Source organism: Schistocerca americana, chromosome 10 (assembly GCF_021461395.2).
Source record: "Schistocerca americana isolate TAMUIC-IGC-003095 chromosome 10, iqSchAmer2.1, whole genome shotgun sequence".
NCBI lineage: Eukaryota > Metazoa > Arthropoda > Insecta > Orthoptera > Acrididae > Schistocerca > Schistocerca americana.
The window spans coordinates 108,462,014-108,750,371 of NC_060128.1; the positions used below are offsets into that span (position 1 = coordinate 108,462,014).

Here is a 288,358-nt window from a genome sequence, read left to right on the forward strand (position 1 = left end):
CTTTCACTTTTCCACTGAGAAAACCGTTGGTATGAATTTTTGGCGGCGCAGTCTGTTTCTTCCACCATCTTTACATCTTGGGCCCGTTGCTCTTCCATTCGCTGACTACGAAATTCCTTGGTGGTCATTCTTGATAGAATACTTACTTCGTCCTCCGACGTGTCCTACCTTGCCACCTGCTCCCCTTGGTACCTCAATGTCCTATGTGCCCTCAGTAGTACTTCCTGGGAAGTGAATCAAACCATCTTCCTCCGTTTGTACCGGTCCCTTGTCAGTTCGAAACTAGACTATGGGTGTTTTGTTTATGTATCTGCACATCCGTCCGTCTTACGCCATCTAAATACAATCCATCATTATGGAATCCATTTGGCCACTGGTGCCTTTTACACTAGTCCATCTGAGAGTTTATGCAGAAGCTGCCAAACCATCACTGTCATACCAATGTGATGACTTCCTCAGCAGAGACACATGCCGTTTGTACGCCATGCCTAGCCACCGACTGTATATCTTCTTCTTTGATGACTCCTTTGACTGCCAGTATTGGGCACAGCCTTCTTCTCTGTTACCTCCTGGAGTTCGCTTTTGGCTACTGCTCTGGTAGCTTAACTTCATGCTACCTGCCACTTCCACTTGGTGGAGCCCTCCACTACCTTGGCTTCTGATGGCTATCGATCTTCCACCTAATCGAGTCCATCAACATGAGGTGGCAAATATGAGGCAGGGAGGTGGAAACATGGGTTCTACTATGCCAAGACTGCTACAACAGGACAACACAATTAATTAGCAGGAGTACAAAATAAGAATGCATTTATTACGTAACTTTGCTGTAGTAAATGATCAGTTGGTTGACAATTATAGAAGATGTGACTAGACTAAGCGTCTATAGAATGACATAATCTAAGAGTCACAAATCTTTCAGTGACGAATTAATCGCTCGTAATCTTGAATCAGCTTTACTGTATGATTACATGATGATGGCGTCCTCTTGGGTAAAATATTCCGGAGGTAAAATAGTCCCCCATTCGGATCTCCGGGCGGGGACTACTCAAGAGGATGTCATTATCAGGAGAAAGAAAACTGGCGTTCTACGGATCGGAGCGTGGAATGTCAGATCCCTTAATCGGGCAGGTAGGTTAGAAAATTTAAAAAGGGAAATGGATAGGTTGAAGTTAGATATAGTGGGAATTAGTGAAGTTCGGTGGCAGGAGGAACAAGACTTCTGGTCAGGTGACTACAGGGTTATAAACACAAAATCAAATAGGGGTAATGCAGGAGTAGGTTTAATAATGAATAGGAAAATAGGAATGCGGATAAGCTACTACAAACAGCATAGTGAACGCATTATTGTGGCCAAGATAGATACGAAGCCCACACCTACTACAGTAGTACAAGTTTATATGCCAACTAGCTCTGCAGATGACGAAGAAATTGAAGAAATGTATGATGAAATAAAAGAAATTATCCAGATTGTGAAGGGAGACGAAAATTTAATAGTCATGGGTGACTGGAATTCGAGTGTAGGAAAAGGGAGAGAAGGAAACATAGTAGGTGAATATGGATTGGGGGACAGAAATGAAAGAGGAAGCCGCCTGGTAGAATTTTGCACAGAGCACAACATAATCATAACTAACACTTGGTTTAAGAATCATGAAAGAAGGTTGTATACCTGGAAGAACCCTGGAGATACTAAAAGGTATCAGATAGATTATATAATGGTAAGACAGAGATTTAGGAACCAGGTTTTAAATTGTAAGACATTTCCAGGGGCAGATGTGGACTCTGACCACAATCTATTGGTTAAGACCTGTAGATTAAAAATGAAGAAACTGCAAAAAGGTGGGAATTTAAGGAGATGGGACCTGGATAAACTAAAAGAACCAGAGGTTGTACAGAGATTCAGGGAGAGCATAAGGGAGCAATTGACAGGAATGGGGGAAATAAATACAGTAGAAGAAGAATGGGTAGCTTTGAGGGATGAAGTAGTGAAGGCAGCAGAGGATCAAGTAGGTAAAAAGACGAGGGCTAGTAGAAATCCTTGGGTAACAGAAGAAATATTGAATTTAATTGATGAAAGGAGAAAATATAAAAATGCAGTAAGTGAAACAGGCAAAAAGGAATACAAACGTCTCAAAAATGAGATCGACAGGAAGTGCAAAATGGCTAAGCAGGGATGGCTAGAGGACAAATGTAAGGATGTAGAGGCCTATCTCACTAGGGGTAAGATAGATACCGCCTACAGGAAAATTAAAGAGACCTTTGGAGATAAGAGAACGACTTGTATGAATATCAAGAGCTCAGATGGAAACCCAGTTCTAAGCAAAGAAGGGAAAGCAGAAAGGTGGAAGGAGTATATAGAGGGTCTATACAAGGGCGATGTACTTGAGGACAATATTATGGAAATGGAAGAGGATGTAGATGAAGATGAAATGGGAGATACGATACTGCGTGAAGAGTTTGACAGAGCACTGAAAGACCTGAGTCGAAACAAGGCCCCCGGAGTAGACAATATTCCATTGGAACTACTGACGGCCGTGGGAGAGCCAGTCCTGACAAAACTCTACCATCTGGTGAGCAAGATGTATGAAACAGGCGAAATACCCTCAGACTTCAAGAAGAATATAATAATTCCAATCCCAAAGAAAGCAGGTGTTGACAGATGTGAAAATTACCGAACTATCAGCTTAATAAGTCACAGCTGCAAAATACTAACACGAATTCTTTACAGACGAATGGAAAAACTAGTAGAAGCCAACCTCGGGGAAGATCAGTTTGGATTCCGTAGAAACACTGGAACACGTGAGGCAATACTGACCTTACGACTTATCTTAGAAGAAAGATTAAGGAAAGGCAAACCTACGTTTCTAGCATTTGTAGACTTAGAGAAAGCTTTTGACAATGTTGACTGGAATACTCTCTTTCAAATTCTAAAGGTGGCAGGGGTAAAATACAGGGAGCGAAAGGCTATTTACAATTTGTACAGAAACCAGATGGCAGTTATAAGAGTCGAGGGACATGAAAGGGAAGCAGTGGTTGGGAAGGGAGTAAGACAGGGTTGTAGCCTCTCCCCGATGTTGTTCAATCTGTATATTGAGCAAGCAGTAAAGGAAACAAAAGAAAAATTCGGAGTAGGTATTAAAATTCATGGAGAAGAAATAAAAACTTTGAGGTTCGCCGATGACATTGTAATTCTGTCAGAGACAGCAAAGGACTTGGAAGAGCAGTTGAATGGAATGGACAGTGTCTTGAAAGAAGGATATAAGATGAAGATCAACAAAAGCAAAACAAGGATAATGGAATGTAGTCTAATTAAGTCGGGTGATGCTGAGGGAATTAGATTAGGATATGAGGCACTTAAAGTAGTAAAGGAGTTTTGCTATTTGGGGAGCAAAATAACTGATGATGGTCGAAGTAGAGAGGATATAAAATGTAGACTGGCAATGGCAAGGAAAGCGTTTCTGAAGAAGAGAAATTTGTTAACATCCAGTATTGATTTAAGTGTCAGGAAGTCATTTCTGAAAGTATTCGTATGGAGTGTAGCCATGTATGGAAGTGAAACATGGACGATAAATAGTTTGGACAAGAAGAGAATAGAAGCTTTCGAAATGTGGTGCTACAGAAGAATGCTGAAGATTAGATGGGTAGATCACATAACTAATGAGGAAGTATTGAATAGGATTGGGGAGAAGAGAAGTTTGTGGCACAACTTGACCAGAAGAAGGGATCGGTTGGTAGGACATGTTCTGAGGCATCAAGGGATCACCAATTTAGTATTGGAGGGCAGCGTGGAGGGTAAAAATCGTAGAGGGAGACCAAGAGATGAATATACTAAGCAGATTCAGAGGGATGTGGGTTGCGGTGGGTACTGGGAGATGAAAAAGCTTGCACAGGATAGAGTAGCATGGAGAGCTGCATCAAACCAGTCTCAGGACTGAAGACCACAACAACAACAACAACAATCTTGAATGTCGAATCCGGTGAATTTGAAGAGTAACTTGGAACAGAGCTACAAAGACTTGACGCAGCGATGACTGAGCTGCAGACGATGACTAACATCGGCGCTGGCTGACCACTGAGTGCGGCTACAAACTGTAGACTGGCATGACTGGACTACTCTCCTGCTGCACATGAAGTGGTCTAGCAGCGCCTCACGGCGGGCTTAAGTACTGCAACTGGCTGTGTACTCTTTGGTCATCACAGCCGTTCTTCTGTTCCGTTTATCAAGAGAATCGCATCCAGCGGATCGATATCTCAGGTGATGGTATGGTCGTATGACTGACGACATCACAACTTCATTGGCGGCCCATGTTTGTCTTGGACTTCATTCGTTTCGTCTCTATTGCTGCAAGTTTCTCGGCCTTAGCATGAAACTTTGTGATAGTACCTTTCTGCACACTAATGGCTGTCGGACTGACTGTGGTGTCAGGCGTGCCTTTGTAATTGGCACCAACCATTTTCGGTATCAGCTTCCAGAACACTGGTCAGTATTTACAGCAGAGCTCGCCCAGTATCAGGCCATGCAGCACATCTGGCGATACAGGCTTTTCAATTGCATCGTCTGCTTCAACTCTCTCAGCGCCCTTCAGAGCCTTTGCGTGATGTACACAGTCCATTGCTTAGTGCAATGTGTCCAAGAAACCTTCCATTTGCTCACTCTTGAGGGATCCATTATGATGTTTATGTGGATCTCTGGTCACATCGGTCTGATAGGAAATGAAGCTGCTGATACTGCTGCCAAGGCTGCACTATTCCTACCTCGGCCCACTGGTCCTTTCATTCTTTCCGATGATTTCTGTGTTGCTGTCTGTCAGCAGGTGGTGTCACTTTGCCATCACTACTGGTCTTTCCTTCACGGGAACAATCTCTGGAGTACTATACCTTTCCCAGCAGTTTGGCCAACCTCCTCACAAGATCATTTTAGCTAGGTTGTGTATTGGTCACTGTCGCTTTACCCATCGCGATTTGTTAAGTGGTGATCTCCCACCACTTTGTGCTCATTCTCATCAGCCTTTGACAGTATACTCCCACGTCAGAACCGTAAAACATGAAAAGGAATTAAAAACGACTACACATCAAGCCCAATCGACGGAACGAAAGACAGCTACAAACAGGGACTTGAAGAACCTTCAGTGAAGTACACCATAGAGAAACGGAGGCCCAGAACTAAAGATTAAATCTCCTTTGCCATATTACTACGACAGCTAAAAAGTAGAACACAGTCGACATCCTGCGTGTCGTTCCCTAAAACGGCTAATAACTCAGACTGCAAACATAAGTGACAACATAAGTGGTTAAAAAAAGGGCATTCCATCAGGAAATGGTGAAGCGTCAGACATTGAGAGCAATGAACACATAGTAGAAGGGAGCACCACTTAACAAATTGCAATGGCTAAAAAGACAGTATCCAATACACAAGCGAGGTAAAATGATCTCGTGGCGAGAGGGCCGAGACGAAGTCATCCAAGATTATGGGAGAGGCTTAGTTCCCAAGAGCTTGTTCCCATGAAGGGAGGACCAGTGGCGATGGCAAAGTTACACCGACTGCTGACAGACGGCAACAAAGAGACCATCGGAGGGAATGGGAGAACTAAACTACTGGCCATTAAAATTGCTACACCACGGAGATGACGTGCTACAGACGCGAAATTTAACCGACAGGAAGAAGATGCTGTGATATGCAAATGATTAACTTTTCGGAGCATTCACACAAGGTTGTCGCTGGTGGTGACATGAGGAAAGTTTCCAACGGATTCCTCATACACAAACAGCAGTTGACCGGTGTTGCCTGGTGAAACGTTGTTGTGATGCCTCATGTAAGGAGCAGAAATGCGTACCATCACATTTCCGACTTTGATAAAGGTCGGATTGTAGCCTGTCGCATTTGCGGTTTATCGTATCGCGACATTGCTGCTCGGGTTGGTCGAGATCCAATGACTGTTAGCAGAATATGGATTCGTTGGGTTCAGGAGGGTAATACGGAACGCCGTGCTGGATCCCAATGGACCCGTATCACTAGCAGTCGAGATGACAGGCATCTTATCCGCCTGGCTGTAACGGATCGTGCAGCCACGTCTCGATCCCTGAGTCAACAGATGGGGAAGTTTGCAAGACAACAACCATCTGCACGAACAATTCGACGACGTTTGCAGCAGCATGGACTATCAGCTCGGAGGATGTGGCTGCAGTTACCCTTGACACTGCATCTCGGACAGGAGCGCCTGCAATGGTGTACTCAATGACGAACCTGGGTGATCGAATGGCAAAACGTCGTTTTTTCGGATGAATCCAGGTTCTGTTTACAGCATCATGACGGTCGCATCCGTGTTTGGTGGCATCACGGTGAACGCACATTGGAAGCGTGTATTCGTCATTGCCATACTGGCGTATCACCTGGCGTGATGGTGTGAGGTGCCATTGGTTACACGTCTCGGTCACCTCTTGTTCGCATTGACGGCAATTTGAACAGTGGACGCTACATTTCAGATGTGTTACGACCTGTGGCTCTACCCTTCATTCGATCCCTGCGAAACCCTACATTTCAGCAGGATAACGCACGACCGCATGTTGCAGGTCCTGTATGGGCCTTTCTGGGTACAGAAGATGTTCGACTGCTGCCCTGGCCAGCACATTCTCAAGATCTCTCACCAATTGAAAACGTCTGGTCAATGGTGGCCGAGCAACTGGCTCGTCACACTACGCCAGTCACCACTCTCAATGAACTGTGGTATCATGTTGAAGCTGCATGGACAGCTGTACCTGTACACGCCATCCAAGCTCTGTTTGACTCAATGGCCAGGTGTATCAAGGCCGTTATTACAGCCAGAGGTGGTTGTTCTGGGTACTGATTTCTCAGGATCTATGCACCCAAATTGCATGAAAATGTAATCACATGTCAATTCTAGTCAAATATATTTGTCCAATGAATACCCGTTTATCATCTGCATTTCTTCTTGGTGTAGCAATTTTAATGGCCAGTAGTGTAGCAGGTCCAGGTGCGGGAACTACCACCATGGCAGCAGCGTCAGCAGTTTTGTTTCCTGTCAGACCGACATGATCAGGAACTCACATAAACAACACAGTGGCTCCATCAATTCTGAGCAACTGGTAGTTTTCCTGGAACCATTGCACAAAGGGATGGATGGTACACAGCACACATAGGCCCCACAGGACACTGAGAGAGTTGGAGCAGATGACGCAATTGGAAAGCCTGTGTCGCCATATGTAACTCGTTGCTTGATAAAGGGCAAAGTGCTCTGCTGTAAATATTGAGCAGTGTTCCAGAAGCCGACACTGAAAATCGTCGGTGCCAATGACGAAGGCACACCCGACACCACGGACAGCCTGAGAGGTATCAGTGCACACAAAGATACTATGGCAAAGTTCCATGTGAAGGTCGTGAAACTTAAGGCAATAGAGTGAGGATGGAGTAGTATCTTTAGGAAGTGAATCAAGGCCAAGGTGAACGCAGGCCACCAACGAAGGTGGTGAAGGATTCACATCCATTGGCAAAGTGGCAGATAGTGCGAAGTTAAGCCACCAGAGAAAGTGGCGAAAGTGAATTCCAGGAGGTTACAGAGAAGCACCCCATACTGGAAATCAAAGGAATTATCAAAGATTGAGGCATAGTATGGCTGGCCAAACATGGCAGGCAAATGACACGTGTATCTGCTGAGAAGAAAGTCACAGCAGTACGACAGCGGCAGTTTGGCAGCTTCTGCATACAGACTCTCAATTGGGTTAGTGCAAAAGATGCCAGTGGCCAAACGGATGCCACGATGGTGGATAGTGTTGAAAAAGCATGAGGGACAGATGTACAGATGCATAAACGAAACAGCCATAGTCTAGTTTTGAATGGACAAAGGACTGGTACAAACGAAGGAGAGTGGTCCAATTCGCTCCCCAGGAAATACCGCTGAGTACACATAGGACAATGAGGGATCGAGTACAGCGAGTGGTCAGTGGGAGGGCCAAGAAAGTTTTCTATCGAGGATGAGCCCCAAGAATTTCGTAGTTTCAACGAATGGAAGAGCTATAGGCCCAAGATGTAAAGATGGTGGAAGAAACCAATTGCGCTGGCAGAAATTCATACAAACGTTTTTGTCGTGGAAAAGCGAAAGCCATTGTTGATGAGTAAAGACAATCGAGGCATCGCTGAAGACGCCACTCAAGGAGACACGTTTGTGGAGAACTGCAATAGATGGCAAAATCTTCAACGAAAAGGGAGCCGGAGATGCCCAGCAGAAGACAGGCCATTACAAATGGTGACAGCAAAGGGGACGATGCTCAGGATGCAATCCTGAGGCACACCGTTTTCGTGGTTCAAGGTGTCTGACAAGGCACAGCCCAGAAACACCTTGAAAACTCAGTATTTTAAAAATTTTTGAAGGAAACAGGGCATGTGCCCACGGAAGCCACTCGTGTAGAGAGTACACAGAATACCAGTCCTCCAGTAGGCGTTGTAGGCTTTCTCCAAATCGACAACACGGCCACAGTCTGGAATTTCCACAGAAAAACGTTCTTCACATGGGTTGACAAAGTGATGAGATGGTTAACTGCAAAACGGCGCTACTGTGCCGTGGTTTGTAAATTGTGAGACTCTAGCCACCATACCAGCTGGGCACGAGTCATATTTATATATATACTAAGCTGGTATCTGTTCTTTCGGACATGTCCGAAAGAACAGATACCATCTTAGTATATATATATATATATATATATATATATATATATATATATATATATATATATATATATATATATATACAGGGTGAGTCACCTAACGTTACCGCTGGATATATTTCTTAAACCACATCAAATACTGACGAACCGATTCCACAGACCGAACGTGAGGAGAGGGGCTAGTGTAATTGTTTAATACAAACCATACAAAAATACACGGAAGTATGTTTTTTAACACAAACCTACGTTTTTTTAAGTGGAACCCCGTTAGTTTTGTTAGCACATCTGAACATATAAACAAATACGTAATCAGTGCCGTTTGTTGCATTGTAAAATGTTAATTACATCCGGAGATATTGTAACCTAAAGTTGACGCTTGAAACCTCCGACGTTCAGTTGCGTGTTTTAACAAACACGGGCCACAGTCGGCGAGCAGCATCTGCAGGGACATGTTTACGATGACGACCGTGTTTACGAGTGTGGCTGTAGTGCAAAGTTGTGGTTTGGTCTAGCTGTCGCAGTGTCCGCATGTAGCGCTTGCCGCTATTGCTATTCTGCATTCGTCTCCGCACGCAGACCAACTGTAGTACACCGTGTTACCAGACGTCTGTGATAGTGTAGTGTTGTAGGAACTGTGGCCATGGTGTATTCGAACTCTGAAAAGGCGTAGATGATACTCATCTATGGCGAGTGACGACGAAATGCAGCTGAAGTCTGCAGGGTGTATGCAGAACGGTACCCGGACAGAGAGCATCCAAGGTGCCGCACATTGCAAAACATCTACCACCAACTGTATGCAACAGGTATGGTCGTAGCACGCAAACGGGTCCGTAACAGGCCCGTCACAGGAGAAACGGGTGCAGCTGGTGTGTTAGCTGCTGTGCCATGAACCCACACATGAGTACACGGGACATTGCGAGAGCCGGTGGACTGAGTCAAAGTAGTGTCATGCGCATACTGCATCGTCACCGCTTTCACCCGTTTCATGTGTCGCTACATCAGCAATTACAAGGTGATGACTTTAATTATCGAGTGCAATTTGTCAATGTGCATTAACAGAGAATGCGCTGCAGTTCTACCTGTTTACCGATGAAGCGGGTTTCACAAACCACGGAGCAGTGAATCTACGGAACGTGCATTACTGGTCCGTGGACAATCCTCGCTGACTCAGACAGGTAGAGCGACAGTGACAGCGACCGTGGACTGTAAATGTATGGTGCGGAATCATTGGCGACCACCTCATTGGTCCTCACTTCATTGCAGGGGCCCAAACAGCTGCAACATACATCGAGTTTCCACAGAATGATCTGCCAACGTTGCTCGAAAATGTCCCACTAGAAACGCGTCGACGTATGTGGTATCAGCATGATGGTGCACCTGCACATTCCGCAATTAACTCCAGGCTGACCCTTGACAGGATGTTCGACGGGCGTTTCATAGGACGTGGAGGACGCATAAATTGGCCAACCCGTTCTCCTGATCTTACACCTCTGGACTTCTTTCTGTGGGGTACGTTAAAGGAGAATGTGTACCGTGATGTGCCTACAACCCCAGAGGATATGAAACAACGTATTGTGGCAGCCTGCGGCGACATTACACCAGATGTACTGCGGCGTGTACGACATTCATTACGCCAGAGATTGCAATTGTGTGCAGCAAATGATGGCCACCACATTGAACATCTATTGGCCTGACATGTCGGGACACACTCTATTCCACTCCGTAATTGAAAACGGAAACCACATGTGTACGTGTACCACACCCCCCATGGTAATGTACATGTGCGTCAGTGAAAAAGACCAATAAAAAGGTGTTAGCATGTGGACGTAATGTGCTGTTCCAGTCTCTTCTGTACCTAAGGTCCATCACCGTTCCCTTTGGATCCCTACGTAATTTGGTGCTCTCCGATACACACGATCGAACAGCGGAGGAGTGGTACTCAAGCGTCAACTTTAGGTTACAATATCTCCGGATATAATTAACATTTTACAATGCAACAAACGGCACTGATTACGTATTTGTTTATATGTTCAGATGTGCTAACAAAACTAACGGGGTTCCATTTAAAAAAACGTAGGTTTGTGTTAAAAAACATACTTCCGTGCATTTTTTTATGGTTTGTATTAACCAATTACACCAGCCCCTCTCCACACGTTCGGTCTGTGGAACTGATTCGTCAGTATTTGATGTGGTTTACGAAATATATCCAGCGGTAATGTTAGGTGACTCACCCTGTATATATATAGTTAAGGCTCTCGGGCACTTGACCATCTTCTTCTTCTGTGCGAATGCACAAACAGTGCCTGAACTCTTACGGGGATCAGCAATGCGCCGCGAGTAATGAGTATAATGGGCGGGGGCACTACGAATGTAGTGTGGGACAATATGTTGAGAATGTGGGTTTCGCAGGAGCCGTGCCAGAGATAAATCCCTGTAGTCGTGCTATCCTCTGTGTCCTTAGTGGCTCAGATGGATAGAGCGTCTGCCATGTGAGCAGGAGATCCTGGGTTCGAGTCCCGGTCGCGGCACACATTTTCATCTGTCCCCGTTGACGTATGTCAACGCCTGTAAGCAGCTAAGGGTATTCATTTCATTGTAACGAGTCATATTTTCCATCACCTTGCAAACACACCTGGTGGGAGACCTTAACTAGAAGGAAGGTGTTTGTCTTTATGAAGCTTAGGTATGCGTATGACAGTAGCTTCACACCAGCATCTGAAAAACATGCCCTCTGCCCAGATTCAATCGTACACATGAAGGAGAAAGTGCCTGACCGCAAGAGAAAGGTTCTGCAACATCTGAGTGTGAACATCATCTGGCCCTGGGGCAGAGGATTTTGATGAACTCAGAGCACAATCTAGATCTCTTATAGTATAGGCGGAATTGTAGCTTTCATGATTCTGAGAGGAGAAGGGTATCACCTGAGACTCCTCCAGTCATTTCTGATGGAGGAATGCAGGCTAATAGTGGGTGGAGCTCGAAATTTCTGCAAACCATCAGCCCAAGGTGTTGTAAATAGCAGTAGGGTTCACTATCACATCATCTGCTACTGTCAGGCCGGGTTTTGAGAAACGGACTTTGGTCACAGCAAGCCGTCGGATGTTGGACCACATGACGGAAAAGGGAGTGGAACTGTTGAAAGAATTAGGTAAGGAAATGCAGCAAGCATTTTTGCTGCCCTGAAGAATGTGACGAAACTGTGCACACAACTGTTTATAACTGATGCAGTTTGGCACCGTAGGATGATGATTAAAAAAGTGGAGAGCAAGTCTCTGAGTGCGAACTGCGTCACAGCATACCTCAGTCCTCCAAGCGACCGGGACACGGCACGATGAAGAGGAATGGAACGTTCTGCAGTGGCAACGATAACGTTTGTAAGATATTCTACCTCGTCTTCACAATTGGAGGAAATGTGCGTGAAAGGTCGCCAGGGTGGAGCAAAGCCTCCAGTCAGCCTTAGAAAGCTGCCATTTGGGTGTACACAAAGTTGGTGCAGAAGTCAGCAAACAGAGACACACGGAAAATGATTGCTCAAGTATGTGTCAGAGAGAATGGACCACTCGAGATGATAGGCAAGCTGGGCAGTGCAAAAGGATAGGTCCAAAAGGGAATAAGTGTGCGTGGAGTCTGAAAGGAAGGCGGGTGCTCCTGTGTTAAGGGGACCACACCGTGGTTCAGGTCGAAAAAAACCGATTTTCGGTTTTCATCATATTTCGATAGATTAAGATTTTATTTAAATACTCTGAAAACGATTTTGCTGAAAATTTTTTTTCCTATCATTTACAGAGCATTTTCCTACCACGTGTATTTATGTGCCACGCCAACTTTTCTGTCACCCACTGTCAACTCTAAGCCATATGGAGATGCCATTATTAGCAAAATAGAATGTGTAGAACACATTCAGAAACGTTTGGGAACAGGGCTGAGAAAACTAACTGTTGATATGAGAGGAAAAAAATAGAAGATGGAAAATTGTTGACCAGACAGGGTAGGTTAACTAAAACTGAAATAGAAAACTTGCAGGTATACTATGGGCAGGCAATTAGGAGAAATAAAGAAAATATGGAGGCAATGGAGAGAGGTGTTTGGGCCATATTCTTCCATAAGTCCTCTACTGTTGATAAGCCATGTCATGGAACGTGTCCATCAGGAGCAAATTCGTGGTGCAAATACCAGGCGATCAAAAAGTCAGTATAAATTTGAAAACTTAATAAACCACGGAATAATGTAGATAGAGAGGTAAAAATTGACACACATGCTTGGAATGACATGGGGTTTTATTAGAACAAAAAAAAAATAAAGTTCACAAAATGTCCGACAGATGGCGCTGGACAGCAAAACGTCAGTGACTGCGCATGACAAACGTGTATAAAAGGAGCTGTAATGAGAGAGAGAATCAGATGCGCCAGCAGTCGCAACATGTTGACGTTACCTGAAAAGGCGCTTTTAGTGAAGCTGTATTATCAGAATGGGAAATGTGCTAGTTCAGCGTTAGGATCCTATCCCCATAGGAAGGGGATACGAACGGGTAAAGGTCCGTTGACAAATGCAGCTGTGGCGAGAATGATTTCGAAGTTCGAAGCCACGGGTTGTTTAGACGATACACGCTGTAGTGGCCAACCGAGCACAAGGCGTAATGCTGCTGAGACAGTTCAGGAAGAAATGGAGACTGTAGCGGGTTCGTCTACGCGCGGGGATGACAGCGCTCGTGCAGTCACATGTCGCACCTGCAATCCATACACTACTGTTTGGTTGGCACTTTGGTGTACCCTCCGATGCTATCCGTACAAAATCCATCGGCATCATGAACTGTTACCTGGCGATTTAGTGAAGCGGAGGTGCATTTGTGGTGTGGCGTTTCAAAAGATGGCGGAAGATGACGATTGATTGAGTAACGTGTTGTGGACCGACGAAGCTCATTTCACGCTCCGAGGGTCTGTCAACGCCCACAACTGCAGAATTTGGGCTACTGAAAATCCTAGAACTGTCGTGGAAACTCCATTGCACAACGAGAAAGTCACGGTATCGGTTGGATTTACCACGTCTACTGTTATCGGGCCTTTTTTCTTCGAGGAAATGCGTGATTCTGGTTTTGTAACTGCTACCGTGATGGGTGAGAGGTACGCCAATATGTTACAGAATCGCATCATCCCCAGCCTGGCTAATAAACACCTGCTGGAACGTACGATGTTTATACAGGATGGCGCTCCACCCCATGTTGCTAGCTGTGTGAAAGATCTCTTGCGCGCGTCGTTTGGTTATGATCGTGTGCTCAGCCACCACTTTCGTCATGCTTGGCCTCCCAGGTCCCCAGACCTCAGTCCGGGCGATTATTGGCTTTGGGGCTACCTGAAGTCGCAAGTGTATCGCGATCGACCGACATCTATAGGGATGCTGAAAGACAACATCCGACGCCATTGCCTCACCATAACTCCGGACATGCTTTACAGTGCTGTTCCTCGACTACAGCTATTGTTGAGGAATGATGGTGGACATATTGAGCATTTCCTCTGAAGAACATCATCTTTGCTTTGTCTTACTTTGTTATGCTAATTATTGCTATTTTGATCAGATGAAGCGCCATCTGTCGGACGTTTTTTGAACTTTTGTATTTTTTTGGTTCTAATAAAACCCCATGTTATTCCAAGTATGTGTGTCAATTTGTATCTCTCTATCTACATTATTCCGTGATTTATTCAGTTTTCAAATTTATACTGACTTTTTGATCATCCGGCACAATAGGGCTCGGGCAACTGAAGAATCTTATTCTCACCAGCATTCTCTCCCTGCTGCTGTTATTACAGCAATTAAACCTATTTTCAGAGACCTGGCTCATCCTGACCTTCTAAGGAAATGTCTGCATGGGCAGACACAGCGTAATTTGGAACTGCCTTACTAAAACTGTATTTGTAGGCATGCATACAATGAAACTAGGAGTTCATAATGCTGTTATTTCATTCAGTTGTGGTAATATTGAAAAGTGTTGGGTACTGAAAAAGCTGGGAATTCATCCTGGTGAAAATATGATCACTGGGCTGCAACATGGCGATAAAATGAGGATAGCCGATGCCGACAGGTCTGCATCTAATATGGCCAAGAAAGCAAGACAAACATCTAGGAAGGTGAAAAAGAAGCTGGAAGACCTGCTAGAGGCCAAAGAAGGGCCATCATATGCAGCAGGACAGTTTTAATTAACTGTAAGTAACAAATTTCAAAAGATTTTTCTTTAAAGTCACTTTCCCGCAAACCTAAATTTTCAGTACATATGCCCCATTATATCAGAAACTATCATAGATAAATGAATGAAATTTTCAGAGACTCTGTATAACATGAAAAGCCACCTCTGGGACTACATTCATTAATATTCCCCGTTAGGAAGTTCATAAAAAAATATTTTCTGCGGAAAAAACTTATTTTTTGTTAATAAATTTAAAAAAGTATTTCTTAAAAACTATAAAATGGATAAAGTAGATTTTAGTACAGTTGACTCTACTAGCACCATGTAACATACAGTAAAAATATTAAGGTCCTGCACCAAATAGTGTTTTCAGAAATGGGTCAAACACTTGCCTAAATTAACATGGGTTAGGTAGGCAGGGTGTGGCCCCTTATGGCAGATGAGGATAAGTTGACTGAGAATATAAGTCAAGGGGGCACCTCTCGGAGAGGTTCTGGGAGAACCCCAAAGGTGATGGTGTGCATTAAAGCCATCAAGTAGCATAAAGGGGTGAGGGAGTTGCCCAATAAGCTGGAGAAAAGCCCTTTTCACACCAAATGGAGGGATGTGAACAGTACAAAGGGAAATGGTAAAGTGAGGAAAGGGAAGGCGGACTGCAACAGTATGAAGGCAGGTAGTCAGGGAGATGGGTTGACTATGAACATCATCCCGGATGAGCAACACAACTCTTCCGTAAGTTGGAATGCCATCCTGGAGGGGAAGGTCAAAGCAGCCTGGAAGAAATGAGAGAGCTCAAAGCGGTCGTGAGAATGCAGTTTTGTTTCCTGGGGCAGGGAACAAGTGTATGCTGTGATTCCGAGAGCAGCCGTAAGCCCTCTTTGTTGGATCAAAGGCATCAATGTTTCAGAGGAGGAGAGTCATGATGAGGAAAGGGGAGGAGGGAAAATATGAATAGGTGTCACCTCGGCGGCTGCCGAGTGCCAGTCTTCGAAGACTCACTGTTACAGGATGCAGAAGCTGGAGGATCCTGCTCCATGACATCTACAAAGGTGTCAACATTCTCCTTATGTCGGTCTGCAGGGTTCAGGGCAGAGAAACTTGTAACGAAGCAGGGTTGCCCACTGCTATCCTGTTTTGGTTTTACATTCCTTCAGTAACTTAGTTAAGCAATGAACTTTTACATTTTTTTCATTTTCACTACTCAGATTTCGACTACAGGTTCTGTGGCCTTCAGCCTCATAGTACAGAATTCAGAAATAGTTTAAATAAAATTCCCCTTGTAAAATCTATTATTTCACTACATTCTAATGTACATTCCGAAAGTAATGAGCTAATTAGTTTTGTTGGAAATGCATCATATTAACAGTTATGAACAATGACATATATTGTGCAATACATATTAAGTAAAATTCGAGTGAGCTAATAGATCGAATTCAGCTATAAAACTGCATCCAAAAGAAAGCCTAAATTTTACTTATTCCATCAAAGTGTTTAAACTAACCTAAAGTCTGTTAGTTAAATAGATATTAAGACTTAAAATCTGTAACCTGTATGACTGTCAGTGCCAATTGTGACCAAACTACTAAATAATTCCGAGATCTGTTTTGATACTTTTGCTACCTTTATTTTTCTATGTAAGATGACTCCAGTCTCAAGTTTGTAAGTGCATTAATTAAGAATTAAGTAAATTTGAAAAAGTAAAAATTGTTGTTCAAGAGGGCTGCCATGGTTATAAGTCAGGAATTCGCACTGCAGATGCATAAGTTAGTTCCGTGTATTTAAATTGATACAGCTCACTCATGTTAATTAATGAATAAAACCCAATAGTTAACTTCAAAACCAATTAGAAAGGATCATTTTAACCCTGGGAAATTATAAATTATAATATATTAACAGAAATATGCAAATATTCAAGCGCTCATCTATATAAGTTCTGAGCTGGTGCAGTTCTAAGTTAGTTCTCGGTCAGATTCTCTCGGAGCAAAAATGCGGCAAGTTGGTTAATTTTTCGGTAGTTGTAATTGTGAACATTGTTAAAGACAGGAAGTTTTTGACCTACCTAATGTGAGGATTAAGTGTAAGAGGCCTGGTCATATGAATATTGTGTGTGCGAGTGATAACAAATAAATCGCACTGTGGTTGACATAAATGTTCAACAACGAATACGGTCTTGACTTTTGATTTTGGAAAACTTAAACTAGGATCCCGGTTTCTTAATTTCAGTGTGATTTAGGTGAGACGGACGCGGCTACCGGGAAGACAATATTGAATAAGCAAAGCAAGGTAGGTCGGGAACACTGCGCACTATCTACTGGGTGAGGAAATGTTTCAATACAGGTACATCCGGTTGTGACATGAACTTTAAGTGGCACTAATACGAGGACATGTCCCGGCACGTTACAGACTGTTGGCGGTTTTCACTGGTGACACGGAGGTCAGCTGGGAGAGGGCATCGCGTGGTGACACCATAGAAGAAGACCTCCGAGTTGGCAAAGGAGAAGATCATTTGCCTTCATTTGATTTCTTGGTGCCTTTCCAGTGGCAGCGGAAGACTCAGATGTTTGTTGTCTGAAGAGACATAAGAAGTCTTCACAGGTGTATTGATTCTGTCCTTTGTGGCTTGCCAGTTGTGTAGCAAGTGACTTTGCCCTGTGTGGTGAAAGTTTGGTGGTTTGTTGCACAGATGGAGGAAACAGGGATATTACTATGACAAAGGATGGTTTTACAACCGTGGTGCTGAATTTGTGGTCGTGTGTCTGCACGGTTGTGTCCTTCGCGGAGCGAGATGTAGCGAGAACAGTACAGAAAGTGCCAGGTGGTAGAGTGCAAGGAATTCGACTAGCCAACAACTTGCGAGCGACCGGGTAAGGCACTTTTTCCTTTACCCGGATCCCCTGGACGGCCTGCTCATCGAGATGCGTGGAACAATCTCAGGAGAAGGCAGCATGGTCGCCATTGTAATTGATACAGCTGGGAGGAGGAGGTGAACAGTCATCTTCGTGAGCATCCCTACCACAGGTTACACATTTGGCTGGGTGTCAACAGGAGATTTGAGTGTGGTTGTAATGATGACACTGGTAGCAGTGCATGAGGTTCAGAATGTACAGTCGAACTGTGATAACTTCATAGTGTGCTTCGATCTTTGATGGAAGCACCACGCCACCAAAAGTGAGAAAAAGATCGTGTGTGTGTGCACCTAGGATGTATCTACCTTTCTCACCACCCAGTGGAAAGCAATGACATCCTGATCAGAGAGGTACTTTTGGACTTCAGCCACGATCAGACCTTCAAGCAGCCTGTTGTAAATAACACCACAGGAAGAATTCAGCATTCAATGGTCCTCGAAATGAACAGGATAGCTGTGGAGGAGCAGAGCTGCAAGCAGTTGTTGTGCTTGAGAATATGTATTAGTCTCCAAATGCAAAGTACTTTTGCATCAGTGAGAGTAGGATTTCACAGGTCAAGCAATTGCATCAACAACTTTCTGAATAATAAATGGATTTATCATAGTAAACGACTGACAGTCTTTAGTACATGAAATCACGAGGATTCGTGGTGCAGCTGGGAGGACCTTCGAATCGTTAGCATCATTCTGTTTACATTTAGTAGATGTTGACTGTGAAGAATATGATTGGCTCATTGTGAGAAAATTCCCCATTATTGCCAGCATCTCTGATTGCGCACTCTGTCCAAATGGGGCCCCCTCCCAGAGGGGGCGCAACTGCCTTGGGCAACTGTTCACACCTCAGCTCACACCTCCCAAACACCTGACAGAGGGAGCAATCAGCAATTTGAAAAGGTAGCAGATCAGGCAATCACGCTCCCCTCCCTCTCCCCCCCCCCCCCCCCCCCCTTCGTGGGTCTAACGTGTACCAGGGGGTACGTGCGAAGCCTACCTGTCGACCCATGGCTGGGAATTACGTGTTACCCAGTCATCTGTTATGTGTTGGACGCATGGGTGGCCTACAGGAGCACACGAGGAGGAAGAAGAAAAAAAGGAACCTCAAATGCCGAAGTGGAGGAAGGACAGGAGAACGAAGAAAGAAAAAAGGAACGAAAAACAATGGAGAGACTGTCCTGATATCAGCTACTGAAAATGCAGAATACATTTCCAAAAACGTCCAAGACATGTTCCCCAAGAGAGAAGGAAAGAATAGCAAGAGGGCCCCATAATATTTTATGTGGGCGTGTGTCCGGAAACGCTTACTTTCCATGTTGGAGCTCATTTTATTACTTCTCTTCAAATCACATTAATCATGGAATGGAAACACACAGCAACAGAACGTACCATCGTGACTTCAAAGACTTTGTTACAGGAAATGTTCAAAATGTCCTCCGTTAGCGAGGATACATGCGTCCACCCTCCGTCGCATGGAATCCCTGATGCGCTGATACAGCCCTGGAGAATGTGCCACTGTGCCGCATGTCCTGCACAATTCCAGGCTTATGTTAGGCATTTATCATGGTCAGTCTACATAGGTTTATGTATATCTGTAACCTTGTAGGGTTATTGGCCTTCTTTCATGTTCACCCTGTCACACTTGCTACACAATAGTCCAGATTTCTGCAATAAATAAAGAGGAGACTTTGTGGGTGGCACCAACAATCATGTCTTTACTTCATCCACACTTCCTTCAAGTACCTGTGGATGCCCCCCACTGGGCACATATTTAGCTTTGTCACCGAGTGTTGAAGGCAGTATTTAGACAGTTTACATCAACCACTGATATTTTCTAAGAACAGTCACTGATATGTCTTAAAGGAACTACTTATACAATACTGTTTCACAAGAAACATGGCCACTTCCACAGAATATCAATACATTGTGAGACTCGAACAGCACTAGAAGAAATAGTTGGAACACTATACAAAGCACACTACATGGAAACACGAGACTCATACATAGCTTGCAGAACCTTATTGTTGCCAGATTTTACATATTCAATGCTAGCATATTGACAATATCAATATTTCTAGCATATGAAGATGGTATCTGTTCTCTTGGACATGTCTGGAAGAACAGATACCATTGATGGTATTGCAGCTCTCCCAGAATGAATGATCCAGACCTTTAGCTGGACGACAGTTGAAAATGTGTGCCCTGACCAGGACTCGAACCTGCGATCTCCTGCTCACATGGCAGATGCTCTATCCGTCGGAGCCACCGAGGACACAGAGGATAGTGCGACTGCAGGGACTTATCTCTGGCACCCTCCCCGTGAGACCCACATCTCCTACATATTGTCCACACACTACATTTGTAGTGCCCCTGCCCACTACACTCATTACTCACGGAATCAATCTACCAATTCCTGTAAGAGTTCGGGCAATGTGAGTGCATTCACACTGAAGGAGATCATTGGCCGGTAAGCCTTATCGATATGAGGATGGTAGCTATTCTTTTGGCCATGTCTGAAAGAACAGATACTATCTTGACAAAGGGAAAATTTTAGATTGCAAATAGATTTCAGAGGAAGAATTGTACCTGAATAGTCCAGAAGGTCTCTGCAAATAATTTCCCAAGAAGTGACTGCAATTAAGTGTGCAGGACTCGGTGTTCCGTTACTTTCATTTCGACATTTGAGGAGCCCTCAGCAGCTGATGGAATCCCGCAGTGCATGGGGAAATCCTGGGATGGCTATTTTTATCGTCAGGTACACAATTGACCCAAAACCTTCAAAACTCTTATCTCACTGACAGAGAAAAACTAACCACAACCCCAGAAGACTGCGTCAAAATACGTTCCACTGCACATCGCCACCTTCCTCGTTTATATTCGGAAAAAAAAATGCGTTCCACCGAACTGTGTGATGACGGTGGTGTTGGTGGTGGTGGTGGTGGTGGTGATGATGATGATATAGACTAAGTTTCTCTTTGTATATAAACTTTAAAACAGCCATGTAACTGTAAAAATGCGACATTTATATTGTAAGATGCCGAAAAAATTATCTCTTTCACTGTTTTTTTGGATGAATATCAAAATAGCACTTCTAAGTCATCAACTGTAGAACAATAAAAGTATCTAACCTTATATACGAAGTTCTCGAGCACGAATTACAACCTTTTCATGAAATTTCATTTGCAATCCCAAATTCCCCTATGCGTTTTCAATTCATGACTTCCACGAAAGCCGGCCGGAGTGGCCGAGCGGTTCTAGGCGCTACTGTCTGGAACCGGGTGACCGTTATGGTCGCAGGTTTGAATCCTGCCTCGGGCATGGAGGTGTGTGGTGTCCTTAGGTAGGTTAGGTTTAAGTAGTTCTAAGTTCTAGGGGACTGATGACCTCAGAAGTTAAGTCCCATAGTGCTCAGAGCCATTTGAACCATTTTTGAACTTCCATGAAAATATCAATAAATACAATATATTTAACATTATTTTCGTTTATTAGCAGTAGATATAAGGTAAAAATCGAATATAAAAAAAGTTTCAGCAAAGGTACTACTTATCCTAATTTTCAACTTTCTTCCGTAACACCACGCTTCAATTCGCTTCTGGTTTGGTTTTCTCAGTGTCTATGATTCACTACCATACAATGGTGTTCTCCAAACATGTTTGATACTAGAAGACTTCTCTTGGTCAGGAATGCCCTTTTTGACAGTGCTGCTTTGCTTTTTATGTCCTCCTTGATCCATCCGTCATGGGCTATTTTGCTTCCATGATAGCAGAATTCCTTAATTTTGTGTACTTAGTGCCAAACTTCTTGCTATTCTCATTACTTTTGTTTTTCCCCCAGCTTATTCTCAATCCATATTCTGTGTTATCAGACTTCATTCCTTTCAAAGGATTCTGTAATTACTCTACAGTTTCACTAACAGTAGCAATATCAGCAAGAAATCTTATCACTGATATCCTTTCACCCTGAACTTTAATCCCACACTTGAAGCTTTCTTTTAATTTCATCATTGAACAGAAGGGTTAAAGACTACATCCCTATCTTACAACCTTTCCAATCTGAGCACTTCATTCCTGGTTTTCCAATCTTATTGTTTCCTCTCAATTCTTGTACATATTGTATATTGCCCGACTTTCTCTCTACCTTACTCAAACTTTTACGAGAATTTCGAACATCTTGCAGCATTTTACATTGTCGTTTGCTTACTGTCATTGAAAGAAGACGATGATACAGATGTTAATGTAATGATCAGTTCTGCTGCAGCCACATTTGCTTGTACATTTTGTTAATTAACAAAACATTTTTAACATGCCAATAACTTTTATACGGTGAGAAAGCAATAACGTATTGGAAGTGCTGGAACTTAATACGCAGTTGTGTGACAAGTTTTAATTGAATACTTTTACCTGAAATGTTTGCTATTTGGTCATTGGTGAATAATTCTGAAGTGCAGTAAGAATACTGAGTAAATGAGCAAGCAGCAACACAATATGCTTAGTTACAGTACATATGGTCCCATACAGCAATTTCTGATGCTATGGGTAACATACACAAAGTGTAGTTCAGTGTGCCAAGTATAGCAATGGCATTCACAAGAACTGCTCAAATGCACGACCAATGGCCAGTATGCACGCAGTACATTGTCAGAACATTAACTGGCACAACCATTCAAAAATTTATGGTACGGCTGCAATGGTGCCAGCAATTCTAGCGATGAACTTTTCTTCTGTTTCTACAACTTTGAGTACATCACGGACTGACACGGGTCCAAACACGTGAATTGGGGATACTTAAGCAGCCTTCACAAGTAAACGACACCTCACGCCCGTGTAAAGGACCTCGGCCAGAAATAAGGGGTGCAGGGCAGTCTGTTGTAAAAATTATTTTGTGAACTACACACATCGGGGAAAATCTTCAGGTGCTAGTGCTGCCATGAACTGAAGATGGAAAGGATGACACTGCTAGTCGTGTAACACATTTCACACAAGGGTACACCTGACGACAAGGATTTGTACCACACATTATTTGCTCGTAGATTGAACATCTTCGACACGTCGCAGAATCTCGTCTTCTATTTCGGGAGTTCACGCTGTTCTATTATGACCTGTATCGTGCACGGAAAGTGCCCATTTCGTGGGTAGCAGGTGATACAGATGTCCAAATGTTTAATGTTGTGGAACCAGTCAGTTGCGAAAGTGCTGTCGATAATCTCTCACTGTGGCTTGTCGATTTCCATTCGCAGACCGTATACCACATGCGTGTCAGCCATTTCACCATACATAAACTGCTCCATGTTCACTGCAATCTCATAATAATTGCAACTAGGAGGAGGTCACTGCTGCTGTCACAAGGTGGTGATGCTTGCAAATGAATTGGTGTGTTTCCAAGCAGACCTCAGAGCCGACAATCCACAGAGCAATTTCAAATGTCAGTACGCAATCCAATCGGCAACGCTGACAATAACTTACATCGGTTACACTAAAAGTTGACTTCAGAGACCATACATTCCTTGTAGAAATACATTCCTTTTGATGTTTTCTACCTTGTGTATTAATTTGAACAAATAGTTTCAGAGCACCCTGTATGTTGCAAATACAGTACTGAATTATTAACACAAATGCATATCTAGTTTTACATGACTGTGACAATAAGAGACTAAAACAGAATATTTTGAGCATTGTTTAAAGGAAATGTAAGTGTGTTTTAACTACATGAAAGTGGCAAGTATATAGAAATATTTAAAAGCCAAATTATTAATTGAATTCATTTCAATGATAAATTTTAATACCGCCAGATTATTTGAAGATGCTGCACTGCAGTCACTGAACATTTCTGCTCCTCACAGTAGTAACACTCTAAAATGTAGGGCTCCTATTCTCTTAAGGATTTTTTAAATACAAAACCTGTACAAATTATCTTTTTTTTAGAAGTGAATTGATATACTGAGCCACTGGATGAAGCCGAATTATTGCTGAGCATCGAAGGCAAAAGTTTTACAAAGCAAATTTATTTATATGTGCAGGGTCATACTACTTTAGTGGTGTGGGATACTTACCACATAGGATTGGAGAAGAATGTCTTAAAAAGTTTAAAGGGCATCTTGTTTTTCGTTATCACAAAGTAGGAGAGAGATGCATATGGTAACCAAGCTGGAGTGAAAATCATCAAAATAAAATCATGTCATAAAATTTCAAGCAACAACTTTCTCCTCCAAATAAAAAAATATTTTGCCAATACCCATGAGCATTTGAGACGTTACCACTGTAATAAAATGAGAGAAATCTCAGTTCACATATACCGTATTTACTCGAATGTAAGACGCACTTTTTGTAATCAAAAAAACCTCCTGCGGCTTAGAATCGAGTGCAAAGTAAGCGGAAGTTCTGAAAAATGTTGGTAGGTGCCGCCACAACAAACTTCTGCTGTCGAATGTATATGTAGTGCAACACAGGCTTGCTTTGCAGGCACAAAGATAAATACTGGAGCCAAAACCTCTGCGTCAGTAAATAAATTAATAAAAAACGTGGAAGACGAGCTTTTTTTCTCCGCCCCGAGTTTCGACCACTGCATTTTCATACATTATCCAACAAAGTAAATACAAATTCCGTATTGTTCATCTTCGAATGCAGCAGCATTTCAATGTACTCTGAAAATTCGACTGGCAAGACTGTTTGGGGTTTTTGTCAATATGGCCAACTCTACATTCTGAATTTTTTCCTACCTGCAGTATTCTCTTCACCATAAGAATAATACGAATATAAACATTTTGCCATGTGTTCTTTCTTGTTTGCTGCTATCTCGTTTAAATCCTGTCTGCGTAATAAACTACGAAACTAGAGTGAGACAACAGCAAATGCGGAAGAAAATGTCATATTTATATACGTATTATTCTTATGCCTAGTAGTGATACAGTCAGAAATGAAGCACGGCAATTGACTAGATTTTTAAATCTAAGATGACTAATTTCTGTGCAGAATGTAATGTACTAAAGAGGTGTCTGCAAAGATTTTTAAATGGAGAAAAATTTTCGCTAAACTCTCGTTCAAAGCATCTTTTGTCATACGCAGTCTATTATCTGGTTCTTGTTGATCATTTTCAAAGAAAGCAGCAGTGTAACTAACAACAAATAGCAGTCTCTTGCCACTGTTTCGCTAATGAGACAATTATTCTTTTTTTTTTTTTTCCTTCATTGTAAGCAGCGGTAGCGCGCACAAAAGCAAGCCACGCCGCAAGCGGCGACAGGCCGTAAACACTCATTATCAGAATGTGACAAATAATGCATGGCAGTACAGTAATGCATTTTCAGCTTGGAGTGACGTAAACAACTATAACGAAGAGAACGGCACTTATGAGACCAAAGAAAATTTAGCAATCAATTCAAACCAGACGAAGACTCGAACCAAACTACTGTAGCTGTATTATCATTCATTCGACCTAAATTGTGTCTCATCCTAAAATGGACCAACTTTGTTTCGATTTGGAGGCGCGGCCTAAAACTTTTCTCTCGCCTTGAATTTCGAGTCCCAAATTTCAGGTGCGGCATAGATTCGGGAAAATACGGTAAACATTCAGGTGTTCATCTGTCCCACACGGTATTCAGGGTTTAATGGCTGAGAAAGTCTGAATATGATTCTGTGAAATATTTGCCAGCCACTGGAGTGTGAATTCCGGCTTCAACAGAACTCGATAAACGACAGCAGATATCATCTTAGCAATCTGTGGGATTCTGTGCATAGCATACTGAAGGTAATGAATCAAGCACAGTGTGAACGCAGTGGTGGAAGTTGAGTCAAGAGCATGAAGCCCCATATCTCCCCCCCCCCCCTCCCCCCTACGCTTGCTACATTTAGTGTGGCGTATATTGATAAAATGAAACCACACCTTTCTTCGGTAGTCATCTGAAAAATGAAAATTTCATTACAGAAAATTTGTGTAGAATTAATTCAACATGGCAGGATATCTGAGAACAACTGCAATTATACATTCACCAAGGATGACCAGAAAGTCCATCAGAAGTAAACAAAACACCAACTTCATTGGAGAAGAAAGCAAGTATTTCATAACTGCGGGAAAAACCCCAGCATTCACTTTCAGTCAAATAGGAAGTCAGAGAAAACCCAAACCATTGCCTGTGAGGAGTCAGAAACACTCCTTATTTATACACGCCCAGTGCCTTTATAAAGCACCACTTCGGCTGCTGCAGCTGGGTCCAAACGAGTTCACTAGTTCAGTGTGAGCAGAGGAGCAATATACAATGAACAACCACAGGCAGATTAAATCAGGCAGAAATTTATTTCCAGAATTAAAATACAAGTACTGTCCACACACTTATTCAAAAATAAGTTCATTTCCAAATACAAATCTCAGTACACACTGCAAAACTTGTTTTACTTATGACACTTACTTTTAAATAACAAATGTTTTTGTATACGAACACAGAAAAATAAATCAGTAACACAGCAAAACTTACTCCATATATTATTACAATACTTTACAAAAATAAATTTTTCCAAATATCAAATGTAATATTAGAAGTAGCCATAACAGCACAAAAGGACACACAATTCTACATATATAAGAATACTGACAATTTCAACACGAGCAAATTCCAATCTATTTGGACAAAATTAAAGGAATAACATTTTTAAAAATCACAAAGAATGACTAGGAATTAAAAGTCTAGTAAAATTCCTGAAGTTACATTAGACATTAATTGTAAAATCCCTTTATGTCCTACTGGAAAAACAAAACTATGTTCACAAAATTAAAACAGATCCCAATTCTGCATTACTTGCAAATACTTTCAGTCGTAAAAAATGAGATTCAAATGTATCTTGTGTACTTAATACCTGGTAACACCTTCAAAAAATATTAATTGTACTAACTGACAAAGTTCATTGCATTAATTTTTGTATTACACTTGTTCTGTGCAGATGCAACTTGTGGCATTCTGTGATAGTAAACTGAAGATTTGAGAAAGCTCGAGTGTGCCATACTTCAGTTGAATGCTGGAAGAGCCCGTCATACTAAGTTTTTAAGATGTTATATAGTGGCTGTAAAGCCCATTTGACATGATGCAGGAATGAATGACTGTTCATTGGGTTAGAATGTTCGACGTTTTGGACATCAATACGCTCATACAGATATCTTTTGAAAGTAGAAGGTGTACTGAAGAAATAATTTTAAAATACATTTTAAACAAATTCCAGAATAAAAGGATTTTTTTTTTCTGCTCCAATAATTTATGAGAATGGAGCTGGGTAATTTCTCCAAAATATTGTTTTCAAAGATGTTACTTGTTGCATTCCCCATAGTTATTTGGACATTTAACATGCCCCGAGAAGCTCAATTTTCACACAAATTTTTCTAATTCATATGTTTAGTACAGCTGTGCTGATTTTCAATTGGACTTCAGCTCTCTCAAGCATTTACAAGGTGCTTCTCAGCTATCCGTAATAGCTGCGTACTTCTGCATTTTCACTACTCAGCACACAGCTACAAAGTCATAAAATGTGAGCTGAAGCAGAATTCTCCAACACTTGCCCGAATATACTGGTAATGGCATTTCACACTCGAGATGCAGTTAGTGTTAGGAGCTTTTTCAAAACAAACTTCTTAGTGCTTTACCAGAGTTTATGTACATATTATAGTCTAAAGAGGACACTTTTTTTACTACCAGTGACAAGCCAGAAGAGACTACATACAGAAACTGCTATCTGGTCCCAGCAGTGGAGCTCATAGGTCACTTCTGACAATGATGATCAACAGATTCAAATCCCCAAAGGAGCGGACTCAGTAAATATGTGAAGCATAAATATGAGAGCAACAAATGAAAGGCTCATAATCCAAGAAAGGACACAAACACTGTTTCAGTATGGTATTTTGCAACACAAAACCTTCTGAAATGCTGCAGCAACATTAATAACTACACATTTCACACTTATTTTATTCAATATACTACTGCTTGAAAAGTTACTATAGTAAGGTTCTTTGAGAAGCACAATTTTTCCCTGCAAGTAGTCATAACCAGTGGAAAGCATCACAATAGCTTTTTAAGCAGGAATTACGGAGGCACCCTTCCAAAAGTCATCACCTTTGCAATCATTGAGACGGAATGTGTCCGTCAATCTTCCTCAGTGGCAGGAGGGTTCCTTCCTAACTGTTCTCTCCCACACAACTTCATTGTTCTCACTGCCTGTCTTGTATAGCTGTTGTCACAACACAAACACAGGGCAGCTAAAGCTCTGTCTGTTGGTTGGGAACCGTCTATTTACTGATAAAAATATACAAAATATTCCAGGAAATTCACCTGTGGTCTATCACAAAAGGTAATATCTTGTATCTCTGTAACCCAAGTGAACAGGCTGGCATCAGATCCGCAGGCTACGCTTGACTGAGGAATCCACTGCTATATTGTTAGACTCTATGTTTCAAATGAGCCACTGAATCCACCAATAATTTACACTTTTAAGTAGACATCGAGAGACAAATATGAATCTGTTCTGCTCATAATCCACACAATATGGCAGCTACCAAACACAATGTTAACCATTTTGTTTTCCTCCATAGTTACACCTGTTAAAATAATATAATAGTCACCATTCATATACGAGAGACAATATACTTACACCAGCTGCACTACGCAGAACAATATGTTATAATACTGATTTTTGACAAGCAGTTTTACTAGCATTATATACAAAACAATGATATATATAAAATTACAACATTTTCTTTAATCACAACAGTATAAATTATTTCAATATTCAGAAACTTCATATATGTTTTAATTTTGTTCCCATCTCTTGTTATGTATTACAATTAAATGCACAGCAGCAGAAATTCTCATATTATTGTCACCGCAATTCATCAATACAGTTCATATAAACTTAAGACCTGTGCAACAAAATTTTTCTTTTAGTAAAAGGATGCAGGCTCCTCTGGCTATTGCTACACAACATAAAGTACCCGAAACTAGTGCACAGTGCTGGCAGCTAACCCTTTCGCTGCTGTGGGCACATACACGTATCCTGCTGTGCCATTCACAGGTGTCACGGACAAGTACAGGCGCACTGCTCAGATTTTGCTACACTGCTATGGACGTCTAAATGCATCCGGAGCTGCTGACCTCTCACTATAGCGGGTGAATTACTTTTGTATTTCAGTGGGTAAACAGGTTTTGAGTAATTATCGTACAACAAATGTGCCTTATTTCCTGCTATCAGTTGCAAGAACTGTTTCGATATCTCACATTGTTTGCGAGATGTGACTGTTATTACACTCACACGATTTGTAGTGTGCAAGGACGTGACTGGGCATGTCACATGCTTCTGTCCTTCAGATATAAAAGCCAATAACTTCAGAATGAAGTGATATATCCTTCAGCTATCAATTTCAAATATAATTTTGATATCTTATCTACATTTCATTCCCACTAATGAATAGGCAAAAATCAACCAAACACAAAGTTTTGATCTCTGCAAAATGTTTAAAATTTCACGCAAATGTTTTTACTTAATTTGATGCACCACAAATACTGTGGCACATAACGAAAAGAAATCCAGTTCCTCATGAAGAAAAGATACCAGACTGTAAGATGTGCAAAAATAATTTTTTTTTCCTAACAGTTTTCAAAAAGTTGCACGATAAATATTTCATATCAGCTGAAATGCTGTCTCTCAGTACATGCACCAATATTTGGTGAGCGGTACAACCGTAATAGAAGCAGTTTCAGCACGGAATGCTGAGAGCTCGCCTGTAGCAGCGAAAGGGTTAATATATTATAGCAGATATTTCAATTCCACTTTCAGAAACACCTTCACAATGGCCTACTGAGTGTTAGCAACGAATGACAAACATTATAATAACCATTTGGACTTGTGTTCATCAAAAGTCACATTATCAGAAACTTTTCAAATTTAATTCTGCCAATGTACAGGGAACACTGTCAGATTGGTAGGCAGGAATTCTCAAAGAAAACATGGCTGTAGTATCACACCTGCCTCCATTCAACTGGACCTCAAAAATGTTTGAACCAATTATGCCTACACACACAAGCTGGAAATGCTGCCTCCTTTATAAAATGTACTAACCAACTATAAAATTTAAGAAACAATATCAAAACAACATTTCAAGAGGAACAGCATACCTAACATGTTGCATAAATAAACAGCAACCACCACCACAAATTTCCCAGTACTGTTATTCTCAGGTCTTGTCCGTTTTTCACAAGCACAGCGTGCAAGAAAAGGCTTTTAAGAAGCACACAGATCAGTTTCGAGTTAACACGGTGATGCACAATTACATTAATGCTATACAGTGTTCTCAAAATTTATCCACCAGCAAAATTAAACTTTTGTGAAGACAATATTTTCATGAGCAGGAAACAAATTCAAACGGCTACCTAATTTAACAATGCGAGTCCTTCACATGGAGCTGACATGCAGGGGCCCACATTTCCCAAGACACTTGCTACTCAAACATGGCAAGAAAAAAAGCTACTTTGTTTTTAGAAAAATTGAAAACATATGCTCTGGATCGTAACAGCTGGAAGGCAACTTATTTAGGAAGTTCCAGCTATGGATCACCTCACTCACTATTGTCATGGCTGAAACACATTATTTTCCTCCTCGCTGATAGTAGTAGTGCCTACCTCATAAGAACAAAGGCGACAACATTTCTAATTCCTCTCTTTATGAGAAACAGACTTCCACACTACATGGCTGTGCGAGGCAACTAACAAAAACTTGAGTTTGAATTATTCTACTGCACACAGGTGAGAATGACCTCTCACAACAAATAATTAAATTGTAAATTACAATAATAATAATAATAATAATAATAATAATAATAATAATAACCATCATCATCTCTAGATTCCAACTTCACGATGCATAATACCCTGTAACTGAACTACAACCTAATGTACACCATCTTCTACACTGCATACAAAATTATTATTACTACCCAACAACACCAACTGTTGACTACTGTGGCGCCACAGTCACATTTATATCCGTGAAAAAGCAAGACAGAAACAGAAATCAACTGTGTTCTGGTACTAGCACAAGTGAAACAGTATACCATGCAACTCCAATAAATGACAACTAAATCTACCGTTATGCTAGGTTGCTATGGGTACACAAATGGCTTGAAAATAGTATGTGACAATACAGGGCTTTTTACAGTATCAGTTATCACAGGAACAACAATGGCAAGTGTGTGCCTGAATTTATTCATGTTAATTTCAGTTCTGAAACCTGCAAATGTGTGCTTTTGTTGTTTCTTATGTTTCATAAGCAGCTAAGCAGCAACGGAAGGAATCTTCCACCTGGGCCGGAATGTTGGAAGTGCCGGACACAGATGTCACAGAGATAAAGGCCGTGTGCAGGAAGAAGATGCCAGAAGCTTCCCTCGGATGCTGTGGACTATGTTTTTAACAATGAAATTATGTTTCATATACGAAAATGTAATGCTGTAATGTCACTTCTATGTTGGAGTCTGATGTTAGCTGCTTTGAAAGAGCCACGCTTGACAACACATATACACTGAAATACTTATGTAGCAGTCATCTGTATATAGTGTTACAAAACAAGATGTTTTGTGTCTTCTAAAAAGAAAAGTGTTACGGAATTATTTTGGGTTATTGATGACTCTGGTATTTATACTGAGGTGTGTGTGAAGATCAGTATGACCAAAGATTTTTACTGAATGAAAATTTATATACCTGATGACACTAAAAGAGAGTAGTGATTAATCTCTGCCTTAGGGTTTACAAGAAGTGATATACACTGTGAATTTAGGAATGATTTCCAAAGCATAGTGATCTGATATGGAATATCAGTGAAACATTATCAGTTTTATTATTCCAGAGGTATCTAAACTGAACACAAACTACATATTTAGTAATTTCCTGTATTTGAGAAATTTAATGTGCTTACCAGAGATAACGGTGCTTACAGATCTTGGTTTGAACACTCATCCTCGGTTTGCGTAGTAATGTATAAACGAACAGAAGATCTTTAGTTTCACCTCACATAACTACACCAAAAGATAATTTTTCTGAAGCATTTCTACAATACAGTGCCCACAATTTAACCATTGAAGCGGAGTGAACCTGTCTAAATAATAATCTTACTAGTCTTCAGATTAGGCGAGATCTACGAGGTACATACGATACACTCAGCCAGAAGAGTCTTTAAGCCTTTGATCACTAACATACCTATAGAGAGACTGCAACCTGTCTGACCCGGAGACAATAACGCATCAAGAGTAGTTCTGAAATTGCAACAGAATGTCACAAAAATAGACAGCCTACAAACAACTTATACCAGCTGTGGATCTGTACTTTTGTTAAGAAGAAGTTCCCACCGAGTTGATATCTGATACAGCATTCTTCAACACTCTTCTTTCATTTCGGGCTGGATAATGACATTCATTTCCCCCCATGGTGTACCTTCTCACTTGTGTTTCACACACCATCATCATACATTGAGGTCTTGGAAGCAGTTCCACAGTATTTTGCATCCAGTCTACTCTCTTCCTCAGGTTATCAACAAACTTAACATCATCAATATATAATAGAGGGAAACATTCCACATGGGAAAAACATATCTAAAAACAAAGATGATGTGACTTACCAAACGAAAGTGCTGGCATGTTGATAGACACACAAACATACACACAAAATTCAAGCTTTCGCAACCAATGGTTGCTTCTTCAGGAAAGAGGGAAGGAGAGGGAAAGACGAAAGGATGTGGGTTTTAAGGGAGAGGGTAAGGAGTCATTCCAATCCCAGCAGCGGAAAGACTTACCTTAGGGGGAAAAAAGGACAGGTATACACTTGCACACACATGCACACACACATATCATCCGCACATACACAGACACAAGCGGAAATTTGTAAAGGCCAACTTACAAATGTCTGCTTGTGTCTGTGTATGTGCAGATGGATATGTGTGTGTATGCGAGCGTATACCTCTCCTTTTTTCCCCCCTAAGGTAAGTCTTTCCGCTCCCGGGATTGGAATGACTCCTTACCCTCTCCCTTAAAACCCACATCCTTTCGTCTTTCCCTCTCCTTCCCTCTTTCCTGAAGAAGCAACCGTTGGTTGCAAAAGCTTGAATTTTGTGCGTCTATCAGCATGCCAGCGCTTTCGTTTGGTAAGTCACATCATCTTTGTTATATCACTCTTGCCCGAACACATTTTCTGCTGTCACGCCGTATGTTTAAACAACAGAACAACAGTGAACACCACATAGCACACTGATGCACATGTACCTAGCCAAATAAGAGGCTAAGTTAACTGCAATGGCAAAAAGCCCACATTTGGCTTGGTTGCACACGTAACAATAATCTTTTGTTTTCAGAACTGTTACATAGCTCCTCCTTCAGGCTAACTGCAGATATAGGAAAGAAAAAAATATGAATGAGCACTGAAGGGAAGACAGAACAAAATGTGTGCCAAAAACTGTTAAAATGCTGCCAGTATCGACAAATTATGTTCCAAACTATAATACAATATGGACAGATAAAAAAATCTAATCACTAAGGAGCCACAGGAGAACAAACATATAGAACATATTGAAATGTATAAGCATAAGCTTTCAGAGCCAGTGGCTCCTCGTCCTGGCGTAAGGGTTAAAGGGAAAGGGAGAGTGGTGAAGGAAAAGGACTGCTGAGATTTAGGACATGAGGAGTGTTACAGAAAAGTCACCCAGAACCCTAGGTCAGAGGTTCAGAGTCTCAACTGCCACTGGCTCTGAAAACTTGCAAATTTCAGTGTCTTTTGTGTTTTTTCTCCTGCTGCCGCTTGGGTAAATTCTATGCCAAAGGAGCTCAAGAATTACAATTACAAATTATTACTATGAAGATGACTGTACAGCAAACTGCCATTCTTCCTAAGAAACATACTGCCACAAAAAATGAATTAAAAAAGCTGATAAACAAACTATAATATACAGAGATTCAACTTCAGTCAATTTTTAATTGCTGTACACACAGTAACAAAACAAATTGGGACTAATATCATTTGAATGTCTACGCTGGTGTGCAATGAAAGTACATTTACTACCATACAAATTAAATGTGAAGTAAGTAACACACTATAGTCCACATTGTAATATGCGAGGTAGATTCAGAAAATAAGTTACACTTTCTATTCTGAACAAGAAATTTGTTTGTGCTAAATGTACTGCAGCTCAGTAAGGACTGCAGAAAGCACAAGAATTTTCAACAGTGAATCTGTCTCCTCAAGCAACACTAACTTTTTGCAACAGTTTTCCAACTATCAGATAACAGACGATTGGCTACTTAACCAAGTAAGCACCACTGCTTGCTGCTGTCCATTATTGTCAACCTGTTATCCATTCATACATTCTTCAAGCTCTGTCATACACACGGCATCTATATAGCAAAACGCGTAGATTATTTAATAACACAATGAAGTATTTCAGTACTGCTGTTTACTTACTAAAGCTTTCGAGCTATTGGTAAAGTATGGGGTTAAACAATCTTCAAACACACCAAGGAAACACATTAATTCCCAAAATCTCTGAAGCGTGCACATCATTCACTAACGACAGGTAGTGCCTCTGTTGTCAGGTATATATCAGAAACACAAAAAGATTTATTAACACCTATTCGGCGTAACACTAGAGGAACATTCACGTGGACAAACTGATAAGTCAGCGGAAATGGAACACACTTTGTAGTGTGAAGAAAATGAAATCAAATTTCGTGAGACTAGCATTTTGAGTTAGGTGACACATTAACATGTGAGCTTGTATTGATAGGCAGTATAAATTTATGGAGAGAAATGGAGTTAAATAAAATAAAATATGGACACAAGACTTTGCAGAAAGAGAGGAGCTCTAACAATTTATTACTTGTTGGGTTCAAATTAATGATATGAATATAATAGAGGGAAACATGCCACGTGGGAAAAATATACCTAAAAATAAAGATGCTGTTACGTACCAAACGAAAGCGTTGGTATGTTGATAGGAGACAATAAAAAACACACAAACACAAACACAAACACACACACACACACACACACACACACACACACACACACACACACACACATTTCAAGCTTTCGCAACCCAAGGTTGCTTCGTCAGGAAAGAGGGTTGTGAAAGCTTGAAATTTGTTTGTGCTTTTTTTTTATTGTCTCCTATCAACATACCAACGCTTTCGTTTGGTAAGTAACAGCATCTTTATTTTGAGATATAATTTACTACTTGTAATTAATAATGGTGTTATCTACTGGAGACAATCGTACACGTTACTTCATGAACTGTGATGTGGTCTATACAGGTCATTACATTTCTATACATTCAGGGCCCTCTGAGCTTTCTTAGTTGTCAGTTTCATCTCTTAATATGTCTTCTGCAGATGGGGACTAAAAATTAGTGAATAGTTTTATGCATCAACTCTGGTCTTTCAGCTCGAAAATTTTAAAAGAAGAACTGTATAGTGTTGACACTTATTTTTCTACGTCCTCCATTGGTAAGGAAGAAAGAAGACTAAATGTGCCATATCAGATGAATGAAACTGTACACAAGTATACCAAATGCAAAAGTCTGCATGAATGCAGGTCTCTATTTCATCGACTAGAGGTGCCCGAATACAAACTTTACTACATTCGAAATTGATTGTGAACATTTTTACATCAATAACACAGCTGAGGTAAAAGTCGTCTAGACATTTCACACCATAATCTGACTATTTGCCGATGGTCTATGCCGTTGTGGTAAATGATCCCATGTCAATTATTTATATGAAACAAATGACAAGCAATACATAGTTATTCCAAAAGATGAACATAAATTAATTTTTATTTCATTCAATATAAATTGTACACAAATAAGCTACACACCATTAGAAGAAAAGGCTGTAGAGCTTCAATCATCACTCCTAGAGTACTGATACTTGTGGAAAAGACCACTAGGGTGCTGACGGCAATAGAGTTGCAAAATGGCTATTGTGGAGCTCAATGTTTTCTGCATTCTTGAATTAGGGATAAATGAGTCAGCAAATTCAGTGAAGGGGACAATTTTTCTTTGATTCAACATTGGACCACCAACCACAAAAAGCACATTTTTAAAATATTTTTTATCAACTTTGACAAACTAGGTGTCTCTGCAAAGAATGAAGCTGGGGCCAACTGGATGACATGGGATGAACTGAAGAAATTAAAGTATGACCAACTTATCAGTCAACTTATATATTTTGCATCATACATACGAGTACTACATTACAAGGAATACCTCCCTATTACTGGGTGCAACTTCTGTACAAAATATAAGTAGGTTTCTACACCGAAGGCTTTCACCATACGATTTTAAAATTTCACTTATTGTTTGAAGTTTTCCACTAAGGATGGAAGCCTATTAAAAAAGGAATTTGCAGAGTAGCATGTACCTTTCTGTACGATGTTCCGGACAGTGTTCTCCGAGAGAGAGAGAAAGTAGTTCTTTTGAATGAATCCGTATTATTGACCACAAATTCCACAAGGGCACACATGAACAGGGAGGGCAAATTTAGAAGGCACTCAAACACTGACCCAAACAAAGTTTGCAAACAGGCTCTGTATTTTGTCCTGGTATTTCTGCTTTCAGCTAAGAATATCCATTCTGAAAACACATTGTTACCCAAGAGTGGGGTAGCAAAGGAAATAAAACTGAAAATTACGAATATAGACAAGTGCACAAAAATGGAAACACGAAAACCTACTATCAAAGTAAAGAAGATTAAAACTGTGTGCTAGACCAAGAATCAATCTCAGAGCTAAGTCTTTTGTTGGCAATGCTCTTACTGGCTGAACATCCAAGCCCTAAACTCTGAAACTGACTGAAGCTTTCAGCTCTATCATAAGTTGTTTGAGGATAAGTTTGTGATTAGAATCGTTGTCCCTGAAATTCATGAATCCAAGTTTCAGAGCCAGTTTGGCACATGCAAATCTGCAAGTCAGTTTCACGACGATGCCCACTTTGTAACGAAAATCATGATTCCATACCTGATATTGTTATTTCACGATATAAATGTCCACAGCTGCAGCTCATTATTTATTTTGTCATAACATTATTTTAGATGTGAGCTGACCTTTCATTTGATGGTTAATACATGGAAACTTATGAACACATGTAATTCTGTCATTCACTTCCATATTTTGTGATCTCTTTACAATTTTCAAGCCTGGATGATAAGCTCACAACTGGTTATGATGGAATAAATAAGTCAACTGCAGCTGAGAAAAGCATTATTACTTGAACAGTTTCAAAATAGCCTGCATCCTGCTGCAGAGCAAGCTCTGTCTAGAAAGATGACAAGATGTTGCATTTCAGAGTCAGAGACAGTGGATATTATTTTATGGCAAAAATAGCAGCAATCCATTCCTACCTAAGACTGCAAGTGCAGCACTCTGAAGAAAGACTGTCAGCCATTAAAACTTAGTTTGCCAATTCTTTGATAACCTTGTTATAGTACAATGTTACTTTTAAAAGTGTAACTTAATTTCTGAATTGTCAACCTAAGAAGGAAGGTAGTATGTCATAACTTTTTGTACACTGAGCATTTTTTTAAAAATAGTAACACACCACACATACTTAATACCTTGTTGCTTACATTGGCTCAAGGTATTATTTTTCCCGGACCAACAGCAGAGGTCTGCAGACACAAAAATAATATTAAGATAAGTTCACCATACAACTGAAAACACACAAGACTAATAATACATCAAACAAACTATATTAAAATGAAAATATAATTTACAGTTTTGCATGAAAAATACTGTCCACTCGTCACTAAAATGGGCTTAATACTAAATGATGCTATGTGTCACATCCATACAAGCATTATCGTAAACAATAAAACAATATAATGTAAATGAATATCAGATCATCCAAAACAGAGGCAAAATTGACACTTAAACTTGTAAAATATGCTCCTGCTACGAAGTCAAAATGTTCTGTAATGAGAAGTGCCTTTTTTTGAGGAGAACTGCTAAAATTTTTAAGAGAATCAGATAAAATATGATTCTTATTTTTTGGTAAAATGAAGTTGTGATGCCGCACTCAATAGTTAATGATCAATCACGCAATACCCTCGCACAGCAAAGACTTACATAAAACTTAAAATCTGAAATATTACAATGACTAAATTAAATTAGGTAACACACTGCAATATAGCACTTCTTAACTGCCATCTGATACATTGTCTGACAAACACTACCTATCACCTGGCTGCTACAAACCTTGACATGTCAATCTCCGGCATAAACCAAGCAATATAAAAAAAAAGTACTTGCCAAGCTCAGTTTTTAAACTACTTATAATTTAACACTACATTTCCTTGGTTTTCTGCAGCATGAACTTAGTCTTCTTTCTCTTCTTTGGCAGACAGGAATAATTTCTGGACACTGCAGGTCAGTTTGTCTGCAAAAATTCAGTGGAAGTGTAATATTAATGCACGTTCAAACGTTCTAAACATAAAAGCAATAGTTATGATGAACATTTATACCTAAGAGACAAGAAGCATTTAAGATAAGTGTCTTAAGTTTAACACCTAGCAAGAAATGAGAGCATATTTCCTCAACAGAGTTACAGTCAATCAGGGTAACTTTGTACCATTTACCACTTTTGTTTCAAATGGCTACTGCTGCTCCACCTACTTGCATTATTTTGTAATAAAAGTAACTGTTTTATTACCTCTGTGATGTCTAGTTAGCATTTCAGTTGCCTTTCCAACTTCCCACAAGCTCCTAGGCTTGGATTAGCCTTTAATTGTGTTGCCTATGAAAGAGTGTCCGACTATAGTGATTGAAGTTGAACAATCCTAGATTGATACAAATACCTTGATATTTCAAAGTAAACTTACAGTACTGAACAAAGAATTTTCTTTTACTGCTTATTAACACATTACTTACTTTTGGCACAATTTAGATTTACCCAGAGCATTAGATGTACGAAAAAAAATCTTTGGTTTTTAAGGCTGGTCTAAATTGATCCTGATGCCAAGGTACGATTGTATCGCCATTAAAATTGAAATTTTGCTCTAACAGTGCATAGTTAGTACACATTTTCACTTTTCCAAGCACTCAGTAATTATATATGTAAAATGTTACAATGTCTGTTCTAATGGGTAATTTATTTTATGGCCAATATTTTCAAAAAAATTGTAAAAAGTGCTACGAAGTTACCCTGATTGACTGTACAGAACATGGTAAAAAATGGGTACTTTCTTGTGGAATAAAGAGGCATAGGTTGGGAAAGGGCAGGTCACTCGCATCATAGGACCAGCAGGACGCACCTCTAGTAAGAGCAAGGGGGAGTCATCAGAGAGAGAGAGAGAGAGAGAGAGAGAGAGAGAGAGAGAGAGAGATGTCTATATATGTAAGCACTATTCTGGAATTATACATACAAAAACAGCTGAGAAGAGGAATAAATAATGCAGTTAACAAACATGACGATTGGGAAACTTGAGGGGGGGAGTGAGTGTAGGGTGATTCCAATATTTCAATAAAAACCTTGAAAGAGCTATAATATTCCTAAACTTGTATTACTGATTTGTCATGCATTATCCTTGTGCTATGACAAATGACCACAGTTGGCAGCGTAAAGAGCATCAATGCAATGATGGCCGTCCCATTGTCGACTGGTGCCACATTGGAACTGTCACTTGTTATATGTTTTTCAAGTAGCGAAGCTGTTAATCAATGGAAATGCACTGCAGGATGAAAACACAGAATGGTGTTTCATGTATGGCCCAGCACAGCAAGTGTGAGTAATGCGGAAATTCTTAGACATGACTCCCGTGTACGATGCTTTGCATCTTTGCCGGGCACACCACATAGAGGCTAACAAGAATAAGGTCGCAGTGATAGAGCTTGTGAAGGAAAACAGCCTTATTAATGTAAACAGTGTAGTCACTCTTATGGATATTGGTGTTTGTTTGACACACAAAATTGTACACAGGGTATAGAAATTTGATAAAGTTTCTGCATAATGCCTGGGAAGAACTTTACTATCATTTCCGGGTTGAAGGTAATGGATATATAGTCATAACTGTCACATGAGATGAACCCTTCACTATTGGGCAGCGAACACCACCACAGCTCTCTGCCAAGGGGGGGGGGGGTGAAATTTCCATACTCTGACATCGGCAGGAAAAGTTGCGCTCAGTGGCTTTTGGCATGCAAAATGGGTAAGTCTGGAGCATTACACTGAAAGGAGATTACCAGTGAACAGTAATTCATCCTCAGCTCTGAAAATCACCTTCACCCTGCAATCGGGAGCAAACGACGAGGACTTCTGCAGGTGTTTTGTTGCAAACGTGACAATGCTCAGCCCTATACTGCCTGTTCAACCATAACAGCAGTACAGGATATAAACTCTAATAAAAAAAACCAGTAATGTTACTCATCACAACTAGCGCCAAGTGACTTTCTAGGATTTGGACGGCTCACAGAAGTGCTGGGAGTCAAGTGTTTCGGAAGTGACACAGAGGAAAAAAAATCACACTGCACAAATGGCTGCAATCAAACACTATAGAATTTAGCTCAAAAGGTAGCCATGCACTTCCGTAGTAGTGGAATGTGTACATTACCCGTCAAGGGGATTATACTGAAAATGATGTATCTGCAATTTTTCTTTGTCTGAAACACACAGAAGAACCAAAAAAACTGCTACCCCTGCCTAACATCGTGTAGGGCCCCCGTGAGAGCACGCAAAACTGTCACAACATGTGACACGGACTTGATTAATATGAAGATGGTATCTGTTCTTTCGGAGATGTCCGAAACAACAGATACCATCGGTGACCCTGCAGCACTCTAGAATGAAATGATAATTAAATCAAGACCCTACACTGCCGGCAGGCGTTGATATACATCAACGGGGACAGTTGAAAATGTGTGGCCCGACCGGGAGTAAAACCCGGGTTCTCCTGTTTACATGGCAGACGCTCCTGCCATCTGAGCCACCATGGGCACAGAGGATAACGTGACTGCAGGGGTTTATCCCTTGCACACTCCCCGTGAGACCCGCATACCCAATTTAATGTCCACACACTACATTCGTAGTGCCCCTGCCCATTACACTCATTACTCTTACAGAGTCCCGTAAGAGATCGGGCAATACGTGTGTATCCGCACAGGAGGAGGTCAATGGCTGGTTAGCCTTAACTATATGAAGATGGTATCTGTTCTTTTGGTCAGTGTAGCTAGTGAGTGCAGTGCCTTGTGGTATCCATCAGATTGCTTTGATTCTTTGTAAAAACATTGAATATTTACATTGTGATCATTGTAAAACGAGGTGTAGCTAAATATTGTGTTTATTTGCGTACATAGCTTAATAATGCATGTTATAAGAAGCAATCTGATGTGGATACCACAAGGCAGTGCACTCACCAGTAATGCATCTAGCTACACTTGGTCCACAGTATAACGTCCTCTTAACACCTCCATCTGATGAGCCTGAGTGGCCCAAAAACATGTTCACGGTTGAATAAATCGTAAAAAAGCGACCGGTTGCATATTTATAACCAGTTAAACACCAATTTAAATGACAGTCACAGTTCGTCATCCACAATGGATATACTGGAAGCTATTTTCATTCCTACACTGTCACATTCCAACAAGTTTTCCTGTTGGCAAATTTCAAATTATAACTTGTGCCTTCACCTTCCGACACAGGGCAATATTTCACGTGCTTGTAGCACGACGACATAGATGGATGCGTTAGAAATAAGGTTGTTTCTTGTGTGCTGAAAATTCTTTCCTCCTGGATTTTTGCGAAGCAAAAAATTAGCAAATATGGTGAGGTAACTGTGCAGGGTAGAATAAGAATCTAATGGTTTTGATGGTTAAGATTAGTACCTTTGCAAAAAGCTATTTCGATTCTTGGTTTCTGAAGATTCCTACATGCCCTGTGACAGGCAATTCAGCATAACTGAAGAGGGAAAAAAGCAGTGTAAGAGTATGGTTCCAGAAGAATTAACTAAAATGATTCACAATGCGATAGTCTTCAATCCCTATAAAGTAATTACAGTAAAACTTGACAACTTTTTTTTATTTTTCTGCTGAAGTCGATGTGTGTGAGTGTGACTAATCTTGAAATAAGCACCCTCAGCTGGATTTGAGTCTCAAGAGAGATTTTCCCAGTCGTTCAGTCAACTCGAAATGTGGAAAGAATATAATGTACTCAAAAGTGGTTCTCAATGAGGCAAAAAGAATGACTTATAATCCAGAATGAGATTTTGACTCTGCAGCGGAGTGTGCACTGATATGAAACTTTCCTGGCAGATTAAAACTGTGCGCCGGACCGAGACTTGTAATCAATTATGGGCTTTCTGGATGAAAAGTATAATGCATATTACCAGGAAATTTGTGCCTAAGAAAAACGAGTTTCACAACTACGTTTATGTTTCTATTTCGACAATGTATAAACTACTAATTTACAAACCACACTACGATTTATAGTTAAAATTCAGTTTATAATATATTGAGTGGATTTCTTCAATTTGGAAGTACTTTTTTTTAATAAAGTGAGTACTAGAGTCATTTCAAATTTTCTTTCTTCTTTTCCTGAAAAATTTCATTTTTGGTACTTTCTGCCTTCCCCACGTCTATGCTTCACATCTGTATCACCCGTTTTGAATTACAGCACTGACAGACAGTTTCTTACAGTAGAAACCATTTAAAAACATGGGGTAGCTCAGGAAGGAATGGAGAGACGTATCGTAGTTTCTAGACTGTAACAGCCAGAAGCCAACTGAATAAAATCATTTGCAACATCAGTGTATATTATTATAAAAAACCGGAACAACTCTAAATTTTTTTTGACCTCCTCTGCAGCAGTGAGAGATGCACAAGTGGTCGGTTAGGGGTTAAGGGACTAAAGTACGAAACATCAGTCCCCGATTCGTGAGGTAGTTTATCTGGAATTAGTGATGTCTGCCAGAAACTTGGTTACATTTCGAAAGTAAGTAGGAGCTGTCTAACCGAGACATTAAAAGACTACTGATGCCAGAGCAGAGAAATTATTGAAAGAGAAATAAATATAAATAGGTCTACCAGATACGTAGATCAAAGGAGGAGGGCCTCCCAGGGCTCATCTGCTGCAAGAGGGGCAGCCGACCCCCACCGACCCGATAGAGGGCAGACACAGCTGCAGAGTAAAGAAAGCCTTCTGGGCAGGACAATTGTAACAGTAAAAGTGAGAAGGCCAAAAACGTTATGGACATCAGACAGATTGTCAATAATGAAATGTGGTGAGAGAAGTAGCCTGACGAGTAGGTGGGTGGGGCCCGGTGAGCGTCCTCTGGCACTCCACATGCAACAGGACCGACCTGGCGCGCAGGTTTAAAGCTGAGATCGCATTAATATTTCGTTATTTACAAATAACCGATTTCAAGACACTTTGCTGTCATCTGCAGGTCCTCGAGACTGTGTTATAAAGTGTATTCATTCTGAGTTGGACCACATGTCAAACTCTGAGGTCCACCTCAAAATGAACAGATTTTCTAACAAAAAAAATTTGAAGACCTGAAGACAACAGGAGTCTGTCAAAACTGGTCATTTGTAAATAAAGAAATATTTACGCGATTTTGCCTTCGGAAAGTTTTTACTGAGGAAGATAGGCGGAGATCTCGGCAGAGTGCCTCGAGTCACATTCCAACTGGTAATCTTATCTGAGAGCAGGTGTAGGTGGTCAATGCCCCTCATTTGTAAAAAAAGACAAAGACAATTAGGAAATTTTTGGATAGTAACTGCATAAGTGAACAGGCGTTTGCACCAACAAAACAAGAGGAAAGGTGACAAGCTATGCACTTATAATCACTTGGGATGCTGGGAAAACGAACGAATGGATTAGGTGACTGGCCCAGAATTATGACCGGAGTGGAAAGGAAATGGAGGTGGATGGGATGCCAGGTTAACGGATGCTTCGAAGACCGAGGAAGTTACTTGTTGCATTTCAAGAAATAAACCGTGGAGATGACAACCCATTTAGTTTAATTCGAGTGCTGGCTCTGAGCATTATGGGACTTAACTTCTAAGGTCATCAGTCCCCTAGAACTTAGAACTACTTAAACCTAACTAACCTAAGGACATCACACACATCCATGCCCGAGGCAGGATTCGAACCTGCGACCGTAGCGGTCACGCAGTTCCAGACTGAAGCGCCTATAACCGCACGGCCACACCGGCCAGCTAATTCGAGTGCTGATCTCAGTTTTCCTCAAATTATAATGTTTACACAACTTCTAGAATTTCCTCTCTCAAATCGCATTCTTGATCACACATCAACTTTTTTTTTTTTTTCTTTACTCATTAACTTCCATCTTTGCACCACTCAGCACTGGAACAGTTAACAAATTTCTTCTGAAATTTGGCACTTCAGGCAGGCATTTCATCACCATTTTACCACACACATTATCCTCTGCAACAGATTTGGCGGGAAACATAAAACTACCCGCTTCTCACTAGTCGACAGTCGTGGGCACTTCTGAGCACATTTAAGGTGTAACTCTTTCCGCATTACACGTGACGTGGGTACAAAAGACTGGTAGATATTCCGACTTACCGAGGCCACTGAGGAACCAGGCTGGCTTGTCCTGCCACACCACCCCCATGTAGTACACCGGCACACCCGTCACGGTTATCAACACGCCCATACCCACCTCGTACGGGCGCTCGTAGAACGGCACGAAGACGAGGAAAGCGCATATCAGCACAAAAGTTATGGGAATCCATAACGCCACCTGCAACACAGAGCCACATTACAATGCAAATACATCTTGTGACATACGAGAAACATTTTCATTTTTGATGACGACAGAAACAGAAGTAATGAAATAAAATTTGTGCCAAGGCCTGGACTTAAACACAGGTCTCATGTTTGCTACACAGATGTGCTAACCCGTACACTACTGTGGCTACCACATCTGTATGGACTACCTCAGTCCAGTGCCCTCTAACACAAACTTCTTTTCACACCTTCAGACCATTTTCACCTTCTTCAGCTGTCAGTATTGCCGAGGCTCTCCGATATTGGCGACAACGCTGAGACTCTTATACCTCCAGGAAAATGTAATTCCATGAGATAAATACACTGAAGAGCCAAAGAAACCGGTACACCTGCACCTGCCTAATATTGTGTAGGGCCCTCGTGAGGACGCAGAAGTGCCGCAACACGATGTGGTGTGGACTCGATTAATGCCTGAAGTAGTGCTGGAGGGCGCAGACACCATGAATCCTGCAGGGCTGTTCATAAATCTGTAAGAGTATAAGGGGGTGGAGATCTCCTCTAAACAGCACATTGCAAGGCATCCCAGATATGCTCAATGTTCATGTCTTGGGAGGTTGGTGGCCAGCAGAAGTGTTTAAACCAAGAACAGTGTTCTTGGAGCCACTATGTAGCAATTCTGGACGTGTGGGGTATCGCATCATCCTGCTGGAATTGCCCAAGTCTGTAAGAATGCACACTGGACACAAATGGATAAAGGTGATCAGAGAGGATGCTTACATATACATCACCTATCAGAGTCATATCTTGTTGTACCAGGATGCTCATCCCACTCCAACTGCACACGCCCCACACTGTTACAGAGCCTCCACCAGCTTGAACAGTCCCCTGCTGACATGGAGAGTTCACACATTTGTGAGGTTGTCTCCATACCCGTACACATCCATCCGCTCGATACAATTTGAAATGTGACTCGTCTGACCAGGCATCATTTTTACAGTCGTCAGTAGTCCAATGTCTCTGTTGACAAGCCCAGGCGAGGTGTAGAGCTCTGTGTCGTGCACTCATCAAGGGTACACAGTAGGCCTTCAGCTCCAAAAGCCCATATCAATGATGTTTCATCAAACGAGTCACACGCTGACACTTTTTGATGGTCCAGCATTGAAATCTGCAGCAATTTGCAAAAGGGTTGCATTCCTGTCACGTCGAACGATTCTCTTTGGTTGGCGTCGGCCCCATTCTTGCAGAATCTTTTTTCGGCTGCAGTGATGTCGGAGATTTGAAGTTTTACCGGATTCCTGATATTCACGGTACACTTGTGAAATGGTCGTACGGGAAAATCCCCACTTCATCATTACCTTGGAGATGCTGTGTCCCATCGCTCGTGTACCGACTATAACACCACGTTCAAACTCACTTATATCTTGGAAACTAGCCATTGTAGCAGCAGTAACCGATCTAACAACTGTGCCAGACACTTGTCGTCTTAAATAGGTGTTGCCAACTGCATTGCCATCTTCTTTCTGTTTACATATCTCTGTATTTGAATACACATGTCTATACCAGTTTCTTTGTTGCTTCGGTGTAGATCACCTATGCCTGAGAATTCTAAGTGTGGAGAGCAAGATGGCGTCACAAGCAGTCCCTGATAAAAGAATGTTGTTAAGGGGGGGAGGTGACTTTTGTTTCTTGTCAGCTGAGATATACTAGCCATAACCAGTAGTTTCACCACAGTTTTTAAAACACTGATAATTTATATGGAATAATATTCACATAATTAACATACTTTGAAATATTAGTTTTTTAAAATTTGTGATTTATAATAATCAATAAAATTACATAACAAAATTAATTATATAATTACATAACAATGAAGAACACAGAATTCCCCGACATTTTCCTTATTTTTCTAGGTAAAATGTAAGTCCCTGGGAAGTCCAAGTTTTCCAGCTATTCCAGAAGAATCGCCACCCTAGAACTAAAACATTCAGTTAACACACCTTAATTGGTCTGTCCATTTCAGGCCTCTTCCAGCGCAACCACAGTATTCCAGCAACCGATAACATGATGAAGAACGACTCGACGAAGCTCGAGTACGTTATAAGTACGTGAACATCACTTGTGCACAGCATGATGAGTGAAAGTAGATTCTGTTGGAACAAAACAACAAAATTAAAAGTAAAATGAAACTCTTTCGAGGGTACGTGTGCAGCAGGAGTGGGTCATTTACTACATACCAGGAAGACTAGAGAAGGAGTCGGGGTGAGGCGCTTGATATTGATGTGAGACAGCATGGCTGGGAAGTGGCCGTACCGGGCACCGACAAAGCACATCCTGTTGAAAAATGAGAGCCAGTTCATCAATAACAGTGTGCCACAAACACTGACGACAAGCATTCATTTCACAATAAAAATTGTCACTTTGTGATACATAATGAACGTTTCACTATACCCTGATTGGAAGGCTGAGAAATATCTGCATTTTATATGGTGAACTTTCAAAGGTCTAGTTTCTCACACGTTAAAATATCCACATAATTGATAAAAATCTTAGAAACGCACTTTAAAACATTTTTGGAATAACACTGGCAGCAGTATCACCTCATTAACATCTTCCCCTGATGTAAAATTAGTGTCTTTTGAACTGCAGGGCCAAATCCAACTAAATTTGAGTGACCTGGAAGTGTACAAGACTAAAAATTCAAATTTCTTCCGAACAGAATAAAAGGAAAAAGGAGACAACACAGCCATTCAAACTTGAAAGTAAAACACATGCAACCCCATTATGATTAAATATATTAGGCTCTATGATTATAGAACTAATGTGTAGAAAAAATCATTCACGATGCTACTGGAGCGAGAGCACAATCTTCACAGTATGTGAGAATGAATATTTCCTAAAAGTAAAATGGCACGAGTGAAGATAAATGATAAACGATATTTTCCCAGTTATAAGATGAGGTTTTTTCCAAATTCATCATTAAAAAATACAGGGTCATCTTACACTTGCAGATTAAATTATCACTTCTGAGAGCAGCAGTTTTACATTGTGTAATAGATTAATACAGGGGTTGTTCTACACTTCAGGCGGAAGGGTTGACAGGGAAGGAAGAAGGGTGAAGGGAAAGGACTGGAGAGGTCTAGGAAAAGGGGCAGATTTTGGGAAAGTAACACAGAATAATGGGTCAGGGGAGACTTACCATACGAGATGAGAGGAAAAGACTGATTGTCGAGGACTGCACTGGAAGAGATTTGAAAACCTGAGAGCTTAAAGGCGGAAGACAGGGTAACATGCAAGACAGAGATTACTACTAAAACATCGTGCACAAGTTAATAAGACTAACTCAAGTGCATTGTACATAATGGAAGTGGGAGGGGTGGTGGTGAAAAATAGACGGGAAAGACAATGGAAGATGTAGAAAACTAAAACACAGTGAAGCAAAGAGTAAATACAGTGAGGAAAAGCTGAGATGTTGTAAGTTAAGACCAGGTGGGTGGCAAGAACCACGGACATGTTGTTGTGCTAGTTCCCACCTGCGGAGTTCTGAGAAACTGGTGTGGCTCTGAGCACTATGGGACTTAACTGCTGAGGCCATCAGTCCCCTAGAACTTAGAACTACTTAAATCTAACTAACCTAAGGACATCACACACATCCATGCCCAAGGCAGGATTAGAACCTGCAACCATAGCAGTCGCGCGGTTCCAGACTGTAGCGCCTAGAACCACTCGGCCACCCCGGCCAGCGAAACTTGTGTCTGGGGGAAGAACCCAGATGGTGCTTGAGGTGAAACAGGTGCACACTCTGCAGCTGGATATTGTATATTGCCAGTATACACCCTCCGCCTATTACCATTCATCCTGATTCATAATTTGGTGGTAGTCAGGCCAAATAGTGTTCACATAACAGCTGATATATGACGTGCCGTTTCGCAGGTGGCTCTTCCTGTGATAGTACATGTTTTGCAACTTACAGGGCTATTACATGTTGTGGTAGGAGGGTGCGTACAGCAAGTCTTGTAGCAGGGACAATCACAGAGGTAGGAGCCATAGGGTAGGGAGACGGGTGCAGAGGGAGCATTGGGTCTGACAACAACATTGCGGAGATTGGGAGGGTGACGGAAAGCTATTCTAAGTGTGGTGGGCAAAATTTCAGACAGAATGGATCTCATTTCAGGACATGATTTTACGACATCATGGCCCTGTCGAAGTAGCTTATTAACACATTCCAGAACAGGATAATACTGAGTCACAAATAGTGTGCTCCGAAGCACTGCTGATACCCCCACAAAACAGCTTTGGAGCTGAAACTTTTCCATTTCAATGAAAAATCAATCCAAGTCAATTGGCAGACAGCTATTAATTTTGCTCTGGTGTCTGAAATTATCAGAAATTTCATGCAAAACAGTATCTGTTCTTACTGCCCAGGAGAAAATACAATTGCAGACAAGCAACTATTACCGGGCATAACAAAAAGCAGGTTCACTCAATTCAGACCCAACAAATACAGTCCCAAATTCTGGATTCTGCCTACTAGTGATAAAGTATACACGTAATACTTTGCCATAGTATGCAGAAGGGGCATGCAGAGGGAGAAGCAACCACTTAGAGTATATTTACTAAGATGGTATCTGTTCTTTCGGACATTGGTGACCAAGCAGCTCGTTAGAATTAAATTGCAATGAAATGAACACCCTTAGTAAATATATAGTTAAGGCTCACCGGCCACTTGACCATCTTCTTCTTCTGTGCGAATGCACAAACAGTGCCTGAACTCTTACAGGAATCGGCAACGTGCCGCGAGTAAGTCCTAATGAGTATAATGGGCGGGGGCACTATGTATGTAGTGCGGGACAATACATTGAGAATGTGGGTTTCATGGAGGGCATGCCAGAGATAAATCCCTGCAGTCGCGCTATCCTCTGTGTCCTCGGTGGCTCAGATGGATAGAGCGTCTGCCACGTAAGCAGGAGATCCCAGGTTCGAGTCCCAGTCGGGGCACACATTTTCATCTGTCCCCGTTGACGTATGTCAACGCCTGTAAGCAGCTAAGGGTGTTCATTTCATTGTAATTCACTTAGAGTATGTCGTTGTTCATCTTGTGGACCCATTTCCATTTCCAGTCGAGGAGGAAATGTGATGACAGAAAATTTCTTCACATCTTTTCTACTTGCTAAGAAGTTCAAAGGGTCGAAAAATTCATTATATTGTACAGTGAACAAGATCTGATGAGTTGAGAAATGTCACATGCTGAAACACAATCCACCACTGTCTCGCACCAGATAACAGACTTCACCACGATTGTATACTAGGAAAGAAGAATAAATATGTCATTATTCGGTGTACACTGCATGCTACAAAAGCAATAAAGAAGGAAAGAAGATACCTGAAACCACAACATTCTACAGTGCGATAAAGTAATGGGGGGATTGGTTGATCGAATTACGTGTAAATATACAGTACCCCACACGTCGCATGCACGAGATGATCAATGCATGGCTTCATACATTTGTTTCCATTATTTATGCTTTTCTGTTACTTTGTTGTTTCTGACCCCCTCTAAATCTCTTTTTTCCTCTAGCTCTTATTTGCACTATTCATTTTTGTCTTAAACATTTTCGTTTACACCTCACTATCTCGGGACTGAAGCTGGCACACTGCTTATCAGTGGTGTAATTTATCTCTCTCTCTCTCTCTGTAGCACACCCCACTTCATCCCCATTTCCACAATAGGTAGGTCTGCATGCCCTGCCCTTCCCTTTCTTCACCAATCTATTCCACAGTCTTCCCTGCAGAAGAAACTAGTTCTAGAAGTTAGGATAATACATATAATTTTATATGTATATCAGCACTACTGAATCAACCTAATGGTGATTACTGGCCAGGAATTCGTGTGTGTGTGTGTGTGTGTGTGTGTGTGTGTGTGTGTGTGTAACAGAACACATTTTTCGATATTTGCAATCAGCAGAGCACCACACATACAAGGCAATTTGGATGTAGCAGGTTGTATCTATTACGATGCTTATTGCACACATGATGAAAACTGTATCATGTATTCAAAGTCGGTCATCCTTTATCACACAATACTCCATAAATTTCAAACCTACTGAAATGCAATCATCTCAAAATGTAACTAGGTAGTTTTGTAGCTCCAGTATCTCCGATTACTGGAAAGGTTGTGTTTCACTCAAAATGTTAAATGAAGGTCAGATTTATGAAAATCCCCTCTATTGCACTCACAATTCACCCTATATTTGGGACAGTGTAAGAAGATCCTTGGCAGCTCAGGGTTGTTGCCAGCTTTCAACTGCAGAGCACTAACAGCTGCAGGTGAAAACAGTAGCTGTCTAAAGAGGCATTGCCACAGAGACATTTACAAAATCACATTACTGTATCGGTCAAGTTTAGCCGGTGAAAATTGCTGTGCCCAGCACACTGCAGCTGCCACGCATCAACTTGTGCCGACTCAACTACAGCCTTTGAGCAAGTAACATTGTTTCCTTAGAGTAAGTCCTAAATTTCAGTTTAACACAAAGTTTTATTTGTTATAAATAGTTATGTAGATCTGGAATAGTATCAATTCATCAATATTCGCACATCCTGCAAAAATGGTTACTATTTAAGGTGCAAGCACATTGGTGAAGTTAGAGAGGAGGTATTTTAAATATATTGGAAGTGATATTAAACTAAAACTGTTGTACTAGAAGAATTGCTGGAAGATTGTTGGCAGTAAAATTTAGATTTCTAAAAGAATTAGTTCAGAGGAACTAGAGGAAATTTAACCTTCTGTATGTGAATTTTTAGTCCCATATGACAAAACAGCAATCAACATTTTTAGAGTTATTTATTATGAATGTAATTTTCATTTTATTATGGAATTTATTTTAAATGTGGTTAAATAAAACAAAAAGTGATACTGCTCTTCACAAAAAATGAAACAATAAATGCACTACTAAACTATCAGATGCACTCACAGGCAAAAAATGAACAGTTTACACCCAAACCTCCATATCAGACGGTCACTGGGCGCAAGCATCATATATCGACATAGTATCGACAAAACTCCAATGTCGTTTGTGCTACATGTTGACATCCAGGAGAAAGTGTGTAAACAGTAAGTAATAGATAACATCTGACACACGGAGCACAGGAAAAGCGTAACTGTGAGCATCTGTCACACAGACATTCCATGAGAAAGACAGTAGTGCTTTAGTCTGTTGTATTGAGGGTCCCGGGTTCGAGCCCTGTAGTGTAGCATGTGTGAAACTGTTATAGGGGACACTATGTTCCTCACATGTAAAATGACTCTTAGGGTTTATAGCAATGTTCTTTTGGCAGACTGCTTTTAAAAATCATAACAATTACTATTAACACAGGGAGTGGCGCAAATGCTTGATCATTTCCGTTCGTGCGCAATACAGTAGTCGTATGGAGGGCAGCGGAGGAGAGTGCAGCATTTCGAGATTACTCGAGGCAGTTTCAGTTATTGTGGAGCTGTGGTTCAGTAAGCATTGCACATTGTCACTGAGAGGTATTTTAAAAGTGGCGATACTGTTCTGTCATACATCAGTTTCACAGACATTTTCACGTATGTGGTAGGAGACAACTTCCACTGCGTAACATGATTAAATTGTGTGTCAAGACCTTCAGATCACCTGTTTTAATGTCAAAACAAAAGCCTCAATGATGTCCGAGGTAGGTCAGATCATTGGACAATGTCAAGCCGTGCCGACTAGCCTGCACCGACCCACACGTATATGAGCTACCACTCTTCGAATGTCTGATTGCTTGGCAACAAGAATACTGCACGAAGGACATAAACTTTCACCCACATAAAACTGCAATTGTTCAAAACCTTAAGCCTCACAGGTGCGCTAATTGTCAGAGATTTTCAGAACAAACAATCGCTCTGATGGGCAATGACAAATTCCTCGAGCAAGTGACGAGGCTTATTTTAATCTCGACAGATATGTTAACAAACACAATTTTTGCTATCGATCGGACATAAACCCACAAGAGTTACACGAATGCTCCGTGCACAGTTCCAAAGTCACAGTACAGTATGGGGTTACCAAAGCGTGTGTTATCGGGCTGTATGTTTCGAGGAAGGAAGGGTGAATAGTTACGGTAAACCAAGAATGCTGAACACTTTCTTAATTCCCAAACTGAAAAGAAACTGTCTCAGTATAAAAAAGATTTTGTTCCGACAAGACGGACCGACGGCCTGTACAGCAAATGATGTTATGGGATAGGATACTCGAGGGGCAAGTTTCGTGGCTGCATAATCTCTCTCAATGGCAACACTGCTCAGCCATCTAATTATCATGAACTCAGCATTTGTGACTTTTTTCCTTTGGGGTTAACTCAAATTGTTATTGTTTGCAAACGAAAGCCGTACACTGCAAGACTTGAAAGAAGCTACAGGACAAGTGATTGCATTTATATCAAATCAAATGTCGAGTAAAGTGTTTGACAGCTTTGCTGTGAGACTTGAGGAGCCTATGCTGCAGAATGGCCGCCACTTAAATAATGTTACCTTTAAATAATGCAGCCCGTATTTTTTTGCGCTTTCTGTGTGTGTAAAAGGTTACATGTAAGTTTTATGCAGCCTTTCTTATGAACTGTCATTTTTAGCAATTCATAATAAACGACAAACTTTCAAAAATGTCTATAAACATTGGAGTTATTTTTATTTGAAAACTGCCCAATATTTCTGCCACTCCCAGTACTTCCGCAAACGTGGTGCGATCGTTTATTTACTCTCCTCTTCCGACGGTTTATTTTGTGAAACTACTGATGTACTCTGAAGGTTTGCTACTTTCAAATAAATGACGCAAAAGCAGACTGCCAGCAGAATATTGCTACAAACCCAGAAAGTCCTTTTACATGTCAAGAACACACTGTATAATGGTTTCATACATACTACAATACAAAAATTGGCACAATCAGTGCTCGAACCTGGGAGGTGTGGTAAACTAACGCTCTACCGCCTTCCCCACAGGGGTTCGAGACGATAGGTGCTCGCAGTTGTATTTTTCTGCACTCCTTAGGTCCTTATTGCTTACCATTTACACACTTTCTCCTGGACAACGGCACACGGCACAAACTGTAACAGAGTTTCGGTCGACACTCTGTCGATATACGATATTTGGTACTGACCTGACTGGCATACTTGGGTGTTAGAGGCAGGACTGGGTGAGTTGGAAATTCTGGACAAAGCATAGTTCTGACAGTTGCCCCACCTGGAGGACGTCATGATGTGGACGCTGAGGCCCCCGAACGCAGACAGCGCGACCAGCAGGGGCATGCTCCACGACATCGGTCCCAGGACTTTGTCTGCAAATGTGACGGCAATGGCGTCGGAGGAGATCATCGCTATCGGAGTGAGGACTGCGAGGTATGCTACATTGGCGAGCACATAAATGAATGTCACCAGCGGGATGGATATGTAAATAGCTCGTGGCAAATTGCTGAAACAGAAGAGGTAACTCTCAAAATGCATAATCATAAAGTTTATGAAAGTAAGTGTGTGTGTGTGTGTGTGTGTGTGTGTGTGTGTGTGTGTGTGTGAAATCACACGCCAGCATATTTTAGGAATCCTTGTCCCAATACCAAAAAAACCTGGTACATACAAAACTTATTTACTAGGGGGGCCAATTATCATGGTTGTAATACATCAAAATTTGTGAGGGTGGGGAAGTGGACTCTTTTATAATGGATCTTCTGACTGATTTGATGTTCCCCGCTATGATTTCATCTGCTGTGACAATCTTATCACCTTCAAGCAGCCTGGTCATCCTACCCAAAAAATTTCTGCCCTGTAAGAGCCCTGAGAGTTACTCCCTGATGCCTAACACATGTACTATCATCTCACTACTTATTCCAATTGCTGTTTCACACAAATTCCTTTACTCCTCCTGAAAATTATCTTTCTTATCTTTAAGTCCATTGAATTTTCAGCATAATTCTGCAACAACACACTTCCAATGCTGTACTTTTCTTCTTTTCTGGCTTTGCTACAATCAAAGATTCACCTCCATACAATGCCTTACACCAGATGGACATTCCCAGGTTTCTTCCTCATGATGGGAGGTCTCCAAGGGATGGGATCAATTGTTTGAAACTACCTTTATGTGGTTGTTAAGTTAGTGTTACAGGTATCATATCCTGCAGCCATTCACCTCGGTGGGCCCTAGTTTGTGTAAATTGTCACAACAGAATTTCTTCTAATTCTCTAGAGCACTGAAAATAGCAACACTATAAAAATGATGCTGTAGTGTAGGAAATAAATTAAGTAGCTGATACACTGAACGTTGTGCATTCAAATCCTGCCAGGTGCAATCTTTCTCTTTTTTTACATCTTAATTGAAATAATTGATGATTATTTTTATCAGTTAATTGGCATAAATACGATTATTCTTATTTCTGATCCTTTGCCATGTTATTTTCATCATGCTATTACACTGCTAAAGAACAGTGACACTCTAAGACACCAATAATCACAGGGAATGATAGATGACACGAAACACACTACATGGACAATAGAATTGGAGTAGCATATTTATAACGAAAAATGGTACACATTGCAACACATGGGAAAGTGGGTAATAGACATAAATAACGGTCATGTTTGACACAGGTTATGCTCCCAACATAAAGATCAATATCGGACACTCTGCAAGGAATACCCCTCCTCAGGCACTAATGTATATTTTGGACCCGTGCTGGCTACCAAACCATTGAGGAGTCTTTGGGGATTTTGTCTGTCTTCTCTTAAGGTGCATTTTCAGTTCTTGCACAGTTTAGGGAGAGGGTGTTCGTTGAAAAACACGTCTGCCAAGAGCATCTCTGGCATGCTCTAAACAGTTTAGGTCTGGGGAGTAAGTAGGCCATTCCATATAGTCAATATCTTCACTTTCCAGTGTTTCCGACACCCCAGCCATACTATTTTTTTGTTTTGTTTTAGGGCACAAAAACAACTGAAGTAATAAGCATTCATGACATAACCTTCGAACACTAATACAAAAAAGATGTTAAAAGCGACTACACATTGAGCCCAATCGACGGAAGGAAAGAGAGGTAAGAAGAAAAACTTTCTCCAGGAGAGAGGTCCACAAAATACGCTATAGAGACAGCAGAAGTCCCTGAGTCAGAGATAAAATGTCCTTTGCAATACTGCTGCAACAGATAAAAAATAAAATGCGGTCAACAGACCGTGTGTCATTTGTCAAAACGGCTGATAACTTAGACACAAACATACACTATAATGTAAGCGGTTAAAAAAAAGGGCACTCGGTGACAGCAATGAACACAAAGTGGTGGGGATCACTATTTAACAAATGGCAACAGCTAAAAAAACTGTGCCAAGTACGCAACTTAACTAAAATGATCTCACGGCACGAGGGCCGAGAAGAGGTCAGCCAAGCTGCTGGGCGAGGTCTAATTCCCCGGAGCTTGTTCCTGTGAAGAGAAGACCATTGGTGATGCCAAAGTGACACCACCTACCAACAGATGACAACACGGAGATCATCCAAAGGAATGCAAGAGTTAGCAGGTCAAGGCAGAACGACTGCAGCCTCAGCAGCAGCCTCATTTCCTGTCAGACCGATGTGACTGGGAGCCCCATCAGTATGACACGACTGGGAACCCACACAATCATCACAGTGGTTCCCTCAACAGCGATCAAGTGGAAACTTTTTTGGATGGACTGTGTACAGCACGCTAAGTGTCTAAACGGCACCGAGAGAACTGGAGCAGATAACAAAAAGCCTGTGTCACCAGATGCACTTGTTGCCCTGATAGAGGACAAAGTGCACTGCTGTAAAAATCGAGCAGTGTTCTGGAAGCTGATACCGAAACACTTTGGTGCCAATGACGAAGGTGCAACTGACACCAGGGTCGGTCACAGCCACGTCAGTGTATACAAAGGTGCTATCGCTAAGTTGCGTGTAAACACTGAGAAATGTACAGCGACAGATCAAATCCGGATTAGTTTCCTCAGGAAGCGAACGAAATCAGAGACGAGCACGGGCTGTGGCAGGTAGGGTGAAGTTGAGCTGCCGGAGCCATAGCCGAAAGCGAACTCTGGGAGGTAACAGACGAAGGGCACACCGTGTGGTGGTCAAGGGAGTAATCGAAAAAGAGGGCATAGCACAGGTGGCTGGGCACGGTAGACAAACGGCACGCGTATCCGCCGAGGAGAACGCCACACCGGTACAACAGCGGTATGTCGGCAGCTTCTGCGCACAGACACTCGACAGGGATAGTGTAAAAGGCATGTGTGGCCAAATGTATTCCACAATATTGGATTGTTTTAAGATCGATGGACGTGCAGGTGGATAAATGAAACAGCCATAGTCTAGTTTCGAACTGACGAGGGATCGGTGCAGACAGAGAAGGGGCTCCGAACTGCTCCCCAGGAAGTATTGCTTAGGACACACAGTACATTGAGGAATCAGGTAAGATTTGTGCGAGGACCAAGAAAGTTTTCTATCAAGCACGAGTCCCAGGAATTTTGTAGTTTCAGTGAGCAGATAACAACAGGCCCAAAATGTAAAGATGGTGGAAGAAACCCATTGCACTGCCAGAAATTCATTCAAACAATTTTGTCAGTGAAAAAGCTAAAGCCGACGTCAGTGCTCCACGAGTAAAGACGATCGAGACATCACTGAAGACACCACTCGAGGAGACAAATCTGTGGAGAACTGCAATAGATGTCAAAGATGTCAACGAAAGGGGAACCAGCCGGAGATACCTGGTGGTACACAGGCCACAATGAGATTAATGACTACAGCAAAGAGGGCAATGCTTATGACATTCTAGAGGCAGCCTGTTCTCCTGAATAAAGGTGTCTGAAAAGGTCAAACCCACACATACCTTGAAAACTCTGTCACTTACAAATTCCCGAAGGAAATGTCGCAAGTGGCCTCGAAAGCCCCAAGTGTATAGAGTACACGGATATCAGTCCTCCAGCAGGTGCCATAGACTTTCTCCAAATCCAAAAACATGACCACAGTCTGGTATTTATGCAGAAAACTGTTCATAAGGGGTGATAAAATGATGAAACTGTCAACTGCAAAACAGTGCACTTGAAATCCATATAATCCATATTGTGCATTCGTTAGCAGATTGCAAGACACGAGCCACCATACCAGCCGACCATGAATCATATGTTCAATTACCTTGACTGGTGGTGAGGGAATTGGAGTGGCAGTTAGGACGATGTTTGTCTTTACCGGGCTTAGGTAAGGGCATGACAATGGCTTCATGAAAGCACCTGGGAAACGTGCTATCTTCCCAGTTGCAATTGCTACATATGAAGGAGAAAGTGATTGCCCGCAACAGACAGGTTCTGCAACATTTGAATGTGAACTCGTCCAGCTGTGGGGTGGAGGACTGGGATGAAGTGAGGGCACGATCTAACTCCCTCGTAGCAAAGGCAGCATTGTAGCACTCACAATTCTGAAAACAGAAGGGTGTCACCCGAGCCTCATCCACCTGTTTCTGATGGAAAAAGGCAGGGTGATAGTTGCTGGAGCTTGAAATCTCCACAAAAGTGGCCCAAGGTGTTGATAGCAAGAGTCCAAAATGACATCCTTTGCTACAGTTAAGCAGGAAATCAAGGAATGGACCTTGGTCCCATGGAACTTACGGAGGTTGCTCCCACACAACAGAAGAGGGAGTGAAACTGTCAAAAGAACTAGTAAATGAAAGCCAGACAGCTTTTTGCTATCCCGACGAATGTGACACAGTGCATGCAACTGTTTATAACAAATACAGATGACGGTTAAAAATGCAGAGAGCACATTTCCACGAGCGAATTGTATTGTGGCGTGCCCGACTCCACCGAGGCATTGGGACACAGTGCAGTAAAGAAGTGTTGCAAGGAGTGGAAAATTTATAAGATATTCTACCTAGTCATCGCAACTGGGAAAATAATGTTCATCGAAAGTTTCCAGGGACGAGTAAAGCCTACAACCGGCCTTAGAAAACAGGCAATTGGGTTTACACATGGTGTGGTGGAAGTCAGCAAATGGATAGCGCATGGTAAATGAACACTTGAGTACGTGTCAAAGAGAACAGACCACTCGAGACAAGGGGCAAGCTGGGCAGTGGAAGTTCCAATGGAAAAGGTGTGTGTGTGTGTGTGTGTGTGTGTGTGTGTGTGTGTGTGTGTGTGCACGTGTGTAGAGTCTGAGAAGAAGGTCGGTCCTCCAGTGCTAAGACTGATGAGGTTGAGTTGACACAGAATCAGCGAAGGGGGGGACCTCTCTGACAGGTTGTCGAAGAGCGCCAGAGGGGAAGGTGTGCATTAAGATCACCAAGCAGCAGAAAGTGATGGAGCAGTTGACCATTAAGCTGGAGGAAGTCTGCACTGGTGACCACGAATGACGGAGGGATGTAGATGTTGCAAAGAGAAAGGTGAAGTGAGGAAGGATAATGGGGACTGCAACAGCTTGCAGTCGAGTGTTTAGTGAGAAGGTTTAGCAATGGACTTCATCCCAGATGAGCAGCCCAACTTCCCCACGAGATGGAATACTGTTCGCAGGGAGGAGGGGGGGCCCCGAGTCAAACTGGACTGGAAGGAAACGCGAGAGGTCAAAGCGGCCTCAGAGATGCAATTTTGTTTCTTGGAGGCAGAAAACAAGCAGATGCTGGGATTCCAAGAGCAGTTGTAATTCCTCCTTGTTGCATATAATGTCACGAACGTACTACTGACCATTGGAGAAGAGTCGTAATGTAAAATGGGGAAGACGGAACAAATGAACAGTAGTCCCCTCAAGGGCTGCCGAGTGCCAGCCTTCAAAGACTCACAGCTACAAGGCGCAGAGGCTGAAGGATACTGTTCCACGAGATCCACAAAGGTGTCGGCAGTCTCCCTCTGTCAGTCTGTGGAGCACAGGGCAGAGAAACAGTTGGCGGTGTGCACTGGTGACATGGAGGTCAGCCGGGTGAGAGTATCGTGCAACGACACCATCGAAGAGGATCACCGAGTCAGTGAAGGAGAAGACTGTTTACCTTTGATTGATTTCTTAGAGGCTTTGGGGATGGCAGACAAAGACTCAGATGAGTGTCAGATCTAGGGACGTAAAACATCTACATCTACATCTACATTTATACTCCGCAAGCCACCCAACGGTGTGTGGCGGAGGGCACTTTACGTGTCACTGTCATTACCTCCCTTTTCTGTTCCAGTCGCGTATGGTTCACGGGAAGAACGACTGCCAGAAAACCTCCGTGCGCGCTCGAATCTAATTTTACGTTCGTGATCTCCTCGGGAGGTATAAGTAGGGGGAAGCAATATATTCGATACCTCATCCAGAAACGCAACCTCTCGAAACCTGGCGAGCAAGCTACACCGTGATGCAGAGCGCCTCTCTTGCAGAGTCTGCCACTCCAGTTTGTTAAACATCTCCGTAACGCTATCACGCTTACCAAATAACCCTGTGACGAAACACGCCGCTCTTCTTCGGATCTTCTCTATCTCCTCCGATCTGGTACAGATCCCACACTGATGAGCAATACTCAAGTATAGGTTGAACGAGTGTTTTGTAAGCCACCTCCTTTGTTGATGGACTACATTTTCTAAGGACTCTCCCAATGAATCTCAACCTGGTACCCGCCTTACCAACAATTAATTTTATATGATCATTCCACTTCAAATCGTTCAGCACGCATACTCCCAGATATTTTACAGAAGTAACTGCTACCAGTGTTTGTTCCGCTATCACATAATCATACAATAAAGGATCCTTCTTTCTATGTATTCGCAATACATTACATTTGTCTATGTTAAGAGTCAGTTGCCACTCCCTGCACCAAGTACCTATCTGCTGCAGATCTTCCTGCATTTCGTTGCAATTTTCTAATGGTGCAACTTTTCTGTATACTACAGCATCATCCGCGAAAAGCCGCATGGAACTTCCGACACTATCTACTAGGCCATTTATATATATATATTGTGAAAAGCAATGGTCCCGTAACACTCCCCTGTGGCACACCAGAGGTTACTTTCACGTCTGTAGACGTCTCTCCATTGATAACAACATGCTGTGTTCTGTTTGCTAAAAACTCTTCAATCCAGCCACACAGCTGGTCTGATATTCCGTAGGCTCTTACTTTGTTTATCAGGGGACAGTGTGGAATTGTATCGAACGCCTTCCGGAAGTCAAGGAAAATAGCATCTACCTGGGAGCCTGTATCTAATATTTTCTGGGTCTCATGAACAAATAAAGCGAGCTGAGCCTCACACGATCGCTGTTTCCGGAATCCATGTTGATTCCTACAGAGTAGATTCTGGGTTTCCAGAAACGACATGATACACGACCAAAAAACATGTTCTAAAATTCCACAACAGATCAACGTCAGAGATATAGGTCTACAGTTTTGCTCATCTGCTCGATGCGAGTATTCCTTTTGCCCTTCCTGGCCTGCTGGGTAATGTAGCAGTTGATTCTGGGGAAAGATTTGGTGGCTCATCCTGCATCTGTAGAAGGAGACATGGATGTTATCGTTATACTGGGAGATTTTACAACTGCAATGCTGAATCGACTGCAGGTCGCAAGTATGTGTGGCCACATTATCCGTGGAGTGGGGCAAAGCAAGATTGGTACTGTAAGTGCTGGATGGTAAAATGCTGGGCTTTCGAATAGCCAACAACTTGTGACAGACAGAGTAAGGTACTTTTTTCTTCATCCAGATCTCCCGGATGGCTCCCAAATCGAGATACGTGGGACATTCACAGGCGAGGCGCCACGGTCACTATTACAACCGATATAGTGGGAAGTAGGAGGTGGGCAATCACTCTCATCAGTATACCTGCCACAAGTAAAACAATTGGCTGTATTTTAAAAGGACATGTGAGTATGGCTGTAACATTGACACCGGTAGCAGCACATTGCGTTTGGAAATCAAGGTCGGACTGTGATAGCTTCATAGCCTGCTTTGATATTCAATGGAAGCAATACTCTATCAAAGAGTGTGTGTATGCACTATGGTTGCATCAAACTTTTTTGTTACCCAATGGACTGCAGTGACACCTCAACTGGAGAGGTAAGTTTGGATGTCTCTCTCTGTCAGAGCATCAAGCAGTCGAGTGTAAATGACACCACATGAAGAATTCAGTCTTTGACGGACCTTGATACGAATGGGACAGCGGTGGAGGAGCGAAGCTGTAAGCAGTTGTTGGGTTTGAAAATCACAATTGGTCTTAAGAGGCAAAGTCCATTATGCAAAAAAGAGAAGGATTCACAAGGCCTGCAACCGATCTCAACACCTTTCTGAATAATAAATGGATTAATCGTAGCAAAGTGCTGGCCACCTCTGGTGCACCATACCACAAGGAACTGAGGTGCAGTTGGGAGAGTCTCTGAACCTTTAGCCTTATTCCGTTTACGTTTAGTAGATGTAGATGAAGACAGTGACTAGCTCATTGCTAAGAAATCGCCCACAACTGCCGGCATCTCTGATGGTGTGCTCCTTCCAACTGAGGGGACCCCTAAGACCAGGGTCATCACCTGCTGCCTCAGATGATTGCTCACACCTCAGGTCGCACCTCCTGAACTCCTGACAGTGGGACCAACCGGCAATTTGGGAAGGTAACAGCTCAGGTAATCACCCCTCCCTGGCCTGGCCTATACCTGGGCGTACTTACGAACCCTAACTGTCACCCCGTGGCTGGGAATTACACGTTACCCAGTCACCTGCTTCGTGTAAAACACACAAGCTGGCACAGATGTGCAGCTCAGGAACAGAAGAGCTGCTGCAAAGGCTGTGGCCCCATAGTAGCTGAGCACGAACTCACGAAAGAGTGGTAAGCCCCCTTGGGAGTCAGTGGTTGTGTGTTGGGCAGTCACTGTCATCCATAAACAGGAAGTTGGAATCTACCACACCCCTAAACCGAAAGAATCAATCCAGATTAACCTCCTTGCAATATTGCAAATTCATGCGTGCACACACAAACACACAAGCGCGCATGTGCCCACACACCACCTGCCCTTCCATTATGGTACAGTTTTAGGTGGCTCGTTGTCCCAGGTTTGATTCCATACCATGTCGGGGATTTTCTCCACTTCAAACAAAGAGTGAGTGAGTGAGTGTGTGTGTGTGTGTGTGTGTGTGTGTGTGTGTGTGTGTGTGTGTGTGTGTGTGTGCGCGCGCGTTAGTGTTGTCCTAATCCCTATCATCACTTGACCACAACTGTTGTGGTCAAGTCTTTAAAGTAAACACTCCTTAACAAATTCAAAGAATCCAGATATTGATAGCTCAAGTTATGCAAGTGCACATGGGGGCGTTCTTGAGGCGCCGAAACTGGTGGTCTGTATAAAATAACTTCTCAAAGAAAACAGCTGTTTGCAATTTTCCTTGGTACTTATTTGACTGGCCTCTGACCCTTCTCCACAATGGATCAACAGAAGGTCCTCAGTTTTTAGTGATTTTCATACTTTACCTTAATGTCTCACTGTCTTAATTTGATACACACTGACTGAATTTTCCGTTTCATACGCATTTGAAGCTTAGCTTTGAAAACCCTGTTTAGTTTCCCAAAAGCTCTGCAATCCATTTATATCCTTCACTCCCATTCAATTTACTGTCTTTAACTGAACTAAATACAGAAACTCATCAATTTGTTCTACTACTGCATTCTTAACTTTTATTACTTTCTTTGTAGTGTATTGCTTACACATTTATCTTTTTTTTTAGGAAAGGTATACTGCATTATAAGCTAGGTCTACTTACACATAAGGATTCTTCAGCTCTTCTGTCATGAAGTTTAAGTAATTCCTGGAAAAAAAGGAAATCCAATGGTAATTATTCAACATTCAACAGGAAAATATCAACATATCCTATATTACATTCTATCAGCTTGGTACATTTCTTCAAAACAAAACAGAATGTGGGCATTCACCCCCCCTTCTCCCCCACAAATTTATGCAGAGTTTTCCCAAGAACCTTAGTAAACTTTTGTTATTCAATTGCACTCTGCAATTCCGACTTTAATACAAGAGTACAGTAATACCAATGATAATTTGAGTTTGCCTGCAAGAAATGCAAAAACAAATATCTAGCGCATGGTAATCATTAGAAAATTAAAATAAAATATAGAAAATGAACTCATAAACAAATGAAGACATACAAAGGTTCCATCAGCAACCGACAAACTTCATAGTGTTTCGAAATGTGGTTGTCAACACTTGAGAGAAGTTATGACTTAGAACAAAGATATCGATGGAATAACGAAAGACAGCGAGAAAGCAATGAAAACAGAATTTGGGGGCGGGGGGGGGGGGGGGGGCGTGATGGTGGTGGGGGGAGAGAATATAATGCAAACTGTGTAGTATGACAGACAAAGGAAATGTGAATAGGTTTAACAAACAACGCAAAATGTAGTGTTCCTTGCACAGGAAAAGGGAGTTGCAGAAAAAAAGATGGCCCACATGAGAGTCATCAGCACAATAGGAGATCTAGTGTGTTGTAGAAATCCCATGCAGGCTTTACAAAGTGTTTGAATCTATCTATTTCAGGTATCTATGTCTATTTCAGGTATCTATGCCACATACATACTCCGTTTAAAAGTGGGTTCTACAATCCAACTATGTTGTCCCCTGGGGTATACAAGTTGACTTTTTTTTACAGCATCAACCACCTGACATCCACCACCACTTAACTCCCTACATCACTTAAACACAGTTATTCTGTTTGTAACACCTTCACTGTAAACCGTTTTGATTCGGTACGTGTTATCCCTTCCGTGCGTAGGAAGCGGATTATAGCATGTGGCTCGCATTTGGTGGGATTTCTTACAGACATCTTTCTCACAACTGGACACTACGTCAGTTTGTGTACTACTGTTTTCCTACGGTGCTCACTTTGGTCAGGGAGATCCCCCTTTAACACACAGTGTTGCCAGCTCTCATAAAACCACAGATGGTTATGATTACAGTACACTTGCCTTCTGAACACACCTCATACCAGCATTTATATCTTTCATTGCATCTATTAAAGGGAAAAGTACTTCTCTCCAATTAAATAACAAAAATGCATAACTTCTAGTCGAGCCCAGTACTACTGCTTTTACTGACTCCATACAAAGGTCACAGTGACCACATTAACCAACATCTTAAAAGTAAGCAGCTAATTGACAACCGATCACAATTCAAATGGAACAGAGCATTTACACAAAGCAAATATTGACCGTGTAAATTTAAATCTACCTACCAAACCCACATTCCATAATCAGTATTGAGGTGCTCAAAACGTTTGTCTGGAAAGTGACGTCACCAGTTCTATTACGATGCTACAACTGGTCAGATGACAGTCTCTCCTCCAGCATTAGTCTGTGGTAGTTGTTAGCTCCCCAATGTAACAAACCTCAGTTCCCTCCTACCTCACAGAGAATTGGAATGTGTCTACGTAAAGCCTCATTTAGCAGTCCAGTTCCTGTGGTGACACAGGGTTCCCTCAAACAATGATATATGTGTGATCGTAGTCTGTGCAAATTTTAGGGAGTCCACTGCAGAAATGTTTCAACGGACCGATCAGGCATTTAGGAACAAATGTCTGTCAAAATGGTAGGCGTTTCAGCAATGTGAGACATTCTTTGGAAGGCAAAGTGCTGGATGTGCTCTGCTGTCGACACATGAAGACACTGACTCCAGCCCGTGAAATTTTGAACTCGTCCCATAGTATGAGAGTATGCATGATAGCTCAGACTGGATGTACCCAAAACCACTGTAACTGAGCAATGGCAGATGAAGAAATGTGGGTAGATAATGATGTTCGGTTTGTGGGGCACTCAACTGCGCAGTTATCAGCGCCCGAACAAATTCCCAATCTTTACTCAGTCCAATCTCGGCACTGTCATGAATGATGATGAAATGATGAAGACAACACAAACACCCAGTCCCTGAGTGGAGAAGATCCCCAACCCAGCCGGAAATCGAACCCACGACCCCGTGATCCAGAGGCAGCAACACTAGCCATTAGACCACAAGCTGCGAACAAATGAAAGCAGCACTGGTCCCGAAGAGATTAACCGATGACCATGTGTCCAATTGAATCCTCATTTGTGGAGAACTTAGAATTATGTAGAAATAATGCCACTTTTTTGAACAGTGTTATAACGGGAAATAAGTTAGGCTTTCTGAATACGATCCTGAGACGAAGAGACAGAGCTCTGAGTCGCATACCTCGCAGTCATTGTGTATGAGTAGATCCAAAGTCAAGGCAATGCTCAGTCATTTTTCAATTCCAATGGTATTGTTTCCTCAGCCCCAGGCACCTCCAAAGGATACCACTCCAAAACTGTCCACAGCATGAAAGCTGCTGTTACCTGTGCCCAGAAAGACAGTCCGACTGAGCCTTCCGGGATGCCTACAACTCTTGGAAACCTAGCTGACAAAAAGTCTCAACACAGGAAGATCACACATTGAAGAATTGATTCATTGTACCAAAAAATTAATTTCATGGACTTAGTTATATTACTTTCCAGATAATTCTCACACTGGAGAATTGGTACTGGGAAAAGCCTCAAACACAGATTTGGGAGCATTCCCAAGTGCTTTCTCTGCTGAGCCTCGCTTATCAGGTCCCACTGACTGCCGAAATTTTATTGATGGCATCCATCACATTCCCTCCTGCAATGCGATCAGTGGCAGTAGAAAGTTTGGTGCTTAATGCCTGAATGTTGCTGTTGCTTCACTTCCTGGTTCTGAGAGAACAGGTGACTCAATTTTAATCTGTGGATGCTGACTGATCATCATTTGGTAAATGGAAGTTTGGTCTTACTCGATTGTAGTTTCACTGAACTAATGACAATTTGCATTGACAATAAATTAGAATCTATCACTGTAAAACACTGTGTGAGATTTTCGAAAAATAGTTTCAAATGAAGCAATACTGTGTTGTTTGAGGCTTTCCTCACACAACAACTGCTCCAAAGGTTCTCGAGCATTGTGTCAGGTCATACTGTGCAGTTTAGACAATACTTCAGATGCAATGCCTGAAAATCTTTCACGAAGAAGCTACAGTAGAACCACGCTAATCTGTCCCCTACAGAACAGAGTACGGTCGGAACGCAAGACAGACTACCAGAGGACAGTTTTAATGACCCATAACATCATAATACAGTATAGTACAACTTTTAATTTTCAGCTGGAAATACTATCTGAAATACTGTTAAATGTTAACACAGTACGAAATGAAAACAAAACATTGACACACAAAAAATCTTACATAAAAGTGTCATGTACAGTAGTGCCTGTTCTGTAAAATATGTCTGTATTATTCTGTTACTGTGAGAGTGTGTGTAACAACTGTACATACCTTATTACAGTATTGATATGAAAATAACATATGTCTGCTTGTGTCTGTATATGTGCGGATGTGTGTGTGTGTGTGTGTGTGTGTGTGTGTGTGTGTGTGTGGGGAGGGGGGGGGGGGGGGCGCGTGCGCGAGCGAGTGTATACCTGTCCCTTTTTCCGCCTAAGGTAAGTCTTTCCGCTCCCGGGATTGAAATGACTCCTTACCCTCTCCCTTAAAACCACATCCTTTCGTCTTTCCCTCTCCTTCCCTCTTTCCTGATGAAGCAACCGTGAGTTGCAAAAGCTTGAATTTTGTGTGTGTGTTTGTGTTTGTTAGTGTGTCTATCAACATACCAATGCTTTTGTTTGGTAAGTTACATCATCTTTGTTTTTAGATATATTATTACAGTATTGCATTGACACACAACTGATTTGCACTCAACTGTTTAACACTTGAGAAATTACAGGGTAAAAAACGGTGGTACGTTCTTACGCAGGATAATAAAAAGTTTGTATTGTTCTTTTGCTTAGCAGACTAAGACAATTATTTTGCTACGATGTTCCGCCATTTCCTAATCCACAAAAAATCTATTCGGGTAGATGTAGAACTTTGTTCAATGGTTTGAAGAGCTATATCAAATCCATTTTTGGCATACGTGTGTGATACTCAGCCACAGGTTCACTGTTGTCATTATCTTTCCCATTCTCATCAGTTGTTCGAATAACAGCATCAATGATTTGGTCGTCAATTCTGCTTCCACCGTGTAGTCAGCGTCGTGTACTGATCCATTCACTCTTATTACTGAGCTCAATATCCAGTTGCAAAGACAGCGTCACACATTTATGTTCAGTTGGTGCCGTAATTTACTTTTACACACTTCAATATGCAAGAACGCTTTCTCTAATTTATAAAACAAATATGTGCATACCATTTATTGATGGAGCTAGAAACAAATTATTTCATACTAAAACTAATCAAACAACCGTACCCACCATCGGCCAACAGCCTACTGATCCGTCGACAAATCCAGATTTGACTTCAGCAGCAGCAGCCCACATATGTAAACAAACACCAGAAATGGGTCGGTCAGATTAAGCGGGGAGTTGGACTACCTGAGGTTGGATTGGCGAGGTTCTACTGTATATCAGCTTTGTATATCGTTAACAAGCTGCTCTCCTTTTCATCACACCAAACTAGAGCATGCAGACACTAGAATAACAGATCAGTGAAAAAGCAGGTTACCCACCATCCAGAGTAGGAAAATATACCAGAATAAATGGACACAGCAATCCTGCCCGGATCCGAGTGGGAACCTTCAAAGGGATTATTGAAATTTTCAGTGTTGCCTGCAAAGAAACAGAAATAAACCTCAAACTGGTTACATCAATTGTTGACATTATTCCATCTTAAAAATATGGAACATTTTTCTTCCCACTTACCCATAAAAAGATATGCCAACCCTGCAATGATAATAAGTACTAGTGCCAAAATCTTAGTGAACATAAACAGGTTTTGCATTCGACTAGTCTTGCGGACATCATAACAGTTCATGAATGTCAGGAAACCTGTAAGTACATAACAATTTATTATTAGCAAAAATTATAGTGAGAAATATTAAATGTTAATTATGACTATCATTCTCTGAGACATAGCTAATCAGGAAACTGATAAACTATGGTCTTACAGAAATTTCTGTACTACACAGGTACAAAATCTCTAATCACAAATTTTTATCCCATAAATGCAGTTCATCCATCTAATGTTCAAAACCAGTAATGAGATAGCTCACTATTTTTGAGTTCAGTGTATGCTTAAATCATGTAATAAACACAAGTCTTCTGATCCAGACTGTATACCAATTAGGTTCCTTCCAAAGTATGCTGATGGAATAGCTCCATACTTAACAATCATATACAACTGCTCACTTGACGAAAAATCTGTACACTAAGACTGGAAAGTTGCATTGTTCACACCAATATTTGAAAAAGGTAGTAGCGGTAAACCATTAAATTATAGGCCCATATCATTAACATTGATATGCAGCAGGATTTTGGAACATATATTGCGTTCGAACATTATGAATTACCTTGAAGGGAACTGTCTACTGACACACAGACAACATAGATCTAGACAACATCGTTCTGGTTTCATGACTTCCTTTCAGAGGGGTCATAGTTAGCAGAAACTGACGGAAAGTCATTAGTAAAACAGAAGGGATTTCTGGCGTTCCCCAAGGTAGTGTTAGATGCCCTTTACTGTTCCTTATCTATATAAGCAATTTAAGAGACAATCTGAGCAGTAGTCTTAGGTTGTTTCCAGATGATGCAGTCATTTATAGACTAATAAAGTCATCAGAAGATCAAAACAAATTGCAAAATGATTTAGAAAAGATATCTGTATGGTGTGGAAATTGACAATTGACTCTAAATAATGAAAAGTGTGAGGTCATCCACACGAATGCTGAAAGAAATTCGTTAAACTTTGGTTACGGAATAAATCAGTCAAGTGTAAAGGCCATAAATTCAATTACAACGAAATTGAAAAGAACACTTAGAAAATGTTGTGGGGAAGGCAAACCACGGACTGGGCTTAGTTGGTAAAACAGACAGAAAATGTAACAGGCATACTAAAGAGACCACCTACACTATGCTTGTCTGCCCTCTTTCAGACTACTGCTGTGTGGTGTGGGAACCTCACCAGATAGGATTAATGGAATACACTTAGAAAATTCAAAGAAGGGCAGCACGTTTTGTATTATCCTGAAATAGAAGAGAGAGTGTCACAGACATGATACAGGATTCGGGGTGGACATCATTAAAACAAAGGTGTTTTTTGTTGGAGTGGAATCCTCTCTCAAAATTTCAGTTACCAACTTTCCCTACATATGGAGAAATGATCATCACAATACAATAAGGGAAATCAGCATTCACACAGAAAGATATAGGTATCAGTTTTTCTGCATGCTGTTCAATAGTGGAATAATTGAGAATTACAGTGAAGGTGGTTTGATGGTCCCTCTGCCAGGCACTTAACTGTGATTTGCAGAGTATCCATGTAGATGTAGACGTAGATGCACGAAAAATCCGTGTCACGGATATAGGATCTCAGTTTTGGGGATCATTTCTGCCACCATTCTTGCTGTCAGGTGTGACCTGTGCTTTCTTCCCATTACTGGATACGGTTTTCTGTTTGAGGTATCTACGGTACATTATAACTATAAGACGGCTAATTCAGCCACAACTCCGTTATAGATTCTGACAGGGATACCACAGCCTCTAATTATTCATATTGTCTAACTGAGCTGTACACCTAGCTTCTTAGCGTGAACACTATTGATCTATGTTAAACAGTAGTATTGTAGCATTAGCTAGACATGAGGTGCCAGCACGTTTTTGAAGAACACTATTCCTCATGTTGAATGTAGCAGCATTTGACAGATGCTGCTTCAAAGTTAAGAGTTCTCTCCATTGTTATTCGAGGTATTTTGGTGTATTGCTGTAATGCAAAACTTGGCCTCTGAATGTGACTTCTGATTTGAAATTTGCCTGCCGGACAGGTGAAATGCAGATAACTTGCTTCACATTCATAGGTGCAACTTTTAATTACCCTTACATGTTTCCTCCAGGTGGAAAGCAATACGAGTAGTCCAAACTGTCTGAAAAGACCCCTCAGTTAAAGGACATACAAGAAGTTTGGATGTCCTTTTCAGGATCCATAAGTTTTTAGAACTGGACATTTAATTTACTCGCAAATCATCAAGCTAAACTCCATCTAATGTACTAAGCCACTCTACTGCTGTGAGAAATCCCATTTCTGGTGCCCAAATTCTACTCTCTTGTTTACATGTCAGCCACAGCTCACTTCCACGCCATAACGCAGAGCTGCCCACGGTCTTATACATCAATTGCGTGTGTGTCTTTCTGTTTTGATTTTCAGCCATGTATTTATTTGTCCACATGTGATTTTGCTAGTATGTAGAAGACAATGTGAAAAAAGTGAGGGAGATAGAGGGGGTGGGGGGTGGGGGTGGGGGGGGGGGGGGGGGGGGGGGTGGGGGTGCAACAGAGTTTTGGAAGTCTAGTACAGCTCCTGCAGGATAGCTCGGGGTCCTGTGCAGAAATGCATTCTCATTCTCAGCACCGTACGAGCTGCCTCCATTCCAAAGGGGCACCCTGCTCAGTTTGCTGTCACCTACTGAATGTATATTTTTATACCCAGGGCGGGTTGTTCATTAGCTACTGTGGTGTAACGTATCACACCTTTAGAGTGACGTGTAACCCTACATCTACCTAGTTAATGAATCACGGTCGCAACAGTTGAAACCATTTACGTACAAAACATTTTGTGCGTAGCCTGGTGCTGGCAGGGCCACACTGCAAAATGAAGACGTGGATGTGCCAGCTTTCTCACACAATTTTGACGAAACTATACAGTAAAAAACAAAAAACATTCTCCCACAGCCTCTGTCATCAGTTTCGTGATGAACTGCCTAACGTTTTATTAAGTCATACGTACTGTGATATTTTGACAGTAAGGAAGCTACTGCACAAAATTCAAATAGCTTTCAGCGAAAAGTAGTGGTCGCTATGAGCTTGCGTTTTGTCTATCTTAGGTCATACACTGATGCGTACAAAATGTAGCTTGTATATAGAACTCTCCTGTAGAGTTTGTGAAGGCTCTCGTAAGAACTTCAGCATACTGGGCATGGTAGTTCTCATCGCTCATATGCCATCCACATGTGGCCAGACTGTGTGGGAGCAATATTTTGGTGTGGGAGGGATAGCAGCTGTCAAAGTGCAGATACTGTTGGCAGTTTTTAGGTTTAATGTGGACAGCGATGTGGATGAGGCCATCAGAGAGGTGAAGTTCAATGTTCAGGAATGTGACATACTGGGTTCAGGATGGACAGGTGAAGAAGATTTCCTATGCCATGTCCTCACACAGCCCCAATCATTCCACCACCCCATCAGCCAATATTGCCCTGGACTGGAACAGCTGAACCGTATCCTTCTGGAGGGCTTTGTTTGTCTACCATCATGACCTGAAATGAGGGACACCCCGACCTAAATCCTTTCGGCCCCTCCTAAAGTGATATTCCATTGCCCACCCAACCTACAAAGCGTTCTCGTCCATCCCTATGCTACTCCCAATCCCAACCCCTCGCTCAGGGATCATATCCTTTTTGAACACCCAGGCGCGAGGTCTGCCCAATCCATAGACCCATCATTCCCACTGTAATGGATCTGGGAGATGTCTTATTTTTTACCGGATTTGTCGATACCAAATTGTAAATGTTTTCGTATATTTTTTGTCAGAATTTTTTATTATAATTTGCCTTATTATATGTTAATTTACTTATATTTTTGAGAGTGAAAGCATATTGATTACTATTAGTAAATGTGTCGAAGAATAGCAAAGAGACTGATTACAAGTGGAAGCTTGTGTGTTGTGTAAAATATCTTTGACACTGGAGTCGTCTTTGACTGTACTCAATCGTCAGTTAACTCTTGGTGTGTGTTGACGGAAGAAGAATGTGCAGGTCGCCGTCAAATAATTTTGAATTATGTTACTATTTTTTATATAAACTATAAGAAGAAACTACATTTGAAGAAATGGTATTTGAAACACCAAAAATGAGGCAAACACATTGAACCAGGTCATTTCTGCAGCCGACAAAGATGCATTGTGGAATCATACTTCATTAGACAACTGAAGCCAAGACCAATATCGCCTTGTAAACATCTAACGGAAAAGGTACTGTCATGAAATATGCCAAATTTAAGTAAATAAAAAGAGTGAGCATATTTCAACTTTGTGTCTCAGCCGGGATACCATATTTCACCACTCCAGTTCTCTCATAGGCTTATCCTACCCCCATAAGAGGCTAGGCCACCTGTGAAAGCAACCATGTCACATACCAGCTCTGCCGCAAACACTGCACAGCTTTTTTTTTATTTCAATGGCTACTTCACAGCCTGGTTCATCTACTATTGGTGATGTTTGTTTATATAATTGCTTAGTTTTATACTTCCAGCCTCTACTGCAGAATCTGAAGAGAAAATCTGACCTGTTTAGTATCCACAGCCATGAAGTAATAAAAAGGTGAGCTAAATAATATCACATCATATTAGAGCTCACGAACAAGTCATCAACACTAGGGAACATTACACTATTGACCCAATTTGTCCCCAATTGTTTGTTTAATAACAGACTGTTTCACAATTGTTGCACTTACTACTGCATTAATATATTAGTGAGATGAAATTGTTTAAACCCTGCTGAGTTTGTGGCAAAAGAATCTAATTTTAATGTGTTAACAAGTCAGGTGAAATTGTTCTTTCTGTTGAAATTTCAGAACAGTCCAGCAATCTACTGCGTTTTTTATAATAAATGGTCAACAAGTCGAATTATTAGTCATACTGGCTTAACCTGACATTTGTAGACAAGATAGCTGTAGCTTACAAGTTCTGCTTGTGAGTGACGTTCAGCTATTTAACTGCACCTCTCCTACCAGGTGGCAGTCACCTGGATGGAACCCCCTCCACCACCTGTTTGCCCTCTCCTACCAAGCTGTCTGGGAGGTACAGTTCAATTCTTTCCTGCGCATTTTACATTGGTAAACACTGGACCAGCTTCAGGCCAGAGATAATGAAGAGTAAAAAAGAATGGGATCAAGAGGAACAGAAATACACTGTTGGGACGATGGAGGTAGACAAAGGTAAAGGAGATGACAGGGCATTAAAGTATTTTCCACAACACACAATTTTTAGGTAGTTTTCATTTTTGGTCAAAAGTGTGATATCATCTATATGTAAGAGACAGTATTTCTATTCAACAGTTTCTATGTAGATGGTTCAACCAAAATTGGCCATCAGGATTAAATAAAAAAGCCACTTGGACTGTTTCAAAATTATATTTACAAATTATACTATTTCAATGGCCAGTGACAATTTGAAAACTGAAAAAGTGATAGATTGCTTCTTCTCTGTGAAGGTACATTAGTGGGGTTTGTGGAAAATTTTATATTGTTGTAGTTCAGGTCTATGAGTGATTCTGACAACAAAGAAAAAAATGAACAGAAATCTTATAAGAAGTGGTATGAAGACACTCTGCTGTCCAACTTAACTAATTTACTTTGTTCAAATAACTAATGGGGATGCAACCAGGTGATATCTTTGGCAAATGGTGTTATTTAGACAGGTACACAAGACTTTTTTTATTGCAATGAAAAATGTTTATCATAATTTGATTATTGTTAACAGAGGGTCTACACAGTTATTTATAGATCACAGGACACTACAAAATGGATAATACAAAAGAGACATTCTTCTACTAGTAGACTGTACAATGGGTGAATTACTGGATCTTCCTGCCAAGAAAAACCACAGCTGCCTCTATAGCACATAAAAAAATAAAGAAAGAAAACAGAGACATGGTTCTGAGACTGCTACCACACCACTGCTATTTTAAATGCATATAGTTTAGATGGGTACGTATTTAGAGCAATGTGGCACAGGACTATACAAAATAAACACTACAACAGAAAACCAGCATGGCACAATTTGTTAAATAAACAAAATAATAATGAAATGTGGCAATATGAACATGTATTGGAACATATATGGAATGATTCATTTTTTAGTTAAATCCAGATAGCTGTTATAGTAGTGACAAACAGTGATTTATAATCAGATACATGTAGCACACAAACACTGATGGAACGGTGTGTTGTATCAAAAGTTAAACTGTTTTCACATATCAAATTTCTTTTTCTCAATTTAATAGGTCACTTGTTACTTCACAGTGTTTACTTTGTGAGTGAATCTTATGGCTTTTTATTCTACTTTAACCATGTGATTATGATATCAATGTATGTATCTAGTTACTACAGCCACTAAGAACCAAGGACAATCTTTCAGTTTTCCACAAGATGAAACAGAGAAGTGCCTAAAAGTAGATGCAGACGTAAACCAGTGGAAAAATGCTCCTATTAAGAGTACAAAAAACTCGAATATGTTCCTGTTTATTAAAAATAATGATTGAAAAAATGGGGTACCCAGCTGCCTCATTCTACCTTCCTCAATTTTCTCAAAAATCTTGGCATGAGAATTTATTCGAACTGTTTCTGACATGTAACTCACCTGAAACTCCCACAAGAAGCCCTAACTCTAACTCACTCACACCCACTACTCCATCACTCGCTCATACCCACCCAGTCCCCCCCCCCCCCCTTTTCAGCCAAACTCATTGTCATTATCTCTTTCTGTCTCTCTGTCACTGTCTCCTGTGTCAAAGCCACACACCGCCACATTCTGTGTTACTACTACAGTCTCCTTTATCACTATCTCCCTCTTGGTCTTTCTTACTGCTACTATCTCATTCCTTCCTTGCTGCTGCTACTACTACTATCTTCTCAGTCACTACCTACCTCTTTCTCATAACACTGTTCTCTCAGTGTCAGCTATGTTCCACTGCCACAGTCTCTCTCTCCCCCCCCCCCCCCCCCCCCCCCCCTCACTTTTCTGTCTCTGCCTCTGCCATCGTCTTCTCTCAGCAGAAAAAAGTGTAAATATGTTTGGGAAACTTTTCAAATGTCCTAAGGAAGATATAATGAGGCAGCTGGTACCCCACTTTTCAGTCAGAGTCTTTTAAATAAACAGGAACATATTTGCATTTTTTGTACTCCGATAAGAGGGGTTTTCCACTGGTTCCTGCCTTTCTCCTGCTGCAACAGGGCTTGTAACCCATATGAGAAGGTATATATTGGTCAGTGAAATTTAGATAGTTTGCTTATGTGACATTGAAATAATGCAAAACTAATTTTAGATCTCAGGCCAGATTTTACATGCAAAAAAATTTTGCACATGCTTCACTACTACAACATAGGATTCCCAGGTGATAACGCAGACACTTTACAGGATCTCTCTCCATGCTATGTCACTTTATATGCTACACTTTTCCCTCATACTATATTTTACGTGCATACTTCACATGTACAATTAACTTTGAACCTCTGTATCTCAGAAATGGATAAATATATGAAGAATATTTTGAAGGTTGTTCAAGATCTTAGGAACACATTGTAAAAATTACAGCCATTTGCTGTGCATAAACATCTCTGAATTCCTGGCTGGGTTTTAGTCTGCTGGTGATGGCAAAGTTGAGGTATTCCAAAGAACCGCACATTAACTAATGGTGCCTCCGTAAGCCCCATCCAGCCCATTGTAGACCACATCAAATGCAAAAAGAACCAACTGATTATTTCCATTTGCCTACGCACGAGAAAGTGTGTAATATTCATACTTTGGCCTTGTGCATTAGGACAGTGACACTAAGACAATCCTTTCTTTGTGTACACAAATGGTTTCCAGCCCAAGGGCTATCTGAAACATGAAGTCCATTTTAGTGCTCTTTCTTTAATTTTAGCTGACACAATTAAATGCCTTGGTTGATGATTACATACATAAGAAAGTATCTTAAAATTTACAGAAAAGTGGCAATATGCACCACGCTATGCAATAAATTTCTTTTGAAATAAAGAATAGGGGCATGGCTCGTATAATGTAACTAAAATGAGTTGCATGTAAAGTACACATGCACTTAAGTAAGTAAATAACTTACATATGGTGACAGCTGCAATCATTCTAACTGCAGCATCAGGTACTGAGCAGTTTGGGAAAAATGGCTGAATGGCGTAACTCGCAAATGTCAGACCCATGATGGCATTCGTTGTAGGCCTGCAATATCACACTAATTTCAATTCTTCTTAAGATCACTATCTAAAAACTAAATCATTAATGCAAAACAATAAAATAACTTCTTTACTTATTAAAGACAGATTAATTTACACGAGGCAGAACTATTGAATACGCAGAGAAAGTAATATTTTATGGGTTAATTTTTTTATGCATACATGATAAATGTCAATCTATTCATTTCTCTGCATAATGTGGTGATGTTAGCATGGTATTCTATCAAAATATAGCACAAACTCTATATTTTCACCTGGCACAAACAGCAGTGAACCAATAATGTAGAAAATACAAAAGAGAACCTTACATCAAATATTCAGTCAATGACTTAAATGACCTGCGGTACTGAAATATTTGTATATACATTCGGAAGTTAGTTTGCTTGATTCCCAGATATGCAAGTACACTAGATAGTTTAGAAAACTGCCTGTATGGGAGGAAGGGGGGAGGGACAGTCCTCTCCTCGCTCTCTTCCACATTCTTGGCTATCTGCTTTCCAGGGTATTAACTGACTGAAAAATATTGCCTTATGCACAAACCACTTTGATTCAACACTGTTTCTCAACTACAAAGAGCAGTACCGTATTTACTCGAATCTAAGCCGCACCTGAAAAATGAGACTCAAAATCAAGGAAAAAAAAAATTTCCCGAATCTAAGCCGCACCTAAAATTTGACTCGAAATTCAAGGGGAGTAAAAGTTTTAGGCCGCAACGCCAAATCGAAACAAAGTTGGTCCATTGTAATATGACACACAATTTAGGTCGAATGAATGACAATACAGCTACAGTAGTTTGGTTCGAGTCTTAAGCTTAGCAGTTAAGCTTTACCAGGTAGCCATTGCTATGCGTCAGGCGCTCAGTCCGTATTTATACAGGTACCCTTCCTTTTTCACATGCTTCATCTGGTTTGAATCGATTGCTTATTTCGCTTTGATTGATAAGTGCCATTCTCTTTGTTAAAGGTGTTTACGTCACTCTAAGCTGAAAATGCATTGCTATACTGTGTCATGCATTGTCTGTCGCATTCTGATAATGAGTGTTTACGGCCTGTCACCGCTTGCGGCATGGCTTGCTTTTGTGCGCACTACCGTCGCTTTAAAAAAAAAAAAAAAAAAAAACGAGAGAGAGAGAGAGAGAGAGAGAGAGAGAGAGAGAGAGAGGAATCGTCTCATTAGTGAAACAGTGGCAAGAGACCTATTTGGTGTTACTTACACTGCTGCTTTTTTTGATAAAGATCAACAAGAACCAAATACTAGACTGCGTATGATAGAAGGTGTTCTGAACGAGAGTTTAGCGAAAATTTTTCTCTGTTTGAAAATCTTTGCAGGCGCCTCTTTAGTACATTACATTCTGCACAGAAATTAGAGTCATCTTAGATTTAAAAATTTAGTCAATTGCCGTGCTTCATTTCTGACTATCACTATTAGGCATAAGAATAATACAAATATAAACATGACATGATACGTATATTCTTCCGCGTTTGCTGTTGTCTCACTCTAGTTGTGTAGTTTATTACGCAGACAGGATTTAAATGAGATAGCAGCAAACATGAAACAATACATGGCAAAATGTTTATATTTGTATTATTCTTATGGTGAAGAGAATACTACATGTGATTCACAGTTCCTATTACCAACCATCTCTTCTCACAGGTAGGAAAAAATTCAGAACGTAGAGTTGGCATTATTGGCAAACATCCCAAACAGTCTTGCCAGTCGGATTTTCATAGTACATTGAAATGCTGCTACATTCTAAGACGAACAATACGGAATTTGTATTTACTTCATTGGATAATGTATGAAAATGCAGTGGTCAAAACTCGGGGCGAAGAAAAAAAAACTCGTCTTCCACCTTTTTTTCTTTCATTTATTTACTGACACAGAGGTTTTGGTGCCAGTATTTATCTTTGTGCCTGTAAAGCATGCCTGTGTAGAGCTACATATATTTGACACCAGAAGTTAGTTGTGGCGGCACCTACCAACATTTTTGAGAACTTCCGCTTGCTTTGCACTCGATTCTAAGTCGCAGGCGGTTTTTTGGATTACAAAAACCGGAAAAAAAGTGTGGCTTTGATTCAAGTAAATATGGTACTTAATTCAGTAGTTAATTAAGTAGTTGCCAATATTATTTCTCGCCCCTGTCAGTGTCTTCAAGTAACACAAAGGAACATATAATTCACAGACAGGGTAGGAAAATAATTAAGAATATCACAAAAGCATATAATCAGGAAGCATGAGTAGGATATTTTAAACATCCAGAGAAACAAAGTCATCTGTACACTTATAATTATGATGGCATATCTAAAACGACCATTACAAAAACTCAAGAAGAGGAAGACTCTGCAAGTCGATCTTCCTTTTGTACTCCCAGTAAAAAAAAAAAAGCATCACCAGTCTGAGTAGTAAAAACTTCACTGTGACAGTTCCAACAAGGATATGTTACGAGACTATGAAATTTCTACGTACAGGGCAAAGAGTCATTATGGCAGCAAGCTCCTGACAGCAACAAGGAAAAAAATTTCCACAAAATATTGAGGAGCATCAAGAACTTTCCATGTCCAGCAAAGAAATATTGTTTATTTGGAGGCATCTTGTGTTAACAGTAATAATATGATTGTTACCACTAACACTGTGTCCTCAGGCTTCCACTCGCTTATGCACATTGCAGGAGAGGATTTTTAGAACTAAAAAAGTCAGTGGAGATTATCACAGGGGGAAAATGGCACCCTCACAATATTCCATCAAAACTGATATGAATAACTTGATGCAAAGTAACAATGTAACTTTGGGGAGAAACGAAAATATAAACATTAACTGCAAAGTAACTTACGGTTCAGGCAATTTTGTTTACCGTGTGGTCAGTTATTCCAATAAACACATTTGCTGAATTGTATGAGATTGCCCTGTTACTAAGGCTACACATGGTTTCAAGAAAAAACAAATATACATTGCCCTGAGATAAAAACAAACTGGTTGGAACACATTTGCACTTTTGTACTAAACAATTGCTAAACGTAAGGAATACTCCCATGTGGTGATATGAACATGAGCAACTGGAGATGGGTTATTGTTGTGAGTGCATTATTTTGGAGCTCAGTGCATTCAAATGTGGGCAAACTGTGGTGCTTGTATGGTGGCTTCATCCATAAACAAGTAGCCAAAAAGCTTGATGTTTCAGAGACATCGTATCAAAAATTAATCCTGCAGAAAAATGTTGTCCACTAAGTTACAATGTGGATGAAAGCATGTGTCGAGTGACTGTGACAGATGATCATTGAATAGGATTTTGAAAACTGCAAGAGTCACTGAAGAACTGAATGTCTCACTCGGGAACAGTGCTGGAATTCCAAAGTCACTCATCAAGGATGTAAATGCCCATAATGGGAAAATGTCATGCCAAAGCCATAAATGTTAGACTGTGGAACAATTTAAGGATAAACTTGGTTGTATGAGTCTTGGTTCACAGTGTTTGCAACTTCTGACCAAGTTTACTAGTCAAGAGTGAAACACGGCAGGGTTCAGTGACCATGTGGACTGACATACTGCGGTATTGTGCGGACCCCATAGTTACTCTGCAAGTTTGTGTTACTGCCAACGATTATGTGATGATTCTGGGTGATTAGGCCCATCCTGCAGCACAATGTTTGTTTCTGCTGGTGATTTTCTCTTTCAATACAAAGATCCCCCACGCACACATCTCACATTGTCCAGGATTGTTTTTGTGGGTGCAAGGATGAACTGACACGCATCACTTAGCTACCACAGTGACTAGATCTCAATATTATTCTGCCTTTGTGGTGTACTTTGGAGACAAGTGGGTAATAGCTATCCACATTCACTGCAGTTACCTGAACTTTCCACTATTTTGCAGGAAGAATGATAAGAGAATCTCTCTAAAACCATAAAAGAAATGTACCTATTCATCTGAGACAACTTGAAGCTGTTTTGAATGCCAATGATTTCCCTACACCGTATTACATATGGTAATGTGTAGCGTTTATCGCATTTTCATATTTTTGTCTTCTTGAGGTCCGAGGATATTTCCTCTGCCTTTAACCCTCCACACCTGGTGGAATAGTTTTCCCATGCTGGCTCTCCCAAGAATATCAATAATTCTGAGGGAATGTCGTCTATTCCAGGGGCCTTGTTTTGACTTATGTCTTTCAGTGCGCTGTCGAATTTTCCTCACAGCATCTCATCATAATCATCTTTTCTCTTTCTACAAGATTGTCATTCCTTATGTAGCCCATCTATACATTCTTCCCATGTTTCAGGCTTCCCTTCTTTGCCATCTGAGCTCATGATATTCATATAGCTGCGTCTCTTTTTTCCAAAAGTCCCTCAGATGAACTTTATAGGAAAATTTATAGTTTTCCTTGTTATATATGCTTTTACAGCCTTCATCTGCTCTCTAGACATTGCTGCTACACCATTTTGCACTTTTTATCAATATCATTTTTTGAGACATTGTGATTCCCTTTCACCTGCTTCATTTGCTGCACTTCTATATTTTCTCTTTTCATCAATTGAATTCAGTATTTCCTGTGTTATCCAGGGACTTCTACTAGGTCTTTTTTTATACTATCCTCTGCTATCTTCCCTATTCAATATCTTACAGCGACCCTTTTGTTTTCTGTTGTATTCTCCCCTCCCCCTCCCCCACAACCCCTTTCAGTCAATCATTGCCTAATGCTCCCTCTGAAACCAACCACCAACTCCTTAATTTCCTACCCTTCTACAATTTATTCCATTTTAGTCCACAGTTCATAACCAATTAATTGTCAAAATCTATATGTGCCTCTGGAAGTGTCTTACAGTTTACTATCTGTGTTTGAAATCTCTATCTTACTACGATGTAATCAACCCGGAACCTTTGCACTGTCCTTACGTATCTTCCACATTATGATGTTTTTTCACAATTCTCAAATCAAGTATTAGTGATGATTAAATTATATTCTCACAAAATTCTACCTGGCAGCTTTCTCCCTCATTCTTTTCTCCCAGCCCGAGTTCTGCTACCACTTTTTTCTTCTCTTAATTTTTCTGTTAATGAATTTCAGTCCCCCATCACAAATTTTTGTCTTCCTTAACTATCTGAATAACTTCTTTCACCTCATCACGTTTCTTCAATCTCTTCATCATCTGTGGAGTTAGTTGGCGTACAAACATTTACTACTGTTTTGGGTGTGGGCTTTGTGTCTACCTTGGCTACAAAAATGCACTCATTATGCTGTTCAGAGTAGCTTACTCATGTTCCTATTTTCTTATTCATTATTAAACTTACTCATGCATTACCACTACATAATTTTGTATTTATAGCCCTGTATTCACGTGACCAGAAATCCTGTTCCTCCTGCCATTGAACTTCACTAACTCTCACGATATCTAACTTTAACCTGCCTATTTCTATTTTTAAATTTTCTAACCTACGTGCACAGTTACGGGATCTAACATACCACATTCCGATCCACAGAACACCAGTTTTGTTTCTCGTGATAATGACATGCTCCTGTTTGGTTCCTGCCTGAAGATCCGAATGGGGGACTATTTCATTTCCGGAATATTTTACCAAAGGCAATGCCATCATCATTTAACAATACAACAGAGATGAATGTCCTCGGGAAAAATTACGGCTGTAGTTTCCCTTTGCTCTCAGCCATTCAGCACCTGCACAGGAAGGCCACATTAGCTCATGTTATAAGGCCTGATCAATCGATTGTCCAGACTGTTGCCTCTGCGACCTCTGACTCAATCGTGGTTGTACAGACAGTACGGGGTTTGGGGGTCAACATGGGGGGGAGGGGGGGGGGGGGGGTGGCTGTTGACAACTTAATGGCCTGCTATTTGGAAAGGGGTGCATTTGACATTTTTCGTTGTTTCTAGTGTTTCTGCATCTACACCTGTAAATTTCTCTAGTAGCTATTGCTTTTTCCTTCTTGCTAACTCATTACACATAGTGTTGCTGGAACTAACTTAAAATGCTAGTAAACGGGCACACAAATTTTATCATCAATATTATTACTTACACTAAAATGTCAACTGGTCAATAACTTCACTTACACAAAAATTAAAATTGCATCCCACAGATACAAGAACGCAGGCAGTGGGCCAAATGCTTCATGAATATAAGCATAATCGCCGCCAGACTTGGGGATAGATGTCCCGAGTTCTGCGTAGCAGAGAGCTCCGATCATTGACAGGAGACCACACAGGGTCCAGACGATCAGTGAGCCGCCAACAGAGCCCATGTCTTGGATCACACCCTTCGGGGAGATGAAGATTCCTGCACAGAATGCCACACACACAATTATTGGAGACTTGCACCCTTACAGACTAGACTGATCCAATAACAGCATATTTATAGTGTTAAACAAGTGGGAACATTGTACACAGCAAGCGAAGAAACTAATACAAGTTACCAACCATTTCCCAACATGTAGCATCTATTACGTGGAAGACAAAAACCTGAAAACAGTACTGAGTATTTACTATTCCACAGAAAACAGAATTTCACAGATGGACAGGTAGTGGAAAGAAATGTAAAGACTTTTTTTACTACTGTAGACAAGCTTCAAAGCATTTCAGTGAGAATTATGTTCTCAAAGAGAGAGAGAGAGAGAGAGAGAGAGAGAGAGAGAGAGAGAGAGAGAGAGAGAGAGAGAGATAATGTTCAAGAACAGAAGCAGTCACTACTTCCCTACTTTTTTCAATGCTAGTATAGAGAAATACAGCCACCAAAGCATAGTAAATGTTTGCATTTTTACGAGCACTTGGCGTAGAGGGAGTAGAGAGTACGTTGGCTATTATTTGCACATATGGTGTGGTAGCGGAACACACAATGGTAATGGTGGGGGCTCCAGCCTAAACTACCACCGCGCAGCACAGGAGGTGTGGTCTGGAAGGTGAAGCTTACACACACTCTCTTAACTTTGAAGCTACAGCTAGCAAGTCTGCAAATTATTGTATTAACAAGTAATGTCAGTACAACCAATAATTAGACAAATGTACAGATTCATTGTCAACAGTTTCTCACTAGGGTACCAAAAAGAAACAATCTCACGAAGAAAGGATCAATCATTGCCGAACATGTCCGACTGTGTGCTGACAGAACTGAACCTTGTAAAACAAAAAGTCGGTAAAAATAAAGCTTAGAAGACAATGTTCCTTATCAACAATACTAAATAAAACAAGTTTCATATGGAAACTGTGTGTTAGTCCTCTGACAACATGTTTCACAATATTATCTACAAATAAAATTTTACTCTACTTCCTCTGTGTCCTTCCGAAGTAGTAAAGCCTTAGGAAGTACAGTGTGCTTATAATTAAACTTTCACTATTTCAGGCAATGCACACAAAAAACTATTTCCTGTGCAGATACCAGGCTTTACAGGAATGATGCTCAGACTGCACACTGTAGGTTTTGCGTTGTCCGTAGTGTTAGTGTCACGACCCGCCTTCAGGTGCTGGTACCGGTGAGGCAATCACTTTATTTGCGAGAGAAACAGGAGTGAAATGACAAGTAGTGGTATAGGGTACCCTTCAACACACGCTATACAGTGGCTTGCGGATTATCTATGTAGATGTAGTTATATGTGGCATAAAAGAATGTGATGAGCACAATATGTAATGGTCAACATAACAAATGTGCCCGATAATGGCTAATAGCCAAAATTAGATAATAGCACGATTTTAATAAATCACAATACAGCCTACAACAGACAATGTATTCTTTTATTAATTTACTAAACACTTCTCTTGGCCTACAAAATTCTCAGTGTTCAAAAGTACAGTTCCACCTAAGACACTATTAACACACGAGCCATAACTTGTCTATGTCATCTTCTCGATCAGAGGTCAGAAACTGGAGAGAATGTTCCTCTGCTCGGCTGTCTCTCCGCCACATCGGTGGCACTGTGAGCGAGAGTGTAGCTCCACCGGTGCCTGTCGTTCATTGGTGCAGATTGCAGTAAGACCTCCGAAACATCTGTGATAGCGACACGAGTTGCCGACTTTAGTACTGAACCATGGTCTTTGGGCAGTACCACACATTTCGTCAACAAACAGTTTGACTCCACTAAGACTATCAGATGATGATGATAGTTGGTTTGTGGGGCGCTCAACTGCGCCGTTATCAGCGCCCGTACTAATTCCCAACCACAAACACCCAGTCATCTCGAGGCAGGTGAAAACCCCGACCACGCCGGGAATCAAACCCGGGACCCCGGGCTTGGGAAGCGTGAACGTGACCACGAGACCACAAGCTGTGGACTCCATTTCAGACTATCAGACTTCCTCAAGTTTTCCCTGACATTTCCAGTAAATCCAATTTCTCTGAGGATACCTTATTTCCCAGGCATTGCTTGACAAGTTTCCACACCATTTAAATATTCCTATTGGCAGTACTCAGAGAATCTCACCTGCTGAAGATCAGTGCTGTCTCCTCTCAATTTAAAAATTACCTGCAGTGATAACAGAGATATGACTGTTGAAAATATGACCTTACCCGAACCAAAAATGATTCCCAGGATGATGGCGACTCCCTCGAGGAGGCCCAGCTGCTTCTTGAGGTGGACGTTTTCGTGGACTTCCAGCTTCTGCCCGCCGACAGGTGTCGTGGCACCCACCTCCACGGGGGAGTTCAGCATTGGCGTGGTAGTCATCTTCCCTCACTGGATGCGTTTTCTGCACACAATTTTAAACATCCATGTAACTTTTGTAGACGTATAGTGCTACAAAGCAATTATTTTGATTGCACCATTACACAGAAATGCAACATGGGCAGTGCATACAAGAACAGGTGGTTTGAAAATGTGCTTCTGCAGAACAGTGCTGATGATGTGGTGGGTATATCAGACAAATAATGACGAGGTCCGTATTTGCCGCTTTGTTGGCAGAGAGCATGTGTAAACTGACTAAATTTATCTACTAAATATATCAACAATGTAGGAAAAGACAGATGGTACTTACTGTCAAGAAGACAACAGTAAGTTGCAGACAGGAAAAATTAAAAGACACTTACATAAATGTTTCATCCACAATCTTCACCAGCAAAGGAGAAACAGAGCACTGTTCATACACACAAGCAAACAAACCTCATGCATACATGACTGCCAACATCAGCATCTTGGGCCCAAGATGCTGGAGTCACTGAGTAAAATAAAATTAACAGTGCCATCTATCACTTCTTTGGTGTGTTACGAATCTAACAGTGCCAGCTATCAGTTCTTTGGTGTACTACACCATCATGATTTAACATCGGAACTACTTAGCTGAACAGACGATTTTAGACAAAATTTTTATTACAATATCTTTTCTTTCTGTGATCCGATTTTTATTTAATACACCATATATGTTGCCCCAAGCTACACTATAGTTACCTGCAAAAACCTCACGAAAATTCATCTAGTAGTTTTGGAGATTAGCGAGTTCAAACAGAGAGACAGAGACAATGGTATTACATTTTTATTATTGATAGATGAGGATAATATATCAGCTAGAGTGTAATAATGGGCCACCACCCTCTTGAAATTTTGGCTATGGTGAGTGACTGGATCTATAGTGTAGCCCAAAATCCAGGTTCGATCAGAAGATGGTAATATGATTGTGAGTTGATGAAGTCAAAAAATGTGTATGCGGGGAGGGGGGGAAGGTCATAGTAACAGAACAATGTGTAGTGTAGCCTAATGAACAAGCAGCCACCTACATCTGCATAGATACTTTGGAAACCAAACTGAAGTGCCTGCAGAGTGTTCATCGGACCACCTTCACAATAATTCTCTATTAACGCACTCTCAAACAGCATGAGGGAAAAGTGAACACCTATATCTTTCTGTGCAAGGTCTGAATTCCCTTATTTTATTGTGATGATCATTTCTGCCTACATTGGCTGGAGTCAACAAAAGATTTTAGCATTCGCAGAAGAAAGTTGCTGATTTTAACTTTGTGAGAAGATCCTGCCACAACAAAAAAACGCCTTTGTTTTAATGATGTCCACCCCAAATCCTACATCATATCTGTGACACACTGTCCTATTTCTCGATAATACAGAATGTGCTGCCCTTCTTTGAAGTATCCTGATGTACTCTATTAACCCTATCTGTTAATGATTCTACACCACGCAGCAGTACTCCACAAGAGGACAGTCTCTTTAGTAGATCTGTTGCATCTTCTAAGTGTTCCGCCAATAAAATGCAGTCTTCAGTTCGTCTTCCCCATTACATTTTTCTGTGTGTTCTTTCGAATTTAAGTTGTTCGTAATTGTCATTCCTAGGTATTTAGTTGCATTTACAGCTTTTACATTTGACTGATTTATTGTGTAAGCAAAGTTTAATGGATACCTTTTAGCACTCATGTGGATGACCTCACACTTTTTTTTTATTTAGAGTCAACTGCCAATTTTCACATCATACAGGTATCTTTTGAAATTGGTTCTGATCTTCTGATGACTTTACTAGACAAACAACAGCATTATCTGCAAAAACCTAAGACAGCTGCTCAGATTGTCTTCTAAATCATTTATATACATAATGGACTGCGTAGCACTTACAACACTACCTTGGAGAACACCAGAAATCACTTCTCATTTACTCAGTGACTTTCAGTCAGTTACTACAAACTGTGACCTCTCTGAGTGGAAATCATGAATCCAGTCACATAACTGACACAATATTCCATAAGCAAGCAATTTGTCTATAACTTGCTTATGAAGCATTGTGTCAAAAGCATTCTGAAAATCTAGAAATACAGAATAAATTTGAAATCCCTTATCAATAGCACTTAAAATTTCATGTGAGTAAAGAGCTAGTTGTGTTTCACAAGAATGATGTTTTCTAGATCTATGTTGAGTGTGTGTCAAGTGATCGTTCCTACAAGGTAACTCATAATGCTCGAACACAGTATACCCTGCTGCACATAGATGTTAATGATATGGGCCTGCAATTTAGTGGATTACTCCTACTACCTTTCTTGAATGTTGGTGTGATCTGTGCCTTTGGGTACGGATCTTTCATTCAGTGAGCAGTTATATATGGTAAGTAGGAGCTATTGCATGACCATACTCTGAAAGGAACCTAATTGATGTACAGTCTGGACCAGAGGACTTGCTTTTATTAAGTCATTTAAGTTGCTTCACCACACCGAGAATAACTACTTCTAAATTACTCATGTTGGCAGCTGTTCTTGATTCAAATTCCAGAATATTTACTTTGTCATCTATGGCAAAGGAATTTCGTAAGGCCGTATTTAGTAACTCTGCTTTAGCAGCACTGTCATCGATAGTATTTCCATTGCTATCGCACAGAGAAGGCATAGTTGTGTCACGTCACTAGCACATTTCACATACAACCAGAATCTCTCTGGATTTTCTGCCAGGTTTTGAGACAAAGTTTCATTGTGGAAACTATTATAAGCATGAAACTTCCTGGCAGATTAAAATTCACATTGAAGTCCGCACTAAATTTTGAGCTTCTGTAAAAGATCACCAAACTTGGAGATTTTATATTTGTTTGAATTTTGCATGCTGTCTTTGTTGATTCTACAATAGTGTTCTGACCTGTTGTACGTATCATGGCGTATCAGCCCCAACATTCATTACTTTATTTAGTATAAATCTCTCAATACTAACAATACTATTTCTTTGAATTTAAACCACATTTGGTCTACATTTAAGAGTACATTCTTAATTTCTTGGGAGTGGAGATTGTCTTTCAGGAAGGCAACAAGTAAATTTATATCTGCTGTTTTGAATAAATATATTTTTCATTTATTCTTGGTGGATTGGGAGCCAGGGCATTCAGCCTCGCTACGATAACCCTGTGTTCACTAATCTTTGTTTCCATTTTCATGCTTGTGATTAGCTAAGAATTATTTGTTGCTAAGAGATCAATTGTTTTCACAACCGTTTACTATTCGAGTGGGCTCATGAACTAACAGCAAGAAATAATTTTCAGAGAATGTGTTCAGCACAATTTCTGATGATGCTTACGTGTACCTCCAGATTTAAACATGTATTTTCGCCATCGTATCGAGGGTAAATTGAAGTCACCACCAACTACGACTGTATGAGTTGGGTAGGTATCCGAAGATAGACAAGTTTTCTTTGAACCTTTCAGCAATTGTGGCATCTAAGTTGGGAGGTTGGTAAAAGGAGCCAATTATTATTTTACCCCAGTTGCCAAGAATGACCTCTACCCACACTAACTCTCAGGAATTATCTATTTCAATTTCACTACAAGTTAAACCACTTCTAACAGCAACAACACACCACCATCAGCTGTATTTAGCCTATCCTTTCTGAATACCATTAGGTCCTTTACAAAAATTTCAGCTGAAATTATCCCCAGCTTTAGCCAGCTTCCAGTGCCTATAAAGATTTGAGTGTCAGTGCTTTCTATTAAGACTTGGAGCTCTGGTACTTTCCCAACACAGCTACCACAATTTACAACTATTATACCAATGGTTCCTAGAGCAATGTTCTTACTGTATTTGATCTCCACGCTTTGAGAATGAAGCCCTTTTTGTGTTTCCCCACAACCTTCTAACCTTAAAAAACACCCAGTCCACGTCACAGTCTCCACTACCTGTGTAGCTGCCTCCTGAGTGTAATGGACTCCTGACCTATTTAGCGGAACCCAAAATCCCACCATCCTACGATGCAAGTTGAGAAATCTACAGCCTACACGGTCACAGAACTGTCTAAGCCTCTGATTCAGGCCCTCCCCTAGGCTCTGTCCACAACTGGTCCTGTTTACCACATTGAAAATGGTGAACTTTGCTTTCATCTCGCACCTTTACGTCGTCTGATAGCTGCTCGAAACCAAAGGTAATCTCTTCTGATGCAAAGCAACACACATCATTCATACTGACATGAGCCACCCCTATAGTTGGCTGCACCTTGTGCTCTTCATGGCATCCTGAAGGACCCATTACATATCTGCTATGACTCCAACCAGTATGTACATGGAGTGCACAATGGCTTCCTTCCCCTCCTTGGAAGCCATGGTCTAAGAGCCCCTTAATGCCTATGTATATGGTAAATCATCCTCCTTACAAAAAGGAGGATGATTTACCATATACATAGGCATCCCTATCAAGCACAGGCTCTGCTGTACTCAAGTTTTGGCAAATATATTTTATTTCTTTAGGGACAGATGTCATTCCTGTCATCACAGTAACAGGGAAGTCTTGTGTGGCACCTGTCTCTGAATTGTGTAAGTTTTGTTTTGTGTGTGATCGTATTTTAACCATTTGTGTACCATATTGTCTAGGTATAAAATGGTGACCAGCTTCAAATCCACATGCAGGCTGGCAAGTGCCCGAGTCACAGTGATTAACAGTCATTCGATCCAGGTCTACCTCACCTACTCAGTGTGGATCCGATCCAGGTCTACCTCACCTACTCAGTGTGGATCCGATCCAGGTCTACCTCACCTACTCAGTGTGGATCCAATCCAGCTCTACCTCACCTTACCAGGTCACAAGCTAGCAGGCTATCCATTATGCTATTATGTACATAGGCAAAATAATGTAAACAGCAGTAGTAATGGGATGGTTGTGTATGACGATCAACAACATAGGTGAGGCACATGTCGCACTGGATCGTGCCTGTTCAGTACAGACTAGGCATCAGTGCAGGTTGTTTACGAATAGTACACGCTTCATATTTGCATTCAGAGGCAGAGGTCCACGTGCAATTAAAGACCTAACACAATTCCAATGAGGGCAGATTGTGGAGCTAACACGAATTGTGTCAAAACAACATAAAACTATAGCGGCTTAAGTGACTGCAGAGCTCAACAGCCATCTTCGAGACCCCATACTATCGACACTGTCCGCTGAGAACTCCATAAAGTGAAGAATATTCGTGGAGGAGCTGCTGTACCGAAACCATTAGTGACGACAACCAATGCAAAGAAGTGTAAAACATGTGTTGGGAGCATAAAACCTGGACAGCCGATCAGTGGATTTTCTAACATGGGGCTGGGTTTACGTCTGGAGAACGCGAAAAGAAGCCTACAATCCAGATTGCTTGATTCCAATGGTTAAGCATGGAGATGGAGGTGTGGGCAGCCATATCAGGGTATTCTGCTGGTCCCACCATTACTCTCAAAGGCCATGTTAAAGCCAACACTTACGTGAACATTTTAGGTGATCAGTTTCAATCCATGACTCGAATGTTGTTCCCAACAATGATGCCATATTTCCGGACGATAATGCACCCATTCACACAGCCAGGACAGTAAAATCATGGTATGACAAGCAAGCAACTGAACTGTAGTATATTCCCTGGCCAGCACAGTCCCCAGACTTGGAACATTACTGAACACTTGTGGGCGGCATTGGAGCACAGACTCCAGAGCAGATTTCTGCCATCCTCGTCACTACAGGAGTTAGAAGAGGTTCTGATCGAAGAGTGACATAACATTCCACTGAAGACTATACAATAATTATACAGGGTGATTCAAAAAGAATACCACAACTTTAGGAATTTAAAACTCTGCAACGACAAAAGGCAGAGCTAAGCACTATCTGTCGGCGAATTAAGGGAGCTATAAAGTTTCACTTAGTTGTACATTTGTTCGCTTGAGGCGCTGTTGACTAGGCGTCAGCGTCAGTTGATGCTAAGATGGCGACCGCTCAACAGAAAGCTTTTTGTGTTATTGAGTACGGCAGAAGTGAATCGATGACAGTTGTTCAGTGTGCATTTCGAACGAAGTATGGTGTTAAACCTCCTGATAGGTGGTGTATTAAACGTTGGTATAAACAGTTTACAGAGAATGGGTGTTTGTGCAAAGGGAAAAGTTCTGGACGGCCGAGAACGAGTGATGAAAATGTAGCACGCATCCAGCAAGCATTTGTTCGCAGCCCAGGAAAATCGACTCGCAGAGCTAGCAGAGAGCTGCAAATTCCACAATCAACTGTATGGAGAGTCCTACGAAAAAGGTTAGTTATGAAACCTTATCGCCTGAAATTGGTTCAAGCACTGTCTGGAGCCCGTGACAGAGCACTTCATCACTGGCCTCCAAGAAGCCCTGATCTTACCCCCTGCGATTTTTTCTTATGGGGGTATGTTAAGGATTTGGTGTTTCGGCCACCTCTCCCAGCCACCATGGATGATTTGAAACGAGAAATAACAGCAGCTATCCAAACTGTTACGCCTGATATGCTACAGAGAGTGTGGAACGAGTTGGAGTATCCGGTTGATATTGCTCGAGTGTCTGGAGGGGGCCATATTGAACATCTCTGAACTTGTCTTTGAGTGAAAAAAAAAAAAACCTTTTTAAATACTCTTTGTAATGATGTATAACAGAAGGTTATATTATGTTTCTTTCATTAAATACACATTTTTAAAGTTGTGGTATTCTTTTTGAATCACCCTGTATGCCAGTATTCCAAGAAGAATCGCAGCTGTGTTACAGGCAAATGAGGGTCCAACCCCTTATTCATAAGCCACTCCCAAGTACAGGTGTTCATATTACTTTGCATATCACCTATATATCGGGCATAAACTACAAAAAGTAAGGGAGCACACTATGTAACTTTTACCAATATCTCTATCACCAAATGGATTTACTTAAATTAACAAGAGGGCGACAATTTGCATATATGAGATTATATGACTTTGGCAGAAAGAGAGAGGGAGAGAGGGAGAGAGAGAGAGAGAGAGAGAGAGAGAGAGAGAGGGGGGGGGGGGGGGCACTGATATGCTATGCTCATTAATAGATGCATGTTCAAAAGACTAATGGAGCTTTTAGAATGACTGCAGAACAGTTCCCATTTGTGATTTTAGGTACTTTCTCGTATAGAAAGTGCCTGAAGGTCTAGATTTTGGCACATTTGGTGTCATTAATGAAGTTGTAATGCCACAGAATACAAGTGTGTCAATCAGTTTTATTTTAAACTTTACACTTTTTAATTGTAGACTTGTGTATTATTGTGATAAAACAATATTCCTTATTAGTTCAGAGATTTGTTTTCTGTTTTCTTATTTGTCTGAGGTAATCCTCGGGCAATGTTTGGCAGTTGGAGCTTGGCAGTAGATGTCCCTACGTCACACCAGGTGCTGCACGGAGCTACCAATGCTGCGCCAATAGCCAAGGAACCCTCTACGTATTGCCCACATAGGGATCGTGAGGAGAAGATTAGATTAGTCACAGCATTTGAGAGCCATTTAAAGAATCATTCTTCCCACTCCCCACATGTGGTGGAATGAGAAGTAGTCTTAATACCCTCTGTACAATGGGATATACCCCATGCCACGCATTCTACAATGGTTGGCAGAGAACAGATGAAGGTATACAATAAACTGTAGAAGTCTTCAACAAAAACTTGAGACAAGAAGGCACACAGTGGTGTTGAAACTATTATTTAATATGAGTTACTGTGAACTTAGCACACAGCTAACAATCATTCACGATTTTCTAAAATTATTCTGAAGAAAAGATAAATTATTAAGTAATCTTTTACGAAGATAGCCGTGTGAAGAATTTAGTATGTTTTCATCATCACAAACTCTTTAAAGTCCAGTTAGTACAATGGGGAACAGATACCTGACAGAGTGTCTAGAATTCATCTGATAAGGATCAATGGGTTTTCAGCATCTTTGCAAACAGTATAAATTAACACTGAAGCTACAGAAACAACTGGCAAGATTACGTATTTAGGAATATGAAGGCAATGATTACATGGACATTAAGAGGAAGAACCAGAAGAGTAAAAACTAGCTGGAAGAAGAAAGGAAGATTTGCCTTTAGTGTCCCGTTGACATCGATGTCATTATAGACGGAGCACACACTCAAGAGTGTTTCAAGAATAGGGAGCCAAATTGGCTGCACCCTTTCAGAGCAACCGTTCTGATTTTTTGCATGGAGCAATTTAGGGCAACTGTGGAAAGCCTAAATCGGGATGGTCAGATGCAGCTTTGAACTGGTGTCCTCCTGAATCCGAGTCCAGTGTGCTTATCACTGCAGCGCCTCCCTCCTCAGTAAAGTGCTTCTGGTAAAATAAATATAGATTTTCGAAATTAAAAATTTGATGTATTTGAAGAGAAAAGTTTATAATCAATGTGTATTAAGGGGACCCGAACGTTGTGGCATGCAGTTTTTACTAGTATTCTGAAACGAAATTTCAATCAAATAATTAGTATATAGTTACCTCTATGTGAAAAAATTTAAAAACTGAAATAAATAGTGGATGAGTATTAATTTTTATCTTACATAATGAATTAAGTGTAATTTTTATTTTATGTACACTGTATTTCCACACTATCCAAAATAAAATGTCAAAACAAATTTTATAGTTTTAATTATTAACCTGTTGACATAGTACACCATGAACATTTGCCAATCTCTTGTTTAGTGTATTTTGAAAAACATGTTTTTAGAAGTCAATTTTTTCTCCTGATAATTTAAGAACATATGACATGCACCACTTAAAATATTTAATGCACTGTTGAATAATGTGGTTCACTGTGTAGGCAAGCATAATATTATCATTCATTCAAAATTTTGTTCTTGTTGCTTCAATTTCGGATGAGATAATTATAACTAAGTACGCAAAAATACTGATTACAGCAACTTGAAACTTAAGATTTGCATGTCAATTGCTTCTCAACAATAACATGTCAAAATATTCCAGCTCCATAACCTTCATTCTGGGTGTTCTTTTCTTTGTCATGCTTTCAGCAGCTTTTTCAGCTTCAGTGACACACTGGCTGTCCACTCGTAGCAGCCCACTTTTCTTGTTGCCCCAGTTTTCTACATCTGCATCGATACTCCATAAGCCTCTGTACAGAGCGTGGCAGAGGGTACTCTGTATCACTAGTAGTCATCTCCTTTCCTATTCCACTTACAAATAAAACAAGTGAAAAATGCTGTCTATGCGCCTCCATATGAGCCCTAATTTTTTGTATCTTATCTTCTCAGCCCTTTCATGTGATGTACATTGGCAGCAGTCAGCTTCTCTAAATTTTCCCAGTAGTGTTCCTTGAAAAGAATATCACCTTCCCTCCAGGTATTCCCATTTGAGATCCCAAAGCATCTCTCTAACACTTACGTGCTGTTCAAACCTACCAGTCACAAATCTAGCAGCGCACTTCTGAATCTCTTCGTTGTCCTCCTTCAATCCGACCTGGTACGGATCTCAAAGACTTGAGTAGTATTCAAGAATAGATCGCCGTCTTCTTTACTGATGAACCACACTTTCCTAAAATTCTCCCAATAAATCAAAGTCGACCAATCGTCTTCCCTATCATAGTTCTCACATGCTTTGCAACATTACACTGAGATATTTAAATTATATGATTGTGTCAAGTAGAACACTAGTAATACTGTAACCGAACATTAGAGGTTTATTCTTCCTACTCATTTGCATTAACCCTTTTTTCCTCATTCAGGGCTATCTGCCATTCATCACACCTACTAGAAACTTTGTCTAAGTCATCTTTTATCTTCCTACTCACTCAACAACAACACCTTGCCATACACCACTGCATCATCAGCAAACAACCACAGATTTAAGTCCAGTTTGTCTGCCAAACCATTTATGTACATACATAACAACAGCAGTCCTATCACACTTCCCTAGGGCACTCCTGAGAATTCCCTTTGTCTCTAATGAACACTCATTAAGGACAACATACTATTACTTATAAAGCCTTCGCATCATTCACATACATGTGAACTTATTCAATATGCTTGTTCCTTTGTTAACAGCCTACAATGGGGCACCGTGTCAAATGCTTTCCGGAGATCTAGAAATATGGAACCTGCCTGTTGCCCTTTTTCCAACAGTTCGCAGGATATCGCGTGAGAAAATGGCAAGCTAAGTTTTGCATGAGCAATGCTTTCTAAAACCGTGCTGATGCTGTCTGCTCACGGTCTTTAATCTGGTTGTTACTCCATCATTAAAACATATTACAGTGTCCACAATACCAATCTGAAAAGCTGACACACACACACAAAAACAGTTTTTGGCAAGTACGAGGGGTGTTTGAAAAGAACGTGCAAAGTCCCAGAGATGGCACCACCATTGCGTACTGAGGTCATGTTTAGTTAGTAGCATCTCTGGAAAGAATGCACACAAAGTTTCAGCCATATTGGTCTATTTCTTTATGTTTGGCACTTGTGTCAATCAAGAAAGTCGAGTGACTGTCATGAAATGGACGAAAATGAATTTCGTGTGGTGATTAAACATTGCTTTATGAAGGGCAAAAATGCCTCAGGAGACTAAAGAGAAGCTAGATAAACATTAGGTGACTCTGCACTTTCGATTAGAACAGTGTATATCTGGTTTCAAAATTTTCGGAGTGGCCATATGGGCACAAGTGATGCTGAATGTTCTGGACACCCTGTGGAGGTTACGACTCCAGAAATCATTGATAAAATCCATGATATGGTGATGGATGACAGAAGAGTTAAGGTGCGTGAGATTGCTAGTGCTATGGGCATCTTGAATGGACGGGTACATAATATTTTGCATAAATATTTGGACATGCGAAAGCTACCCAAAAGATGGGTTCTGTGATTGCTCACGCTTGACCAAAAATGTAATTGTGTGAAGTGTTGCAAGGATGGTTTGCAGCTGTTCAGGAAGAATCCGCAGGACTTTAAGTGTCGTTTCATCACTGTGGATGAAACATGGATACATTACTATACTCCTGGGACCAAACAATAATCTAAACAATGGGTTACCAAGGGAGAATCTCCACCAAAAAAGGCGAAGACCATTCCTTCGACCGGAAGGGTTACAGCGACTGTCTTTTGGGATTCGCAAGGGATAATCCTCAACGACTATCTGGAAAATGGTAATATTATTCATCGTTATTGGACCGTTTGAAGCTGCCAGAAAAATGCGAGCAATTGTACCGCTAAACAGTCCTTTACCATCACGACAATGCACCAGCACACACCTCAGCAGTTGTGGTCGAAAAATTAATGGAAATAGGATTCCAACTCATTTCACATCCCCCCTATTCCCCAGACTTCCTCGGACCACTCTTTGTTTCCCAATTTGAAGAAATGGCTGGTGGGACAAAGATTTTATTCAAACGAGGTGGTGATTGCAGCAACTAATAGATTTTTTGCAGGCTTGGACAATTCCTATTATTCAGAAGGGATCAACAAATTAAAACAGCATTGGACGAAGTGTATAAGTCTAAAATGAGACTATGTCGAAAAATAAAAAAAGTTTACCCCAAACATGTAAGTAGTTTTTTGTTTTTGCACGGACTTTTCAAAGGTCCCTTGCATTCCCAAAAGCGATCTACTCAAACCGACACAAAGGCCGCTTGCATTAAGTCCCTGCTCACAGTATAGTCAGTATGTTCGAGGATGTTACACAAAACAGTTGCAATGGAAATAGCGGCATCAAAATTAAATAATGAGACGTTGCAGGCATGGTTTTGTGTTTGACAGTAGAGTGACAGCTACGCATTCACACACCGCATCTACTTTAGAACAGCATTTAAACATGAAAATGATAATGTACTGAACATAAAGTATATACTTTTAGAATCAAAAAGAATCACAGAATTTTATTAAGGAATAGAAAAAAATTAATTTTTTGGGCTCTCATGACGTCCAGGTCACCCACCATAACAGCTTAGACTTACAGCTTACAGCAGTGAGGCATTAACGAGAGAGAGAGAGAGAGAGAGAGAGAGAGAGAGAGAGAAGAAAGAAATGGATCAAAGAACATATGTGAGGAGGAGATGTAATTATGGCTGCAATTAAAATGAAATGGAGGAGAGGAGTGTGGTAGCCAGGCCAGTGGTTATGCTGCTGCTTCCACACACTGATGGGACTACAGGTGGGTCCACACGATGCCTCTTTTGTGTTCAACTTTGCGCACGATCATAAATTTCCAACAGTGCACGCCCATTTATGCACGTGTGATCTCCTGGAAATGGAGACCCTGTGTAAAGCGCACTGCTTCCCAACTTCGGTGGGAATCTCTACAGTTTGTAGCAGAAGACAGACAGCAGGATCCGTGTGTGTTTTATAGTACAATGCAGTTGAAGTTATGCCATGAAGTGATTTATGTCTGTCGAATCCAAAGGATACACACAAATTTGTAAATCAGTACAAAGAAACATCATATGGAATGTTGTTCCGATGGAAGAGAAATTTTAGATGTGGTGCCTTGAGCATCAAGTAGTAGATAAAGAACCTCCATTCATTTTACTGTAAAGAATAAGGTTCTATTGTTTTGTTTTGCCTTAGGGCGCAAAGACAACTAGGGTCATACGTGCCCTGTCTGAACTGTAGAACACAAAGACAAAGAGAGGAGTTAAAAACCAACTACATGTTAATCCCAATCGACGGAAGAGAAGAAAGCTAAAAACAGGGACGTCAAGAGAGGTCTCTAAAACATGCCACAGAGAACCAGAGGTCATGTAGTAAAAATTAAATGGCCTGCGCTATATTGCTACGATGGATAAAAAGTAAAACACAGATGACAGTTCGCACATTATACGCTAAAACGGCTGATACCTCAGACAGCAAACACAACTGATAACAAAAAGGGACATTTTGCCAGGAAATGGCGGACTGTCACAGGCTGAGCACAATGAGTAAAAAGTGGTGGGGGAGCACCACTTAACAAATGGTGATGGCTATAAAGACAGTGCCCAAAACACAACCTGTCTAAAATAATCTCCTCATGGTGAGAGAATGTCGTCCGAGCTGCTGAGAGTGGCTTAATAACACGGAGTTTGTTCCCACGAAGGGAGGATCAGTGGTGATCCCAAAGTGACACCACTTGCTGACAGATGGCAACACAGATCGTCAGAGGGAATGTAAGAACTAGCAGGCAGAGGTACGAGGACTGCAGCCTCGGCAGCAGAGTCAGCAGCCTCGTTTTCCGTCAGACCAACATGACCAGGAACGCACATAGACATCACAGTGGCTCTATCAAAAATGAGCATGTGACAGCTTTCCTGGACCTGTTGCACTAAGGAATGGACCGTGTACAGCACACAGAGGCTTTGGAGGGCACTAAGAGAGTCTGAGCAGATGACGCAATTGAAAAGCCTGAGTCACCAGATGTACTGTGTGGCCTGATAAAGGGCAAAGAGCTCTGCTGTAAATACTGAGCTGTGTTCCAGAAGCCGACACTGAAAAATGTCGGTGCCAATGACAAAGGCACACCCAACTTCACGGTCAGTCCAAGAGCCATCAGTGTACACAGAGGTACTATCGTGAAGTTCAGTGCGAAGATTGTGAAACTTACAGAGTCAGAGCAACACTAGAACATTGTCCTTAGGCAGTGAATCAAGCCTAAGGTGAACACAGGCTGCCGCACAATGCCAAGGAGGTGAAGGGTTCACAACCATTGGGAAAGCTGCAGGTAGTGTGAAGTTAAGCTGCTGGAGCAAGAGTTGAAAGTGAACTCCAGGATGTAGCAGAGGACAGGGATGCACACAAACTGACAATCAAAGGAGTCACCAAAGTATGAGGCATTGGATGGTGGCCAGGGATGGCAGATGAACAGCATGCCTATTTGGTGAGCAGAAAGTAACAGTAGTATGACAGTGGTAGCTTGGCAGCTTCTGCATAAAGACTCTCAACCGGGCTAGTGTAAAGGTGCCAGTCACCAAACAGATGCCATAATGGTCATAATGGTGGATAGTATTAAGACGGTGTAAGATGGACTGACAGTCTAGTTTCGAACAGACAAGGGACTGTTACACACGGAGGTGTGTGTGTGTGTGTGTGTGTGTGTGTGTGTGTGTGTGTGTGTGTGTGATGGGCACCCAATGGTGAGGTCATCAGCGTCCTTACACTTACGAAAACATGATGTGATGAACTAAAAGTGCTGTACACGCATGCTCCCGAAATGACCGCACAGTCCCTCTGTATCACACGCAGACTCACATGGACTAAAACCAATCAGGAGGGAAGAGAGCTAATCAAGAAATTAAAACAGAGAGAAAACAAAACACAGAAGAACTAAAAGAAAAGCACAGGGAAATGTGGCTGGCTGACCACTTGCAAAAAAACTACGGTGAGCCAGCCAGCTTTTGACACATTAAGAACATCTCCCTAAAATCTTGTTAAAAGCATTGGACAATTTACAAACCTTTAAAATCCTAACCACATTCATCTGATCATTACATGAAATAGAAGGCAAATCTGTCACAGTCTACTGGTCGGCAAATAAAATGCAGTACAATAAATGTAGCACACTGAAATCTGCACGCCACAAGCACCACACATTGGAGGGTCCTCCCGTTGGAGTAAGAATCCGCGCGTCATAGGGCTGTGGCCTATGTGAAGACGAGTAAGGAGGACCTCATCTTGTTGAAGTGGCTGGAAGGAAGTACTCCACGGCCGAGTTGTGGGCTTGATGACACACAGCTTATCAGTCACTGCCAGCCACTCTTCTTCCCATCGACACATGACTTTGTACCTCAACAGCGAGGTGATAGGATGCAAGGGGATAGTACGCCAAAATACCTGACGGTCACATCACGCCTCCTTTACTGCTCGGTCCGCACTTTTGTTCCCCTCAATAATTCCAATGTGCCCACCCAGGTACCCAGCAGAAAGAACCCCCCCCCCCCCCCCCCCCCCCGTCGTAGTTGTAAGAGGGCATCCTGGTTGATCTGCTGGGAACAACCGTCAGAGAGAGTAAAGTGTGCTCAGATAATCTGAGCAGACAAGAAATCTACCACCGGGAGAACATCGGCTGCTCCAGTGTTCGCAATATCAAATCTAATTCTGCGCGGAAGGTAGTAAATTCTGGGGGCATTCTGAACTGAACTTGAGGATACGATCTGGGAAAATGACAGAGCAACCAACGGAGTCCCCTTGTTTAGACTCATCCATGGTTGTGGTGCTCAGATAACAAGTCAGAAAATATCACTTTAAAAATGAAAGCAGGAGTGCTAACCCTCCTGTACCACGCCAAATCTAAAATCACTTTCCAGTAATCAAGGTGGCAGGTGGCTAACACCCTGGATTTGGGTTTGTACTGGCTCCACACCGAGTGACTCCAGCACACACTGCATGCAGAACCCAAATGGCACTGTGGCTCTTACACAGTTGGAAAACTGTCGTTACAGAGGTAGACGAGCAACAGTATGGTGTGTGGATGAATTTGGAGCTGTAAGGAACATAAATGCCCGAGACGCATTATGAGGAGCTGGCACCGGATAGTAAGTGGCAGTTACCCCGCCTCAGCACAGATGCTCGGTATGACACTGGTTTGATGAGCACCCGTGGCGAGCCGAATTCCCTCGTGGCGGACAGTGTCAATGATCCGCAAGTAAGAGGGCCTCACTGACCCATACATGATGCAACCATAGTCCAGCTACAAATGCACAAAAGTCAGATACAACTGAAGGAGAAGCGCCCTGTCTGCTCCCCAAAACCTTTTGCTAAGGCACTTGATGATGTTCAGTCCCTTCAGGGTTCTGACTTTCGATCTCTCAGTTGTAGTAACCAGGATAATTTGGAGTAAAAAATGAGGCCCAGAAACTGCACTGTCTCTCTAAAATGTAGGATGGTGCCCCCCATATTCAAGGCAGGCAAATTAAAATGATGACGAGAACGATCAAAATGAACACACACACACACACACACACAAACACACACACACACACTTATCTGTAGAAAACTGGAATACAATCTTTGCAGCTCACTCCTCTAACCTCCGCACTGTAAGTTGCAACTGATGGCTCGTAGTTGCAACACTGGAGGAGGAACAGAAAACAGCAAAAATCATCTACAAATAAGGAGCTCTGCACAGGACTGCTTACCTAGATGTGATACTGTCGATGGCTATGGCAAAGAAGGGTAATACTTAAAACACTGCCTAAGGAACACCATTCTCCTGTTCAAATCTATCAGACAGTGCGTCACCAAATCAGGTTCTAAAAAAGCACTGAGACAGAAAGATCATATGAAGATAGGGAGGTGGCCACAAGAGCCCCAACGAAGCAGCTGTGTGAGAAGACAGTGTCTCCAAGTAGTACTGTATGCATTACTTATATCGAAGAATATGCTGATACAGTGATGTTTACGGAGGAAAGCCTGCTGAATAGCCACCTCTAGGAGGGTCAGATTGCCGACAGTTGACCGAAATCACCGGAATCCACACTGAGAGCAGCTAAGGAGTTGTCTGGTCTCTTAACAGCCAGACCAGACGATGGTTAACCATTCGCTCCAGGGTCTTTCCTACACAGCTCGTAAAGGCGATACTCCGATAACTACTGGGACATGTGCAGTCCTTTCCTGGTTTGAGGAGAGGGATCTGAATTGCCTCCCTCCATGAGTTGAAGAAGTTGCCTGTCTGACATATTAGGTTAAAACATTTGAGGAGGATTTCCTTTGATGCCGCTGGCAAATGTCGAAGCATGCAGTATTGGATTTGGTCATGACTGGATGCAGCATGACGAATCTCAGTCGGTACTGACTTGAGCTCCCACATGGAGAAGGGGGAGTCGTAGGCCCCAGAACTGTCAGACCTGAATTCCAATTTTCCCCTCTCTATGGATTCACGATAGTGACGAAATGCCAGATCCTGGCTTGGTTGGTTGGTTGGCTTAAAAGAGGGGTAGGGACCAAACAGCTAGGTCATCAGTCCCTTGTTCCGAATAAAACAATGCCATAAGGGTGAGAATAAAACAAACACAACTGACAACACAAAATGGAGAGAAAGGAACAACCACAAGAACGACGGAAGGGCAACAGACACTTAAATGGAAAAAAGGGGAGAAGAAAACCACAGAAACGCAACAGATTACCATGGTTGGCTGACCATGAGAATAAAAAGGACAAGCCAGCCACTCTCCAACACACTAAAACGTCCACCCTAAAAGCACTAGAGTGGAGGACACATAGGGACAAAGAACATGCGCTAAAATTTAGATCAAATGATAAAACCCACCATCACAAATAAAACGTAAAACTAAATCAGCCGATGAGGTGTTGTCAGAAAAAATTGGTGGCAACAAGTCTGGTAACTGAAAATTTCGTCGCAGGGCAGTCAAAGTGGGACAGTGCAACAGAATATGGGCCACTGTCAACTGGGTGCCGCATCGACACCAAGGCAGTTCTTCACATCACAGGAGGTAGGTGTGGGTCGCCCCAGTGTGGCCAATGCGGAGCCGGCAGAGAACAACAGAGTCCCTGCAAGAGGCCCTCATGGAGGGCTTCCACACATTCGTAGTCTCCTTAATGGCACGGAATTTGTTGTGCGTACTGACACTAGGCCATTCCCAAAGCCAAAAATCCTGGCGAAGTAAAAACGGACGCAGGTCAGTTATTGGAATGCCGATCTCCATAAGCGGTTTTCACATAGCCTGTTTGGCCAGCCTGTCAGTTAAGTTCGTTTCCTGGGATTCCGGCATGACCTGAGCTCCAGACAAACACCACTGAACGACTGGACCATTCCAGGGCATAGATGGACTCCTGGATGGTTGCTAACATAGGATGACAATGGTGGCACTGGTTGATAGCTTGTAGGCGGCTCAAGCAGTCAGTACACAGAAGAAACGACTCCCTAGGGCATGAGCGGATGTGCTCAAGAGCACAAGATATAGTCACCAGCCCGATCATGAAAACACTGCAGCATCGGGCAAAGAATGCTGTTCAATATGTCATCCACAGACTTACGCGAAGCCGACATGACCGTCAGCCATCGAGCCGTTGGTGTAAACCACTTTGTGGCCTTGGTACATGTCAAGTAATGAGAGGAAGTGGCAGTGGAGAGCCGTGGGGTTAACTGAGTCCTTAGGGCCACGTGAAAGGTCCACGCGAAGCCTCGACCTAAGTGTACACCATGGAAGTGTACGTGAATCGATCTCATGTATAGGTGGTAAAGGCAAGGACTCCAGTTCAGAAAGAAGGGATCGGACACGAACTGCAATTGGAAGCCGTGACCTGGGGTGCCGACACGGGAGATGAAGTGCCATGGATGGAAAAAGGAGACAGTGATTCGGATACGCAGAAGAACTTGTGCAACGTAACTGGCCAGTAGTTCTGCACACTTAACCTGCAATGGAGGGACTCCGGCCTCCACAAAGATGCTTGTTGCCGGACTTGTCCTAAAAGCACCTGTTGCTAGGCGAATACCACAGTGGTGCAATGGATTGAGTAAACGCAATGCTGAGAGTGCCGCTGAACCATAAACCAGACTCCCATAATCAAGGCAGGATTGAACAATGGCTCTGTAGAGCTGCAGCAGCGTAGAGCGATCTGCACTCCAGTTGGTGTTGCTCAGGCAGCAGAGGGCATTAAGATGCACTTCCACTTAAGCTGATGAAGGTGAGTCAATTGGGTGTCGAAAACCAGTCCTAAGAATCGATATGTCTCCACTACAGTGAGCAGATTGTCACTGGGGTAAAGTTCTAGTTCTGGATGAATGGTAAGACACCAACAGAAGTGCATGACACACGACTTAGGGGCCGAAAACTGGAAGCCGTGGGCTAGAGCCCATGACTGAGCCTTGAGGATGGCTCCCTGTAGCCGCCACTCAGCAACACCAGTAATGGTGGAGCATTACAAAAAGCAGAAGTCGTCTACATACAGAGAAGGTGAGACAGGCAGCCCTAAAGCTAGACCATTAATGGCCACTAAAAATTGAGAGACACTCAATACAGAGCCCTGTGGAACCACATTCCCCTGGATACAGGGGGGAACTGTGGGAGGCACCAACTTGGACACGAAAAGTACAAAGTGACAGGAAATTTTGGATAAAAATCGGGAGCATGCCTCGTAGATCCCACTCGTATAATGCGGTAAGAATATGATGTGGCCAGGTCGTGTCATACTCTTTTCGTAAATCAAAAAAGACGGCAACAAGGTGTTGGCGTCTGGAAGAGGCTGTTCGGACGGCAGACTCAAGGTTATCAGTGGTAGAGCGACCCTCGCGGAAGCCACCCTGACATGGAGCCAGCAGTCCACGTGACTCCAGGACCCAACCCAACCACCGACACACCATATGTTCCAGCAGCTTACAAACAACGTTGGTGAGGCTGATGAGCCGATAGCTATCCACATCAAGCGGATTTTTACCGGGTTCGAGTACCAGAATGATGGTGCTCTCCGCCCATTGCAATGGAAAGATGCCAACGCACCGGATCCGGATGAAGATGTCACTTGTAGAGAAATGAGAGACGTTAAGCATCTGACTGTGGATCCGATCTGACCCAGGAGCTGTGTCGGGGCAATATGTAATGGTGCTGGGGAGCTCCCACTTTGTAAATTGGGCGTTATAGGATTCACTGTGGTGTGTAGTAAACAAGAGGATTTTCCCTTCTAGCCGGCATTTGAGAGTGCGAAAGGCTGCGGGGTAATTCTCCGACGCAGAGGCTCAAGCAAAGAGCTCGGCAGTTGCGTTTGCGTCGGTAGATACCACGCCATTTATGTTAACACCGGGAACATCTGTTAGGGTCTGGTACCAGAAAACACATTTGTTCTTCGCCCAGACTTGGGAAGGCGATGTGTGGCACCCAACGGTCATGACATATCTCTCTTCCGTTGTCTGATAAGTTGGCAAATGCGGGCACAGAACCGTTTAAAGGCTATGAAGTGTTCCAGGGAAGGGTGTTGCTTATGTCGCTGTAGAGCTCGTCGATGCTCCTTAATTGCTTCATTGACTTCTGGTGACCACCAAGGGACTGCTTTTCACAGAGGGCACCATAAAGAGCAAGGGATCGTGTTTTCTGCCACAGAAAGAATTGTTGTAATCACCTGCTCAACCATCACATCGATGTTACCGTGTGGGGGAGATTCAACGGTGATAGCAGAGGTGATGGTTTCCCAGTACGCCTTGTTTAAAGCCCATCTGGGCATGCTTCTGTGGGCCTGACACCAGGGCAGTGACAGGAAGATGGGGAAATGGTCACTACCACACAGGTCGTCATGTGCTCTCCAGCGGATAGATGGGAGAAGTCCTGGGCTGCAAATTTATAGATAAATGGCCGAGTAGCTACCACGAGCCACACTGAAATGTGTGGCTGTCCCAGTATTTAAGAGGCAGAGGTCAAACTAAGACAGTAAAGTTTCAATGTCTCTGCCTCGGCCAGTAAGCACGGTGCCACCCCACAAGGGGTTATGGTCGTTAAAATTGACCAAAAGTAGGAAAGGTTTAGGGAGTTGATCAATCAGTGCAGTTAACACATTCAGAGATACTGAACCATCTGGAGAAAGATATACATTGCAGACAGTTATTTCATGCGTCATCTTCAGTCTGACAGCAACAGCTTCAAGAGGGTTTCGAAGGGGCACAGTTTCACTACAGACTGAGTTTAGGACATAAACACAAACTCCACCCGACACTCCATTTCAGTCACTATGGTTGCTTTAATATCTCTTATACCCGCAGAGGACAGGGGTCTGCACTGCCTGGAACCAAGTTTCCAGGAGGGCAATGAAGATAGCAGATGTAAAGCTTAACAGTTGCCATAAGTCAGCCAGGCAGTGGAAAAAACCGTCGCAATTCCACTGGAGGGTGACATCGTCGTGAGACTGGGAAGGCATGGAACATTCAATGAGGCAGTTCACGCCTCAGGGTCACCTGCTGCCACCAACTTTTTGCCTGATCAGTCTCTAACCATTGTATCTGAGGGTCCGGTGAGCACTAGGTCCTCAGCGGACGCCAGAGAGGAGCAGAAGAAAACTTACGCTCAGAAGTGGAGACTGATATCCCCGATGATTGGGAGAGGAGGGGTGGGGGGTGGGGGGGGGGGGGGGTGTTGCTCCGAAGTAGGTGGTGTGGGAACAACAGGGCGGGAAGTGCCCCTCACCGCCAAGTGGGCAGGTGTAGTCTTCTGGTTGTGAGAGGTGACAGGAATGCGAGGAACTGATCGGGCAACAACTGTTCTCTTAGCGGCGGCGTAAGAGGAGGTCGTAGTCACAGGATGTAGGTGCTCAAATTTCCTCTTAGCCTCCGTGTAGGTCAGATGGCCCAGCATCTTATATTCCATGATTTTCCTCTCCTTCTGTAAAAGCCTGCAGTCTGGTGAGCAAGGTTAATGATGTTCTCCACAGTTGACAAGATGGGAGGCGGGGCACATGGAGTACTGGGACTTGATGGACGTTCACAATATCGACATGTGATGCTGGAAGACATATGGCCGAACTTCCAGCACTTAAAGCACTGCATTGGGGGAGGGATATATGGCTTGACGTCACAGCAGTAGACCATCACCTTGACCTCCTTAGACAATGTGTCACCCTCAAAGGCCAAGATGAAGGCACTGGTGGTAACCTGATTATACTTTGGACCCAGATGGGCACGCCGAACGGAATGTACACCTCACCGCTCTAAATAGGCACTCAGCTCGTTGCCAGACTGCATAAATAAGGTCCTTGTGAAATATGATACCTTGACCATATTTAAGCTCTTATGGTGTGTGATGGTTACAGAAACATCCCCCAGCTTGTCACAATTGAGTAACACCCGTGACTGGGCAGAGGATGTTGTTTTGATCAACACTGACCCAGATTTCATTTTGGACAAGCCCTCCACCTCCCCAAATTTGTCCTCAAAATGCTCAACAAAAAACTGAGGCTTAATCACCATGAAAGATTCCCCATCAGCTCTCGAACATATAAGGTACTGGGACGAATAAGCTTCACTGCCATCCTTAGCCTGGCATTCCTCCCATGGTGTGGCCAGGGAGGGGAACGACTTGGGGTCATATTTTTTAGCATTGAAGTTAGACTTTGCCCGCTTAGAGACTGTCATCCGCCCTGATCACACCCAATCCGACCAGAGGAGCTCCCCATGGGTGCCACCCAGCCGCAGCAAAGGCCACCTGGCAGGATAGTCATTGCCAGGAGTCCCAATGCCTCAGGGCAACTGTCATCTACCACTCGACATGCGTGGTGAGTTAACGGCGCAGGCATCAGCAGAGTGATCCCTGTGTGATCAGGGGGCTATAACCAACAGGGTACATGGCGGCCCCACTGCAACGGACTGGTTGCCGTGCTGGATAACAGATGCAACCAAGCAAACTAGTCCATTATCATAGACAGCGTAGAAAACGATACTGCAAAGTTGATGGAAAAATATGCATGCATGAGGGTGACCTCGCCAAACAGTTGGAGAATGATCAGAAGTGCAGGTGCATGTTGACGTAGGATGCGATAGGTCTCAGCACATGATGGACACGATGCACCATGTAAGGCACCCTTCCCCAATAGGCTCGCTCTTTGAGAAAATTTTCAAAAATGGAGGTCAAACCCTACAGGGGATCATCACATAAAGACCGAAGCATGTGAGACTCCCTTTAGTCACCTCTTACAACAGGCAGGAATACCTCGGGCCTATTCTAAGCACCGGACCCATAGGGGGCCTTTTAGTCAGGTTGTGCCACAATATCCTCTTCACCCCAACTCTATTCAGTACATCCTCATTACTTACGTGATCTACACATCTAATCTTCAACAGACTTCTGTAGCACCACATTTTGAAAGCTTCTATTCTCTTCTTGTCTAAACTATTTATCGTCCATGTTTCATTTGCATACATGGCTACACTCCATACAAATACTCTCAGAAAAAACTTCCTGACGTCTACATCTATACTCAATTTTTCTATTCTTCAGAAATGATTTCCTTGCCATTGCCAGTCTACATTTTATATCCTCTCTACTTCGACCATCATCAGTTATTTTGCTCCCCAAATAGCAAAACTCATCTACTACTTTAAATGTCTCATTTTCTTATCAATTCCCTCTGCATCACCTGATTTCATTCGACTAGATTCCATCATCCTCGTTTTGCTTTTGTTGATGTTCATCTTATATGCCTCTTTCAAGAAACTGTCCATTCCGATCAACTGCTCTTCCAGGTCCTTTGCTGTCTTTGACAGAATTACGATGTCATTGGCAAACCTCAAAGTCTTTATTTCTTCTTCATGGATTTTCATTCCTGCTCCACATTTTTCTTTTGATTCTTTTACTGCTTGCTCAATATACAGATTGAATAACATCAGGGATAGGCTACAACCCTGTCGCACTCCCTTCTCAACTACTGCTTCCCTTTCATGCCCCTCAACTCTTAGAACTGCCATATGGTTTCTGTGTAAATTGTAAATAGCCTTTCGCTCCCTGCATTTTACCCCTGCCACCTTCAGAATTTGAAAGAGAGTATTCCAGTCAACATTGTCAAAAGCTTTCTCTAAGTCTACAAATGCTAGAAATGTAGGTTTGCCTTTCCTTGATCTACCTTGTAACACAAGTCTTAGGGTCAGTATTGCCTCACGTGTTCCTATATTTCTACGGAATCCAAACTGATCTTCCCCGAGTTCGGCTTCTACCAGTTTTTCCACTCGTCTGTAAAGAATTTGTGTTAGTATTTTGCAGCCATGACTTATTAAACTGATAGTTTGGTAATTTTCACACCTGTCAGCATCTGCTTTTTATGGGATTGGAATTATTACATCTCCCATCTCATCTACATCCACTTCCCCCACACCACACCCACTAGCCTCTTTAAGTTTCCTGTAGTCAGTATCTATTTTACCCCTAGTGATATATACCTCTATATCCTTACCTTTGTCCTCTAGCCACCCTTACTTAACCATTTTGCACTTCCTGTCGATCTCATTTTTAAGACATTTGTATTCCTTATTGCCTGCTTCATTTACTGCATTTTTATATTTTCTGCTTTCATCAATTAAATTCAATAGCTCTTCTGTTACCCAAGGATTTCTACTAGCCCTTGTCTCTTTACCTACTTGATCCTCTGCAGCCTTTACTATTTCATCTCTCAAAGCTACCCACTCTTCTTCTACTGTATTTCTTTCCTTGTATTTGTCCATTGTTCCCTAATGCTCTCCCTGAAACTCTATAACCTCTGGTTCTTTCAGTTTATCCAGGTCCCATCTCTTTAAATTTCTACTTTTTTGCAGTTTCATAACCAAAAAAATGTGGTTAGAGTCCATATCTGACCCTAGAAATTTCTTACAATTTAAAACTAGACTCCTAAATCTGTCTTACCACTATATACTTTACCTGAAACCTTCCAGGGCCTCCCCCATGTACACAACGTTCTTTCATGATTTTTAAACGAAGTTTTAGCTATGATTAAGCCATGCTCTGCGCAAAATTCTACCAGGCAGCTTCCTTTTTCATTCCTTACCCCCATTCCATATTCAGCTACTATATTTGCTTCCCTTCCTTTCCCTACTATCGAATTCCAGTTCCCCATGACTATTAAATTTTCATCTCCCTCAACTATCTTAATAATTTCTTTAATCTCATAATACACTTCTTCAATCTCTTCATCATCTGTGGAGCTAGTTGGAATATAAACTTGTACTACTGTGGTAGGAGTGGGCTTTGTGTCTATATTGGCTACAATAATCCGTTCACTATGCTGTTCATAGTAGCTTATCCGTGCTCCTATTTTTTTGTTCATTATTAAACCTACTCTTGCATTACCCCTATTTGATTTTGTATTTATACCCCTGTATTCACCTGACCAGAAGTCTTGTTCCTCCTGCCACCAAACTTCGCTAATTCCCAACATATCTAGCATTAACCTATCCATTGCCCTTTCTGAAGTTTCTAACCTACCTACCTAATTAGCAGATCTGACATTTTTTGCTCTGATCCATAGAAAGCCAGTTATGTTTCTCCTGATAACGACGTCATCCTGAGTAGTCCCCACCCGGAGATCCAAATGGGGAACTATTTTACCTCTGGAATATTTTACCCAAGATGACGCCATCATCATTTTTAACCATACAGTAAAGCTGCATGCCCTCGGGAAAAATTACGGCCTTAGTTTCCCCTTACTTTCAGCCGTTCGCAGTACCACAACAGCAAGACCGTTGTGGTTAATGTTACAAGGCCAGATCAGTCAATCATCCAGACTGATGCCCCTGCAACTACTGAAAAGGCTGCTGCCCCTTTTCAGGAACCAGACGTTTGTCTGGCCTCTCGACAGATACCCTTCCACTGTGGTTGCACCTATGGTACGGCTATCTGTATCGCTGAGGCACGCAAGCCCACACCACCAATGGCAAGGTCCATGGTCCATGGGAGGGGATTATTAACAGTACTAATAAATAAAATGACTCTTGCCTCTTTATCTTATTATTTTTTAATTTTATTCTTCCAGAAATGTATCTTTCAAGTTACTGACATTGCCAAATTAAGCAAATAATAGGTTGCTTAAACATACATGCTTCTTATCCATCCAGAACTCTGCTCACCTCTACTTTGAAAAATTGTATATGGCAAGAATGCACATAACTACACTCATTAGTAGTTTGAAGTTTTATGCATTTTGATTTTTTTATATTTTTTCATTCGGATAATTTCAATACAAATCACACTAAATGAATAAAATAGTAGTTTGATTCAGGTAGCACCAGTGTAGGGGGGTGGGGTGGGGTGGGGCGGGGGGTGGGGTGGGAGGGGGTGGCAAGAAGAATTCAGACTCCAATGAATGATGGCCCTTCTGTTATGATGATGATGATGATGATGATGATGGCATATTTGCCCCTGCTGCAGTTAAATGGAGTGAGGGATGATGTGAAGGAAAAGTGTCAGCTCTACATAGTGCATGAAAGACTACTGCATTTTTCATATTTTAGTTTATGAACTTAATTTTTTTTTTACTAACAGAATTCACCTGAATGCACTATAATTAAATGACTCAAAGAGCAGCCCTAACTAATAGCTACTATGTCGTTTGATCATGAAGTCTGACGAACAGAGAAATACAACAGTCTCATGTCTAATTTGGAAGATACGAGCAAAGAATAAATAAAAGGGTGGTGGGCACAGTTGTACAGTCTATCGGAAAAGCTGTTTACCCTTGCCTACCAAAATTGATGTAAAAATGCTAGTGCCAAGTTCACAACAGGCCACACATTTTCTACTGTCAAAGAGATGATCACACCTGCAGTTAAAAACTCTGAAATATACCAGTGTGGACAGCACATCTGGGTAGGCAAACCTGTAAAGTGAGTATGTGCCCCTTATTGTTGCAGTGCCCAGCTAGACAAAAGTGCAGGATGCTTAATGAAATGTTTGCATATACTTTAATACTGTTCAAGTGAGTGGATCTACAGGTTGAACTACCAGGTAATGTTGATCATGTCCAGAAGAATGAATAATCATTGCTTTGTTTTACTTGTCGGAGATGAGTATAAAAAAGTTGCAGAAAAAATTGTAATGGGCAGTATGCATGACTGCACCTATTAAATCACCAAAATCTGAAAAGTCAATTTCAAGAAAGTTTCATGGATAAATTAAGGAAAATATGACATCACTTTTTAAAACTGCTAGTCAGAGCCTAAATATGATGGCCATCTATTAACAACTAGCACATGAGTACATAAACACCATTCAAATTCACTACGAGTGGACCATAAACATATGAAGAAGGAATCCTGTTCAGCTAAAAGGGATCTGCACACCTATTATGTATCACAATTCCACACAACATATGTTGCTAGTGTGAAACAAAAATTCTTGGGGAAATGTGTTAACCTTCAGGTGTCTATTATGAAACATACTGTGCTAATCATGATTACAAAAATACACATTGATCCTAAAAAAAAAATACAATAATGAAGAGGTATTTTGTACAACTTTGGTGAAAAAAGAAAATAAAAAGCCGATGACAATTTTGTACAGAAAGACGAAAAAAGTTATATTATCCCATACACATAAATTTCACAGCTTCAATGACAAACATTATCCGAGGAGCCGTTGGAATTAATAAGCCTCCTTGAAACAATTTCACACGAACTGGCACCTCACCTCAATAAAGTATCCATTTCATAGGAAATTCAGTTTTCGGAACGAACGCAACAGCTTCAAATTAATATTTTACGTGTCTTGAAACAACTTAAAAATATTTAAAGTTACTTACTGCTCAGCTATTGCAGGACAAGCAAGTTGTACAGCACTTGGTAGATGTATCAATGGGAATTCTGAGCGTTTAGATTTGCCGCCTTAAAAGTACGATGACATAATCAGTTACAGCGCTATGCTTTACACCACAATGCACTTGTGCATCACTGCAAATTTGGCGTGTATTGCATCAGCCAAATTTCCAAAACAAATTCTTCGAGACAAGCACACAATTACTAAGAGATGCACGAATTGAGGCCAGTTCGGAAGTGAACATCGAGGGCTTCATATATGGATGAGAAAGGAACAATAGGAACGGCGATTAATAAAAGAAAGGGCATTTTAATTAACACACATAACCTTTCTTGAACCCGCACGCACGTGTTTCAAATTGGAACCGGGCCAAAGATGGTATTTGAAAGTTGAGACTTGTGCGGAAATACATCTCCAGCGGCAATGCGTAGAATCTATGGTACAACTCATTCACGATTTGTTGGCGTGTTTATTATCTCTGGCAGTTGACAACACACGAATGTAAATGTGTCACTTTGAAACAGCCGCAAGAATGTGGATTGTCAAAGTTTCTGTATTCTTGCTAGCTGTGATTGAGATCGGTTTATCTGCCTCTACGCTGGAATCTGTAAACGACGATGAGCTTTCAAACTTGATTAGGAGCGAAAAATACGTTGTTGTCGTTTTTAGTGAGTACATGTGTGATATCGTGCGGTAAGCCGACAGAACAAAGTTCTGGTTATTTATTACTACGTATTTGTTTTTTAGCGAAGAAAGATTGCGAACCCTGCGATGATCTAGAAAATGAGTTAATAGCACTGCGTGAAGACTTGGTAGACACGCTTAATGCATGGGTCGTAAAAGCAACTAACAGCCAACTTGTCAAGTTGTATAATCCATCCAAAGAGCCGGCCTTGGTGTTTTTCAGGCATGGGGTACCCTTGCTGTACCACGGTAAGTGGCCTAGTTCAAGCATCATAATTATATGAAATGTCAAGAGGATATTTACAATTTTGGGAAGAGGGCTATTTCATACTTTAACATGTAGTAGTCATTCCAGTGTGGACTGTAGTTATTTACATTGTACTAGAATTTATCTCACCATATTAAATTGAAACTCGACGAGGTAAGATAATTCTAGTCTTATCACCACTTTAACCGGCAATGATGACAGACAAAATGTCAATGATGACAGATAAATGTGAACTACAAAATAATGTAGCAATTGTGCACTTTTCCTAACAACTAATAGTCACATATGATGGAATCTGTTAAACGTATTCGAAAGTATGTTCCATACACCTGAGCAGGACATCAGAGGCTGAAACTGATTATGTTAAAAACTCTTTCATTTTTAGTCATATCCATAAGATCATTTCCCTATGATTTATTCCATTCCTTCACTAATCTGCTGATGGCTGCCTCTTGACAGCTCTAGTGGCAGGTGCATCACTGCCAGAAGAAAGTATTTGATCTTTGAATCATTATTCAAGTGTTGGACAGTGGGTAGCACTCAAAAGGTCGAAAAACTTAATGAACATTTATTGTATTGCAGGCAAAATATGCCAAACACAATGACTGTTGTTCTTACAGAATAGAGGACAGTAGATGTGTAGCCCGCATACACAGTCCACAGCACTCTTTAAAACTGTGACAGCACACTACTGTCTCTAACCCCTAAGTTTCAAAGTATTATAGAGTAGTTTTACATTAGTGGGCATTGCTCATTGCTTATTGCTCCTCTTTTCTAGTTATTGTAACTTATTTCCAAATTTCTTCATTTGCCATACTAATGTTTGCCCAATTATGCAGCTGAATTAATAACATCCAGAGTGACAATACTGTATGTTTTTATTTCTTTGCTTAGATGTAGCTGTTTGGTTTCTGCATGCCATAGTATGAGTATCTGTGCACATGACATGCGATTTGCAGAGTATAGATGTACGTGTAATGGGATGTGGGAAACCACCTAAAAACCACATATAGGCTGGTCAGCATAGCAACCCTCATCATTAACCTGCCTGGTGGTTTCAATTTGGCTCGGCACTTCTGCTTAGCGCAGAAGTGGCCCTAAAACACACATGGCTATCTGGACTGGTTTTTATTGTTGTTATATAACATTACTATCATTGTCTTAGAATGTTCTTTTTTTATATCCGCTATTTTTTTGGATCATTTAGCAGAGGCAGACGGATTGACCTCCTCCATGACAACCAGCATGTGTTCTGAAAAATAAGTCGTGCCAAAACAAATCCCTGCTTTACTACCATGACTTCCTAAAAGTCTTGGATAAAAGCTATCAAATAGAAGCAGTATTTTTTGACTTTCAAAAATAGCATTTGACTTGGTAGCACACCAAGACAAAAATATAGTCATACTGGGTAAAGAACAGAATTTGTTAATGGACTTCATTGTGGAGAGGCTTCCACCCTGTTCCATTTAGGTACTGGTGTGTCAACTGTTTCCCCATCACCAGGCTGGCTCACCTCACAGCGTTGTGACTGCTGCCTTATATTTTGTAAGGCGTAACACCCACACTTGCCACACTGTGTGTTTAAAATAAAATATGGTTGATGTGCTACACCTACTTTATCTAGCTTAATCATCACTTACGTCATATATTACAAACATATATATTTTGTTATTTCGAAGTCAGGTTCAAGTTGTGGACTTAGTTATTCAAGATCTGGTCGTAGTGATGGAATACTTGGAGTTTGGTGATAAAAGAAATGAGTTGAATATACCTTACTTCCTCCAATTCAAAATATGCATATGTCCTTACAATCACAAGTTAATGACAACACACCAAATTGTAACATAATCTCTTTCATTCAGTTGAAATTTTGTTTAAAAACTTCCTACAGGTTACTCATTATTGGGCATGTTAAGGTAACCAATATTAACACACATCAAATACTTGTAACAAAATGTATATAAAGCATAGCATTCTTCAGCACCTGTCACTGCCATGAAATTTAATTAATACACTGCGTTATTACTTACAGTAAGTTGTGGTTGAGAACTTCTAAATTTTTTTGGTAATAAATAGGGTTCTGAAAACTTGAAAGTAGTAGAAGAAAACTTTCAGTTACTTTAATCAACATTATATCTTTGTATCAAACAGTGGAAAATCCAGCATGGAATGTAACAATATTAGAGAAGGAAAATTGCTGCTCACAATATAGTGGAGATGCTGAGTCGCAGACAGGCACAAGAAGAAGATTTTCACACTTAAAGCCTTCGGCCAATGGCCTTTGTCAACAATACACACACATATGCACACGCACACTCATGCAAATGCATCTCACATACTCAACTGCAGTCTCAGGCTGCTATGTTTTTGTATAGTATTAATAATCACAGATAATAATAATTACTGGTTGTTATCAACAATAATTTTCGTTTATGCAATTTTGTTGTTATTTCACATCCAGAAATATGCGAACAACATTTAATATATAGAAGTTAATTTTCGTTTAAATTTACTTCCTTCCAAATACAAGGTCCTATCCAAAATTTTCAGAACTGCTGCTGCCATCTGTTGAAAACCTTACCTTGGGGCTAATGGTCACCATCACCCTCGAAGTAGTTCCCATCCGCACGTACACACTGGTACCAGCACTTATGCCACTGGTCAAACGTTTTCTGGAAGTCCTGTTCTTTGAGGGTGTTTATCACCGCCAGCGGTGCTTCTTGAATCCTCTCTAGAGTGTTGAACTGATGGCCTTTCAACTTGAGTTTCAGTTTTTGGACTAGCAAAGTCGCAAGGTGCCAAATCTGGCAAGTACGATGGGTGGGATACAACCGCCATGTTGTTTTTTGCCAAAAAGGTCCCAATGAGCAAGGATGTGTGACAGGGCATGTTGTCGTGATGCAGCAGCCAGTTCCCTTGATGCCAAAGTTTGGGCCGTCATCGCCACACATTTTCACGGAGCCATCGCAAAATGTCACAGTAGTATGTGGAATACACTGTTTGGTTAGGTGGGACGAATTCTTTGTGGACAATCCCCTTGGTATCAAAGAAAACGATGGTCATGCTCTTCACTTTGCTGTTTGCCTGACTCGCTTTTTTGGGTCTTGGAGAGCCCTGGCTCTTCCACTGGGATGATTGTTGCTTTGTCTCTGGGTCATAACTGTAAATCCAGCTCTCGTCACTGGTGATAACCCGTGACAAGAAGGTTGGATCGTCAGATGCGGTCTGATGAAGGTCCGTGCACACTTCAACATGCTGTGCCTTGTGATCGGCAGTCAACATCCTTGGCACAAATTTTGCAACGACACGATGCATGCCCAATTCATCAGTCATTATTCGTTGACATGTCCCATAACCAATACCCACTTCATCTGCAAGGTCTTGAATGGTTTGACGTCGATCCACAAGCAAATCAATTTTGGAAGTTTGGCAACAACGTCTGGTATTGTGCAGCTAACGGGCCTTCCAGTGTGAGGAACATCTTCGACGTCTGTACGGCTGGCCCTGGACCGAGCATGCCACTCAAACACACGCGTATGGCTCATGCTCTGTCCTCCAAACTTTGTTGAATCATTGCAAGGGTCACCGTAGCACTTTTCTCGAGACACAGAATTTCATACACACGCGCTGTTCTGTTCGCAGATTCATTGTAAAATCACCACACACCAAACACAGAGTATTAATGAAATCACTATGGACACACAAAAGGTCCTCCCACCTGAATGTCACTCCGCACATTGACTCATCAGATATGCAGCTCTCGCCACCTAGAGGTGTTAGCTACTACTCCTACTTTCCAGATGGCAGCACCAGTCCCAAAAATTTTGGATTCCACTTCGTATAAGCGGCAATAAAATAAGTTTCCATTTGAAGGCCATATGATCCTGAGTCGGCGTATGCCAATCAGGCAAAATTGCTGTGAACTTTGAGGCAATCATCCCACTGACAACCAGGTTCAAGGTACCCGTTTGGGAAAACACTGTGTCCCGCTGCATGAACTAGTCTGGAACTACGTGGTGCACATCCTCGTCTGATAGGAATTGTCGACCCTCCGAGGCCTTTTTTAAGGGACTGATGGCGTGATAATCGCATTGAGAGAGATCAGAACTGTAGGGGGGATGCTCAAGAGTCTCCCACATGTCCTACCAGATCAAGCAGTGTCGTATGCCGAACGGTGACCAGCACGGAACTTGGCACACCATCCTGCAATGGTGGTTTTTTGACAAACATGCTGCCTCATACACATTCTTCATTCTCTGATGGATGTCTACTGGCATTTGTCCTTTGGTAGCCAAGAAAAGAATTAAGCATGTTAGTCCTGTTTGGACATGTTGTGTTATAACATCACCACAGTTCACATTTCTGCATTGGCCGCTTGCATGTCGGAAAGATAGATGTTGCACTAACCCCTTGCTATATGTCAGTGCTTATATACCTGCATCATAGTTGCAATGCGTTGCGTAAAAGCTGCAGCAATGCCATCAAACAGAAACTTTTTGATAACACCTTATGTAAAAAAAAAAAAAAAAAAAAAACGAGACGCACATGAAACCAAATTAAAAAATCACATCCGTTCTCATTCCAGTTCTGCACAAGCATTCCATTCCAGCCCAAAAAGCAATTCTCACAGCTCCATACTGACTTCTTGATAGCTAAGGAACAATCAGTCAGTTTTTCCTCGTCTGCTGCTGCCCTTGGTGACAAAAATGGGATTCATTGTCACACAATTCAGGAAATCTTATTCCATTTTCACATCTACTGTTAAACAGACAAATAGTGTCTGGCACAGCATATTAAAAGCAGTGATAGAGATAAAAATATCTGGCAGTACCCTCAATAAAGACGGCGGATCACAGCTAAATACATTTGGGACCTTGACATCAAAAAGTTGAAGCAGGTGCACAACGACAATATTACATTTCACAGCCCTCGACCAGCCTCCAGTTACTTCACAGGCACTAGAGTGTCCCTGTGAAAATGGCAGCAACAGTTGCGTGATAGCCAACACTTGTGAAGCACTTGTCCGAAAACTTGTTAATATTTTACCGCTTAAAGCAGCTGGAAGCTCGAGACTTAATTTTATTAATTTATATCTCTATGAGTCTATGACCCCACAAAATATTGACAATAAACATGGATTCTTTGCTGCTGTTGGATATTACCTGCAATGAAGTGCTGTGTGAAAAAGGCTACACAGCATTCAGTCAGTTTTTGATAAGACTTCAGAATGATGCGGAAGTTGGCAACTTCATTTAAATGTTCAGACATGTAAGTATGTACACTTGACAAAACCCGGAAACATAGTATTGTATCATAAGTCCACATTATCAGTGAATCACAATTGGAATCAGTTAAGTCATACAATTATTATATAATGTTTCCACTTTTAATGACCTAGAATTACGTCAAATTATAAAAATATCTTCCCAAACCTTGTTTGTACAACAGTTTGATTTGGGTTGTGTTTCCCCAGTATACTAAACCACTGAAATATTGGAGGAAACATTTATATATGAATTGGATAACAATTATCAGGTGTAATTAGTTTAACTAATTTGTTGTTGAAGTCCATTGTAATTTTTTCTTAATGTAGACTCAATTGTGTAGAAATTTCTATTGTTTGGAGTAGAATGAATAGGTTCAGTTTCCATTTTTAATATTAATATTTATTATAAATCATGTGTGTTCCATATGTGTTTCTTCCACTTTACAGTAATCTAACATTTTCTACCACTCAGTGACAAGTATGTCTAAACAAAGTGAACCATCATGCCTCACTAGGTGCCAAGAATGTACTGTGACTTATAAGACAAACACAAAACCACAGACACAAAAACTTACCAAATATACAAATTACTTATTACAAAGGTAATCATTTTCTAAGATAAAACAAACGAAGAGTCTCAGACACAACGAAAAAGACTACTAAACTACATAAGCTTTCCAACAAGGTCCTTCTTCTGAAATAGAAACCATGCACGTGCCCACTGGGTCCAAGGGCTTGGAGACAATGGCCATGTGAGTGTGAGATCTGCATGTGGAACGTGTGTTCGTTTAATATTTCAGAAGAAGGACTTCGACGAAAGCTTAAATATTTTAGCAGTCTTTTTCATTGTGTCCATCTGTGACTCAGCACCTGCGCTACGTGGTGAGTAGCAATCTATACTTTACATATTATTATTATTGTTATTTTCAGAAATAGGTTTTTTACATTCTCAGAAATTGGTAAGTGACTAATAGTTTGTGTTACAAATGTTTTCTTTTTGCCTTCCACAATACAGAAATAATAATGCTAATAAGAATAATAATTTTAAATGTCTTTCCAAAATTTGAAAAATGTAGTTACCAAAAATTGAAAAAGTGTCAGTGTCTTGAGTAATTTTGTTCTTCTAATTGTATCAGGTACTCAGAGTGCTTGTATGTATTGAGTACTCAGATTGTTTGTATTTATCATCAGGTACAAAACATAATGAATATCGGCCACTAATCAGTTTGTATTAAAGTCTGAGTATAACAGCTCCAGGGGATATGAAATGGAATGAGCTCATAGTGCCATTTATAAACAATCCAGGGGACAGACTTTGGCTCATTAGTAGGTTACTGCAAAAATACAGTCCACAAAGGTGATCGCATACAATAATTTTGTATGACACAATCCTAGAATACTGCTACAGTGTGTGGGAAACATACCAAATACCACTAACAGAGGATATTGAACTTATGCAAGGAAGACCAACATGAATGATCAACAGTTTTGTTCAACTCACAGAGAGCGCCAGGGAAATCCTGAAAATCCTTAACTGGGAGATGCTGGAAGATAAATGCCAATTACCATTTGAAATCCGAGAACTATTTTTAAGCGAAGAGTCTATGAATATCAGGGGGACCCAAAAAAAATGAGAAATCTGCTCCAGCAGTGGCTAGGACACTAGTTCCAAATTCTTCTGCTAGGTGTGTTCGCTGGACACCATTTTGTATAAGATTCTCCAGTGGCATTATGGTGGAGGCATTGTTGTGGTCTGTGTGATTGTTTTTATAAAAACGCTTTCACTCGTGTGGGAATTATTCAGTGGCAGTGATAACGTTAGATTCCATTTCCTGTTTGGGTAATCAGTCGCAGAAACCATTGCAATGCTTCATATGGCTGATGGGGAGGAAGCTTTGGGCAGGCAATGGTTGAAGTTTTGTTTTCTCATTTTAAAATTGGTCAAATGATAGTTGAAGACAAATTGCAGCTGGGACATCCATCGACTTCCAGAACAGATGAAAACATTGAAAAGTCGGTGATGCGATCATATTTGATTGTGGAGGAACAATTTGTAAATTGGTGGATATGAATGGAATATCGTGAAGATGAAACATATAGCAGCAAACTTTATTCCGTGTGTGCTTTCTGAAAGCGAGAGAAATAGTAGTTTGTACATACACAGGGAATTGAAAGAACTGTCAGAAATTGATCTGGGTTTTGGCACAAAAGTCGACACATACAATGAATTGTGGTCCTGTGGACATGACAGTCAAGTGTGGCACTGTATGTTGTCTTTTATTTATAGAGTGACCTCCTGTTTCAGTGTAAGAAACACTGTATAAAGAAAGATATATAATTTGTTAGCGGTGTGATTTATACTCTCCTGTATCCATTATTTTGCTGTATTGATGATGATTATGGAATGCAATAATGACTTCCCTGAATCTTTTATAGGGGTGGAATGTACGTATTTTGATATGTTAGACAATGTACTTTGTGACACACATTGACTATTTGGCATTTTATGTAACAAATTGTAATTTTAGCCTGTAATTTCACAGGGTTACTTGAGAATGGGTTAAGAATAAAAACCCGAAATTAGTCTTAATTAAGTATAAAAATAGCTATTTTGCAACTTTAACTGTTTGCCACATTGACATAGTAAGGGAAGTTGCTGACCATTCAGCATCCCAGCATGCTGGAAATCCAGTTTTAGATGTATTCCTCGAGTTCAGATCAGGCAAATTTCATGACCGATACATAACTGTGAGTCTACCACCGTGCTCCTCAAACCACAGTAGCATGATTCTGGCCACGTGACTCAGACAGATACTATCTCCCTTGTGGAACACATCAAATGTTAAGACAGTGGTCCACAGTAATGTTCAGGCAGTTGACAGCTGATCTATCAGACCGGGTGAAGCGTATCCATTGATGCGTGGTCCAATTCTGATGATCATATCCCAACTGCAGGTGTAGTTGACAGTGTCATTGGCTCAGCAGTGGACATGTGCTGCAGAGCTCCACTTTCAACAGTGTGTGCTAAACTGTGTGCTCCAAAATGTGTGTACCTGAACTAACATTGTATTTTGTCATCAGATCAGCCACAGTGCCTTACAGAATGGGCAAGTTCCTGACCTCCACATTCTGTTATGAGACACGGATGTTGAAATGTAGCGGAATGTGGATACACAATAGGAATCTACCAATACTGCACTCGACCGCAGTTTACAGTATCAATATGTCATAAGATAGTACTTCTGAAGAACACAATCCGTATCTTACGTATACGTGATTTTCGTAACACCAAATGACTAAAGCATTATGATCATATATTTGCCGTCATTCACAACCAGTTTTATTGCCTATCATATTTTAAAATAATTTTGTCACATAAATACGTTGTTTTTCAATGTACTAATTACAGAAATTATGATGTAAATAATGTAATGTAAACATTTCATTTATATAAGCTGGAGGTAAAGAGATTAAGAAGATGACATTTCTGGCAGATTGCGAAGTGTAATTTTTACCACAATTCACGTTAGCAACCTAAAAGATGCACACCAACCTATATTTACAGGCGAACAGCTGCCAGCACCCAGTTAAGGGGAATGGGATGCTCAAAACTTTGCTACATAGGGCTCTCACCCTCTCAGCCAATGAATGTCTCAACTAAGAACTTTAACATCTGACAGTGGTTTTCTGGAAGAATTGCTACAAGGAGTGAAAAATTCATAGAGCCCTACACTCTACACCCTCTGTACAGCTGGCGAAACCAGAAGAGGTTTCTCAGGAGGCTGCAGCCATTGCATTTATTCCTTTTTGTGGCACGTTATCTGGGAAGATAGGGCAAATTCTCTGGAAACACCAAGTGAAGACGATCTTCCAGCCACCAGCTAAAATACGGGCATTGCTTGGTAGTGTGAAGACAACCTCAGACTATGGAAATCCACGGTCCATCAGATTCCCTGCTAATGCGGTAAGACATATGTAGGTCAGCCGGAGTGTACTGTCGGAGATCAGTGCCGAGAACACCGACGGGACATCACATTGCAGCAGCCTCATAAGTCAGCAACTGCAGAACATAGCCTCGCAGAATTATGTGGAATGGATTATGGTCATACCAAATTTCTGACACAGATGTCCAACTTCTGGGACTGCGTCATCTAGGAATCTGTCGAGATTCAAGTAAGGGAATCGCCGATAAATCTTGATAGCGGGTATACGCTTACTGAGACACGGGACCCTGGTGCTAGAATGCTTGAGAAGAGGAAAGAAATCCCAGACATTGAACTGAGTTTGGGGACAGGTAGAGGAACATCAGAGGTGCAGCCGGCACGCTCACCTGTGTCGCCGGGAGGACTGAGGGTAGTGATGCCGGGGATGGATGATCGACAGAGTGGCCGATCAGAGGGAGAATAGTGGAGATAAAAGCACAGTGCCAGTCTCCTCTCAGTTACTTTATCAGCGCACCTGATAATGGCGACGTGATTGTTTGCAGAAATATTGTATCTGTTCGACACTGACATCTGACAGTTTCCCCGTGAACTATTGTGACGACCTTAACACTAGAACTACCATGTGGGTTATTTTTGACGCACAGCGGTTTTTTGAAGGCTGTAGCCCCCTACGTATTGTCGGAGGCAAATGCTCCTGTGACTTTTCAGTCATCCCTCTGGCTCATCTAAAAGTATGAAAAATTTACCTGTTATACCAGTAGTATCATGTGGGTCGTTTTTTACCCATACACAATTTAATTTTGTATCAGCAACACCAGATTTCAGACACTAAATAGTTTCTGGGTGTGCCTCGATGTTATTCACGAGATGTTAGAGTGTATTACGATACTTTCGGCCAAAAAGAACGTGAAATACAAAGTATTTGGAGATCGGATGATACTTTATATTGGTGTGGCTTTCTGTTTTCTAAGGACTGGCGACATGCAGCCCTACAGAGTGACACTGTGAAGCTACAGAGTAACATATTGTACAGTGGGGAATCCCCCGTCCCCTTCTACACTGCTATCTGGGCCCTGCTAACAGTTCTCTTGCACAACAGCAGATGTCAGGTGCATCGCCCTTACGGAACGTCATGACTGACGACTTCTTCACCTCCGTGAAACTGGCAGATGAGCTGAAACAAAACGGAACAAGTTTAGTTGGTGCTCTTCAAACATCACTCGAGGAGGTTCTTCTTGCTGCGCAAAATGGAGATGATACATTGTATGTAACACACTTAAGTGTCAGGTGAAAATCTTCTCACGGCATACCGAGGGAAAAAGAAAAAAAAAATCCGTATCCTGAGTAACATGCATGCTGGATGTCTGATGAATGAGAATACTGAGAAGAAACTTCCAGAAACTGTCAAGGTTTATACTGAAACAAAGGATGGAATCTAGTTGGCACTAACAAATGGCCTGTGAGTGTCTTTTAACAATGTTCTTGACCTCATCATGATCAACGCTCACACAATTTTTAAGTTACTTACCTCTAAGAAGATCTCATGTCGAGACTTTAGCCTCAGAGTGGCAGATGAGCTTGCTGCCCTCTACAAACTGCAGACAGGAGCCAGTCTCCCCTTGTAGGCACTCGATACCAGCTCTGTCCGATATGGAAGTAGAAGGTCTTGTCAGATTCAGGTTTCTTGCAAACAACAGAACAACAAAGGGAAATAGAGCATGAGGCCTATGCTTCAAGTGTAACAAATATGTATGCAAAAGCTGCCGAGCAAAAACTCTTGTCGAATGTCTGAATCCAAGTTCAGGCAATTCTGTCAAGTCCTTGTTCTTAAGTTATTTGTTCTTATGTTTTAGCTCCTCAATTGCAGTAAGCAAGAAAACACGCAGAGCATTTTTGTCACCTGCCGCGGTTTAGAATCTTTCACAAATATTTGGCACTTACCTTATTTTTCTATAAAAGTAAAAATACTATTAACACTTACATAAACAATATGTTTTGATTTTGTTTCAATATTTTTATAAAGAAAAAAATTATAACATTGTTTTACTTAAATTTGTTTTAACGGTGATTGACGAAAGATTGTGGATCTTCTTCTGTAAAATTTAAAATAAAAAAAAAAGTTTGCATCTGAAAATTTATGTCCGACAGTGTACTATTCGTTTTAGAGACGTATTGTCAACATGAAGACACTCAAAACACCACCTAAATACAAATAAAACAGTGGTTTCCTACTGTGGGGCAAAAATGACCCACACGGTCCTGGTACCACTAGGTGTTCAGTGAAGTCCGGTACTTCTGATGTTAAATACATTGTAATTTTTCTAAAATATTTTGTAAAAGAAAAAGTAGTGTTATTAGAAAGAACCATATTTATTTTGGTGTGCTTTATTTGGAATTTCATTAGAATTATTATCTCAGAAAGTTGTATACATAATTTTGTAACTATGACAATATTATAAGGAGGATCGTCGCACTCACCATATAGCGGAGATGCTGAGCCACAGATAGGCACAACAGAAAGATTGTCAAACAGGCCCTTACCAGAATTACACAACAAACACTAACACATACCACACACACCCACATATGTGCTCACAAACGCAACTCAAACATACATGACCACAGTGTCTGGCTGCCAAGCCCAGACTGCAAGCAGCTTCGCATGATGGGAGAAGCAACCATGTGGTGGGGGTAAGGAGGAGGCTGGGGCACTGAGGGGAAGGATAGCAGGATAGTAGGGGGTGGTGCTGGTAAAGTGCTGCTTGTGGTAGCATACAGGTGCAGTCGGAAAGTTAGACGGAGGGAGGGGTGGGGAGAGGGGCAGCAGGAAAGGAGAGAAGTAAGAAGACTGTGGGTGCACTGGTGAAATAGAGGGCCGTATAGTGCTGGAATAGGGACAGGGAATGTGATGGGTGGGTAAAGGACAATGACTAATGAAGGTTGAGGGCAGGAGGTTTACGGAAATGTAGAATACATTGCAGGGAGAGTTCCCATCTGTGCAGTTCAGAAAAGATAGTGTTGGTGGGACGGCATAAGCTGTGAAGGAGTCAGTGAAATGAAGAATGTTGTGTTGGGTGGTGTGCTCAGCAACTCAGTGGTCCAGCTGTTTCTCAGCCACTATTTGTCAGTGGCCATTCTTGAGGACAGACTGCTTGTCAGTTGTCATTCCCATGTAGAATGTGATCACATGGCTGGTATCATACATAGCCCTGCCTTTGATGGGATAGTTGATGTTTGTGGCCGGACTGGAGCAAATGGTAGTGGGAAGTTGTAGGGATAGGTCTTGTATCTAGGTATATTACAGCGATATGAGCTACAAGGCAATAGGCTGAGATCAGTGATTGTGTGGATAAGGTCTAGGATATTGAGTAGGTTTGGCAGGCAGCCCAATACCACTGTGGCAGGTGTGGGAAGGATAGTGGGTAGGACATTCTACGTTTCAGGGCGTAACGAGAGGTAGTCGAAGCCCTAGCTGAGAATGTAATTCATTTGCTCCAGTCCTGGTTGCTACTGAGTCACAAGGGGAATGCTCCTGTGTGGGTGGTCAGACAGTGTGTCTTTGTGAGGTGATGGGCGACTGGAGAGATAAGGCACAAGAGATCTGCTTTTAAAAAAATCGTGAGGGGGGGTGTTATTTATGGTCTGAGAAGGCCTCAGTGAGACCTAGGAAGCTCGACGCCCTCGTGGCCCAGGCTCTTCCATGGCTCGTGGTAGTTTGGAGCATTTGTTTTATTCCTTGTCCACTTGCCGCTACGTCAAACTTCCGTGGTGATCGTTGGGCAACGTCTTCCACGTTATCTGCAACATAAATAAACTTTCTTCCCACAGTATTTCTGAAAACCCAAAAACAAACTTAAAAAACATAATAATAATAATAATTCTTCTTACAATTATTCGTATAAGTCTTGGTCAATTTAATTAGGGGTGCGACAGGTCTAAGCCTTGTGACACCACAGTGGTTAGAAAGGATTCTTGTAGATTGCCCCTAGGTTGGCATTGGCATAGGATGGTGCTTTGCAGGTGCCCAAAGCCATACCCCAGATTTGTTTGTAGCTGGTGCCATTAAAGGAGAAGTAATTGTGGATGAGGATATAGTTGATCATGGCGACTAGGAAGGAGGTTGTAGGTTTGGATTCTGTTGGATGTTGGAAAAGGTAGTGTTCAATAGCAGCAAAGCTATTGGCGTTAGGGATGTAAATGTAGAGTTGGTGGAGGAAATGGTTGGTATCTGTTACGTAGGAGGGTAGCTTGCGGGAATAGGCCAAAGATATCGGTCTACGAAAGCAGAGTTTCTCTAAGTGGGAGCACAGTAATTGTCCCTAGCCAGAACCCAGTCCCACATATTGCTCCTGCATTTTTGCTTGGCTCATGAAATACCCCCAAATGGTCGTTCCATCACATTAGCCATTTCCAGATGCAACTCCCGCATCCACAATGGCGAAAGCTTTGTTGGACAGTCTTTTTGTTGTGCCCATCTGTGACTCAGCACCTCCACTGTATGATGAATAGAACTATCCTTTTCATAATATTGTCATTATTCCAGCCTGGATTTTCGATTGTTTAATTTTGTAACTAATGCCATATTTGGTTTCATGTAATTAATTAACTTTTAATTGTAAATTGTAAAAAGTCTCAGTTAAGCAGTGACTGCATTAAAAGCTGATTATTGTATAAGTACTTAAGAAACTGTGTTGTAACGGTGGTAAGTTAGTCTTCCGCATAGTTTTCTGATGCCCAGTCTGAAGTAGGTAACATTCCCAAAATGGAAGTTGACATAGTGGAGAGTCTCAGGACAATAGCTAATATGCACTCTGATTATAATGAGTTTATGCCTACTGGCAAAGAAGACAGACAGTTACAAAGTTGAGTGAAGCACCTTGCGTACGGCACTTTATAATTTGGTCGAGTGAGCAGCGGAACATTTAAATGTGAAACACCTTGTCGTCTACTTGTAGCTTCACTGCCCTTGAGCCACTCCCCGTATATCTACACAACAGTAACACCGGCCAACTTCACAGTTTCTGAGATGCTCTTTCCCAGGCACCGGGCCGTAATAATGCGCTCTTTGTCAAAGTCACTGACTTCTGTGGATTTCCCATCTGCAGCCCATATCATCAGAAGTGTGATTCTCCATTCACCTCTGCTGTAATTATATACTTTCCTTATCACGTTGCATGCCTGCGGTGCCCCAGGTAGCATTCAGTATTGTGGTGCACAGCTGTCGTAATTTTTTGGCTCGTTGTTGTATACGTCTAGTGGACCACTGGTCAGATTTCTTCTAAAAATGTCCTGTTAATGTGTGTGCCTGAAGAAACTCCACTCTATGTTTACAGGTCCTTTAAATGATGACAGCATCCTTCAGACGTTCAGCGAAAACAGAGAGCCGGCAGTGAAGGAGCTGACGGACGACACGTTCGAGCACCTGACCCAGGCGGCCAGTGGAGCCACCACAGGGGACTGGTTTGTCATGTTGTGAGTATGCAGGGACCTATTGTGTTGTAAAATCTGTAAACCAGTTGCATGCGTGTGAAGTTAATTGTCAGTCCAATGTGTCTGTACATTCAATTATTTACCCTTTCTTGCCTCAGACTAGACACGTTACTTTTGATAATGTTTTGTGTACCAAGTAAAGGCCTTCTTGAGAGTGATCAATTTTAGCCTTTGATACTGCCTGTTGACTTTGAGCCATGACATAGTGGTCCTTTGTTGCGGCTGATGTCGTACTTGTGTGGTGTCTGTGTGTAAAATATTGATTTAGTTTCTGGGAGGCACTAATAATGCCTGCAAATGCTATGTTTGTATTAGATGTTAGAGGATGTTTAGAATTATGATGGTGTGGGCACATTATTAAATCTACAAATTTATCTTCTCGTACTGAAGCTGTTGAGCATACACTCCTAATCGATTAGAGCTGGAACATTGTCTTCAGCTGTCCTAATGAATGTAAACATTCCTCACAATTTACATCAGCTTGGAATTTCCAATGAATACACCTTCCTTTGACACTTATTTTTTCTCAGATGAGAGTGAAAATGAAACGTAATGAAATTAATGATATTCAGTGAATAAAGTGTTAATGTCAGTGATTACATAAGGCATAAGTTTGCAAAAGTTCAGCTGCAAATGAGGACTAAATCCTTTAATGTGAGGTGTTAGGAAAGCAGTATTAATAACTGAAAATAGTGTACCAAGATGTTGTTGTTGTTGTTGTTGTTGTCTTCAGTCCTGAGACTGGTTTGATGCAGCTCTCCATGCTACTCTATCCTGTGCAAGCTTCTTCATCTCCCACTATCTACTGCAGCCTACATCCTTCTGAGTCTGCTTAGTGTGTTCATCTCTTGGTCTCTCTCTATGATTTTTACCCTCCACGCTGCCCTCCAATACTAAATTGGTGATCCTTTGATGCCTCAGAACATGTCCTACCAACCGATCCCTTCTTCTTGTCAAGTTGTGCCACAAACCCCTCTTCTCCCCAATTCTATCCAATACCTCCTCATTAGTTATGTGATCTACCCATCTAATCTTCAGCATTCTTCTGTAGCACCACATTTCGAAAGCTTCTATTCTCTTCTTGTCCAAACTATTTATCGTCCATCTTTCACTTCCATACATGGCTACACTCCATACAAATACTTTCAGAAACGACTTCCTGACATTTAAATCTATACTCGATGTTAACAAATTTCTCTTCTTCAGAAACGCTTTCCTTCCCATTGCCAGTCTACATTTTATATCCTCTCTACGTCGACTGTCATCAGTTATTTTGCTCCCTAAATAGCAAAACTCCTTTCTACTTTAAGTGTCTCATTTCCTAATCTAATTCTCTCAGCATCACCCGACTTAATTCGACTACATTCCATTATCCTCATTTTGCTTTTGTTGATGTTCATCTTATATCCTCCTTTCAAGACACTGTCCATTCCGTTCAACTGCTCTTCCAAGTCCTTTGCTGTCTCTGACAGAATTACGATGTCATCGGCGAACCTCAAAGTTTTTATTTCTTCTCCATGGATTTTAATACCTACTCCGAACTTTTCTTTTGTTTTCTTTACTGCTTGCTGAATATACAGATTGAATAGCATCGGGGAGAGGCTACAACCCTGTCTCACTCCCTTCCCAACCACTGCTTCCCTTCCATGTCCATCGACAAGATGTACCAGAATTATTGAGATGGGGACAGACAACACGGTCCAGTGCACTAGAACAAAGTTTTCATAATCATTGTGAGATTCGTCTCAGTACATACCATCTCATGTGTAACTGATATCAACTGTAGAGCAAAATAAAATGGTGGAAAAATACAGGATGGAATAGTGACAATATTGTGAAAATGATAGATTGCTGCTCACCGTACAAACAATGGACATCTTTGTTGATCCATTATGGACCGTGGAACAACGGCGGGCATGAACTTCTTGATGCAATAATTTACCAACAGCCGTACGTATTGTAGAAATTTATTTTATTTTATGAACCTCTATGTGCTACCAGTTTCGGCACTACGTTGATGCCATCTTCAGGCCCCACACGTCATAGTCGTAAAATCGCTATACACGGAAGGAGCCATATAACTGCATCTGTGAATCAAATCATCATGCAGCAGCTCTTGGTGGCCAGGCGACACAGACTGTGTCATTAAAACTCTCCAGTCCTCCAAATGAAGACTCCTGTCTCCTGGGTAATGTACTATTGCAACAGTCACCCAGCCATTGTCATGATCATAATCTGCTGCATTGTTTATAGTAAAATTAAACACAGCCCCCATAAAAACAGAAGGGCCATGTACCATAAAAACAGAAGGGCCATGTAAAGACACTTGTCCATTAACAGGTTGAGTGACTAACTCAACATCACCTCCTGCTTTATAAACAGTCAGACAGGGACATCTTCTCCTCATGTTGTAGCACCGAATTGTACGTGCTGCTGCCCAACGAACGGCGTTGTTTCCTAGTCTGTGTCACCTGGCCACCAAGAGCTGTTGCATGACGATTTGATTCACAGATCCAGTTATATGGCTCCTCCCGTGTATAACGGTTTTATGACTATAACGTGTGGGGCCTGAAGATGACATCAATGTAATGCCGAAACTGGTAGCACATAGAGGTTCATAAAATAAAATAAATTTCTGCAATACATACGGCTGTTGGTAAATTATTGCATCAAGAAAAACAATGAACAATCCATGGTTGACTAATGCCAATGTTATGAAAAGAACTGTGAAAAAATGGTGAGTACCACTCTACCCTTTTCACAACATTGATATCAACTGTAATTAGTTTCCATGAATTTGACTCTCTGTATTCATATTTGGATTTACAGTTTGACTGAATACTTGAAGCCATGATTTCGCTACCATGTTTCATGCATTGTTGTGTTTTTTGCCTTTCTGTAATGCTGTTGAGTTATTCAGTTGATGTACATTGATCAAGAGTTGTTTTCAATACCCCAATTGTAGTTGTCTCATTCCAGATTTTTTTAAATGCAAGACATTGTGTTGTGTTTTCCTGATTGTTTTGGTTTTAGTATTTTCATGATTTTGTGATTGTTATTTTTAGGCTGATTTTGGGAGGGGAGAGTTTTACAGAATATGACCCCATGTGTGTACCAGATACTGAATCCGCACATGTTTCTATCCCTCATGGAATTTGATATTTATAATTACAAGTTGTGGTGATTAACCAAGGGCCATTTTTAGCATTTAATGTCAGAAAGAGTTTTGTGTGGTGTGCTGGTTCATTATCTTTCCATGTGCTTCTCATTGTTAATGTATCATGAAGAGATGTAATGTGGAAATAAAATAGTTCCAGACTAATGTCCTTGTAACGTATTTTCCTTTTCTGTATGTGTAAGAAAGGTGTGCTGCAAGTTTGGTAGTGTCATCTTGTTACGCCCTGTGTGAGACACACACACACACACACACACACACACACACACACACACACACACGTAACTTTTTATTTGTTAAAAAGATTTGTAAACTTATTGCTCCTCCACAACTATTGACTACTGGCCTCATGAAACTAAGACCTACACATTCATGATTAAAACAAAGGCTTTTCTCATTGTGGAGAGACATTTTCATGAAATTTCAATCACCAACAAAATAAGAAAAATTTGAGCTCACAATGAAAGGTTGGAGTGTCCATTTTCCCCACTTGCTATTCGAGAGTAGAATAGTTGACAAATAGTCTGAAAGTAGTTTGATGAATCCTCAGTTAACCACCTGCATGTGAATCGCTCACTTTTTTTTGTGAAGAGAATAGAAGATATGTATGAGACAAATTCAGTAATATAACTCTTTTATAAGTCTGGCAAGAACATATGGCGTTTTATTGGAAATCGGGATTTTTCTGCTGTTTTGTAGCTGTTTGAATGGCACACCATCTAGAAGGTGCATCCATTCTTCATTGTTGCCTCGGCAGCTGTAGTTTCTGTGGTTAGTGGCAGGTAGGTACAGAATCCCAGTTTTTGTGACTGCACAAAAATCTTTATCCATGTTTTGTCACATGAATACAATATTTTTCCTCCCCCCCCAGGGGGTCCACAACTATTTTGTGGACACGTGCGTAGCGAGCACGGGACCCCGAGCTAATGTGGCCCTCCTTCCTTTCCGGGCTACATACCTTCCCTTCCCTTTCCGCATCCCTCCCCGTCCCCCATCTTCCGCCCCCCCCTCACCTCTGGCTCTTTCCTTCCCTTTCTCCCCCTCTGGGAGTATGGTTTGTGCCTACGTCCGGAGACGGACGCTCGAAACTGTTCTAACTTCCTTGCTTTCTACACTTACAAGTCCTCGTCCTTCCTCTGTCCTTCTCTTTTCCTTCCCTCTTCTCCTTGCCCTTTTCTCCGCTGCGGCGTTTGAGACCCCCCTCTTCTTTCCTTTCCTTTCCCTTTCTCTTTTTTCCTCCCTGTGCGTGTCTGAAGGCCGACCCACGCACTTCCATGCGTAGCCGGTGACGGGGTAACGCGTAATTCCCCGCCCCGGGTAGACAGGTAGGACACGTACGTACCCCCTGGTAACGGCCAGGCCCAGGGAGGGGTGATTACCCGAGCTGATACCTTCCGAAAGTGCCGATTGGTCCCTCCGTCCGTTTGTCGGGAGGTGTGACCTGAGGTGTGAACAATCACCTAAGGCGGGTGTGCCCTCGGTGAGGGCCCCCACAAGGGAGGAGCGCGCCATCGGAGACGCCGGTAATCATGGGGGATTCTTCCGCAATGGTTTCCTCACCTTCCACTATGTCTGCTCACAAACGTAAGTTCACTGAGTCTCAGCCACAGACGGTTCTTCCATCGTTGCCACAGTTCCTTGTTGTCTCTCGGTCTGACGAAGGTCACGACTTTTCCACGGTCAACCCTTTCATTATTCAGAAAGGTGTCGACGCAATTGCGGGTCCTGTAAAGTCTTGTTCCAGATTACGGAATGGCACCCTGTTGTTAGAAACACACAGTGCCCTCCAGGCTCAAAAATTGCTGCGTACTTCTCTGCTCCACACCTTCCGTGTCCGGGTGGAACCGCACCGTACCTTAAATTCCTCGCGCGGAGTCGTTTATACACGCTCCCTCGATGGATTGTCTGACGAAGAAATTCAGCACTACCTGTCTGACCAGGGCGTCACGGCTGTTCGTCGGGTTATGAAAAGGGTTGACTCGAACATCATTCCAACCCGCACTGTCTTCTTGACATTTGACAAAGCTCAACTCCCATCAAAAATCAAAGCAGGCTATGAGATAATTTCCGTTCGCCCTTATGTCCCAAACCCTACGCGTTGCTATCGCTGTCAGCGGTTCAATCACACCAGCCAGTCCTGTTCCAATCCGGCCAAATGTGTTACGTGTGGCAAGGATGCCCATGAGGGTGCTTGTCTACCTCCATCCCCTCGCTGCATCAACTGTATGGGTGACCACGCTGCTTCCTATCGAGATTGCCCCGTTTTTAAGGACGAAAAGCTCATCCAGGAAATAAGAGTGAAGGAAAAGGTGTCGACCTTTGCTGCTCAAAAATTATTCGCCAGTCGACAGCCCACCGTGCCTCAGAAAGGAAAATACAGCTTTGTCCTTGCTTCTCCTCGGCCAACAAAGGAGGCGGCCACGCAGACTTGCGACCTCACCTTTAGTGCCAGGTCGTCAGATCGGCCAGCGCAAAGATCGCCCATTCAACCTCACCACTTTTGCCTGCCCACTCAATGGCTCACGCTTCGTCGGGTTCTGCTAAATCTCGAGCCCAAAAGTCAGACGCCAAGTCTTCGAAAAAAGAGCATTCTTGTGAAGAGTTTTTACGTACCGCAACTTCACAACCATCGGTTCCTCCTTCATCTAAACATCATACTTCCAAGAAGGCTACGAAGAAACACAGTTCCTCTCCTTCTCCGCCAAGGCATGTCCCATCTACAGCACCACCTGGCGGAAATCGCCCTCGGCCGTCTTCTGTGTCGCTGAGGCGCACTGCTGGTGGCCGGTCAACCGGCCGATCGCTGGTGGCAGGAGCTGCTCCTGACCAACCTATGGATCAGGATCTTCTGCCTTCGACTGAATGCCATTCCATGCTGTCGGTCGCAAGCTCTGAGCAGTCGTTGAGTTGACAGCACCCTTTGTCCCGTTCCTCCATTTCCTGTTCACCCTATGTCCATTATCCACTGGAATATCCGCGGCATTCGAACCAATCGGGATGAATTGTCGATCCTCTTACGATCCTACTCGCCGGTCATCTTCTGTCTTCAGGAAACAAAGCTGCGTCCCCATGACCGCTTTGCTCTCCATCATTTTCAGTCCGTCCGATATGACCTCCCCTCTGTTGAAGGCACTCCAGCCCATGGAGGACTCATGATTCTGCTCCATGATACTCTCCATTATCACCCAATCCATTTAAACACTTCCTTCCAAGCTGTCGCCATCCGTCTTTCCCTTTCTGGATACACGTTCTCTCTTTGTACGGTATACATTCCATCGTCCACACCAATGGCACGAGCTGAGCTCCTTCATCTTCTTGATCAGCTTCCACCCCCCTATTTGCTGGTTGGGGACTTCAATGCCCACCACCCGCTTTGGGGATCTCCGCATCCTTGTCCACGTGGCTCACTATTGCTAGACGTCTTCCACCAAGCGGATCTAGTCTGCCTCAACACTGGGGTCCCCACATTTTTGTCTGCCTCCACGGCAAATTTATCTCATTTGGACCTTGCGGTCGGTACTGTTCCGCTAGCTCGGCGCTTCGAATGGTTCGCCCTTGATGATACACACTTGAGTGACCACTTTCCATGTGTTCTTAGACTGCAGCCTCAACTGCCATATATGCGCTCGCGACGCTGGAAGTTTGCCCAAGCCGATTGGACACTTCATTCGTCTCTAGCGACATTCGATGACCGTCACTTTCCCAGCGTCGACGATGAGGTCACACATGTTACCGACGTTATTCTCACAGCTGCGGAACGTTCAATACCACGCACCTCCGAATTGCCCCGGCGCCCCCCAGTTCCTTGGTGGAACGAGGCATGCCGTGACGCCATACGTGAGCGGCGATGTGCTCTTCGCATTTTCCGTCACCATCCAACTTTGGCCAACTGTATCCGATATAAGCAGCTCCGTGCGCGATGCCGTCGCGTCATCCGCGATAGCAAGAAGGCAAGCTGGAAATTCTTTATTAGCTCATTTAACACCTTCACTCCCTCCTCGGAAGTTTGGAGTCGGCTTCGACGGTTCTCAGGCGCGCCTAGTTTCTCCCCGGTCTCTGGGCTCACTGTCGCGCATGATACCTTAGTGGACCCCGTCGCAATTTCTAACTCATTGGGTCAGCACTTTGCTGAGATTTCGAGCTCTTCAAATTACCCGCCAGCGTTTCTCCCGAAGAAACGTGCAGCGGAAGTGCGACATCTTGCTTTCTCCTCTCAAAATCGCAAAAGCTACAATACTGTTTTCTCCATGCGCGAACTCCAACATGCACTCTCTTCTTCTCGCTCCTCCGCCCCAGGACCGGATGGTATCCATGTCCAAATGTTGCTGCATTTATCAACCCATAGCCTGCGTTACCTCCTTCGCCTTTATAATCGAATTTGGACCGACAGTACCTTTCCCAGGCGATGGCGGGAAGCTATTGTCGTTCCCATTCCGAAACCTGGAAAGGACAAACATCTCCCCTCTAGCTATCGCCCCATTTCTCTCACGAGTAGTGTCTGTAAGGTTTTGGAGCGTATGGTGAATTACCGTTTAGCTTGGTGGCTGGAATCCCGCAGTCTTTTAACACCAGCCCAATGCGGATTCCGAAAGCATCGTTCTGCCGTTGACCATCTTGTTGCTCTCTCCACTTATATCATGAACAATTTTCTCCGGAAACGCCAAACGGTAGCAATATTTTTTGATCTGGAGAGAGCATACGATACCTGTTGGAGGACAGGCATCCTCCGCACTTTGTTCTCTTGGGGCTTTCGAGGCCGGCTGCCCCTTTATCTTCGCGAATTTATGGCAGAGCGCACATTTAGGGTGCGGGTGAACACTACTCTCTCCCGTACTTTCTCCCAAGAAAACGGGGTACCCCAGGGCTCCGTGCTGAGTGTTGTACTGTTTGCCATCGCCATTAATCCAATTATGGATTGTCTCCTTCCTGATGTCTTGGGCTCCCTCTTTGTGGACGATTTTGCGATCTACTACAGCTCTCAACGGACCAGCCTGCTTGAAAGACGTCTTCAAGGATGTCTCGATCGCCTCCACTCGTGGAGCATCGAAACCGGCTTCCGTTTCTCACCCAGTAAGACCGTTTGTGTTAATTTTTGGCGACGTAAGGAGTTTCTTCCGCCCTCCTTACATCTAGGTCCTGTCAACCTTCCGTTTTCCGACGTTGCTAAATTCTTGGGTCTTATGTTTGACAGAAAACTGTGCTGGTCCTCCCACGTTTCCTATCTTTTGGCTCGCTGTCTGCGTTCCCTTAACACCCTCCGTGTCCTGAATGGTACCTCCTGGGGAGCGGACCGAGTGGTCCTTCTCCGCCTCTATCGCGCCTTAGTGCGCTTGAAATTGGATTATGGAAGCATAGTCTACTCCTCTGCTCGGCCGTCTATTCTTCGGCGTCTCGACTCTATCCACCACCGTGGATTACGTTTAGTGTCTGGAGCTTTTTACACCAGCCCTGTGGAAAGCCTTTATGCTGAGACTGCTGAACCTCCGCTGTCCAATCGGCGGGCAGTCCTTCTGAGTCGTTATGCTAGCCATCTGTCTTCCATGCCTGCTAATCCAGCCCATGACCTTTTTTTCGACGCCTCCTTTGATGTCGGGTATGCAGGCCGCTCCTCCTCCCTACTACCCCCGGGAGTCCGCTTCCGTCAACTGCTCCATTCTCTCTCCTTCCGCTTTCCTAAAACCTTCTTGACAACTTGGGTTACAGCACCGCCTTGGCTCCGTCCCCGGATCGACTTGCTCAGAGACCTATGTAAATTTCCCAAGGATAGTACCCCTACATTTGTCTACCGTCGGGCATTTGCTGCTCTATGTGCACAAATGACGGAAGCCACATTTATTTACACCGACGGCTTGAAAACATCGTTAGGTGTAGGGAGTGCCTATATTGTTGGCGACACCCCAAATCACTTTCGGCTTCCCAACCAGTGTTCGGTTTATACTGCGGAGCTTTACGCTGTTCTCCAGGCTGTCCACTACATCCGCCGCCATCAGCGGATACAGTACGTAATCTGCTCAGATTCTCTCAGCTCTCTCCTAAGTCTCCAAGCTCTTTACCCTGTGCACCCTCTGGTCCACCGGATTCAGGACTGTCTGCGCTTGCTCCACCTGGGGGGCATCTCAGTGGCGTTCCTCTGGCTCCCGGGACACGCTGGTATCTGTGGGAATGAGGCGGCCGATATAGCGGCCAAGGCTGCAGTCTCTCTTCCTCGGCCAGCTATTCAGTCTCTTCCATTTACCGATCTACGGAGCGGTTTATGTCGCCAAGTTGCTCATTTATGGCATTGGTCAACACTTCCCCATAATAAATTGCGGGAAGTGAAAGCCCTTCCTTGCGCTTGGACCTCTTCCTCCCGAACGCGTCGTCAGGAGGAGGTAATTTTAGCTAGACTCCGGATAGGGCACTGTCTTTTTAGCCATCGACATCTTTTAAGCGGTGATCCTCCCCCACTCTGTCCCCACTGCTCTCAGCTGTGGACGGTCAGACACCTTTTAATTGAATGCCCCTATTTTAATCCGTTACGCTCCCGTCTACAGCTATCGCCTGATCTATCGTCGATTTTAGCAGATGACACGCGCTCAGCTGACCGCGTTCTACAGTTTATTAGTGACAGTGAAATGACGTCAGTCATTTGATATTTTTTTGGGGACAACCAACCCCTTTCTATAGTGGATTTTTAAGCATTCCTTCTGCCTTTAGTTTCTCAAATTTTATGACTTTTTTGTTCCCATTGCTGCTGATTTTAAATTTCGTTTTTTTTCCTGTTCTACGTCACGGGCTGGGCGCTAATGACCATAGAAGTTTTGCGCCCAAAAAAAAAAAAAAAAGTATTTTTCCTCCAGTTTAAGCATTCGTCCAGTATTACATTAACCTCTCTTATTGAGTAGGAAGCGGTAATCAAGTATGTATATTATTTGGAATAATGTTGTGAAAGAGATTCACAAAATTAAGTGCCGATGAATCGGTGATTAGCTATGAGGACTGCTTGTGAGGTTGTAAAGTTCGGTTTAAGCCCTTCTTGGATGCCCAGTCATAAACAGGTTGGAGACATTCAGCTGATGTGGTTTCTCTTCTATTTTTCAAATACAGTTATATATCATAGATTTATCTGTAAAACTCATCATTTTGTGGTTGTGGTTGTGGTGGTGGTGGTGGTGGTGGTGGTGGTGGTGGTTGGGAGAGGTTGTTAATTATTGAATTATTGAATGGTTGCAAATTAGGTGTATTATGGAGACTTTTCTTGAAGTAGAATACAATTTGAAGAGGAAATCCAATTTAGATTCATATTTTCTTATGCTCTCCAGGAAAAGGCAACTGTGTGGAAGCTGTTGAATGCTTAGGATACGCTAAGACAGTGTTGTGAACACTAAAGTTTCCTGTTGCTTGGTTGCAGAGGCCGCCCCTGAGTCCTTTTGGCATTGGGCTGAATTGGTGTCCACCTGATTAGCAACATACTTTTATAGTACCAGGCACCACAGTTCAGTTTGTTCTAGTTTCTTCTCCAATCTCCACATTGGCAACACTATTTCCACACTATGCTCTGCATGCAGTGTACAATTTCAGAAGTTCTTTCCCCTTTACGGTGAAAATATTTGATATTGGATGACCCCTTGTCTTGAGGAAAGATTACTTTTCCTTTGTGTGTTTAATACTTACACTACCCTTTCACTTCTTCTCAAGAAATTGTTCTGGAGGCTACAATTAGTGGAAAACATTTACTGTGAATATACAGGGTGACATTTATTGAATTATATGAAAAAAACTTAAATTCGTTATGAACTAACAGCGTGAACACACTTTATTCGACATGTAAACATTACTCCAGATATTCGGAATTAGTTTACAGCATGTTCAATATGCTTGCCACCGTTGGCGATGATGTGACGCAGACGAATAGCGAAATTCTGCCCGTCCTGTTGATTTGTAGGAACATTGATGCTGTCGATGACCCCCTGAACAGCTGTTTTCAGTTCAGCAATGGTTTTAGTGTTATTACTGTACACATCATCTTTAATATAGCCCCACAAAAAACAGTCACATTTGTTCAGATCCGGAGAATGTGATAGCCAATCGAGGCTCGTGCCAATGGCCTCTGGGTACTCCAGAGCCAGAATGTGGTCCCAAAAGTACTCCTCCAGGACTCACTCTCCTGCTTCGATGGGGTTGGGCTCTGTCTTGCATGAACCACATCTTGTCAAAACCAGGGTCACTTTGGATGATGGGGATGAAATCATCTTCCAAAACCTTCTCTTACCATTTGGTAGACACCGTGCCATCGAATAATATCCCACCGATTATTCTGTGACTCGACATTGCACACCACATAGTCAAACTGTTGATTGTGGAGAGACTTCTCGATCATGAAATGTGAATTCTCAGTCCCCAAAATGTGCCAATTTTGCTTATTGACGAATCTGTCCAAATGAAAGTGTGCTTCATAGCTAAACCAAACTATAATCACAACAAAGTCCTGTTCATCAATCTTGTGCACAATAGTTTTGGTGAGACACAAGTGCTATTCCATGCCCCTGGGGCTTATTGGCTGATGAGTTTGAGTTTTGTGTGGGAAGAGATGCAGGTCTTCAACAACAATTTGTCAGAGTGTCTCCTGGCTGATTCCCACCTGTCGTGCAGCTCGTGTGATTGATTTCCTGGGGCTGGTTTGAAACACAGTGTGTGTCTTCTCAATGTTTTCAGGCATTTTCACCCTTTTTGGACAACTGGCGTTGCCAATACTGTCATCACAAACAGTACCTGTACCTGTTCTCTCAGATGTGCAAATCAAATTCTTGATTGTTACAACACTTCAGCTTGAACTTGGACACAAACTTCCTTTGAGCTGCAGTTGGAATGTTATTGCTCGCATAGTAGGCCTTCACAAGTGCTATGCACTCAGGCACACTGTATCGTGGCGTTTTCACGTGCAAATGGCCGACAATAACAAGGCGCATGTGCATACTAATTCCCGTCGTGCTCCACAGTTAACTGTGCAGTTTGACTGCCCTAACACAAACTATTGAGAAGTTATGATGATTTTATTTCATTTAGTTCTGTAATTGTGCCGGCTGCGGTGGCCGAGTGGTTCTAGACGCTTCAGTCCAGAACCGCAGGACTGCTACAGTCGCAGGTTCGAATCCTGCCTCGGGCATGGATGTATGTGAGGTCCTTAGGTTAGTTAGGTTTAAGTAGTTCTAAGTCTAGGGGACTGATGATCTCAGATGCCAAGTCCCATAGTGCTCAGAGCCATTTGAACCATTTCAGTAATTGTCACCCTGCAAAATTTTTTATGAAATTGCATAAAATAGAGTGTCATTGTTGGTACCTGTTTAAAAAACCAGGCATATCGGATTGCAACATTTCAAATTGTGTCCTCGCCTGCTCACAGTGAGGGGACGGACTGTGCAGAGTGCGGGCGCCTCATGGCTCGCTGGGAAGCTGTCGGTGCCAAGCTACGTGGCCGCGTCAACGTGGCTCGTGTCGACGTTAACTCGGCAACTGCGAGGCGGTTCTCAGTGTCGCGGGCGCCTACTTTCATACTGTAAGTACGAGATTCCTCTTTGCTACTGAACACTCCAGTAATAATTTGAAAATGCTCATAATTCAGACTACAGATATTCTTGTTGCCATTATGAAAATACTGTGATGAACAATAAACATAAATTAAAGTGTGGACCCAAACTGCAGAGACAAAACTTCAGAGCCTGTTCAAAGACTTTTCTGAGCAGTTTGCTGCCAGGGACTAAGAGTCCGTGGTAGTTCATTACATAGTAATTGCATTTGGTTCAATTTCTTGTCCCCTCTCCCTCCTCCTCCCCCCCCCCCCCTTTTACCTCTGTATCTGCATTTGCATAGAAAATATCTGCACAATAGTGCAAATGTCAACGATATATTCTCTGTGGCCGCGGCGTTAGAGGTGCGATGTCACTAACTGCGTGGCCCCTCCCTTGAGCATGAGTGTGCATGTTGTTCTTAGCATAAGTTAGTTTAAGTAGTGTGTAAGTCTAGGGACTGATGACCTAAGCAAATTGATCCCTCAGAAATACACACACACACACACACACACACACACACACACACATTCTGTGTGTCTTGTGCAGACATAAACTTCATCCATTCACTCATGGTGCACACTGTGCCGACTTTACACTTCACCTCAAACTTACGCTCAGCATTGCTTTCTTGTTGGGTAGGTTTAGTGATAAAGAGTTGGCTGATGACAGCTTGTGTACAGGTTTGTTGACTGCAGTGAAACTGCATCACAGTACTTTCACATATGTCTGAGGGTTGTTGCAATATTATGTTTTGCATTGTAAATTTTCATAATTAAATATTACAGGCTTTTGCACTGTTGTGAAGGTATTTTAACACACACAAAGGCAATTTGGATAATGAATGAATAAGTCGTCATTACACTAGTACTCTGTAACGAGCCACCACAGGACTGATAGAGGTAGCGCAGTGGTTAGCACATTGGACTCGCATAAGAGAGAACGATGGTTTAATCCTGCTTCCACCCATCCTAATGTAGGTTTACAGTGTTTTCCTAAATCACTTCAGGCTACCCTTGTATGGTTCCTTAATAGGGAACGGCTGATTTCCTTTCCCATCTTTCCGTAATCTGATGGGACTGGTGACCTCTTTGTTTGGTCCCCCCCCCCCCCCCCCCCAGATCAACCAACCGAGCTGCCAGAGGTTGTGGGTTTCTTCCACCAAACTGCTCAGCAAGTGTCACTGAACAACCACAAAAGTATTGCTGGTGGGAAGGCATTATCCCTGTACATTATGAACAATTTTTGGCGAACAAAATAACATTTCTGTCATTAATGGTGCCCGAGAGATTTGTTTGTTAGGAAAACTTTATCATAATTACAATTTTGGATAATCAGTAATGAAATTGCTGGTTTCAGCTGTTACTGATCTACTCTCAGACCTGGAACAAAATTATAAACACAATGGTGGTACAGGAAAGGCATCAAGATAAAAATTACAGAATTAAATGACAATTGCAGAGCATAGTAGAGCAGTGTACTTGGGAAAAAAGAGTTCTTTTCATGTATAGCACTGAAAATAAACAGCCTGTAGTCAGAATCCATAAGTCCGACCAACCTGGATGCACAGAAAATCGCATACCACACTTATTTTGAATCGGTAATAAATCATGGATATCCTAAAACTCCTAAAACTAAATTCAACAGACTAAAGGACAACATTCATCACGACGCAAGGCTTGCTCAAGACAAAATTACACGATACTCAGGAACACAAATTACAGGTGGGTGAAAGAGTTCATGAAAGGAAAACTGCTAATTTAAACAATGTGTCATTGATTATTAGTCTTATAGAGAATGCTGTGATCTTCAGTCCAAAGACAGGTTTGATGCTGCTCTTCACTCTACTATAGCTTCTGAATGCCTGATTTCTGTGTGGTTTTGTCTCGATACTGGCAGAAAATCCAAAGAGATTCTGGTCATATGTGAAGCACACTAGCGGCATGACACAATCAACACCTTCTCTGCACAATAACAATGGCAATACTATCGCTAACAGTGTACCAAAGGAGAGTTACTCAACACAGCCTTCTGAAAGTCCTCCACCAAAGAAGACACTGTACCACACAAATGGCTTGTAGTGAAATTGCGTGCTTAATGGAATATCATCTCAGACATGTTACCGGACCCGTGATTTCCTGTCAGAGAGGTCACACTTCGTATTAAATGACAGAAAGTCATTGAGTAACACAGAAGTGATTTCTTGTATTCTCCAGGATAGTGTTATAAGTCCTTTGCTGTTCCTTATCTATAATAACGATTTTGGAGACAATCTGAGCAGCCGTCTTAAATTGTTTGCAGATGACGCTGTCGTTTATTGACTAGTGAAGTTATCAGTAGATCAGAACAAATTGCAAAATGATTTAGAAAAGATACATGTAAGATGTGAAAATTGGCAATTGACTCTAAATAACGAAAACTGTGAGGTCATCCATATTAGTGCTAAAACGAGTTCATTAAACTTCAGGTACACAGTAAGTCAGTCAAATGTAAAGGCCATAAATTCAGCTAAATACCTAGGAATTACAATTACAAACAACTTAAATTGGAAGGAAAACTCAGAAAATGTTGTGGGGAAGGCTAACCAAAGACTGTGTTTTATTGGCAGGACACTTAAAAATGTAACAGATGTACTAAAGAAACTGCCTACACTACACTTGTCTGTCCTTTTCTAGAATACTGCTGTGCAGTGTTGGATCCTTACCTGACAGGATTGATGGAGAACGTTGAGCAAGTTCAAAGAAGGGCTGCACGTTTTGTATTATTGCAAAATAGGGGAGAGAGTGTGACTGAAATGATAAGATTTGGGTGGACATCATTAAAAGAAAGGCATTTTTATTGTGGTGGAATCTTCTCACGAAATTTCAAATTTCAATCACCAACTTTGCCCTCCGAATGTAAAAATATTTTGTTGACGCCAACCAACTTAGGGAGAAATGATCACCGTAATAAAATAAGGGAAGTCAGAGCTTGCACCAAAAGACATAGGTGTTCATTTTTTCCATGCGCTGTATGTGATTGGAATAATAGGAAATTATTGTGAAGGTGGTTTGGTGAACCCCCTGCCTGGCACTTAAATGTGATTTGAGGAGTATCCATGTAGGTGTAGATGCAGAATTACTGCAACCCACATCTGTTGAACCATCTTGCTCACAGTACAGTTTTTATCCCACACACCTCCATTACCAAACTGAAAATTGCTTGATACCTCATTTAGTCAGGGTATATCATAATCTCCCCCCCCCCCCCCCCCCAAATCGGATCTGTTCCTCCTCATTAGCGATCGGATCCACCCATGTGATCTTTCCCATTCTTCTGTAGCATTACAATTCAAAATCTTCTATTCTCTTCTGGTCTGAACTCTTTATTGTCCATGTTTCACTTCATATTAGAGTATATTCCAGACAAGTACCTTCAGAAAGCCCGCCTGGTTAGCCGTGCGGTCTAACACATGGCTTTCCGGATTGGGAAGGAGCGCCTGGTCCCCGGCGCGAATCTGCCCGGTGGACTTGTGTCAAGGTCCAGTGAACCAGCCAGTCTGTAGATGGTTTTCAGGCGGTGTCCCATCTGCCTCGGTGAAAGCAGGCTGGTTCCCCTTATTCTGCCTCAGCTACACTATGTCGGCGATTGCTGTGCGAACAAGTTCTCCACACCAGCACTCTACCATGCAATCATAGAGGCTACACTCACTTGGTGTGAGACGTTCCCTAGGGGGTGGGGTGGGGGGGTGAGGTGTCCACCGGGGGCCGAACCACACAGTAACCCTGAAAGAGTGGTTCGGTGTGGGGCGGCGGAGGGGTGAAGTGGACTGCGGTAGTCGTCGTGGGGTTGTGGACCACTGCGGCTGCGGCGGGGACGGAGCCTCTCCGTCATTTCTCGCTCCCGGTTAACATACATTACAATACACTGCACAGCAGTATTCTAGAAAATTTTAATGCACAGTTAGGGAAAGAGAGAAAATTTAGAAAAACAGTCGGTGAATTCCCTGCACATAAATGGACCAATCAAAATGGAAAGAGGCTGGTAGAATTTTGCAGAAATTTCAATCTCAAAATTATGTCAAGTCATTTTAAGAAAAAACCTTCAAAACAAAAGACATGGCGATCACCTAACAAGGACATAGGTGAATTCCAAATTGACCATATTGCAATCTCGTATCCATGTCACAAAGAAATTTTAAATGTTCAAGTTCGTAAAGGCGCCAATATTGACTCAGACCATTACTTAACCCGTGTGAAACTGAAGCTAAAACCCCAAAATTTCAACAAAAGGACACCATTAATCCCCAAATTTGACACCAGTAAAATCCAACCATCATTATTAGCAGACGAATTTGACAAAACAAGTGCACAAAGTTGGGAACAACTCAAACACAAGATTATCAAAACAGCTCAAGATCAAATTCCTTTACGAAAACACAAGAAACATGCTTGGTGGAATGGAAACTGTGATCATGCAATCAAAGCCAGACAAGAGACATTTAAAGCATGGAATAGCAACAAGACAGAAGACACATATGATACATTCCTGACAACTAGAAAAGACACTTCAAAACTAATTAGACAAACAAAAAGACAATATGAGAATAGTCAACTCTTAGAAATTGAAGAAGATTTTCAGAAATACAATACCAGAAATTTTTATAAAACTTTTAAAACCAAAATTAAGGGGGTACCAACCCCAGAATCTTTGCTTCAAGAAGGAAAATGGACAGTTGGCTCTTAACAACCAAGAAAATTGCAAAGAACTTTCTAAATATTTTAAGAATCTTCTAAATTGCCCCGAGCCCACAGAAAGATTTCCACCAAAAATTTCCCAACAATGCAATCCAGTTTCACTTGCACCAAATGAAGAGGAAATCATTAAAGAAATTCATAGGTTGAAAAACAACAAAGCATCTGGTGAAGATGGAATTGTTGCAGAACTTTTAAAGGCAGCTGGTCCAAAAACCGTTAAAGAAATTACTTCAATCATGCAAAACATTTGGCAAACTGAAAAAATTCCTGATGAATGGAAAACCGCCTTGATTCACCCACTTCATAAGAAGGGAGACAAAACTGATGTTAATAATTACAGAGGAATTTCTCTTCTTCCAGTCACATACAAAATCCTCTCTCAATGTCTTCTGAACCGAGCACAACAACAACTTGAATGGAAAATTGGCGAATATCAAGCAGGTTTCAGGCCAAATAGATCTTGCCCAGAACAGATTTTAGTCCTCAAACTAATTCTCAGACATCAAAAAATTTACAATAAAAAACTAGTTTGTACCTTTGTAGATTTTAGAAAGGCTTATGACTCAGTGGATCGTGAATCTCTTTTCCAAATTGTGAAAGAACAAGGCCTGGATCCTAAAACCACGGCAATTATCAGAGACACGCTAACTGGTACAAAATCAAAAGTAAAGTTCAGAGGAGAAATTTCAGAATCCTTTGAAATAAAAACAGGCGTGAGGCAAGGTGATGGACTCTCTCCGTTGCTATTTAACTGCGTTCTAGAAAAAGTAATACAAGAGTGGCGCGAACGAAAATTGGAGTTCAAAATTGACCAACCAGTGAAATTAGGACGAACAAATATTCGAATAGACTGTTTGGCCTTTGCAGACGACTTGGTTATTCTAACGCAGGACATCCAAATTGCTCAGAAACAAATAGAAATTCTTAAAGAAACAGCAGAAAGAGTAGGTCTCCAAATCTCATTTGAAAAAACACAGTACATGACTAGCAACAAACTGGCACCCAAACTTTTGGAAACTAAGTATGGAAAAATCAAAAGAGTTTTGCAATTCAAATATTTAGGTGAAACAATCTCAGAGACTGGTCTAGAAAAAATTGGAAATGAAATTCGTTGTCAAAAGATGGAGACAGCTTTTAGACTTACAAAAGACATCTACAACAAAAAATGTCTCTCGAGGTACTCTAAATTGAGACATTACAACACGGTCATAAAACCAGAATGCCTTTATGGGGCTGAAACGCTAATTTTAAACAGAAAAAAGGACATTCAAGAAATCCAAAAAAGAGAAAGAAAAGTAATCAGAAAAATTCTAGGTCCAAAATATACTGAAGAAGGAACATACAGGCTAAGAGCAAATAGTGAAATTCAACAATACACCAGCATATATTCGGATATGAAAAAACGCAGATTAAAATTTTATGGGCATATTAAAAGAATGGATGCTACCAGACTAACTAAACAAGTAGTGGAATTCTACGAAAATCGAAGTAAAGCTAAATTTGAGACAATAAAATGGATTGCTGCTATAAAAGAGGACATGAAAGAGGCAGATATAAAACAAGATGAAATTCAAGACAGAAAATTATTTAGGCAAAAAATTCATGACTGGGTAGTTGGTCAAGCTGAAAAACCAAAGAAAACTGGAACCACATGGTCTGATGAAAGGAAAAGAGCTCATTCCGAGAGAATGAAAACAATTTGGGCAGAGAGAAAGTCTAAAAGAAAATAACTGAATGCCCCGTGATTGTACTTCGCGTGGTCCAGTAGGGCCCAAACGTGAATAATAATAACAATACTTTGAGAAATGACTTTCTAACACTTTAATTCACATTCTTTCTTCAGAAATGCGTTTCTTGCTACAGCTGTCTGCATTTTGTACTATCCCTGCTTTGGGCGTGATCAGCTATTTTGCTGCCCAAATAGCAAACTCGTCTACTACTTTTAGTGTCCTTACTATTCTAATCTTCTGAGCATCATCTGATCTGAGCATCACCTATTTTGACTGCATTCCATCAGTCTTCTTTTACTTCCCTCGATGTTCCTCTTATAACCTGTTTTCAAAATACTGTCAATTCTGTTCACCTGATATTCCATGTCCTTTGCTGTATCTGAAAGAGTTACAGTTTTGTCATTAAAGCTCACATTTTATAAATTATTTTTCTCCAAGTTTTAATTCCTTTTCCATATTTCTGCTCGTTTTCCTTTCACAGCATGGTCAATGTACAAAATAATAACCTTATTACGTAATTATAACAGTTCTTCTGGAAAAAGCATTAATTTTGGATTACTGCTCCATGTCATTAGCTATAATTTTATATAAATGATTATATATAAAAACAAAGATGAGGTGACTTACCGAACAAAAGCGCTGGCAGGTCGATAGACACACAAACAAACACAAACACACACACAAAATTCAAGCTTTCGCAACAAACTGTTGCCTCATCAGGAAAGAGGGAAGGAGAGGGGAAGACGAAAGGAAGTGGGTTTTAAGGGAGAGGGTAAGGAGTCATTCCAATCCCGGGAGCGGAAAGACTTACCTTAGGGGGAAAAAAGGACAGGTATACACTCGCACACACGCACATATCCATCCACACATACAGACACAAGCAGACATATTTAAAGACAAAGAGTTTGGGCAGAGATGTCAGTCGAGGCAGAAGTGTAGAGGCAAAGAAGTTGTTGAAAGACAGGTGAGGTATGAGTGGCGGCAGCTTGAAATTAGCGGAGATTGAGGCCTGGCGGATGACGAGAAGAGAGGATATACTGAAGGGCAAGTTCCCATCTCCGGAGTTCGGATAGGTTGGTGTTGGTGGGAAGTATCCACATAACCCGGACGGTGTAACACTGTGCCAAGATGTGCTGGCTGTGCACCAAGGCATGTTTAGCCACAGGGTGATCCTCATTACCAACAAACACTGTCTGCCTGTGTCCATTCATGCGAATGGACAGTTTGTTGCTGGTCATTCCCACATAGAATGCATCACAGTGTAGGCAGGTCAGTTGGTAAATCACGTGGGTGCTTTCACACGTGGCTCTGCCTCTGATCGTGTACACCTTCCGGGTTACAGGACTGGAGTAGGTGGTGGTGGGAGGGTGCATGGGACAGGTTTTGCATCGGGGGCGGTTACAAGGATAGGAGCCAGAGGGTAGGGAAGGTGGTTTGGGGATTTCATAGGGATGAACTAACAGGTTACGAAGGTTAGGTGGACGGCGGAAAGACACTCTTGGCGGAGTGGGGAGGATTTCATGAAGGATGGATCTCATTTCAGGGCAGGATTTGACTTCCTCAAATCCTGCCCTGAAATGAGATCCATCCTTCATGAAATCCTCCCCACTCCGCCAAGAGTGTCTTTCCGCCGTCCACCTAACCTTCGTAACCTGTTAGTTCATCCCTATGAAATCCCCAAACCACCTTCCCTACCCTCTGGCTCCTATCCTTGTAACCGCCCCCGATGCAAAACCTGTCCCATGCACCCTCCCACCACCACCTACTCCAGTCCTGTAACCCGGAAGGTGTACACGATCAGAGGCAGAGCCACGTGTGAAAGCACCCACGTGATTTACCAACTGACCTGCCTACACTGTGATGCATTCTATGTGGGAATGACCAGCAACAAACTGTCCATTCGCATGAATGGACACAGGCAGACAGTGTTTGTTGGTAATGAGGATCACCCTGTGGCTAAACATGCCTTGGTGCACAGCCAGCACATCTTGGCACAGTGTTACACCGTCCGGGTTATCTGGATACTTCCCACCAACACCAACCTATCCGAACTCCGGAGATGGGAACTTGCCCTTCAGTATATCCTCTCTTCTCGTCATCCGCCAGGCCTCAATCTCCGCTAATTTCAAGCTGCCGCCACTCATACCTCACCTGTCTTTCAACAACTTCTTTGCCTCTACACTTCTGCCTCGACTGACATCTCTGCCCAAACTCTTTGTCTTTAAATATGTCTGCTTGTGTCTGTATGTGTGGATGGATATGTGCGTGTGTGCGAGTGTATACCTGTCCTTTTTTCCCCCTAAGGTAAGTCTTTCCGCTCCCGGGATTGGAATGACTCCTTACCCTCTCCCTTAAAACCCACTTCCTTTCGTCTTCCCCTCTCCTTCCCTCTTTCCTGATGAGGCAACAGTTTGTTGCGAAAGCTTGAATTTTGTGTGTGTGTTTGTGTTTGTTTGTGTGTCTATCGACCTGCCAGCGCTTTTGTTCGGTAAGTCACCTCATCTTTGTTTTTATATATAATTTTTCCCACGTGGAATGTTTCCTTCCATTATATTGATATATAAATGATTAATAATACTAAATTTTTGTGTGTCTCCTGTACCCTAATCATATGATAAGTAAGTGTCACAAGATGAATAAACCAATTGTCACTAATCAACTGGTAAAGGCCAGTAATGTGATGCCAGCCTAGGCATAAAAGAGCTTCATGAACGCAATTTCTCATGGATAGGTGGTGAAACATTGTAAAAGTGTTGTTCTGAAACTGTTTATTCAAAGTACTAATAACAGTTGTGGATATCTTGTGTCCAAGATGGAAAACTAACTGCAAAAAGTAATGTTCAGTTTCCTGTTGATATGTGGTTTGCTATTTTTTTAATTTAGTATATTGTTGTTTACGAGCATTGTATGTCATTTTTGCTTTATTCCATTCCAGGTTCAGGCATGGAAGGCTGTACAGATACAATATCCACAAATATGACATTGACTCGTTTGTGCTGTTCGCCTCAGACTGGTTCAAAAATGTCGCTGCAGAGCCTGTGCCAGTACCAAAGAGTCCATTGTAAGTACACCAAGTGTGACTGGTATATGTTGTACATAGAATTATGGTACACCAACAACTGGGAGGAAATTGTGGTGTGTTCACTTACGTCATAAAAGTATTTGTTTTTATTTCATTGCTCACCAAGGTCCGTAACTTGGCCATGTAACATCTTATTACGTATCCAAAGTTTTTTTAAAATATCAGGATTGCCATAATGTTGAAGTATAAAAGTCTGAAATAAAAGTGATTATTTATATTTGAAATATGGATCATTTGCCACTGGGAAATCGTGATTGTAAAAGCAACTGACAAGGGTATCTGATAATGGCCTTCTCAGACTTGCTTTATACTTACCATCTCTGAAGATTATAAGATTTTTTGAGTGCTGTTAATTTTAAAACATTTGTAAAATTTTGAAATGATTTCATTTGTAGTTCATCAGATTGTAATTGCAGTCAGTGGTTTGAATCTCGCTACTCACATGGTTTTTTTATTTTTTAAATTTTGTATTTGTTTACAAATGAAAATGTTAACATATGTTGAATCATAATTTTTAATCAGAATAACATGTTTTTATTTTAATTGCTATTCACACAAAAATGCAGTTAAAATTTGATACATAAGTGTGAAACATCATATACAAAATTAAGTACTTTTTACTTCTAGGGATTGATTATTATTATAGTCATGCATTTTTTTTCATTTAGGAAAGCTCATTACTCATTTTGATTTATTTTCATATGGCTAGTAATTAAAAATAGAAAGATGTTATTTTTATTTAAAAAGTTTCATTGTTTGTTAATTAACATTTCCATTTGGTGATAAATACTAGTGAGATTCAAACCACAGACCTGATGATCACAATCTCCCTACACTACGTTCTTTTTTTCTTTTAATCAATCACATCATGTTGAGCATAGTTTATGATTACATCTTCACATTGTACATGAAACGAGCACAAAAGATCATAAAAAATGGCAAACACAATGAACAGCCCTACATGAGAACAAACTCCACACATCCCCAACGAAATACCTGCCACGGCAACTTAACCCTGTCTGCACACTCTTCCACAAAACACGCATGTTACATTTAAAGAAATCTACTAATGTTTTGTACTTACAACCACCCGGAAATCTCATATTCTTCAAAGGTGATTTTTTTTTAAAGAATTGTATCATAGTGCTTAAGTAAACTGATGTTCAGGCATTGAGCTTCACATCCAATGAGTATGAAGGAAATTGGTGATTGCAGAGCAGCCCACGTCCCATAAGGTCCTATTATTGGATTGGAAAGTTTCTCTCTCTCTATTATTTTTCAGTCATGCCGAAAACAGAACGTGTAGAGTCTGGCACACCTGTCTTTGAAATGGTCCAGGAAGCATTATCAGAGTGCAACTCGTTTCTCTCCCTTGTGCTTATGGAGTCTTCATTGTTGCAGCTTCTGAGATGGTACCCATGTGGTACCCTCCAGTAGGTGCCATGTTTCTTCACTTCTAGAAACATTTTGACACAGAACCACACTGTCACCTAGTAAACAAAATATGTTCATGCAGAATGTTAAAATAGATATGTGATTTGATTGAAGATGTTGCAGCAGATTGATCTCATTATGTTGTTCTTGTGACAGGGAGGAATTGTTATCAAAAGACATAGGTAGAGTGACAAATTTCCACAGGAAAATTGCTGCTATGTGTTAAATGTGGTGACTGTTTGGCCACTGCATCATGTCGGCATCATATCTCATGTGAAGCTGACTACGAAAGAATAGTTACAACTGTACAAGTGTGCTTATAGAGGTTTATTGGTCAGGTCAACTGATGCCTACTGTGCCCCCCCCCCCTCCCCCCTACCCCCCTGCCATCAAATGAGAAAGGGACAGGTGCAAAAAAGGTAAGTAAACTGTAATTGTTTGTACATTTATCCCACAATAAGACACGATGGTCAGTGCCGTCCTGGAAAAATCTTCAAGTCTCCAAAAATATAGAATTCGCATGGGGAGAGACCGGGACTGTATGGAGGATGTTTATACATTTATTCCACTGTGAGCCAAGGGGGTAAGTGCCTTCACAGGAAAATGTGTGTTGTTGCCTGCAGAAGCCCTTACACATAAGGGCTTTCCAGCATAACTTCTACAGTGTAGACAAAACAACCTCGGCAACATACAGTTCGGCACTATTCTGCAACAGCATTATGCCATAATCAACATTCCTGTGTGTTTGATCTTGATAGGGAGCTTCAGTTTTTACAAAGTTTCCATGTACCGCTGTGTGTTAATTGTGGTGCCACGTTCCAAAAAGTCAGTGCACAATGCTCCTTTGCAGTCAAAGAGAAAGGTCATCGTGCCTGTTGTTTTAACTGCAGGAAGCCCTTACACATCCTCCGTACAGTCCTGATCTCTTCGTGTGTGATTTCCACGGGTTTGGAGCCCCCAAAAAAAACATTCATGGCCACAAATTCGCTTTGTATGATGAGACACAAGTCTGGATATAATTGTGGATCTGTAAGCAACCACAAAAATTTTCTGTGAAGGCACTGACAGTCTTCTCTCACAGAGAGATAAATGTATTAACAGTTATGGCAATTACTTTTCAAATAAACAGTTCACTTACTTTTTTGTGTCCATCTTGTTTCCATTTTACTGCCTCTTACAGAAACAACCGATTGGGTAGCACAGTCATTATCACATTCAGGAGAACGACAGTTCAACTACGCGTCCAGCCATCCTGATAAATTGCTTAAGGCAAATGCTGGGAAGGTTGCTTCAAAAGTGCAGGGCTGCCTTCTCAATCCTTCCCTAATCTGAGCTTGTGCTCTCTCTATAATGATCTCATTGTCAATGAGATGTTAAACACTGAACTGCTACTTCTCCCCCTCCCCCCCCCCCTCCTCCCCCCTCCCCCGCCCCCTTCCCCCCTTCTTACAGAAACAGAATTAAGAGAATGGAAGGCTTCGAAGACAAAACAGTTCCAAAAACACCGCAGGAGAGAGGAACGAAAATAGTCATCAGATCGAGTACGATTGAAGAAAGCGTAAAGCTAACGTTGTGCCTCGAGTGTTTGCTAGCAGGCCTAATATGAAAGCAGAAGAAGGAAAAGAATCAGCAGTGAGGCTCTCGACAGTGCAGTTGCCGTCTTCTCATGGTCACATTGCAGCAACTGCAACTACGGGGCTCCCTGTCAGTTGAGGAAGATATTGTTTTGCCAAGAATTTGTAAAATCTATATGAAACAGAAAAAGGAACACCTTTCTGTGAGTATATTGAAATAAGCCTAATGAAGTGTAAACATACAAATGTTCAAATGTTTACCTGACTTACCTCCTGGGCACCTTAGATGCTGAGCCAAAAAAAAAAAAAAAAAAAAAAAAAAAAAAAAAAAAAAAAAAAAAAAAAAAAGAGTCTCCAAGTATCCCCAGGCTACATACTTCGATACACCTGTAGCCACTATTTTTCATTGTGAGCTCGTACTTGCCGGTTGCTTATTTCCAGGGCAGCTGGCGTCTGTCTTCTGTCACCCTTGTGCTCAGTGGCAACTGCCTTCCTTTTGCTCCTCTGCTGCCGCGAGGTCCACAGCGTGCAAATGTACCCTTAGTTCCAGTATGCACCAGCAGGTAGTGCGGCAGTTGCCTTCCCCTCTTAAATATGTTAATAAAACATTAATGTTTGGGGACTGCAACACATAAAAAGCACTAATATTTGACATATGGCGGAAGCATTTAATGGTTACTAATTTTCCTTGGTTAAATTTAACATCAAACAATTTACTTAATACTATGAGAGCTAGCTTCTAGTAGATGTCTTCCTAACTCGCCAGTAATTCATTTAATGAATCTGGTTTTATCTCACAAAATTTTACCTCATTCAGTGTTGTAACTTCGTTGTACACAGTTGGAAAAACTGTATCTGGTGGCTTTAACTGGCAATAATGTGTAGGGTGCATTTCGTAGGTAACAGGTAGGGAAATAATATCAGAGGCACATTTCATCTTTGCTTCTACATATGGACTAATACAGTATTCGACTCCGAATACTAAATGTGGAAACGTAGGCAGATCCCGAAAGTCTGTGATTGTTGTAATCGAAGATAGCTTGTCTGACAGTGACACATTACTGAACTGTAAAGTAATAGCTTTATCGGTCCATTGTGTTAAATCAGTCTTATTCTAGCATATGTTTTGGTATGTTACATTGCGAGGAAACAAATACTATGTTAGGGCTGCAATAGATTATCACTGATGGATGTGACTGCAAAGAACTGTTACTTTTTCTGCATAAATATTTGGCCAACTGTTGTACTCCAAGCAACAGAAAAAACTAAGTTCTCCCATTTTACCATCTCATTTATGAATAAGCAGAGGGAAAATTTAAACAAGCATGTCTTATGCACCCTTCTCTGTTTCACAGTTTTACTGTAATATTTATGGCAAAGAAAGAAGAAACATTTTCGTCAACCATGGCATACAGCCCGGAAGACTTGATCAGTAACTATGGCATCTGGTCGTGGAAGCCTTGATTGTGTGATTGTTAAAGAAAAAATCTATGTTTTCTTTTTTTTTCATATCTGTAAGTACTTTTCTCCTAGCCGTGTACATTTGTGTATCCCGTCAAACTGTGTGGGTGGGTGTAGTGACAGAGTGACTTAGGTGAACTATTTTGATTTTGGGAAGAACCAAGTCTGGGGTTTAATGTGAAGAAGAAATGTCTGGAGGAATGAAATGGTTGCATTTAAAGTATTCTGTTAAAAGCACTTTTTTTTTTTTTTTTTTTTTTTTAAATAGAGTGAGATCTTATGGACCTCCACTGTTAGCCATTTGCCTCAGACTATGAATGCTAAGAACTGCCATGCTTTCAAGTTACTGACAAGAATAAAATAAAGAGAAATGAAAAAGAAAATTGAAGATTTCTGATATGAAAGTTTGGCTGTAGCATAAGGATAGGTACCTGAGTGGCAGTTTTGACATTGTGTTTGACAAAAGGAATAAAGATTTGAGAAAAATGAAGACACACTTATAGGATTGTTGACCTAGAAAAAATGTTCGATAATAGAAAGTGGTGCAAGATGTTTGAAATTCTCAGAAAAATAGGAGCAAGCTATGGGAAAAGCTGAGCAATATACTATATGTACAAGAACCAGCAGAGAACAATAGGATTGGAAGAGCAAGAATTAATTTTTCAGTTTAAAAAGGGTGTAAGACATGGATGCAGTCTTTTACTCCTGTCAGTCAATCTATAAATCGAAGTAGCAATGACAGAAAAAAAAATAAAAGTTCAAGGGCGGGATTAATTCTCAGTGTGAAACAATATCAATGATATTTACTGATGAAATTGCTATCCTCAGTGAATGTGAAGAAAAATTACAGGATTTGTTGAATGGAATGAACAGCATAATGAATACAAAATATAGATTGAAAGTAAACCAGAAAAAGACAAAGCTAATGAGACGAAACAGAAATGAGGATAGCGAGAAGCTTAACATCAAAATTGCAGACTGTGCAGTAGACAGTGTGAGATTTCTACTACCTTGGAAGTGAAACAACACATGGTAGATGAAGCCAGGATGAAATCAAAATCAAACTAGTGCAGGAAAGAGGGTATTCCAGGCCAAAAGAAATCTGCTAGTATCATATATCAGGCTCAATTTGAGGAAGAAATTACCGAGAATGTATGTGCGGGGCACAGCATTGTACGGTAGTAAATCGCAGACTGTAGGGCAATGGGCAGAGAAGAGAATCGAAGCATGTGAGATTTGGTTCTGTAGAAGGATGTTGAAAATTATGAGTGTCACATGGAAAGAAATGCAAAATGGCTTGATAAACATCCTATTTGTTTTCCACACACCTCATATTTGTACAGTCTGTCAATAAATTATTGAGAGACAAAATGTCATTTTTCAGCATAATCTCTGTCTCTCTCAATTGCTTTAAGCCACTGTGGGACTGAGGTCTGTATACCCACCCAGCAGAAGCTAGTACTGGCACGATTGAGCCACTGTTCAGCAGCCTTCACAAGGGAGTTGTTATCCTCAAATTTAGTTCTGTGAAGTGGTTCTTTCCATTTACTGAAGAAATGGGCTCGATCCAAGGAAGTCGTCCCTAGAATTCATCCCTAGAATTCTTGTACTGTTCGAGACGTTTACTGTGCACTCTCTTCCGCGTTTCTTTGTGGGCATCTACCAGTGTTCTCGGAATCCACTAGGTGCATACATTTTTCGATGTAAACAGTCTCGATGCTCTGCTCACATTCCCTCCTCCGACTCCCACTCCGATTGACAGTTCGTTCACTTTTATTGGTTTGTCAGCCAAAAGCAGAACATGAGTACGCTGCACGTTGTCACGAGTCAGTGCAGTGCTGGGACTGCCTCTGTGCGTGAGGTCCCGAGTATTGGCGTGCCCACTTTTACCAGATAATCTGCTCGCACAATGACTGTAGTGTGATCCCCGTACACCTTCTTCGATCTCTTGTAAATGTTTGTCACTCTCGTTCTCACGACACAGAACTCTTAATACCGTGTTCCTTCAGGTGAACTTTGAGCGTACCAGCCATCTTCACTGAGTGCATTTTCACCTGTGGCCGCAAAAGGGTTAATAGTGAATACCGACATGGCTGGAAGTATATGATAACATACCAGTAAACTACAGGTTGACACACAGGAGATGGACGGTTTTGAACAGCGTAGTACTGAGGACGCGGTGGTGGGAGGTTGTCGTGGTGGGATAGTTCTGATCCACACAACACGCCATTTCATCTACTCAGTTACTATGGAGCAGTGGGAATTGCAATGTCTAGTGTTTGTTCATGACAATTTCGTGAAAAGTAGTGAGTCTATTATCGCTACGCAGCGATTGTTTCGTGTGTGGTTTAATGTTGGTCGACATGGAGCTCTTCCGAGCCGTAACACAATCCTCAGATGGGTGGAAAACTTGAGATCAACTGGAAACATACTGGATAAGAAGCATCCCGGCCCGAGACGCAAAGTAACGACACCAGAAAATGTTGAAAGGGTAAGGCAAGCGGCAGTCAGAAGCCCCGGATGGTCAGCTAGACGTCATGCTAGTGAGTTACGAATCAATCGTGAATCGGTTAGACAAATTTTGCATAAAGAATTAAAATTCCATCCCTACAAAATGCTCATTGTCCAACAACTTAAGGAAACTGATTTTGCTATACGAAAAGACTTCGCTTACAGAATGCAAGTGATTTTGGGATCGAATGAAAATGAAATTTTATTGATGAGTGATGGAGCTCATTTTCATTTAAACGGAACCGTGAATAAGCAAAACCTACATTACTGGGCTCCAGAGCATCCACATCTTATCCACCAGCATCCTCTACACTCAGAAAAAGTAACAATCTGGTGTGCTCTTGGTTCTGTAGGCATTATTGGACCTTATTTTTTTGAAGAGAACAGGCCACAGTTATTGTTAATTCAGTTTGTTACATTCGTATGCTTGAAACATTCTTGAAACCAGAACTAAGAAGAAGACAAATCCCTTTAAAACGCGCTTGATTCCAGCAGGACGAGGCAACATCGCACACCGCAAACACTTCAATGACAGTTCTTGGACGTGTGTTTCCTGGCCGGATTATCTCATGTTTTGGCAATGTTCCTTGGCCTCCCAGGTCTCCCGACTTGTCAGTATGTGACTTTTTTCTGTGGAGGTACCTTAAGAACTGTGTCTATAACCACAAACCATGAAATTTGGACGAGTTGAAGAATGCAATCATTCAAGAAATTGCTGCCATCCCTGCAGAGATTTTAGTCCGTGTGAGGGAGGATTTTGAGAAGAGACTTGAGTCCTGTATTCGAAATGATGGACACCACCTGGACAACATTATTTTTCACAAATAACTTTGTTAACTAAAATGACAAATAAAGAGCTTTGATTTTCTGTAAATAAACATGCATTGATTTTAAAGTTGGCTGAGTATTATTTCATTAAAAACCGCCCATCTCCCGTGTGTCACCCTGTATTATCATATACATTCACCACTGTCACTTTTCACTATTAATTGTGATACATCCTCTATAATGTATGTTGTGGCTTTGGAACTACTTGAATCAAAGGAAATTTACATCATTCATTTTCCCACACTGATGCTCTTTTCTCTTCCCTTGAGAAAATATAACCCTATAAAGTCCATGTATGATGTGGTAACTGTAGATGTCACACAGTAAAAGTAATGTTGACACTAACAACTTAGGTTTTAAACACTGAAGGCAAAAATAAAAATAATAATAATAATGATGATGATGATGATAATGACGATGATGGTGACAAGAATAATGACAATAATAGTCATCCTTGTCCTTTTCAGACATGAGTATACTGTTACCTGTAACCAAGTTTGCAGATGCAGGACATGTATATTCAGTGCCTTAGGCACATTTATTTCTGTGTTACATCTTTGTCTTAACCTGCTGCCACTCAATGCCTATTTTACTCCATTTTCTACTAATGAGTTTTAACATGCTAGTGCACTTCTGTAAAGAAATCTGCAGCCAGTAACTGGAGGTTAGGCAGTGCTTTTGACCATTTGTAGTCACATCTTCAATAGATTCAGTATTTGTGGGAGAAAAACAATCTGTCATAATGTGGGCATGCTTTTCTTCTGTTTCAGCGATGATCTTGTCGAAAGGATAGCAATAGTTTTTCGTGAGAATCCTCTTTACTGGCAAGCGGGCTTGGGTGTCAGTGTCATCGGCACGATCCTCGTGTTCCTCATTTCCTGCCGGCGAGCGCGCTCGGCTAAAGCGGCACCCACAAAGAAGAAGAAGTAATTTTAGACATTGAACTGTGTTCTGTGTCTTCCTGTGACTGTCTGGACATTGTGTGCCAGTGGCGAATTTTGCCAAGCTGTGACCTCGATAACAGTAGACATCCGGCAGCTGTCGCACGGAAGAGAAACAAGTCTACTGCATCTGGTAGTATGAATTGTTACTATCCATTACAGTTATTCTGTTTTCATAATCTTTTTGAAAAAATAGAATCAGCAGTATTATTACATCATCATATATGCTTCCAATTAAAACTGTCCAAAAATTACAGCCTTTTCCAATATTCATAATTTTTTGTTTGTTAACATTGTACTTAGTTCAGTCAGATGATATAGTGGTATAAGAATAACAAAACTGTTACGATACTGCTGATTCTATTATCAAAATACAAATAAAAAAATACTTTCTCAAATGAACTGCAAAACTAGAGCAAGAGCTTATCAGTTGTCCACCAGAGGGGTATAAAATGGCTCTCTCTTTACAGACGAAAAGACTGGAACAATTTGCCCTATGTGGACATAATTACTACAGAATAGTATATTGCCTTTCCAGATGCGAACACATTTGCTTCCAGATCCTCTGCTGTTGGTCTATCTGACTTTTGCCGGTCACATTTTGCTGAAATTTGTCGGAGAAAGAGTTTTACTTAATTTGGATGTCGAGGCTCCTAATTGGGTTCTTTCAGTTCAAATTTAGTATTGAATTGTGTGTCTCAGATTACTCTTTGGCCGAGTTTTCGAGCCCTCTTCCATGTGTAAAATGAGGCACTGCATTTACTGTTGCTTGAGGTTGGAAGGAGCATTGCTGTAACATGGCAAGACGATCTTGCCATTGTACATACTGACTAATTTTGTAACCTAGTGACCAATAATTGAGTGAACTGAAAGGTAATGAGCAAGCTTTTTCACGAGTCAAGATGTAGAATCTCATTGCTCTGTTGCCGAGTGCTTCCAATGGTCTGTTTTTCCAGAAAAATGGTAGCTTTACTCTACTTAATGCATTTTCCTTAATTCTATAAAGTTGCTGTAATATAATGTGTATTTCTTTCTCACCAATTTATATCCTTTTGTCTTGGGAGGTAACTAAAAAGTGTGTATGGTTGTGCAAACAATTGACAAGTGTTAGCAGATTATATTTAATGGAAGCTTTACAGTACCATTTGGAAAGCTATTTTTTGTGAAATAAATCAGAAGTATTGTGATGGAATGCTCTATAATGAGAAACTTATGTTCACATTCCTTTTTCAATATAATTTTTACTCTAATGTCTTGAACTTAATGTATACAATGATGTAAAATGTGGATTTTTGAGGTTGATTTGTGCATATCATGTAAAGTATTGGCATCCGAACGTCTAATAAGTTTTTTCACATTTGCATAATAAAAGAATGTTAACTTCACAGTAAGTGTTATTGACCCTGTCCTTTCCTTTTTTTAAACAAAAATAAATGCGAACCTTGTGGAGTTGTGTATATTTTTATGTTGTTTCTCATGTCAGCAAATGCGACTTTCATAAATTGTAATTATGCATTGCTGATGAGTAAAACTAATTACATTTTAAAAATTTGGAATGTTGTAAAGGATGACACTATGAATGTCTTGATGTAAGGAACCTGTCACCAGAAATGTGAAATAAAGTTTCTGCAGTACTAGGCACACTCTACGTGTTCATTAAGCAAAATGAAACACCAGAGTACATCTACATCTACATCTACATCTACATCCATACTCCGCAAGCCACCTGACGGTGTGTGGTGGAGGGTACCTTGAGTACCTCTATCGGTTCTCCCTTCTATTCCAGTCTCGTATTGTTCGTGGAAAGAAGGACTGTCGGTATGCTTCTGTGTGGGCTCTAATCTCTCTGATTTTATCCTCATGGTCTCTTCTGCGAGATATACGTAGGAGGGAGCAATATACTGCTTGACTCTTCGGTGAAGGTATGTTCTCAAAACTTCAACAAAAGCCCGTACCGAGCTACTGAGCGTCTCACCTGCAGAGTCTTCCACTGCAGTTTATCTATCATCTCCGTGACGCTTTCGCGATTACTAAATGATCCTGTAACAAAGTGCGCTGCTCTCCGTTGGATCTTCTCTCTCTCTTCTATCAACCCTATCTGGTACGGATCCCACACTGCTGAGCAGTATTCAAGCAGTGGGCGAACAAGCATACTGTAACCTACTTCCTTTGTTTTCGGATTGCATTTCCTTAGGATTCTTCCAATGAATCTCATTCTGGCATCTGCTTTACCAACGATCAACTTTATATGATCATTCCATTTTAAATCACTCCTAATGCGTACTCCCAGATAATTTATGGAATTAACTGCTTCCAGTTGCTGACCTGCTATTTTGTAGCTAAATGATAAGGGATCTATGTTTCTTTGTATTCGCAGCACATTACACTTGTCTAAATTGAGATTCAATTGCCATTCCCTGCATCATGTGTCAATTTGCTGCAGATCCTCCTGCATTTCAGTACTGTGGTTTGGAAAAGGTTTGTTGATGTAGAGTACCATCAAATACTGTAAACTCTCTCTGTGGCTTCGCTACTGTAGAGTAAGTGTTCAATGTGACAACCGACAACTTTATTACATAATACACAACGATGAACCACGTTTTGTCTGATTCTCTGTAAGATTCGACACTCCCGTCTGATGGCATCAAACACTGTGTGAAGATGCACACAGTAAGCACAGGTAGTGTTCCTACCAGTGTAGAGTACTTGATATAACCTCAGAGGAAAAAGTCGAGAGGGGATAGGTCCGATTACACTCTGCCTGAAGTTGTCTCTGAAATATGTCCCGGCCCGATTACAGAAGTGGAGCTCTTGTCATTTTGAAATCACAAACTTAGTGCACAGTTCGAAGGCAACATCCTCCAGCAGTCCAGGCAAGGCATTGTTCAGGAAGTTCAGACACTGTGCACCTTTCAAGTGATTTGGCAAGCTGTGTGGTGTGGTAAGGTGGTCTCCAAGAATTCCAGTCTAAATATTCACTGAGAATCCCACCTGGTAACTTCTTGTGTGTGTAGTGTGTGGTGGCTGTATAAACTTTATTTGACATTCCCTGATAAAGGCTCCAGATTCATCCTCTACAACCTTCCAAATTTTTAAAATGCCATTCTGTTACACCCTGTAGAGATTGGTGGTAAACACAGCAACCCATGGACCTGTGTCCTCGACATAGAGCAGTAGAGTCTGACCAGTTCTGACCTTCTGATAGCTCGTGCAAATTTTTTCATGTTTCAAATAGAGATAGGCTGTGGAGTAGCAGACGTGCATACAGTGTATGTTGCCTATATGTGTGTGGCCATTAGCAGCCCCTGTTATGTGGCGCAATCCAAAACAAGCAAGTTGTAATTTGGGAAGTGGTGTTTTCATCTATGAGAATGCTCATCCTTGTGTTGAAGCTGGCACAAAACATCTCATCACAGATTTTGACTGGGAAATATTTCATCAGCCAATTTAATACATCTTGTAGTTGAAAGCCTTCCTTGGGGCCAAAAGATTGCAGAATGCTGATATTGTAAGACAGGTGGCAGGGGACTGATGACCCTGTAGTTTGGTCCCTTTATCCCTAAACCAACCAACAGGTGGCTGTTAGTCTAAGGCCTGTACTTGAATTTTATTGTTTTGCCCAATAGGCAGATCTCTAAATTGGCTCTGTGTATCTGTATATATTAAAGAGATAGGAATATAATAGAGGGAAACATTCCACGTGGGAAAAATGTATCTAAAAACAAAGATGATGTGACTTACCTAATGAAAGCACTGGCAGGTCGATAGACACACAAACAAACACAAACATACACACAAAATTCTAGCTTTCGCAATCAATGGTTGCTTCATCAGGAAAGAGGGAAGGAGAGGGAAAGACGAAAGGATGTGGGTTTTAAGGGAGAGGGTAAGGAGTCATTCCAATCCCGGGAGCGGAAAGACTTACCTTAGGGGGAAAAAAGGACGGATATACACTCGCACACACACACATATCCATCCGCACATGCACAGACACAAGCAGACATTTGTAAAGGCAAAGAGTTTGGGCAGAGATGTCAGTCGAGGCGGAAGTACATAGGCAAAGATGTTGTTGAATGGCAGGTGAGGTATGAGTGGCAGCAACTTGAAATTAGCGGAGGTTGAGGCCTGGCGGGTAACGAGAAGAGAGGATATACTGAAGGGCAACTTCCCATCTCCGGAACAAACTGTCCATTTGCATGAATGGACACAGGCAGACAGGGTTTGTTGGTAATGAGGATCACCCTGTGGCTAAACATGCCTTGGTGCATGGTCAGCACATCTTGGCACAGTGTTACACCGTCCGGGTTATCTGGATACTTCCCACTAACACCAACCTGTCAGAACTCCAGAGATGGGAACTTGCCCTTCAGTATATCCTCTCTTCTCGTTACCCGCCAGGCCTCAACCTCCGCTAATTTCAAGTTGCCGCCGCTCATACCTCACCTGTCATTCAACAACATCTTTGCCTATGTACTTCCGCCTCGACTGACATCTCTGCCCAAACTCTTTGCCTTTACAAATGTCTGCTTGTGTCTGTGTATGTGGGGATGGATATGTGTGTGTATGCGAGTGTATACCTGTCCTTTTTTCCCCCTAAGGTAAGTCTTTCCACTCCCGGGATTGGAATGACTCCTTACCCTCTCCCTTAAAACCCACATCCTTTCGTCTTTCCCTCTCCTTCCCTCTTTCCTGATGAAGCAACCGTTGGTTGCGAAAGCTAGAATTTTGTTTGTATGTTTGTGTTTGTTTGTGTGTCTATCGACCTGCCAGTGCTTTCATTTGGTAAGTCACATCATCTTTGTTTTTAGATATATTAAAGAGATACTGTAGAAAATTACCAACCACTCTACCCACCCCCTCTTTTTTATTTTACTTCAAGAATGGAGTATCTACAGAAAAAGCAAGTTATTTTTTATATGAAGCACTAGCAATGCATAACAATAAATTTGACACAGTAGGTATTTTCTTTGATTTAACAAAAGCTTTTGCTGTGCAGTAATTTTGCATATGTTATGGGGTTAGAGAGGAAACTCTACAATGGTTTCACTTCTTGTCTGGAAAGTGGGAAGCAGAATGTTGCCCTCCATTGTCAACAAACTGTGATGGAGTCTGAATCTGACTGAGGTCAGGGGGAGTGGGGGTGTTCTGGGGGTGCCATAGGGCTCTGCTTTCCGTCGCTTACTTTTCTTGATGTATGTCAACGATCTTACACTAAATGTGACACGATACAAAAATTATTCTTGTTGCAGATAGTGCAAGTGTTATTGTGAAAGATGTGGAACATAATATAAATATTAATTTTGAAGCTAATCTGGTAGTCAGCTGGCTTTTTTACAACAGAGTAGCACTTAATTGCAACGAAATGCTTCTCATACTGTTCCTCACACTTAACTCCTGTAAAAGCAGAATATTACTCTCCAATGGTGGGCAAACAGTCAGCGAAGTTGACCATTTTAAATTCTTAGTATTGAGGTTACAGGGAAAACTTCCTTGAAACTATCACATTCAAAATCGTGTGTAGAAACTGAATGCTGACATCTTCACTACAAGAATGAACTCCACACTCTGTGACGCTGAAACACAAAGGCTTCTTGACTTTACTGACTTTCACTCTATTATCTTGGGTAGTGTTGTATTAGGTTGGCACATAAGTATCTACCATTTTTGTTTTGCATGTATATATTGTGAGTGCTTTGGGTTTACGTATTGAGAATAATTTGTTGTTTGTAGTTCACTGTTGTTATCTGAGTTTACATTTCGTTATTTGGAGGTAGTGAGTGGAAAATTTGGAGCGGAAAGTGGGGAAATGGACATATTCTTCTGTTTCAGTTCAACAGAGGGGTGACAGCAGCAAAGGCAGACATAAGCATTTGTGTTGTGCATGGGGTAATGCCATTGGACAAAGCATGGCAAGAAAATGTTTTTCTCATTTTAATGAGGGTCATTTTGACATTAGTGACTGTCCATATTTGTGAACACTTTTGGGATTTGGTGACGGTCATGTAAACATATTAACCCACAATGATGCACATCAGTGTACTCAAGAACTGCAATCATTCCACCATCATACAACATTTATGTGCAGTGGGAATTGTTCCAAAAATAGAGTGTGTGGGTACTGTATGCTCTAAGCCAAAATCAGAAAAATTACAGGATGGCTGTATGTGCATTTCTGCTGCTTCATCAATTGGCTCATGAACATCACGGACCATTTCTATCCTGTACCATTACTAGAGGTGATAAACTGTGTCTTTATGCTAACACAAGGAAAAGAAAGGAATGGTCGAGCGTAAACGAAGCAGCAACTCCCTGTACAAAGGCTTGCACACATCCACAGATGATAATGTAATGCATCTGGTCGAAAAGTGATGTGGTTTATTATGAACTGCTTCCCCAAGGTGTAACCGTAACCGCTGACATTTATTGTCAACAACTGAGGCATCTTCAGACCCAACCCAAGGACAACAATCGGGAAGACTATGTGAAGTGATACTACTCCACAACAACGACTGCCTGCATTCTGCTAGACTAACAAAAGAACGCTATACAGGAGTTGTGTTGGGAAGTCATTCCGCACCCACCTTATTCACGTGATCTTGCACCCTCACTCAGATTTTCAGCTTTTCCAATCTCTATCGAACAGCCTTTGAGGAACTTCCTTTCTGGATGAAAATGCACTCCGAGCGTCACTTGATGAGTTCTTCACCTCAAAACCATGTGATTTCTATAGTCGCAGTATCAGAAAGTTACCCCAGCGTTGACATACTGTTGTAGATAATGAAGGAAAATATATTATTGATGAGTAAAGTATCTGTTATATGTATCTGTTGTGTTTATTAAACTTACAGAAAAATGCTGCGAACTTCTGAGCCGACCTAATATTTTGGGGCTACTGTGTTCACTCACTCAGAATATTATTAGCTCAGAAAGGGATGGTGCAACTGATCAGCAGTGTCAGTTCACAAACTTCATATAGATCATTGTTCAAATCTCTAACCCTGCCACCACTGTAAATACATTCCATTGTGGCATCTCTTGTTGACATTGTTAACACATTCAGAAGAGACTGCAACATCAATTCAGTGAAAGCCAGCCAGAAAAAGGATATGGATATCTACAGGTATATCACTTCCTTAAGGTCCGCAGCTCGTGGTCTTGTGGTAGCGTTCTCGCTTCCCATGCACAGGGTCCCGGGTTCCCGGCGGGTCAGCGATTTTTCTCTGCTTTGAGATGACTGGGTGTTGTGTTGTCTTTCATCATCATTTCATCCTCATTCACTCGCAAGTCACCGTAGTGGCGTTAAAGAACTTGGGGTGCGGCGGCCGAACTGCCCTGCGAGGGGTCTCCCGGCCACCAATGCCATACGCTCATTATTATTACTATTACTTTCTTAAGCATTGTACAGAAATCTAAACACTGTTCAAGATGTCCCATTTACAAGGTTTGTATAAAGAGTAACAAGACTGAGCTTGTGAATCAAAATTTATTGTAGATATTGCTAGAACCACTTAGTACTCTTCAGTGTATGACCATCGAGAGTCGACAACCCACTGTGTGTGATGTTTCCACGCTTCAAACACTGCCGTGAACGTTGAGACTGGGATGGCCTTCAAAGCCCTCGCCGTGACGGCTTGGACCCCTTCCAGGGTCCTGTGTTGGTGTCCTTTCAGGGAAATTTTTAGTTTGGGGAACAAAATAAGGCTGTCAGAGCCACATCGGGGCTGTACGGGGGCTGGGGAATCGTTGGAATCCCTTTCTTGGCCAGATTGATGGCCATCACAAAGCAGGTGTGACTCGGCACGTTGTTACAATGCAGCTTCCAATCATCGGTGATGGCTGGCCTCACACATGCGACAATTTGCTGTCAGTGGTGGGCTGCATCGGTATGTTCTGTAGCACTGCACGGGACTCCCACCACCACCTACTTGACGAGAAGCTAGCCGCTGTCGTAACAAGTGCAGCAGACTTGTGTACAAATGCTCTTCAGTCAGCTGTTAGCAGCTCTTACGTCAGTACTGTTCTTTCTCCACACGACTCATCTGTTGTACATGTGGTCGACCGGCTACAGTCACACCGAGCAACATTGACAACTGGCGAAGCCACCAGTATACAAGCTGTCAGCTCGACCCGGCAGTTTCGGCTCCAAAATGGTACCGTCGAGAAGAGGCCTCCCATCGGGTGCCGTCGCCTGACACACTGGCCGATCGCTGAGAGTTCCGGTTTTGACTCAGGGTGTCAGTGTGCCTCAGCCAGCCACCTCAGGTCGCACGCAGTGTATGCCATTCTATCCGTAAGTTTACTCACTGCAGAGCCGTCTTGCATCGGCGAGGCTAAATATTGTCAGCCCCTGATATGCTGTGGCACATCCCACTGCTAGCCTTGGCTGACACCTGATCACGGATGTTTACCTCCCATATTGAAAACTGATTAATGAAGAATGTTGTTGTGGAATAAGCATTCCCACCAGACGTCCCAGACATGCACATGCTATTTCTACACTGTGTCCCCCAATCAACCAGACCATATAATTCTCTAATAATAATAATATATTTTCAGTGATATTACCAACTCTGATGCTGTATGCTCACCAGTTCAGTCTTCTAAAGCTCTCAGCAGCTACCTAGTCTACACAATGGCTAATAAGATTATCCTGCAAAGGCCTTAACATTACAAGAACATTACAAACTATTCCATCAATACTGACTGGGTCAATATCCCCATGCCTTTTCTGAAGAAACACTTTATCATTGCATGTTCTCATTTAATAAGACAATGGGCATTTATTGTGTAAATGTGATAAAAAAACCTGCTTGCAATCTCAAGCAATAATATATTTTTTGCAGCTCAACATGCAACTCTTGTCGTCCATTTTTAGGACAACCTGCAATATTAGCATGTGCAACTAATCGGTCCCGACCACAACAGCATAACTCGTATCTCTGTGCTAGTGTTACATCATTGTTAAAAATTATGGGACCTTCTCACTTTTCAAAACTCTACATCACTTAAAGAACAAGTAATAATCTTTCAAAATTGATTGTGAATGTTAATACTGCCTCCAAAACCCAAAGCCACTTCACCGAAAATTGCCAGTCTCAAAGATACACCACTTCCCTTTTTCTCAGCCTCACTCAGTTAATGATTTTGCTTCTGTTCAAGAATATGATCTAGACCAGATTTAACCCAATGAGCACTTAGTACAAACACTCTCGCAAGAAATAACTTCACAATACAGGGTTTAGATTTCTGTTAATAACATCATCAGTTCAGTTTTTATTCCTTCTTCACAACACATTTGTATTGTCAATGTAATCACAGAAACTGCTCACTCACACGTATGATTGCAACTTAAGGCTGTGAAGACAACCAGGCAACAACTGATACATGTATTAACATCCTACAATGCTTTTCATATTTTTTTCTTTCTCCAGTACAATATCTCTTTTAATAATAACCAAAGATCACTGTCCCAACAATGTCTTTCACCTCGGCACATCCATCAGCTTCGTGCACGATTATCTCGTACGGTTTAGCAAATAGAAGTAGCTCATAAGCCCGTGAAATCTATATCAAAAAATATCCATGTCACAGAATAGTGTCTGGTAAGATGTTCAGGTGACATTGCCAGCACATGAAGAACACAAGTTCTCTAACACCCCAAAAGGGCAACAGTGCAAGGCCTCACTCAGCCTGCACATCAGATGTAGAGGAGAGTGTGCTACGGGTAGTGGACAAAAATCCTGGAGCCAGTGCATGACGATACGAAGCAGCAGACCTGGTGAGTCATCCTATGCTCTGGGTGGTACTTGGCGAACTACACTAACCTCTCGCTAATCCTGCTCTCAGTAGCATGGCATTTCAGACTCTAGTTGCTCAGACAGGAATGGTGTGTGCAATAACAAATCACGGAGTGCAACAGTGTTGTTAGTTAATTACAATGTTAAATGATAATACACATGCTTGAAATAGTGGCTTTTTTTACGATTCAGTATAGTGTTTCTAAAAGGAAACAGTATACCAGACCTCAACCAGAGACGCGAAATCTGAGTGCAATGTTGGATGAGCAACTATTTATGCCCAAACTTTAACAGATGAAGAGATAATGCGTACAGGAAAGTTAAGGTAAAAGTGACAGAGAAGAGGATATAGGAGGAGAGAATTTGAAGATATCTCATACTACTGTTGCTGAAGCTGCAGACACCTTCCTGGAGTACATTACGCAATAGTCAGAGCAGACAGCTGAATGGTTTGTGTTTTGTCCTCTGAACACGACTATCTGACTTGAAGAAGACTGTCCTCATCCGAATTGCAATTGACGAAGCATTTTAGCTGCATGTCTTCAATGGACAACTGTGATGGGTGTTCAATAAGTAATGCTACACATTCTTTTTCTCAGCTATTTTCAGTTCAAAAAATGCGAAGTCTGTTGTGGGACATCCTGGAATATCCCCGCTTCAGTCCTTATGGTTTCGGATTGGTGGCAGTGCTATACGTAGTCTGCAGAATGGTGTCTATAGTGGAGGTGCTTCCAAGTAGAGTGCTGACACTTGAGTTTCTTTTGGCAAAAAACCAGAGCATTGCAGATATTCGTAGCGCTTGCAAAATCACTACAGAGATCCAGCAGTGAACAAAATCACAGTAAGTTGTTTGGCAAGATGTCTGTCATTGTCGCAATAAGGCTGTGCAAACCTGTCCGATATCCCACATGCTGATGAGCCATACGCAGCTGCCACTCCTGTAATGCTGGAATGTGCAGGCCTCTCATTTGAGACGATCGACTGATCGCAATCGAACACCTTGCTGCACTACTGGACATCTCTGTCGGTAGTGCTGACACACTCGTCCACCAGTTAGGGTACTCAAAGGTGTGTGCATGATGGGTTCCTTATTTATTTATTGATCTTGTGAATCTAGGGCAGTACAGTGTACAAAAGATATTGGACCATTCATTAATTACAATACATATTCCTTGATATTTTCTGGCACCTTTTTCACAAAAGATAAAATTATACAATATTTTCTTACTCTACACATTTTATAAAATCAGTCTTAATCAGTGAAGCAGTTTTGTTTTTCTAGATATTCTCTTACTGTATAGTGGTCAACCAAGTAATTCCTCACAGTTGATTTTAACTTCTGTAAGTCCATTATTATTTTTGTGGATTTGGGTAGCGCATTGTAGAATTTGATGCCAGGTTGGAGTATGCCTTTCTGCAGTACTGCTGTGATTGTCTGTTGTACATGTACATCATTTATTTGTCTTGTGTGGTAGCTATGTACAGATTCATTACACGTGATGCTTGGATTGCCACTGTTTAGCTTTTCTTTTATAATAATTACATTTTCAAGTACATAAATACATGAAAGTGTTAATATTTTATTTTTCCTAAATATTGGCTTGCGTGATGATCTTTGGTCTAACCCTTCCATTAATCTAATAATCTTTTTCTGCAATCTAAATGATTTCTGACTAGCTCCACAATTTCCCCAAAACACTACATCATATTTCAATATTGAATAAACATAAGCAAAATATATGGTCCTGAGATTATCATGTGATATACAGTTTCTTATTACTCTCATTACAAAACATGTTTTGCTCAGCTTTTTGTTCACATAGTCCACATGTATATCCCATTTCATGTTTTGTTGAATCCATATACCGAGAAGTATTGTTTTCCCTGTTTTTTCAATTTTTTGTCCACTTATTTCTACAGGTGGATTTGCTGGTGTCCTATTCTGGGTGGTAAAAATATCCATTGCAACTGTTTTTTCCAGATATATCATCAAACTGTTTGCATCAAAGAACTGTACTGTCTTCTCTGTGATGGTCTTAATGTCATTTTTAAAGTTTTCTTTGCTACTTCCTGTAATTAAGATGATGGTGTCATCTGCAATTTGATATAGCTTACTGTTTATAATGTTTATATGTAAATCGTTTACATATAATAAGAAGAGAATTGGAACTCCATGTTTGCCTACTAATAAATCTGACTGATGAGTTTTGACTGTCTCATTTACTTCATGTGTTATCTCTATAAGCTGTTTTCTTTCGCTGAGGTATGATTTAATCCAGTTATGCGCTGCTCCCGCAATACCCCAGTCTGAATGTTATGTAGTAATTTATTGTGATTGATGGTATCAAACGCTTTTGATAAGTCTATGAATATACTTGAGGTATGCTCCTGCCTATCTAGAGCCTTTAGATTTTCATATAGAAAAGGAAAGACCGCTGTTTCAGTAGAGTGCTTTCTCCTAAAACCATGTTGAGATGCTGATAGTATGAGGGTAAGTCAATTATTATCCGCAATTTAGTTATATTTTTGTTTATTTTGGTAGTACTGTCATTTTACATTGATGATGCATGCTTTGTTTATTTGTTGTTATATCTTTGCAATTTTCAAGCAGCTAGGTTAGTTTCGTTATTGCTGCTGTGCTGTTAATCACGGCTGCTCTGCTGTCTATTTGTAGCAAAGAAGAGCAATATTCAGTGATCTGTTTTTTGTGGTCGGAGGGCATATCAGGGGCCAAAGACTTACAGTATAGTACAGGAACAGTGTTTTGCTACACAGGAGTGTCTACAAATGGATTGAAAAATCCTGAAATGGTCGCACAAGTGTTACGCACGATGAAGGAGCCGGAGAACCGTTTGCCACCACAAATGAAGAAATCATTGAGTGTTCACGTGAAATGATTCTCTTAGACAGACGATTAACTATTGACAATGTGGCACATTGTCTGCAAATTAGTCACAGTTTTGCCTATGAAATCATCCACAACAGACTTGGGTTTCATAAAGTTTCTACAAGATTTCTCCTAAAACAACTCACACAGTTGCATAAACAAACATGCTTGGACATATGCAAAAAATATTTGGAGTGCTATGGTAATGAAGGGGACAACTTTTTGGACAGGATGATAACTAGTGATGAAACATGGATCCATTATCACGAGCTGGAGAGTAAACGGCAGAGTATGGACTGGAAACATCCAAATTTGCCAAACAAGAAAAAGTTTAAGATCCAAGTGTCCACAGGAAAACTGTTGCTTACAGTTTCTTGGGATGCACAAGGTTCAGTACTGGAACATTATCGGGAAAGAGGCATAACAATAAACAGTGTACATTACAGTGAGATGCTTACTGCCAGGCTAAAGCCTACAATTCAAAGCAAACGCTAAGGATTGCTGTCAAAAAGTGTTGTGTTGTTGCACAACAATTCCCGTCCGCATTCTGCTGCCCACATTGCTAAAACACTCCAGAAACTCGTATTTAAAGTACTGGATCATCCTCCATATAGTCCCGATCTTGTCCCTTCTGACTATCACTTGTTTGGTCCACTCAAACAGGCATTAAGGGGCCGTCGATTTGCCTCGGATAAAGCAGTGAAAGAAGCGGTGCATTCCTGGCTCACAGCTCAGCTGAGAATCTTCTTTTATGAGGGTATCAGGAAGCTGTACAATGATGGACCAAGTGTGTTGAAACTCAAGGAGACTATGTCGAAAAATTATGTTCTTGTAAGTTTCCTATTTGATTACAATAAAATTTTATAACTACTTTATGGATAATAATTGACTTACCCTTGTATATTATATTTATTTATGAAATTTGATGGTCTATTATAAAAGAGTTTCTCTAGAATTTTAGAAAACACAGGCACTAGAGAAACTGGCCTGTAGTTTGACACCTCTTCCTGGCTTCCTTTTTTGTGTAGTGGTTTAACTTTAGCTATTTTTAAACATGTTGGAAAGTTGCCAGTTGAGAAGACCATAAAGCGTGACAAAGGACAGTCTGTGCAGAATTATTTGTGCATTGTGAGACTGAGTGTGACAATATTGTATCAAAGATTCTCAAAGATGATGGAACATGGGTTCACCATTTCAAACCGGAAACAAAATGCAATCCGTGGAGTGGTGCCATGCCACCTCTCCTCTGAAGAAAATGTTCAAAGCTACAGCATCAGGCAGTTAACTCATGGTGACAATATTCTGGGACTCTGAAGGGGTTATTCTGTATGATGTCGTTCCTCTGGTGCAACGATCAGCTCTGAAATGTACTGTGCTACAGTCAGTAAACTGAATAAATGGCTACAGGGTGTTCATCACCACAAAAATGCAAACAAACTTCTCCTTCTCCATGACAATGCGGCGCCTCACACGGATCTGTGCACCGAGAGTAACTCACAAAACTATATCGGACCGTCCTTCTCCGTTCACCCTGCAGGCCAGATCTCACACCTTCCGACTTCCACCTGTACGGCTCAATGAAGGATGCACTCTGTGGAAAGCAGTATGTGGATGATGGAGAGATTACTGGTGCAGCAAGATGTTGGCTCTGATGTCAACCAGTAGAGTGATACCGTGTGGGTATACGAGCCCTCCTTGTAAAGTGGTGTAAGACCATCACATTGAACAGAGATTATATTGAAAAATACAGTTTTGTAGTGAAAAGAGTGGGAAATATTATGGTGTATGGAATCCTGAATGAAACCTACCTGCTTTGAGGAAAAAAAAAACTGTTTTGCATTACTTATTGACTACCCCTCGTAGTTAGAATGAGACAAATTTTGCTCTGGGTGTGTCATTGTGTGATACTGTACGTATATGGGTCCTATGTGGATTGCACAGAGGAGTGGGCAAGGGTGCCCACACAATAGTTTGTAGCGGAGGGCCATGATGTGAGATTATACAGTATTTTTAATATTTTTGAAGATGAATGGCCACTTATAAGAAGCCATCAAAATTTTCCCGTTAACAATTTACATAATACTGACCTTTAAATCATATAATTTGGCATGGTCCCTACCCCTTGACCCCGGCTATGCATGCCTGTGGGAGTGAGTACAGATCCAGAATGAGAGATCATGTTGTTGTTGTTGTTGTGGTCTTCAGTCCTGAGACTGGTTTGATGCAGCTCTCCATGCTACTCTATCCTGTGCAAGCTTCTTCATCTCCCAGTACCTACTGCAACCTACATCCTTCTGAATCTGTTTAGTGTATTCATCTCTTGGTCTCCCTCTACGATTTTTACCCACCACGCTTCCCTCCAATACTAAATTGGTGATCCCTTGATGTCTCAGAATATGCCCTACCAACCGATCCCTTCTTCTAGTCAAGTTGTGGCACAAACTCCTCTTCTCTCCAATTATATTCAATACCTCCTCATTAGCCATATGATCTACCCATCTAATCTTCAGCATTCTTCTGTAGCACCACATTTCAAAAGCTTCTATTCTCCTCTTGTCTAAACTATTTATCGTCCACATTTCACTTCCATAAAATGCTACACTCCATACAAATACTTTCAGAAACGACTTCCTGACACTTAAATCTATACTGGATGTTAACAAATTTCTCTTCTCCAGAAACGCTTTCCTTGCCATTGCCAGTCTACATTTTATATCCTCTCTACTTCGACCATCATCAGTTATTTACTCCCCAAATAGCAAAACTCATTTACTACTTTAAGCATCTCATTTCCTAATCTAATTCATGGAGCATCACCCGATTTCATTCGACTACATTCCATTATCCTTGTTTTGCTTTTGTTGATGTTCATCTCATATCCTCCTTTCAAGACACTGTCGACTGCATTCAGCTGCTCTTCCAGGTCCTTTGCTGTCTCTGACAGAATTATAATGTCATCGGCGAAAGTCAAAGTTTTTATTTCTTCTCCATGGATTTTAATTTCTACTCCAAATTTTTCTTTTGTTTTCTTCACTGCTTGCTGAATATACAGATTGAATAACATCAGGGATAGGCTACAACCCTGTCGCACTCCCTTTTCGACTACTGCTTCCCTTTCATGCCCCTCAACTCTTAGAACTGCCATATGGTTTCTGGGTAAATTGTAAATAGCCTTTCGCTCCCTGTATTTTACCCCTGCCACCTTCAGAATTTGAAAGAGAGTATTCCAGTCAACATTGTCAAAAGCTATCTGTAAGTCTACAAATGCTAGAAATGTAGGTTTGCCTTTCCTTAATCTATTTTCTAAGATAAGTCGTAGGGTCAGTATTGCCTCACGTGTTCCAACATTTCTATGGAATCCAAACTGATCTTCCCCGAGATTGGCTTCTACCAGTTTTTCCATTCGTCTGTAAAGAATTCATGTTAGTATTTTGCAGCCGTAGCTTATTAATCTGATAGTTTGGTAATTTTCACATCTTTTAACACCTGCTTTCTTAGGGATTGGAATTATTATATTCTTCTTGAAGTCTGAGGGTATTTCGTCTGTCTCATACATCTTGCTCTCCAGATGATAGAGTTCTGTGAAGCCTGGCTCTCCCGAGGCTGTCAGTATTTCTAGTGGAATGTTGTCTATATTTATTTCAATTTTCTCAAGTCGAGATATGTATGGAACAGAATTTATTTTGTGTTTCCTTTGCATGCGCATTTGCTGTGTGTGTCCTGATTTATGTCAGTGTCAGCATTCCATGTGGTCTTTGGAGTTATCTGAAGCCTGCATAATATTATACACAGGTCTTTGGAAAGTTTGAACGAGTCAGGGAAGTGGATGGCCATCCTACACCATGTTTATGCTGTTGCTTGTTGTAGCGGTTATCACTTGCCCTGCAAAACTGAGGCCAATTCAATGTATCCACAGTCAGCTTTGTGGCAACAGGCACCAGAGAGTTAAGTTCCCAAAATCTGGAACTTCAAGGTCTTCAATTACTTTAAGCAAGTTTTTGAAACCAGGATTGCGCTGCTTTCGCATCTCAGCTCAAATTCTATTTATCAACAAGGTTTCAAATAATGGCATTGTGAAGCATTTCATCTCAGAAAGAGGTTCCACAAGAACAGTAAAATTTACAGTTTCTAGTCAAGTCCTTGACATCAATGATACACTCCTTGTAAGAGTGGTTATGATGATAAAATGTACAAAAAAATTTGAAACAAGCAGCAGCTACATGAATCTGCACTTTGAAGACATAATTCAATTTGCTAAAAATATGGAGGGTGGTTGGGAAGGGAGTGAGACAGGGTTGTAGCCTCTCCCCAATGTTATTCAATCTGTATATTGAGCAAGGAGTAAAGGAAACAAAAGAAAAATTCGGAGTAGGTATTAAAATCCCTGAAGAAGAAATAAAAACTTTGAGGTTTGCCGATGAGATTGTAATTCTGTCAGAGGCAGCAAAGGACTTGAAAGAGGAGTTGAACGGAATGGACAGTGAAGTGAAGGAGTTTTGCTATTTGGGGAGCAAAATAACTGATGATGGTCGAAGTAGAGAGGATATAAAATGTAGACTGGCAATGGCAAGGAAAGCGTTTCTGAAGAAGAGAAATTTGTTAACATCGAGTATAGATTTAAGTGTCAGGAAGTCGTTTCTGAAAGTATTTGTATGGAGTGTAGCCATCTATGGAAGTGAAATGTGGATATAAATAGTTTAGACAAGAAGAGAATAGAAGCTTTTGAAATGTGGTGCTGCAGAAGAATGCTGAAGATTAGATGGGTAGATCACAGAACTATTGAGGAGGTATTGAATAGAATTGGGGAGAAGAGGAGTTTGTGGCACAACTTGAAGAAGGGACCGGTTGGTAGGACATGTTCTGAGGCATCAAGGGATCACAAATTTAGCATTGGAGGGCAGCGCGGAGGATAAAAATCGTAGAAAGAGACCAAGAGATGAATATGCTAAGCAGATTCAGAAGAATGTAGGTTGCTGTAAGTACTGGGAGGTGAAGAAGCTTGCACAGGATAGAGTAGCATGAAGACCTGCATCAAACCAGTCTCAGGACTGAAGACCACAACAACAGCAATAACAACAGTAATGGAGGGTTTGCAACTATAGCTGATGAAACAGCTTGTGACACAGTCGGAAAATATGCACTCCTACCCGTGAAAAACAAGAGTGTCGTGTCTCGCCTTATATTTTAAATGCTCGACAATGGTGCTCAAGCTGCGAGCATTACTCAATCTAGTCCTCCTGTTCTGCATAAAAAAAGTGTAAGGAGGGAGGAGGTGGCATCTGGTCTCTGGCATTCTGTGCTCCAGCCATTAAAATTTACTGTGTTTGTTGTGCATCCATCAATCTGCCAACATTAGTGAGCAAGGAGGTAACTTATTAGCTCTGAAACAGAATAAGTGCAGTGAGGGAATGGTCTCCAGACGTTGCTAGAACATTTATTTATTTCTTCTTTGTTTTTTTGGGTCATCAGTCTTCTGACTGTAACAATATTATGAAAAAGAAAGTTGCTACTCACCATATAGTGAAGACGCTGAGTTGCAGATAGGCACAACAAAAATACTGTCATAAATAAATAAAGCTTTTGGCCATTAAGGTCTTAATGGCTGAAAGCTTTATTTATTTGTGTCAATCTTTTTGTTGTGCCTATCTGCATCCCAGCATCTCCACTATATGGTGAGTAGCAACTCTACTTTTCATAATATTGTTACATTCCATCTGTATTTTCCATTGTTTGACTTCAGTCTTCTGACTTGTTTGATGCGGCACGCCACGAATTCCTATCCTGTACCAACCTCTTTGCCAGAGTAGCACTTGCAACCTACGTCCTCAATTATTTGCTGGATGTATTCCAATCTCTGTCTTCCTCTACAGTTTTTGCCTTCTACAGCTCCCTCTAGTACCATGGAAGTCCAATCATCTTGTTCCTCCTGCTTGTCACTGTTTTCCACGTATTTCTTACCTCTCCAATTCTGAGCAGAACCTCCTCGCTCTTCAAATTATCACTCCACCCAATTTTCAACATTCGTCTATAGCACTACATCTCAAATGATTTGATTCTCTTCTATTCCAGTTTTTCCACGGTCTATATTTCACTACCATACAGTGCTGTGCTTCAAACATTCATTCTCAGAAATTTCTTCTTCAAATTAAGGCCTATGTTTGATACTAGTCGACTTCTCTTGGCCAGGAGGCCTTTTTGCCAGTGCTAGTCTGCTTTTGATGTCCTCATTGCTCTGTTCATCACAGATTATTTTGCTACATAGATAGTATAATTCCTTATAGCAATCTACAGAATTCCTGGATGTGCGGTAACAAAAGTGTTTTTAACCAAATTCGAATGCCTCCTGGAAAAACTCCAGAAAGAAAGTAAGAAAAAAGTTGTTATAGCAGCAGACTTCAACTTAAATGTCTTAGTTGAAAGCAATGATTCCACAAAATTTCGTGACTTAATTCAGAAATCTGGTTTCAAGCTAAATTTTTCTGAAGGCACTAGGGAAAACAGCAGATCAGTGACCTGCATTGATAATATTATTACTAACTACATATTTGACAGTGGAAATAAGCACAAATACTGCTTAGACTTGGGTATTTCAGATCACTCAGCTCTGTTTATTGAGCTCCCAAAAGCAAATAACCTAAAGTCTCCAGAAGTGTGTATAAAAAGGGATCTCAGTAAAAGTAAAATGGATTTATTCCACAGTAAATTAAGTATAATAAGCTGGCCTGTAGACTACAATAGTTCAAGCTCGATTAACTATGACAAATTCTTAAATTGTTTCTTAGAGGTATTTAATGAATCATTTCCTCGTAGATATAAGCAAAAGAAGGTTAATGGTAAACTCAAATGGATTACAACAGGAATAAAGATCTCTAGTGCCAGAAAGAGAGAGCTCCACAATGAGTTAAAATCAAACAGAAATCCAGATTTTGTCATTTATGTCAAACAGTATAAAGCTGTATTTAGGAAAGTTGTAGCGGCAGCTAAAAAAATGGCAAATAATAAATTCATACGAGAACACAGAAATAAGACAAAAGCAGTGTGGTCAGTTGTTCAGTCTGAACTAGGAACCAAAGTAAAAATTCATGAGATTTTGAAAATTAGACATGAAAATGAAATTATAGTAAACCCTGTTCAGATGTCAAGTTGTTTCAATGAATTCTTCCTAAACGTAGTAAGATCGGATGTGGATATGACATTCTATCAGGGCATCACAAATTTGGAAAACAGCCAGAACACATCTTTTAAACAATTTGAAAAAATAACCCAAAGGGATGTGGAAAAGGAAATATTGTCTCTAAAAAACAAAACCTCACATGGGTGGGATGAAATAACAACATCTGTAATCAAGTATGTGTATGATATTATTTCCCAACCACTGTCAACTATTATAAATCAATCTTATGAACAGGGATGCTTTCCAGAGGTATTGAAATATGGTGAGATCAAACCTCTATTCAAGAAAGGATCGACAGAAGATATGGGGAATTACCGCCCTATCTCTCTCTTGCCGGTCTTCTCTAAAGTGTTTGAAAAGATTGCAGCAAAACAAATTAATAACTTTCTTACTGTAAATGATATAATTTTTAAAAACCAGTTTGGATTCCAACAGGGTAAAAGCACTGCGAATGCTATAAATGAGTTTATCCAAAAAATATGCTCCACGTTAGATAAAGGTAGAAAGGTCACAGGTATATTCTGTGATCTGACTAAAGCTTTTGATTCAGTGAACCATGCATTACTCCTCCACAAATTACAGATGTATGGAATCAGAGACACTGCTTTAAAATGGCTTAGCTCTTACCTGTCAGGTAGGAAACAAAGAGTAATTTTAACTTCAAATGGAACCAATTATTCATCAGACTGGAAAACAGTTCCCCAAGGAGTCCCACAAGGTTCGATATTGGGTCCCTATCTGTTTCTTTTTTACGTAAATGACCTACCACTTGCTATTTATGTTCATTCAGTCTTATTTGCTGATGATACATCAGTTCTAATTGAAAATGAGGTATCTGAAAATATTCCAGAAAAAGCCAAAAACACTTTAGAAAAACTTGAATCTTGGTTCTATCAAAATGGACTAAAACTAAGTGTAACTAAAACCAAAATGATGCAATTTGAAGCTAAATCAGTAGAAAGGAGTGAAATAAAGATAACTTGCAATGATCAGGATATCACAGAAGCAAACCACGTGAAGTTCTTAGGCCTAAAACTTGACAAAAATTTAAATTGGAAGGTACACATAGATTACTTAGCAAATCAACTGAACAACTTAGCATTTGCAATGTGTATTTTGTCAGGTGCCACAAACATAGATACCAGAAAGATAGTTTATCACTGCTACTTTGAGTCAGTTATTCGTTATGGCATAATCTTCTGGGGAAATTCAGCAAATGTCACTAGGCTCCTAGTATTACAAAAGAAAGTAATTAGAAACATGTGTGTTGCAAAAAAACGGGAATCCTGTCGACCACTGTTAAAAAATTTAAAAGTACTATCTATCCCCTCACTTTACATATATGAGATGGTGGTGTTCCTATATAGAAATCAACATACACTAGACAATTTCCATTTTGACCACAACTACAGCACTCGCCACAGAGATAACTTCAAACTTCCAACACATCGTTTAAAACTTTATGCCCAAACGCCAGAGTATATGGGGTTAAAAATTTTCAATAAAATAAAAGGCAGTAATATATTTAAAATGGAGATTGGTTCACTGAAAAGATTGCTCTTTACTCTCCTGGTGGAAAAGTGTTATTATTCTGTCGATGAATTCATTGAGGACAGCTTCACAATCTGAACACAGGGATTGTAATACATTTATTATTTTATGTACATGTGTAGCTGTAACTTAGAAATGTAAAATATAATGTAAACTTTTGTAGTTCTCTTAAAAAAGTGAAAAAAGTTTCTTTTGTAAACCTTGACATGTCTCCTGTACATCAAATCAAATGATTTGAAAATTGTATGTAATGAGATGAATAAACCACATAACATAACATAACATAACAGTCAATCACGATGCTATAATTCTCGCTATTCTCATTTCTGCTACTTCTCATTACTTTTGTCTTTCTTCGATTTACTCTCAGTCCATATTCTGTACTCATTAGACTGTTCATTCCATTCAGCAGATCGTGCAGTTCTTCTTCAGTTTCACTCAGGATGGCAATGTCATCAGTGACTTTTATCATTGATATTCTTTCTCCTCGAATTTTAATTCCGCTGGTGAACCTATCTTTCATTTCCACCATTGCTTCTTCAATGTACATACTGAACAATAGGGTTGAAAGACTACATACCTGTCATACACTCTTTTTAATCTGAGCTCTTTGTTCGTGGTCATCCACTCTTCTTACTCCTCTTGACTCATGCAAATATTGTATGTTGCCCTTCTCTCCCTATAGCTTATCCCTATTTTTCTCAGAATTTCGAACATCCTGCTCATATTTACATGGTCAAATGCTTTTCCCGGGTCAACAAATCCTATAAATGTGTCTTTAGTTTTCTTTAGTCTTGCTTTCATTATCAACCGCAATGGTGCCTTTACTTTTCCTAAAGCCAAACTGATCATCATTTCTTTTCCATTCTTCTGTAGATTAATCTTGTAAGCATCTTGGACGCATGAGCTGTTAAGCTGATCGTGGGATAGTTCTCGCACTTGTCAGCTCTTGCAGTCTTTGGAATTGTGTGGGTGATGTTTTTCCAAAAGTCAGATGGTATGTCATCAGACTCATACATTCAACACAGAAACATGAATTGTTGTTTTGTTGCCACTTCCCCCAATGATTTTAGAAATTATGATGGAATGTTATCTATCCCTTCTGCCTTATTTGATCTTAAGTCCTCCAAAGCTCTCTTAAATTCTGATTCTAATACTGGAGCCCCATCTCTTCTAAATCGACTTCTGTTTCTTCTTCTATAACATTAGGCAAATCTTCCTACTCATAGAGAGCTTGAATGTAATCTTTCGACCTATCTGCTGTTGCCTCTGCATTTAACAATGGAATTCTTGTTGCACTCTTATTGTTACCACCTTCGCTTTTAGTTTCACCGACGGTTGTTTTGTCTTCCCTGTATGCTGAATCAGTCCTTCCGACCATCATTTCTTTTTCGATTTCTTCACTTTTTCATGCAGCCATTTCATCTTAGCTTCCCTGCACTTCCTATTTATTTCATTTCTCAGCGACTTGTATTTCTGAATGTTTTTGTACTTCCTTCTTTTATCGATCAACTGAAGTATTTCTTCTGGTACCCTTGGCTTCTCCGCAGTTATCTTCTTCGTACCTATGTTTTTCTTTCCAACTTCTGTGATTGTTCTTTTTAGAGACGTACAATCCTCTTCAACTGTACTGCCTACAAAAATTAAAGATACATGAACGATATGATACAAACTTGTTAGGCTCGTGAAATAGATATTAGTTCGATATAAAAATTAAGAAAATCATAACAGCCACAGTAAAAGCAGACTCATTGCCAGTTAAAGTCTGTAGTGTCTGTAGAGGAGGTAGCCAACAAACATAACCAGACATGTACAAAAATTTAACTGATTAATACATTTTTATAACATTTATACTTAATAACTGAAATACATATAACTTTGAAGTGCTGTAGGTTCTTCTGTGGTGTTGAGTTACAAACAACGGGAGTTGTGTTCTTGATAGAAAAAAAATTGTCTTGAAGGTTGAAACACTTATATAATTCATTAGATTAGATTAGATTAGATTTATTTTCATTCCATTTGATCCATAGTGTGGAGGTCCTCCAGGATGTGGAACATGTCAGAAAAACAATAATACATGACAAATATTTACAACTAAAACAAATAAGCTAATGTACCATTCCAAAGGTCCCAAGTGGAATGATCGTCATTTTTTAATAAACACTATATGAAAGAGTCATTTTACAAGTACTAATGCACTGAATTTAAAATAAAAAAGTTTTATTTATTTATTGATAAGGTAATAAATGTGTAATACAACTACAATAATACTTATTTACAATGAACACATTACTGCACTGAAATGGTGCAGAAGTTAGATTGTACTTACACACACACACACACACACACACACACACACACACACATTTACAATGAACACAATACTGCACTGAAATTGCGTAGAAGTTATATTCCTTTGGTTCTATCAGATTCACCTGGTCCTACTCCAAATCCCATGCCACTTTCCTTGATTTTGACCTCCATCTGTCCAATGGCCAGCTTCACACATCCGTCCACATCAAACCCACCAACAAACAACAGTACCTCCATTATGACAACTGCCACCCATTCCGTATCAAACGGTCCCTTCCCTACAGCTTAGGTCTTCGTGGCAAACGAATCTGTTCCAATCCCGAATCCCTGAGCCATTACACCAACAACCTGAAAACAGCTTTCGCATCCCGCAACTACCCTTCTGACCTGGTACAGAAGCAAATAACCAGAGCCACTTCCTCATCCCCTCAAACCCAAAACCTCCCACAGAAGAACCCCAAAAGTGCCCCACTTGTGACAGGATACTTTCCAGGACTGGATCAGACTCTGAATGTGGCTCTCCAGCAGGGATACGACTTCCTCAAATCCTGCCCTGAAATGAGATCCATCCTTCATGAAATCCTCCCCACTCCACCAAGAGTGTCTTTCCGCCGTCCACCTAACCTCCGTAACCTCTTGGTTCATCCCTTTGAAATCCCCAAACCACCTTCCCTACCCTCTGGCTCCTTCCCTTGTAACCGCCCCCGGTGTAAAACCTGTCCCATGCATCCTCCCACCACCATCTACTCCAGTCCTGTAACCCGGAAGGTGTACACGATCAAAGGCAGAGCCACGTGTGAAAGCACCCACGTGATTTACCAACTGACTTGCCTACACTGTGAAGCCTTCTATGTGGGAATGACCAGCAACAAACTGTCCATTCGCATGAATGGACACAGGCAGACAGTGTTTGTTGGTAATGAAGATCACCCTGTGGCTAAACACACCTCGGTGTACGGCCAGCACATCTTGGCACAGTGTTACACCGTCCGGGTTACCTGGATACTTCCCACTGACACCAACCTATCAGAACTCTGGAGATGGAAACTTGCCCTTCAATATATACTCTCTTCCCGTTACCCACCTGACCTCAACCTCTGCTAATTTCAAGTTGCCGGCCCTCGTACATCACCTGTCACTCAACAACATCTTCGCCCCTGTACTTCCACCTAGACTGACATCTCTGCCCAAGCTCTTTGCCTTTACATATGTCTGCTTGTGTCTGTATATGTGTGGATGGATATGTGTATGTGTGCAAGTGTATACCTGTCCCTTCTTCCCCCTAAGGTAAGTCTTTCCGCTCCCGGGACTGGAATGACTCCTTACCCTCTCCCTTAAAACCCACATCCTTTCGTCTTTCCCTCTCCTTCCCTCTTTCCTGATGAAGCAACCGAGGGTTGCAAAAACTTGAAATTTGTGTGTGTGTTTGTGTGTTTTTTATTGTGTCTATCCACCAGCACTTTCCTGTTTGGTAAGTCACAGCATCTTTTTTAATATATTTTTCCCATGTGGAATGTTTCTTTCTGTTTTATATATAAATAAACAAAGATGCTGTAACTTACCAAACGAAAGCGTTGGTATGTTGATAGAGACAATAACAAACACAAACACACACACAAATTTGAAGCTTTCGCAACCCACGATTGCTTCATCAGGAAAGAGGGAAGGAGAGGGAAAGACGAAAGGATGTGGGTTTTAAGGGAGAGGGTAAGGAGTCATTCCAATCCCAGGAGCGGAAAGACTTACCTTAGGGGGATATAGCATTGTGCTATGTCATTGTAATGTTCTTATTGACATCTCTGACACTAATTTGAATAAGTCTATAGCTGCATTGAATCTGGGGACAAAGCTTTGTCTGCAGCTGCTTGAAAAGATGTGCCAGCCGTTCCGAGTCACAAGCAGTGATGTCACGTCAATTCTGCATCCTCTGTTGGCACCTATGCACGACGTCACACCCCAGAGAACAGTGAGCAAAGTAAGAATGGGCTTTCCTGGTGGCACATTGGCAGGAGGATCAGAAGTGCCGTCTCTCACATAGTTGTGAGGGGCACACAGTGTGCTGGGTGCTGTCGAAGAAGATGCTGTCGATACCACATAAACCGTACGTATGTATATGTGTGGTGCAAATCTACTGTTTACATTTAAGTTTTTAATTACTGTTTAAGTGAGACTCATAAGATTCAGTGATGTGAATTTTTATGACCAATATTTGCAGCCTGAAGAGAATAATCAAAAACTTTGCAGAAAGAGGAAACTGGGTCTATTTTGCAATCACACAAAATCTAGTATGGAATGTAACAATATTATGAAAAGTATAGTTGCTACTCACCATATCGCAGAGATGCTGAGTCCCAGATCTACATCTACATCTACATTTATACTCTGCAAGCCACCCAACAGCATGTGGCGGAGGGCACTTTACGTGCCACTGTCATTACCTCCCTTTCCTGTTCCAGGCGCGTATGGTTTGCAGGAAGAACGACTTCCGGAAAACCTCCGTGTGTCCTCGAATCTCTCTAATTTTACATTCGTGATCTCCTCAGGAGGTATAAGTAAAGGGAAGCAATATATTCGATACCTCATCCAGAAACACACCTTCTCGAAACCTGGACAGCAAGCTACACCGCGATGCAGAGCGCCTCTCTTGCAGAGTCTGCCATTTGAGTTTGCTAAACATCTCCATAAGGCTATCATGCTTACCAAATAACCCTGTGACTAAACGCGCCACTCTTCTTTGGATCTTCTCTATCTCCTCCATCAATCCGACCTGGTATGGATCCCACACTGATGACCAATACTCAAGTATAGGTCAAACGAGTGTTGATGGAGTTTGTTGATGGACTACATTTTCTAAGGACTCTCCCAATGAATCTCAACCTGGTACCTGCCTTACCAACAATTAATTTTATATGATCATTCCACTTCAAATCGTTCCGCATGCACACTCCCAGATATTTTACAGAAGTAACTGCTACCGTGTTTGTTCTGCTATCATATAAATATACAATAAATGATCCTTCTTTCTATGTATTTGCAATACATTACATTTGTCTATGTTAAGGGCCAGTTGCCACTCCCTGCACCAAGTGCCTATCCACTGCAGATCTTCCTGCATTTCGCTGCAATTTTCTAATGCTGCAACTTCTCTGTATACTACAGCATCATCCGCCAAAAGCCGCATGGAACTTCCGACACTATCTACTAGGTCATTTATATACAGGGTGTTTCAAAAATGACCGGTATATTTGAAACGGCAATAAAAACTAAACGAGCAGTGATAGAAATACACTGTTTGTTGCAATATGCTTGGGACAACAGTACATTTTCAGGCGGACAAACTTTCGAAATTACAGTAGTTACAATTTTCAACAACAGATGGCGCTGCAAGTGATGTGAAAGATATAGAAGACAACGCAGTCTGTGGGTGCGCCATTCTGTACGTCGTCTTTCTGCTGTAAGCGTGTGCTGTTCACAACGTGCAAGTGTGCTGTAGACAGCATGGTTTATTCCTTAGAACAGAGGATTTTTCTGCTGTTGGAATTCCACCGCCTAGAACACAGTGTTGTTGCAACAAGACGAAGTTTTCAACGGAGGTTTAATGTAACCAAAGGACCGAAAAGCGATACAATAAAGGATCTGTTTGAAAAATTTCAACGGACTGGGAATGTGACGGATGAACGTGCTGGAAAGGTAGGGTGACCGCGTACGGCAACCACAGAGGGCAACGCGCAGCTAGTGCAGCAGGTGATCCAACAGCGGCCTCGGGTTTCCGTTCGCCGTGTTGCAGCTGCGGTCCAAATGACGCCAACGTCCACGTATCGTCTCATGCGCCAGAGTTTACACCTCTATCCATACAAAATTCAAACGCGGCAACCCCTCAGCGCTGCTACCATTGCTGCACGAGAGACATTCGCTAACGATATAGTGCTCAGGATTGATGACGGCGATATGCATGTGGGCAGCATTTGGTTTACTGACGAAGCTTATTTTTACCTGGATGGCTTCGTCAATAAACAGAACCGGCGCATATGGGGAACTGAAAAGCCCCATGTTGCAGTCCCATCGTCCCTGCATCCTCAAAAAGTACTAGTCTGGGCCGCCATTTCTTCCAAAGGAATCATTGGCCCATTTTTCAGATCCGAAACGATTACTGCATCACGCTATCTGGACATTCTTCGTGAATTTGTGGCGGTACAAACTGCCTTAGACGACACTGCGAACACCTCGTTGTTTATGCAAGATGGTGCCCGGCCACATCGCACGGCCGACGTCTTTAATTTCCTGAATGAATATTTCGATGATCGTGTGATTGCTTTGGGCTATCCGAAACATACAGGAGGCGGCGTGGATTGGCCTCCCTATTCGCCAGACATGAACCCCTGTGACTTCTTTCTGTGGGGACACTTGAAAGACCAGGTGTACCGCCAGAATCCAGAAACAATTGAACAGCTGAAGCAGTACATTTCATCTGCATGGTAAGCCTTTCCGCCAGACACGTTGTCAAAGGTTTCGGGTAATTTCATTCAGAGACTACGCCATATTATTGCTACGCATGGTGGATATGTGGAAAATATCGTACTATAGAGTTTCCCAGACCGCAGCGCCATCTGTTGTTGAAAATTGTAACTACTGTAATTTCGAAAGTTTGTCTGCCTGAAAATGTACTGTTGTCCCAAGCATAATGCAACAAACGGTGTATTTCTATCGCTGCTCGTTTAGTTTTTATTGCCGTTTCAAATATACCGGTCATTTTTGAAACACCCTGTAGGTACAACAAATAGACTGCCAGAAAGTTAGCTTTCAGTCAGCAAGGCCTTCATCAGAAATAGGCACCACACACACACACACACACACACACACACACACACACACACACACACACACACACAAGGCCATGCTGCGAGCAGCAGCACGTGATGGCAGAGGCAACTGGGTGGTGGGGGTAAGGAGGGTGCTGAGGCAGAGAGGGGGAGGGGTAGTAGGGTAGGGGTGGTGGACCATAAAGCGCTGCTTGTGGGACCAGACAGGGACAAGATGGAGAGAGGGCTGGGCAGCTACGTACAGTCAGGAGGTTAGACAGATGGCGAGGGGGGTGGGGGAGTGGGAGGGGGTAGTGGAAAAGGAGAGACATAAAAGGACTGTGGGGGGTGTTGGTGGAAAAGAGAGCTGTGTAGTTCTGGAGTGGGAACAGGGAAGGGACTGGATGGGTAAGCACAATGATTAACCAAGGTTTATGCCATGATGGTGAACCGTGAGTTATTTCCAAAGAATATTCTTCAGAATTTATTTTATTTACTAGCGCTTCATGAAGAACATTAACACGTATAATCACACTATGTAAGCGTGGAAGTAGTTGCCAGGGAGTAACTGATGAAATCATAATCAAATTCCTTCAAACAAATGGGAATTTTATTCACTTTAATAGTGCCTAAAAGTCTTTTTTAAAAGAAGCAGATTTAAAATTATGATCAGAATGCACCCTCTAAATATCAAGTTACAATTTATTCAGAGGTAGAAAGAAACAAGTTTTGACTGTATGAGCTTTCGGGCAGAGAACCTTGCCGCTCCCTTCTGACACGGCCGTAGTTACGACCACTCACAACAGCCTCTGATAGACTACACTGGTGCAAATCTGCAACACACCAGATTACTTTAAACTAAAAGTTTTAACAATTCACACAAGAACACAAACTATGCACCCCGTAGGAGGGATGGAAATGGTACAAAACACTAACAATTAAAATATTAACTTTGTCACCGAAGCTACAACCTGATTTTAACTTCTAAGAAAGTCTTACGGTGAAAAAGTGGCAACTTTATATACTAAAATGATCAGTTAAATAAAAGCCCATGAAATGCAATCTTATATTCTACAAGGTTGGCCAAACAAGTTAAGATGCTCTACAGTACACAGATACCGCCTCTCAAGATGATAGGCAAGATCAAAACATATTTCAGGAATTAGGCCATTACACTCCAAGCAATAAATTTGTTAACACATCAAATCCGACAAACATGTTGGAGGCAGCTCCGAATGACAGACACTAACTGCCTAACAAATGTGTACGAGAGACAGACGAGCAAGCTGGGGACGAGAGACTGACCAAGAAAACAAGTAGAATTTAACAAGAGTAAGTCACACAACATATCACCAATCACTTAACTTCTAATAATTTCTGGAGAAGATCTGGTGCAGCACCCCTAAATCGCTCTCCCGAACCGTCCGCTGACAGCCGCTTCAACGGACGCAGGAAGGTGCGCCAATCTCCCTTCTCACAGCGTCACAGCTAGCATTGGCCAGACTGATGTCGTGGGTTGACTCCTGTTGCTCTCATGTCGACAGCGAAGCCACTACCCCTCGCTATACGGTGCGGCCCGCTAGACTCGCATGGCAACCTGACATGCACCGACGCTCTAGACGGACAAGTCACCTTGTGTCTCAGTGCGCGACCGACCAACCGATCGATCGATCCAACCGCCAATGACCATTACCTGAGCAAACTCGAACAGACTGCCGGCCTAACATGCAGACTCAGATGCAGGAATTAAGCCCTGACTGGGCGACCACTTGCTGAGTTCTCTTACTGGCGGAGTGGAAAGACTCTCATTTTGCCCGCTTTAAAGGTTGATCCAAATGACAGACATACTAGCACTCCGACCAACAGACAGACACTAACTGCCTAACAAATGTCGATGAGAGTCAGATTAGCAAGCTGGGGACGAGAGACTGACCCCAGACTGACCGACTGGCGAGCTCATTTTCATGTGGTCTTCAGTCCTGAGACTGGTTTGATGCAGCTCTCCATGCTACTCTATCCTGTGCAAGCTTCTTCATCTCCCAGTACCAACTGCAACCTACATCCTTCTGAATCTGCTTAGTGTATTCGTCTCTTGGTCTCCCTCTATGATTTTTACCCTCCAATACTAAACTGGTGATCCCTTCATGCCACAACACATGTCCTACCAACCGATCCCTTCTTCTAGTCAAGTTGTGCCACAAACTTCTCTTCTCCCCCATCCTATTCAATACTTCCTCATTAGTTATGTGATCTACCCATCTAATCTTCAGCATTCTTCTGTAGCACCACATTTCGAAAGCTTCTATTCTCTTCTTGTCTAAACTACTTATCATCCCTGTTTCACTTCCATACAGGGCTACACTCCATACAAATACTTTTAGAAAAGACTTCCTGACACTTAAATCTGTACTCGATGTTAACAAATTCCTCTTCTTCAGGAACGCTTTCCTTGCCATTGCCAGTCTACATTTTATATCCTCTCTACTTCGACCATCATCAGTTATTTTGCTCCCCAAATAGCAAAACTCCTTTACTACTTTAAGTGTCTCATTTCCTAATCTAATTCCCTCAGCATCACCCGACTTGATTCGACTACATTCCATTATCCTCGTTTGGCTTTTGTTGATGTTCATCTTATATCCTTCTTTCAAGACACAATCCATTCCATTCAACTGCTCTTCCAAGTCCTTTGCTGTCTTGACAGAATTACAATGTCATCGGCGAACCTCTTTATGTCTTCTCCATGGATTTTAATACCTACTCCGAATTTTTCTTTTGTTTCCTTTATGGCTTGCTCAATATACAGATTGAATAGCATCGGGGAGAGGCTACAACCCTGTCTCACTCCCTTCCCAACCACTGCTTCCCTTTCATACCCCTCGACTCTTATAACTGCCATCTGGTTTCTGTACAAATTGTAAATAGCCTTTTGCTCCCTGTATTTTACCCCTGCCACCTTCAGAATTTGAAAGAGAGTATTCCAGTCAACATTGTCAAAAGCTTTCTCTAAGTCTACAAATGCTAGAAACGTAGGTTTGCCTTTCCTTAATCTAGCTTCTAAGATCTAGCTTCTAAGATAGCTCATAGTGCCCCTTAAATACACGTAAACAGGCAACCTTTCCCCTTTCCCACCAGAGGGAGACACCAAAGCTGCGATTGCCACAGCGGCGCCACCGTCAGAAACGGAGGGCGACTGCTTCACACTAAGCGCTGCGGCGCGCTCTTCAAAACAGTAATTTTTACCATGGCTCAGAGGGTTACGGAAATGTAGCGTGTATTGCAGGAAGAGTTCTCACTGCTGTAATTCAGACGAGCTGGTGTTGGTGGGAATGATCCAGATGGCACAGACCATGAAGCAGTCATTAAAATGAAGAACATGGTGTTGGGCGGTTTGTTCAGCAGTGGGCTTGTCCAGCTATGAGGTGCTATCCAAAATTTTCGGGACTGGTGCTGCTATCTGTTGAAAACCTTACCTTTGGACTAAAGGTCACCGTCACCCTCGAAGTACTTCCCATCCACACGTACACACCGGCCTCAGCGCCTCAGCCACTGGTCAAACATTTTCTGGAAGCCCTGTTCTTTGAGGGTGTTTATCACTGCCAGCAATGCTTCTTGAATACTCTCTAGAGTGTCGAACCGATAGCCTTTCAACTTTAGTTTCAGTTTTAGGAACAGCACGAAGTCGCAAGGTGCCAAATCTGGCAATTACAGTGGGTGGGAGTACAACCGCCATGTTGTTTTTCGCCAAAACGTTCCTGGTGAGCAAGAACGTGTGACAGGGAGCATTATCGTGATGCAGCAGCCAGTTCCCTTGACACCAAAGTTCAGGCCGCCGTTGCCACACATCTTCATGGAGCCATTGCAAAATGTCACAGTAGTACGTGGAATTCACTGCTTGGTTGGGTGGGACGAATTCTTTGTGCGCAATTCCCTTGGCATCAAAGAAAATGATGATCATGCTCTTCACTTTGCTCTTCGCCTGTCTCGCTTTTTTGGGACTTGGAGTGTCCGGGCTCTTCCACTGGGACAATTGTTGTTTTGTCCCTGGGTCATAGCCATAAATCCAGCTCTCGTCACTGGTGATAACTCATGAAAAGAAGGTTGGATCGTCAGATGCGGTCTGACGAAGGTCCTTGCACACTTCAACACGCTGTGCCTTCTGATCGGCAGTCAACGTCTTTGGCCCAAATTTTGCGGCGACACAATGCATGCCCAATTACTCAGTCATTATTTGTTGACATGTCCAATAACCTATATCCACATCATCCACAAGGTCTTGAATGGTTCGACATCAATCCGCATGAACCAATTGTTTAAGTTTGGCAACAATGTCTGGTATTGTGAAGCTAATGGGCCTTCCAGTGTGAGCGTCATCTTCGACGTCTGTACGGCCGGCACTGAAATGAACATGCCACTCAAACACATGCGTATGGCTCATGTTCTGCCCCCCAAACACTTGTTGAATCATTGCAAGGGTCTCCATAGCACTTTTGCCGAGATTCACACAGAATTTGATACATACAACTGTTCTGTTCGCGGATCCATCGTAAAATCGCCACACACCAAACACAGAGTATTACGGAAATCACTGTGGACATGCAACACGTCCTCCCAGCTGAATGGCACTCTGCACTCTGACTCATCAGATATGCAACTCTTGCTAGCTAGCGGTGCAGAGATCTACTACTCCTACTTTTCAGATGGCAGCACCAGTCCCGAAAATTTTGGATTCCACCTCGTATTTCTCATCCACAGTGACCATTTGTGCAGACAGACGACTTGTTGGTTGTCATGCCCACGTACACAGTTGGTGCAGCTTAGCTTGTAAATCACTTGACTAGTTTCACAGGTAGCTCTGCCTTTGACGGGATAGCTGATGCTCATGGCCGGACTTGAATAGGTTGTGGTGGGAGGATGTACGGGACAGGTCTTGCATCTAGGTCTATTACAGGGATATGAACCATGAGGAAGGGGTTGGGAGCAAGAGTTCTGTAGGGATAGACGAGAATATTGTGTAGGTTTGTTGGCTGGCGGAATGCCACTCTGGGAGGGATGGGAAGGATAATGGGTGGGATATTCCTCATTTCAGGGCACAGTGAGAGGTAGCTGAAACCCTGGAGGAGAATGTGATTCAGTTGCTCAAGTCCTGGGTGGTACAGTGTCACAAGCGGAACGCTCCTCTGTTGCCGGACTGAAGGACTTTTAGAAGTGGTGGGTGACTGGGCATACACTACTGGACATTAAAATTGCTACACCACGAAGATGATGTGCTACAGACGCGAAATGTAACCGATAGAAAGCAGATGCGGTGGTATGCAAATGATTAGCTTTTCAGAGCATTCACACAAGGTTGGCGCCGGTGGCGACACCTGCAACGTGCTGACATGAGGAAAGTTTCCAACTGATTTCTCATACACTAACAGCAGTTGACCAGCGTTGCCTGGTGAAATGTTGTTGTGATGCGTACCATCACGTTTCCGACTTTGATAAAGGTCAGATTGTAGCCTATCGCAATTGCAGTTTATCGTATTGCGACATTGCTGTTCGTGTTGGTTGAGATCCAATGACTGTTGGCAGAATATGGAATCGGTAGGTTCAGGAGGGTAATATGGAACGCTGTGCCGGATCCTAATGGCCTCCTATCACTTGCAGTCGAGATGGAAGGCATCTTATCTGCACAGCCTTAATGGATCGCGCAGCCTCATCTCGATCCCTGAGACAACAGATGGGGACATTTGCAAGACAACAACCATCTGCACGAACAGTTCGACGATGTTTGCAGTAGCACGGACTATCAGCTTGGAGACCACGGCTGTGGTTACCCTTGACGCTGCATCACAGACAGGAGCACCTGCGATGGTGTACTCATTGACAAATTTGGGTGCATGAATGGCAAAATGTCATTTTTTCGGATGAATCCAGGTTCTGTTTACAGCATCATGATGGTCACATCCATGTTTGGCGACATCGCGGTGAACGCACATTGGAAGCATGTATTCGTAATCGCAATACTGGCCTATCACCCAGCGTGATGGTATGGGGTGCCATTGGTTACACATCTCGGTCACCTCTTGTTCGCATTGACGGCACTTTGAACAGTGGACGTTACATTTCAGATTTGTTGCGACCCGTGGCTCTGCCCTTTATTTGATCCCTGCGAAACCCTACATTTCAGCAGGATAATGCACAACCGCATGTTGCAGGTCCTGTAGTGCCTTTCTGGATACAGAAAATGTTCGACTGCTGCCCTGCCAGCACATTATCCAGATCTCTCACCAATTGAAAACATCTGGTCAATGGTGGCCGAGCAACTGGCTCGTCACAATACGCCAGTCACTACTCTTGATGAACTGTGATATCTTGAAGCTGCATGGGCAGCTGTACCTGTACACGCCATCGAAGCTCTGTTTGACTCAATGCCCAGGCGTATCAAGGCCATTATTACGGCCAGTGGTGGTTTTTTTGGGTACTGATTTCTCAGGATCTATGCACCCAAGTTGCATGTAAATGTAATGATCTGCATTTCTTCTTAGTGTAGCAATTTTAATGCATGGGAGAACTCTCTTTGTACAAGATTGGGAAGGTAATTACAGTATGAGGAGGCCTCAGTGAGACTCTCGGTACATTTCAAGAGGGACCAGGTGGATAGGCTGTGTGGAATGAGCAGCAGCTGGCGATGTGGAGGTACTTTTATCCACCGTCTTGGATCCTTCCTGCTTCCATCTATATCAATACAGATAAGTTTTCTTATCCCTAGCCAGAACCCAGTCCCACATACTCTTCCTGTATCTTCTTGTCGTGCCTATCTGCGACTCAGCATCTACGCTTTGAGTAGCAACTACCCTTTTCATAATATTGTTCTAGGTAATAGGTTACTAAGGCCATACATGCTACCACAGGTGTTACACGGTACTCATATTAGGATTTTCTGTTCATTATAATTCCTGCTGACCATTGCAATGTGTGCCATATTCGCAAAGGCTACCTGTGTGGTTAACGCGTGATGGCACGCACCTCATTTTGCAGCAATGTGCATGAAAATCTGATGCTGACTTTCCAGAACCACTGGATTATTGATAGAGGCCAAACACCTCGGCTTGCTCTTTCCCCAGATCTCACTCTTATGGTGACGCTCGAAAGAATTGGACCATACTACTACAGTCAACGATGTACAGGCACTACGGGACTGCATCTTCAGTGCATGCCTGCACGTTCAATAACTACAGGGTTATTACAAATGATTGAAGCGATTTCACAGCTTTACAATAACTTTATTATTTGAGATATTTTCACAATGCTTTGCACACACATACAAAAACTCAAAAAGTTTTTTTAGGCGTTCACAAATGTTCGATATGTGCCCCTTTAGTGATTCGTCAGACATCAAGCCGATAATCAAGTTCCTCCCACACTCGGCGCAGCATGTTCCCATCAATGAGTTCGAAAGCATCGTTGATGCGAGCTCGCAGTTCTGGCACGTTTCTTGGTAGAGGAGGTTTAAACACTGAATCTTTCACATAACCCCACAGAAAGAAATCGCATGGGGTTAAGTCGGGAGAGCGTGGAGGCCATGACACGAATTGCTGATTATGATCTCCACCATGACCGATCCATCGGTTTTCCAATCTCCTGTTTAAGAAATGCCGAACATCATGATGGAAGTGCGGTGGAGCGCCATCCTGTTGAAAGATGAAGTCAGCGCTGTCGGTCTCCAGTTGTGGCATGAGCCAGTTTTTCAGCATGTCCAGATACACGTGTCCTGTAACGTTTTTTTCGCAGAAGAAAAAGGGGCCGTAAACTTTAAACCGTGAGATTGCACAAAACACGTTAACTTTTGGTGAATTGCGAATTTGCTGCACGAATGCGTGAGGATTCTCTACCGGCCAGATTCGTACATTGTGCCTGTTCACTTCACCATTAAGAAAAAATGTTGCTTCATCACTGAAAAGAAGTTTCGCACTGAACACATCCTCTTCCATGAGCTGTTGCAACCGCACCGAAAATTCAAAGCGTTTGACTTTATCATCGGGTGTCAGGGCCTGTAGCAATTGTAAACGGTAAGGTTTCTGCTTTAGCCTTTTCCGTAAGATTTTCCAAACCATCGGCTGTGGTACGTATAGCTCCCTGCTTGCTTTATTCGTCGACTTCCGCGGGCTACGCGTGAAACTTGCCCGCACGCGTTCAACCGTTTCTTCGCTCACTGCAGGCCGACCTGTTGATTTCCCCTTACAGAGGCATCCAGAAGCTTTAAACTGCACGTACCATCGCCGAATGGAGTTAGCAGTTGGTGGATCTTTGTTGAACTTCGTCCTGAAGTGTCGTTGCACTGTTATGACTGACTGGTGTGAGTGCATTTCAAGCACGACATACGCTTTCTCGGCTCCTGTCACCATTTTGTCTCACTGCGCTCTCGAGCGCTCTGGCGGCAGAAACCTGAAGTGCGGCTTCAGCCGAACAAAACTTTACGAGTTTTTCTACGTATGTGTAGTGTGTCGTGACCATATGTCAATTAATGGTGCTACAGTGAATTTATGAAATTGTTTCAATCATTTGTAATAGCCCTGTATAAGTGAGCTTCAAAGATTGGATGATTCCTTAAGCTGAATGGCATTTCTATGGATGACATGCTGAGTAATTCCTATGAACAAGCTAGATCATGTTAAAATCCTGCTATGAACAAGTGTTCAAATCTCATCTGGTATGGTATGCGTTTCTGGACTTGTTTAGTCTGGTTTCAGTGGTTTCTACCATTTCTGAAAACTTCTTTCACATCCTCTATTTCGTCAAATGTCATATGTGGCACATTGGTTCTATACAGCCTGTCATAGTATCAGATACTTTGGACATTAAGACATTGCATTCTCTGAATTTTTTTCGTTATGCTGTTGCCTGAAAACATTCGAGACTCCTGGCTTACGTATTTCCATTTCACTTGTTTCAGCACCTTATGTGTCTGTGCGGGTAGCAGAAGTTGATGTTTTTGAACTGTTTAAACTAATAAAATCTATTTAAACATGGTACAAAATATTATTATAGCCTGTCCTAACCTTGTCTTTGAATGTATTTTCAGAACTGTAATCCTGGCTAAAGGACTACATCGTTGTTATTACTAATACAGCGATGATATTGATCGGGAAACACCACTGTGGCTTAAAATACGTACTGCATGATCAATAAAAGAACCTGCGTCTTTTCAGAATATGATTTTCGAAGTGTAACCCATTTAAAGAAGTATTGGTTCTCTATGCTAATACCATCTTTGCAATACCTACAGTAATTCCCACAGTAATGCATCGCTTTATTAGTACATCCAACAATTAGAAATTGTGCTGATGCCAAGAAAATTCATCGTCGTTACAAAGATGATACCTTCTTCTCTACATTTTTACTTATCGTATGGAACAAAAACCATTTAATCCAATAAGGCAGGTGGGGCAAATGCACCCCCAAAATGAATAAGTAGCACTTTAAGCACATTTATAACTGTATTACAGCAATTTGGAAACATGTAATTACACTCCTGGAAATGGAAAAAAGAACACATTGACACCGGTGTGTCAGACCCACCATACTTGCTCCGGACACTGCGAGAGGGCTGTACAAGCAATGATCACACGCACGGCACAGCGGACACACCAGGAACCGCGGTGTTGGCCGTCGAATGGCGCTAGCTGCGCAGCATTTGTGCACCACCGCCGTCAGTGTCAGCCAGTTTGCCGTGGCATACGGAGCTCCATCGCAGTCTTTAACACTGGTAGCATGCCGCGACAGTGTGGACGTGAACCGTATGTGCAGTTGACGGACTTTGAGCGAGGGCGTATAGTGGGCATGCGGGAGGCCGGGTGGACGTACCGCCGAATTGCTCAACACGTGGGGCGTGAGGTCTCCACAGTACATCGATGTTGTCGCCAGTGGTCGGTGGAAGGTGCACGTGCCCGTCGACCTGGGACCGGACCGCAGCGATGCACGGATGCACGCCAAGACCGTAGGATCCTACGCAGTGCCGTAGGGGACCGCACCGCCACTTCCCAGCAAATTAGGGACACTGTTGCTCCTGGGGTATCGGCGAGGACCATTCGCAACCGTCCCCATGAAGCTGGGCTACGGTAACGCACACCGTTAGGCCATCTTCCGCTCACGCCCCAACATCGTGCAGCCCGCCTCCAGTGGTGTCGCGACAGGCGTGAATGGTGGGACGAATGGAGACGTGTCGTCTTCAGCGATGAGAGTCGCTTCTGCCTTGGTGCCAATGATGGTTGTATGCATGTTTGGCGCCATGCAGGTGAGCGCCACAATCAGGACTGCATACGACCGAGGCACACAGGGCCAACACCCGGCATAATGGTGTGGGGAGCGATCTCCTACACTGGCTGTACACCACTGGTGATCGTCGAGGGGGCACTGAATAGTGCACGGTACATCCAAACCGTCATCGAACCCATCGTTCTACCATTCCTAGACCGGCAAGGGAACTTGCTGTTCCAACAGGACAATGCACGTCCACATGTATCCCGTGCCACCCAATGTGCTCTAGAAGGTGTAAGTCAACTACCCTGGCCAGCAAGATCTCCGGATCTGTCCCCCATTGAGCATGTTTGGGACTGGATGAAGCGTCGTCTCACGCGGTCTGCACGTCCAGCACGAATGCTGGTCCAACTGAGACGCCAGGTGGAAATGGCATGGCAAGCCGTTCCACAGGACTACATCCAGCATCTCTACGATCGTCTCCATGGGAGAATAGCAGCCTGCATTGCTGCGAAAGGTGGATATACACTGTACTAGTGCCGACATTGTGCATGCTCTGTTGCCTGTGTCTATGTGCCTGTGGTTCTGTCAGTGTGATCATGTGATGTATCTGACCCCAGGAATGTGTCAATAAAGTTTCCCCTTCCTGGGACAATGAATTCACGGTGTTCTTATTTCAATTTCCAGGAGTGTATTTTTTCACACCCTTTGAAACACGATGAATTAGATTTTAAGGATATAGGTGACATAACTGAATGATTAAATTATCTGCATTTCTTAGCAGATGGTCATCACTCAAACCTTTCTTGACCCCCATAGAGGGACAGCTGCACCTTTGTGTGGTAGTTGGCATACAATATCCACGTGAGACACGAAAGGACAAGAGCGTCTTACTAAAACCTTTATTGGTCTTTGGTTTTGATTTCACATGAATATCGTGGATAATGCAGGTTGAGTGCAATTTTTTGTTATCAAACTACCAATGTATGTTTTATAAGACTCTTTATTTAACTCAAACAATGTTTCAAAATGACAAGATAAGTTAATCAAAATGTGGCAATAAATAGATGGACTCATTTCTCACTGGATATTGTAATCATCAAAAGACACATTGGAACTTATTTCACCTCCATGACCAATGTTTGGGATGGGTAAAACAGATACAATGTTATTTTTGAGAACAACAGACAAATATTCAACAGGAGGGAATATAAATACCGATTTATTTTCAGGAACGAGCTCTTTCTGGTGACCTTCAGGAAAATTTCGTCTTTAGAAATACCACAGACTTGACCTACAATTTTTTTTTTCCTTTGTGCAAAATTTCACCAACACCTAGCCCATTCACATCCACATCTTTCACTTGCTTAGTAAGATGATCAATATCTTCTTAATTTTCAAATTCCTCACAAATATTGCAGGCAACGTCTTCTTTATCATCTTCATAGTAGACATCATCTTCGTCTTCATCAGACGCTGAATCTAGTTCAACTTGACATTTTTTTCTTTTTTGTTAGGTACTTTCTTTTCATACTTTTCTTTCAGGTGCTGGATCACCTCTTTGGTGGTAATAATTTCTGCTCAATCACAAACCTTTCTCTTTGAACTTTTAATGGTCTGAAGTTCGGTTGATTTTTTTCTTAGTATTTTTCAAAATAATGCATTCAAATGAAATTTGTTCTGCTGCTTTATTTATAGATGGATTCGGATTATAGATTTCAGCTTCTGCATCTACAGGTGCCTTATGAGGGCCAATGAATAGTTCTTCAGAAGATTTGAAGCCCTCCGACTCCAAATTTACATTCCTCTTGATTGCGTGATCTATGGATTCAACCTCTGATATTTTTTTCTATATTTGCAAGAAAGCTGAGTCGTAATGTTCCTCTGATATTACTTTGCTGTTAAAAGGCATTATGCCAGCTTTTCTGAAGCCACTTATGATTATGTCTGCACCGGTTTCTAACCACACCTGTACAATTAATTCGGAAAACATCTTCTTAGGAATTTTTATTCCTGCATGCTCCCTCTGCCTTTTGACTAATTTGGTGTCCCAAGCACTTTTAAGAGACCGAAATGCAGATATGTCAAGGTGTTGTGACAGATGAGATGTCTGTGGAGGTAGATTTAAAATCGTCATCTGCTCTTCAGTTGTTAGTGAGCAACCTCTATGGTGATATGGGATGGAATGACCATCATAAATTAGAAGAACTGAAGTTGTTTTAGGTAATTGGTGAAAATGTCAGTTTCCATTCACCCATTTTTGGTGGCAGCATATGCAGCACTTGGATGACCAATTTCCTCTGGTTCAAATGGTTCGAATGGCTCTGAGCACTATGGGACTTAACATCTATGGTCATCAGTCCCCTAGAACTTAGAACTACTTAAACCTAACTAACCTAAGGACAGCACACAACACCCAGCCATCACGAGGCAGAGAAAATCCCCGACCCCGCTGGGAATCGAACCCGGGAACCCGGGCGTGGGAAGCTAGAACGCTACCGCACGACCACGAGATGCGGGCCTTTCCTCTGGTGCAACCCATTTGTTCCATATAATTACTCTTACCCTTGAAGACAATTAAAGGGGGAAACTTTTCCCTAGAAGCACTACAAGCCATTAAAACAGTTGTATTTTCTCGCCCTGGCCCACTTACTGTCTTTGTATATGGTTTGCCAATTCTTCCTACTACTTTTGTTTCTGGAGGGTCTGAGCAAAAGCCAGATTCATATACCAGTAAACTGAATACCAGGTCTGGTTTATCAATAATTTCTAAGCTGCAAAGAGTAGGTTCAAGAAGGATGAAATAATCATGAATGATGACAGGATCTAATACTTTCTTTCGAGCCACTTCTACAGTTTGGGGCTTTTTAATAGAAAGATGTTGGCACTTTCTGAAATTTATGAACCAGTCTTTTTGTGGTCAGCTGTGTTTAAATTGAGTTTTTATTCCAATCTTTGTAACAAATTATCCCACAAGGTCTAGCACCTCACCGCGTGAGAACCCAAAACCCCATTTTTCCATTGTACAAAGTGTATTGACAATATTTGTTTCTATTTCAGAAGATATGTTCAGTGTTTGGCCAAAAGTGGACCTCTTCTACCCTCTTCTCTCTTTCAAACGACCTTTTAGAGTTGTCAAAGGAATGTTGTGCATTCTACTTGCTGTTCTTATTGTCAGAGTTCCAGCTTTTATTTTATTCGAACTGACACGGCTTGAAAACTGAAACGTTTTATTCATGTATGTCATCGCAAAAGACTCAGAGGACATTTATGAAACGTGCAGTAGAAGAAATTGTAAATATTAGTGGAACCAGGGACATTGCTGTTGCACTTGATGGGACATGTCAATGTTGAGGACATCATTCCTTGAATGGTGTTGTAAGTGCTACTTCTCTGGAGAATCGAAAAGTTGTTGATGTTGAGTGCTTATCTAAGTACTGCCACACTGCCATGGTAACACTGAAGGAAATACTGAACATCAGTGTTCTAAGAATTATGATAGTTACAGTGGATGTACGGAGTGTGATGGCAGCTCTAAAAATATTTCAGAGGTCAGTGCCCGTTTATAGCATTAGAAATACAAAGTACATAGGCTTTGAGGACGCTAAAGCTTTCAATAAAATTAATGAGTTCGATGTTTATGGTGTTACCTTGGTAACAAAACTTGAGTTTTGTGGACACGTGCAGAAGAGGATGGGAGCTAGATTGAGGAAGCTACGAAGAAAAATGAAAGGGAAGTTGCTATCTGATGGAAAATCTCCGCCTGGTAGAGGCAGATTGACAGAAACTTAAATAGACCTCCTTCAGAGTTGTTATAGACTGGCCATTAGATGAACTGCACCTATGAATGATATTACTGCAATGAGACAGGCAAAATGGGCCACCTACTTTCATAAGTTGTCCACAGATGACCACCCTGTTCACAGAGTTTGCCCTAAAGGAGCAGATTCTTGGCGTGGTTACCAAAAAGCAAAAGAAAGTGGTCAAATATACCATAATAAGCATTCTCTTCCTGAGCCTGTTATGAATGAAATAAAACCAGTTTTTAGAGACCTGAGTGACCCTGTTTTGCTTAGTAAATGTGTTCATGGGGACACTCAGGGTACAAATGAAAGTTTCAACCATTGCATACGGGAAAGATTACCCAAGGATGTTTTTGTAGGACTAAGTATATTAAACGTTGGTGTACTAGATGCAGTGATATGTTTCAATGATGGAGTGACAGGAAGGTTGGAAGTCCTGAGAAATTTAGGCATAAAATGTGGCTCTCATATGGTAGATCAATTGTTTGCATGTGACAGACAATGGGTGCATGAAGCTGAAAGATTCGCTCTTCAAGTTACCAAAGAAGCAAGAAATGCTAGAAGGAATGCCAAGAGGAAGCTTGAAGATGAAGAAATTCTGCAGGATGAAGACTATGCTTCAGGAATGTTCCGAGGCACAGTTTAATTGGACTCATATCTTCATTCACAATTTCCCGCAAGTTGTATTTTTCAGAATTCAGGTAGAAATATTTCCTAAAACTTATAAAGCATTGCTCTAATTTTTTTCCTGTAACTTGCAGTAGTCCATACTTATGACGCAGACCTAAGCTTTATTGCAAAATCAACTAAATTATAGAAAAATAACATTTTTATTAGGAAAAAACTATAAAAATTGAAATGTAAGATGTGATATTTTTTCCTTCTAATGTACATAATAGGTGGAATTAATAGGGCTACTACCCCAACCATGATGTCGTGCACATCTGGTAAACATTTGGTCTCCTTCAAATGTATAACATTGCAATTAAATGGTACCTCAATTTGAGGAAGCATTTTGGAAAAAAAAATGCATCAATTTCTTTGTAATTTTTTTAATAATCCAAAGCAGGTTCAAAAATATTCAAAATACTTCTAATTTGTTTAGAAAGTGTGCTTCATTATCTGATATCAACAAAAAATTTGTAAAACATAATTTTAAACAGTGCTGGAAAAGTACCCTGCTTCCTTAACAATAATTCCCACAAATGTGACGTGATTTTGACATCACCCGCAATACCTATGACCCCATGGTCGGCTATCGACTTTCTGGCAAGGAAGGATACGAATATTATTTGTGCTCCTCGATTCACTCGTAGCATTCTAAGCAGTACTTCTAGGTTCCTGTCTAACCACACCCTCGGAAAACGCCACACATTCGTAAATAAAAAGCGAAATATTTGTGACAGGGAAGAACATGTATGTTCATATTCTTTGTTTCATTTGCAGCAATTTACACTGTCCTCTTAGCTTGCTGTCTAACCACACACTCGAAAGGCGGCACATATTCGATAATAAAGAGCCAAATATTTGTGAGAAGGAAGAATATGAATTGCATTGTTGCTCGTTTCAGTCGCAGCAGTTTAAACTGTCCTCTTAAATTCCTGCCTAACCATATTCGGAAATCGCTAAATATTTATTTCGTCCCTTGTTTTCAGATCAGACTGAATGTAAATAACATCCAGTTATGCTGAACATACTTGTATTACATTCATAATAAAGTATCAGAACATGTTAACAATGATAACATAAAAAATAATTACATGTAGCAGGACAGACACCAACATCTTTCAAGGGTCCGAGAAGCCTGACATTACTCATTACGCTACCACCTAAGCAAATTATATTTAACTCATGTCTTGAGGGCTTGTACCGTTGATAGTAGTGATATGTTCGTGATAAATTTTCAATGCTCTGCATTGAAACGACATACTGCAAATTATAAAAAACTGTGTTTTATTCTTGTATATATATGAGCGAGGTTTCTACGGCTGCCGCCACCTCTCGCATACCAATCTCCATCGTTCACGGTTATTACAGTCTCCTTCATTAAGACCTCTCGCCGCCATTGCTTCGTTGACGTCGTCTTTCCAGCCTCTCACAGGTCTACCGCGCTTTCTTCTTTTATGTGGAGTCCATTGCCATACACGTTTTGGCCACCTTATGTCTGGCATACTCTGTAAGTGACCATACCAGAGTAGGCGCTTCCTTTCTATGTAGTCTAGGGTTGTGCTTTCGACATTCATATCCTCTCTATCATTTCTAATATGATCAAGCCTGGAATATCCACAACTCCGTCTCCAGAAATCCATCACGACAGCCAGAAGGCGATCTTTCTGACTCTGAGTTAGTTCCCACTACTCTGCACGATATGTTTAGATACTTTCAGTAATTGGTAGATGGTATATTTTGTTCTGCGTGTTATGTTTTTGTTCCAGAGAATACCATTTAGTTGTTTTATGGCTCGCTTGCCTTGGCCAATTTTATTGTTTATATCATCCATACTTCTACCATTGGACGACAGTGTTACTCCCAGGTTCTTAAAATTATGAAACCCTTTAACAGTATCAGCACAGAGTTGTAAGTCGTTAACAGCATTTTGTCCCACTTTCAGATATTCTGTTTTAGATATGTTTATGACAAGACCCCATTTTTAATATTCTTCTTTTAACTTGCGGAACATGTAATTTTCATCTTCCTTATCTCAACGTACTAATACTTGGTCGTCAGCAAAAAATAAAGTGAACAAGACCTCATCGTCTATGGGGATACCCATTCCTCCGCATTTCCTTTTTCATTATTTTAGTGCCTCCTCTAGGTAGATCTTAAAGAGTGTAGGGGCGAGTGTGCATCACTGGCGTAGTCCCTTTGTCACCTCAAACTCTTGAGATAGTTGATTTCTCATTTTCACCATTTCTGTCCAACATTGTTATAGGAGTCTGACAGCTTTCACATATTTCGGTAACACGCCATTATCAATTAGACTTCTCCATAGCTTGTTCTGTGGAATTGTGTCATAAGCTTTCTGGAGGTGTACAAAGACAAGGTGGGTTGTAAGGCCTCTTGCTGTCCTTTTCTCTACTAGGTTTTTGAGGGTAAATACTCCATCAGTACCGGAGCGACCAGAACTGAGTCCATTTTGTTCTTCAGATTCAGTTATTTGTTCTTCTATCCTCTTTTTTAGGATACGGCCATAGATGGCACAATTTCTCCTGTTGCCCTTCTTAAATATTGGTGTAATTGTTACCTTTTTCCACTCCTTTGGGGCTTCGTAACCTCTAAGGCATTTGTCAAAAGTCGCTGCCAATATCTCAAAGAGTTTTGACTGTGCTGCTGTAACCAGTTCTATATAAATTAATCCTGGACCTGGCGACTTTGTGTTTTTCATGGCATTAATCGCATTTTGGACTTCCTTCAGAGTTATTGGTTTTCGTTCTTAATTTGTAAATTATTGACGATAATAACACACTCCTAAGAGACCACTCTTATATGAAGGCATTAGCCGTCAATAAATTATTACGTGTCATTTTATTACAGCAATAATTATAATAAATAATCCCAAGACTGGCTTGTTTTTGTATGTTTCCGGAACATGTTATGTGATGCCCTTATCGAATGTTAACGAAAGTCGATAGCTGATCATGCGGTCGTCGAGATTGTGGTGATGTTAAAATGACGTCACGTTTGCGGGAATTCGAGGCTTTCGCGAAAGACTCATAGGTCTCGTGCAGTACTTGTTGTGGGACGACCAGTGACGCAATGAGGAAGCGCTATGCGCCGTAAATCCGAGGCCAGCCGGGTGCAACCGATGGGCACCAAGATTTGCTGACCGCGTACACATGGCTTGGCTTGTTTTGCTTTGTTTACATCGTAAACTGTCATCTCTCGCGAGTGTGTACATCGTTGCAACGAGTTTGGTTTGCTTTTTTGACAGCTTTATCCAGAGCAGGTAATAAAATAAGCGTCTGTGGTGAATTAATTTCGTCAATTAAGTAATTTGGGCCTAGCTGGTTCCTTCCTGCTTGTTGTACATGTTTCTAGTTGCTCTACTGTGTCCATATAATTCCTTGTGTGTTGCATGCAACATTTTTAGATTTTCCTCGTTGGTTGAAATGTTATTTTGTTCAATGTGCAAGCAGAAACGCAGTAATGTTTTTTCCATTTATGTTCCTTGTAATACTTAAGGAAATGTCTTTCCGTTTACCGTATATAATGTTTTTGACAGCTATCACACGTAATTGGATGCACGGCGGAACTGGTAAACTTGTTTAAAGTTTACACATGGTGGAGACGAAACTTCGGATTATATGTCGACTTAAAGGCATTTTTAACACATTTTTTCGAAGTATTTGCTCAATTTTATGTGCTGTAGGTCTACTACATTTCATACTACCTTATTTTATTTCATTGTAATTTGTTGTGTGTGCTACAACTTGGCTATAATTTATTTATTTATTTTTTTTTTTTTTTTTTTTGTTGTTGCGTAGGGCCTATATATACATTCTACTATGTATGGATGAAAACCATTCTCGTTATTACTAGTCTAGTAAATCGTATGACAGCATTTCAATGTCGAACATTGTGAAATAATTGCACATAGTCATAACATAACATCTGTTTCGTCTTGTCAATTTTCACACCTGTACTACATGTACTGTAGGTTAAACAGTTGAATAGAATTTTGACTTCTAATGTAGTTCACATAAAACAAGTGAATATCATATTTATTATGTGTTATCATAAAAACTGTACCTTTTAATACATACTGAAACAGTAATTTTAACCTAAACTGGCTTCCATGTAATAATTTTCAGAGTAGAAATTATGGTGAAGGAAGTTTCGTGGCACAGTGAACGTGCATTTACGGTGTTCGCGGCTTTTGCGCTGCATGCTGATGATGTAACGTTGATAGGAAGTCAGCACGGAGAGTCAAGAGTCAAATTTTGGTTGTTATTGAGACAGTAATTTCTTATTGTTATTTAATAAAGTTAGGTAGTATTTAGTTCAGTTAGGTTAGAAGTGAATTGCATCATCAATTTCTGCAAAATTCGGGAACAAAACATAAAAATAGGCTATTACAATGACGAATGTTTATCTTAGGGTTGGTTACAGGTCAATATGTACTGTGTTGAGATTCGTTGGCTTTGCCATCTCGCAGGCCACATTATCACCTACCACCTTAACCTAGGCTTTGGGCTATACCGCTGACAAGTCTATCAGCAAATCTACTTTTCTTTCCTTCAAATTCCTTGCCCTCATCAGTTCAAAACTGATGTGGAAAGCATATTAAATCAATTTGTGTCTTCTGCCTAAACTAATAAGTTCAGTGATTCTCATTGTTTTCACCTAGTCGGCTACAACTAATGTTAGCAAATTATTGACATCACAAAACTTAAAAGCTGCTGACACTGTAAGTGCAATTTAGCCAAAGAGTGTGGTATCTCTTCCAATTAAACAATTTTGCTCCTTGCCATCACATACAAACAACAACATTCAACTAAGAAGCTACGAGCTTAACAAAGCTTAGAATAATTTGAGATGCATACTGAGGTTGCTTCACAATAATCTGCCAACTTCTAAAACTATGAAAGAACATCTCCTTTAGGAAGAGTGTCAAAAAAAGTTATTAATGTCATGAGTGGTATTACAGTAGGTGTAGCATTCTGCCTTCTTAACAATATACTTGCCAAATTTGAACCAGTAGATCAAAAGGAAAGCAATAACTTTGATAAATGTTCCCACTTCTTGTGTTCTATTAATATTTGCTGTGCATCCTCCATTGGCAGCCCAATACTCGCCTCATCACATGGGAGTTCCTTAAAGAAGATTACTAACCTCATGTACAGTGTTCCACTTGCATTAAACCATCATCCTCGTGTAGCTTTTCAATATGTAGGGATGGGTACCTGCCAAGTGACCAACAGAATTTTTCAATCCCTTGTCATGATAAGTAACCCGTTTATAGAAGGAATGGTTGCTAAGGTAAATTTTCCTATGGACTGGTAGAAGTTTCCCTTGAGGGTATCTCATTAATTATGCCTCCACTTTGAAACCCAGACAAGGCTACAGAGCATCCCTGAAAATCACCACTGTGTATTATAATATGATTGTGAAAATAAGTTAAGCTGAGTCATTTCCATCATTAGAAATGGAAATGTGTCAGGGGCCTTACTTGTTCAGAGAGACTTTCCTGGAAGTAGTGGGAATTTCTGGTAAATTGGATTGACTGGAAAAGTCAGGTATATGTCGGGGGGGATCCTGATACCCCAAAGAAACTCTTGAGACACTGTTGAGGGAGTTGAACTATTTCTTGACAGAAAAGGATGTTACAAATCGTTCTTTAGATTCTGCTCTGGAAACAATTGGCAGTGTTGTAACGGGGGAGGGGCGAAAATAGTTAAATATAAACCGTAATGTGTTAAAAAAATTAAAGGTAACTTAAGATTAGTGTGACAAATTTTCAATCTGTTGTATTTTTCACTGAGAAAGGGTATTATATTTGTAAAGTAACTGACATATTCCTTATCATAGCAACAAAGTAACTGTTTAATCAGTGTGGAAAGAGGAGTAACCAGGAAATAGTTGGTTACAGAACAGGTACTGATTTTAGAAAGATGATCGGACTGCAACCTGTTGGGCAGGGCTTCTCAAACTTGATTGTGATCCCCGTGGCTGCCACATGAAAGTTTTGTGGTTCACTTAACGATCATGATAAACTGTTTCTCATAAATTTTATTCGTAACTTTCGCTTTTGATGACGGTGTTAAAATTGTGTGTTCTGCAGCAAAAGTCGAACAATAACCAGTTACTGACTACAGCCATTATTTACTGTTTTCTCGTATTTTATTGCTCAGTCAGTCATTAGTGATAAAAAGATTCAATTTTGTCTTTTGTGACACTTGACCACCCTGCTGCCAGTAATTTTTGCAATGTTTAATTGCTGGCATATGGGAAACAACTCCCATCAGGTTACAACAGTTGCACTTGTGGACTAGCTGTGTAGAAGCTTAGAACAGACTTGCAAATGGTTAGTAATAGTATGTAGTTTCGTGTTTGATGATGTAGCAAGTTGGTCAGTTTGTCACAGTATTGGTGTGTTCAAAAACAGTGGAAAATCCAGGATGGAATGATGTTGATATTATGAAAAGGATAGATTGCGACTGATCATATTGTGGAGATGTTGAGTTGCAGACACACATGACAAAGTCAGCTAAACACATGAGCTTACAGCCAAAAGACCTGCTTTTAAAGTAGATAACACCCACACATTTGCGCAGTGGCTAGAGACAGTTAGTTGTTTTTGTGTGCGTTTTGTCTTCTTTAGGAGAAGGCCTTTCGGCTGAAGCTCTGTTTATATCCCCAGAGGGCTCATGGTTCTTTTGTGAGTTCATACGGGGCTCACGTGGGGTGCCAAGCTATTGTGGCCCATTCTGCCCTCCTGGTCTACATTTCCTTCCTTGTGCCTCTCCCTCCATGTCTGCACTCCTTCCCTTCTGCGTCCTCCTTCCCTTCTCTCAATATTCTTGCTTATGTCAACCTGGCTATCCACTTGGTCTCATGTATTCGTTCTGGTTGTTGTTCCCCTTGGCTTTTCCTTTCTATCATTCCTTTGTGGTCTCCCTTTGGCGTTTGACCTCTACTTCTAAACTCTCTCTCCACAGTGTGAACTGTTTGGGGAAGAACTCCTTCCCTAGCACCTACGGTGCAGATTTTTCTCCCTTCCCTTCCCTCCCCTCTCCTACTCCTCTTCCTTCTTCGCCCTGCTAGGTCACCAGCACTGGTAGCCAGTTTGTGTCATGAGGCTATCATTATAACCCATTTGGCTGAGCCCCTGACGACACGGGGATCACACTTCTGGCACCTGAGCTGTTTCCTCCCCACGTATGCCTGGGAGTGGTTGGTTGTCATTCCGTAGCATCGGAAGTCCCGGCAACAGCCGCCGTGCCGGACGGCCCATGCTGTGGTGGGGTGGCACTGCCCCGGATCGGAGTGGGTCGTATCGGGGCAGATGCTTTGCGTATGAAACCTATTGAGCTCCAAGAAACAGGTCGTTCTTTAATGGCTGTCTCTTTGGTTGGTAATTGATCATTTAATACTGCTTCTCGTGACCCCGCGGACTTCCCTTCTGTGGCTACACCCTGGGTGGATGTCCAGACTCACTGGCCCGGAGTGGAACATTTTCTCTTCTACCTGGTCTGCACTAGGTCTGCAAGGACATTTTCACCACCACCGAGCCATTATTTTTTCTAGAAAATATCGAAGACAAGTGTGGCAAAGTGGAGTCGCTCAGTAAGATGCGGTCGGGTTCGCTGTTGATCGAAACTACTTCTGCCACCAGTCTGCAGCCCTTTGTGTGTGTGACTATCTTGGCAATATCCTGGTGTCCATTACTCCTCACCAGTCTTTGAGTATGGTTAAGGCAGTAATTTTTCATAGGGATCTCAGCCTTCAAACTGATGAGAAACTCTGGGCCAATCTTGAATGACAGGGCACTCGTTTTTTTCAGCGTGTTTAGAAATGTCGTAAAGACATTGTTAGTACACAGATGCCCCTCCCACTTTGGAAACAGTTGCCGTCCAGGTCGACTTGGACTCTGTGGTCACAGTTTGCAATTTCTCTACACCTGCTGACCTAACTGCCCTCCTTCAACAACTTCCCCCTCCCTTCCTCCTCGGGGATTTTAGTGTCAATCACCTTTTGTGGGACAGTGGTTTTTCATCAAGTCAGGGGCTCCTCATTGATCACTTTCTTGCGGACTGTGACCTGTGCATTCTTAATGATAGTACCCTACTCATTTTAGTGCTGCTTATGGCACTTTCTTCTGCCATTGATCTTTTGCTCACTTTCCTGCCCTTCTTACTTTTGTTACACTTGTCACCACACAATGACCTCTGTGTAGTGGTCAGTTCCCATTGATTCTCTCATTCCCTTCCCACCTCCTTACGGTCAGGTTACCCCACTGGGCTCTCCATTGTGCCGATTGGCCTCTGTATACCTCCCAGATTGTGTTTACATCTTTATCAGGTTGTATCGATGAAGTCGTTTGTGATCTGTATGATAAGGTAATTTGTGCTCCTGGCATCGCTGTTTCACACTCGACAGGCCCTGTTCGCCATCAGCCAGTTCTGTTACAGAACACGGCTGTTGCCATGCCATCCGTCACCGTTGTCGTGTCTCGCTACATCTTGAGTAACACTCGTACTCCGCCGGTCTTATTAACTTTAAGCATCTCTGCACTAAAGCCCGTTACTTAATAAAACAGAGCAAGCGAGTGTGTTGGGAACACCATAACTCCTCCTGAGGTCTTCGTGTGCTTTCATAATGGCTATGGGGCACACTCTACACCCTCAAAGGTTGTGAGTGGTAGCCTTCTATTCCGGACCTTGGCCTTCCAGGTGGTCTTCGTACGGATCCATTAGTTCTAACGGAACAGCTTGTGACCCATTTCGCGATGGCATCGGCCTTCAATCCAGCTATGTTCCTCATCTGTAAACAGCAGGCTGAATTCTGTTTTATCCCTTGTGAGACGGAATCCGACAGTGTAACTTTTACTAAATGGAAACTTCTTAGCCCCTGAACCTGATTCCATCTGCAACCAGTTGTTTCAATACCTCAATCCTCATGGTGTCTATCTGTATTTGGCTCAAAGGCATTTTCCCCTCTTAATGGAGAGACAGTATTTTTCCCCATCCTTAACCGCCGCGTGGATTTTTTGTCCCTTGATAGTTACTGGCTCATCGATCTGACCAATGTCCCTTGCAAGTTACTCAAATGGATAGTGGCTCGTCAGCTCAGTTGGGTCCTCAAATCTCGGGATCTTTTATCTACCTACCAGTGCAGCTTTTGGGAGGGACGCTCTATGATCGCTCATCTGCTTAGATTGGAAACTGCAGATTGGCAGGACTTTTCTCAGGATGACCATCTTTTCGCAGTTTTCTTTGATCTTCGTAAGGCGTACTGTCACATCGTACATATGCTCCACGAGTGTGGTCTTCAGGGCCCCCTCCCGATTATCATTCACCGGTTCTTGTCCGTCCGGTCATGCAGAGTTTGGGTTGTCACCATTCTCAGCTATCTGCAGACCCAGGAGAATTGCGTTCCGCAGAGCTTCGTATTAAGTGTACTTCTTCTCGTCGCTATTAATGGACTTGTGGCCTCGACCAGACCATTGGTCACCCTGTTCTATATGTGGACGATTTCTGTATTTGGGCTAGCTCCCACTTGGTGGCCTCTGCAGAGGGTGCCATCCAGTTTGCTTCCACGTGTACACTCTCACACAGTTTCCAGTTCTCCCCCCTTAAGTTGGGGGTGGTGTCTTTCTGTCCCTGCACAACGGTCTGTCTCGATCTGGAGCTCTACGTCGATGCCCAATGCGTGACTGTGCCCCTACCCCCTCCTCCAGTTCCGTTTCTTGGATCTTCTTTTTGACAATAAGCACACTCGGTTGTCCCGTATCTGCCTACTGAAGACTGGCTGTTTCGGTAAACTCATTGTCCTTCACTTCCATGCCCACACCTCTTGTGGTGCATGGATTGACAAGCACTCTTTCTGACGGTGACTATGCTCTAGAGGATATGGATGTCCAGTCAGAGGAAATGGAGAACAAGGAACCGACTAATATTCTCTCTGACCTCCCCGGTAAATCACTGCCTCCGAGGGAGCGAGAACAGAATAACCATCGCTAACCAATGGCTTCCACAGAGACTTCTGTCTTGCAGTGGAACCTAAATACAAATCGGTCACATTTGGAAGAATTGCAGCTCCCGGTCTGGGAGAAACATTTCTGAATTTGCTTACAAGAAACACATCTTAGTCACCGACACATCTGTATTACGGGGCTACCACTCTTACAGGAAGGACGATACTGCTGGAGGCAGGGCTAAAGGTGGAGTGACCGTTTTCCTCGATGACGGATGCCACTTCTCTCCTGTCCCCTCTTACCGTGACCATGCAAGCAATTGCTGTGAAAGTTCTCACACCATTTAATATCACAGTGTGTTCTTTATACTTGCCCCCTAATAATGCCCTTGATGCAGACACACTGATGAAACTCTTCTGTGCATTCCCACGCCCATTCCTCCGTATGGGGGGACTCGGCTACAACTTGCTCCAGGAGTCAGATGATCATGTGACTCATCCATTCTGAGATTATCTGCCTTCTGAATGTGCCTCAGAAGACACACACTTCCACAGCTACAGGGTCTTTTTTAGCCATTGTCCTTTGTTTTTGTTCTCCAGCTATTGCCGATTCAGTTCAGTGGAAAGTGGCTACAGATTTACAGTCTTGTGACCACTTCGCAGTGTGGATCCGACTGCCGACTAGGACGCTGGTGAAAAGGGGACCGTGCAGACGGATGATAAAAGGGCAAGTTGATTACAGTATAGTCGACAGGCTTATTTTTTAACAGGACTGTGCACAAGAGGTGGTGGCCCATATCACTTGTGAGATACAACGGACTGCCGCAGAGTACATCCCCAGGTCTAGTAACCATCTCAGGTGGCGCCCTGTACTTTGGTGGAATGTTGAGTTTCGATTGGGAATCAGGGCCAGAAGAACAGCTGTGTGGAACTTCACTGTCCAACTGCAGAAAACCTTCATGCCTTCAGATCTGGGAGAGCACATGTGGGGTGAGTGATAAAAGAACGGAAGAGGGCTTCCTGGAGGGAATACATGACTTCCATTAATCAGTCCACTTCCACTGCACAAGTTTTGGAATGAGTAAGATGGATTTCAGGTAAGGGTAGTAAGCGTCCCCTTAAGACCTTGTCAAGTAATGGGGCCTGGCGGACACACCAGAAGACATGGCTCAGATTTTAGCTGAACACTTCTTTACTGTTACTACCTCATCCAGACAAGCTCCCGCTTTTCAGGTGTTGTGTAGGACTGCAGAGATGAGGAAGCTCTGTTGTCGGTATCTGGGCCGACACCGTGAAGTTGAGATGGCTGAAAAGGCAAGCTAGACTAACGCAGACGGGCGTGAAGTACTGGAACAGGATACGTAATTAATGTTAGGAAGAAAAGTACGGAGCAGGTTTAATACTTAACTTTACTCATTCCTTGTGGTACATCGATCTTGACGATACACAGAAGACTTTAAGTACAATCACTGTATGGCTAATGTCGCCTTGCTAGTTCGTAGCCATTAACTTAGCTGATGGCTATTCTGTCTCTCGGCTAATGAGAGAGAAAGGCTTCGTACATCTGGTCGGTAGCTAGGTTCTCGTACAACTGGGGCGAGTGCTCTCTCGTATCACGAGACCTGCCTTGGTGGTGGCGCTAGGTCTGCGATTACACAGTGGCGACACGCGGGTCCGACATGTACTAAATGGACCGCGGCCGATTTAAGCTACCACCTAGCAAGTGTGGTGTCTGGCGGTGACACCACATTCCTCCCCCGCAAATCAGCGAACGGTCGTGTGATAAGGCTTCCGCCCGCCGTGGGGAGGACCACATGTTGACGTATGCGATGAGGTGTGGAGCCTAACAACAGGCGAGGCTGTGCCACCCGCACCCGGCCATTCGGTCCGAGGGGAGCTAGGAAACGCCTGAAAAACTAGTCCAGGGTGCACGTCAACATGCGGTGTATGCGCCTGTAAAGAGACAGGAGGGACCGAAGGATCAACCTCCATTGCGTCGGGGTAGCCGACGCGCGATGACGTCATGTGGTCCGGAGCGGGCGGGAGTTCCATGGCGGAGGACAGCTGGTCACGGGAAGCGATTGGCGGCGCGTGACCCTGGGAGGCGCTTGGCGGCTGCAACGAAGCGTCGAATGCGGGCGGCGCCGGCGGGAGAACAAGCGGCGGCGGCGGCAGCGGCTGCTGCTGCTGCGGCGGCGGCGGCGGCGGCGGGTCGCCATGGGGCAAAATGGAAGGCATCGTCGGTAACACCTGGGGATGAGGCGAGCCAGTAGATGGGTCCCCAGGGCGCTGACCGGACGGCACCGTCGCTGAAAGCAGACGGGGAGCGGCAGAACCCGAGCGACGACAGAGGCGCAGCTGATTGAGATGCCGACGCACCTCACCAGAGGCCCCCAAAACCAAATACATCGCGCGGCCGAGGCAGCGAAGAATGCGCCCTGCGAGCCAACGCCGTGAACCTCGATAGTTGCGATAAAATACAACGTCGCCTGGAGCAAAAGCAGGAGTCTGCCGCTGCACAGGAACCTGATGCGGCGGATGCAGCAAAGACATCAAGGTGCGATGAGGACGACCGTGGAGCAACTCAGCCGGCGAGCGACCATCTCGGGGCTGAGAGCGATACGAAGACAAAAAGAGCAACAATGCGTCCTCCCGAAAATGCGACTCTTTCAATTTCAACATCTGTGACTTGAAAGTCCGGACCAATCGTTCAGCGGCACCGTTGGACTGAGGCGAAAACGGCGCGGATGTCAGATGTTGAATACCATTGGCCTGACAGAATGACTGAAATTCTGCGGACATGAATTGTGGGCCATTGTCGGAAACAATAGTCTGCGGAAGACCTTCAATGCAAAAGATAGCAGACAACGCTTGGATGGTGGCGGAGGACGTCGTGGAAGACATCCGGACAACAAAAGGAAAATTACTGAAGGCATCGACCAGAACCAACCATCGAGCATTCCAGAATGGACCAGCAAAATCAATGTGCAAGCGTTGCCAAGGGGAAGTGGCTTTTGGCCACGCAAAGACTTTCTGCGGCGGTGCGGACTGTTGTTCGGCACACGCCGGGCACGAAGAACACATATTCGTAATCGCAGCATCGATTCCGAACCAAGTACAGTGCTGACGAGCAAGTTGTTTCGTTCGCACTATACCGCAATGTCCTTGGTGAAGAAGCCGTAAAACAGAGGACTGTAACGAACGTGGGACCACGACTCTGGACTGATCATTATCAGAACGCAACAACAAAACACCACGTCGAACAAAAAGTCTCTCCTTCTGAGCAAAAAATCGGCGAACCAACGGATCCTCGATCCGAGACTTTGACAAAGGCCATTGCGTAGTTTTGGCAACAAAACGTAAAACAGTAGCAAGGACAGGGTCAGCAGCTGTGGCTGTAGCGACACGACGAAAATCAATCGGAAACGATTCGACCACTTCATCGGTTTCCGAATCAATGAACATGCAAGCAAGTTCGGAAGAATCGAATGCTTTATCCTCAGCAACAGGCAAACGGGACAACGCATCGGCGTTTCCGTGCTTAGCAGTGGACCGATACAAGATATCGTAGCGGTACTGCGAGAGGAAAATAGACCAGCGAATGAATTTCTGCGCTGTACGTGGAGGTACAGGCTTGGTCGGATGAAAAAGCGATGTCAAAGGTTTGTGGTCTGTGATGATGGTAAAGTGACGACCATACAAGAAATCATGGAACTTAGTAACACCAAACACGAGAGCCAAAGCTTCTTTCTCTATCTGTGAATAATTTCTTTGCGCAGACGAGAGCAATTTGGACGCAAAGGCAATAGGGCGATCATGGGAGCCACCTTTGTGCGCAAGCACAGCACCGATCCCGAAATCCGATGCATCTACCATCAACAAAAGGGGTTTCCGGGGATCGAATGGCGTAAGGCAAGTATTAGAAAGCAACGCCGATTTCAACTGGCGAAAGGCGCGTTCACATTCCGTCGTCCAGACGAACGGAACACCTTTACGGCGTAAGCGATGAAGCGGAGCTGAAATGGAAGAGGCATTGCGCACATATTTATTGTAATAATTAATTTTACCCAACACACTCTGTAGCTGTTTCACATTTTGAGGGGAAGGCAATTCTTGTATGGCACGGCTGCCGCTCTTTACCTTGAATTCTGTAGGCTGCTAGATGAAAGTTGAACTGGGGAGACCACTCGTGCCAGGTCTCATCGGCTGCCACGTATGGTCGAAAGGGAGGTGCAACAGCGTTTAGTGGCAGCGGTAGCGAAGAAGCGGCGGCGGCCGCATCGGTGTGCAGCGCACGTTGACCCTGGACGAGCTGTCCAAGGGCATCCAGTAACGCCTGCGTCTGCTGATTCTGCAAGCGATAAAATTCGGACAGTACATCTGGAGAATGTGGCGAAGCCATGACACAATTAAATGTAAGCAATCAGAAAGAACTCTTTTCCCTCGTCGCCAATGTTGTGTCGGTATCTGGGCCGACACCGTGAAGTTGAGATGGCTGAAAAGGCAAGCTAGACTAACGCAGACGGGCGTGAAGTACTGGAACAGGATACGTAATTAATGTTAGGAAGAAAAGTACGGAGCAGGTTTAATACTTAACTTTACTCATTCCTTGTGGTACATCGATCTTGACGATACACAGAAGACTTTAAGTACAATCACTGTATGGCTAATGTCGCCTTGCTAGTTCGTAGCCATTAACTCAGCTGATGGCTATTCTGTCTCTCGGCTAATGAGAGAGAAAGGCTTCGTACATCTGGTCGGTAGCTAGGTTCTCGTACAACTGGGGCGAGTGCTCTCTCGTATCACGAGACCTGCCTTGGTGGTGGCGCTAGGTCTGCGATTACACAGTGGCGACACGCGGGTCCGACATGTACTAAATGGACCGCGGCCGATTTAAGCTACCACCTAGCAAGTGTGGTGTCTGGCGGTGACACCACAAGCTCAGTTTCTTCTTGCATAATGAGGAAGACTAAAACTTTCCATTCTTCATGTGGGAATTTGATTCAGCTTTGTCTGCAGCCAGAGACAGTGCTCCAAGATCTGATGGGATCCATTATGCCATGCTTCGTCAACTGCGCCCTGAAGTGAAAGAACAGCTCCTCTCTTGTTTCAATCGGATCTGGTTTGATGGACAGTACCCCACGACTTGGAAAGAGGCAATATTAATTCCATTCTGGAAACCAGGTGAGGACCGTAGCTCCCCTAATAGTTACTGGAGTGACACCCTTACCGGTTGTAGGGTAAGACTCTTGAACGCGTGTTCATCCGCCTCCTTGTCAGACTGCTCGAATCCCAAAGTCACCTGAAACGCTCCCTGTGTGGTTTCAGGCACTACCATTCCACCCTTGACAACTTAATTCTACTAGAGACGTCAATGCAGGAGTCCTTGTTATGCCAAAACAATTTGATTTGTGTGTTTTTTGACCTTGAATAAGCATATGACACTATTTGAAGGTACAAGATCCTTTGCCAACTTCACAAATGGGGACTATGTGGGTGCCTGCCGCTTCTGATCTAATCCTTTCTCGAGGACCGGCATTTTTGTTATCACGTTGGTGATGCCATATCTGACTGCTGTGTTCAGGAGAATGGTGTGCCCCAGGGCAGTGTCCTCAGTATCACATTGTTTGCCGTCGCTATCGATGACATTTCCACTGCAGTCAAGAGCCCTGACAAATGCTCTTTGTTTGTGGATGACTTGGCAATCTTCTACGCTTCCTCTGATCTCACAATGACAACGAGGCAGCTACAGCTGACCATGGGGAGCCTGGAAACCTGGGCCCGGACAACTGGTTTTCAGTTCTCACCCGAGAAGACTGCATGCGTCAATTTTAACTCTGCTCGTCAGTTTCAACCAACTATTGCCCACAATATTTTAAGTTTTCAAAACACTGTGCGCTTTTTGGGTTTATCATTTGACTCAAAATTAACTTGGCTCTCACACATGGAAGATCTTGGAACAAAGAGCTTCCAGTCACTGAATATTTTGAAATGCCTTAGTGGAGAAACATGGGTGCTGACAGGTCCCGCCTCCTGCAGTTTGCTGGCCGCGGTTCTAGGTGCGCAGTCTGGAACCGTGCGACTGCCACGGTCGCAGGTTCGAATCCTGCCTCGGGCATGGATGTGTGTGATGTCCTTAGGTTAGTTAGGTTTAAGTAGTTCTAAGTTCTAGGGGACTGATGACCACAGCTGTTAAGTCCCATAGTGCTCAGAGCCATCCTGCAGTTTTATAGGGCATTTGTTTGATCACGCTTAGATTATGGCAGCGTGGTCTACGGATCGGCCCATCCTTCCTACCTTACGATGCTAGGTGCTGTCCACAATCAGGACATTCAGATATCGATTGGGTCCTTTTGAACCAGCCCAGTTCAATCTGTAAACAGAGGCTGGTGAACCACAACTCTGAATTTGGCGACGTATCTTTTTGGGTCGACAGGTGCTGAAAATCTCAGCTTCATCTCAGTCATTCACATTTAGTTCAGTGGTCCAACCCACCTTTGAACGACTATTCAGGAATGAGCCCCATGTAACTAAACCATTTGGTATACGTGCTACAGACTGTCTCAAAGATCTGGATCTCTTTGGCATCAAAATACACAGCCAGGGATGGAACACATTGCCGCCTTGGTGTCTTCAGAGGCCCAAAGTGATTTTGGCATTGTAGAAGAAAACTTGTACTCCAGATTTTGTTTTTACATTTTAGTTTTTGTCCATTTTAAGTACGTACCACAGTTTTATAATTGCTTGTACAGATGGATCCCAGCAAGAGAATGCTCTCGGTTGTTCTGCTGTTTTCCCTGATAGGATTTTGATGGCACTCAAGGGGGTTCAGAGATCACTGTACAAGGCTCCGTGCAAGGCACCCCACTGTCTTATAAACCTCGTGCAGTCGAGGAGACTCCCACCGTGGGGCACTCTCCTTCCACATCTCCTGGTGAGAAAAACTACTTTGATATTGGCCTTACTGAGTTGGCCCACATTTTTTATTCAGTAAAGAGCCACCCTTCCCTCTCCCCGCCCCTTTTGTTCAGGGCATCTGCTCACGGTCATCTGTATTTTGTCGAACTGACCCTGCCCTTTTGGCCCTTCGCACTATGAGGTGCATTCAAGTTCTAAGGCCTCCGATTTTTTTTTTCTCCAGACTGGAAAGAGATAGAAACAGTGCATTGTTTTAAAATGAGGCCGCGTTCATTGTCAATACATCCCAGAGATGGCAGCACCGTATGGCAGATGGAATTTTACCGCCAGCGGTGAGAATGAGAACTGTTTTAAATACTTAAAATGGTGACGTTTTCCTTACTTGAACAGCGTGCAATCATTTGTTTTCTGAATTCGCGTGGTGTGAAACCAATTGAAATTCATCGACAGTTGAAGGAGACATGTGGTGATAGAGTTATGGATGTGTCAAAAGTGTGTTCGTGGGTGCGACAGTTTAATGAAGGCAGAACATCGTGTGACAACAAACCGAAACAACCTCGGGCTCGCACAAGCCGGTCTGACGACATGATCGAGAAAGTGGAGAGAATTGTTTTGGGGGATCGCCGAATGACTGTTGAACAGATTGCCTCCAGAGTTAGCATTTCTGTGCGTTCTGTGCACACAATCCTGCATGACGGCCTGAAAATGCGCAAAGTGTCATCCAGGTGGGTGCCACGAATGCTGACGGATGACCACACGGCTGCCCGTGTGGCATGTTGCCGAGCAATGTTGACGCGCAATGACAGCACGAATGGGACTTTCTTTTCGTCGGTTGTGACAATGGATGAGACGTGGATTCCATTTTTCAATCCAGGAACAAAGTGCCAGTCAGCTCAGATTCACCGCCACCAAAAAAATTTCGGGTAACCGCCAGTGCTGAAAAAGTTCTGGGACAGCGAGGGTGTAATCCTTACCCATTGCGTTCCAAAGGACACTACGGTAACAGGTGCATCCAACGAAAATGTTTTGAAGAACAAATTCCTTCCTGCACTGCAACAAAAACGTCCGGGAAGGGCTGCGCGTGTGCAGTTTCACCGAGACAACGCACCCGCACGTCGAGCTAACATTACGCAACAGTTTCTTCGTGATAACAACTTTGAAGTGATTGCTCATGCTCCCTACTCACCTGACCTGGCTCCTAGTGACTTTTGGCTTTTTTCGACAATGAAAGACACTCTCCGTGGCCGCACATTCACCAGCTGTGCTGCTATTGCCTCAGCGATTTTCCAGTGGTCAAAACAGACTCCTAATGAAGCCTTCGCCGCTGCCATGGAATCATGGTGTCAGTGTTGTGAAAAATGTGTACGTCTGCAGGACGATTACGTTGAGAAGAAACACCAGTTTCATCAATTTCAGGTGAGTAGTTAATTAGAAAAAAAATCGGAGGCCTTAGAACTTGAATGCACCTCGTAAATGTGCCCTCCCACGTTTCTTTTCCCAGGTGTCAGGGGTCATCTCTCGTGCACTCTCATGTCCGTCCTTGTTTTTTTTTCGTATGAAAATTTTGTCCTCATGGAATTAAGTACCTGAATTTCCTTCTGGAATTGCAGTCCCTCGGGTAGCACAAACACTGGTTCAAAAGGCCCTCAGTGTTACCTCCAGGATGGCCAAGTTTTCTCCCCCTTTTCCTTATGTTTTTCCTGTTGCATAGCATGAGATTTTTAAGTTAGTGATGATGATGCAGCCATGTATGTTACTAGAAGTAGAGATTATTTTGTTTTGTTTCCTCTTCTATTCTATTATCTTCGTCTGGTGTCTTTCATGTCGTCACGATCACAGTACGGTGTGGGGATTGGGGGGGTGGGCGGTGGTGCCAGAGTCCCTGTCAGGCAGAGTGCCTCTAGATTGCCTTTCGGTCTCGCGTGCCCTCGTTTCCCACATCCTGTTTCTGACCCTTGGTGCCGCCTCAACATTCCTTCTATCTCTTTGTTTGCCTGCTTTCCTTTCCCATCAGCTTAATCTCTACCATCTTGGATTGTGGGACTGATGACCTTGCTGTTTCCCACCCCCTCCCCTCCCCACGCCTCCCAATCACCAGAAGCAGTGGAATTCCACCCTGCTCTGCTCACTGATTGTGCACAAACATCTTTCCCGCAACCTCCGTGTCCTCTGTTCTGCCTCTCCCTCCCAATAAAAAAATGCTACGCCCTCGTACACTGCGCACAGCTCTGCTACCTGCCGAAAAGACCTCATAGGCCCGCCTGCACGCTCTCGCATCTCTGCAGAGGTACAGCGTCTCGTGTCGACGTGAGGACGAGTGGTCGGAAGTGACAGACAGTGAGCTCAGTCTAGTAAAGCCCACGACACGGTCGTGACGTACCTCTTCCGGCCGCTTCGACGGACTGAGGATCTCCTTACTCGTCTTCACGTAGACTCAGCCCTGTGATGCACAGCTTCTTGCTCTGGGCAGAGGACACTGCGATGTGCAGTGCTCGTGGTGTACAGACCACTATTTGCCACATTTTGTTAGTCTGAATTTTATTTTCCTATCGGAGGGTAGCGACAGATTTGCCGGCAGACCTGACCTCTATTTTAAGTGTCTTTCCAATAAATATGCTTAGAGTTTTAAAGTTTTGTGAAATGCCCAACATATTTTCCCAAGATTTGAGGGAGATGGTCTTAATGTGTTGTCATGGTGACTGGCTTACCCATGGTTCTGTAAGTGGTCAGCTGGGCATATTTGCCTGTGCTGTTGTTGTGGATCCTCTGTTATTTGTGTTTTAATTGCTAGTATAGCACCTTTCACCCTCTCTCCATTTTCTTGAGGTGTGAGACAGAGTGGTTGTGTGAGTGAGGTAGGAGTGGATGCACAAATGCCATTTTGGATGTTTTATTCTCACTGTGTGCAACAATTTTAACCATGTTCATTCCTTTTAAAATGTGCCAGGGTGCTGGTAACCTTGCCATTGAGTGCCTGTAAAGTCAGATTACACGCACGCACCCACATATACGCACGCACATATACGCATGATGTGTGTGTGTGTGTGTGTGTGTGTGTGTGTGTGTGTGTGTGTGTGGGGTACTCAATATCTGAAGGATTTGTCTGAAGACTGTCAGTGGAGGCCGCAGAGAGATGTGGCTATTCAAAAGGAGTCAATATGGAATAAGTTAGAGAGGCCCTGTTTTAGTGTATCCTTGTGATGTAATCCTTAAAACTTGTATATTTATGCAATGTTGATCCATTATTGATAATGGTTAAACCGATTGGAAGAGACAATAATTATGGTTTCAGCAACCGGATGCACCTGCAGTAATCTGAGTCTTCTGTAAAGCCGAATTGTCTGTCACTTTGTGGACGGCTGTGCGGCGCGGCGGGAATGGCAGAGGACAGATCCGAACGGGGCGAACCTCCGTCGAAGGTCCAACGTGACGGCGAGAGACCAGAGAGGGAGGTAGCGGTCGATGTGCACGGTATAAATATTAACCGGCTACCAGATGAAATAATGATCAATATATTTTCCTCCCTCGGCTTTAACGAGCTCATAGACATTGTACAAAATGTTTGCTTGCGTTGGAGGCGACTGGCACATGACCCGACACTCTGGCTTGACAAGGAGTACATCGTCAGGGGAAGGTAAGTGGAGGTGCTGGCAGTTACCGTTCCGGTCGACTTTAGTCTGAATACTGCAAGTTCTCTTTTGTTTTATTAAATTTCAGTTTGTATTCGTACGACTAAATGACCGCTGGTTGTTTTGTATTTTAACTATGTTTCACCTTGTACATATGTTCTACACATTAAAACTGTATCATCAGAAATGATAGCAAATAATGAAATTTTACTTTTTGTGTATGTACGGTACTCGCTTAGCACCCACTCCTTTGCTCGTGTGGACTGTTAAGGTAAGCGCATTTTTTTTCTTATTTAATGGAATGTCTTTGCTGTCACAAATTACATCAGATTCTAAACTTTTCACTCTAATTGAGGCTGTACAAGTGTTATATTTCCTGAATGTATTTCTGACAAGAAATGAGGGGTTTTCCTCAATTGAGCCTTTTGATTTCTTGTGACAATATTTCGTCTCCTAACACATATTTGTTTGTATCCGGCTGAAAAGTGAAACATGAATTTCCATAGACTTAGTGTTAAAATTTTTTTCATTTAAGAAAATATTTTCTAAAAAATTATCTTTTCATTAATTCAACCCCTTTACGATTGAATTTCCAAAAGCGGTAAAACGTGTTTTTTTTATTTCTAACTATGAAGCCAAATACAAATTTTTATTGATTTATCTTAATCTCCTTGCATAACGAAATATTAAAAAAATTCATCACGTGTTTTGCTCCCTTGGGGGTGGAATTTTGAACAGTCCTCTCGTAAATGACACACACAGAGCAAGGTCCACACATTCTCCAAATTTTAAGTTTATATCCTTAGTGGTTTGGGTTGGGCAGTGATGAGTCAGTGAATCAGCACGGGCCTATTTCACTCCCATAGTAGTTAAATTTTCAAAGACAGTGAAACACGGTGGTTTTTTAACTGAGTAGCCAAATATCAGTTTTCAAAGATTTAGCTATAAAAATGCATTGCTGTTGTAGTCTTCACTCTGAATACCGGTTTGGTGCAGCTCTCCATGCTACTCTATCTTGTGTGTGTTTCTTCATCTCTGTGTAGCAATACGAGGGGTACCAAATTTGTTACAAAAGTCAGTAAATTACTCAGCGGACAGTATTTTTCAGTAAAGGTATTTCGTTCATTCCAGGCAAGTGTCGATTCGTTAAGTCATCGTCCAGACACAAGTTGACTGTAATCTGAATCTGTTTTAGCAAACTAATAATTTCTCTCAGGCAATAAAATTTTATTGATTATGAAATAAAAGCTCTTGAAGTTTATACAGAATTGGAAATGTTTGATTGGTAATTCCATACCTTAATTTATTTATTTAATATAAAGGTATTTTGAATTTTGTATGCATAAAAAAAGTGTGAATTCATGTGCGGCTTTTACTCGGAGACGAGTTACCAGTTAGAGTGCTAAAAGTGCGCATGTACAGTTCGCTGACCTATGTGGTGAATTTCATTTTGTGATCATGACCCAAATGGAGAGTAAATCCAGTTTCATTTAAACTTTATGTGAGATACACACATCACGTTATTAAAAGAGAGTCGTTTAGCCCATTAGGGAAAACTGAAACCTGCGCACTCGATTTGAAATATGTTACGTGCCAGTGCGTGATCGAGCTGTCCAGTAAATGGTGTACAATAGTTACAAATGTGTTTGGACTTACTGCACAAAGTTGGAAATTAATTTTGAGACAAGTGCCGATTTTGACAATAAATGAACCGAAAGTTTATTCAAAATATCAAGGTCTAGTTTTAATTGAGACATGTATCACCATGTTGATTACGTTGCCTAGCAACAGTGTAAAGCAGCTTAATTCATTAGAACGATTTGTGATCGCATGATAGTATGAGAGTGTTTTTCTTTCCCCATAAGTGCCAATAAACCTGCAGTCTCAAGAGCTAAATTATTAACAGTTGTGTAACTTCATTAATTGTCCTACACCTCTACAGAACTTGTATCGTCTCTTCACAAGAGGTCTCAAGAAACCAGGATAAACAAAAAGAAGAAAAAGACTACAGAAGAGGCATCAGTATATCCGTATATCTACTGCACCCTACATCTTTCTGAATCTGCTTATTGTATTAACCTCTCGGCTCCCTCTACGATCTTTACCCCCCACACTTCCCTCAAATACTAAACTGATCTCTCAGAATGTGTCCTATCAGCCAATCCCTTCTTTTTGTCAAGTTGTCTCACTAATTCCTGGTCTACCCAATTCCATTCAGTACCACCTCATTAGTTGCACGATTGACCTATCTTATCTTCAGCATTCTTCTGTAGCACCACATTTCGAGAGCTTCTATTATCTTTTTCTCTGAACTGTTTATCGTCCACTTTTCATTTCCACACATGGTTACACTTAAATCTATATTCCGTGTTAACAAAATTCTCTTTTTCAGAAATGCATTTCATGCCATTGCCAGTCTTCATTTTATATTCTCTCTGCTTTGACCATCATCAGTTATTTTGCTACCCAAATAGTAAAATTCTTCTACTACTTTGTGTCTCATTTTGTAATCTAATTCCCTGAGCATCGCCTGATTTAATTAGACTACATTCTATTATCCTCGTTTTGCTTTTGTTGACGATCATTGTATATCCTCCTCTCAAGATACTGTCCATTCACTTCAACTGCTCTTTCACGTCCTTTCCTGTCTTTGACAGAATTACAATGTCATGGACACAACTCAAAGTTTTCACTTCTTCTGCCTGAATATTAGTTTGTACTCCAAATTTTTCTTTTGTTTCCTTTACTGAATAACATCGGGGATAGGCTACAACCCTGACTCACTCCCTTCTCAACCACTGCTTCCCTTTGACACACCTGGACTCTTATAACTGCTATCTGGTTCCTGTGCAAATTGTAGATAGCCTTTCGCTCCCTATATTTTACCCCTGCTAACTTCAGAATTTCGACTAGTATTCAAGTAGTGCTCGGGTAGCTCAGTTGGTAAAGCATTTGCCCCCGAAAGGCAAAGGTCCCAAGTTCGAGTCTCGGTCCGGCACACAGTTTTAATCTGCCAGGAAGTTTCTTAGTATTCAAGTAAACATTGTCAAAGGCTTTCTCTAAGTCCACAAATGCTATAAATGTAAGTTTGCCTTTCCGTAACCTGTCTTAAAAGATAAGGGATCATTACCTCATGTTTTCGTTCATTTCTCCAGAATCAAAACCGATTTTCCCTGAGGTTTGCTTCTACCAGTTTTTCCGTTCTTCTGTGGAAAATTTGTGTTAGTATTTCGCAACCATGACGTATTAAATTGATTATTCAGTAATTTGCACACCTGTCAACAACAGCTTGCTTTAGAATAGGAATTATTGCATTCTTATTGAAGTCTGGGGTATTTTGCCTGTCTCATATATCTAGCACACCAGATGGAAGAGTTTTGTCATGCCTGGCTCTCCCAAGGCAATCGGTGGTTATCGAGGAATTCTATCTACTTCCATGGCCTTTTTTTGCCTTAGATATTTCAGAGCTTTGTCAAATTCCTCTTGCAGTATCATATCTCCCATCTTAGTTTCATCTGTGTCCACTTCCCTATGTATAATATTGCTTTAACGTTCATCTTCATTATATATACTCCATCAATCTTGCAGCTTTCCCGTTTTTTCTTAAGTCTTGTTTACCATCTGAGCTTTTGATATTCATGCAGGTGGTCCTCTTTTCCCTGAATGCCTCTTTAATTTTCCTGCAGGCATTATCTGTCTAGTGAAAAACACTTCTGAATCCTTACATGTGTTGTCTGGCTATTCCTGCTAGCAATTTTGCACTTCCTGTGAATCTCAATTTTTAAACGTTTGCATTTCCTTTAATCTCCTTCATTTGCTGAATTTTTAAATTCTCTCTTGTCGTCAATTAAATTCAATATCTCTTGGTTATACAAGGATTCCTACTAGGCCCTTTTGCTGTAGCTATTTGAGCCCCTGCTGCCTTCACTATTTTCTCTTAAAACTATGCATTTATAGTCAACCATTGTATATTGCTCCCTCTGAACGTCTCAGCAACCTGTGGTTCTTTCAACTTATCCAGGTTCCTTCTCCTTAATTTCTTACCTTTTACCAATTTATTCAGTTTTAATCTACAATTCATAACCAATAAATTGTGGTCAGAAACTAAATCTGCCCTTGAAATGTCTTAAGAGTTTAAAATCTGGTTTCTAGATCTCTGTCTAGTCGTCATATAATCGATCTGAAACCTTCCAGTGCTCCAGGTGTCTTCCATGTATACAACCTTCTTTTATGATTCTTCAACAAAGTGGTAGCAATGATTAAATTATGCTCTGTGCAAAATTTTACCAGGTGCCTTCTTCTTCCATTCTTTTCTCCTAGTCCATATTCATCTACTTTTCTCCTTCTCTTCGTTTTATGACTATTGAACTCCAGTCCCATATCATGATTAAATTTTCCTGTCCTTTAACTATATGAATAATTTCTTTTATCTCATTGTATATTTCTTCAATCTCTTCATCTGCAGAGCTAGTTGGCATGCAAACTACTTCTGCTGTGGTAGATGTAGCTTCGTGTCTGTCTCGGCTATGATAATACGTTCACTATGCTGTCCATAGTAGCTTAGCCGCATTCCTATTTTCTCATTCATTATTAACCTTCTCCTTCTGGTCAGGTGAATACAGGGTTATAAATACAAAATAGAAATGCATACACAATGAAATACAGGGTGAGCACAGTCTTGCCCTAATTATAAAAATTTATAACAGAATAACTGTTTGACATAATAAGTTACATTTGATGCTGTTACATAGGTTAGTGTTACTAGTTTTTTTAAAGACCACTTACGTTAGTAAACCTCAATGTGTGCTCCCTTGGTAGCTCGGAGAATGTCGAGGCGATATTCCAGATCCCGCCAGGTGTTTCGTAACGTGTGTTCTGTCACAGTACCCACAACAGCTTGTATCCTAGCCTTCAGTTTGTCGTCATCAGCAACTGGTGTGACGAAGAGATGCCTTGATATAGCCCCATCAAAACAAAAGTCAAGGGGTGTAATGTCTGAAGAGGGGAGTAATGTCTGGATCGGTGGATTGGAAGGAATGGTCAAACACCCTGGCCACCCCGCTCTCCAAACATTACGCCCCTTAACTTTTTTAATTCTGGGGCTATATCAAGGACAGCGCCTTCGTCACACCAGCTGCTGACGTCGACGAACTGAAGGCTAGGATACAAGCTGCTGTGGGTACTGTGACAGAGCACTCATTACGAAACACCTGGCGGAAAATGGAATACCGCCTCGACATTCTCAGAGCTACCAAGGAAGCACACGTTGAGGTTTACTAACATAAGTGGTCTTAAAAAAAAAACTTAATAACACTAACCTATGTAATGGCATCAAATGTAAATTATAATGTCAAACGGTTATTCTGTAATAAATTGTTATTATCAGGGCAAGACTTTGTGCTCACCTAGTATATTCATAAGACACTTAACCCCTGCTTTTACTTGCTTAGGGGTCGTACTTAATAGTGAAACAGTTTTATTTATTTTCAAAAAATCTTTCACTCCCAATAGGGGTAAATTTTTTTTTTCAAAACTTCTGAAACACAAATCTCTGACTGAGAAACAAGTGCCTTAAGAGCAACAAATTTTCAGAAAACCTTTCGCCACCTATTTCGTCCCCCTTAGGGGTGGAATTTCAAAAACTCCCTTGTCAAATAATGCCTACAATATAAGATCAACATCCTCTTCAAATTTCAAGTTTCTATTCTGTGTGGTTGTGACCGGGTGATGATGATTCAGCGAGTCATTCTATCAGTACATTGCCTTTTGTATATAGAGATAATGGGAAGAATACGTGACGATTAAATTTACCCTTGATGCGGGGCTGTACAGGATGCGACATTTAGTGCGCACAGCAGCCATTATGGCATCAACAATGGCTCTGAACTGGTTCGGCACTGAATCAGCTGAGCTTGAATAAGAGATACGGGTGCATCAGTTGTAGAGACGTGAGCCAGTCGGTGTGGCCGTGCGGTTCTAAGCGCTTCAGTTTGGAACCATGTGACCGCTATGGTCGCAGGTTCGAATCCTGCCTCAGGCCTGGATGTGTGTGATGATGTCCTTAGGTTAGTTATGTTTAAGTAGTTCTAACAAGGGGAAGCCGCCATTTGTGAAATTCAGATTCGGTTCATACTGCGCATAACAAAAGCTCATGGCCAGAGGTGTAATGTGGCAAAGCACCAAGATGCACTTCTCAGCCATTGTTGAGAAAATCGACAGTTAAAAGAAACCGTTGCGGTGAAATACTCTCTATGATTAATAATTTTCTATAGCGTTGTGGCGCAGCAGTAAAGGCTCGGGTTTGTAATCCGAAGGTCGCCGGATCGAATCTTGCGCCATGCTACCATTTTTTTTAGTATTTGTTTTTTGTAATTAAAATACGTCTTCCGTTAACTATACGTGGTAAACATAATGAAGACAATTAATAACATTTGTGAAATACAACTTCGTTTGCGGAAAACATAATCATGTTCGAAGTCGCCAGTTTTTCCACGACAAACGACTTTCAACAACTTATTATATGCATAATTGTTGTAACTGATTGCCGGGTATATATATATATATATATATATATATATATATATATATTTTTTTGTGTGTGTGTGTGTGTGTGTGTGTGTGTGTGTGTGTGTGTGTGTGTGTGTGTGTGTGTGTGTGTGTGTGCGAGTGTATACCCGTCCTTTTTTTCCCCTAAGGTAAGTCTTTCCGCTCCCGGGATTGGAATGACTCCTTACTCTCTCCCTTAAAACCCACATCATTTCGACTTTTCCCTCTCCTTCCCTCTTTCCTGATGAGGCAACAGTTTGTTGCGAAAGCTTGAATTTTGTGTCTATGTATGTGCCTGTTTGTGTTTCTATCGACCTGCCAGCGCTTTCGTATAGTAAGTCACATCATCTTTGTTTTTATTTTTTTACATTCCACGTGGAAAAATATATCTAAAAACACAGATGATGTGACTTACCGAACGAAAGTGCTGGCAGGTCGATAGACACACAAACATACACATGAAATTCAAGCTTTGGCAACAAACTGTTGCCTCATCAGGAAAGAGGGAAGGAGAGGGAAAGACGAAAGGATGTGGGTTTTAAGGGAGAGGGTAAGGAGTCATTCCAATCCCGGGAGCGGAAAGACTTACCTTAGGGGGAAAAAAGGACGGGTATACACTCGCGCGCGCGCGCACACACACATATCCATCCACACATATACAGACACAAGCACACACATTTAAAGACAAAGAGTTTGGGCAGAGATGTCAGTCGAGGCAGAAGTGCAGAGGCAAAGATGTTGTTGAATGACAGGTGAGGTATGAGTGGCGGCAACTTGAAATTAGCGGAGATTGAGGCCTGGTGGATAACGGGAAGAGAGGATATATTGAAGAGCAAGTTCCCATATCCGGAGTTCGGATAGGTTGGTGTTAGTGGGAAGTATCCAGATAACCCAGATGGTGTAACACTGTGCCCAGATGTGCTGGCTGTGCACCAAGGCATGTTTAGCCACAGGGTGATCCTCATTACCAACAAACACTGTCTGCCTGTGTCCATTCATGCGAATGGACAGTTTGTTGCTGGTCATTCCCACATAGAATGCATCACAGTGTAGGCAGGTCAGTTGGTAGATCATGTGGGTGCTTTCACACATGGCTGTGCCTTTGATCGTGTATACCTTCCGGATTACAGGACTGGAGTAGGTGGTGGTGGGATGGTGCATGGGACAGGTTTTACACCGGGCGCAGTTACAAGGGTAGGAGCCAGAGGGTAGGGAAGGTGGTTTGGGGATTTCATAGGGATGAACTAAGAGGTTACGAAGGTTAGGTGGACAGCGGAAAGACACTCTTGGTGGAGTGGGGAGGATTTCGTGAAGGATGGATCTCATTTCAGGGCAGGATTTGAGGAAGTCGTATCCCTGCTGGAGAGCCACATTCAGAATCTGATCCAGTCCCGGAAAGTATCCTGTCACAAGTGGGGCACTTTTGTGGTTCTTCTGTGGGAGGTTCTGGGTTTGAGAGGATGAGGAAGTGGCTCTGGTTATTTGCTTCTGTACCAGGTTGGGAGGGTAGTTGCGGGATGCGAAAGCTGTTGTCAGGTTGTTGGTGTAATGCTTCAGGGATTCCGGACTGGAGCAGATTCGTTTGCCACGAAGACCTAGGCTGTAGGGAAGGGACCGTTTGATGTGGAATGGGTGGCAGCTGTCGTAATGGAGGTACTGTTGCTTGTTGGTGGGTTTGATGTGGACGGACGTGTGAAGCTGGCCATTGGACAGGTGGAGGTCAACATCAAGGAAAGTGGCATGGGATTTGGAGTAGGACCAGGTGAATCTGATGGAACCAAAGGAGTTGAGGTTGGAGAGGAAATTCTGGAGTTCTTCTTCACTGTGAGTCCAGATCATGAAGATGTCATCAATAAATGTGTACCAGATTTTGGGTTGGCAGGCCTGGGTAACCAAGAAGGCATCCTCTAAGCGACCCATGAATAGGTTGGCGTACGAAGGGGCCATCCTGGTACCCATGGCTGTTCCCTTTAATTGTTGGTATGTCTGGCCTTCAAAAGTGAAGAAGTTGTGGGTCAGGATGAAGCTGGCTAAGGTAATGAGGAAAGAGGTTTTAGGTAGGGTGGCAGGTGATCGGCGTGAAAGGAAGTGCTCCATCCCAGCGAGGCCCTGGACGTGCAGGATATTTGTGTATAAGGAAGTGGCATCAATGGTTACAAGGATGGTTTCTGGGGGTAACGGATTGGGTAAGGATTCCAGGCGTTTGAGAAAGTGGTTTGTGTCTTTGATGAAGGATGGCAGACTGCACGTAATGGGTTGAAGGTGTTGATCTACGTAGGCAGAGATACGTTCTGTGGGGGCTTGGTAACCAGCTACAGTGGGGCGGCCGGGATGATTGGGTTTGTGAGTTTTAGGAAGAAGGTAGAAGGTAGGGGTGCGGGGTGTCGGTGGGGTCAGGAATGTTTCCCTCTATTATAACCATATATATATAATATATATAAAATTACAAAAAACAAATACTAAAAAAAAAAAAGTTTCGTGGCGCGAGATTCGATCCAGCGACCTTCGGATTACGAACCCGAGCGCTTACTACTGCGCCACAACGCTGTAGAAAACTATTAATCGTAGAGAGTATTTCACCGCAACGGTTTCTTTTAACTGTCGATTTTCTCGACAACGGCTGAGAAGTGCATCTGGGTGCTTTGCCACATTACACCTCTGGCCATGAGCTTTTATTATGCGCAGTATGAATCGAATCTGAATTTCGCAATTGGCGGCCTGCCCTTGTAAGTTCTAGGGGACTGATGACCTCAGAAGTTAAGTCCCATAGTGCTCAGAGCCATTTGAATCATAGAGACGTGAGTGGTGCAATGCCAGTCCTTCGGCAAGTAATGACCAGATGATTTCAGAGTGTGAGAGATGTACGGAACATGCCAGAGAGTCAACAATGAAACACCCTTTGTACTGAGATGGGTCAGAGCAGCATGAGCAACTTACAGCCACCAGTTTTGCTATCTCAGAAATGTGATGGCTAATGCCAAAATTACCAGGTGATTGTGCTTTATGCTCGGCAGGACCCACAGTATCATGCCAGCTACTGGATCTACGTGCAAATGCAAACTGGGAATACACTGAAGTCGCAAAAATTGTGGAATATCACCTAATATCTTGTCTGACAAAGGCACGAGCTCGACAAGTCGGAAGTCCCCTGCAGAAATATTGAGCCGTGCCTTAGCCGTCCGTTGGTGTTGCCAGTGCAGGATTTTGTGCACGAACTGACCTTTAGATTATGTCCCTAAATGTTTGATGGTATTCATTTCGGGTGATTTGGTTGGCCAAATCATACACTCAAATTGTCCTTAATGTTCTTCAAACCAATTGCAAACAACTGTGGCCCGGTGACATAGTGCATTGTCATCCGTAAAAATTGCATAATTGTTTGGGAATGTGAAGTCCATGAATGGCTGCAAACGGCCTCCAGGTAGTCGAACATAACCATGTCCAGTTAATGAACAATTCAGTTGGACCAGATGTCCCAATCCATTCCATGCAAACGCAGCCAACACCATTATGGAGCCACCACCAGCTTGCAACGTGCCTTGTTCACAACCTGCATATATGACTTCGTGGGATCCACACTGCCCTTGAAACCTACAATAAGCATCTTCTGACTGGTTTGATGTGGCCCACCACGAATTCCCTCATGTGCCAACCTCTTCATCTCAGAATAGCATTTGCAACCTACATCCTCAATTATTTGCTGGATGTATTCCAATCTCTGTCTTCCTCTACAGTTTTTGCCCTCTATAGCTTCCTGTAGTACCATAGATGTCACTTCCCAATGTCTTAACATATGTCCCTTCTGCTTGCCATTGTTTTCCACATATTCCTTTCCTCTCCGATTCTGCGCAGAAGCTCTTCATTTCTTACCTTATCAGTCCACCTAATTTTCAATATTTATCTATAGCACCACATCTCAAATGTTTAGATTCTCTTCTGTTTTGGTTTTTCCACAGTCTATATGTCACTATTATACAATGCTGTGCTCCAAACGTACATTCTCAGAAATTTCTTCTTCAAATTAAGGCCTATGTTTGATACGAGCAGACTTTTCTTGGCCAGGAGTGCTCTATTTGTCAGTGTTAGTCTGCTTTTGATGTCCTCCTTGTTCTGTCTGTCACAGGTTTTTTGCTGTCTAGATAGTAGAATTCCTTAACTTCATCTACTTCATGACCATCAATCCCGGTGTTACATTTCTTGCTGTTCTCATTTCTGCTACTTCTGATTGCTTTTGTCTTCCTTTGATTCTGTACTCATACGATTGTTCATTCCATTCAACAGATCATGTAATTTTTCTTCACTTTCATTGAGGATAGCAATCATCATCATCATCATAAAGATTTCCTTACAGCGAGCCGGGTAGGAACTTTGTGAATGATATGCCTCCTTTGGTTTCTGTCCTGGTGTAGCTTTTCCTTCTCCACTATATTCCATGTTACTCCTCTCCTCTTATCTTTCTTAACCTGGTCTGTCCATCTCTTTCTAGGCCACCCAATTGGTCTTCTTCCTGTTACCTCCATCTCCAAATACTGGTGTGGAGTTAGTCAGGTGCATTTGCTTCACATGACTGAATCACTTCAATCTCAAAGCACTTATTCTCTTATCTGTAGCCAATGTCACTTGCAGGTCTCTCCTTACATAATCATTCCTGTCTCTCTCTCTCTCTCTCTCTCTCTCTCTCTCTCTCTCTCTCTCTCTCTCTCTCCTAGTCTTTTGTAGAGCTGATCTGAGGAACTTCATTTCACATGTGTGTATTTGACTCTCTTCTCTCTCATTTATGACACAGGCCTCTAGACTATACATTATGATTGGCAGGAGATAAGTTTTATACATGGTCTGTTTGGCTCTACGACGGACTTCCTTGTCCCAGATTAGATTTCGTACTTGGTGGAAGAAGCTAGATCCTTTTGTTATTCTGTTTAAGACTTCTAGTTTGGAACTTCCATCGTGCAATATAATGCTACTCAGATAACTGAAGCTTTTCACGCATTCAACCTTCTCCCCCTTCAGTATGATGTGACAAGGTGTGGGTGTCCTGCTCATCTTCATTGCCACTGTCTTGTTCCTACTCACAGTTAACTTGAAATTTTTAAATTTTGTGTTGCGGCAATCTAGTCTCTTCTGAACCTCCATTTCCGTCTCTCCCCAAATGGCGATGTTATCAGAAAAAAGAAAAGCGTTGAGATCCTCATTTTCTTCTTCCTTGATTTCTTTCATGGTTGTGTCCATAAGTGTAATGAAAAGTAAAGGGGAGAGTGAACTGCCTTGCTGAACACCTCTCTCTGTCTTAAACCATTTTGATCTTCCACCTCCTACTTGTACACTGCTCTCACAACCATCGACAGCATCTGGACTTTTTAAATTAATGAATCAGGAACATTATGTTTTCTCAAGCATTCCCATATTTTATCCGTTGGTACACTGTCATATGCTTTTTCTAAATCCACGAATACTACTATCAAGTCCTTTCCTTTTTCCCAATATTTCTCCATTAACTAACGGAGGGAGAAAATGCAATCTGTTGTTACCGTACTGCAATGTCATCAGCAAATCATATCATTGAAATCCTTTAACGTTGAATTTTAATTCGACTCCTGAACCTTTTATTTCCACCATTGCTTCTTCGATGTACAGGTTGAATAGTAGGGGCGAAAAACTATGTCCGTGTCTTACACGCTCTTTAATCTGAGCACTTTGTTCTTGGTCGTCCACTCTTATAATTCCCTCTTAGCTCTTGTACGTATTTTATATTACCTCTCTCTCCTTATAGATTACCTCTATTTCTCCTAGAATTTTGATCATCTTGCACCATTATAAATTGTCGAATGCTTTTCCAGGTCAACAAATCCTATCTTTAGTCTTGCTTCCATTATCAACCTTAACATCAGGATTGCCTCTCTGGTGCCTTTCCTTTCCTGAAGCCAAACTGATAGTCATTGGATACATCCTCAATTTTCTTTTCCATTCTTCTGTATATTGAATGCATGAGCTGTTATAAGCTAATTGTGAGATAGTTCTTGCACTTGTTAAATCTTGTGGTCTTCGGAATTGTGTGGATGATATTTTTCGAAAGTCAGATTGTATGTTGCCAGACTCATATGTTTTACATACCAACGTGAACAGTGATTTTGTTGCCTCTTCCTCCAATTATTTTAGAAATTCTGATGGAATGTTATCTATCCCTTCTGCCTTATTTGATCTTAAGTCCTCCAAAGTTCTTTTAAATTCTAATACTGGATCCCCTATCTCTTCTAAATTGACTCCTGTTCCTTCTATCACATCAGACAAATCTTCCCCCTCATAGAGGCTTTCAATGTATTCTTTGCACCTATCTGCTCTCTCCTCTGCATTTAACAGTGGAATTCCCGTTGCACTCTTAATGTTATCACCTTTGCTTTTATTGTCACCAAAGGTTGGTTTGACTTTCCGGTTTGCTGATTCAGTCCTAATGACAATCATTTATTTTTCGATTTCTTCACATTTTTCATGCAGCTATTTTGTCTTAGCTTCCCTGCACTTCCTATTTATTTAATTCCTCAGCGATTTGTCGTTTTGTATTCCTGAATTTCCCTGAACATTTTTGTACTAACTTCTTTCATCCATCAGCTGAAGTATTTCTTCTTTACCCATGGTTTATCCGCAGTTACCTTCTGTGTATGTACTTTTCCTTTTTCAACTTTTGTGATTGCTCTTCTTGGAGATGTCCATTCTGCTTCAACTGTACTGCCAACTGAGCTATTCCTTATTTCTATATCTATAGTCTTAGAGAACTTAAAGCATATCTCATCATTCCCCAGTACTTCCTTATCCAACTTCTTTGTGCATTGATTCTTCCTGACTAATGTCTTAAGCTTTGGCCTACTCTTCATCACTTCTACATTGATTTGAGTCTATGTCAGTTCCAGGGTACACCATGCAATCCAGTATCTGATTTCGGAATCTCTGTCCAACCATCAAGCAATCTAACTGAACCCTTCCCATATCACCTGGCCTTTTCCAAGTACACCTTCTCCTCTTGTGATTCTTCAACAGAGTATTTGCTATTACTATCTGCAACTTATTACAGAACTTTCTCCCCTCTCGTTCCTTGTCCCAAGCCCATATTCTCCTGTAACCCTTTCTTCTTCTCCCTCTACAACCACATTCCAGTTCTCCATGACTATTAGATTTTCATCTCTCTTTACATACTGTGTTACCCTTTCAGTATTCTCATATACTTTTTGTATCTCATCATCTTCAGCTTGTTGCATCAGCATGTTTACCTGAACTATCGTTGCCGGTGTGGGTTTGCTGTCAATTCTGATGAGAACAATCCCATCAGTGAACTGTTCACAGTAATACACTGTTTGCCTTCCTGTTCATAACGAATCCTGCCCCCTGTTACACCATTTTATGCTGCTGTTATTATCCTATACTCGTCTGACCAGAAATCCTTGTCGTCTTTCTATTTCAATTTACTGACCCCCTACTATGTCTATATTTAACCTTTGCATTTCCCTTTTCAGATTTTCTAGCTTCCCTACCACATTCAAGCTTCTAATATTCTGTGCCTCAACTTCTCCTTTCTTTGGTTATTCAATATTTTTTTTGTGGTCACCTCCACTTCAGCAATCCCCTCCCAGAGATCTGAATGGGGGACTATTCCGGAACCATTTTGCAAATGGATAGATCATCATGACACTTCTTCAGTAACAGGCCACACATTCTGTGGATACATGTTATGTGTCTTCAATGCAGTGGTCCCACTACCTTCTGCACCATCATTCCGTTGATCTTTGCTGATTCTTCTGCCTATAGGGGCAGAGAGTTCAAGTGAGTGCACTGTACCTCTGTCTGCTCCTCTGCCCTCTTTGACAAGGCCATTGGCAGAATGAGGGTGACTTCTTATGCCAGAAGTCTTCGGCCATGAATGCTGATTAATAATCAAAATTTAACCTCTTCAGTTCCGAAGATAAACAAAGAATGGAAAAATGTTTGTTGCTTTTTTTTTGGTGCATCTGATGTCAAAGTAACACAAAAAAACTAATTTTGAAATTTTATTTTATATAATGTTTGAGTAATTGAATGTACACACGTGTGTACATTGTGTCTCAACAGAGAAAAAAATGCCGATCTCATAGTATTTTCATATTTTTATTACCAATGAAAAATGTACACATTACTTCTCATTTTTATGTACACATTACATTTTATGAACACATTACTTCTCATGTTTATGGAATTTAGCAAAACAATTGTTTTTTAATACGCACAAATAAACTTTGCACTTTTTACACATTATGCGGGAACGTGACTTGCACCCTGGTAACCGACACCTTGAGGCAAAACTACTCTCAATATATTCAGGAAGGTGGTCAACCCTGTCACATTTGCTTCCTCTAGTTGGCTTTGGTACACTTCGTCTTCGTTTTGTGGGCTGATGCTGCTCATCTTCATCAGAACTGCTGACATACTCCTGTGTCACACTCGGAGAAATTTCTTTCGACAGTTCCAGTGAGTCTACAATTTTTGAAGACCTTACCAAGTCGTGGGACAAGTGAATTCTGAAGTTTATGAGAGACATCCACTTTTGTTTTGGTGTCCCTTCTTTTTGACAACACCTTTTGTACATAATCCATGAATTAATTATGGCTAAATCAGTAAAGTGGTTGAATACTCTGACAGTCCACGTTTTTGTTCTGATGTTTGACCTATAGTATGCCATATATCTATCACAAAGATCAATGCCACCCATATTGCGATTATAGCTTTTGATGATGATGGCTGGTTGTTTGACACTAACCTTTGCTTTTTCTGTATTACACCATCGTTTGCAGGTACCCTCTGGTTCGCTCCCGATGCATGAGGATAACAAAGTGACGGTTTTATTGTCCTTCCATTTGATGGCACAAATTTCCTGGTCCTCCCTTACGTACTCATCCCATTGCCCCCGCTGCAGCTCCTGATCTCTCTTGAACTTAGAAGCTACTTCTTTTATTCTATTGGCCATCACAGTTCCTGTCTGAAATATATTCCTGTCTAGTAAAAGCTGAACAGATTTTGAACTGGTGAAAAATCTGTCACTGTAAATTACATGATTGTAATCATTGGGTATAGTTCTACCCAGTAGTTTGAGTATACCCGCTCGCTCCCAGGCCATGTTCTTTTTGATCGCTGTCAGGAATTGTTCCTTTGCCAGTGTACATAGCAAAATCGAGGACAAGTCCATCTGATGATGCTAAAATAAAATTTTTGAGGCCAAGTGGATTAGGTTTGGAAGGTACATATGTTCGCATCTTACACCTCCCCGTGAATGGAATCATCTGTTCATCGACAGAAAGGTGTTGAGATCTGGGTAAACTAATACATTTATTTCTAAAAGCATCAATTAAAGGTCTAACCTTCCAAAGTTTGTCATTTACGTCATGATCTTCCAAATTATTTACAAAATGCAGATTATTTCGTAATTTGTAGTATCTATCTCTTGTCATGGTTGATGATACAAGTGGAATATCCAGTTGCATATTCCAGTAAAGTCTTGCCTGGGGCAATTTCAATGTACCCATCAATATCTCAATTCCGACAAGGGACAAAATTTCATTAGTATTTGTATCCAGACTTTTTGAGTTCTTTTGGCAATGATATAAATTAGTTTGTCCTGCAACATTTTTCCATAAATTTTTATCGAAGTACTCGAAGAAAAACTGTGATGGGTTTCTCAGTTCACCATCAGTCTGTTCTTCAAAGTTGTCATCAGAAGGCTGTCGATTACACACCCTGCAAACAAATAGTACCACTGAAAAATACTGTTCTAAATTGTGTCAGATGACACACAGAACTACACCAATGTATTGCTTACTTAGATTGCCTCCATCTTAGTGGACGACAGTGAGAAGATGAAGCTGATGCAGGTGCCTCAGTAGTAACATCCACATTGCATCCTTCAACTTCAAGCACACCAATTCGTTCAGGTGGAGTTGGAGGTTCATCAACAGGATCATCTTCGCCTGACAAGGAACTCGAGTCACTCGTCTCAAGCAGTTTTATAATTTCATCGTCTGTTAGAGCTGAGAAGCGAAAATGAAATAAAGTGAAAGTAACTGTTGATGTAATGGAATAAAGAAATGAAACTGAACCTAATAACAAAATTAAAAAATTTTCACCAGGATTAGAACCCAGGACCTATGTGTTCCGAACCCAACACGCTACCCATTACACCACAACAATCACAATAACTTAGGTGCTCTCCTAGAGTATTAGTAGCTAAACTTTCGACTTTAATTTAGATTACGTTTTAAATTACGATTTCACAATGAAATCAGTCTTAGCGTTAGTACCACTACATTCTGTGAGGTAAGACCTGATGTACACAAATGTGTACACAAATGTGTACTTCTAATCGTGCCAATTCTTCTAGAGTTTGACGCGAGTCTTCACTCGGCAATGTCTCCAGTTCTGTATCTTCTAAAACATTCTCTCTTCCACTACTGTGCTGGTCTATGATGTTAAAATCACCGTTCTTGAAGCGGTGAAACCACTCAAGACATGTTCTTTCACTAGTTAGCGTCCTTACCATACGTACTTGAGACTCGGCTGCTGTTTTCTTCATACTGAAACAAAAGAGTAAAACCTCCCACAAATGATGAGAATTAGGCTCGTAAACTGACATTTTCAATCAAGAACAACTTTATGATGCAGACACAATTCGACTAATGTTTGAATGAGATTATATTGACAGAGGTCCAAGCAAACTGCCTGATGTCTGCGATCTGTTTCTTTCGACTGCTACTTACCGTTGTTGCCACCTATCGGCAAACGGCGGAAGTGAAGTTGTATACCTTGTATTTATCATCATAAACTTTGTCCCCTTCAAAGTAATCTCCCTCAGATATAACACACTTGTGCAAGACATTTTTCCAAAATTGGTAACTCTTCTGGAAGTCGCTTTTTATTGTGGTGTTCAGCTCCTTCAAAGATTCTGTTTTTCTCTCATCTGTGCTGGCAAAATGACGTCTTTCGTGGCTCTCTTCAGCCTGTGGAATAGAAATAAATGACAGCAGTTCACGTCTGGTGAATACCGTTGTCGAGCAACGTCACTGTTTTGTTTGTTGCGAAACAATTGTGAACGACAAGTTTGTTTGTGTGCACATCCTCTGCAGCAATCACAGAAATATTTGTTTTGTAAATAAAAACTTCCTTTCGTTGCTGCATTTTAATTTATTTATCCCAGACATGTTTCGCCTTTATTTGCTCTAAGGCATCTTCACTGGAATCTGGAACGATACAGTTTTGTTTTGATAGGTGGTTTTTGTAGTTTATCAAACAGTTCACATAGTGGTTTTTTGTAAACAATCACATAAAAACGATCATGAAAAAAACACTGAATCAGGATGAAGATAGTGGGAGCATTATCGTGGTTGGTTTCTTCGGGTTACTTCACTCAAATGGTGCTTAACTTCCGGGTAGTATTCCTTATTGACCGTAAGACAGGAATCCGTGATGTGCTATCCCACTGTAATCAGAGAAAAGACTGAGAATAAACTTCACATGTGATGGAACTTGTCAATTTTTTTTTTTTTTTTTTGTCTTGGCTCATCAGGCAGTTCCCATTGAGATAATTTGGTCTCGGTTTCAATGTCATATCCCGTATACCAACGTTTCATCATGTGTTATAACCTCACTTAGAAGTTGTGGATTGTTGTCGACTTCATTCAGAAATTTGTGAGTGATGTCTGTGTCATGTTGTTTTTGGTCAGAATTCAACAATTTTAGAACAAACTTCGCTGTTACACATTTTGTGTGCAAAACAGACAAAAAAATTGGTTGGCAGAATCTGTAGGATGTTTACAACAACCACCACCTCTCTGATGGTGATTCGGTGATTTTCTAGAACCATTTCCTTTACTTCTTCCACACTGATGTGAGTAACGGATCAGCCAGGGCATCCAGCACAGTCGTCATACACTGCAGATTGTGGCTCACCCTGCCGGGCAGATCATTTATGTATATGGAGAATAATTGAGGTTCTGTCACACTTCCCTGGGACGCTACTGATTGCACTTGGAAATAGCTTCACAGTCAAAAGAGCGGCAGTGAAAAAGATAAAACATAACAAAATTGTAATCGTAATTCCTAGCTTTTTTGAAAAGCATTTGATGCGATGCCCCTCTGCCGTCTGTTAATTAAGTCACACGCATACAGAATAGGTTACCAGATATGTGATTGGCTCGAAGACTTCTTAAGTAATGGGGCCATTATGTTGTCCTTGACAGTGAGTGTTCATCAGAAACAAGGGTATCGAAATGATAATTCAGTGGACACCCTAGCTGCAAACTGGCGTAGGTATACTTCATTGGGGACATGTTGAAAATGTGTTCCCCAGAGGATAGTGCGCCTGCAGGGACTTATCCCTTGCACGCTCCCTGTGAGACCCACATTCCCAACTTAATGTCCATACAACTGCATTCATAGTGTGCCTAATAGGTGTTTGCCCATCATTCTGCATGGTCGTCGACGATAACTGTTCTTTCGGGAACAGATACTACCGTTATATATAACTAGGGTACTGTCAGTAGTGTCCCAGGGAAGTGGGATAGGATCGCTGTTGTTACCTACATACGAGGTGGAATCCAAAATTTTCAGGACTGGAGCTACCATCTGGAAAGTTGGAGTAGTAGATCTTTGCACCGCTAGGTGGCGAGAGCTGCATATTTGATGAGTTAGTGTGCGGAGTTGCATTCAGCTGGTAGGACGAGTTGCATGTCCACAGTGATTTCTGTAATACTCTGTGTTTGGTGTGTGGTGATTTTACAATGAATCTGTGAACAGAACACGGACCTTCATCAGACCGCAACTGGTGATCCAACATTCTTGTCGTGGGTTATCACCGGCGACGAGAGCTGGATTTACAGTTATGACCCAGAGACAAAGCAACAATCGTCCCAGTGGAAGAGCACGGGCTCTCCAAGACCCAAAAGAGCGAGACAGGTGAAGAGCATGATCGTCGTTTTCTTTGATACCAAGTGAATTGTGCACAAAGAATTTGTCCTACTCAACTAAACAGTGAATTCCGCTTACTACTGTGATGTTTTGCGACAGTTCCGTGAAAATGTGCAGCAATGACGGCCCGAACTTTGGCATCAAGGGGCTGTCTGCGGCATCACGATAATGTACCCTTTCACATGTCCTTGTCCTTGGCAAAAAACAACATGGCGGTTGTACCCCACCCACCGTGTTCGCCAGATTTGGCACCTTGTGACTTCGCGCTATTCCCAAAACTGAAACTAAAGTTGAAAGGCCGTCGGTTCGACACTCTAGAGTGGATACAAGAAGCATTGCTGGTGGTGATAAACACCCTCAAAGAACAGGACTTCCAGAAAATGTTTGACCAGTGGCAGAAACGCTGGGACCAATGTGTACGTGGGGATGGGAACTACTTCGAGGACGATGGTGACCATTAGTCCAAAGGTAAGGTTTTCAACAGATTGGCAGCACCAGTTCCGAAAATCTTGGGTAGCACCTCTCACATAAATGATTTGTCAGACAGGGTGGGCAGCAATGTGCAGCTGTTTGCTGACGATGCTGTGGTGCACAGGAAGGTGGTGTAGGACATATTACGACGACTAGAATATGGCCTGCTAGGAAGTCATATTCTAGTCGATGTATCGTGTGTCTTATCAGTGGTGTAATGCATCATATTTTCATATCGTCTGATACCAGTTTTGTTTTGCATTTTGTAGCCTTTGACAATGACAGAAAGTCAAATGTGTAAGGTTGTTGAAAAAGAAGTGCGGTCGTCACATGGGAATCCCTGGGGAGAAGGTGATGTACTTTCTCGAGGAACACTATTGAGAAAATTTAGAGAAATGGCATTTAAAGCAGACTGCAGACCAGTTCTTGCCACCGACATACATTTAGCGTAAGGGTCACAAAAATAACCATCTGAATAACCACTTGAATGACCACCTTCTGCAGTGTGGACCACTGTGAGCGTACCGAGCGAGGTGGTGCAGTGGTTAAACACTGGACTCTCATTCGGGAGGATGACAGTTCAATCCCGCGTCCAGCCATCCTGATTTAGGTTTTCCGTGATTTCCCTAAATCGCTCCAGGCAAATGCCAGGATGGTTCCTTTCAAAGGGCACGGCCGACTTCCTTCCCCGTCCTTCCCTAATCCGACGAGACCGATGACCTCTCTGTCTGGTCTCCTTCCCCAAAAACGGCAGTGAGGTTCTGGAAGGTACCAATAGAGATGGAATCTGTGCCGACTCCTGTGCCTAGGTTTCTAGGTCAAGCTGTGCCTAGGTTTCTAGGTCGAGGATCAGTTGCGCAAACAGCCCGAATGAGGTGGTCCCGCACATTTTCGATTGGGTGTAAGTCCGCAGAGTTTGGTAGCTGCGGTGGTACAGTAAAAGTCATCCTGATGTACTTCAAACCCTGCACTTATACTGTGAGCTGTGTGACATGTTGCATCGTCCTGCTGGTAGATGGCATTGAGCCAAGGAAAAACAAATTACATGTAGGGGTGCAATAGAATAGAATATAATCTTTGTCAAATGACATGTTACATACAGTCATTTGATTGAAACACTGGTGACTTGTCAATGAATAATTGTATGCCTACCTAAGTATATCTAACACAAGATACATTAAAATAATGTATATAGATGCTCCAAGGAGCACATTACAACATAAAAAGATAAGTACATGTTAGATTTCTTCCTTTTTCTTAAAATTTCCACAGTGGTTTGAAATCATTCTTTTAAAGTATTTTTCATGTTTGTTTCTGTAGTTCATAAATATGGACATACTTCAAAGACTACATACTTTCATAAAAGTAATACATATGTTTTCATCTAGATGTTTAGATACATAGATCACTTTATACATAGTTTATAAGCATGGACACATATAAAAAGAACTTATACCTCCATTAAAAGGGAACATAAGCATACACATATAACATAATGTAAAAAAAACAGGAAAACAAAACAGATGTAATTTCTCCTACTTGTCTTCTTCGTTTATAAAATCAGCCACGTAGCATTTGCTTTTTAAATATTTTTGAATGTATGCACAGGTGGATTCAGCTTGCAGTCCTTAATCTTTGAACGGATTTTATTGCTAAGCTTCAAAGCCATGTAATATGGAGTATCTTCAAGTAATGTTAGTCTGTGGCAAGGTAACATGTGATCTTGTTTGTGCCTTGTTTCATAAGTATGTATAAATGAATTTCCCTGAAAAAGATGGTTTTTTACACACACAAAGAGAAGTGTTTCATATATAAACATGGAAGGACTTGTCAGTAAGTCAAGGTTTGCAAGTAAAGGTTTGCATGATTCTGTTGTTTGTTCGAGTCCTAGCGCTGATAATTTTTTTTCTGTAGCTTGAACACTCTGAGGAGGCTTCCTTTTTCAACTCTCCAAAAAATTATGCCATATCTTACAACTGATATAAAATATGCATGATGCACAATTTTCCTAACAGCTAAGTCAGTTGCTTTATTCAGAACCCTCGTTGTGTAAACAAAACTATTTAACTGCTTCAGTAAGCAATCCACATGATCAGTCCATGACAAGATTTTGTTTGTGGTCACTCCCAGAAATTTACCAGATATGCTCTCCTTGTTAAAGAGACATTTACTTGTTTTAGTGATTAGTTCATTAATAACATGCACAGTGCTTTAGCCCTTCCTAAGTCCCTACTGATTTTTAAGAATAATATTATGTTTCTTGTTCTATTTTTCTAGTTGGTTACACACTACTCGTCCAAATATTTTTGGAAATAATTGGTAGTATTGATACTGGGTGAAAATTTCCTATCCTCTCTTGTCTGCACTTTTTGTGGCTAGGTCGAACTTCCGCATACTTCAGCCTATCCGGAGAGCAGCCCTCATCAAACGATTGATTTATTATGTGATAGAGTTGGGGCGCAATATTATCACATCCTGCTTTTATTATTTTTGTTGAGACTTCATCCCAGCCCACAGATTTGAGGTTTTTTAGGGATTTTATAATGTTAGCCACCTCTTAGCAGGATGTTGTTGTTGTGGTCTTCAGTCCTGAGACTGGTTTGATGCAGCTCTCCATGCTACTCTATCCTGTGCAAGCTTTTTCATCTCCTAGTACCTGCTGCAACCTACATCCTTCTGAATCTGCTTAGTGTATTCATCTCTTGGTCTCCCTCTACGATTTTTACCCTCCACGCTGCCCTCCAATACTAAATTGGTGATCCCTTGATGCCTCAGAACATGTCCTACCAACCGATCCCTTCTTCTGGTCAAGTTGTGCCACAAACTTCTCTTCTCCCCAATCCTATGCAATATTTCCTCATTAGTTACGTGATCTACCCATCTAATCTTCAGCATTCTTCTGTAGCACCACATTTCGAAAGCTTCTATTCTCTTCTTGTCCAAACTATTTATCGTCCATGTTTCACTTCCATACATGGCTACACTCCATACGAATACTTTCAGAAATGACTTCCTGACACTTAAATCAATACTGGATGTTAACAAATTTCTCTTCTTCAGAAACGCTTTCCTTGCCATTGCCATTGCCAGCCTACATTTTATATCCTCTCTACTTCGACCATCATCAGTTATTTTGCTCCCCAAATAGCAAAACTCCTTTACTACTTTAAGTGCCTCATTTCCTAATCTAATTCCCTCAGCATCACCCGACTTAATTAGACTACATTCCATTACCCTTGTTTTGCTTTTGTTGATGTTCATCTTATATCCTCCTTTCAAGACACTGTCCATTCCATTCAACTGCTCTTCCAAGTCCTTTGCTGTCTCTGACAGAATTACAATGTCATCGGCGAACCTCAAAGTTTTTATTTCTTCTCCATGAATTTTAATACCTACTCCGAATTTTTCTTTTGTTTCCTTTACTGCTTGCTCAATATACACATTGAACAACATCGGGGAGAGGCTACAACCCTGTCTTACTCCCTTCCCAACCACTGCTTCCCTTTCATGTCCCTCGACCCTTATAACTGCCATCTGGTTTCTGTACAAATTGTAAATAGCCTTTCGCTCCCTGTATTTTACCCCTGCCACCTTTAGAATTTGAAAGAGAGTATTCCAGTCAACATTGTCAAAAGCTTTCTCTAAGTCTACAAATGCTAGAAACGTAGGTTTGCCTTTCCTTAATCTTTCTTCTAAGATAAGTCGTAAGGTCAGTATTGCTTCACGTGTTCCAGTGTTTCTGCGGAATCCAAACTGATCTTCCCCGAGGTTGGCTTCTACTAGTTTTTCCATTCGTCTGTAAAGAATTCGTGTTAGTATTTTGCAGCTGTGACTTATTAAGCTGATAGTTCGGTAATTTTCACATCTGTCAACACCTGCTTTCTTTGGGATTGGAATTATTATATTCTTCTTGAAGTCTGAGGGTATTTCGCCTGTTTCATACATCTTGCTCACCAGATGGTAGAGTTTTGTCAGGACTGGCTCTCCTACAGCCGTCAGTAGTTCCAATGGAATATTGTCTACTCCGGGGGCCTTGTTTCGACTCAGGTCTTTCAGTGCTCTGTCAAACTCTTCACGCAGTATCATATCTCCCATTTCATCTTCATCTACATCCTCTTCCATTTCCATAATATTGTCCTCAAGTACATTGCCCTTGTATAGACCCTCTATATACTCCTTCCACCTTTCTGCTTTCCCTTCTTTGCTTAGAACTGGGTTTCCATCTGAACTCTTGATATTCATACAAGTCGTTCTCTTATCTCCAAAGGTCTCTTTAATTTTCCTGTAGGCGGTATCTATCTTACCCCTAGTGAGATAGGCCTCTACATCCTTACATTTGTCTTAGCAGGATACATGAGTGAATTTGGATTCTACTGATCTGTCATCTGTGAGTTGTTATTGCATATTGACATTGAACATAGGTGTCAGTCACATTGACGTGACTGGACTTAGAGTATATGGAATGCTCTGTTTTTCTTTGCAACTTCTTCCCTTAAGGTGCATTTACACGGGCCATATTTTATGGCAATATTTGATGACAATAGCAATTGCTTTCAACATTGTTGCAATGTGGCTGCAATACACGTCATTTTGCTGTTAGGCCGGGCAATATTACTGAAGTTACAAGTGGTTGCCAATGTATTGCCGATGGGTTGCTGGTGTTGCCCACTGCGGCTGGGGAATATTTTATATTGCAGTGCAGTGTAAATGCTTTCCCATCGCTTTGACCTCCGTTTCCCACTTCTCTCAGTGCAGTCAAGAGTCAGAGCGAAAACGTAATTGTTTTGTTTATGTTTGAAGGTTTGCTCTTGCACGTATAGTCACATCCTGTTTTGTTAGTTTGTCGTTTTGAGTTTGTTGTGTTAAGCAATGAAGAAAGTGGACATGTGTGATTCATCTTCAACTAAAGCAGTGGGATGTCAAAAGCAATATATTCAGACTGCAATCTGGAAAATAGTTGGCACGGTGTTGTTGGTGAGCTCAGAATTGTGCATGATGAAGCATTCAGAAAATTCTGAATTCTTCAAATGTGTGCCAAATATGAGGCAAAAGAGTGGTCCGCATTTAATGCCAAGAGTTTTATATGCCTGTGTAAACACAAGTGCAGAGGTGAGCAGAAAGTCTGATTTTATGTCAACATAGAGACTGCTACAGTATGCATGTTTAGTAAGCAGTAGATTAACTTCTCTGTACATATCTTGCTAAGCTAACTGATTATGATCACTTGTAAAGTAATTGGTAATATCACCCCTTACTGCTTTGCCTCTTGTCTTTGCATTCCTAGGTATTTATTACAGGAATTATACATTTCATTGTTTTTCCACCAAAATCCTGGATATATTATCCCCTTGTTGATATCTACACTGTCAAAAACCTTTGGAGGTGAATACACCATCTGACTTTGTGGATTGTGATGCAAAAAATTATGTGAATTCAGGACGTTTGTAATTAAAGTTCCAGTTTCAAAAGCTGTAGGAAAAAGAACTGCTGCTTGGAATGCTCTCAAATTTGAGCATCATATGAGTGGTCCATGTTTGAGAGGATGGGGCCTTAATGAAAATTTTACCAATAGATGGCACTGAAGCTTTAGAATATGGACACCGACACATCCACAGCACACGGCTGTTCCTCTGTTTGCATCAGAGATGCCCAATGTGACAGTCTCCGCGTGAAGACTTGAGTGCTGCTGATAAAGCTGTTCTACAAGAATGGTGACTGTGTGCCCAGTAGCCCTGCAGAAGTTCTGGACACTAGGGGGCACGAAAAGTCATTGGTCTGATGTCCGCTAGGGCTCTGGGGAAAATGATTACAAAATCCAAAAACACAACTTCTTTTGAAGTGCAGTGTGGCAGAGAGAGGGAAGCAGTCGATCGGACGTCTATCGAATGTGTGGCCACAGTAGTGCAGGAGGGGTCGAGCGGTGGAGCGTAAATGTGCAGTGGACAAGCAAATGCCTGAACGTTGAACTTGCCTGTGAGCACGGAACATAGAATCCTACGAAACATCCTGCACTGCTATCCGTACACAATCACCCACATTCAGGAATTGCTTTCTGCTGACCTGGCAGCGAGACAGACATTCGCTCTGGGATTTCTCGCTCGGATCGAAGCTGATGGTGAGTGGTGACGGAACATTCTGTCAGGAGTCCATTTCCATATACCAGGAAATGTCGATAGTGCAGGTTGACGGCATCATTTATTGGAGCCAAGCAGGTCCACAACTCTAGACTGACGGACTTGTGCAGTCGTCCAGACTAAGCAGTACAGGTGATGTAATGTGCAACTTGAACTATAATCACCATATTGTAATTTGTGTGTTATTTGTTCTGTAATACTTTTTTAATTTTTTTCTTTCTTCCGTAACGTTTCTCCCTGCATCAGATACTGTTCAAATTTGATTTCATTCTGAACAGGTGTTCCCTTTCTAAAGCATTTTGAAACTGGAACTCTAACTATGGACACCCTGTATGTAGAATCCAAGGCATTTTTTAGCACTATTGTCCACACTTAGATATATAGTTTCATGGAAGATTTCAAAAACTGGCACCATTGATCGAGAAGTATTTTCCAGTACTCTTATTGTGTTTGTGACTGTTTGCCTCCTTTTCCTCTTTAATACCTCCAACCATTCCTGCTAAAAGACGTTGATCGCTATCCAGGGCTTCAGAATGTACTAGTATTAGCTCGATACTTCTGACTGTGTTGTAGTCACATATTGTGTAGTCTACCGTAGTCTTAGTTGACAGTTCACGACTCTACCTGTTATCTTATGACTTTGCTAACTGCTAGTTCATTCCATTTACAGAAGTGTAACTATTTGTACCCTTTTCTGTTCCTCTTCCCTTGCCCATGTGTGCATTTAGGTCTCAGTTATCATTGTCTTCACCTTCTGTTCAGTTAAGTGACTCTGCATTTCATCTTCACAGTCTTCCTTCTCATTAGCAGACCCTCCAATTTGTGATCCATATACAGGGTTATTACAAATGATTGAAGCGATTTCACAGCTCTACAATAACTTTATTATTTGAGATATTTTCACAATGCTGTGCACACACATACAAAAACTCAAAAAGTTTTTTTAGGCATTCACAAATGTTCGATATGTGCCCCTTTAGTGATTCGGCAGACATCAAGTCGATAATTGAGTTCCTCCCACACTCGGCACAGCATGTCCCCATCGATGAGTTCGAAAGCATCGTTAATGCGAGCTCGCAGTTCTGGCACGTTTCTTGGTAGAGGAGGTTTAAACACTGAATCTTTCACATAACCCCACAGAAAGAAATCGCACGGGGTTAAGTCCGGAGAGCGTGGAGGCCGTGACACGAATTGCTGATCGTGATCTCCACCATGACCGATCCATTGGTTTTCCAATCCCCTGTTTAAGAAATGCCGAACATCGTGATGGAAGTGCGGTGGAGCACCATCCTGTTGAAAGATGAAGTCGGCGCTGTCGGTCTCCAGTTGTGGCATGAGCCAATTTTCCAGCATGTCCAGATGCACGTGTCCTGTAACGTTTTTTTCGCAGAAGAAAAAGGGGCCGTAAACTTTAAACCGTGAGATTGCACAAAACACGTTAACTTTTGGTGAATTGCGAATTTGCTGCACGAATACGTGAGGATTCTCTACCGCCCAGATTTGCACAATGTGTCTGTTCACTTCACCATTAAGAAAAAATGTTGCTTCATCACTGAAAACAAGTTTCGCACTGAACGCATCCTCTTCCATGAGCTGTTGCAACCATGCCAAAAATTCAAAGCGTTTGAATTTGACATCGGTTGTCAGGGCTTGTAGCAATTGTAAACGGTAAGGCTTCTGCTTTAGCCTTTTCCGTAAGATTTTCCAAACCGTCGGCTGTGGTACGTTTAGCTCCCTGCTTGCTTTATTCGTCGACTTCCGCGGGCTACGCGTGAAACTTGCCCGCACGCGTTCAACCATTTCTTCGCTCACTGCAGGCCGACCCATTGATTTCCCCTTACAGAGGCATCCAGAAGCTTTAAACTGCGCATACCATCGCCGAATGGAGTTAGCAGTTGGTGGATCTTTGCTGAACTTAGTCCTGAAGTGTGGTTGCACGGTTATCACTGACTGATGTGAGTGCATTTCAAGCACGACATACACTTTCTCGGCTCCTATCGCCATTTTGTCTCACTGCGCTCTCGAGCGCTCTGGCGGCAGAAACCTGAAGTGCGGCTTCAGCCGAACAAAACTTTGAGTTTTTCTACGTATCTGTAGTGTGTCGTGACCATATGTCAATGAATGGAGCTACAGTGAATTTATGAAATAGCTTCAATCATTTGTAATAGCCCTGTACTTGCAGAATTTCTCTGTCCCACTTTCCCTCTGACCTCAATCATCCTCTCACTTAGTCCCATCAGGTCGCCTCTCACAACTACTGCCACTCCATGTTTTCCTTCTTCCTCATTATGGCTCCATTACACCATATGTCCACTCCCTACCATTCCAACTGGATTCTGTTAATTGTAGAATACCCAGTCTTCTTGTATTCATCACTCTGTCACATCCTCCACCTTCCCTGCCAGTATCCCTATGTTCAGTGTACCAAGTCTTAGTCACTGGGAATTGATGGTTCTGAAGCTTGCACTGTGCCTGAGTGCATGTATTTTATCTACTACTGGCTTGTTGAGCTTACTGTCTATGGATTTAACGGAGTTTATCCTCCAGTCTTCTTGGGCCATACAAGTATTTTATTTCCCTCCTGCCCATCAACAGCTAGAAGCTGCCACATAAGGCACCCTCTTGAGAGATAAGGCCCCTCTGAGAGTAAAACACTAATACGAAGGCCGAGCGGTTCTAGGCGCTGCAGTCTGGAACCGAGCGATCGCTATGGTCGCAGGTTCGAATACTGCCTCGGGGCATGGATGTGTGTGATGTCCTTAGGTTAGTTAGGTTTAAGTAGTTTTCTAAGTTCTAGGGGACTGATGACCTCAGAAGTTAAGTCCCGTAGTGCTCAAAGCCATTTGAACCATTTTGAACTAGTAGGAAGGCTATCCAGAAAGTAACAGATTTTTTGAAATAAAAAAAATTTATAATATGAAAAAACCAAATTGCATTATAGTGTCCACCAGAAGAACATATTCTCTCTTTGTGAGGCTCTGTCGAGATATTGATATTGTCTTTAGGTTTGAGTTAAGTGTGTGTTGTAGTATGGTGGTTGGCTAAACAGATGTTAGTACTTTCTTCTCAGTATTGAGAAAACAGGATAGTTCTAGCACGCTTGACATTTGAGCGATGAAAATGTATTGTGAACTGGGTTTTCAAGTGTGATAATGCTGTTGAAGTGCAACATCAGTGGTGGTGGGAGTTTGAAACAGAACTGCCAACCTGTCTAACAATTAACTGTGTCATTGACAAGTCTGAACTGCGTGGAATGATTTGTGATTCTCACAAAGGAAGATCAGGAAGATAGCATACAGCTAAAGTCCTGCATCATCGGTTCCCATGTTTTTGGAAACATTTAATTCTCCACCGAAGTCTGCTGTAAAACGTGCACGTGAATTGGGGGTTAGCAGTACAAGGGTACGAAGAATTCTGAAAGCTGCAAAGTGGAAAGGTTACATTTCACGATTACTGCACGCGATTAATGACGACGATCCTGATCTCCGAATGCAATTTTGTGAATGGTATCGGCGAATGGTAACTGATGATGAATAATTTGTGACGAAGATAGGATGGAATGACAAGGCACAATTTAATCTTATTGGAACCGTGAATCGGCATAACAGTGTGTACTGGGCACAGGAAAATGTGCAAGTTAGTGTGGATAAAGCGGTAAATTTACCAGAGGGTTCATGTGTGGTGTGGACTATCATCTAGGGGCTTAGTAGGACACCTTTTCTTTGATGCTACTGTTACTGGAGAAATGTGCCTGGAAATGTTGTGCACATCAATTTTGCCAGGTATATGTGCACTTTATGGGAGCTGATGAAGAGGTCTTCTACCGCCAGAATGAAGTGCCACCACACTACCACCTAGCCGTACGAGCTATCCCGGAAGATAATTTTCTGGGGCATCGGATTGGACGAAGAGGGCCCATCGAGTTCCCTCCACGGTCGCCAAATCTAATACCTACGGACTTGTACTTGTGGGGCACTGTGAAAGATGATGTCTATTGATGAGATCCGTGCATGCACGATGGACTTCGCGAGGAGAGTACAGCGACATATGCAGCGATCTCCACTGTAACATTGACTGACATACCGTATTTACTCGAGTTTAAGCCGCACTCGAATCTAAGCCGCACCTGAAAAATGAGACTCGAAATCAAGGAAAAAAAATTTCCCGAATCTAAGCCGCACCTGAAATTTGAGACTCGAAATTCAAGGGGAGAGACAAGTTTTAGGCCGCACCTCCAAATCGAAACAAAGTTGGTCCGCTGTAATATGAGACAATTTAGGTTGAATGAATGACGATACAGCTACAGTAGTTTGGTTAGAGTCGTAAGCTTAGCTGTTAAGCTTTACCAGGTAGCCATTGCTATGCATCAGGCGCTCTGTCCGTATTTATACGGGTACCCTTCCTTTTTCACGTGCTTCATCTGGTTTGAATTGATTGCTTATTTTTCTTTGATCTGATAAGCGCAGTTTTCTTTGTTATAGGTGTTTACATCACTCTATGCTGAAAATGCATTACTGTACTGTGTCATGCATTGTTTGTCGTACTCTGATACTGCATATTTACGGCCTGTCGCCGATTGCGGCATGGCTTGCTTTTGTGCGCGCTACCGCCACTTACAAACGAGAGAGAGAGAGAGAGAGAGAGAGAGAGAGAGAGAGAGAGAGAGAGAGAGAGAGAGGAATCGTCTCATTAGTGAAACAATGGCAAGAGACTGCTACTTGTTGTTACTTACACTGCTGCTTTCTTTGATAATGATCAACAAGAACCAAATAATAGACTGCGTATGATAGAAGATGTTCTGAACGAGAGTTTAGCGAAAATTTTTCTCCGTTTGAAAATCTTTGCAGGCGCCTCTTTAGTACATTACATTCTGCACAGAAATTAGTCATCTTAGATTTAAAAATCTAGTCAATTGACTCGCTTCATTTCGGACTGTATCGCTGCTTAGCATAAGAATAATACGAATATAAACATGACATGATATGTATATTCTTCCGCGTTTGCTGTTGTCTCACTCTAGTTTTGTGGTTTATTACGCAGACAGGATTTAAATGAGATAGCAGCAAACACGAAACAATACATGGCAAAATGTTTATATTCATATTATTCTTATGGTGACGAGAATACTGCATGTGATTCACAATTTATAAAAGTTCCTATTAGCAACCATCTCTTCTCACAGATAGGAAAAAATTCAGAACGTAGAGTTGGCCATATTGACAAACATTCTAAACATTCTTGCCAGTCGGGTTTTCGTAGTACATTGAAATGCTGCTACATTCGATGATGAACAATACGGAATTTGTATTTACTTCGTTGGATAATGTATGAAAATGCAGTGGTCGAAACTTGGCGCGGAGAAAAAAAGCTCGTCTTCCACCCTCTCTTCTTCTTCTTCTTCTTCTTCTTCTTTTTTTTTTTCGACGCAGAGGTTTTGGCGCCAGTATTTATCTTTGTGCCTACAAAGCATGCCTGTGTAGCGCTACATATATTAGACGGCAGAACTAAGTTGTGGCGGCACCCACCGACATTTTTAAGAACTTCCGCTTGCTTTGCACTCGATTCTAAGCCGCAGTCAGTTTTTTGGATTACAAAAACCGGAAAAAAAGTGCGGCTTAGATTCGAGTAAATACGGTAGTTGCGGTGACTGTTTGTTGTTCTGTTGTGTGTATAACCGCAAGCGGTGAACATTTTGAATATTGAAAGTAACTCTGTGCTAAACTGAACATTGTACATATGTGATCAATTATTTTATTTAATAAAATTGCAGCCAATAGCCATATACAGTTACTTTATACATTTACGTTTTACATTTTTGGATATTCATTTATAGATTTCACTCTTTTATTGCACAGTTCTATGTGATATCGTTCACAGGCTTTGTTACACAGTTCACATACACATGTTGTGGTTGGGTCGTGATAAGTTTTGTTTTTGCGGATTAGATGATGAAAGCCGTGAATAGGAAGTCTAGTTACGACACGTCCTGTTCGAAGTTTGGTGCTGTCCATGAGCAGTTCATCATTGCTTCGGTGCCATAGAACTTCGACCATATTTTTTCTCATTTGTCCTCCATGATCTTCAGTTGCTTTCTGGATTCCCTGGTGTGTGGCATCATATATCGAAGTCTAACGTCTTCAATTAGGAATGTCTCTCTCGCTAGCAGGTACCCTAGTCTAGATCTTGTTGTCTTTGAGAGACCTAGTGCTCTTTTTAGATGAGTTGATTTTACCTTTTCTAGTGTTTCTAGATTTTTTTCTATCGGGTGGTCCCATATAACCTTCATCCCATAGGCCAAGATTGGCAAGATTTTTGTGTTGAATAATTTGATGGCTGTTTCTAGACTGAGTAGGCGGATGTTTTTGATGTCCTGTATTGCTATTATTGCTTGGGCTGCACGTTCTGTTGTATGTTTTGTGAAGCATTTGGCTGTTGGTTGCAATGTCACTCCTACCTATTTAAACTGAGATTTTTGTTTTTTGTCCTCTGATGCTGATTTCCGCATTCTTGGCTGTTTTGCCTCCATTTCTGAAAATTACCTTTTCTGTCTTTATGTTTATGTGTAGTTTGTGTTCACTGCACCATTTGTCTGTTTTCTCGATGATTCTCTGCAGCTTCTGTATATCTGTTGAACCTACGGCTATGTTATCAGCGTATGCATATACATATACATCTTCAAGAATGTACAGCAAAGAGCTCATTGGGTCACCCTGTAAAACTCCGTTAGATTTCAGAACGGGGTTCGAAAAAGAGAGGTTGTCTGGTATTGTGATTAAGTTGTATTCGAGGATTGACCTGATTATTCTTGCCCATACGCTATTTTCTCCCATTGTGTTTTCCAGTTCTCACCCTATGAGACCTCTTTCCAGTAGGTCAAAGGCTTTGGTAAATTCTGTGAACACTGTAGAACATTTGTTTCTTTTGTAGTGCTTCGTCTATGTTGTTTAGAAGAAGCCTGACTGCCGTAAGTGTTGATCTTCCAGATCTGAAACCCATTTGTCGTTCTGGGAGATGACTGTCCACAGAGGCTTGGATTTTTTGAGAGATTATCTTTGAAAACATCTTGAATTGATTATTTTCCAGGGCCTCTGTACTTGTTTGGGTCCATTGGGTCTCCTTTACCTTTGTAGAGAACTTTTATTGTCGAGTGTCTCCATTGTGTCGGAATTCTTCTAAGTTCCAGGCATTTGTTAAATATTTTGGTCCATACGTGTTGGAGGGCCTCTTTTGCATCTTTTATGTGTTCATTATATATATATTATCGGGTCCTGCTGCTTTCTTGTTCTTCAGTGCTTTTATTTCTTCTTTCACATCTTCTTCATTTAGAGGTTTCCGTATATTGTCTTTTTCCTTAGTTTGATGTTGTTTCTCTTTCTTTGGGGATGTTTTAATTCCTTGTTTGTTCAGTATCTTAATGAAGTGGTCTTCCCATTCCTTGCCCATGTCTATATTTGGTGTAGGAGCCATTTTTCTTGGTCTTGCTGCTATGTATGGGTCTTTCTCTTATTCATCCGCTTCTCTTTTTGCCTTTCTTTCTATGTATTCTTTTTTCTTCTCTTCTATTAGTTTTTTGTAGATTCTCCTCTCTTCTGCGTACAGTTTGTATGTTTCCTCGTCGTGCTGGTTTTTAAATCTGTGGAGCGTTCTTAAAACAGTGTTCCTTTTGCTGTAGCATTCAGCATCGAACCATCTTTTGCTGTCCTTGTTTATGGGTTTGTTTGTATCACTGAATTTTTTTGGAGGTCTTCTATTTGGTCTGTTGCTTTTTCGAGGCCTCCTTCCTCTATTAAAGTTTCTATTTGTGTTAATTGTTCTTGCTGGTTTGTTAATTTTTCTATATCAATTTTTCTTTGTGTGATTTGGTGAGTCTTTCTTGCTGGTGGTGACGTGACGATATTTATTTTTATCTTAATTGGAATGTGCTTTCGTATAGGAGTAATGGAGTCATGCCATATTGGTTGAATACTTCCTTCTATTTCTCCTCTTGTTAATGTGATATGAATGATACTTTTCCCATTGTGGCATATGTATGTAGGTATCTGTCTATTGTTAAGTAGGGTGAAACCATCTTCTTCCAGGGTTTCAATGTGTGATCAATTATTAAATGTAAAATGCACACGTAAGTAATGCTTTCCGTTCCTTGAAGTGTGTATACATTTTTGTGGCCGACTCTGTATGCATTTTAAAGGTATAGTCTTAAGCTATATTTCTACATAATTGCTATTGAAATTGAGTCGTCATACTGTGACCCAAGTTTTTCAATGCCGTCTCTGTATATATCTACTTCCTGCAATTGCAACCACTGGTTTATGCTGGCTTGCAGTTCGGTGTCGGTATCGAAGCTTTGTGTATCGAGCCATGTCTTTGTTGCTGGGAAGAGGTGGTAGTTGTTCAGTGCCAAATCCAGACTGTATGGTGGATGATGAGACGCATCCCATCCAAAACCCCTTACGAGCTCTCAGGTATGGTTAGCTGCAAGTAAACGTGTATCGTCGTGGTGGGAAAAAAAGTTTTTGCTAAGTTTTCCCCAATAGTTGCTTTGTATCTCCCACCTTAACTTTGGCATTGTTTGACAACACCTCAGAGTTAACTGTTGTGACACATTCAAGAGAATCAATGAGACTCACTCCCTTAGAGGCCTGTAACATAGAAGCTGTGATCTTTCTAGCTGACAGCGTTTGCAACACAACCTCAATTTCTTGGGAGAATTTGTGGCCCTATTCCATTGGCTGCCTTTTTGTTTCACAGTTGACGTGCTTCACACAGCTCGTCCCCAGTTGTGACACATTCAATAATTTTGTTACCATTTTCATCTTAAAGGAAGGTCCACGCTGCAGCCAGTCTGTTTTTTTTTTTATGTTTCGTTAAGGTTTTGGGAATGCACTTGGTGCAAAATGTGTGGTAACTGAGCTTCTCTGCCAAAATTTAGTGCAACAGACTCTGTAAAAATTGGAGAAGAGTTGCGAAAGTTGTGTAATCTTGAAATGTCAATTTTCATGAATTTTGTTGTCGATTTTCATTGCTAGTTCGTCGGTCACAATGCTAAGCCCGGTACTGCAGTCCTCATCGTCGACAATGATACTGGTCAATTTGAAATTAATATTGACATTCTCATGCCACAAGAGGCAAAAGTGAGTGGGGCTGCCCATTGATAAAGGTGAAATGGCCTGTGAATTTAGTTTTGAATTCTCTGGTAGTGTGCCATGATATGTACCCACATACAAACACAAAATTAGCCAAAGAACTCAATTTTTCCAGGGAGATAACTAAAAATTTATAGTTACCTCTCCTATGTGTTGTATGACTTATTATGTATAAGGGATAGAATTGATCGAACTTACGTTAAGGGAATAAGAATTTAAATTAACAATTTTTTTAAAAATGTCTTTTTTTTTTTCTCTCTCTCTCTTTCTCTCGCACAGATCCAGCATACTCCAAGGAAAGAGTTGCTGTGGGGTCATCTGTTCAAAGTGCATCCACTGCAGATGTGAAAGTACTGATGAACAGGTCCTACAGACAGCAGAAATGGTTCCACAGCTGCGTCAATTAACGTTGATGCGGAAAATTAAAGTCGACATCTTCCGCAAAATCTGCACAAACTGGCCGAACCTCACTTGTCTACAGGTTGATTTCAGGCAGGAGATGACTTACTCAGTAAGTTCAACCTTCCTTTCAAGTCCGATAATGATTTTTATATTCTAAATTTTGTGTTTTTATTAATTTTATAGAATTGAGATCTGTCTGTATAAATCTGTGATGCAAAAGTTTTCTCTTTATTAGGCTGTAATTATTAGACAAAAGTGACGCAATTAAGACAGTACCAAACAGTGGCCAGACCTGAAGCTGTGTATGCCGCAGAAACACTTAATCTAACAAGAAATTAAGATCTTGAGAAACCAGAGGAGCTCTAAAGAAGAATTATAAGGAGAATAATGGGAACTAAAAGAAACGATAATGTTGAATACAGGTTAAGACCAAACAGAGAGCTATACTTGAAAACTGAAAAACTAGCTGATTTAATGAGGCATATATTCAGAATGGATAACAGACTAACCAAGTGGATATTCACATTGCTCAGTAGCTACAAATCCAAGCCCACATGGTTCATAGAGCCTGAAAAGGACATGGAAAATGCTGGAATTACAATAGACACAGTAGAAAACAGAACACATTTCAGAAGGCAGTTCAAAAGGCAGAATTTTAGGAGAGAAAGAAAACAACTAGATGAAAGTGGACTCGAGAAGAAAAGGAACAACACTCCAAAAGGATGAAGGAAATTTGGAAACTAAGGAAATTTAATACAATGGAGAGTAGCCACAGTTGATTCATCGTACACTCCAAATGGGTTATTCGAAAGAAGAAGAAGAAGAAGAAGAAGATGACAAAAATGAATATTGTAACGTGATTGGCTTCTGTTGCTATATTCAAGTGATCAGTTAATACAAGGTGTCAGATTATATAATGGTAAGACAGAGTCAGGAACCAGGTTTTAAATTGTAAGACATTTCCAGGGGCAGATGTGGACTGTGACCACAATCTATTGATTATGAACTGTAGATTAAAACTGAAGAAACTGCAAAAAGGTGGGAATTTGAGGAGATGGGACCTGGATAAACTGAAAGAACCAGAGGTTGTAGAGAGTTTCAGGGAAAGCACAAGGGAACAATTAACAAGAATGGGGAAAAGAAATACAGTAGAAGAAGAATGGGTAGCTTTGAGGAATGAAATAGTGAAGGCAGCAGAGGATCAAGTAGGTAAAAAGACGAGGGCTACTAGAAATCCTTGGGAGACAGAAGAGATACTGAATTTAATTGATGAAAGGAGAAAATACAAAAATGCAGTAAGTGAAGCAGGCAAAAAGTAATACAAATGTCTCAAAAATGAGATCGACAGGAAGTGCAAAATGGCTCAGCAGGGATGGCTAGAGGACAAATGTAAGGATGTAGAGGCTTATCTCACAACGGGTAAGATAGATACTGCCTACAGGAAAATTAAAGAGACCTTTGAGAAAAGAGAACTACCTGCATGAATATCAAGAGCTCAGATGGAAACCCAGATCTAAGCAAAGAAGGGAAAACAGAAAGGTGGAAGGGGTATATAGAGGGTCTATACAAGGGTGATGTACTTGAGGACAATATTATGGAAATTGAAGAGGATGTAGATGAAGATGAAGGTGAAATGGGAGATATGATATTGTGTGAAGAGTTTGACAGAGCACTGAAAGACCTGAGTCGAAACAAGGCCCCGGCAGTAGACAACATTCCATTAGAACTACTGATAGCCTTGGGAGAGCCAGGCCTAACAAAACTCTACCATCTGGTGAGCAAGATGTATGAGACAGGCGAAATACCCTCAGACTTCAAGAAGAATATAATAATTACAATCCTAAAGAAAGCAGGTGTTGAAAGATGTGAAAATAACAGAACTATCAGTTTAATAAGCCATGGCTGCAAAACACTAACACACATTCTTTACAGATGAATGGAAAAACTGGTAGAAGCCGATCTCGGGGAAGGTCAGTTTGGATTCCATAGAAATGTTGGAACACGTGAGGCAATACTGACCCTACGACTTATCTTAGAAGAGAGATTAAGGAAAGGCAAACCTACATTTCTAGCATTTGTAGACTTAGAGAAAGCTTTTGACAATGTTGACTGTAATACTCTCTCTCAAATTCTGAAGGTGGCAGGGGTAAAATACTGGGAGCGAAAGGCTATTTACAATTTGTACAGTAACCAGATGGCAGCTATAAGAGTTGAGGGGGCATGAAAGGGAAGCAGTGGTTGGGAAGGGAGTGAGACAGGGTTGTAGCCTCTCCCCAATGTTGTTCAATCTGTATATTGAGCAAGCAGTAAAGGAAACAAAAGAAAAAATCGGAGTACGAATTAAAATCCATGGAGAAGAAATAAAAACTTTGATGTTCGCCGATGACATTGTAATTGTGTCAGAGACAGCAAAGGACCTGGAAGAGCAGGTGAACAGAATGGACAGTGTCTTGAAAGGTGGATATAAGATGATCAACAAAAGCAAAATGGGTATAATGGAATGTAGTCAAATTAAATTGGGTGATGCTGCAGGAATTAGATTAGGAAATGAGACGCTTAAAGTAGTAAATGAGTTTTGCTATTTGGGGAGCAAAATAACTGATGATGATTGAAGTAGAGAGGATATAAAATGTAGACTGGCAGTAGCTAGGAACACAGAGGAGGAGCTGTGCAGCTTAATCGAAAGCTGGTAGGTGTGTTACTACATCTGAAAGGTGATGTCGATTCAAACTCTGCATAAGAGTGCCACTAGTAACACCATTATAACAACGCAAATCAGGTTCGCTTTAAATGCACACTGTAACAGCTGTGAGTGTCAGTTGCTTTTGAGGCTAGATGTGGTGAGTTGATGTTAATCGAGAATGCCTTTACGGCGACAAAAACACCATTATCGACACGTCACCGAGTTTTAACGAGGTCACGTAATAGGGTTACGAGAAGCTGGATGTCCCTTCTGTGATACTGCAGAAAGACTTGGCAGGAATTTAGCAATTGTACACCATTGCTGGCAGCACTAGTCACGATAGTCTACGGTCAAAAGAAGATGGGACTCCAGACGGCCACTTGGCATTACCGAGTGATACGGCCATTGTGTTTGGTGTATGGCTGCATCTGCAACAGCAGTATGAGCAACAGTTGTCAAAACAGTGACAGCATGAGAGACAACTTGGTTTTAAAATATGCTTGTGGAGAGACTGGATGTCGGAACATACTGGGAGAATGATCAGATGTTGAAAGGAGGCCAAGGGAAGAGTAAATCAGAGCAGGACCAGGCAACAAGAAGCACGGGCACAAGCTGATTATAGAGCAGCAGATAAGGAAGTGAAAAGGAGTGTGAGAAGAGACCACAGAAGATGGATAGATGAGCAGACTGATAGAGCAGAACAGGCAGTGCAGAGGGGGGTTGTGAAAGAATTACACTACTGGCCATTAAAATTGCTACACACGAAGATGACGTGCTACAGACGCGAAATTTAACCGACAGGAAGAAGGTGATGCGATATGCAAATGATTAGCTTTTCAGAGCATTCACATAAGGTCGGCGCCGGTGGCGACACCTACAACGTGCTGAAGTGAGGAAAGTTTCCAACCGATTTCTCATACACAAACAGCAGTTGACCGGCGTTGCCTGGTGAAACGTTGTTGTGATGCCTCGTGTAAGCATGAGAAAAGTGCATCATCACGTTTCCGGATTGTAGGCTATCGCGATTGCAGTTTATCGTATTGCGACATTGCTTGGTCGAGATCCAATGACTGTCAGCAGAATATGGAATTGGTGGGTTCAGGAGGGTAATACGGAACACCGTGCTGGATCCCAACAGCCTCGTATCACTAGCAGTCGAGATGACAGGCAGCTTGTCCGCATGGCTGTAATGGATCGTGCAGCCACGTCTCTATCCCTGAGTCAACACATGGGGATGTTTGCAAGACAACAACCATCTGCATGAACAGTTCGATGACTTTTGCAGGAGCATGGAGTATCAGCTCAGAGACCGTGGCTGCGGTTACCCTTGATGCTGCATCACAGTCAGGAGTGCCTGTGATGGTGTACTCGACAACGAACCTGGGTGCACGAATGGCAAAACGTCAAATAATTTATTTTTTTATTTGCCAGATGAATCCAGGTTCTGTTTACAGCATCATGATGGTCGCATCCGTGTTTGGCAACATCACGGTGAACGCACATTGGAAGCGTATATTCGTCATTGCCGTACTGGCATATCACTTGGCATGATGGTATGGGGTGCTATTGTTTACACGTCTCGGTCACCACTTGTTCGCATTGATGGCCCTTTGAACAGTGGACGTTACATTTCAGATGTGTTACGACCCGTGGCTCTACCCTTCCTTCGATCCCTGCGAAACCCTACATTTCAACAGGATAATGCACGACCGCATGTTGCAGGTCCTGTACGGGCCTTTCTGGATACAGAAAATGTGCGACTGCTGCCTTGGCCAGCACATTCTCCAGATGTCTCACCAATTGAAAACATCTGTTCAATGGTGGCTGAGCAACTGGCTCGTCACAATACGCCAGTCACTACTCTTGATGAACTGTGGTATCGTGTTGAAGCTGCATGGGCAGCTGTACCTGTACACGCCACCCAAGCTCTGTTTGACTCCAATGCCCAGGCGTATCAAGGCCGTTATTACGGCCAGAGGTGGTTGTTCTGGGTACTGATTTCTCAGGATCTATGCACCCAAACTGCGTGAAAATGTAAGCACTTGTCAGTTCTAGTATAATATATTTGTCCAATGAATACCCTTTTATCATCTGCATTTCTTCTTGGTGTAGCAATTTTAATGGCCAGTAGTGTACATGATATCACTCAGATGCTCCAGAGGAACTGACCAGTAAGGAATGAGAAAGGGGCGATACTAACTACACATGAAGAACAATCACGTAGGTGGAAGGAACACTTTAATGAAGTTCTAAATAGAGACCTAGGCAATGAGGTAGAAGAAAAAGAAGAAATGGAATACAATGATCCTAGTCCCAGCATTGCTGTAAATGCACCCACAAAAGCAGAAATTCAGATAGCAGTGAAGGAGATCAAGAATGGGAAGGCACCAGGACCAGATAATATAACATCTGAGATGCTGAAAACAGGCTTGGGCTCCACTGTCAAGTTATTGTACATCCTCTTAGAGAAGCTTTGGAGAGAGGAGAAACTGCCAACAGATTGGAAACGAGGTATTATCATGAAAATACCCAAAACAGATGTTAATAACTGCAACTGGTGGGGCATTACCCTACTGTCAGTACAGAGGATCATTTTAAACCGCACTAAGGATTCTGTGGAAGTACAACTGAGGAGAGAGTAGGCGGGTTTTAGAAAATATTGAAGTTGTGTGGACCTTATCAATACTCTCAGAATTATTCTGGAACAAAGTGTGGAGTGCTACCTTACCTTCATTGACTTTGGAAAGGCTTTCGACACTGACAACCAAAGAGTCATGTGGGATACACTTGCAAAATGTGGCATTCCAATGAAGGTTATTAACATCATCAAGGAAATGTATGAAGACTATGAATGCCAAGTACTACGTAATGGAGAACTAACAGAGCCTTTTCAAGTTAATTCGGGAGTACGACAAGGGTGTATTCTTTTGTCAACACTATTTCGTTTGGTGTCGGACCATGTGATGAGAGTGATGGGGGGCGGAAGAGAGGTGTGCAATGGGGCATGCGGGATAGGCTCGAAGATTTAGATTTCGCAGACGACATCTGCATAATGGCACAACGATATCGAGACATCGAAGAGAAACTGGCCAGGTTACATAGAGAGGCGGAAGTTGCAGACCTCAAGATAAATGTTCGCAAAACCAAAGAAATGCAGATAAATTCGACCATCACGAATCGGCTGGCCATTAATGGAGAGGACATAGAACAGGTCCAATCTTTCCTCTGTCTTAGAAGTATAGTCAGGACTACAGGAGGTGCTGCGGAGGATGTCAGTAGTTACATCCGCATAGCAAATGGTGCGTTTGTACAACTGTTCCCTGTTTAGAGAAATAGGAACGTTTCAAAGAAGACCAGTCTCTGGCTTTTTGATAGCAATGTGAAGGCTGTTCTGTTCTATGGTTGCAAATCTTGGAAGGTGACTAACCACATTAAAAACCAGCTCAAAGTTTTTATCAGCTGCTGTCTCTGGTGTATTTTAAATGTGAGACAGCCAGATATAATGACAAATGATCTTTGGAGGGAGACAAATCAGCAACCAGTCAACATACAAATCAAGGAAAGAAAATGGAACTGGATTGGGAATACATTGAGGAAACCAGATGGAGCTGTTGAAAGAGTGGCATCGGATTGGAACCCTCGAGGAGTTAGAAAATGTGGTCATCGCAAACATACCTGGAAAAGGATATAGAGAGAGAAGCTGCAGAGGATGTGAAAACCTGAAGTGAAGTGATTTGCTAGAAATCTTAGCAGATGGAGGAATTTTGTCACAGCACTACATTCCAGAGGAACGACAGGAACTAAGTCAGTTAAGTGTGTCACCTCGCACTGCATCTGCAGCAGCAATATGAGCAGCAATTTGCACCACAGTGACACGACAAGATGTTGCAAATCAATTACTTAGAGGACAGCTTCGAGCCAGATGCCTTGTGGCGTGTCTGCCATCCGTGACCATCTCGCTGATATTCACCGTGTTGCATGTTCCGTTGACTTCCTTTGGGTCCCTGGCCAAGTGGGTATCCCGGGTAATGAGCTCGCTGATCGTTTGGCTGGGGGCGCAGTCACTTAGCCCCTGTTTTCTGTAAACAGGGGGGGGGGGGGGGGGGAAGAGACAGGTATACACTCTCTCGCGCGCGCACACACACACACACACACACACACACACACACACACACACACACACACACACACACACACAATGTGTAAAGGCAAAGAATTTGGACAGAGATGTCAGTCGAGGCGGAAGTACAGGGGCAAAGATGTTGTTGAGTGACAAGTGATGTACGAGGGGCGGCAACTTGAAATTAGCGGAGGTTGAGGCCTGGTGGGTAACGGGGAGAGGATATATTGAAGGGCAAGTTCCTATCTCCGGAGCTCTGATAGGTTGGTGTCAGTGGGAATTATCCAGATAACCCGGACGGTGTAACACTTTGCCAAGATGTGCTGGCCGTGCACCAAGGCATGTTTAGCCACAGGGTGATCCTCATTACCAACAAACACTGTCTGCCTTGACTGACATCTCTGCCCAAACTCTTTGCCTTTACATATATATATGTGTGTGTGTGTGTGTGTGTGTGTGTGTGGGGGGGGGGGGGGGGGGGGAGGTGCGAGTGTGTACCTGTCTCTTTTTCCCCCCTAAGGTAAGTCTTTCCGCTCCCGGAGTTGGGATGACTCCTTACCCTCTCCCTTAAAACCCACCTCCTTTTGTCTTTCCCTCTTTCCTGATGAAGCAACCGTGGGTTGCGAATGCTTGAAATTTGTGTATGTGTTTGTGTGGTTTTTGTTTTTTTTTGTGTCTATCTACCAGCGCTTTCTCGTTTGGTAAGTCACAGCATCTTTTTTAATATATTTTTCCCATGTGGAATGTTTCTTTCTATTAGATTCATATCATTAATTTGAACCCAACAAATACACATATACACACATACATAATAATATAAACAGAACAAACACCAGTCATTATTAAATCTGAGCAAAGTTGAAATATAATGACAGCTACAATTCGTCAAAAAGTTATGTCGAAATGTGACAGCCATTTAATGGCAGCAGGGCTGGCCTCCACGAAGTCTCTCCAGTCACCACAGAATCTTCGCAGTGGGCAATCTTGCACTAGATGTTGTAATGTTTGCTAATCAGTTTCACAGTCACACATTGGGTTATCATTGGTGCCCCATTTGTACAGCACGGATTTAGTTCTCGCGTGTCCAGTTCTCGCACGGTTAAGCTGGCACCAGATTTTACGAGGAAGCTGCATTCCTGGGAGTTGTTGGCTGGGGTCCTCTATATTGTGTTGGTTAATGTCACTATTGTTCCACTTGGTATTCCAGGATTTGTGGCAGTCATAAGTATTTCCTTGGGCAAGTGTTCTGTCTTCCCATATTGGCGCTCTCGATTTAAGGCGATATCAACAGCGGTCATCTAGCACTTGGTGTATCGGTAGTACTCTTGCCTGATCTTCGTGATTTATTTTTTGCCATTCCTGATTTGTTGCCTGCTGTCTACGGATTTCAGGCGGAGTGATGTCTGAGAGGACATAAAGCCATTGACTTTAGTGTCCCTGTTATTGTCCTCGTGGCTTCATTGATCTGGGCGTCAATCTTCTTTACATGGGCACCCTTACTCCACACAGGGGCACAGTACTCTGCAACACGTAGTGTATTTGCATCTGCTCCCTGTGTGGTACCTGCTAATCTCTGGATGATGATATTTCGGGTTTTCAATTTCTGGCTAGTCAGTTCCAGGTGTTTCTTGAAGGTAAGTGACCTGCCAAGAGTTATGCCTAAATATTTGGGAAATTTGTTACGTTTAATTCGTTTTCCACAGAAAGTAATATTTAGTTCTCTGTCTGCTAGTCTGTTATTTAAATGGAAGGCGCAGGTCTCTGTTTTATTTGGGTTTGGGCACAGTCTCTGTTTTTTGTAGTGCTGGTTTAGTACTTCTAGGTCAGCAATTAGAGTTCTTTCACCATCTTGTAGCCATTTGTTTTGAGTAGCTATAGCCATGTCATCAGCATAGCAAAACTTACTTGACTCAGTGTCTATCATGTCACTTATGTAAACATTAAAAAGCAGTGGAGTCAATACAGATCCTTGAGGGAGTCCGTTTTTTATTCTTTTTGACTTGCTGCGTTGTGACCCCAGGTTTACTTTGAAATATCGGGCTTTCAGCATTTTTTTCAACAAGTTTGTCAATTTCAAGCATGGAATCGTGTTGGCAAATTTCAGGAAAAGACCATCTATCCATACCGTATCATAAGCTGCACTGAGGTCGACAAAGACTGCCCTTCATGAACAGCATTCCAGGGGGTGTTTTCCAGCAGAATAACATGTTTCCACAGCCTGCTATTGTAACCCGTCACGCTGTGCACAGTGTCCACATATTGCCTTGCCTGCTCAATCACCAGTTCTATCTTCAGTCGAGCACCTATGGGACATGATCGGATGACAACTCCAACATCGTCCACAACTGGCATTAACAGCCCCTGTATCGACTGACCGAATGTGGCAGGCATGAACTCCAGCTCACAAACTGACATCTGGCACCTGAATAACACAATGCGCACACATTTGCATGCTTGCATTAAACATTGTGGCACTTATACTGGTTATTGATGTACCAGCATTTCACATTTGCAATCGCTTATTTCATGCTTACATTAGCCTGTGATCGTTTAATGTTACTCTCTTAAATATGTTACCTAGACAGTTGTATTTCCAAAATTTCATTACTCTACATTAACTAAGTTTTGGTGTTGCAATTCTGTTTGATCAATGTATATGTATTGCTCACTTCAAAGTTGGCACAGGGGCTGAAATAAACTGATGGTGTGACATTTGTAGACTTTGCTCATTAATTATCCCTTCATAAAAGAAAAAAATCATTTTATTGATTATTTTGTTACACTGACAACAGATGTCAGCTTCATAATTGTCTTCTGTCAGGAATATTTGTTTCCTTCATTTATTATTGCAAGAATTCACGTAATTCTTTGTATTGGAAATAATTTTCTGATTTAGATAGGTCGTTGTTTAAAACTAGAATCATTGAGCCAAGCTGGAGCACTAGTTGGGTTACAGTGCTGTGGCATTGACTCTGTGAGTATGAGGTGCTGCCCAAAAATCCAAGAATTTCATTGTAAAAATTCGAAAACTATACTAAAGTGCGCATCATTTATGACGGCGGCTGAGTTTAGGTTCGTTCTGCGCATCTGACCTCACAAAACACAGTCAGCCAATGAACAGAGAACGACGTTACCAGAGCTCGACTGCAGTGCAGAGCACGGATGAGTGTCTTCAGTTTTAGAAACGTTCAGTCATAAATAAAGTAATTGAACAAAAGCAATGTCTTGATAGCAGACTTTCTTTTATAGAAAGTCTGGAAAAAGCATTCTTTATACCAATTGCTTCATATTCTATTATTAATTAATTAAACCAAACAAGCAATAAGCCTCCTAATTCAGGCGATAGCAAAGAAAAGTGTTTGTATCATTCTCAATAACCGCTATTTCACAATAAAGAACAGCGGTAATTGTTTATTTCCTATTGTACTTCGATGAAACGTGAGTAATTCCGAATCATACCAACAGTGTTTGTCGGTATTTTGCGTGATATTTTAAAGTCGTCCGGGACATATATTGAATGACGAGCTGCGTTAGCATAATGGTTAAAGTATATGGCTGCTAAGCAAAAGGTTCAGAGTTCAAATCTTGATCGGTGCTTAATATTTTCTTTATTTAAAAACAATATTGAGGTGTCTTACTTCATGAATATTATTCACTTGAATGTATTTTTTGAAATTTCTAGTGGCAACTAAAATCGATCATACGGAAAGCATACGCTATGGACTTTCACCTCTGTAAACTCTTCAAAATTTCGTGCAATGGTTTGCTACATCTAATGCTGCACAATAACTGTGTTGAACATCGAAACAAAATTAAGTCATTTATGGGGGGAAGGTATCAGTAAAGATGTGTAAAAATCAAATTTTTGGGCCAAATAGTATTTGTGAAATTGAATGATAAATTGTGTCAAAGCAGTCGAAACACCATGTGTCTGCACAGGCGAGCAGTGCAATGATGACAAAATCGCGCACATCGTGGAATGCGGGGAGCACGTCTCTGTAGCAGCGAAAGGGTTAATGCGACCGTGGTGGCCTTACTTCATAAACTGCGCACTCCCCCCTAAACGTCAGTTTGCGAACTATACTATGGCGCTGCTTCTCTTGGCGCATACAACTGGCAACGCAGCTATCTCCCGCGTCTGGGTGGGCATGTGCGAACCACCAAGATAAAAGAATTAAACTATAACATCCTCTATCACTTTCAGAGTAGTCACTGTGGACATGCAATGTTTCCGTTTTTGGAAGCAATCTGGAACTCTGCAGCTTGAAGAGTGTTCAGGGCCTGTTGCGATTCCGCTCGAATGTCTTTAGTCAAGCCAATGTTGCTCTTTAAATGTGATTTTCGTCTTTGAGAACAGGTGGATGTCGTATGGAGATAGGTCTGACGAGCAGGGAATGGTTCTGCTTTTGGTTAGGAATTCCTTCACAATGAGTGTTGTTGTGGTGGACTGACCAGCCTGTCTTTCAACACAACTCTGGCCATTTGTGGTGAAAAGTCTCCTTCAGTTACCTCAAAACCTCACATTAAAACTGTCCATTGACAGTTTGACCAGGTATAACAAACCTCTTGTGCACTCTTCCCAGAATGTTGAAAAAATTATCCACATCGACTTGACTGTTGCTTCGTTTCAGGGTCATAACTGCAGACCCAAGTTTCACCACCTGTTATAACTCGGGATAAGAAATTTGGACACACTGAAACTCCCTGTTGCAGTTTAGTGAACATCTGAATCCTGAGGTTTCAGCAGTCGATGCTTAGGAGATTAGGGACAAGCTTAGCTGCAATTTGTCTCATGTTCATCTCCTAGGTTTGTTGACGTGTACCGTACCACAGCCTGAGTCTGTTAGAAGCATTACGAATTGTCCGCCTTCAGTCTTTGTGATTCTCACCACCCACTTTCTCATTATTTTGTGCACACTGACAGTCGAACAGAATGTTTGTCATCGACCACAGATTATCGGCCTTCCTCGAAGTGCTTGAATTACTCAGATGTTCTGTCTTGACTCGGTGCATTATTACCAAATGCCTGTCAGCATGCAGTGTGTTTCAGCTGCAGTTTTCTTGAACTTAAAACAGCATTTTATGCAAATCCATTGCTTCTTCACGCTGTCCATTTCACAAATTGCAGAAGCCCTGAAACATGCAACTGCATGTGCCAAAGAAGACACAACTTCGTGCTCAGTTGCTAAGAGATGTACCTCGAGACATGTAGCCATAGGTTGGTGTACTGCTACTGGTTATTCTGGGATACTTTGGGTAACACTTCATACGTGCTTTTTTGTGTGCTAACATTTGCAAAAAATCTCATTTCAATACATTGAACTGTTTATGAAATATGACAATTGTTATGATGACATGATTCCTTATGTGTAAGGCTCTAGTTGGCACCCCAAATATGACAGTCAGCTGGATATAAAAAAGAATATATTGAGAATTAAGTGAGATATTGTTGTGGTCTCAATTTTAAATAAAATTTCGATATTTTGTCTAACTTTCATACACACCAGTGTATCAGCCAAACCCAACCATATGCGAAATCTATGAAGTGTGTTTCTTCCTCTGCAAACTTAAAATTTTGTGCAGTGCTTTACTTAATTTGATGCAGCACAGTAACTATGATGAATATTGAAAAGAAATAATACTTTACCAAGTGAAGGTGTTTGACTGTAAGATGTGGAAAAGTAAAATTTTACTCTGAATAGTTTCCTTAAAATCGAATGATAAGTACGAGGTTTGCCCAGACAGCAATGCACCACTTTTTTTTTCCTCCAACAATTCTTTATTGAACACAATGAAAGCTATGCACACAAAAGAATGATGTTATATCCATATGCACTATTTTCCCACATAATCTGCATCTCGTTCTACAGCGTTCCTCCAGCACGAAACAAGGGCACGTGTGCCTTGTCGATGCCAGTCCTTGTCCTGGTGGTGGAGCCAGTGGTCCACTGTGTGAATCACCTCCCCATCGTCCTCAAAATGTCTTCCACGAACGTGTCTGTCCTTGTGGACGACAACATCAGCTCGCTGCAAGATGTCAGGCCGTGCACGGTCTCCCCGACTGCTGCAGATCGTGGAGCTCTGTCGAACCACCTTCTGATGACCTCACCCTCCGTGCCTGGTGACTAGCTGTACTTCTAACAACAGATGCTCCACAGAATTTGCACAAGCCTTTGTGAATATTCCCCACAGGTTCTTTCTCTGCAGTGAGAAATTCATTGACAGCATGTTGCTTGTAACGTAAGAGGGGGGACCCGGATTGTCATAAAAAATTTGTTGATGAACCTTTTTACAAAATTACTTCAGTCACCTTCAAAATACTCTCCATTACATGTGATGCATTTGTCAAGTCTCTTTTCCAACTGTTGGAAGCATGTTTGGAACTCTTCAAGTTTGATGTTGTCCAGTGCCCTTTGCGAAGCTGTTTTTACCGCCTCCACATCATCATAATGCTCCCCTTTTAGCGTTTTTTTCATTCGTGGAAATAGGAAAAAGTCGCACGTAGCTAGGTCCGGCGAATACAGAGCGCGGGGAACGACAGACCACTGAGATGCCAAATAGTGGGTCACTCGTAAGGCCGTGTGTGCTGGAGTGTTGTCGTGATGCAGAAACCAGTCACCTGATTGCCAAAGTTCCAGGCGTTTCTTCCTCACATCCTCTCGCAGATGCCTTAAAACATCCGAGTAAAACTGCTGGTTAACAGTCTGGCCAGGGGTACGAATTCCCGATACACAATTCCAGGAACATCAAAAAAGACAAAGATCATAGTCTTCACATTTGACCTCACTTGCCTTGCTTTTTTTTTGGTCTGGGAGAGTTGCGAGTCCTCCACTGGCTTGACGCTTGCTTGGTTTCTGGGTCATACCCGTAACACCAACTCTCATCCCCTGTAATGACTTTGTTCAAGAAGTTTGGATCACGTGCAATCTCTGTTTTCAAGTCCTGACACACATTCGTGCGGATTGTTTTTTGCTCCTGTGTGAGAAGGCGTGGAACAAATTTAGCAGCAACACGTCTCATGCGCAAATCCTCACTCAAAATCCGCTGGCACGAGCTCCAACCGATTCCTGTCTCTGCTGAAATTTGGTCGATCGTTTGGCGACGATCCTCCTTGATCTTTTGGCGCACCTTTTCAATGTTCTCCACATTTCGCTATGTTGAAGGGCGTCCAGAACGAGCTCGGTCTTCAGCACACATCTCACCACATTTAAAGTGCCCAAACCACTCGAAAACCTGTGTGCGGCTCATAGCGTCCTCCTGGAAAGCTTCCTGAAGCATTGGGTGTGTCTCCTTTTGCAGTTTTTTTTAAAGCAGGAAAACCATCTAGCGTGAGAACCCTGCACTATGTCTACGAGTGGCAGCGCTCTCGGAGTCCGGTTTCTTTTGGGTCCCCCCTCGTACATCACCTACAGATGCCGTTTTGAAACTGTCCTGCAGCTACGCCATCTGTGGGAAGTGACGGAAACTTTGCATGCTCACTTGGGAGACTTCAGATAATACGTATGTAATGTTTCACATTTGTAACATTATTTTCATCCGAGGAAAAGAAAAAAATGTGGTGCAGTTACTTTCTGGGCAACCCTCGTACTTCATAGCAGCTGGGAAGCCGTCTCTCAGCACAGGTAGCAGCACTAGGTGAGCAGTAACAGTGATCAGAGCTGCACTCAGTGTGGAATGCAAAGAGCATGTCTATAACAGACAGAAGATTAATTTTTTAATTCATTTAATTTTTTTATTTTTAGCTTTTCCTCATTACAAACTTTTATCCCCAACATAATTTACTCGGAAATTACTATACAAAGAATAAACATTCTTAAACTATATTTTCAAAATATTCCTCCAGGTGTTTCAATCTTGTGTGCCCTCTTCCTCTGCACCCATTCTCCTCATTGTGTGCTGTACATTTTGGAGCCAGGTGGTCATAGGTCGTCTTCTTCTTCTCCCCTCCTGTTCCCACTCCAGTATCAATTTTGATGTTCTGGCTGCCTCCATTCGTCGTATATGCCTGTACCTCTGTAATTTATTCCTATCCATTACATCATACATTCTTTCTTTTATTTCCATTCTCCTTATTATTTCGGTGTTCCTTATCTTCTCTTTCCTGGAGAGTCTTGCTGATCTTCTCCAGAAGTCCATCTCTAGAGCTTGTAATTTTTTTATGTGCTTCATGTTAATTGTCCAGGTCACATACAGAGCCACACTCTCTAATATAGATTTGTATATTAATTTTTTTAGTTCTGCTCATTACATTCGTGCTCTATAAGACTGAGTTAAGCATCCCAATGAGCTTCTGTCCACTACTAATTTTTTTTATTGATTTCAGACTCTGATTTTCCCTTGATTTCTAAAATGGATCCCAAATAACAGAAACTATTTGTCTTTTTGATTTTCTTTCCTTCAATGTATAGCTCATCTGAATCATTAGTCAAGTATTCTGTTTTTTGGTAATTAATCTTCAAACCCCAAGTTTTGTATGCTACTGCTAGTTGATTGCACATATAGTTAGCATCCTCCCCATCTTGTGCTACGACTACTTGATCACTGGCAAACAATAAATGATGTAGGTAAACTCCATCTCTTATTTCTAATCCCATACTATTACATTTAAGAGACCATGTTCTAACACTAATATCTGTAGGTTTTAAATAATGATGGTGACATAGGACAGACCTGTAACAGGCCTTTGTTTGTTCTAAATTTCTATGAAAATTTATTACCAACTTTCACTTGGCAAATGTTAATATAAAAGTGCAAAAAATGAAGAAGGCAAATATAATTACAGGTACGCTGGTGGGGAAAAAATTGAACCAACAAAAGGTAATGAAGAGCAATGAAATTTCGGGAATACATTTGTCTAGGTAACATGTGTCAGTGATTAACACTGCAAGATCACAGATTAATGTAAGCACGAGATAAGCTGTTGTAAGTGTGAAATGCTGTTACATTAATAACTGGTGTAACCACACGGTCGATCAGTACGGGGTCAGTTAATGCCAGTTGTGGACGATGCCGGAGTTTTCGTCTGATGACGTCTCATAGGAAAAACTCCGTGGCAAATTAAAACTGTGTACCGGGGCGAGACTCGAACCCGGGACTTTTGCCTTTCGCGGGCAAGTGCTCTACCAACTGAGCTACCCAAGCACAACTCATGCCCCGTCCTCACAGCTTTACTTCTGCCAGTACCTCGCCTCCTACCTTCCAAACTTCACAGAAGCTCTCCTGCGAACCTTGCAGAACTAGCACTACTGAAAGAGAGGATATTGCGGAGACATGGCATAGCCACAGCCTGGGGGATGTTTCCAGAATGAGATTTGCACTCTGCAGTGGAATGCGCTGATATGAAACTTCCTGGCGGATTAAGTCTGTCTCCGCTGCAGAGTGGAAATCTCATTCTGGAAACATCCCCCAGGCTGTGGCTAAGCCGTGTCTCCGCAATATCCTTTCTTTCAGGAGTGCTAGTTCTGCAAGGTTCGCAGAAGAGCTTCTGTAAAGTTTGGAAGGTGGGAGACGAGGTACTGGCAGAAGTGAAGCTGTGAGGACGAGGCACGAGTTGTGCTTGGGTAGCTCAGTTGGTAGAGCACTTGGCTGCGAAAGGCAAAGGTCCCGGGTTCGAGTCTCGTCTCGGCACACAGTTTTAATCTGCTTGAAAGGAGGATATAAGATGAACATCAACAAAAGCAAAACAAGGATAATGGAATGTAGTCTAATTAAGTCGGGTGATGCTGAGGGAATTAGATTAGGAAATGAGGCACTTAAAGTAGTGAAGGAGTTTTGCTATTTGGGGAGCAAAATAACTGATGATGGTCGAAGTAGAGAGGATATAAAATGTAGACTGGCAATGGCAAGGAAAGCGTTTCTGAAGAAGAGAAATTTGTTAACATCGATTATAGATTTAAGTGTCAGGAAGTCATTTCTGAAAGCATTTGTATGGAGTGTAGCCATGTATGGAAGTGAAACATGGACGATAAATAGTTTGGACAAGAAGAGAATAGAAGCATTCGAAATGTGGTGCTACAGAAGAATGCTGAAGATTAGATGGGTAGATCACATAACTAATGAGGAAGTATTGAATAGGATTGGGGAGAAGAGAAGTTTGTGGCACAACTTGACCAGAAGACGGGATCGGTTGGTAGGACATGTTCTGAGGCATCAAGGGATCACCAATTTAGTATTGGAGGGCAGCGTGGAGGGTAAAAATCGTAGAGGGAGACCAAGAGATGAATACACTAAGCAGATTCAGAAGGATGTGGATTGCAGTAGGTACTGGGAGATGAAGAAGTTTGCACAGGATAGAGTAGCATGGAGAGCTGCATCAAACCAGTCTCAGGACTGAAGACCACAACAACAACAGGAAGTTTCGTATCAGCGCACACTCTGCTGCAGAGTGAAAATCTCATTCTGGTTCCGTAGGTGCTCAGTCAGTGAGATCTGACGATTGAGCACTCTGAGGCAATAATCTGAAAGGCTGTACAGTATGTTGGGTTGCAACAGATATCTGTGTGTGTGTGTGTGTGTGTGTGTGTGTGTGTGTGTGTGTGTGTTTGTTATCATGTTGTTGGAAAACACCCCCTGGTATGCTGTGTACAGGATGGCGGGTATGGGCAGGCGGTGGGCGTTGTGGAATAATAGGGTAATTTTTAGAGAAAGGCCATTTATTGGCTAAAGCATGATGGAAAGGGGCTACATAGGCCTAGGGAGGTGAGGGTGAGCCAGAGCTTACAATTTGGCGAACATTGTTCGCGAAGCTACCGGAAGTGGCTGTCTGCCAAAACTAAGTCCACAGTGCCGCAGCACCGGGAGAAGCGGGAGATGTTCAGTGCTACCGGGCGCGCATCCGACTCGCGGGTGAGCAAGAATACAAGAGAGAGAGCCCGGCGACAGGCGGCCGGGTATATTCGACGCACCACGCGGCTTCCTCCGCCCTGATTGGTCAGAACCGAGAAAACCGTGCGGGCGGCATGGAACTTTCCAGAGCGTTGCCTGCTAAGCGACGCCTGGGACGGCATTACCTCGTAAGCACATGGGAGAGGCGCGTGAACAAGGTGCCCTTCATCGGTGCTGACTTCCTTTTACTAAACCGTGGGACGAAAGAATTTACAGGCAGCTAACACTGCCGGCCGTGGCTTGGCCGCAATGGAAAAATGAAGTTACCGTTTGGGTGCTCATATAATAAAGTAAAATCCCTTATTGTCTGGCTCATCCTTTACATTCCTCCCCCTTCCGTGGGAGCGGAGAACGTATGTGAATTCGCTCAATGTAATTATTATTTGAATGTAAACAAATTTGTCTTGCAAAAGAAAGTGAACATTGGCTCTCACGGAAGACGGCAAGGGTCTTAATCTATGGGAGGGTATAGAGACTCTAAAGACCTCCTAAGGGTCGCAAGGGGACTTACACAAGTCAACAATATTGTGTGCATACAAGAATTATCATAAAACATCAAAACATCATAAAACATCAAAACATCATAAAACATCAAAACATCATAAAATAAAATTAGAACAAAACATGACAGTGTGTGTTAGGTAGACATGTCAAGTGTTCTTGTTGCTAAGTTGACGTAAAAATGTCTTTTTTTTTTCTTTTGTTAGAATAAGTTGAAAATATAAAGATATCACCACTGGTGAGTCACTGCGGGGGCGCCTGCCGCGAGGCGGCGTGGCGTGTTGTCCTCAGCGGGCAGCGCGCAGGCTGCCGGCGGGAAGGGGGCGTGGCCGTGGCCAGGTCCGTGCACTGGAACTCAGCGCAGGGAGGGTATGAGGGGAGGTCCACACATTAAACACAGTTGAGAGGGACGTTATCACTAAGGGAACACTTCACTACACTACACTAGTTTTTCCACATTAGTTGACATCTCAGTTTCACTCTTAAAACTAAGGGAGGGCACATGTCTGATAGGTTTTTGTTTTCTACTTTTTGTTTAGTTCGTGGCTGTTTGCCATTAATTTAAGTGTGCCAACAGGCGAACGTAAGAAATTTGTCCTTTTTTCATTTTTTAGCAAATCAGCAAGTGACGTTAGGATGTGATTACTTGATTTATTAGATAAAACTTGAACGTTAGCTGACAAGGGAATCATGAATGAGCTTTCAGGTATAAAAAACATAATTAAAGGAGTGCGAATACTAAGTAATGCATGGTGGCATGAAAGGTTATAAGTGGTGTTCCAACAGGAACCGTTTGCTAAAGATCTGCGCGGAGGCTACGTCAGAGTGGCAACTGACTGCAAGGCCAATCTCGCGCTACGTTAGACAGGCGTGCGGCAGATAACTTCCAAGGGCAGCGCCGCGTCAGAGCTGCATGCGGCAGCTGAGAAGCGAAGCCGAGGCGGCTACGAGCGCAAGCAGAGCGCACGTGCGCGGCGCAGGAAGCATGCGTCAGGTTTAAGAGCGAGAGAGAGATGAAGCATACCGACGCTGTTCACTGCGCCGTCTGTACTTTACACTCTATCCACATGTTCTTGGGCTCCTGCGCCAGATGAGCGTATTTATGTGCTTCAAAGTGACGAATATTAATGTTACAAAAAGGGTATAGCATTACTGAATAAATGGGGATATATATGCGTAATCGATATGAGTTATTCACCGATGACCAACAAAATAGAAGTGGTAACTCGTGACATCACGCTAGATGAGTTGTTACAGTGGGTTCTGTTTAAAATTACATTATGCATTAGTAAGTTGGTTCGTAACCAAGTTCCTATGAAATCCATTTGAGCCCAAACATAATTCTTACATAAACATGAAAATATAAAAATGAAGTACACAAATATCATATTAAATTTACTGCACATTCCATATTACTAAGCGAAGAAAGTTAAATGCCTCTTTGGGCTGGCCCTCTACGTGTAATAACATTCACATTATGAGAAGATTCTCATGCATCAATATATTTGCAAAACACCATAAAGTGAGAGCGACAAAGAAAAGTGACACCAGTTTGGTGCAGGTGGGACATAGATTGTGTCGTAGGATGTCAACGCTGTTGCTAACAAGAGGAGAAAAACAAAACTCGACAAGAATCTAGAGATTTCCATAGTGGGAACAGAAAGTGTAAGGATTTGAATTAGAATCAACTAAGTTGAGCGTAATTTCTGAAGGACTTTTCCTTCATGAAGGTATAGTGCACGGCGCATCGTTGACACGACATTATCGCCTACTTAACTGTGTAAATGACAATTCTGTGACTCCAAGATAGCTACTTCATACTTCTTCTTCTTATTCTTCTTCTTCTTCAAACTCGACTTCTCTCACCTAAAACAAAACTTTACTGCGCGACAAAATTCACCGTCTTCATCCTTTCAACATCTTGCGACTAACTTTACTTTGCGACCAAATTCGTCGTCTTCATCCTCTCAACATTTTGCGACTAAACTCGCCGTCTCTGTAACTCCGTAGTGCTGGCCTCCTCGGGCCCAGCTGGTTGCTTAAAACTCCGTCTATCCTTGCTTGTATCGCAGTGTCCTGGGACACGTCATACAGTTAAATGCTACTACTTCAATAGTCGGTATTCCTTCGGAAAATACAACGGGAAAACAAAGAAGGCTCAAGGTTTTGAACAGAGATTTCCGCTTACTGGCGTTTAGCTGCGGGCTAGACGCGGTTCGCGTCTGACGTTGCCTGATCAGCTGTCGTCAGAGAGCACGGAACACTGTTCTCGTGAACTCTTCTTCGAGATGGAAGATCAAAGTCTGGGCTGAATAGTTTTGTGTCTGTTGAAAGTTGACAGATCAAAGTGGGTAGAACGGACTATGCCGCGAAACGGAAAAGTGAAGGAACGACACAGACAGCTAAGGGACCGCGCGGGTGCCAGCCGCGTCACGTAAGATACGTGCCCTTGCTGGTGGTGAATGACTCTTCATGTGTTGTTCTGTTGATAGTAGAAAGTGGTTAGGATGGACAATGCTGCGAAAATGAAAAGTGAAGAAACGACATAGCCAGCTAGGGTTCCACGCGATCGCCATTCGCGTCACGCCAGGTACGTGCTCCTGCGGGTGTGTATGACTCTTCATGTGTTGTGTCGAGAGAGGAAAGATGAAAGTGGGTAGGATAGACTATGTCGCAAAACTGAAAAGTGAAGAAACGACACAGACAGCTAAGGGTCCGCGCGGGAGCCAACCGCGTCACGTAAGGTACGTGCCCTTGCGGGTGGAGCATGACTCTTCAAGGGTTGTTCTGTTGATAGTGGAAAGATGAAAGTGGGTAGAACAGACTATGTCGCGTAACGGAAAAGTGAAGAAACGACACAGACAGCTAAGGGACCGCGCGGGTGCCAGCCGCGTCACGTAAGGTACGTGCCCTTGCGGGTGGAACTACTGGCGCAATAGGCCGAGCTTCTCCGGTCGGAATTTCGTGCTGGACCAAATCCGTAGCCGGTAGAAACTGCCTCTCTTCAAATAACCACGAAAATTCTTCTAAAACTAGCTGCAACATCCTTTTCTCCTCACTGTTTAAATAACCTAACTTCTCTGATAACTGACTCTTTAACGTCGACGCGACATATCGCACTTCTCTAACTGAACATTTCTTTCTTCTCCTTCCTTTCTCATCTTTATCTCGCTGCTTCTCACTTCCTCTTATTTCCACAAAAATTTCCTGTCCACTGGCAACAATATTACCCTTCGGTATCACAACATCTTTTACACCAAAATTATCTATACTTACTGCTGTCGCAAAACCATTCTGTCTTCTCTCCGGTCGGCAGCTACTTCTCTTTATATGTATTAACTGACGATCTAAAACACCATTCTGGGTGAGCGGGTCAACCAGAATGTCTGTCTTAGGCTGTTCTTGACTTTTGATATCTATCCAGATAATCTTTCCACTTCCGCCTTTTATCCTCACAGGGTCAGTGGTTTTTATCGCCCACATCTGCGGTTTTATGGGAGACTGTGAACGGCACCTTTCGCAGCTCCCTTGCGTCTGACGGGGGTGCGCACTGCCAAATCGGTGAATTGCTTCGCCGAACTGCACAGTTCACGTTCGATAATCCACTATCCCCTGATAACGGTGCAGGAAGTCATTCCCTAGTATGATGTCAAATTCACCCTTCTTTAGCCTTACTACCTCCATCCTCTGACTGTATTTACCACCGTCTATTTGCAGATTCACTACACACGAACCTGCAGGGACAATTACTTCCTCTCCAAGGCCACTGATATTGTACCGGGGTGGCCCACTTTTGTGGGCGTGGGTTCGAATCCCACTTCTGACACCAATTGTACAGGATGGCGGGTATGGGCAGGCGGTGGGCGTTGTGGAATAATAGGGTAATTTTTAGAGAAAGGCCATTTATTGGCTAAAGCATGATGGAAAGGGGCTACATAGGCCTAGGGAGGTGAGGGTGAGCCAGAGCTTACAATTTGGCGAACATTGTTCGCGAAGCTACCGGAAGTGGCTGTCTGCCAAAACTAAGTCCACAGTGCCGCAGCACTGGGAGAAGCGGGAGATGTTCAGTGCTACCGGGCGCGCATCCGACTCGCGGGTGAGCAAGAATACAAGAGAGAGAGCCCGGCGACGGGCGGCTGGGTATATTCGACGCACCACGCGGCTTCCTCCGCCCTGATTGGTCAGAACAGAGAAAACCGTGCGGGCGGCATGGAACTTTCCAGAGCGTTGCCTGCTAAGCGGTGCCTGGGACGGCGTTACCTCGTAAGCACATGGGAGAGGCGCGTGAACAAGGTGCCCTTCATCGGTGCCGACTTCCTTTTACTAAACCGTGGGACGAAAGAATTTACAGGCAGCTAACACTGCCGGCCGTGGCTTGGCCGCAATGGAAAAATGAAGTTACCGTTTAGGTGCTCATATAATAAAGTAAAATCCCTTATTGTCTGGCTCATCCTTTACAGCTGTTGACGAAAAGCAGCACGATAGGTTGACTCCCCAGAGTGACGTACAGGATAACCGTGGGGGTGCTCCTGCTGTCTGGGTCTTACTTGTCCTTGAAGTAATAGATTCTAACAATTTGTGTGTCACTGTGGTGCCAACTGCTTTTCATATAGCTGCTGCAGATGCAGTACGAACCGCCAGAGCTGTGTGCTGAACGTGACAGCCTTCCCTCTCGGTAGGGCTCTGTAGCTGTCCAGAGCTGGGTCTGCTCGGGACCGTACACTTGTGTGACCACTGTTGTCAGCGACTGTGTACAGTGGCTATATTCCTGCCAAGTCTCTCTGCAGTATCACAGAAGGAACATTCAGCTTCCTGTAGTGCTATTAAACAATCTCGTTCAAACTCGATGAGATGTTGATAATTGTATCTTTGTCACCTTAAAGGCATTGTTGACAGACACCAACTCATCGTGTCCAATCTCAAAGGCAATCGGATCTCACAACTGTTATAGCGTGTATTCACAGCAAACCTGATTTGCATTCTGATATTGACGCAATTACCACTGTTCTTGTCTGATGGGTGCAAAATTTTAATAGACATCTTGCAGATGAAGAAACACACCTACCAACTTTGGTTCATTTCGCAAAACTCCTGGGTGTTGTGACTTTTTTCTGTCAGTATAGCTGAGAAATGAAATTTATAAGGAGTTCAAAAGGGGAACCTGTAATGGCTATAAGAGAAATGCCAAATTGTAGAAACCTGTACTACTGTGGGAAAGGTAAATCGTGCAAAAAGTAACCGGAATCGTAATGCCGCACATCGTGTACTTGTAGTAGCAGCTCTGCTGAGTCATTCTGCCACACGGATGTGTGGTTTCTTTGGCAGTACTTTGAGTGTGCGTACAGTGCGGACGCGACACGAGGAAATGGCTAGTTCTTACGAACAATGTGCGGCAGTGAAGTTTTGTTTCTTGCTCGGCAAGAACGCAGCAGAAACTGTTGTGATGATTCAGACAGCCTACGAAGACCGTGCTCTTAGTAAAATGAAAGTGTACGAATGGTTTTCTCAGTTTAAAAAGGGAGAAATGGTGGGTGAAGATCAGCCCCGTTCCGGTTGGTGGATCTTAAACTGCTGGAAGCGAAGAGAACATTGACAAAATCCGTAATCTCGTCAGTGAAGATCGACGCAGGACAATCGACCAACTCGAGAACTTGTCCAGGTTGTCCTTGAGCTCAATTCAGCGCATCTTGACCGTGGATTTGGGGATGCGAAGAGTGGCAGTAAAATTCGAGCCGAAGCTTCTCACCGGAGATCAAAGGGGTAGTTGCGTTCGAGCCTGCCTTGAAATAAAGGACGCGTTCAAAGATGATCCACATTTTTTTCAACAAAATCATCACAGGTGATGAGTCATGGTGCTATTGGTACGATCCACAAAGTAAACAGTCATCACAGTGAATGTCACCTGGCTCACATCGACCAAAAAAAGCTCGACAAGTGAAATCGAATGTGAAAATGATGTTGATCTGTTTTTTTCACATCAAAGGGATTTTATACTCTGAATTTGTCCCTGAAAACCAGACAATAAACCAACAATTCTATTTGGAGGTTATGAAACGGCTTCGCAGAAGTTTGTCGCTAAAATGTCCGGCTTTGTGGCATTCTGGCGTGTGGTTCCTGCATCACGACAACGCTCCTGCACACATGGCTCTCAGCGTTCGCCAGTTTTTGGCTTCAACGAAGACGATTACCTTGACGCACGTGCCCTATTCGCCGGATTTAGCATCCTCGGACTACTTCCTATTCCCGAGGATGTAGCGAGACTTGAGAGGGAAGCGTTTTGAGGATGTGGAAGACGTAAAACGCAATGTCATGAAAGTGGTAGCAGGTATCAAAGAGGACGAATTTAAAAGGTGCTTCAAACACTGGAATGAACGTTTGGACAATTGTATTAACGCTAATAGAGAGTACTTGGAAGGAGATTAAGGTTGTATTTGAAAACAATAAAGTATATGCTTTCTTAGAAAGAAATTCCGGTTATTTTTGGGTCCACCCTCATATATAAAACACACAAGAAATGAAGATGCAACTATACCAGAGAAGGAAAGTTGCTACTTACCATATAGCAGAGATGCTGAGTCGCGATAGGCACAACATATAGATTCACACAATTGTAGCTTTCGGCGATAAAGGCCTTTGTCAGCAGTAGACACACATGCGCACACACACTCACGCAAAGGCAGGGCTACCTGTGAAACCAGTCATGTGATTTACATGCTAAGCTGCAACCACTGTGCTACATTCTATGTAGGTATGACAGCCAACAAGCTGTCTGTCCACATGAACGGCCACTGACAAACTGTGGCCAAAAAACAAGTGGACCACCCTGTTGCTGAACACGCTGCCAAACATGATATCCCTCATCTCAATGACTGCTTCACAGCCTGTGTCATATGCATCCTTCCCACCGACACCAGCTTTTCTGAATTGCGCAGGTGGGAACTTTCCGTGCAGTACATCCAACATTCCCGTAAGGGCCTCAACCTTCGTTAGTCACTGTCCTCACCCATCCAGCCCCCTCCCTGTTCCCAATCCGGTACTAAACAGCCGTCATTTCACTGCCACACTCGGTCTTTTAATTTCTTTTTATTTCTCTCCTTTCTGCTACTTACCTGCCCCCTCTCCACACCTTCTCTCCTGCCCTCTGTCTAAACTGCAACACTTCACTGTCCACCACTCCTACCATACTCTCTCTCCCCTTCCCTACCCCAGCCTCCTCCTTACCCCCACCCAGCAGTCGCCACTCCCATCATGCACTCGTGCTGCTTCTCGCAGTGTGGTTTCAGTTCTCTCCGTATGCAGACGTGTGTGTGTGTGTGTGTGTGTGTGTGTGTGTGTGTGTGTGTGTGTGTGTGTGCGCGTGCTGCTGACAAAGGCCTTTATGGCCGAAAGCTACAATTGTGTGAATCTTTTTGTTGTGCCTATCACGACTCAGCATCTCCGCTATATGGTGAGTACCAACTTTCCTTCTCTGGTATTGTTACATTCCATCCTGGATTTTCCATTGTATGAAGTAAAGAATACATTTAGAGAGCAGAAGGACAGCTGTGTGAATAACAGAATCCCAGTTAGCAAGCCAGTAGGAAACAAACGAGAATGTTGCAAGACGAAAGGCATATGAGAGGACTAAAAAAAAGAAAACAGGTGACAGTGTTATGTAAAGGGAAGACCAAGTGGCTGAAGATAAGACAATTGTCAGTTAGTTGTGATACAGTTGGAATGATTTGATAAAGCACTGAAAGACCTAAGTCAGAATAAGGCACCTGGAGAGCATTCACTCACGATTGAGAGAATTGACTATCACATTTTTTTTTTTTTTGATCTGGTTGTACTTTCTGTGGTCTTAGTCTGAAGACCAGTTTGGCGCATTTCTACTCATTAGTTTATCGTGTGCAAGTCCGTTCATCTCCAGGTAACTGTCGCAACCTACAGCCACTAGTACACGATTACTGTAGGGAATCCGTCTTCTTCCTCAACAGTTTTTGTCCCTCACATCTCCCTCTACTACCAGAGTGATGATGATTCCTTGATGCCTCGGAATGTCTCCTATCAGCCAATCTCCTCTTTTGGTGGAATTGTTTCATAATTTTTTTTGTCCAATCTCATTTAGTACATCTTATTTATTTTCCAAACAATGGAAAATCCAGGATGGAATGTAACAATACCAGAGAAGGAAAGTTTCTACTCACCATGTAGCAGAGATGACGAGTCGTGATAGGCACAACCAAAAGTGTGGTTTCAGTTCTCTGAGACTGCAGGTGTGTGTGTGTGTGTGTGTGTGTGTGTGTGTGTGTGTGTGTGAATGAAATTTTAAGAAACCGTGAAACCGTAAAATTACATTGTGAAAAAGCAATGGTCAGAATTTAGAGCAGCTATACTCTTTCTCAGACATTATTTCTAGCTAGGCATACATGACAAGGATGGAATGCATTTTATTTTATTTTTTACTTGAGCATAGGTACTCTACATTCTGACCAGTGCTTTTTCAGAATGTAATTTTACAGTTTCTCAAAATTTCATTCTGATGAATATAACTTTAGCGGGTGTCGAAATCTAGGTCAGTTATAACAAGCAGTTATTTAAAACTGGTTGGCTGTATAACTCATATGTTTGAAAACTAAAGAATACCAGAGAAGGAAAGTTGCTACTCACCAAATAGCGGAGATGCTGAGTCGCGATAGGCATAACAAAAAGATTCACACAATTATACGAGGGGCGTTCAGAAAGTAAGCTCCGATCGGTCGCGAAATGGAAACGACTATGAAAATCCGATAAAGCTTTGCACAGATGTGTTGGGTAGTGTCTCTAGTATAACCCCAGTTAGCATCACGTCACTCTTCTCATTTCTGAGCTCGCAGTGAGTGCGTAAAGATGTCTAGAAAATAGTGTCTTCCGCCAAGTACGAGGGCCTGGTGAGAAATTTCGCCTGAAGCTATGCAGCTAACATTACATAACTGTCGTGCTGTTTCGTCTTCACGACAATTCTCAGCCGCATTCTGCAGGGGCAATGAAGATGCTCCTGCATCGTTTTCAAATGGAAATGTTAGATTACCCACAATACAGTCCGCAATTGTCTCCCCCTGAGTTTCATCTCTGGTCACATGAACCGCTGTCTTTGAAAACAACATTTTGACACAGACAACGAGGTGTAGGCCAGCGTGGAGAATTGGCGGAAAGCACTGGCGGCTGCCTTCTATGATGAGGCTATTGAAAAGTTGGTACAACGCTATGACAAAAGTCTAAGTCAGAACGGCGACTACGTAGAGAAGTAGCTGAAAGGTGTAGCTAATTGTTACAAGTAAAATATTTCTGATGTTCACTGTGGTTTCAATTTGGCAATCAATCGGAGCTTACTTTCTGAACAGGCCTCGTAGCTTTCTGCCATTAAGGCCTTTGTCAGCAGTACACACACACACACACATACATACATACATACATACACGCACGCGCGTGTGTATGTGCATGTGCATGTGCATGTGCATGTGCATATGAGTTATACAGCCAACCAGTTTTAAATAACTGCTTGTTATAACTGACCTAGATTTTGACACCCGCTAAAGTTGTATTCAGCGTGCCCACTGCGATCGTCTGATTTAGCTTCTGTGGACTACTAGCTGTGATTCATATGCAAAGTTTAGCTTCTGAGACTCCTACAGAGGTAGAGGAAGATCTGATGACAGAATTTCTGGCTGCTGCACTAAAAGCTGAAGAGAGACCAAGTGGGATGGAGAGAGTCACCAGAATATGCTTCGTAGGTACAGTGTCTGTGGTCGGCACACCGAGCTGCTGTTTTAATGCATCAGTAATGTTCTGTAGCTACAGTATGGTAGATTCTTTTTGTTTTGGAGTAATGTGAACATGTAATGTTTAAATGTTAATACAAGCAAATATGCTTAAATAATAAACTGATGTTTCAGTCTGTTTCTTTTGCATTCTTACCTTAGAATTGTACTGCATTGGTTCCTCGAGCATAAGTGAAAGAGTTGAAAATCTGAATTGAAATTGTCATAGAAAAGAAATGGTATATTTCCAGGTGCGGGTTCCCACTGAAAATATTATGTACTTACTTCCCTCTAAAAAGTCCTAGAAGTTTGTAACAGAAATTTCCGAACACCTCATATATTGTTCATGCAGTTGTCAATTTATTTTGCTCCCCAAATGAAAGAACTTGTTTACTTTCTCTGTGTCTCATTTCTTCATCTAATTCAGCATTACTAAGTGCGTCTTATCATGTGCCCTCTATACTATGCTGCAAAAGTTATCTACATAAGGACACTATTATGGTGTGGCTAACAGGTGTAATTTACTTCGTAGAGCTGGCCATGATGTCTACTCAGTTGATACTGTCGAGTACCTGTTGTCTGTGTGGTCTCGTGTAGGCGATGATTCCTTTGCTGCTGTGGGTGCAAGAAAAAGTTTTGATTATCACTGGACTAACCAAATCTTGATGTGGGATTCCAGTTTGTTTAAAAACACGTAATTATTCCCATAACTTGAAAATGACCACTGAACCGCAGCAAAACCTCAAGTGGCCGAAGTCACATTGCTGACCAAAAAAATCCTCGAGCCATAGTGACAAAGAACATATAATTTCTATATCGATTATTGATCACAGCACCTATCCTGATGTCAAATTGAGCAAATGATTTTTAACACAACTTTAATTAGTGTGTAATATAACGAGGTCCATTTGTCAGTTCCATTACAACCTAAATTACATTAAATTATTCTTGTTTATTTATATTGATACATCTTGCGTATTGTCTCACATGTGATTTTAACAGTGCCAAGGTTTAATTATAATAAACATATGGTTGCTTAATATCCCTACAAGAGTATTATATTGAATTTCCATTCAAAAAATTTCTTATCTGTTGTACCATATTCATTAACTAAGAGTTTTACAGGAGGTTCTAGGTTGTATTTTCAAATCTGTGGAAAGGAAACACTGTCTTGCGGCACTAGTTGTCTTACATTTATAGAATATTGAAAGTTTTGTTTGCATTTTTACAGTTTCTGATTTCAATTTCTGTATATTTCCTCAACAACCAGCCCTGAGATTTCGCAACAACTAACACCTCTTAGACTTGTTACTGCTACAACAACTGGCTGACATTTGCTGTAACACCTGCCCTAACGTAGAAGTAAAACAGTACTGTATGTTGAATTAACAGTGTTATTGGAGTACATACTTTTAGAAAGTTACAATTAGAACTTGTGTTTCCACAAAATCTTGATAGTGTCAATGAATTTTGCAATAAAAAAGTAAAGATTTGACAGAATGTGTTTGCTTATAACAATTCTATTTGTACAAAATTTTAAAAAAATCTAGCAAATTACATGATTATTTTAGTTACTAACATTTGTATGTTCTGACTCTGAAATTATATTTTTCAATTCAGCAATTTATTCGTACACTACTGGCCATTAAAATTGCTTCACCACGAAGGTGATATGCTACAGACGTGAAATTTAACCCACAGGAAGAAGATGCTGTAATATGCAAATGAATAGCTTTTCAGAGCATTCACACAAGGTTGATGCCGATGGCGACACCTACAACGTGCTGACATGAGGAAAGTTTCCAACCAATTTCTCATACACAAACAGCAGTTGACCGGCGTTGCCTGGTGAAACATTGTTGTGGTGCCTCGTGTAAGGAGAAATGTCTACCATCACGT

General features: G+C 41.9%; 3 protein-coding genes across 3 annotated transcripts in view; 2 read left to right on the forward strand and 1 right to left on the reverse strand.

The window, feature by feature from the left end:
• Positions 1 to 38,053: 38,053 nt before the first annotated feature.
• On the reverse strand, positions 38,054 to 112,748 carry LOC124552429 (Y+L amino acid transporter 2). The gene is made up of 12 exons (XM_047126702.1): positions 112,385 to 112,748; positions 85,048 to 85,226; positions 82,605 to 82,827; positions 76,415 to 76,530; positions 68,233 to 68,358; positions 68,040 to 68,139; positions 63,230 to 63,274; positions 53,734 to 53,961; positions 46,732 to 46,828; positions 46,495 to 46,644; positions 44,333 to 44,510; positions 38,054 to 38,185 (listed from the first exon to the last, which is right to left on the reverse strand). The coding sequence occupies exons 2-12, from the start codon at positions 85,202 to 85,204 to the stop codon at positions 38,124 to 38,126; spliced, it is 1,482 nt and encodes a 493-aa protein (XP_046982658.1). The 5' UTR covers positions 85,205 to 85,226; positions 112,385 to 112,748; the 3' UTR covers positions 38,054 to 38,123.
• A 106-nt stretch (positions 112,749 to 112,854) lies between these two features.
• On the forward strand, positions 112,855 to 159,471 carry LOC124552430 (thioredoxin domain-containing protein). The gene is made up of 6 exons (XM_047126703.1): positions 112,855 to 113,066; positions 113,146 to 113,331; positions 127,894 to 128,032; positions 140,608 to 140,760; positions 150,172 to 150,297; positions 158,897 to 159,471. Exons 1-6 carry the CDS (start codon positions 112,904 to 112,906, stop codon positions 159,054 to 159,056), a joined length of 927 nt encoding a protein of 308 aa, XP_046982659.1. The 5' UTR covers positions 112,855 to 112,903; the 3' UTR covers positions 159,057 to 159,471.
• A 45,833-nt stretch (positions 159,472 to 205,304) lies between these two features.
• LOC124552678 overlaps positions 205,305 to 288,358 on the forward strand; it is a 164,708-nt gene continuing 81,654 nt past the window's right edge. Inside the window, exons 1-3 of the mRNA XM_047127000.1 lie at positions 205,305 to 205,582; positions 222,482 to 222,823; positions 258,370 to 258,601. Coding sequence (XP_046982956.1) covers positions 222,567 to 222,823; positions 258,370 to 258,601 — 489 coding nt within the window. The 5' untranslated portion in view covers positions 205,305 to 205,582; positions 222,482 to 222,566. The remainder of the gene's footprint in view (positions 205,583 to 222,481; positions 222,824 to 258,369; positions 258,602 to 288,358) is intronic.

Bases quoted from the DNA above. Each gene is read 5' to 3' on its own strand.
- LOC124552430 (XM_047126703.1), top strand. From the start codon at position 112,904: ATGTGTCACTTTGAAACAGCCGCAAGAATGTGGATTGTCAAAGTTTCT. The intron at 128,033-140,607 runs GTGAGTATGCAG...GCCTGCTCACAG, and splicing joins GGGGACTGGTTTGTCATGTT to TGAGGGGACGGACTGTGCAG. The intron at 150,298-158,896 runs GTAAGTACACCA...CTTCTGTTTCAG, and splicing joins CCAGTACCAAAGAGTCCATT to CGATGATCTTGTCGAAAGGA.
- LOC124552429 (XM_047126702.1), bottom strand. From the start codon at position 85,204: ATGACTACCACGCCAATGCTGAACTCCCCCGTGGAGGTGGGTGCCACG. The intron at 82,828-85,047 runs GTAAGGTCATAT...CATTCTGTGCAG, and splicing joins GGGAATCATTTTTGGTTCGG to GAATCTTCATCTCCCCGAAG. The intron at 38,186-44,332 runs GTAAGTCGGAAT...GAATTTTTGCAG, and splicing joins CTGGTTCCTCAGTGGCCTCG to ACAAACTGACCTGCAGTGTC.